Raw genomic sequence first — 265,088 nt, 5'->3', positions numbered from 1 at the left:
ACTGGCTGAGCTGGATAGGAAGGTGAGCACCAGGTCAGCTGTCATCTTTGCTTCCTGCTGCTCTCACCTCTGTTGCTCTGTCCCTGCAGTTGGAGGCAGTGACCCCTGAGCAGGCGGCCATTTTTCTCCAGAAACTGAAGGAGCACCTCATCAAACGGTTGCATGAGAGGAGGGAGAAGATGAGGGTTGCAGCAGACAAATTCATGGAACACGCGCTGGCTAAGCTGAGCCAAGAGTGAGTGAAACCAGACCTGAGCTGAGATCTTTGTGGTGTCCTGCTGAACCTTCCTCTCTCTATGGTGTTGCAGATCCACTCCTGAGGAGGTTGCTGCTCTGGAGAAGAGGGTGAGCTCCACACGCGTCTCATTCCATCAGAACATTCCAGTCAATATGCCAGTTGTGTTTCTGCAGATGTCAGACTTCACTGTGGAGGGAGCGAAGGAGTCCATGGCCAAGATGAAGTTGGTGGTTGAGAAGTTCAGGAGGTGACACCATGAAGCCCATGAGGATGAGGAGACGCAGTGTTCTGTGAATGGGACTTTGTTTCTAATCTTCTCTGCTTTCTTTCAGTTTTTTGAGGGAAGTGGCCTCCCTTTAACCTTCAGGGCAGATGCATATAATCTGGCCGTTGCTCCAGTGGATCTGATGGACCTGCTACCCAAAGTTGTAAAGTCTTTTTGGTGACGGTTTCCTCTGCAGCTGTTCTTCTAGATGTAAAGACGTCTCCAGTGTCTCCAGGCTGGACTGTGTCTCTCTACTTTGTTCTGACTTCCTCTGATCATTAAACTCTTGAAGCATTAACTTGTCTCTGACTCCTGCATCACCTTCAGCTTCTGGAACATTCCAGAACACTCAGCTCTTGTCAGTCCTTTCCTCTGCAACAGCTGTATCTGGACCTTGTAATGTTTGAAATTGCAAATGAACATCCAGACCTTCTTGTAATGAGCGACTTGTCAGCCACGACTAGCCAGACAGTTGTTGCAGGATTCTCATTTTTCCTGCGCTGACTGTGCGATCCTTTCACACACAAAAAGGTTCGGCCACATGAAATGCAGGGCTGGCAACTCTCGTGCATCTGGCGGTTCCTCCACCCGCCACCTGTAGAAGGATCTTAGACGTCATCACAACTCTCGTAACTTGGCAGCCCTGCTCTTGTCTTACCTCTTCGATTATGCTGGTAAACAACAGGACTCCACAAGCATTTCCTCACGAACATTTGGATGAGAAAAGCATAACATTATTGGGTTTTCATTTGAAGATATGTTACGATAACAATACATACAAACATAACCAGATCATCCTGATAACTTCAGACTTCGCTGGATAGCATCAATGAGCTCATGGCTACATTGAAGAATTCACACTTCACTACACATTTGTTTGAACTGATAACCTCACTTGAACATGTGACCTCAGACAGGAGATGACATTGAAGCATCGGGGATTCTACACCAGAGTACTATCACAGCAGCCGAGGAGCTGCTGGGTGAGAAGTTCTCTCGCTTTGGCTGCCACATGAACTGACCAGTGACCGTGGTCGAAACATTGAGTCCAAAGTCTTCGAGGAGGTCTGAGACAAGCTTTGGCTGAACAAGACCCACACTGCCCCTCTCCTGGAAGCAAAGGGAACGTTTTGGCATTGATTCAATTCACCTCAATAATAACAATAATTTTTAATGAATGAAAGTAAATCTGACTCCAATCTGCATCAGCAAATGAGTCCCTGCCATTCTATTATTATGACCTTTATTAGGGTGTTTTTCCATTAAAAAACACATAAAACCACCATTGTCTGATGCACTTCCATGTTGCCAGGTGTGTTTTCTGTTTGTTGTGATGTTTCTGTTTTGTTAAATCGTGTGATCACGCATGGTTTCTAATAAGACAGAGGAGCTTCTCGCTCAGTAGTGAGGCAGATGTCATGATTCTGCTCTTATTTTGTCCATTGAGTCATGTTTTGTTTCTCCCGCCTTCCTGTTTGTGTGGCACACGGCTAGAGCCAATCAACCCCTGATCACCTGAGTATTAGAGCACCTGGACTCCAGCAACATGTGCCAGATCAACTCCCATTGTTTCCCTGTGATTTCTCCTCGAGTTCCTGTGATGACGGTATCCTTTGTTCCCTGTGGTAACTCCTGGTTCTCGTGGCTCTCCTTGTTCGTTCTCTCGTTCTTTGCGCTAGCTTATTTTGATTATTCTGTTTTAAACCCTGGTGCCTGAGTTACTGTTTTGTTTCTTCCTGTTTCCGTGCGTTTCCTGATTTCTTTTGTGATTGACTCTCGGTTCATTGTGCTTTCGTCTCCTCTAGTTCCCTGTGATTTAAGTTAGTTTTCTCCCGGTTCTGTGACGCTTTCCGTTGGACTCCTATTTGTGTTTTTGCACTTCGGCTAGTTTGGTTACTCCGTTTTTACATTCCGAGTTTGCTTTTTTTCTTCCGGTTCGGTGCCGCTTTTCTGTTGTGATTTTGTTGTTTAATTATTAAAATATTATTTCTGACTCGCTCCTGCCTCACTGTGACATTCACCACTGCGCTTGGGTCCCGCTCCCACGTCCTTGACTCGTGACAGCAGAACCTTCATAAGTGAGGTGTGTTCCGATGAGACTGTTGGTGACCGCTACAGACGTTTTGTCTTCAAGTGTGGGGTCTGAGACGGATAAACAAATCACTTATGATATAGATAACCCTCGTGTGTGGACCCCGCTTTAGATGATGGGGTTGTCAGTGACAGCTGACCCCTCAGGTGTGGGATTTGAGGTGATTCTGGTCCAATGCAATTTGATAATAAAACCAAGTGCTTCCCTGTGACTGCAGGTAGGAGACACCTTTGTATGAAGAGCAACTCCATCTCAGACATTTTGACAGTTGGAACAGTAGAGCAACTGTGTGCCAAAAGGTCTCACGTTATTCAGCCGTTTCAAACAAGTCAGATGAACAGACTCCAGCTCCAGTTATTTGTGTTCAGGTTGATTCAAAGCTTCACCAAGCCTCATGTGTCTAAACCTCCAGACAGACCTTCACTTGACATGTTGCTCTCCTGTGTCTGCACGTCCAAACTCTTTTGGGGACTGTGTCTATGGCCGTGATGAACTTCTCTCAGACACATGTGACCATAGAACAGAAGGTCCTAGGACCCTCACCATGGTCAGAGGACACAATTGTGTACCAAGCTCCGACTCAGGGAGTCAACAGAGATGATGAGAAGCAAACAGCTGCGAGGCAGAGAATGAGAATAAAGCTGAGCAGCTTCTTTCACTTTGGCTGCCATATGAACTGAGCACTGACCGTGGTCAAAACCTTGAGTCCAAAAGTCTTCGAGGAGGTCTGACACAGGCTTTGGGAGAAGAAGACCTGGACTGCCCCTCTCCATCCACAGAGTGATGGACTGGTTGAGCTTCATATCTGCACCACAGCAACTCAGCAGCTCATCTCATGCACTGCACAGGACAGCAATTCCCACTCAGAGAACAGGTGTGACTTTTCCAAAGGCCCCTCTTGTAATACAATTTTCATAAGTGTAATAGGATTTGTCTGCGTTTTCCAAGTTTGTTGTGATGATATAACTCCGCCAGCAGGTGGGAGTGTCACTTCCATTCACCTCCTATTATACTGAGCTGGACATGAACGGAGCACGTGAGCATCATTACTCCAGGCGTCAGAAAGATGTGGATCAGTGGAATATCATCATAGGTCTCACCCAGGGAACATAGTGTCATCAAAGCTACGTTGAGTGTTTTGTTTCGTGATACAAAGTGTGGTGATAGGATTCAGGCCCAGTCCACAAAGTCCTGCGTCACCTCCCTGTCATCTCCATCCGTAATGAGACCGACAATGGAAGAGTCCTCAGAGAAGTTCTGCAGGTTGCAGGATGGACTGTTATGGATGAAGTGTGCAGTGTAGTGGTTGAAGAGGGAAGGAGGTGGGAACGTGCCCTGCGGTGCCCCTGAGCAGGAAAGCAGCGTGTCTGACACTCAATCCTGGGTCCTCAGGTACTGGGGTCTGTTGGTCAGGTAGTCCAGTAGCCAGCTTGTAAGGTGGTGGTCCACACCAGCACGGCCCAGCTTGTTCTCGAGCAGAGCAGGCTGGATGGTGTTGACAGCACTGGAGAAATCAAAGAACATAATCTTCACATTGCTCCCAGCCTTCTCCAGGAGAGAGGGAGCTGTGTGGAGGAGGTAGATGATGGCGTCCTCCACACATGTATGCTTTCCTCACCCTGGTCCAGGGGTTTATTGTCTCTGGTTTGGCAGGTGACGTACAGAGAGTCTCATGGCTGTCTATGGGATCAGACCTAATTGCTGGATTGTTGCAGGCTGACAGAAGACTTGGGAGATCAAGAGTAGATTGAACAATATTTATTCACAATGACGTGAGAACACAAAAGACGAACAGGAACGCTGAACCAAGGGTGCCAATACCAGAACATGGAACGGGAAATGCACTCAAGGGCAGGGGGAAAAAACCTGAAACAGAAAAGAGGCAAGTTATAATCTCACGGGGACAACGCACACGGAAATTAACTCACGAGGCCCAAATAAGAGAAAGCGCTCGATGGTGGTTCTACACACACACACACACACACACACACAGACAGACGAGGAAATAACTACGATGACAAGAAAACAAAAGGTGAGTTGTACAAAGAACTCACAGTCAAATAGCGAGAAGCGAGAAACAGAAAACTAAGCGAGGAGATCAAACTAAGGAAGCGGAAGAAAGAAGAACAAGCACGCACGGAATTTAGAAATATACAACAGGACCACGAGAGAACGGAGCTAGTGATGGGTCCTGCAACACTGATGCGCCTGTGTGTGCACTGAGCTCACAGAGCAGTCGCCATGTCGGTGCACGTACCGCTTTAAGACAATCACATGGCTGTGTCGACAGCATGTAACTGCTGAAACAGTCTCATCTCATGGCTCCTTATGAATGTCTTTGTGGATCTCCGGGGCAGCTCCAAGGGAAACACAAGTTGTCTGCCATCTAGGACCATTGTGATCTCCAATGGGAGAATCATGGATTTATTTCAATCTTTACACAGTTTGTCTCAGATTTTTGACTTCTCTTGTTCTATTCTCATTCAAATTAATTTCAAGGAATACTTTAGTTTCGAAAAATTTAAAGCATTGGAACTTTTTTTAAATAAAAATTTGTAAAAACAAGGAGTCCACACGGATCCTCAGTCACATCATTTTCAGGTTTTTCACATGACAATACATGTTCACATGGAATAATACAATATGAATATGAATGCAAAGATTTAAATGATATTATTATATACAGTAGGTCATCAAATCAGAGTAAATTCAGCCTGTCAAATCGGTTGCCTGCAGGGATTTTTAATGTCCGGCAGGTGTCAGTATTCAGTGACACAGTATCAACACAGTATCAGCACTGTGTGTCATTGTGTCGAAACGCTTTATGATGCCGGAATGGGATCCAGCTACGCGGCTGTGAAGTGAAGGAAGAGAAGAAAAAGGAAACGATACACAGGAAATAACAACAAAATAAAGCGCAAGAGAAAAGAAACATGACAGAGAGATGAGATTTTATGAAGAACCGAAGAGGGAGCAGCGTAGTCAAAGTCTCCAGAGACAAGAAGAAGGGCATTGGGGTGCTGTGTCTGGAGCCTGCACACAGCTGGCAGCAGAACACCATGAGCTGTCTCACTATTAGCAGAGGGAGTGATGTAAACAGCCAAACCAAGAACCTGAACTCCCCGGGCTCAGATATAGCCTCTTGCAAATGGCCAATATCTCAATGTCCTTCATTCAAAGCTGTTTGTACCTCGCTTCAGTTCCAGTGCTCCGGTGAGGAGGAAGCTCTGTTGTTCTGTGACTCGTAATGCAAACTTTTTGCGGAAGACACATCTCTGATCACATATTTGAAGATGGAACAACAAAAACTCTGACGTGATTCAAGCAGAAACAGACAAACAGACTCCAGTTCCAGTTGTTTGTGTTCAGGTCGATTCAAAGCTTCATCAAGCCTCATGTGTCTAAACCTCCACACAGAGCTTCACTCTTTTGGGGACTGTGTCTATGGTAGTGATGAACTACTCTAAGACACATGTAGCCAGAGAACAGAAGGTCTTAGGACCCTCACCATGGTCAGAGGACACATCTGTGTACCAAGCTCCAACACAGGAAGTCAACAGAGATAATGAGAAGCAAACAGCTGCGAGGCAGAGAGTGAGAATAAAGGTGAGCAGCTCTGTGGCTCAGTACTCCAGTCCACAGCTCCAACGTCGACACCATGACTCCCAAGTTCCTCCTGATCGCTGGTGAGTCTTCATCTGCATCTTCTGCTTCCAGATCTTCAGTAGAAGTGGCTGTAGACGTCTCCTACTTCTTCTCTAAATCTCTGGTCTGCTGACGGGGGCCGAGGTCTGAGCCTTCAGACACACTGGAGTCTCTGTTGACGTCTCTCCTCTGTGTTTTCAGCTCTGGCAGTTGGATTCACGTTGCTTCATGGAAGTGGTGAGAAGAACGTTCATGTTTCAAATAATCTTCTGCTGGTGAGAAACATCAACCTCTGTGTTTCTGTGTTCAGGTGCTGCGCCCCAGAGGTGAGGAGCGTCTTGGACTCACAGGTGAGTAGCTGTTGGTTCAGTTCTGATCCAGCTCCTCTGCTCTTGTCTTCTAGAGTGACAGATGAAGAACTGGCTGAGCTGGATAGGAAGGTGAGCACCAGGTCAGCTGTCATCTTTGCTTCCTGCTGCTCTCACCTCTGTTGCTCTGTCCCTCCAGTTGGAGGCAGTGACCCCTGAGCAGGCGGCCATTTTTCTCCAGAAACTGAAGGAGCACCTCATCAAACGGTTGCATGAGAGGAGGGAGAAGATGAGGGTTGCAGCGGACAAATTCATGGAACACGCGCTGGCTAAGCTGAGCCAAGAGTGAGTGAAACCAGACCTGAGATCTTTGCGGTGACCTGCTGAACCTTCTTCTGTCAATGGTGTTGCAGATCCACTCCTGAAGAGGTTGCTGCTCTGGAGCAGAGGGTGAGCTCCACACACGTCTCATTCCATCAGAACATTCCAGTCACTATGCTGCTTGTGTTTCTGCAGATGTCAGACTTCACTGTGGAGGGAGCGAAGGAGTCCATGGCTAAGATGAAGTTGGTGGTTGAGAAGTTCAGGAGGTGACACCATGAAGCCCATGATGATGAGGAGATGCAGTGTTCAGTAGATGGAGCTTTGTTTCTGATCTTCTATGCTTTCTTTCAGTTTCGTGAGGGAAGTCGCTGCACTTTAACCTTCTGGTTGCCATTGCCCAAGTGGATCTGATGGAAGTCTTTTTGATGACGGTTTCCTCCGCTGCTGTTCGTCTAGATGTGAAGACGTCTCCAATGTCTCCAGGCTGAACTGTGTCTCTCTACTTTGTGCTGATTTACTCTGATCATTAAGCTCTTGTGAGTCCGTTCCTCTGAAACAGCTGTATCTGGACATCATTCATCATTCAATTCAAATTGCAAATGACAATCCAGACTTGGCGAGCAACTTGTTAGCCACAACATCCTGAAAACTTCACACTTAGCTGGATAGTATCAATGAGCTAATGGCTACATCGAAAAATTCACGGTTCACTAACACACATGTTTGAACTGATGATCTCACCAGATTATGTGACCTCAGACAGGAGATTGCTCGATTTACTCAACAGTCAGACTGTATGTGGTCCTGGTTACCATTGCCCGAGTGGATCTGGTGGACCTGCTACTGAAAGTTGTGAAGTCATTTTGGTGACGGTTTCCTCTGCAGCTGTTCTTCTAGCTGTCAAGACGTCTCCAGTGTCTCCAGACTGGACTGTGTCTCTCTACTTTGTTCTGACTTCCTCTGATCATTAAACTCTTGAAGCATTAACTTGTCTCTGACTCCTTCATCACCTCCAGCTTCTGGAACATTCCAAAAGACTCAGCTCTTGAGGGTCCTTTCCTCTGCAACAGCTGTATCTGGACCTTGTGTGGTCATGTTTCAAATTGTAAATAAATATCCAGACTGTGCCGTAATGAGTGAGCAACTTGTTGACCATGACTGGCCTGTCAGTTGTCATTGTTTTGCCACTTCAGTCATGCTGGTAAACAATGCAGGACTCGCAGAGCGCTGGACACAAGAATTTCTTCCTGCACATTTGGCAACATGAGGTCTTAAGTTGTTTGGCTTTCATGATTAGAAAAATTCTGAAAACAATGTTGACATCCTTATGGCCAAACACTTATCAGGATAGCATCAATGAGCTGATGCTATTTCAATGCTGTGATTCTGGTCCTTCTCAGAAGGGTCTGTTACAGCTATGTTCCCATGTTCCTCTGCAGCAGTACCTGGTGGAGCACAAATGGAGCGACTCAGTGAGGAGATCCTTGGGCTGTTTCCACTGTCTGATCCAAGCAACAGCAATGTCCCCATGGATTATTTGACTAAATGGCCTGAAGCATCGGGGGTTCCACACCAGAGTGCCATCACAGCAGCCGAGGAGCTGCTGGGTGAGAAGTTCTCTCGCTTTGGCTGCCATATGAACTGAGTAGTGACTGTGGTCGAAACATTGAGTCCCAAGTCTTCGAGGAGGTCTGACACAGGCTTTGACTGATCAGGACCTGGACTGCCCCTCTCCACCCACAGAGTGATGGACTGGTGGAGCTTCTTATTCCTGGTCTCTTGTGGAAATTACTCCTGGTGAGGCAGATGACAGAGCCAACGTTCTTCCATACCATGGTGGGTCTCCTGGTCCACTCTAACCAGCAGCCACCCAGTTCTCTGACACAGACCACCAAACATCTGAGCCAGTCTATGTTGAGCAGGACAGAGACATCACGATCATTGGGCTGTTTTTGTCCTGATTCTGCCTCTTCCTGATCAAGGATGCTTGACCCCCGATTATCTCATCTCTTATGAGATTGTCCCATGATAGAATCCTTATGTCTGGTGTGTGTTCAGAGTGAACTTGTCCTGTTCATCGACTCTAAAAACAGTTGTGGCCGAACAATCACAAATGTTGAGCAAGTTCAATGTTTACCACCAAAAATCTTTGTGTGCGATGAGAGCCGACAGCTAAGGACCTGAATTGTGACGTGGAAGATAATGGAGTGAGCATCACAGACATTATGATCAACGGCAGATGTTTTGTCTTCAACTGTGGGGTCTCTGACATATACAATAAATCACTTATGATATAGATAACCCTCATGTGTGCACCCTGCTTTAGATGATGGGGTTGTCAGTGACAGCTGACCCCTCAGGTGGGGGATTTGAGGTGATCCTGGTCCAATGCAATTTGATAATAAAACCAAGTGCTTCCCTGTGACTGCAGGTAGGAGACACCTTTGTATGAAGAGCAACTCCATCTCAGACATTTTGACAGTTGGAACAGGAGAGCAACTGTGTGACAAAAGGTCTCACGTGATTCAGCCGTTTCAAACAAGTCAGACGAACAGACTCCAGTGTCAGTTGTTTATTTGTGTTCAGGTTGATTCAAAGCTACATCAAGCCTCATGTGTCTGAACCTCCAGACAGACCTTCACTTGACATGTTGCTCTCCTCTGTGTCTGCACGTCCAAACTCTTTGGGGGACTGTGTCTATGGCCGTGATGAATTTCTCTAAGACACATATGACCATAGAACAGAAGGTCCCAGGACCCTCACCATGGTCAGAGGACACATCTGTGTACCAAGCTCCAACTCAGGAAGTCAACAGAGATGATGAGAAGCAAACAGCTGCGAGGCAGAGAGTGAGAATAAAGCTGAGCAGCTCTGTGGCTCAGTTCTGCAGTCCACAGCTCCAACGCCGACACCATGACTCCCAAGTTCCTCCTGATCACTGGTGAGTCTTCATCTCCTTCTTCCAGATCTCCAGCAGAAGTGGCTGTAGAAGTCTCCTGCTTCTTCTCTAAATCTCTGGTCTGCTGACGGGGGCCGAGGTCTGAGCCTTCAGACACACTGGAGTCTCTGTTGACGTCTCTCCTCTGTGTTTTCAGCTCTGGCAGTTGGATTCACGTTGCTTCATGGAAGTGGTGAGAAGACACTCATGTTTCAAATCTTCTCCTGCTGGTGAGAAACATCAACCTCTGCTTTTGTGTGTTCAGGTGCTGCGCCCCAGAGGTGAGGAGCGGCTTGGACTCACAGGTGAGTAGCTGTTGGTTCAGTTCTGATCCAGCTCCTCTGCTCTTGTCTTCTAGAGTGACAGATGAAGAACTGGCTGAGCTGGATAGGAAGGTGAGCACCAGGTCAGCTGTCATCTTTGCTTCCTGCTGCTCTCACCTCTGTTGCTCTGTCCCTGCAGTTGGAGGCAGTGACCCCTGAGCAGGCGGCCATTTTTCTCCAGAAACTGAAGGAGCACCTCATCAAACGGTTGCATGAGAGGAGGGAGAAGATGAGGGTTGCAGCGGACAAATTCATGGAACACGCGCTGGCTAAGCTGAGCCAAGAGTGAGTGAAACCAGACCTGAGATCTTTGTGGTGACCTGCTGAACCTTCTTCTCTCTATGGTGTTGCAGATCCACTCCTGAGGAGGTTGCTGCTCTGGAGAAGAGAGTGAGCTCCACACGCGTCTCATTCCATCAGAACATTCCAGTCACTGTGCTGCTTGTGTTTCTACAGATGTCAGACTTCACTGTGGAGGGAGCGAAGGAGTCCATGGCCAAGATGAAGCTGGTGGTTGAGAAGTTCAGGAGGTGACACCATGAAGCCCATGAGGAGGAGGAGACGCAGTGTTCAGTGGTTTGGTTTGTTTCTGATCTTCTCTGCTTTCTTTCAGTTTTTTGAGGGAAGTGGCCACCCTTTAACCTTCAGGGCAGATGCATATAATCTGGCCGTTGCTCCAGTGGATCTGATGGACCTGCTACCCAAAGTAGTGAAGTCGTTTTGGTGTTGGTCTCCTCCACTGTTGTTCTTCTAGACGTGAAGACGTCTTCAGTGTCTCCAGACTGGACTGTGTCTCTCTACTTTTTCCTGACTTCCTCTCATCATTAAACTCTTGAAGCATTAACTTGTCTCTGACTCCTGCATCACCTTCAGCTTCTGGAACATTCCAGAACACTCAGCTCTTGTGAGTCCTTTCCTCTGCAACAGCTGTATCTGGACCTTGTAATGTTTGAAATTGCAAATGAACATCCAGACCTTTTTGTAATGAGCGACTTGTCAGCCACGACTAGCCAGACAGTTGTTGCAGGATTCTCATTTTTCCTGCGCTGACTGTGCGATCCTTTCACACACAAAAAGGTTCGGCCATATGAAACGCAGGGCTGGCAACTCTCGTGCATCTGGCTGTCTGAGACAAGCTTTGGCTGAACAAGACCCACACTGCCCCTCTCCTGGAAGCAAAGGGAGGAAGGGTTTTGGCATTTATTCAAGTCACCTCAATAATAACAATCATTTTTAATGAATGAAAGTGAATGTGACTCCAATCTGCATCAGCAAATGAGTCCCTGCCATTCCATTATTATGACCTTTATTAGGGTATTTTTCCATTAAAAAACACATAAAACCACCATTGTCTGATGCACTTCCATGTTGCCAGGTGTGTTTTCTGTTTGTTGTGATGTTTCTGTTTTGTTAAATCGTGTGATCACGCGTGGTTTCTGTGGTATTTTCCTTTTGGTGATATGATAAAACTCCAAACACTGACGACACTGACTTGTGTATTTTCTGTTTATTTCTCCATCATCGATCACATCCCACACTCCCGTTCTCGCGTGACGTTAAACACTTACGGTGGTCCAAGTGACCCGGATGTTACATCTCCCTTCTTAACAAAATAAAATCTATTTTATTTAGACACAATGAAACAAATGCACTGAAAACGAAACACTGACTTTTAAACCGTTAACAAGTGCTGCATAACAGATTAAACAGGCTTTACGTATATCTGTAGAGAATACAAGTGCATTTCAAAAGCATAACAATTAACAAATGTTTAGAGATCTAGTATTTGTCTCGGCTTGATGGTACGGCCGGTTCTGGTGGTGTAGCTGGGTAGCTGGCTGACAAGTGGTGGTTGATCCACAGGCTCTGGCTGTGGGGGTTGCGCGTCTCTGTCGGGTGATTGCTGCGCGTTGCTGTTCGGTGTATGTTGAGTGTTTCTGGTGGGCGTCTGTGGGGCGTCCGTGATGTCTGGATTTTCTTGTCTCGCATGGAGATGCCGTCTGTTGCGTCGGAACATCTGACCTTCATTTGTTTGTATGTGATAGCTTCTCTGTGTATCTGCCACTTGTGTCACTATGGCCGGCTTCCAGGAACCGTCATCTTGCTGGTAACGGACAGGTGTGCCAACAGGTAGACGGGGTAGTGGTCTTGCTGATCTGTTATAATATTTTTGCTGGCGGCTCTGACACACCTCTCTCCTCTCGTGTACAGCTTTCAGATGTGCAACTCGTGGTTTCAGCTGTCTCACAGTCATTGGGAGTACGGGGGATTTTAGATTGTCCACCGGTGTGTTCCTGTACTCTAACATGCCCATATAGTGGTCCTTATTTCCAGCTTTAGCCTTGTCTAGAATGTGTTTGGCAGTCTGGACTGTTTTTTCCGCAAGGCCGTTACTTTGGGGGTAACGCGGGCTTGAAGTGATGTGCTTGAAGTCCCACTCCTCCGAGAAAAGGCGAAACTCTGTCGAGCTGTAGCATGGTCCATTGTCACTGATCACCAAGTCAGGGATGCCATGTCGTGCGAACGCTGCTTTGCACTTTGCTATGACAGCAGTCGAGGTGCAGCTGGTTAGTTTCTCCATCTCGAAGTATCTACTGTAGTAGTCCACGATGACGATGAAGTCCTGCGAGTTCCACGTAAATAGATCAGTTCCAATAACTTGCCATGGTCTCTCTGGTATGGGATATGAGATGAGCGGCTCTCTGATGTTGGAACTTCGTCGTTCTTGACATATGTCGCACTCTGCAACGGAGGCCTCGATTTGTTTAGACATGCCGGGCCAGAAAAGGATGTCACGAGCACGGCTTTTACTCTTTTCTATACCCATATGTCCAGTGTGGATGCGGGCGATCATGGCAGCTCTTAGTGCGTGAGGGATTATGATTTTTTCACCTTTGAACATTAAGTTGTTGGCTTCACTTATTTCATCCCTGTGGTTCCAATATTCCTGGATGTTGGCTGGGCACTTTCTTCTCTCGTCGGGCCACCCTGATTTCACAGTATTTTTTAGTGTGGTGAGCTGGTTGCTGATGAGGGTGTGCACTTGTGCCTCTAATCCTTCTGTTATACGGTTGTCGTGGTGTTAAATCGACTTACGTGACAGGGTATCAGCCACAGGTATATCCTTTCCAGGAAGGTGTGTGATCTGGATGTTGTATCGCTGTAGCTGTAGTATCATCCTTTGAAGCCGTGGGGGCGCTGCAGCCAAAGGTTTGCGTAAAATGGCTTCCAAAGGTTTGTGGTCTGACTCAACAATGACCCTTCTTCCGTACATGTATTCGTGGAAGCGTTTGCACCCGAACAGTACTGCATACAGCTCTTTTTCTATCTGAGCGTAGTTTTCTTCTGTGCTGTTTAGTGATTTGGATGCATATGCCACTGGTCTTCCCTCTTGGAGCATGACGGCTCCCAAACCGTATTTCGAAGTGTCGACCTGGAGCCTCAACTCCTTCTGGGGGTCGAAAAACGCAAGCACCGGGTGGTGTGTTATCAGGTCTTTTATGTGCTTGAATGTCTCATCATGATGGGGGTCCCATGTAAAGTCGTTTTCTTGTTTGAGTATCTGCCACAGGGGTGAGTTTATCTGGGACAGGTTTGGGGCAAATCGGGCCAGGTAATTGACCATCCCCAGTATGGTCTCCAGCTCTGCTTTGTTCTTTGGCGGTGGCATCTCTGTGATGGCTTTTACCTTAGCAGGGTCTGGTTTGATGCCTTCACTTGACAGCGTATGTCCAAAATAACTGACCTCTGGAACGCAGATCTGACATTTCTCGGGATTCAGTCGCACTCCTCTTTCTCGTGTGCGCTGTAACATGGCTCGAAGATTTTCGTTGTGCTCTTCTTTCGTCTTCCCGAACACCAGGATGTCGTCCACTATTGCTGCAACTCCGTTGAGCCCTTCATACGTCTCATCAACACGTCTCTGGAACTCATCTTGGGCTGAGTTGAGCCCAAATGGTAGCCTTAGGAATCGATACCGACCAAACGGGGTGTTGAAAGTTGTCATCTTGGATGAATCTGTGCATAGTTTGATGGTCCAGTAGCCAGATCTAGCATCCAGGACGCTGAAAAACTGTGCTCCAGCCAGTTTTGTTGTGACGTCCTCTAGTGTTGGAAGTGGGTAGTGCGGCCTTTTGATGGCTTTGTTGAGGTCCCTGGGGTCAAGACACACTCTAAGCTTTCCACTGTGTGGTTTTTCTACTACCACCAATGCGTTCACCCACTCAGTGGGCTCGGTCACTTTGCATATTATGTTGGACTTCTCCATCTGGTCGAGCTCTTGTTTCAGTCTGTCGCGCAGTGCAATGGGGACACGACGTGGTGGATATGCCACAGGCGTGGCTTCCGGGTCAATATGGAGGCGACATTCTCCTGGGAATTCTCCTATTCCTTGGAACACATCAGCATATTCTTTTAAAAGACCCTGTGCGTCGTCTTCTTTCTCCACTGCAAATATTAATTTGATCAGGTCCAAATCCAAACTGGCCCTCATGCTCAGTATGGGTGGCGCTTCTGTGTCGACGATATGGAATTCCAGCATACTTGACCGGTCTTTGTAGCTACATTTGAGCTGGCAGGTGCCCCTCACTTTCAGCTGCTCACCTCCATACGTTGTGAGTCTTTGTGTAGCTGGTTTCAGTCTCATATTTTTGAATAAACGTCGAAACATGGAATTTGGGATGGCGTTGGTCTGTGCGCCTGTGTCGATTTTAAATTTGATGTTTTGCGTGCCCACTTCAATTTCTGCATATGCCTGTTCCGTGTCTTTGCCAGTGTTCTCTGTCGTGAGTCCATCTATGAACAGCTCTTCCTCGTCACTCACTTCCATCACACTGTGCATGGCTTTGTGACGGGGTTGTGTAGTGGTTCTTGATTTACATGCTTTAGCAAAGTGGTTCATCTTTTTGCAGTTCAAACATTGTTTCCCTTTTGCTGGGCAGGTGTCTTTGGTACTGTGTTGTCCTCCACATCTGCCACAGTCTGTGTTGGTTGAGGTAGGGTCTCTGGGTCGTGCCCTTCTATTGACTGGACGTCTGTTGTCAGGTCTCTTGTTGATAGCGTGTATGGCTTCACTTCCGTGGTCCCTGTTTCCAACCATCTCCTTCATCTGTGCTTGTGCCAATTCGTAGGATCTTGCTATGTCAATAGCTTTTTCTAGTGTGAGGTCCGCACCATGGCTGAGAAGCTTCTCGCGCACACGCGGGGAGTTGGTTGCTATGACGATGCGGTCTCTCACCATTTCGTCACTATTTGGGTAACCACAGTCCTTAACAAGTAGTTTTAGTTCAGTTATAAAGTGCTCGAACGTTTCTTTATCTCCTTGTTTCTTTTCATGGAAGCGATATCTGGCATAAATGGGGTTGGACTTAGGAGTGACATATTTTGTGTATAAGTCGTAATATGTCTTCAACTTCTTGGCGTCCTCCGCAGACAGTGTCCATGTGTTAAACACATCCCTGCCCTTCTCTCCGACCCATAATAGTAGGTAGCTGCACTTATCTGCCTCCTCTTTCTCCCGTAGCGGTCCTGAGAACATCAACTCTGCATGTTGTTGAAAACGGCGCCATGCCTCCGGCAAGTTCGGCGAATCCCAATCGATCCTGGGCGCTGGAACTCCAAACGTCTCCATCTCGGTTCGACGTGCGGGTTTTTATCCTTACTCTGACACCATGTGGTATTTTCCTTTTGGTGATATGATAAAACTCCAAACACTGACGACACTGACTTGTGTATTTTCTGTTTATTTCTCCATCATCGATCACATCCCACATTTGTCTCCGTTGTCGCGTGACGTTAAACACTTACGGTGGTCCAAGTGACCCGGATGTTACAGTTTCTGATAAGACAGAGGAGCTTCTTGCTCAGTAGTGAGGCAGATGTCATGATTCTGCTCTTATTTTGTCCATTGAGTCATGTTTTGTTTCTCCCGCCTTCCTGTTTGTGTGGCACACGGCTAGAGCCAATCAACCCCTGATCACCTGAGTATTAGAGCACCTGGACTCCAGCAACGTGTGCCAGATCAACTCCCATTGTTTCCCTGTGATTTCTCCTCTAGTTCCTGTGATGACGGTATCCTTTGTTCCCTGTGGTAACTCCTGGTTCTCGTGGCTCTCCTTCTTCGTTCTCTCGTTCTGTGCGCTAGCTTATTTTGATTATTCTGTCTTAAACCCTGGTGCCTGAGTTACTGTTTTGTTTCATCCTGTTTCCGTGCGTTTCCTGATTTCTTTTGTGATTGACTTGATTCATTGTGCTTTCGTCTCCTCTAGTTCCCTGAGATTTAAGTTAGTTTTCTCCCGGTTCGGTGACGCTTTCCGTTTGACTCTTACTCGTGTTTTTGCACTTCGGCTAGTTTGGTTACTCCGTTTTTACATTCCGAGTTTGCTTTTTTTTCTTCCGGTTCGGTGCCGCTTTTCTGTTGTGATTTTGTTGTTTAATTATTAAAATATTATTTCTGACTCGCTCCTGCCTCACTGTGACATTCACCACTGCGCTTGGGTCCCGCTCCCACGTCCTTGACTCGTGACAGCAGAACCTTCATAAGTGAGGTGTGTTCCGATGAGACTGTTGGTGACCGCTACAGACGTTTTGTCTTCAAGTGTGGGGTCTGAGACGGATAAACAAATCACTTATGATATAGATAACCCTCGTGTGTGGACCCCGCTTTAGATGATGGGGTTGTCAGTGACAGCTGACCCCTCAGGTGGGGGATTTGAGGTGATCCTGGTCCAATGCAATTTGATAATAAAACCAAGTGCTTCCCTGTGACTGCAGGTAGGAGACACCTTTGTATGAAGAGCAACTCCATCTCAGACATTTTGACAGTTGGAACAGGAGAGCAACTGTGTGACAAAAGGTCTCACGTGATTCAGCCGTTTCAAACAAGTCAGACGAACAGACTCCAGTTCCAGTTGTTTATTTGTGTTCAGGTTGATTAAAAGCTTCATCAAGCCTCATGTGTCTAAACCTCCAGACAGACCTTCACTTGACATGTTGCTCTCCTCTGTGTCTGCACGTCCAAACTCTTTTGGGGACCGTGTCTATGGCCGTGATGAACTTCTCTAAGACACATGTGACCAAAGAACAGAAGGTCCTCGGACCCTCACCATGGTCAGAGGACACATCTGTGTACCAAGCTCCGACTCAGGGAGTCAACAGAGATGATGAGAAGCAAACAGCTGCGAGGCAGAGAGTGAGAATAAAGCTGAGCAGCTCTGTGGCTCAGTTCTGCAGTCCACAGCTCCAACGCCGACACCATGACTCCCAAGTTCCTCCTGATCGCTGGTGAGTCTTCATCTCCTTCTTCCAGATCTCCAGCAGAAGTGGCTGTAGAAGTCTCCTGCTTCTTCTCTAAATCTCTGGTCTGCTGACGGGGGCCGAGGTCTGAGCCTTCAGACACACTGGAGTCTCTGTTGACGTCTCTCCTCTGTGTTTTCAGCTCTGGCAGTTGGATTCACGTTGCTTCATGGAAGTGGTGAGAACAACGTTCATGTTTCAATTCTTCTCCTGCTGGTGAGAAACATCAACCTCTGTTTTTGTGTGTTCAGGTGCTGTGCCCCAGAGGTGAGGAGCGGCTTGGACTCACAGGTGAGTAGCTGTTGGTTCAGTTCTGATCCAGCTCCTCTGCTCTTGTCTTCTAGAGTGACAGATGAAGAACTGGCTGAGCTGGATAGGAAGGTGAGCACCAGGTCAGCTGTCATCTTTGCTTCCTGCTGCTCTCACCTCTGTTGCTCTGTCCCTGCAGTTGGAGGCAGTGACCCCTGAGCAGGCGGCCATTTTTCTCCAGAAACTGAAGGAGCACCTCATCAAACGGTTGCATGAGAGGAGGGAGAAGATGAGGGTTGCAGCGGACAAATTCATGGAACATGCGCTGGCTAAGCTGAGCCAAGAGTGAGTGAAACCAGACCTGAGATCTTTGTGGTGACCTGCTGAACCTTCTTCTCTCTATGGTGTTGCAGATCCACTCCTGAGGAGGTTGCTGCTCTGGAGAAGAGGGTGAGCTCCACACGCGTCTCATTCCATCAGAACATTCCAGTCACTATGCTGCTTGTGTTTCTGCAGATGTCAGACTTCACTGTGGAGGGAGCGAAGGAGTCCATGGCCAAGATGAAGCTGGTGATTGAGAAGTTCAGGAGGTGACACCATGAAGCCCATGATGATGAGGAGACGCAGTGTTCAGTAGATGGAGCTTTGTTTCTGACCTTCTATGTTTTCTTTCAGTTTCTTGAGGGAAGTGGCTGCACTTTAACCCTCTGGTTACCATTGCCCGAGTGGGTTTGATGGACCTGCTACCCGAAGTTGTAAAATCTTTTTGGTGACGGTTTCCTCCGCTGCTGTTCTTCTAGATGTGAAGACGTCTCCAGTGTCTCCAGGCTGAACTGTGTCTCTCTACTTTGTTCTGACTTCCTCTCATCATTAAACTCTTGAAGCATTAACTCGTCTCTGACTCCTTCATCACCTTAAGCTTCTGGAACATTCCAGCTCTTGTGAGTCCGTTCCTCTGAAACAGCTGTATCTGGACATCATTCATCATTCAATTCAAATTGCAAATGACAATCCAGACTTGGCGAGCAACTTGTTAGCCACAACTAGCCGGTCGGTTGTTGCAGCGTTCTCATGTCTCATGCATTGACAGTGTGACAGATGCATTTTGATCATTTCACACGTATAAAGATTGGGCTGCCAACTGTCACGCTTCTGGTGGAGTAGCCGATTCACTTACACGCCTCCCCTGCATCCTGTTGAGGGATCTTAGATGTCGTCACAACTCTCATTACTTGGCAGCCCTGTTGTTCTCTTCGATCATGCTAGTAAACGCAGGACCCCACAAGCATTTCTTCTCGAACATTTGGACGAGCAAAGCATGACGTTATCGGGTTTTCATTTGCAGAGACCATAACAATACATACAAACATAACCAGATCATGTTAACATCAGGCCGACATCCTGAAAACTTCACACTTAGCTGGATAGTATCAATGAGCTAATGGCCACATTGAAAAATTCATGGTTCACTAACACACGTGTTTGAACTGATGATCTCACCAGATCATGTGACCTCAGACAGGAGAGTGCTCGATTTACTCAACAGTCAGACTGTATGTGGTCCATGGCTCAGTGGAGGCAGAACACAATGGGAACTCAGAGACCCATCACCGACTTCCTGGCAGCTTTTAGTAGCTGCGCTGCAGAGGGACTGTAGAGCTCTGTGTTCTCTGCTGTGATTCTGCTCCTGCTCAGCCCATTACAACCATGTTCCAATGTTATTCTGCAGCAGCATCTGGTGGAGCCCCAATGGAGCGAGTTAGTGAGAAGATCCATGGGCTGTTTCTACTTTCTGATCCAAGCAGCAGCAAGGAGAAGTTCTTTCACTTTGGCTGCCATATGAACTGAGCACTGACCGTGGTCAAAACCTTGAGTCCAAAAGTCTTCAAGGAGGTCTGACACAGGCTTTGGGAGAAGAAGACCTGGACTGCCCCTCTCCATCCACAGAGTGATGGACTGGTTGAGCTTCATATCTGCACCAGAGCAACTCAGCTGCTCATCTCGTGCACTGGTGCACAGGTTGCAGGACGGGCTGTTATGGATGAAGTGTGCAGTGTAGAGGTTGAAGAGGGAAGGAGCTGGGAACGTGACCTGCGGTGCCCCTGAGCAGGAAAGCAGCGTGTCTGACACACAATCCTGGGTCCTCAGGTACTGGGGTCTGTTGGTCAGGTAGTCCAGTAGCCAGCTTGTAAGGTGGTGGTCCACACCAGCACGGCCCAGCTTGTTCTCGAGCAGAGCAGGCTGGATGGTGTTGGCAGCACTGGAGAAATCAAAGAACATAATCTTCACATTGCTCCCAGCCTTCTCCAGGAGAGAGGGAGCTGTGTGGAGGAGGTAGATGATGGCGTCCTCCACACATGTATGCTTTCCTCACCCTGGTCCAGGGGTTTATTGTCTCTGGTTTGGCAGGTGACGTACAGAGAGTCTCATGGCTGTCTATGGGATCAGACCTAATTGCTGGATTGTTGCAGGCTGACAGAAGACTTGGGAGATCAAGAGTAGATTGAACAATATTTATTCACAATGACGTGAGAACACAAAAGACGAACAGGAACGCTGAACCAAGGGTGCCAATACCAGAACATGGAACGGGAAATGCACTCAAGGGCAGGGGGAAAAAACCTGAAACAGAAAAGAGGCAAGTTATAATCTCACGGGGACAACGCACACGGAAATTAACTCACGAGGCCCAAATAAGAGAAAGCGCTCGATGGTGGTTCTACACCAGAGGTGGGCAATTAAATTTCCCAAGGGGCCGGGTTATATATTGTGACCGTTGAGAAGGGCCGTCAAACACAAAGAGAGGAGGACAAGAGAAAATTGAAAATAAAAATCATGTGTGATTATGAATCTACACTGTAAAAATGCATAGAAACTGTTGGTTTGCTGTGTTTTATTTAATTTAAACCACATTCCATTTAAAGATTGTCAATGTGGCTCATACATTTCAAAATTTACTTAAGGAACAAGAAATGCTCCTAAAATAGCCACGAGAGAAGATTTAGAAAAAATAATTAAACAAGAAGGTTATGTTTCAGTTACATCATAATAAACAAAAAACAATCCATAAGACAAAATGTCAGAGACAACAACAATGTCAGTTTTATAGTTTTGCTCTGACTCCAGGAGGGCCACATAAATACAGTCAAAGGGCCGCATTTGGCCCCCGGGCCGCACTTTGCCCAGGTCTGTTCTACACACACACACACACACACACACACACACACACACACACACACACACACACACAGACAGACGAGGAAATAACTATGATGGGAAGAAAACAAAAGGTGAGTTGTACAAAGAACTCACAGTCAAATAGCGAGAAGCGAGAAACAGAAAACTAAGTGAGGAGATCAAACTAAGGAAGCGGAAGAAAGAAGAACAAGCACGAACGCAATTTAGAAATATACAACAGGACCACGAGAGAACAGAGCTAGTGATGGGTCCTGCAACACTGATGCGCCTGTGCGTGCACTGAGCTCACAGAGCAGTCGCCATGTCGGTGCACGTACCGCTTTAAGACAATCACATGGCTGTGTCGACAGCATGTAACTGCTGAAACAGTCTCATCTCATGGCTCCTTATGAATGTCTTCGTGGATCTCCGGGGCAGCTCCAAGGGAAACACAAGTTGTCTGCCATCTAGGACCATTGTGATCTCCTATTGGAGAATCATGGATTTATTTCAATCTTTACACAGTTTGTCTCAGATTTTTGACTTCTCTTGTTCTATTCTCATTCAAATTAATTTCAAGGAATACTTTAGTTAAGAAAAATTTAAAGCATTGGGACTTTTTTTTAATAAAAATTTGTAAAAACAAGGAGTCCACACGGATCCTCAGTCACATCATTTTCAGGTTTTTCACATGACAATACATGTTCACATGGAATAATACAATATGAATATGAATGCAAAGATTTAAATGATATTATTATATACAGTAGGTCATCAAATCAGAGAAAATTCAGCCTGTCAAGTCGGTTGCCTGAAAGGATTTTTAATGTCCGGCAGGTGTCAGTATTCAGTGACACAGTATCAACACAGTATCAGCACTGTGCGTCATTGTGTCGAAACGCTTTATGATGCCTAATTTACCCATCACTGTACAAAGGGTTGAAAGAGAGTTTATGGTGAGGATGCGAAGCAACCATCTGGAACCGCAGACTGGAACCCAGGTGTTGAGATCAGTGGAGTCTGACCACTGAAATGGGAACCAGCTGTGCGGCTGTGAAGCTGAAGGAAGAGAAGAAAAAGGAAACGATACACAGGAAATAACAAAAAAAGCACAAAAGAAACCAGACATGACAGAGAGATGAGATTTTATGAAGAACCAAAGAGGGAGCAGCGTAGTCAAAGTCTCCAGAGACAAGAAGAAGGGCATTGGGGTGCTGTGTCTGGAGCCTGAACACAGCTGGCAGCAGAACACCATGAGCTGTCTCACTATTAGCAGAGGGAGGGATGTAAACAGCCAAACCAAGAACCAAAACTCCCCGGGCTCAGATATAGCCTCTTGCAAATGGCCAATATCTCAATGTCCTTCATTCAAAGCTGTTTGTACCTCGCTTCAGTTCCAGTGCTCCGGTGAGGAGGAAGCTCTGTTGTTCTGTGACTCGTAATTCAAACTTTTTGCGGAAGACACATCTCTGATCACATATTTGAAGATGGAACAACAAAAACTCTGACGTGATTCAAGCAGAAACAGACAAACAGACTCCAGTTCCAGTTGTTTGCGTTCAGGTCGATTCAAAGCTTCATCAAGCCTCATGTGTCTAAACCTCCAGACAGACCTTCACTCTTTTGGGGACTGTGTCTATGGTAGTGATGAACTACTCTAAGACACATGTGGCCAGAGAACAGAAGGTCCAAGGACCCCCACCATGGCCAGAGGACACATCTGTGTACCAAGCTCCAACTCAGGGAGTCAACAGAGACAATGAGGAGCAAACAGCTGCGAGGCAGAGAGTGAGAATAAAGCTGAGCAGCTCTGTGGCTCAGTACTCCAGTCCACAGCTCCAACGCCGACACCATGACTCCCAAGTTCCTCCTGATCACTGGTGAGTCTTCATCTCCTTCTTCCAGATCTCCAGCAGAAGTGGCTGTAGAAGTCTCCTGCTTCTTCTCTAAATCTCTGGTCTGCTGATGTGGGCCGAGGTCTGAGCCTTCAGACACACTGGAGTCTCTGTTGACGTCTCTCCTCTGTGTTTTCAGCTCTGGCAGTTGGATTCACGTTGCTTCATGGAAGTGGTGAGACGAACGTTCATGTTTCAAATCTTCTCCTGCTGGTGGGAAACATCAACCTCTGTGTTTCTGTGTTCAGGTGCTGCGCCCCAGAGGTGAGGAGCGTCTTGGACTCACAGGTGAGTAGCTGTTGGTTCAGTTCTGATCCAGCTCCTCTGCTCTTGTCTTCTAGAGTGACAGATGAAGAACTGGCTGAGCTGGATAGGAAGGTGAGCACCAGGTCAGCTGTCATCTTTGCTTCCTGCTGCTCTCACCTCTGTTGCTCTGTCCCTGCAGTTGGAGGCAGTGACCCCTGAGCAGGCGGCCATTTTTCTCCAGAAACTGAAGGAGCACCTCATCAAACGGTTGCATGAGAGGAGGGAGAAGATGAGGGTTGCAGCGGACAAATTCATGGAACACGTGCTGGCTAAGCTGAGCCAAGAGTGAGTGAAACCAGACCTGAGCTGAGATCTTTGTGGTGACCTGCTGAACCTTCTTCTCTCTATGGTGTTGCAGATCCACTCCTGAGCAGATTGCTGCTCTGGAGAAGAGGGTGAGCTCTACACGCGTCTCATTCCATCAGAACATTCCAGTCACTGTGCTGCTTGTGTTTCTGCAGATGTCAGACTTCACTGTGGAGGGAGCGAAGGAGTCCATGGCCAAGATGAAGCTGGTGATTGAGAAGTTCAGGAGGTGACACCATGAAGCCCATGAGGATGAGGAGACGCAGTGTTCTGTGAATGGGACTTTGTTTCTAATCTTCTTTGCTTTCTTTCAGTTTTTTGAGGGAAGTGGCCTCCCTTTAACCTTCAGGGCAGATGCATATAATCTGGCCGTTGCTCCAGTGGATCTGATGGACCTGCTACCCAAAGTTGTAAAGTCTTTTTGGTGACGGTTTCCTCTGCAGCTGTTCTTCTAGATGTAAAGACGTCTCCAGTGTCTCCAGGCTGGACTGTGTCTCTCTACTTTGTTCTGACTTCCTCTGATCATTAAACTCTTGAAGCATTAACTTGTCTCTGACTCCTGCATCACCTTCAGCTTCTGGAACATTCCAGAACACTCAGCTCTTGTCAGTCCTTTCCTCTGCAACAGCTGTATCTGGACCTTGTAATGTTTGAAATTGCAAATGAACATCCAGACCTTTTTGTAATGAGCGACTTGTCAGCCACGACTAGCCAGACAGTTGTTGCAGGATTCTCATTTTTCCTGCGCTGACTGTGCGATCCTTTCACACACAAAAAGGTTCGGCCATATGAAACGCAGGGCTGGCAACTCTCGTGCATCTGGCGGTTCCTCACTTGAACATGTGACCTCAGACAGGAGATGACATTGAAGCATCGGGGGTTCTACACCAGAGTACTATCACAGCAGCAGAGGAGCTGTGGGGTGAGAAGTTCTCTCGCTTTGGCTGCCACATGAACTGACCAGTGACCGTGTTCGAAACATTGAGTCCAAAGTCTTCAAGGAGGTCTGAGACAAGCTTTGGCTGAACAAGACCCACACTGCCCCTCTCCTGGAAGCAAAGGGAACGTTTTGGCATTTATTCACATCACCTCAATAATAACAATAATTTTTAATGAATGAAAGTAAATGTGACTCCAATCTGCATCAGCAAATGAGTCCCTGCCATTCTATTATTATGACCTTTATTAGGGTATTTTTCCATTAAAAAACACATAAAACCACCATTGTCTGATGCACTTCCATGTTGCCAGGTGTGTTTTCTGTTTGTTGTGATGTTTCTGTTTTGTTAAATCGTGTGATCACGCATGGTTTCTAATAAGACAGAGGAGCTTCTCGCTCAGCAGTGAGGCAGATGTCATGATTCTGCTCTTATTTTGTCCATTGAGTCATGTTTTGTTTCTCCCGCCTTCCTGTTTGTGTGGCACACGGCTAGAGCCAATCAACCCCTGATCACCTGAGTATTAGAGCACCTGGACTCCAGCAACATGTGCCAGATCAACTCCCATTGTTTCCCTGTGATTTCTCCTCTAGTTCCTGTGATGACGGTATCCTTTGTTCCCTGTGGTAACTCCTGGTTCTCGTGGCTCTCCTTGTTCGTTCTCTCGTTCTGTGCGCTAGCTTATTTTGATTATTCTGTCTTAAACCCTGGTGCCTGAGTTACTGTTTTGTTTCTTCCTGTTTCCGTGCGTTTCCTGATTTCTTTTGTGATTGACTCTCGGTTCATTGTGCTTTCGTCTCCTCTAGTTCCCTGTGATTTAAGTTCGTTTTCTCCCGGTTCGGTGACGCTTTCCGTTGGACTCCTATTCGTGTTTTTGTACTTCGGCTAGTTTGGTTACTCCGTTTTTACATTCCGAGTTTGCTTTTTTTCTTCCGGTTCGGTGCCGCTTTTCTGTTGTGATTTTGTTGTTTAATTATTAAAATCTCATTTCTGACTCGCTCCTGCCTCACTGTGACATTCACCACTGCGCTTGGGTCCCGCTCCCACGTCCTTGACTCGTGACAGCAGAACCTTCATAAGTGAGGTGTGTTCCGATGAGACTGTTGGTGACCGCTACAGACGTTTTGTCTTCAAGTGTGGGGTCTGAGACGGATAAACAAATCACTTATGATATAGATAACCCTCGTGTGTGGACCCCGCTTTAGATGATGGGGTTGTCAGTGACAGCTGACCCCTCAGGTGGGGGATTTGAGGTGATCCTGGTCCAGTGCAATTTGATAATAAAACCAAGTGCTTCCCTGTGACTGCAGGTAGGAGACACCTTTGTATGAAGAGCAACTCCATCTCAGACATTTTGACAGTTGGAACAGGAGAGCAACTGTGTGCCAAAAGGTCTCATGTGATTCAGCCGTTTCAAACAAGTCAGACGGACAGACTCCAGTGTCAGTTGTTTATTTGTGTTCAGGTTGATTCAAAGCTACATCAAGCCTCATGTGTCTGAACCTCCAGACAGACCTTCGCTTGACATGTTGCTCTCCTCTGTGTCTGCACGTCCAAACTCTTTGGGGGACGGTGTCTGTGGCCGTGATGAACTTCTCTAAGACACATGTGACCATAGAACAGAAGGTCCTACGACCCTCACCATGGCCAGAGGACACATCTGTGTACCAAGCTCTGACTCAGGGAGTCAATAGAGATGATGAGAAGCAAACAGCTGCGAGGCAGAGAGTGAGAATAAAGCTGAGCAGCTCTGTGGCTCAGTACTCCAGTCCACAGCTCCAACGCCGACACCATGACTCCCAAGTTCCTCCTGATCGCTGGTGAGTCTTCATCTCCTTCTCTCAGATCTCCAGCAGAAGTGGCTGTAGAAGTCTCCTGCTTCTTCTCGAAATCTCTGGTCTGCTGACGGGGGCCGAGGTCTGAGCCTTCAGACACACTGGAGTCTCTGTTGACGTCTCTCCTCTGTGTTTTCAGCTCTGGCAGTTGGATTCACGTTGCTTCATGGAAGTGGTGAGATGAACGCTCATGTTTCAAATCTTCTCCTGCTGGTGAGAAACATCAACCTTTGCTTTTGTGTGTTCAGGTGCTGCACCCCAGAGGTGAGGAGTGTCTTGGACTCACAGGTGAGTAGCTGTTGGTTCAGTTCTGATCCAGCTCCTCTGCTCTTGTCTTCTAGAGTGACAGATGAAGAACTGGCTGAGCTGGATAGGAAGGTGAGCACCAGGTCAGCTGTCATCTTTGCTTCCTGCTGCTCTCACCTCTGTTGCTCTGTCCCTGCAGTTGGAGGCAGTGACCCCTGAGCAGGCGGCCATTTTTCTCCAGAAACTGAAGGAGCACCTCATCAAACGGTTGCATGAGAGGAGAGAGAAGATGAGGGTTGCAGCGGACAAATTCATGGAACACGCGCTGGCTAAGCTGAGCCAAGAGTGAGTGAAACCAGACCTGAGCTGAGATCTTTGTGGTGACCTGCTGAACCTTCCTCTCTCTATGGTGTTGCAGATCCACTCCTGAGGAGGTTGCTGCTCTGGAGAAGAGGGTGAGCTCCACACACGTCTCATTCCATCAGAACATTCCAGTCACTATGCTGCTTGTGTTTCTGCAGATGTCAGACTTCACTGTGGAGGGAGCGAAGGAGTCCATGGCCAAGATGAAGTTGGTGGTTGAGAAGTTCAGGAGGTGACACCATGAAGCCCATGATGATGAGGAGATGCAGTGTTCAGTAGATGGAGCTTTGTTTCTGATCGTCTATGTTTTCTTTCAGTTTCTTGAGGGAAGTGGCTGCACTTTAACCCTCTGGTTACCATTGCCCGAGTGGGTTTGATGGACCTGCTACCCGAAGTTGTAAAGTCTTTTTGGTGACGGTTTCCTCTGCTGCTGTTCGTCTAGATGTGAAGACGTCTCCAGTGTCTCCAGGCTGAACTGTGTCTCTCTACTTTGTTCTGACTTCCTCTCATCATTAAACTCTTGAAGCATTAACTCGTCTCTGACTCCTTCATCACCTCCAGCTTCTGGAACATTCCAGCTCTTGTGAGTCCGTTCCTCTGAAACAGCTGTATCTGGACATCATTCATCATTCAATTCAAATTGCAAATGACAATCCAGACTTGGCGAGCAACTTGTTAGCCACAACTAGCCAGTCGGTTGTTGCAGCGTTCTCATGTCTCATGCATTGACGGTGTGACAGATGCATTTTGATCATTTCACACGTATAAAGATTGGGCTGCCAACTCTCACGCTTCTGGTGGAGTAGCCGATTCACTTACACGCCTCCCCTGCATCCTGTTGAGGGATCTTAGATGTCGTCACAACTCTCATTACTTGGCAGCCCTGTTGTTCTCTTCGATCATGCTAGTAAACGACGCAGGACCCCACAAGCATTTCTTCTCGAACATTTGGACGAGCAAAGCATGACGTTATCGGGTTTTCATTTGCAGAGACCATAACAATACATACAAACATAACCAGATCATGTTAACATCAGGCCGACATCCTGAAAACTTCACACTTAGCTGGATAGTATCAATGAGCTAATGGCTACATTGAAAAATTCATGGTTCACTAACACACGTGTTTGAACTGATGATCTCGCCAGATCATGTGACCTCAGACAGGAGATTGCTCGATTTACTCAACAGTCAGACTGTATGTGGTCCATGGCTCAGTGGAGGCAGAACACAATGGGAACTCAGAGACCCATCACCGACTTCCTGGCAGCTTTTAGTGGCTGCGCTGCAGAGGGACTGTAGAGCTCTGTGTTCTCTGCTGTGATTCTGCTCCTGCTCAGCCCATTACAACCATGTTCCAATGTTATTCTGCAGCAGCATCTGGTGGAGCCCCAATGGAGCGAGTTAGTGAGAAGATCCATGGGCTGCTTCCACTTTCTGGTCCAAGCAGTAGCAAGGAGAAGTTCTTTCACTTTGGCTGCCATATGAACTGAGCACTGACCGTGGTCAAAACATTGAGTCCAAAAGTCTTCGAGGAGGTCTGACACAGGCTTTGGGAGAAGAAGACCTGGACTGCCCCTCTCCATCCACAGAGTGATGGACTGGTTGAGCTTCATATCTGCACCAGAGCAACTCAGCTGCTCATCTCGTGCACTGGTGCACAGGTTGCAGGACGGGCTGTTACGGATGAAGTGTGCAGTGTAGAGGTTGAAGAGGGAAGGAGCTGGGAACGTGACCTGCGGTGCCCCTGAGCAGGAAAGCAGCGTGTCTGACACACAATCCTGGGTCCTCAGGTACTGGGGTCTGTTGGTCAGGTAGTCCAGTAGCCAGCTTGTAAGGTGGTGGTCCACACCAGCACGGCCCAGCTTGTTCTCGAGCAGAGCAGGCTGGATGGTGTTGGCAGCACTGGAGAAATCAAAGAACATAATCTTCACATTGCTCCCAGCCTTCTCCAGGAGAGAGGGAGCTGTGTGGAGGAGGTAGATGATGGCGTCCTCCACACATGTATGCTTTCCTCACCCTGGTCCAGGGGTTTATTGTCTCTGGTTTGGCAGGTGACGTACAGAGAGTCTCATGGCTGTCTATGGGATCAGACCTAATTGCTGGATTGTTGCAGGCTGACAGAAGACTTGGGAGATCAAGAGTAGATTGAACAATATTTATTCACAATGACGTGAGAACACAAAAGACGAACAGGAACGCTGAACCAAGGGTGCCAATACCAGAACATGGAACGGGAAATGCACCCAAGGGCAGGGGGAAAAAACCTGAAACAGAAAAGAGGCAAGTTATAATCTCACGGGGACAACGCACACGGAAATTAACTCACGAGGCCCAAATAAGAGAAAGCGCTTGATGGTGGTTCTACACACACACACACACAGACGAGGAAATAACTATGATGGGAAGAAAACAAAAGGTGAGTGTCTTGTTCTTGGGGTTCTTGCTAAAATTGAGCAGGACGAACCAAGATGAAAATACAGATACTTTTAATAACAGCGCAACATGCTCATTAATTTCACTGGCCCTTCTATTTCCCAGAATCCTATTCTTTTAATCACACCCATTCTCGGTACGTCATCTGTCAATCACAACAAACACATCACAGATGGCGCCTCACCAAATGAAATGCAAATATCAGACTGATATTCCAGGAATATTACATCCCCCTTCTTTAACAAAAACAAAAATATATATATTTCACAGGTCTAGTATTCTCTGTTGAGATCAGCATGAACAGGCATTTACACTTTTAATGATACCAACTTCGTTAATTAAAACAAACCTTGACCTTTCGAAACAATCAACATTTAAACTGCAACTTCAGGACAAATTGAACTTGCATCATATTTTTTATAAATCTAGAATAACTCTGGGCTTCACTTCTCGTCCATAGCGTGTTCGTTGGTTGCCACGGAAAGGTGTGGTGTCATCTTCAACTGGCGTGGCAGTTGGGGTTGGTGTCGTGGCTTAATCAACAGGACAGTCAGTGGTCTGAGCACTTGGTGTTTCCTGTGTATTAAGGAGGTGACGTCTGTTACGCCTATACTCACGGCCATCATGTGTACGGACATGGTATGACCTGTCCGTGTCAGCTGGTCTGATGACAACTGCTGGTTCCCAACAATCATGTTCCTGAAGACGGATTGTTTGTCCTGCATGTAGTGGTACCATCGGCCTGGCAGATCGGTCGTAATACTGTTGGATTGGCCGTTTTTGCTGACGAACTCTCGTGGCATGTACATCTTCCTGGTGAACAACCTTAGGCTACAGCTGCTGATGTGTGGTGGGCAGGATAGAGCGCAGACGACGACTCATCAGTAACTGGGCTGGTGATCTGAAATTGTCAACAGGAGTATTCCGATATTCAAGCAAACCCAAGTATGGATCTCTGTCATCCATTTTAGCCTTTTCCATGAGCGACTTTGCCTTCTCTGCAAGTCCATTGCTCTGGGGATAATGTGGGCTTGTTGTTGTGTGAGTGAACTCCCATGTGTTGGCGAACACTTTGAACTCTTGACTAGCAAATTGAGGACCGTTGTCACTGATGACAGTCTCGGGCACTCCATGTCTTGCAAAGGCAGCTTTAAGTTTGTGTATTACAGCAGTGGCAGTTGTGCTACGCAGCTTCTCAAGTTCAAAGTATCTACTGTAATAGTCTACAGTGACAATGAAGTTTTCATTGTTCCAGGTGAAGAGATCTGTTGCAACAGTCTGCCATGGTCTGTCTGGAATTCTGTGGTTGATCATGGGCTCCTTTGTGTTAGAGGGCCTGTGGGTCATGCAGACATGGCACATCCCAACCATCTCTTCAATTTGTTTGTTCATGCCTGGCCAGAATATGATGTCACGGGCTCTCTGCTTACACTTTTCTATCCCTAAGTGGCCTGTGTGCACTCGTGACAGCATTTCTTTGCGCAGCAATGAGGGGATAATGATTTTCTCACCCTTGAAGAGGATGTTGTTCATCTCTGAAATTTCATCGCGGTAGTTCCAGTACTCTGCGATACTTTGAGGGCACATTCTCTTCTCATTCTGCCAACCTGATTTGATCGTCTCTCTCAGGAGCATGAGTTGTGGATCATTCATGGTCTCTGCTCTGATTTGTTTGATCTTGGCATCACTGACAGGTAAGTTGTGAACAACGGTGTGTACCTGCATTTCCATGCCTTTGCTTAGGCTGTCGTCTTGGTCAGGTAACGGCTTCCTGGAGAGCGTGTCTGCTACAGGGATATTCTTGCCTGGTACATGGACAATGGTGAAATCATACCTTTGGAGCTGAAGAATCATCCTCTGTAATCTGGGAGGAGCTGCTGCAAGCGGTTTTCTCATGATGGACTCAAGTGGCTTGTGGTCACTTTCCACAATGATGTGACGTCCATAGGCATACTGGTGGAAGCGTTTGCATCCGAACAGAATGGCATATAGCTCCTTCTGAATTTGCGCATACCGTAATTTCCGGACTATAAGCCGCTACTTTTTTCTCGCGGTCTGAACCCTGCGGCTTATAAAACGATGCGGCTAATATATTGATTTTTACAGGGATATTCCAATCAATCGGCCACCGATTATGAATGGCTGAACTGGTTGTGATCTGTGAATGCCGACCACTGCCTGTCATTGCTGGTCACAAAATCCGGTCACATGTGACAGCAGCCGTTCTGATGAGGCACCGCCCGCGGTTTGTGATGCGTCTGCTCCTCCCTCCCGACTCGCCACTCGCTTGGCAACGGCGTGTCTAATGCGGAAGCTTTTTTCAGTCTGTCATGTCAAGTTTGCGTCCTGCAGCACATGCACGTTAAAGGGCGTCAACGCCACGAATTCAATACGATATTTAAAACACCAGCACTTGACGGAGCACAGAGAGTTTTCTGGTGCTCATGAAAGTGAAACTGCAGCGGTCACTCGCGACACTCGCCGGTCTGAGCGTGACGTTCAGAACGCGAAGCATATTGCCCGAGAAATAATCATTAATTTCACCGCGCCAGATGAGCAGCCTTTCTCAGGTGTCGTTTTAAGACGGAATCAACCGGGACCGAATCCGCTGCAGTCTTGTGTGTGTCAGATGCAGCGTTCGCGGTGAATCTGAAACGTTTGCAACCGTCCAGAGCGAGAACTTTCATGAAAGAGGTTGAAGACAGCTGCTTCAGCTGAGTGCTCTCCCTGTCTCTCGGAGCATCCCGAGTTTTTAGAGTCTAATGAACATGCTCTTTGCTGGCAAAAATATTGAGCTTCGTCACATCAAACCGATGACATCACGGGCGTTTTATTTACCTTTAAAGCGCTCAAATTGCGCTGTTTTCGCCCGCGTGTCCGCAGCTCTGCTGACAGAGACGATCTACTGGAGGGTGAAAACAGCGCTTTCTGAACACTTTAAATGTAAATAAGATGTGAGGAGTTCATGACTGGAGTTCAGAACATTGGCAAGATTGTTTCATGAGTCAGTCTCGACACTGGACCCCGTTTTCAAAACTAGTACTAGAGGATCACTAGAAGTGATCCTCATGCATTTTCTGTGGCGCAGACAGCAACGGTGCACCCGCGGCTTATAGAGCGGTGCGGCTTATGTATGAACAAAATCCATTTTCCTTCTTAGATTTGGTGGGTGCGGCTAATATTCCGGTGCGCTCTGTAGTCCGGAAAATACGGTAGTTGACTTCACTTTCGCTCAGCGACTTTGACGCGTATCCAATGGGTTTTCCATCTTGCAGGAGGGTAGCACCCATCGATGCATTGACTTGTAGCCTGAGCTCTTTGTGAGGGTCATAATATGCCAAGACTGGACCTGGCTCTCTTGTGATCAGTTCTTTTACCTTTCTGAAGGCTTCATCGTGCTGTGTATCCCATATGAATTCACTTGACTGCTTGAGGAGTTGACGTAGGGGAGCACTGATGTCAGACAGCATCGGTGCAAACTTGGACAAGTAGTTGATCATACCAAGAATTGTTTCAAGCTCACTCCTGTCTTTTGGTGGCTCCATTTCTCTCACAGCTGCAATTTTAGCAGGATCTGGTTTAACTCCATCCTTGGTGATGCGATGTCCAAAGTAGGTGACCTCAGTGGCACATATAGTACTCTTTTCAGGATTTAGTTTCACACCTCGCTCTCTGGAGCGTTGCAGCATTGCACGCAGGTTCCTGTCGTGCTCCTCTTTGCTTTTACCGTAGATAAGAACATCATCTACTATTGCTGTGACACCTTGTAACCCTTCGTAGGTCTCGTCAACTCGCCGCTGAAATTCATCCTGGGCAGATATCAGTCCAAATGGTAGGCGGAGAAATCTGTATCTCCCAAACACAGTGTTGAATGTGGTCAGTTTGGACGACTGCTCTGTCAGTTTTATTGACCAATAGCCTGACCGTGCATCCATGACACTAAAGTAACAGGCTCCTGTTAACTTAGATGTGATGTCATCAAGAGTAGGCAATGGATAGTGTGGTCTTTGGACAGCCGTATTTAGATCTTTCGGGTCGAGACACACCCTCAGTTTGCCTGTGCGGGGCTTTTCAGCTACCACCATTGAGTTGACCCATGCAGTGGGTTCTGTGACTTTTACAATGACTTCCTGATCCTCCATGCTTTGTAGTTCCTGTCTGAGGCGTTCTCGCAGGGCAATGGGGACACGCCTTGGTGGATGTACTACAGGTACAGCTTTGGGGTCGATATGGATGGTGCACTCACCCGGGAACAGCCATCTGCAAATTCATCCAAGACTGAGTTTTCATGCGTGCTTGCGATGGAAAGCAGGAGCTTAATGATTTTGAAATCCAAACATGCCTGAAATCCCAGTACTGGTGGTGCAAGGGTGTCTACGACATGTACTGGCAGCATTAACTTGATGCCCTTGTATTGGCATCTGATGTTGCACCTGCCTCGAACAACGAGCTTTCCTCCACCATATCCATACAGTGGGCGACGTGCTGGCTCCAGCACACTCTGCATTTGTAAGGATTCAAATATCCGTGTGGGAATGACATTCGCCACTGCTCCAGTGTCCGCTTTAAAATTCACGATTGTTTTATTCAGACCAACTTGGATGTTTACGTATGCTTGCTCATTGTTGTCATTTTTCTGTGTGACTCCATCGATAAATAAGCTATCCTCGTCTCCATTGCCATTTTCGTCGACAGAATGTATTGACTTTCTTGTTTTAGACCTGCAAGCTTTAGCAAAATGGTTCCATTTGTTGCAGATTTTACATTGTTTTCCTTTTGCTGGACACACTTCTTTAAATCCATGAGCCCTGTTGCCACAATATCCACATGCTTTTGGGCGGTCTTTGTCTCCCTCTTGCGGAGTTCTGGAAAAGTGTTTCACAAGCTCGCGGCGCTCTTTATACCCCAAATCTATTGGAGGTTGGCGACCAACAGCGCAGACTGCTTGTTCGCGATGACCACTGTTGCTGCTTGCGAACGTCTTAAGCTGTGCTTGTGCCAAATCATGCGCTCTGGCAATATCTATGGCTTTGTCCAGAGTTAGGTCTGACCCAACGTTAAGTAGCTTCTCTCTTACTCGAGGCGAATTGATCCCAAAAACGATGCGGTCTCGTATCATCTCGTCGCTGTTCACGTAGTTGCAGTTCTTCACGAGCAATTTTAAGTCAGTTACGAACTGGTCAAATGGCTCTGCGATCCCTTGGACCTTCTCATGGAATTTGTAGCGAGCGAAAATCACATTCGACTTCGGCGTGACGTATTCTTCCAAGCGATCATAACATGTTTGAAGTTTCTTACTTTCCTCCTCGGTGAGTGTCCAAGTGTTGTAGATGTCTCGTCCTTTATCTCCGATCCAGAGGAGTAGGTAGCTACACATCACTTGTTCTTCTTTTCCTTTGAATGGACCGGAATACATGAGCTCCACATGTAGCTTGAATTTTCGCCATGCTTCAGGTAAGTTAACGGCATCCCAATCCATCCGAGGGGAAGGCAATCCAGCAACATCCATCCTGTTCGGTATTCGGATTCACTCTGACACCATGTCTTGTTCTTGGGGTTCTTGCAGAAATTGAGCAGGACGAACCAAGATGAAAATACAGATACTTTTAATAACAGCGTAACATGCTCATCAACTTCACTGTCCCTTCTATTTCCCAGAATCCTATTCTTTTAATCACACCCATTCAAGGTACGTCATCTGTCAATCACAACAAACACATCACAGATGGCGCCTCACCAAATGAAATGCAAATATCAGACTGATATTCCAGGAATATTACAGTGAGTTGTACAAAGAACTCACAGTCAAACAGCGAGAAGCGAGAAACAGAAAACTAAGCGAGGGGAAAAACTACAAGGAACAAACTAAGGAAGCGGAAGAAAGAAGAACAAGCACGCACGGAATTTAGAAATATACAACAGGAGCACGAGAGAACGGAGCTAGTGATGGGTCCTGCAACACTGATGCGCCTGTGCGTGCACTGAGCTCACAGAGCAGTCGCCATGTCGGTGCACGTACCGCTTTAAGACAATCACATGGCTGTGTCGACAGCATGTAACTGCTGAAACGGTCTCATCTCATGGCTCCTTGTGAATGTCTTTGTGGATCTCCGGGGCAGCTCCAAGGGAAACGCAAGTTGTCTGCCATCTAGGACCATTGTGATCTCCAATGGGAGAATCATGGATTTATTTCAATCTTTACACAGTTTGTCTCAGATTTTTGACTTCTCTTGTTCTATTCTCATTCAAATTAATTTCAAGGAATACTTTAGTTTAGAAAAATTTAAAGCATTGGAACTTTTTTTTAATAAAAAATTGTAAAAACAAGGAGTCCACACGCATCCTCAGTCACATCATTTTCAGGTTTTTCACATTACGATGTTCACATGGAATAATACAATATGAATATGAATGCAAAGATTTAAATGATATTATTATATACAGTAGGTCATCAAATCAGAGTAAATTCAGCCTGTCAAATCGGTTGCCTGCAGGGATTTTTAATGTCCGGCAGGTGTCAGTATTCAGTGACACAGTATCAGCACTGTGTGTCATTGTGTCGAAACGCTTTATGATGCCCGAATGGGATCCAGCTACGAGGCTGTGAAGTGAAGGAAGAGAAGAAAAAGGAAACGATACACAGGAAATAACAACAAAAAAGCGCAAGAGAAATGAAACATGACAGAGAGATGAGATTTTATGAAGAACCAAAGAGGGAGCAGCGTAGTCAAAGTCTCCAGAGACAAGAAGAAGGGCATTGGGGTGCTGTGTCTGGAGCCTGCACACAGCTGGCAGCAGAACACCATGAGCTGTCTCACTATTAGCAGAGGGAGTGATGTAAACAGCCAAACCAAGAACCTGAACTCCCCGGGCTCAGATATAGCCTCTTGCAAATGGCCAATATCTCAATGTCCTTCATTCAAAGCTGTTTGTACCTCGCTTCAGTTCCAGTGCGCTGGTGAGGAGGAAGCTCTGTTGTTCTGTGACTCGTAATGCAAACGTTTTGCGGAAGACACATCTCTGATCACATATTTGAAGATGGAACAACAAAAACTCTGATGTGATTCAAGCAGAAAAAGACAAACAGACTCCAGTTCCAGCTGTTTGCGTTCAGTTCGATTCAAAGCTTCATCAAGCCTCATGTGTCTAAACCTCCAGACAGAGCTTCACTCTTTTGGGGACTGTGTCTATGGTAGTGATGAACTACTCTAAGACACATGTGGCCAGAGAACAGAAGGTCTTAGGACCCTCACCATAGCCTGAGGTCACATCTGTGTACCAAGCTCCAACACAGGAAGTCAACAGAGATGATGAGAAGCAAACAGCTGCGAGGCAGAGAGTGAGAATAAAGCTGAGCAGCTCTGTGGCTCAGTACTCCAGTCCACAGCTCCAACGCCGACACCATGACTCCCAAGTTCCTCCTGATCGCTGGTGAGTCTTCATCTCCTTCTTCCAGATCTCCAGCAGAAGTGGCTGTAGAAGTCTCCTGCTTCTTCTCTAAATCTCTGGTCTGCTGATGTGGGCCGAGGTCTGAGCCTTCAGACACACTGGAGTCTCTGTTGACGTCTCTCCTCTGTGTTTTCAGCTCTGGCAGTTGGATTCACGTTGCTTCATGGAAGTGGTGAGAAGAACGTTCATGTTTCAAATCTTCTCCTGCTGGTGAGAAGCATCAACCTTTGCTTTTGTGTGTTCAGGTGCTGCGCCCCAGAGGTGAGGAGTGTCTTGGACTCACAGGTGAGTAGCTGTTGGTTCAGTTCTGATCCAGCTCCTCTGCTCTTGTCTTCTAGAGTGACAGATGAAGAGCTGGCTGAGCTGGATAGGAAGGTGAGCACCAGGTCAGCTGTCATCTTTGCTTCCTGCTGCTCTCACCTCTGTTGCTCTGTCGCTGCAGTTGGAGGCAGTGACCCCAGAGCAGGCGGCCATTTTTCTCCAGAAACTGAAGGAGCACCTCATCAAACGGTTGCATGAGAGGAGGGAGAAGATGAGGGTTGCAGCGGACAAATTCATGGAACACGCGCTGGCTAAGCTGAGCCAAGAGTGAGTGAAACCAGACCTGAGCTGAGATCTTTGTGGTGTCCTGCTGAACCTTCTTCTCTCTATGGTGTTGCAGATCCACTCCTGAGGAGGTTGCTGCTCTGGAGAAGAGGGTGAGCTCCACACGCGTCTCATTCCATCAGAACATTCCAGTCACTGTGCTGCTTGTGTTTCTGCAGATGTCAGACTTCACTGTGGAGGGAGCGAAGGAGTCCATGGCCAAGATGAAGTTGGTGGTTGAGAAGTTCAGGAGGTGACACCATGAAGCCCATGAGGAGGAGGAGACGCAGTGTTCTGTGAATGGGACTTTGTTTCTGATCTTCTCTGCTTTCTTTCAGTTTATTGAGGGAAGTGGCTGCACTTTAACCCTCTGGTTACCATTGCCCGAGTGGATCTGGTGGACCTGCTACCGAAAGTTGTGAAGTCATTTTGGTGACGGTTTCCTCTGCAGCTGTTCTCCTAGATGTAAAGACGTCTCCAGTGTCTCCAGGCTGGACTGTGTCTCTCTACTTTGTTCTGACTTCCTCTGATCATTAAACTCTTGAAGCATTAACTCGTCTCTGACTCCTTCATCACCTCCAGCTTCTGGAACATTCCAAAAGACTCAGCTCTTGAGGGTCCTTTCCTCTGCAACAGCTGTGTCTGGACCTTGTGTGGTCATGTTTCAAATTGTAAATAAATATCCAGACAGTGCCGTAATGAGTGAGCAACTTGTTGACCATGACTGGCCAGTCAGTTGTCATTGTTTTGCCACTTCAGTCATGCTGGTAAACAATGCAGGACTCGCAGAGCGCTGGACTCAAGAATTTCTTCCTGCACATTTGGCAACATGAGGTCTTAAGTTGTTTGGCTTTCATGATTAGAAAAATTCTGAAAACAATGTTGACATCCTTATGGCCAAACACTTATCAGGATAGCATCAATGAGCTGATGCTATTTCAATGCTGTGATTCTGGTCCTTCTCAGAAGGGTCTGTTACAGCTATGTTCCCATGTTCCTCTGCGGTAGCATCTGGTTGAGCACAAATGGAACGACTCAGTGAGGAGATCCATGGGCTGTTTCCACTGTCTGATCCAAGCAACAGCAATGTCCCCATGGATTATTTGACTAAATGGCCTGAAGAATCGGGGGTTCCACACCAGAGTGCCATCACAGCAGCCGAGGAGCTGCTGGGTGAGAAGTTCTCTCGCTTTGGCTGCCATATGAACTGAGTAGTGACTGTGGTCGAAACATTGAGTCCCAAGTCTTCGAGGAGGTCTGACACAGGCTTTGACTGATCAGGACCTGGACTGCCCCGCTCCACCCACAGAGTGATGGACTGGTGGAGCTTCTTACTCCTGGTCTCTTGTGGAAATTACTCCTGGTGAGGCAGATGACAGAGCCAACGTTCTTCCATACCATGGTGGGTTTCCTGGTCCACTCTAACCAGCAGCCACCCGGTTCTCTGACACAGACCACCAAACATCTGAGCCAGTCTATGTTGAGCAGGACACAGACATCACAATCATTGGGCTGTTTTTGTCCTGATTCTGCCTCTTCCCGACCAAGGATGCTTGACCCCCGATTATCTCATCTCTTATGAGATTGTCCCATGATAGAATCCTTATGTCTGGTGTGTGTTCAGAGTGAACTTGTCCTGCTCATCTACTCTAAAAACAGTTGTGGCCGAACAATCACAAATGTTGAGCAAGTTCAATGTTTACCAACAAAAATCTTTGAGTGCGATGAGAGCCGACAGCTAAGCACCTGAATTGTGACGTGGAACATATTGGAGTGAGCATCACAGACATTATGATCAACGGCAGATGTTTTGTCTTCAAGTGTGGGGTCTCTCACATATAAAATAAATCACTTATGATATAGATAACCCTCGTGTGTGGACCCCGCTTTAGATGATGGGGTTGTCAGTGACAGCTGACCCCTCAGGTGTGGGATTTGAGGTGATCCTGGTCCAATGCAATTTGATAATAAAACCAAGTGCTTCCCTGTGACTGCAGGTAGGAGACACCTTTGTATGAAGAGCAACTCCATCTCAGACATTTTGACAGTTGGAACAGGAGAGAAACTGTGTGACAAAAGGTCTCACGTGATTCAGTCGTTTCAAACAAGTCAGACGAACAGACTCCAGTTCCAGTTGTTTATTTGTGTTCAGGTTGATTCAAAGCTTCATCAAGCCTCATGTGTCTAAACCTCCAGACAGACCTTCACTTGACATGTTGCTCTCCTCTGTGTCTGCACGTCCAAACTCTTTTGGGGACGGTGTCTGTGGCCATGATGAACTTCTCTCAGACACATGTGGCCAGAGAACAGAAGGTCCTAGGACCCTCACCATGGTCAGAGGACACATCTGTGTACCAAGCTCCAACTCAGGAAGTCAACAGAGATGATGAGGAGCAAACAGCTGCGAGGCAGAGAGTGAGAATAAAGCTGAGCAGCTCTGTGGTTCAGTACTCCAGTCCACAGCTCCAACGCCGACACCATGACTCCCAAGTTCCTCCTGATCGCTGGTGAGTCTTCATCTCCTTCTTCCAGCTCTCCAGCAGAAGTGGCTGTAGAAGTCTCCTGCTTCTTCTCTAAATCTCTGGTCTGCTGACGGGGGCCGAGGTCTGAGCCTTCAGACACACTGGAGTCTCTGTTGACGTCTCTCCTCTGTGTTTTCAGCTCTGGCAGTTGGATTCACGTTGCTTCATGGAAGTGGTGAGAAGAATGCTCATGTTTCAAACCTTCTGCTGCTGGTGAGAAACATCAACCTTTGCTTTTGTGTGTTCAGGTGCTGCGCCCCAGAGGTGAGGAGTGTCTTGGACTCACAGGTGAGTAGCTGTTGGTTCAGTTCTGATCCAGCTCCTCTGCTCTTGTCTTCTAGAGTGACAGATGAAGAGCTGGCTGAGCTGGATAAGAAGGTGAGCACCAGGTCAGCTGTCATCTTTGCTTCCTGCTGCTCTCACCTCTGTTGCTCTGTCCCTGCAGTTGGAGGCAGTGACCCCTGAGCAGGCGGCCATTTTTCTCCAGAAACTGAAGGAGCACCTCATCAAACGGTTGCATGAGAGGAGGGAGAAGATGAGGGTTGCAGCGGACAAATTCATGGAACACGCGCTGGCTAAGCTGAGCCAAGAGTGAGTGAAACCAGACCTGAGATCTATGTGGTGACCTGCTGAACCTTTTTCTGTCAATGGTGTTGCAGATCCACTCCTGAGGAGGTTGCTGCTCTGGAGAAGAGGGTGAGCTCCACACGCGTCTCATTCCATCAGAACATTCCAGTCACTATGCTGCTTGTGTTTCTACAGATGTCAGACTTCACTGTGGAGGGAGCGAAGGAGTCCATGGCCAAGATGAAGCTGGTGGTTGAGAAGTTCAGGAGGTGACACCATGAAGCCCATGATGATGAGGAGACGCAGTGTTCAGTAGATGGAGCTTTGTTTCTGATCTTCTATGTTTTCTTTCAGTTTCTTGAGGGAAGTGGCTGCACTTTAACCTTCTGGTTACCATTGCCCGAGTGGATCTGATGGAAGTCTTTTTGATTTCCTCCGCTGCTGTTCGTCTAGACGTGAAGACGTCTCCAATGTCTCCAGGCTGAACTGTGTCTCTCTACTTTGTTCTGACTTCCTCTCACCATTAAACTCTTGAAGCATTAACTCGTCTCTGACTCCTTCATCACCTTCCGCTTCTGGAACATTCCAGCTCTTGTGAGTCCGTTCCTCTGAAACAGCTGTATCTGGACATCATTCATCATTCAATTCAAATTGCAAATGACAATCCAGACTTGGCGAGCAACTTGTTAGCCACAACTAGCCGGTCGGTTGTTGCAGCGTTCTCATGTCTGATGCATTGACAGTGTGACAGATGCATTTTGATCATTTCACACGTATAAAGATTGGGCTGCCAACTGTCACGCTTCTGGTGGAGTAGCCGATTCACTTACACGCCTCCCCTGCATCCTGTTGAGGGATCTTAGATGTCGTCACAACTCTCATTACTTGGCAGCCCTGTTGTTCTCTTCGATCATGCTAGTAAACGCAGGACCCCACAAGCATTTCTTCTCGAACATTTGGACGAGCAAAGCATGACGTTATCGGGTTTTCATTTGCAGAGACCATAACAATACATACAAACATAACCAGATCATGTTAACATCAGGCCGACATCCTGAAAACTTCACACATAGCTGGATAGTATCAATGAGCTAATGGCTACATTGAAAAATTTACGGTTCACTAACACACGTGTTTGAACTGATGATCTCACCAGATTATGTGACCTCAGACAGGAGAGTGCTCGATTTACTCAACTGTCAGACTGTATGTGGTCCTGGTTACCATTGCCCGAGTGGATCTGGTGGACCTGCTACCGAAGGTTGTGAAGTCATTTTCGTCATTTTCCACACCAGAGTGCCATCACAGCAGCCGAGGAGCTGCTGGGTGAGAAGTTCTCTCGCTTTGGTTGCCATATGAACTGAGCAGTGACTGTGGTCGAAACATTGAGTCCCAAAAGTCTTCAAGGAGGTCTGACACAGGCTTTGGCTGAACAACACCTGGACTGCTCCTCTCCACCCACAGAGTGATGGACTGGTGGAGCTTCTTACTCCTGGTCTCTTGTGGAAATTAGTCCTGGTGAGGCAGATGACAGAGCCAACGTTCTTCCATACCATGGTGGGTTTCCTGGTCCACCTCTAACCAGCAGCCACCCGGTTCTCTGACACAGACCACCAAACATCTGAGCCAGTCTATGTTCAGCAGGACACAAACATCACGATCATTGGGCTGTTTTTGTCCTGATTCTGCCTCTTCCCGACCAAGGATGCTTGACCCCCGATTATCTCATCTCTTATGAGATTGTCCCATCATAGAATCCTTATGTCTGGTGCGTGTTCAGAGTGAACTTGTCCTGCTCATTGACTCTAAAAACAGTTGTGGCCGAACAATCACAAATGTTGAGCAAGTTCAATGTTTACCACCAAAAATCTTTGAGTGCGATGAGAGCCGACAGCTAAGCACCTGAATTGTGACGTGGAACATAATGGAGTGAGCATCACAGACATTATGATCAACGGCAGATGTTTTGTCTTCAAGTGTGGGGTCTCTCACGTATAAAATAAATCACTTATGATATAGATAACCCTCATGTGTGCACCCCGCTTTAGATGATGGGGTTGTCAGTGACAGCTGACCCCTCAGGTGGGGGATTTGAGGTGATCCTGGTCCAATGCAATTTGATAATAAAACCAAGTGCTTCCCTGTGACTGCAGGTAGGAGACACCTTTGTATGAAGAGCAACTCCATCTCAGACATTTTGACAGTTGGAACAGTAGAGCAACTGTGTGACAAAAGGTCTCACGTGATTCAGTCGTTTCAAACAAGTCAGACGAACAGACTCCAGTGTTAGTTGTTTATTTGTGTTCAGGTTGATTCAAAGCTTCATCAAGCCTCATGTGTCTAAACCTCCAGACAGACCTTCACTTGACATTTTGCTCTCCTCTGTGTCTGCACGTCCAAACTCTTTGGGGGACGGTGTCTGTGGCCGTGATGAACTTCTCTAAGACACATATGACCATAGAACAGAAGGTCCAAGGACCCTCACCATGGTCAGAGGACACATCTGTGTACCAAGCTCCAACTCAGGAAGTCAACAGAGATGATGAGGAGCAAACAGCTGCAAGGCAGAGAGTGAGAATAAAGCTGAGCAGCTCTGTGGCTCAGTTCTGCAGTCCACAGCTCCAACGCCGACACCATGACTCCCAAGCTCCTCCTGATCGCTGGTGAGTCTTCATCTGCTTCTTCTGCTTCCAGATCTCCAGCAGAAGTGGCTGTAGAAGTCTCCTGCCTCTTCTCTAAATCTCTGGTCTGCTGACGTGGGCCGAGGTCTGAGCCTTCAGACAGACTGGAGTCTCTGTTGACGTCTCTCCTCTGTGTTTTCAGCTCTGGCAGTTGGATTCACGTTGCTTCATGGAAGTGGTGAGATGAACACTCATGTTTCAAAAACCTTCTGTTGCTGGTGAGAAACATCAACCTTTGCTTTTGTGTGTTCAGGTGCTGCGCCCCAGAGGTGAGGAGTATCTTGGACTCACAGGTGAGTAGCTGTTGGTTCAGTTCTGATCCAGCTCCTCTGCTCTTGTCTTCTAGAGTGACAGATGAAGAACTGGCTGAGCTGGACAGGAAGGTGAGCACCAGGTCAGCTGTCATCTTTGCTTCCTGCTGCTCTCACCTCTGTTGCTCTGTCCCTGCAGTTGGAGGCAGTGACCCCTGAGCAGGCGGCCATTTTTCTCCAGAAACTGAAGGAGCACCTCATCAAACGGTTGCATGAGAGGAGGGAGAAGATGAGGGTTGCAGCGGACAAATTCATGGAACACGCGCTGGCTAAGCTGAGCCAAGAGTGAGTGAAACCAGACCTGAGCTGAGATCTTTGTGGTGACCTGCTGAACCTTCTTCTCTCAATGGTGTTGCAGATCCACTCCTGAGGAGGTTGCTGCTCTGGAGAAGAGGGTGAGCTCCACACGCGTCTCACTCCATCAGAACATTCCAGTCACTGTGCTGCTTGTGTTTCTGCAGATGTCAGACTTCACTGTGGAGGGAGCGAAGGAGTCCATGGCCAAGATGAAGTTGGTGGTTGAGAAGTTCAGGAGGTGACACCATGAAGCCCATGAGGAGGAGGAGACGCAGTGTTCTGTGAATGGGACTTTGTTTCTGATCTTCTCTGCTTTCTTTCAGTTTATTGAGGGAAGTGGCTGCACTTTAACCCTCTGGTTACCATTGCCCGAGTGGATCTGATGGACCTGCTACCGAAAGTTGTGAAGTCATTTTGGTGACGGTTTCCTCTGCAGCTGTTCTTCTAGACGTGAAGACGTCTCCAGTGTCTCCAGACTGAACTGAGTCTCTCTACTTTGTTCTGACTTCCTCTCATCATTAAACTCTTGAAGCATTAACTCATCTCTGACTCCTTCATCACCTCCAGCTTCTGGAACATTCCAGAACACTCAGCTCTTTATTGGGTTTTCATCATCAGTGAAATTACAACACATGCAAATATTAACCACTCATGGCAACATCAGGCCGACTTCCCCATAACTTCACACTGTGGATAGCATCAATGAGTGATGGTCTTTGAAGAGTCAAACTTCACTGTGCAGTTGTTTCAGCTGATGAACTCACTTGAACATGTGACCTCAGTCAGGAGAAGACGCCGATTTACTCAACAGTCAGACTGTTGGGCTCACAGACTTCCTGACGGCGCCCACCAGTTCTTTTGTCAGATGTGAAGGCCTGTAATCCTCAGTGTGACAATCTTCTGCTGAAAGATGACTGAAGATGGCAGTCAACAGCCAAGATGAGCTTCATTTTGAAGCTGCAGGAAGCTCAAGGACAGTGAGCAGGTTCTCCATGTGGCCCAGACTCTGCTTGCGTTCGTTCTCCTGGTTCGATGATGCTTTTTGTTGGGCTTTATTCCGTCATGGACTCATCCCAGTGTGGTGACGTTTGGGATTTAGACTTTTGTTTATTTTGTACGGTTCGGTGACGCATTTTGTTGACATTTTGTATTGTTGTATTAAATTATTCTACTTGACCTGTTGTCTGCCTTCTGTGACTCTTTCATTGCTGCAATTGGGTCCCTCACCATGTCTCGAACATAACACATATGAACTGAGCAGTGACCGTGTTCCAAACATTGACATCCAAAAGTCTTCAAGGAGGTCTGACACAGGCTTTGACTGATCAGGACCTGGACTGCTCCTCTCCATCCACAGAGTGATGGACTGGTGGAGCTTCTTACGCCTGGTCTCTTGTGGAAATTAGTCCTATAAACGCAGATGACAGAGCCTACGTTCTACCATACCATGGTGGGTCTCCTGGTCCACCTCTAACCAGCAGCCACCCGGTTCTCTGACACAGACCACCAAACATCTGAGCCAGTCTATGTTCAGCAGGACACAAACATCACGATCATTGGGCTGTTTTTGTCCTGATTCTGCCTCTTCCCGACCAAGGATGCTTGACCCCCGATTATCTCATCTCTTATGAGATTGTCCCATGATAGAATCCTTATGTCTGGTGTGTGTTCAGAGTGAACTTGTCCTGCTCATCGACTCTAAAAACAGTTGTGGCCGAACAATCACAAATGTTGAGCAAGTTCAATGTTTACCAACAAAAATCTTTGAGTGCGATGAGAGCCGACAGCTAAGCACCTGAATTGTGACGTGGAACATAATGGAGTGAGCATCACAGACATTATGATCAACGGCAGATGTTTTGTCTTCAAGTGTGGGGTCTCTCACGTATAAAATAAATCACTTATGATATAGATAACCCTCATGTATGGACCCCGCTTTAGATGATGGGGTTGTCAGTGACAGCTGACGCCTCAGGTGGGGGATTTGAGGTGATCCTGGTCCAATGCAATTTGATAATAAAACCAAGTGCTTCCCTGTGACTGCAGGTAGGAGACACCTTTGTATGAAGAGCAACTCCATCTCAGACATTTTGACAGTTGGAACAGGAGAGCAACTGTGTGACAAAAGGTCTCACGTGATTCAGCCGTTTCAATCAAGTCAGACGAACAGACTCCATGGAGTTCCAGTTGTTTATTTGTGTTCAGGTTGATTCAAAGCTACATCAAGCCTCATGTGTCTAAACCTCCAGACAGACCTTCACTTGACATGTTGCTCTCCTCTGTGTCTGCACGTCCAAACTCTTTTGGGGACGGTGTCTGTGGCCATGATGAACTTCTCTCAGACACATGTGGCCAGAGAACAGAAGGTCCTAGGACCCTCACCATGGCCAGAGGACACATCTGTGTACCAAGCTCCGACTCAGGAAGTCAACAGAGATGATGAGGAGCAAACAGCTGCGAGGCAGAGAGTGAGAATAAAGCTGAGCAGCTCTGTGGCTCAGTACTCCAGTCCACAGCTCCAACGCCGACACCATGACTCCCAAGTTCCTCCTGATCGCTGGTGAGTCTTCATCTCCTTCTTCCAGATCTCCAGCAGAAGTGGCTGTAGAAGTCTCCTGCTTCTTCTCTAAATCTCTGGTCTGCTGACGGGGGCCGAGGTCTGAGCCTTCAGACACACTGGAGTCTCTGTTGACGTCTCTCCTCTGTGTTTTCAGCTCTGGCAGTTGGATTCACGTTGCTTCATGGAAGTGGTGAGAAGAACGTTCATGTTTCAAATCTTCTCCTGCTGGTGAGAAACATCAACCTCTGTTTTTGTGTGTTCAGGTGCTGCGCCCCAGAGGTGAGGAGCGTCTTGGACTCACAGGTGAGTAGCTGTTGGTTCAGTTCTGATCCAGCTCCTCTGCTCTTGTCTTCTAGAGTGACAGATGAAGAACTGGCTGAGCTGGACAGGAAGGTGAGCACCAGGTCAGCTGTCATCTTTGCTTCCTGCTGCTCTCACCTCTGTTGCTCTGTCCCTGCAGTTGGAGGCAGTGACCCCAGAGCAGGCGGCCATTTTTCTCCAGAAACTGAAGGAGCACCTCATCAAACGGTTGCATGAGAGGAGGGAGAAGATGAGGGTTGCAGCGGACAAATTCATGGAACACGCGCTGGCTAAGCTGAGCCAAGAGTGAGTGAAACCAGACCTGAGATCTTTGTGGTGACCTGCTGAACCTTCCTCTCTCTATGGTGTTGCAGATCCACTCCTGAGGAGGTTGCTGCTCTGGAGAAGAGGGTGAGCTCCACACGCGTCTCATTCCATCAGAACATTCCAGTCACTGTGCTGCTTGTGTTTCTGCAGATGTCAGACTTCACTGTGGAGGGAGCGAAGGAGTCCATGGCCAAGATGAAGCTGGTGATTGAGAAGTTCAGGAGGTGACACCATGAAGCCCATGAGGAGGAGGAGACGCAGTGTTCAGTGGTTTGGTTTGTTTCTAATCTTCTATGCTTTCTTTCAGTTTCTTGAGGGAAGTGGCCTCCCTTTAACCTTCAGGGCAGATGCATATAATCTGGCCGTTGCTCCAGTGGATCTGATGGACCTGCTACCCGAAGTTGTAAAGTCTTTTTGGTGACGGTTTCCTCTGCAGCTGTTCTTCTAGATGTGAAGACCTCTCCAGTGTCTCCAGACTGAACTGTGTCTCTCCACTTTGTTCTGACTTCCTCTGATCATTAAACTCTTGAAGCATTAACTTGTCTCTCACTCCTGCATCACCTTCAGCTTCTGGAACATTCCAGAACACTCAGCTCTTGTCAGTCCTTTCCTCTGCAACAGCTGTATCTGGACCTTGTAATGTTTGAAATTGCAAATGAACATCCAGACCTTTTTGTAATGAGCGACTTGTCAGCCACGACTAGCCAGACAGTTGTTGCAGGATTCTCATTTTTCCTGCGCTGACTGTGCGATCCTTTCACACACAAAAAGGTTCGGCCATATGAAACGCAGGGCTGGCAACTCTCGTGCATCTGGCGGTTCCTCCACCCGCCGCCTGGAGAAGGATCTTAGACGTCATCACAACTCTTGTAACTTGGCAGCCCTGCTCTTGTCTTACCTCTTCGATTATGCTGGTAAACAACAGGACTCCACAAGCATTTCCTCACGAACATTTGGATGAGAAAAGCATAACATTATTGGGTTTTCATTTGAAGATATGTTACGATAACAATACATACAAACATAACCAGATCATCCTGATAACTTCAGACTTCGCTGGATAGCATCAATGAGCTCATGGCTACATTGAAGAATTCATACTTCACTACACATTTGTTTGAACTGATAACCTCACTTGAACATGTGACCTCAGACAGGAGATGACATTGAAGCATCGGGGGTTCTACACCAGAGTACTATCATAGCAGCCGAGGAGCTGTGGGGTGAGAAGTTCTCTCGCTTTGGCTGCCACATGAACTGACCAGTGACCGTGTTCGAAACATTGAGTCCAAAGTCTTCAAGGAGGTCTGAGACAAGCTTTGGCTGAACAAGACCCACACTGCCCCTCTCCTGGAAGCAAAGGGAACGTTTTGGCATTTATTCAATTCACCTCAATAATAACAATAATTTTTAATGAATGAAAGTAAATGTGACTCCAATCTGCATCAGCAAATGAGTCCCTGCCATTCTATTATTATGACCTTTATTAGGGTGTTTTTCCATTAAAAAACACATAAAACCACCATTGTCTGATGCACTTCCATGTTGCCAGGTGTGTTTTCTGTTTGTTGTGATGTTTCTGTTTTGTTAAATCGTGTGATCACGCATGGTTTCTAATAAGACAGAGGAGCTTCTCGCTCAGCAGTGAGGCAGATGTCATGATTCTGCTCTTATTTTGTCCATTGAGTCATGTTTTGTTTCTCCCGCTTTCCTGTTTGTGTGGCACACGGCTAGAGCCAATCAACCCCTGATCACCTGAGTATTAGAGCACCTGGACTCCAGCAACGTGTGCCAGATCAACTCCCATTGTTTCCCTGTGATTTCTCCTCTAGTTCCTGTGATGACGGTATCCTTTGTTCCCTGTGTTAACTCCTGGTTCTCGTGGCTCTCCTTGTTCGTTCTCTCGTTCTGTGCGCTAGCTTATTTTGATTATTCTGTCTTAAACCCTGGTGCCTGAGTTACTGTTTTGTTTCTTCCTGTTTCCGTGCGTTTCCTGATTTCTTTTGTGATTGACTCTCGGTTCATTGTGCTTTCGTCTCCTCTAGTTCCCTGTGATTTAAGTTAGTTTTCTCCCGGTTCGGTGACGCTTTCCATTGGACTCGTATTCGTGTTTTTGCACTTCGGCTAGTTCAGTTACTCCGTTTTTACATTCCGAGTTTGCTTTTTTTCTTCCGGTTCGGTGACGCTTTTCTGTTGTGATTTTGTTGTTTAATTATTAAAATATTATTTCTGACTCGCTCCTGCCTCACTGTGACATTCACCACTGCGCTTGGGTCCCGCTCCCACGTCCTTGACTGTCTGTCTGTCTGAGACGGATAAACAAATCACTTATGATATAGATAACCCTCGTGTGTGGACCCCGCTTTAGATGATGGGGTTGTCAGTGACAGCTGACCCCTCAGGTGGGGGATTTGAGGTGATCCTGGTCCAATGCAATTTGATAATAAAACCAAGTGCTTCCCTGTGACTGCAGGTAGGAGACACCTTTGTATGAAGAGCAACTCCATCTCAGACATTTTGACAGTTGGAACAGGAGAGCAACTGTGTGACAAAAGGTCTCACGTGATTCAGTCGTTTCAAACAAGTCAGACGAACAGACTCCAGTTCCAGTTGTTTATTTGTGTTCAGGTTGATTCAAAGCTACATCGAGCCTCATGTGTCTAAACCTCCAGACAGACCTTCACTTGACATGTTGCTCTCCTCTGTGTCTGCACGTCCAAACTCTTTGGGGGACGGTGTCTATGGCCGTGATGAACTTCTCTCAGACACATGTGGCCAGAGAACAGAAGGTCCTAGGACCCTCACCATGGTCAGAGGACACATCTGTGTACCAAGCTCCAACTCAGGAAGTCAACAGAGATGATGAGGAGCAAACAGCTGCGAGGCAGAGAGTGAGAATAAAGCTGAGCAGCTCTGTGGCTCAGTTCTGCAGTCCACAGCTCCAACGCCGACACCATGACTCCCAAGTTCCTCCTGATCGCTGGTGAGTCTTCATCTCATTCTTCTCCTTTAAGATCTCCAGCAGAAGTGGCTGTAGAAGTCTCCTGCTTCTTCTCTAAATCTCTGGTCTGCTGACGTGGGCCGAGGTCTGAGCCTTCAGACACACTGGAGTCTCTGTTGACGTCTCTCCTCTGTGTTTTCAGCTCTGGCAGTTGGATTCACGTTGCTTCATGGAAGTGGTGAGATGAACACTCATGTTTCAAAAACCTTCTGTTGCTGGTGAGAAACATCAACCTTTGCTTTTGTGTGTTCAGGTGCTGCGCCCCAGAGGTGAGGAGTGTCTTGGACTCACAGGTGAGTAGCTGTTGGTTCAGTTCTGATCCAGCTCCTCTGCTCTTGTCTTCTAGAGTGACAGATGAAGAACTGGCTGAGCTGGACAGGAAGGTGAGCACCAGGTCAGCTGTCATCTTTGCTTCCTGCTGCTCTCACCTCTGTTGCTCTGTCCCTGCAGTTGGAGGCAGTGACCCCTGAGCAGGCGGCCATTTTTCTCCAGAAACTGAAGGAGCACCTCATCAAACGGTTGCATGAGAGGAGGGAGAAGATGAGGGTTGCAGCGGACAAATTCATGGAACACGCGCTGGCTAAGCTGAGCCAAGAGTGAGTGAAACCAGACCTGAGATCTTTGTGGTGTCCTGCTGAACCTTCCTCTCTCTATGGTGTTGCAGATCCACTCCTGAGGAGGTTGCTGCTCTGGAGAAGAGGGTGAGCTCCACACGCGTCTCATTCCATCAGAACATTCCAGTCACTGTGCTGCTTGTGTTTCTGCAGATGTCAGACTTCACTGTGGAGGGAGCGAAGGAGTCCATGGCCAAGATGAAGTTGGTGGTTGAGAAGTTCAGGAGGTGACACCATGAAGCCTATGAGGATGAGGAGACGCAGTGTTCCTCTGTGGATCTAGCTTTGTTTCTGATCTTCTCTGCTTTCTTTCAGTTTCTTGAGGGAAGTGGCCGCCCTTTAATCTTCAGGGTAGATGCATAAAATGTGGCCGTTGCCCGAGTGGATCTGATGGACCTGCTACCCAAAGTAGTGAAGTCTTTTTGATGATGGTCTCCTCCACTGTTGTTCTTCTAGACGTGAAGACGTCTCCAGTGTCTCCAGACTGGACTGTGTCTCTCTACTTTGTTCTGACTTCCTCTGATCATTAAACTCTTGAAGCATTAACACGTCTGTGACTCTTTCATTACCTGCAGCTTCTGGAACATTCCAGAACACTCAGCTCTTGTGAGTCCTTTCCTCTGCAACAGCTGTATCTGGACCTTGTGTGGTCATGTTTCAAACTGCAAATAAATTTATTGTGACAAGTGAGCAACTTGTCCACTACGATTAGCCAGACAGACGGTTGTTGTTGCTTTTCATTTTCGATCATGCCAGTGAAGAACACGGGACGCTGCAAGCATTTCTTTCTGCACCTTTGACAAAGTGAGGTGTTACTTCATTGGGTTTTCATCATCAGAGCACAAATATTTGCTAGCCATGCAAATATCAGGCCGACAGGCTGATCACTTTACACGTAGCTGGACAGTAGCGTTGCGCTCACAGCAACACTGAAGAAGACAAACTTCTCGACACATTTGTTTGCACTCACGATCATGTGATCTCCCCTCCAAGTTCTTTTGTCAGATGTTTTTCATTCGAAACTGACTCACACGGTGGGGCCCTGGACTGTGTTCAAAAGGCTGACGACCTGGAAAGGTTAGACAGAGTTTTGAGACACTCATCGTCAACTATCTTTGGACTGAATATGAGCATTGGACCGCACACAGAGTGGACCCAGGTTCACTTGGAACACTTGACACAAAAGATCAACAGCTGCATGAGATATACAAACCTGGCCATGAAATGAGCAAGACTGGTCAGCACATCTCAATTGCCAGGTCACATCATTCAAGAACAAAACAGAACCAGGCCCCACTGTCAAATTTGAGTCTGACTGTTCCTCCTTGGCATTTTGTGGCTTGTCGTTCCAACAAATAGGAACATTCCATCGGGGTTGCTTTAAAGGTCCAGGACACATGGGAGCTTTGTTCGAGTCGTCACTGAGGCTGGCAGAAACCAAAATTAAAGACCAGAAGACAAAAAGATTTCTGTGCTTGCAAGAGCTGAGGCTGGAGGAAGAGGCGGGATGGAAAAAAACTGAGATTGTGTACAAAGTGGTCTGTTGTCGGTGGCCGGGTCAGGTTCAGGGTCCTCTGGGTTGAGTGAACAATGCAGCGAAGACTGAAGCAGCTCATCATTTTCTTGCCCGTTGGTCAGAGCTTACTCTCCTCCTTTCTATCACTTCACATGAGCACTATTATATAAACTGTAGCACCGCAGCAGCCAAGAGTGCTGAGAAAAGGAACTGAACTCAAGGTGCAAAATACACTGGGAAGAATGTAGCAGAAAGATCACTTAACAAGCCTGTGTTGGTCACACTGCCATCAGGTGGTGACTGGCAGAACACGTATTCTTTCACCTGTTCCACTTTTCAGAGAGCTGTGGACAAAGTTGGTCATTTGTGTTGTGTCTGGACCACACACTCGTCTCTGAGCCCCTAGGTCTTACAAGGTCCCGACCCCTCTTTATAACCACTGTGTCTGCCCTCTCTGCTGACCCCCTCCCCTCTGCCTTTTGTGGGTCACTTATCTCATCGGGTTCATGAGTCACATGACTGCCTTGGTGGGTTTGGAAAAGACAACATTCCTTAATTAGTTGGTGCCAGACTCTACAGACCTGGAGGTCCTCCCATCAACTCCTCCAATCCTCTGTCTGTCTGGTCATGTCAGTGGAACACCTGAGACTCCCATAATAAAGTTTGTCGGAATCCAGTCGGGGATGTCAGGGATCGTCACGGCTGCCAGAGATGACTGCTCTCGCTGGACCCTATTAACAGGGAAGCCTTAAGTGGGGATGTAAGGCTGGTCGTAATGTTACGGAACGCTGATCGGATGGATTCTGATTTCCACATTGGTTCTATGTCAAACCCAGAGAGCAGTTCTCAGTCGAGACTGAAGAAGGGGAAGAGAGCGGTTGGTTTGTAGCACTTTATTAAGAACACACTCGTGGCAGAAAAAGCCCCCAACTTTATTGCAAAAACACTCCGGGCGGACCGAAATAAAGTCTGTGGTGACATACAAAAGAAAGCAGGTGTGTGTATGTGTGTGAGTTAGGGAAGTTAGTGTTAGTCCACGCCCCCCAACAGAGTGTCCTTGTCCACGCCCCCTCGCCACATCGAAAAACAATCGACTTCCTACTCACGCACACCAGAGCTACAAAAACACACCATCAACTATTTGGTGAAAAAAAACAGCAGTTTAGCTTCATTAAAAACAGTAGTGTGATTTTCCAAAGGGGTCAGCGGACAGTGGCACCAGCAGGAGGGCAGCACACACGCGCGCGCACACACACACACACACAGCTTTTGTGCTTCATCATTCAAATTTCTTAAAAAGATGAAAAAATAAAACTCCGTCTCTAATTTGAAAAGAAAGCATGAAGAGAAAACAGAAACAGATCTCACTCGTCCACCGGATGACGAAGTGACAAGAGAAAGTCTTAGGCCGCTGTGGTGGTGGGCTCCATCCCGCTCTTCAACTGTAAAACCCGCCCGCAAGTCCCCAGACCAGAGTCCCTGTTGTAGTTTTTTTACTTTAGCACCGTCGTCCTCAATGTCCTCAACTGTTCCTCCCTTTCCGCCCAGCAGAGGGCGGTACCAGTCTTAGGGGGGCACATAAGGCGGTGGGGATCTGTATGGGGTCATGTTCTTAGGCCGCGACCCCTTGCCCTCCATGGGTGTGGAGAATGGGGGTGGTGGCTGGTATGGAGGAGCGTTTGGGTCCTCATCCCGCAGAGCTGTGTACTCTCCCAGCATTTCCTGGTTAAGAGGCTGGGTTTCCGGCGTGGCCATGTTGGGGTACTCAGGAGGAGGAAGTGGGGGCTTCTCCTCCTGAAGGATCAGCGGCATGCTGGAGGACGGCGGCGGCTTTGAGTCGTCCAGCTCATCTGCAAAGATGATGGGAACTCCTTTCTTGATGAAGGTGGCCTGGTCCTCAATGGTCAGCTTCCCTTTCCTCTTCTTCCTGTAGCAGATCATCGCAATGATACCCGCAATCAGCAAGATGGCCGCCACCACGACCGCAGGGATCACGGTGTGCAGGTACACGTCGTCGTTACTCTGGCGCCCCGTGCCCAAAGCAGGAGTGACCGCTGCCGGCTGTGAGATGTCGACTTCTGCGGGTGGGATGAAGGAGTACATCCTGCAGCTGGCACGACCTTTCACCTTCACATCCAGGGGTCTGAACTCAGGCTCCATCGAGTGCCTGAAGGACCGGGATGGATTCCCGTCAGCATCTGCAAGCATCCGGCTCATGGTGACGATCTGCTCCCGAGGACACGGGTGGTGCGGCAAGCTCGTGTTGGTCCACTCAACCACGATGGAACCTTTGCTGATGTTTCTCAGACTGACGCTGCTACAGTTTCGGTCACCCAGAGCGTACGCCAGCCGCTTCACCAGCTGAATCTTCTTGTGAATGTCGTTGGTGACCGAACGTGGCTCTCCGTCAAAGCGGGCCCTTAAGAGCACAGGGCTTTTGTCATTGGTCGGCCAGCGACTCACTCTCACCTCGAAAGCATCTATGGCATTCAGACCGCCTTTGTCCATGGCCTGCATGAAGTACTCGTGCTTCCCCACATGGTGGACGTCGGGGAGTCCATACAGAAGCTGGCTGGTGGTGTTGAATTGGATCCAAGAAGAGTCGCCCACAACCTCCTTGTGGTTTTGCCTCAAAGTGAGACGCAGTTTGTCAGTAGTTCCATCCTCTTTATCAAAGAAAGTGTCAGAGGGGATCTTCACCTCGAAGTAGGTTCCGACCAGAGCATTAACCTGGTCGATGGGGTTGTTCAAAACTGGGCTCTCGTTGTACGGGTCCAACACAACGTCAGGTGGAGGTGTGGTCGCTCTGGGTGGTTTAGTTGTGGAGATTTTGGGCTCTCTAGTTAGGGGTGTTGTTTTCGGCTTCTTGGGTCTCTTGGTGGGTTTTCTAGTGGGTGTTGGAGGGGTAGCAGTTGCCTCCACATATATGGGTCTGGTCAGGCTAGGCTGGATAGGCACAGTGCTGGTAGACTCTATCACCCTGCTAGGTGGAGGAGGTCCCAAAGTTGGCGTGTGGGCAAACGAATCACGAAACCTGATGGTGGGCTTGCCAGGGAGGGGCACAGGTCCGCGCACCGGGGGGGCAGCACTTTCAGTTGGCGCTGCAATAGAAGGAGAGGAGAGCGTTGGGATGATCCTCACTGGAGGCTCCACGATGGTGGTTGGAGGTAGGACAGCCAGCACTGGGGTGGGTGTATTGTTGAGCTGGCGCCGGACTCTCTTTGGAACGTGGGGTTTCTTGTTGGCAATGTGCCAGCCCACCACAGGGAATCCCAGCCTGGCTGACATGGTGCCTTCTTTGGCAGGGCCCTGCACATTGTTGATGTTGGGCACCGAGGTTTGGTCCAGTGAGCAGCCCAGTTTCCAGGAGAGCAGAGCACCGTTCTCCACCACCTGAGGGAGGCAGAGAGTCAGTTAAAAGTGCAAACAAATTCAAGACCCTATTGGATTAGTTTTTAACACCTGATGTGGGCATCTGAAACGGTTCTGTGTGTCCACTTTCATTTTATGTGTGACACTGTTCTGGACACTCAAGAAGATCAGTAAATGATTTTCTGTGTCGACAGAGATTCAGCAAGCATATAATCCTCAGCCAGCTTTAGATCTGGTGTAACTCGCTCAACTGCTCTCTGACACTGTGGTCTCCAACTAAGTTGCGGCAACCCGGCTGCTGTTCACGGGGGCCGCAAATACCGACACTTGAGAGCGGTGCCTCTCACCTTCTTGGCATTGCCGGGTCCGGCCATGAATGCGGACATGTCGAACAGCCGGTTGTTGACCACTGGGAGCATCTTCATGTCTTGGACGTCCACCCCGGAGAAGCCCCTCATGCGCCACAGCAGGTCCACACGCTGCTGGGAACTCATCTTGGTTAAGTCTGCGTCCAAGATCACGGTCAGCAACGTCACCGGCTCCTCGTTCGCACACGTGAACGCCGCGACATCTGCAGGCACTCGGCCCGACGGGAGCTGAGAAGAATCCATGTCCAGGTGATCTTCAGGGTGGACCTCAATGGAGAAGACGTCTGAAAAGGTTGTGCTGCTGTTGGTCACAGAAGCTGCAATGTAGTGAACGCCCTTGTCCTCCTCCAGGGGGAGACCCCGCAGGGTCCTGCTCCCTGTGTCCCAATGCAACCAACCAGGCAGTTCGTCCCGGCCCATCTCGGAGATCTGCAAAACAAAGAGGCCAAGATGAGTGGTGTGAGAAAGTTTACTTAAGGTGATAGTGGTAGTACTAGGAGGAGGAGGAGGGGGTACAGGTAAAGGTGAGAGGAGAAGAAGAGACGTTGAGAACTAGGGGAGGAAAAACAGATCAGAAAAGGAAGAGGAAGGAGTGACAAACAGCAGCACTGAGGGGTCGTGAGGGTGAATGTTCACAACGCTCAATAGAAGAGAATCTGTGGCCGCAACTTTCCACTGGAAAGTGTGACGAGTGTGTGTGTGTGTGTGTGTGTCAGAAAGAGACTGGTGAGCAGAAGTTTCAACATCAACAGTTCTCTTTCCGTCTCAGTTTGATTAGTTCAGTCCAGCAATCTATTTAGATTCAAATGTGTGGGTGTGGCCACATGAATACCTGTGTGGGCGGGGCCTGCAGACGGGTGACAGAGGCACAGTGTGCAAAGAACACTGCCGCACATCTGAAAAGCCTGTTTCAGTGGAAAAGAATCAGCTGTCAACCGCTCAGTCGGGTCGCACACACAGAACAGAACTCTCTCAGACCAGCACCTCTGACCTTTAGCAGCTCTAAAAATACTTCACCACCAAACATGGCTGACGTGAGTGACGCTGGACAGGACAGAAGCCAGCAGTTGCCAGAAGGACACGGCGGGTCGACACATTCATGTTCACCGTCAGTGACTCTGAGTCACGGCGGTTCCCCCAGCAGCCGTGGCGGATCAGAACATTCTCAATGAATGTGAAGTGAAGAATGTGAAACACAGCTGACTCTTTAATTACATAGCAACATGGCCACCGCTGCCGCCACCACGGTGCCAGGAAAGTGATGACTCATTCTGGAGCTGCTGTTTATCTGCTGCTGCTGCTTTTAACTGCAGTTTCCACCGAACACACCAGTCTCCAGAGAGGAGGGGGCACCGTAGCACACCCCAGGAAATAGACTGCTACACGCTGCAGCAGTCAAAACCACCACACAAACTCTCACCACTCTGAAGGAGCAGGAAGAGACGAAAGCAGCTCTGAGTCGGCTTCACTTCCATAATACACTCACCTTCAGAACCTGTGAAACCAAACCACCTACGTCACCAAAATGTGTCACTCGCACACCCGTCACCACAGCAACTCTCTTTCACTCACACACCCGTCACCATGACATTGCCCATGTAGGACTGGGGGAGGAACTGGGGAAGAAATAAAAGAATGATGGGATGTGTCGTGGAAGAGGATGACAAAAGCAGGAAAGATAGTGAGGAGAACAGGGAGGTGAAGGCACATAGATCAGACTCACCATGAGGACGTCTCCCACTCCAACATCTCTAAGTCTGTTAGGCACCTCCATCTGGAAGATTCGGCCCACCACAGCGGACGAGTCCGAGAAGGATGGATGCCCAGCATCCAAATTCTGCTGAGTCACCGCCGCATCCTGCTTGGCTTGCAGATCTTCTGTCACTTCCTGGAAGTTGGTGAGGAAGGAGGAAGTCATGGAAGCTTCCAGCACATCCACCTCCACATCTGCAGTGGTGGGGGGGCACCAATAGAGTCCGGCCAGCAGGAAGGCCAGCAGAAGCCCACAAGTCCTAGGGGGTCTGAGGTTCGGCCCACAGTGGGCACCCCAACTCCCCTCACTACGCATTCCTGTGCGATCCGCTAGCGCAGGGCGAACAATAGCGAGCACCTACAAAGGGGGGAGGTACACCCCCAACAGTAAATCCTTCCTTTCAAATCTTCCACTCTCTCTCCCCCCACTTCTGCCTGGCGCCGGCCCACAGCCCTCCACCGCCTCCTCCTTTGTCCTGGTGAGGTTCGTCTGCCTCCCTGAATCTTTGTGTCCCCACAGAGGGCCTGCAGAACCTTTGTGTCCAGACCTGTGGAGGGAGGGGGAGAGGTTAGCACTTTCTAAAGCAGCTCTGAAGGTCACGACCTCAAAGAGACCATACTGAACTTCAGATGGAGATGAAACGAACACGCAGAAACAGAATCAGGTGACGGAGGGTGGATGTGTGTTGAGTCTTTCGTGAGACAAGGTGTATGTCGCTGTGTGTGAGGGGGGAAGGGTCAGTGGGGGGCAGCCCTCCTGTGTGAATACATCAGTGAAAGGAGGGAAGAAAGCACCAGTGCGCCCCCAGTGAAAGTGCATCAGCAGGAAACGTCCATGAATACCTTCTTCTCTTGACTCCACCCAGTAATAATGGGTGAGAAAGAAAGGACGTGAGAGTAGTGATGGAGCAAGGGAGGTCAGAAGGTGAGTAAGAACACCTCATCGTGGTGTGCTGGTGGGAACGGTTCCACCCCCACCCCTCCCTCAGCCTCCTGTCACACCCTCAGCATAGCAGTCTCCGACCTGTTCGCCCCAAAACGGGATGTTTTTCTGGTTCACGAATTCCAGCTGTTAGTCACACAGCCTTCCCAGGCCGACACAGGAGCATCGGTCTCAGCAGGAGTCCACAGTCTCCTAAGGAGGTTCTGAACCAACCGGAGGCAGTTCTCACTCAAGTGTTTGTTCTGGACTCATTTGAAGAGATTGTTCCTGTAACCTCAGAAGGGATGCTTGACTCCTAAATATTGTTGGGAGCCAAGAGAGTGGAGCAACAACACACAACAACATCACCAGGGTCACAGATGTTACCAGTCAAGTGCATAGAGAAGGTGCAGCACCACTGTATTTTCAGGTGCGGGTATTTGTAGAGTTCAAGATCAACATGCCCCCTGGTGGTGCCGCACCCCAACAAGAAACAGATCAACTTCCTCCACACATGGTGATGGTGGGACGTCTTCCTCACCCTGACCTTCTGCATAGATAACCGCCTGTCACAGAACCTCCAACAGGGCTAGGATCAGACGGTTCTGGAGAGATTCCTGACATTCCAGGGTGCTCAGCTCACAGGTAGAAACACCTGGTTAGATTCAGGAGTCCAGCCGAAGCCGAAGTTCTTGTGGTGAAAACTGTCGGAATATTAGTTCCAGAAGAACAGGAGAAGCTCCTGGAGACCTCTTCTGGCCCTGCCTCTGTTGACCGCGCATTTTCTCGAGTGCAAAACCAGCGCCATCAAACAAACGGTATCTCCATGGAAACCGACAAGCTGCTGCAGAGAAATAAATTCCTGCACCAACCAGAGACTAGTTCAGACTTGTGTGTGAGTATATCAGATAGCGGGAGGCAGGGACGGAGTAGAGCAACTTAAAAGGATGGGAACGCAGACCTGGGAGAGGGGTGATGACTGTGGGGGAGAATTGGGGGATATCTTAAGGGAGAAGTGCGAGGCTACTATTTTGTTGTCTGGAAACTCAGCTGAGAAGAGGAGCTGTGCGCTCAGACTGGCTACCAGGATGTTCATAGCTTCGCATTCCGACCACTTGGGATCCAACACACAACGCATGTTGGGACTCCAACATCAGGCCGCTGTTTGTCTGTTTTTAAATGTCCTTTTATTGTTGCTTCACTCCAAACAGTTGGGTGTGACTCACCAAGGCGGAACCAGACTTCCAGGAAGCAACTCAATTCTCATGGCAAACTTGGACTCCGTCACTGTCTTGACAGGGCGACAAGACTCATTTGAGAAGCCCACTCATGTTAACTACTGAAACTAAAGGTCATATAAAAGTGAAACCTCACATCTGGACCATGGCCTCGATTTCAGAATAAGATCTGTTGAGCTCATGTCCACCGTCTAAAACGATCTGTCACAGATGAAAACACAAGAGAAAATTGAGGACGAAAATGTATATTTTCAACGCTGACGTTTTTAATGCCCCTGCGTTTTTAATTCCCACAGAGACATAGAACCTTGAAGACCACAGAGCCACAACTGCCTCGCTGCAGCACCCAGAGGAACTTATCGGGTCAGATAAACATGAAAGATCTGTCAAGACGGTCAGACATTAATGTCGATAACATTCCACATTGGTGTGGAATGTGGAAAAAAAAAGCCATATCAAAGCGTCCTGAAAACATCTTTCTCCAGCAGATATTAAAAGAAACTCACTACTGTGCTCAATGAGGCAGTCAAGATCATTTAAAAAGCTCCTGAACCCAAACCCACTCAACAAACCTGATGTTGTGGCTTTCAACAGCATCATGTGACTTCCTGCCTCCTCTGAATCTACAAACCAAGTGTGTGTGTGCGTTTAAGTGAAATCTATCTTAGTGAGGTCCAAATAGGGGGAAAAAAGAACCCCTTGTAAGGCCCTTAGGCATTTGTGGAACCCTTTTGCTGGACCCCACAAGGTTAAGCCTCAATTTGAGAATGACTTCTTCAAAAGTACCAAGTCACTATAATTGGGGTTAATTTTAGTTAAGAGTCCTGGTTAAGCCATGTGTTTAGGATGGTTAGGTTTAGGGTGAGAGGCTGGGGAAAGCATTGTGGCCAAGAGCGGACCCCACAAAGCTTGTGTGAGATAACCTGATGGTGTGTGTGTGTGTGTGTTGACTCAGCTTGGCTTTCCGGCAGCAGACAAACACAACCAAAGAGGAAATGAATACTGAGGTGGCGACACGTTACATTTGACAGTCAAACACGAGCGTGTGTCTCATTGTCTGACATCTGCTCCTTGTGTGACAGCCATCATTTTGCTCTAATGTATTTTCTGGACGTCTCGTTGACCTCTGACATGAGAATCTTATCACCCAAGGTGGAGATCCGAGTGGCTCTCAGCATCACCGTGGCCCTGCTCACTCAAGATCCTCCAGCCTCACACATGAGCACGTCATGACATCTCCACCACAAACACACTTTCACTGTACTTCAGCATCTCAACTCTGGTTCTACATATTCTGGTTCGACCCAGCTGCACAACATGAGCTCCAGCAACAAAGTCCGCCAAGAACTTTGGCACATTATCAGGACGAGAAGACTCTTCCAGAAACAGCTATTGGACCTTGTATACACACTCTGAACCACTCTTGTATAGAGAGTTAGAATACGGTGTAGTTTCAACAAACAACTGTGAACAAACAACCTCCAGAAGTGGTCCAGGTCCTGATAACCTCCCCGTGCCGATGTGGACACCAGATGTGTCCAGATGCTGCAGCAATGACATTCATCCATTCATGGAAAGACACCACCAGCCTGCTGCTCCAAACCCGATCTTTCTGCACCACGGAACGTGAGTTTAACCTGCAACCTTTCCACACCCATCCACGTCTGGTGACCATCTATAAAAGTGGGAATCACTGGCTGGATGAGACTTGTGTGTCAGAACATTTTGGGAGCCCACCACAGACACGTTATTTTGGGTGTCAGCTGAAGCTGCTCTCACCCTGCGACAGTTACATCTGCGGGCAGCTGGAGATTCTTCTGTCACCATTTGAGAACCAGAACACCCACCAGGAGCAGGATCCAGGTCAGATCCAGCATCTGTCCGGGTCCATCATCTGAGTCGCACAGTCGTGGAACCCCAAAGAAGTTTTGGCCCCAGAGAGTCAAGGTGTTTTCTGCTTGAGGTCATCAAAGTGTGGGCCACCAGACCAGACTTCGAAACTCATCCCGGGACGGTCAGCAAAACGTTTCCATGGGAACGCGGACGTGAAAGGAATCACGACGACGGACTGAGTCGCGTTGGCCGATGACGTTATCGAGTTTATTTATCATCACCAGGTGCGAGTGTGACGTCACGGTGGTGGACAGTAGCCGACATGTTTGTACTTCTCTGACCCTGAACGGTACCAAAATAAACCCAGCTCATCTCCGCTTGTGCTGAAATACGGCGCGGTCGTAAACAGGCCCTAAACCCGGCGCCTCTGGCCCGCTGCACCTGTTCAGGCCTCGGAACCCGGTTCAGCTGTTCAGAACCGGACCACCGAAGTGTACGGAGGGGCGGAAGGGGAGCCAGGATTCGTGGGGAGGAGCCGGACCAGGAGGTTCGGAGCACGGACTGAATGCAGGAAAACCTCCACGCACACCACATTTCGCCCGAAACAAACTTCAACAGAACCAACACACAGCTGCTACTCACCGTCTTGGAACCCTCCTCCGGGCCGAAGCTGCTCGCCTCCTCCGGCAGCTCTCTAGCTGGAAACCCTCCGGACCGCAGCGGTTCCGAGTCAGCCGCAATTGAAATCCCGAGCACCCGTGAAATGCTGATTTCGACGAGACAGGACGAGTGAAGAAGCCTCCGCGGCCGGACACGAATACGGTGAGTCCCGGCGGAGCGAGTCGGCGCTCCGCTGCTGAACAGATCCGAGGGAGTCGACGTCCTCCGCGGTTAATGTCCGCGACCGAGTCGAAGGATGAATATCCACCCGGAGGAGGAGGAGGAAGGGGAGGGAAGGAGATCTCTCCTCCCCCAAATTGCCCCCCTCCCCCAGGTCCACGCTGCAGCTCTTCACCCACAAAAGAGGACTCACGTGATTCAGAAAAGACCCAGAAGGTTTGTTTTTCTTTCAATTTCTCAACCTCTCACATTCGAAACCTTTCACTCACACACACATTGAGTTGCATCATAGTGTTGATGGTGACCACGACCTGCTGGTCCCGATCGTGGTCCCACTGCAGACAGGTGAAAACTGGTCCCCTCCCTCACTGGAGCTGGACTTGTCTGATAACAGAGTGATTAATCATGTATTGATCATCGATGTGCTGGTGAGGGGTACTTCAGCAGAGCCCACGGTTCTGTGTCCTGGGGCATGAGAGGGAGAGAGTTCAGAAACTGGGCTCTTTCACTTGATGTCTATGTCCACAACAGGAGGGTCACAGGTTCGAGTCTAGCTTGAGCGAACTGTTGGTGTGAGTCTCTCGTCTATGATCGCTCTGCGCTTGCGCCCTCTTGGAACTCTGGCTTCCTCCCTCAGACCAACATCAGAGGTCAACTGCAGACTTGTCTGAGTGTGTGAGTCCGGCTCACTGGGAGAGACTCCAGTTCCTAGTCCCTGGAATAAATGGAAGAAAATGAATGAAGTAAATCCACTCATAAACACGGCCTGTGTTAGATGACAGCAGCTGTGATTCAAGATCCATGATGTCATGGTTCTCCTCTGACTCTCCCTCCATGTGTCCCCTGCAGGACATTCCCAGACCACCTGTCCCCCACGCCTCCCCTGTTGTAACATTCCTGGTGCATGGGCGCCCGGGGGGCTGATGGGAGATAGGATCACCCTCTCTGGAACAATGGGCCAGCGAGACTTCACTTGTTCCTCGCTGATGGAATAACTTAGAGGTCTGATGTGGGTGCTCCAGGCCACTGAGGGGCACAGGGGGGTCAGGACCCAAACATTCCCAGAATGTTTCTCAGATCGGGATCTGAGACTAAAACGTGGTTTTCACTTTCAGAGAGTGACAGAGAGCAGAGGGTGGAAATATCTGAACTCGTTCCGTTCAAACGTGTTCTGTGGTCCAATTGGACTGGGGTAAATGCGAGACACAGGACTAACTCACAACCAACGCTGGGACACACACATCTTCGAGTATTGAGGGTTTCAGCTACGGTGAAGAGTTGCTGCTTAGCAGAGCTGCTGATCTCATTAGTCTGTATCCATCACAGAGAAGTGTGACGTCACAACAAACACACTCACAATCAGAGTGAGTTTGAATGAACATGATTACTCATAATACTTATGTTCTTTCATAAGACCAGGAGAGTCTGGTGAGCAGAGCAAACACCAGGCCTGGTCCAGTAGAACCTTGTCCATGGAACCTCTCATCTTTGAACAGTTCCCATCACAACAACCCCCAACTGCACCTCTCTTCATCCTCCTCTCCACTTGTTTCCTCCTTCATCCATGACTCTCACTGGATTTCTTCTACTTCTCCATCGCCAACATTCTTGGTCCAACACTGTCTCCCCTCTCCATGTGACCAAACCATCTGGCCTCTCTAACTTTGTCTCCAATCCTCGCCTTCTGATATACTCATCCTTTCTAGTCTCTGACAACATCAGTATCTGACTCCTCTGACTCCTGAGTCTCTGGCCATACATCATGGCAGTGATGCTGCTGCTCTGTCGTGTCCACTCACTGCTTCACCTCCTTGATCTCCATCCATCACTCTGTCAGATTGACACCAAATACTAGTACTGTTTCCTCCACTTCTGCTCTCCATCTTCACTCTTCCTTTCCAACTCACTGTATGAGTGTATTCTGTCTTTCATTCCACTTCCCTCTTTATTCTTACTTTTGCTCACCTTAAATCAAATGTCTCATGTGCCACACATGACCCCCTCATTGCACCTAAGCTGTTCTGCCATATATGCCAGACATCATAGGCTTCAACCCCTCAGCACCACTTTGGCTGTGTTTTGATGGTGGGACGATGTGTGTATATAATGCGCCTCTTTAACGCCACTGCTACCCCACACCTACACGTCAGCTCTCCTAATCTCATTTTCTATGCTTCCTCATTTTTTTCCTGAGACTCTCCTGAACCTCAACATTCCACCACCGAGTCACCTTCACTTCCCCCCCACACTTCACCTCTCAAGTCGCCTCATTCCTCAGGTCAGCGGCCCATGTTCCCGGGCAACACTGTCTACTGGCACCAGCTTCGTTCCCGGTGCACATTTGCTTCGTCAGTGAAATAAGAAAGCAGAACCCTGATGCCTGTCTGGCTGAAGACAGGAAGTGATATCACATTCAACAGCAGCTCCTTCTCTGGATTTGCACTCCTAAAACCCAGCAGGACGATTCTGCGTTTACATGTCTGCAGTGGAGATGGAAATGACTCCCAGGCAGTGGTCCTCATGTCACTGCAGCCCCCCACCGTGACCCCCCATCTGTCACCCTCAACTATGAGCTCTTTCACTCAGTTGGAGAGAGGGTCTGACACCCCCCACCATCAGGCCTCACCCGCAAGAGCCCTGGTAAAAATATCCTTCAGCTCTGTGTGTGTGTGTGTGTGCGTGCATGCGTGAATACATGCATGTTATTCTCAGCTGTCACGGTACACAATAATGTTTATGGTGGCCGATCATAATGTTTTGCTCAGTGTGGTCAAACAAGTAGAAGTGAGGGACGGAGGACGTTAACAAGCCAAGAGCTCCTGCAAACATTCCACTCGTTCCTGCAAATGTTGACCCAACGCACACAGTTGTCGATCTCTGGGAGAGCGTCGGTTCAGTCCTGGAGCTGAATCACTGCAGTGTTTTGCTCGAGGGCACAGCGGTGAGGATCAAACCTGCAGCTTACAAGACATCCACTGTTTGTCAGAGACACCTTCTCTTTCAAGGAGCTATGTGCCACACAAACACACACACGTAACAAATATTTTCAAGAAATTTGCTAAACAGAAGGAGCGGGGACTTGGAGGGAGGGAGAGTCAGTCGGGAGGTGGGGGCGAATAAGAATGGAGAGTGATGGAGGGAAGTGAACACAAAAGATGGAGGAAATGAAAGGAAGGATGAAGAAGAGCTTAGCGATTAGCATTAGCTGTGAGTGAGTGTGTGTTGTCTTCTGGAAGGTGACACCAGGACTGACAACGTCAGGGTGGTCCTGCGTGTCTGTGTCAGTTTGTGTTTTGTCAACCATAAGTGACTATTCTAATAATAGTCAGTCACATGACCTGGTTGATTGACAGTCACCAGCTGATGATGCTTTAGTTACAGACGTGAGGTAAGAAAGTGAAAATGCACAAGGATAGGCGGGGGGTGGGAGGGGGTACACTGATTAGCAGGAGAACTGTGGCATTAATCCTACTGTGTGTGTGTGTGTGTGTGCGTATGTTGGAGTGTGTGTCTGTAAGATAGTCTGCACGTGTTCTGGAATGTGTGAGGGTTCCTGTATGTGTCTCTGTGTGTGGATGTGTCTTTGGGTGTGTGTGTGTCTGCGTGTATGTGTGTACCTGGTTTATCTACACTTGTGAGGACCAATTTTTGGGCGGTTAAAATGTCAAAATAACTGGGTCATTATGATTATGTTTCAGTTTGGTTCAGACCCCTGGTAAAGGTTAGCCATTTGTTTTGGATGGTGAGGTTTAGGGTGAGAAATGACTGGTCCCCACAAAGATGTGTCAAGGAGAGACATTCATTTCAGAGCTTGGTTCTTTCTTCCTGATGCCCCACCTGGTTGACCTGACAAGACCCTGAACCTGCTTTAGCTTGGATCTATGCTCGGTTGACTGGACCCTGCTGGAGACCAACACTCAGTCAACAAGACCACGAGTCTAGACTTCAATCGAGGCCTTGTTTCCTGTTAGGAGAATCGGGTCTTGTGATGAAGGCTCTGTATGTCAAAAACAAGATGGTGACCTGGTCTGTTCAGACTTCTGTCGGAGGTCGAAGACTTTTGTGTTCAGAACGTAAGATCCCTCCAGAGTCAACCTGATCTGCCTCCTGCTTTGTTATATTTGTTTAGGCACAAGTTGGCTTCAGAGCCCCACTTTGGATGGGAGAACAACCACTGAAGAGGATTCTTAAACACCAACATTTCCCCGCTGTAACATCCTTGACGGTGTCTGCGAGTCAGACAGACGATCCTGACAGTCCAGATTCAGAGTGAAATTCCAGGGACAGATACAAATGTTTGTGAAGACCAGGACTTGACACCCTGTGGTAGTCTGCCCAGCATGGTCCAAGGCCTACTGCATACTGGTGGGGCTTCTAAGTTTTTGAGCACACCAGTGCTCCATTGACTGTCCCTTCACCTGTCCCTCAGCTGTCTCTCCCTGAGTTCATAATGAAACCAGATCTCCTGAGGTACTAGTGTCCCCCGACGCCGCCTCGCATGATGCTCTACTGTGGGGTCAGAGACAGTAATCTGAGTCAATCCAGGCAGGAGGACTTTCCTAATCCAGAAAGGGGGCACTGTCGTGCCGAGAGTCCTGTTACCTGTGGTTCTGTTGGCCAGTTTGTCTCTAGTCCAGGTCCAGACTTCAAGGGAGGAGAGGAAGAGTCAGCAATGAGGCGGAAGACTCCAGAAAGTGGAGATCAAAGGCCAGATTACATGGAGTGTGTGAACAACCTCTGAAGACTTGTTCCTGTCCGGTCCAATGGTCTGAGCAGCTGTCTGGGACAAAAGAGCACCTGACTCGTTTTGCCGAGTGCAATCACTGACCCAAGACCCCCAGGTCACATGGTCGCCCTCCTGAACCCGGATCCACCGCTGCCCCCCGAGGTTGTTTGAAGTCCTGCATGTTTGAGCCTGAGCATCCATGTGTTCAAGATAGAACTAGGAACATCTATAGACAAGACCAAGACATGATCGCTCACCTTGACCAGACGTGTCTTTGTGTGTGTGTGTGTGTGTCTGGGTCTTTGTCTGTGTGTGTCTGTGCACTTGTCTTTAAGATTGTGTTTCAGTGTGTGCATACGCCAGTGTGTCTCTTCATGCATTGTGTTACATGTGTTCGTGCCTTTTTGTGTGTTTGCATGTGTGTGTTTGTGTCGGTAGGGGTCAGCTTCTAGTGCAGAATAGCTGGTGTTCTTCTCGCACCTGTTCATGGAGACTCAGTTCCTCCTCTGAGTTAACCATCACACGAGTGGCTGTTCTGGAATGTTCCAGAAGCTGGAGGTGATGAAGGAGTCACAGGCAAGTTAATGCTTCAGGAGTTTAATGAACTCAGAACAAAGGAGAGAGACAGTCCAGCCTGGAGACACTGGTTCTCTCTTCACATGGAAGGACTTGGTGCAGAGGAAACCCTCATCGAAGACGCCACAGCATCTGGGAGCAGGTCCACCAGTTCTGCACAGGCCACGTCCACTGTCCATTTTATGGAGTCTGAGTAGGGAAAATGGCAGCCAATTCCTCCCCCAGGCTGAAACAACAGATGAAATATCAGACACAAAGCTTTTCTCATCCACTGAACACTGCTGTCTCCTCCAGCTGGACTCAATGATGTCACCTCTGAAGCTTGTCCATCACAGTCTTCATCTTGGCCAAGTATGCCTTCACTTCCTCCACAGAGAAGTCTGACAGCTATGGAAACACAAGCTGCACAGTGAGTGGAATGTTAAGATGGAATGAGACGTGTGTGGAGCTCACCTGCTTCTCCAGAGCTGCTGCTTCCTCAGGAGTGGTTCTGCAACACCATAGAGAGAAGAAGGTTCAGCAGGACACCACAAGGATCTCAGCTCAGGTCTGGTTTCACTCACTCTTTTTGCAACGAAGCCAATGCATCGTCCACAAATTTGTCCACCTGTGCCTTGATGACCTCCCTGTTGTCACGCAACCATTTGCTGTTGTCCTCCCTCTGTTTCTTGAGATACTGGATGATGTCCTCAGTGGTCAATTCCGACAACTGCAGAGCAACAGAGTTGAGAGCAGCAGGAAGCAACAATGACAGCTGACCTCGTGCTCACCTTCCTGTCCAGCTCCGCGAGTTGTTCATCAGTCAATCTAGAAGACAAGAGCAGAGGAGCTGGATCAGAACTGAACCACAAACCACTCATCACTAAGTCCAAGAAGTTTCTTACTCTGCAGGCATTTGGTCCATTGGGGGCATAGCACCTGAACACACAAAAGCAGAGGTTGATATTTCCTACCAGCAGAAGATTATTTGAAACATGAGCGTTGTTCTCACCACTGCCATGAAGCAACGTGAATCCAACTGCCAGAGCTGAAAACACAGAGGAGAGACGTCAACAGAGACTCCAGTGTGTCGGAAGGCTCTGACCTCGGCCCACGTCAGCAGACCAGAGAGTTGGAGAAGAAGCAGGAGCCTTCTACAGCCACTTCTGCTGGAGATCTGGAAGAAGCAGATGAAGACTCACCAGCGATCAGGAGGAACTTGGCAGTCATGGTGTCGGTGTTGCAGGTGTGGACTGGAGTACTGAGCCACAGAGCTGCTCAGCTTTATTCTCACTCTCTGCCTCACAGCTGTTTGCTTCTCAACATCTCTGTTGACTCCCCGTTTGTTTGAGGCAAACAAAATTGATGTACGAATCCAAGCTCAATTTACAATTCTGAGCAGCAAATAAGAGGATTTCATATGAAGACCTCTATGGTCATCATCCTGTCCCAGTCCCAATCAAACATGGGCCTCACTTTAGACCGGTTAGAGGGGCCCACTCACCACAATGAGCAGTGTAGGAATGGTTTCGCCCAACCGTGTTGGAGTTCTGGAATCATTCTTCCACTCTGCTAAATGTTGCAGTGATGAGTTTTTGACTCCACAGTCTGATGGGATCCTGAAAGAATGCCCAGATCCTGGACTTGGGTTTTGAAAACCTCTGTTTGCCACAATCCCCAGGAGTGTAAGCTTCAGCAGGTGGATGTTTTGGAGACTGAGATCCTCTGATTTGAGGAGTGTTGTGTTTCTGTCACTCTTCTTTCATTCATGAAGCTGTTAGCTGTACATTAAACCTCAACTTACCCGTAACACAGGCAGTGGAGAGTTCAGTTCTAGAAGTCATTTGTTGTTTACTTGGTGGAAGAGCATTATGGTACAGTATCTTTGGCGATGTTGTGTGCATGTGAGCCGGTGGAGGAGGCATCAGATTCATTGGAAAAGCTCCTTGTATGACAATGACTTTAATTTTTCCAGACTTGTAACAAAAAGACAGTTTGTCTATGAAAGTGACTGCAGTGAAATGTTGCTTTATTTCCCAGACTATGGCTGTATTTCTTGTTACCTCTCCCAGCCTGCTTCTTCCTCTTCTTTTGTTTTATTTTATTTGTTATTTTTTGCAACACTAAGCTGCTGCAGGAACTGCCAGCGAAGCAGATTTGATTGGCAAGCATTTGAGGAGAAAGGAGATCTACCTGAGAAGACCCTTCAAATCTGTAGATTGGGCAGAACTTCACCTTCACCTGTTGGTTCTGGAGTCGTTTGAGTTACGGCAGATCAGCAGCTCTGATCAAATATTTGTCAAGCAGAAGAACCAACAAGTCAGTTGCAGTCAAACACCTTCCAGCATAAGTTGCTTATTTTGTTAATCTCATTGATTAAAATCTTCATCAACCCTCATGTGTCAAAATCGCCAGACAAGACTTTAGTTGGCACATGGCTCTCCTCTGTCTGCGTTCCCACACTTTGTTGAGAGACTGAGTCTATGGCTGTGCAGAAGATCTTTCCTGGAGCTCTGGTCCATGCGTGGCCAGAGAACCTAAACTTCCAGGACCTTCCCCGTGGCCGGTGGGAAGAGTCTGTGGCTGCAAGCTCTAACTCAGGGAGTCAACAGAGATGATGAGAAGCAAACAGCTGTGAGGCAGAGAGTGAGAATAAAGCTGAGCAGCTCTGTGGCTCAGTACTCCAGTCCACAGCTGCAACACCGACACCATGACTGCCAAGTTCCTCCTGATCGCTGGTGAGTCTTCATCTCCTTCTTCCACATCTCCAGCAGAGGTGGCTGTAGAAGGCTCCTGCTTCTTCTCCAACTCTCTGGTCTGCTGACGTGGGCCGAAGTCTGAGCCTTCCGACACACTGGAGTCTCTGTTGACGTCTCTCTGTGTTTTCAGCTCTGGCAGTTGGATTCACCTTACTTCATGGCAGTGGTGAGAACAACGCTCATGTTTCAAATAATCTTCTGCTGGTAGGAAATATCAACCTCTGCTTTTGTGTGTTCAGGTGCTATGCCCCCAATGGACCAAATGCCTGCAGAGTAAGAAACTTCTTGGACTTAGTGATGAGTGGTTTGTGGTTCAGTTCTGATCCAGCTCCTCTGCTCTTGTCTTCTAGATTGACTGATGAACAACTCGCGGAGCTGGATAGGAAGGTGAGCACCAGGTCAGCTGTCATTGTTGCTTCCTGCTGCTCTCAACTCTGTTGCTCTGCAGTTGTCGGAATTGACCACTGAGGACATCATCCAGTATCTCAAGAAACAGAGGGAGGACAACAGCAAATGGTTGCGTGACAACAGGGAGGTCATCAAGGCACAGGTGGACAAATTTGTGGACGATGCATTGGCTTCGTTGCAAAAAGAGTGAGTGAAACCAGACCTGAGCTGAGATCCTTGTGGTGTCCTGCTGAACCTTCTTCTCTCTATGGTGTTGCAGAACCACTCCTGAGGAAGCAGCAGCTCTGGAGAAGCAGGTGAGCTCCACACACGTCTCATTCCATCTTAACATTCCACTCACTGTGCAGCTTGTGTTTCCATAGCTGTCAGACTTCTCTGTGGAGGAAGTGAAGGCATACTTGGCCAAGATGAAGACTGTGATGGACAAGCTTCAGAGGTGACATCATTGAGTCCAGCTGGAGGAGACAGCAGTGTTCAGTGGATGAGAAAAGCTTTGTGTCTGATATTTCATCTGTTGTTTCAGTCTGGGGGAGGAATTGGCTGCCATTTTCCCTACTCAGACTCCATAAAATGGACAGTGGACGTGGCCTGTGCAGTACTGGTGGACCTGCTCCCAGATGCTGTGGCGTCTTCGACGAGGGTTTCCTCTGCACCAAGTCCTTCCATGTGAAGAGAGAACCAGTGTCTCCAGGCTGGACTGTCTCTCTCCTTTGTTCTGAGTTCATTAAACTCCTGAAGCATTAACTTGCCTGTGACTCCTTCATCACCTCCAGCTTCTGGAACATTCCAGAACAGCCACTCGTGTGATGGTTAACTCAGAAGCTCTGAGGAGGAGCTGAGTCTCCATGAACAGGTGCAGGTGACAGATGTGATGCCATTGTCTTGAATGAGCAGTGTTTATAGTGTTATCTATGAAGTGATGATAGCACGCATTACATCTTGGGAATTTATGCTTTTTGTAAAACAATTTCACAGATAGCTAAAACACATACTCAACTATAGAAAGTTAACGCGTTTTATATCGATTGAGGTTACTTTACACTTAGTTGTACAAAACCAAGGAAGCGTCAGAAAGGTGCTGAGAACCAGTGAGCTCCCGCTCGTCTTCGTCTGCTCTCCATGGTAATACAGCGAACCCCGTCGTCACAAAAGTGTAACTGCAGTCGTAGGATCGTAACAAATTCAATTCTGGTTACTTTGTTTATTTTTTTTCCAAAAAACAAGGAGGTTGGCTTCAATGTCATTTTGATATTCATGGAGGTAATCCCCCCATCCTTTGCGCTACCAGAGCACGGACACGGTAACCTGGAGTTCGATTCTGATGACCTCTTGTCTCATTAACAACCAACAACCCAAAACTTCGGCCTCCTGCTGAATGAGGGTCGGAAGCGAAGAAGCGGATCAGGACCGTTATAACCCACTTCTTCATCACGAGACGCTCCTGTCAATCCAAGTGACGAATGACGGCGACCAGGAAAACCATTAGCTTTTCCACTTTGATGTTTAAAATGTTTACATTAATGGAATTGAGGGGGTTATATTGGATCTTACATCGCGTCATCGATGTTATTACGTGACGTAACGTCGGAGTTTTGATTCGACGAGCGCCTTTGGCTCTGCGTGACGTCACATGTCTGGTGGCGGAATCATACATTATTCGAACGCAAAACCTCCTCAGACATGCGCAGACGGGATTCCTGCACGGCGTTGGGTGGGACGGCCCCTCCTCCCCCCGGTTATTGTGACGGTCGGATTTCTCCTCAGCAGCCTCCTCTTCATCCTCCTCCTCATCCTGCAACACTGCGGACACGAACTCAGGAGTCATCATCCTCCTCCTCCACCTCCTCACGGTAAGACCACGTGGTTGTTTTGGGGGCAGAACCTTGGGAGACGCGGTGGTCACTGGAACTAGTTGTGAAGAGAGTGAGCTCGAAACTGAAGCCGAGTTGGAAAACACGCGTGTTTGGGCTGCTTGTGACGTCACCGCCTCCTACGGCTGTAGTTTATCAGAGGTTAGGGTTAAACTCTCTCTGTGTGTCTGGTCCGTGTATAGCTTATATTTGTGGGGACCAATTCTTGGAAATACACCTTGACACAGCAAGGTTAAGCCTCAATTTGAGGATTAAAACTTGAAAATAACTGGGTCTTTGTAATTGCATTTAAGTTTGCTTCCGAGTCCTGGTTAAGGTTAGCCATGTGTTTAGGATGCTTACGTTCAGGGCGAGAGGCTGGGGAAAGCATTGTGGTCCTCACAAAGATGGAGCTATAAATGTCTGTGTTTTTGTTGTGACTTGACTCAAACTCCTCTCACTTCTGGCAGTCAAGATACCTGCAGCAGGATCAGCACACTTTCACACCCGTTGGTTTTGCTATTTGACCTACCATTGCCATAATGCTTTCCTTAACTTCTCGTGCTTAACGTAACCATCCAAAACAAATGGCCACTGAACCAAACAAACCTCATTATTATTATTATTATTATTATTATTAAGTCTTTATCCTAAAATTGAAACTTGGATTTGTAGGGTCCAGCCAAAGAAGGCATAATGTCCCCACAAGTAAGGATAAACCTGGTGCACACACACACACATACAGGAAGTGGTCAACTGTTGGCTGAACAGATGATGTCATCTAATCTGTGAGACCCATGGAGTGTGTGTAAAGTAGAGACACTGCTGCGGCTTCTCTGCATCTCTTACCTGAGGAAGCTTGGACTCTCCCCACAGACTGCGACCTGAGCTGCTGGGGGGGTTGATGTCATTTGCAAACACTCACACTCCCTCTCTCCAATACACATAAGTACAAATAGATTAAAGCACTCAATTCCAAAATACACGCTTGACCTTTGACCTGGAAGAAAGTCATGTGACAAGCATCTTCATTTCTCACCATTCAGCCAGTCAGGTGGGCTCCCCTTCCCCCACGTGTGTGTGTGTTAGCCTCCAGAGCTGTGTGACCTACTTGAGTTCAGTCTGTCTATTTTTCATGAGATGAAGAGGAGGAGAAATTTAGGAGTGATCTCATCCACATACACACATACTCGCATGAACACACACACACACACACAATCCTGATACACCTATACACAGACTCAAACACACGTTTGCACTCAAGCACTAAAACTCACTCACTAGTGCCCACATGAGACACACACAACTCTTCTGACCCGCTCTTCTCTCTACACAGTCAGACCAGACCCACCTCAGCCCCCACGTCTCGGCCCAGGCCTGGACCTTCATGCGTCTCCTCACCACAGACAACCCATCTGGAGCCCAGCAAGTCCACGTCCAAGACTCCGCCATGACTCAGGAGCCAGAATTTGGGGACACAGGGGTCACACTGACCCTACGGCTCCTCATGCATGGCAAGGTGATGACAAATGAGCCGGACCTTATCCTGGACTACTGATCTGAAGTAGTCCAGAGCATTGAACCTGGAATGGAACCTGCTGACTGAGTCGTGTTCTTTGTCTCAACAGGAAGTGGGCAGCATCATTGGGAAGGTAGGTTTTGACATTTGTGTCAGTGCACTCATGTGGGTTTGTCTTCTTATGGTTGTTCCATTGTGCTATGTATACATACATATATATATATTTTTTTTCATTCGTCATGTTTGTGTGATTGTTTGTCCTCAGAAAGGCAACACAGTGAAGAGAATCAGAGACGAGGTGAGTTTCCTGTGATAAATGAATGATGATGTCATCAGCCACTTCATACTGGTGCGGATGGAGGGTGGGCTGCGGGGAGTGATGCTTACATGCACAGGCCATTATAACCAGATTTGCCATCACATGAATTTATTTGCTGAAATTACTCACTTGGCTCTTTTCTCCAACATCTCTCTTCATCATCCTCATCATTTTTTCTCTCCCTCTTCCTTCACCCCCTCCATCAGTCTCTGTCTCATCTCTCTCTCTGCTCTTCAAGTGCACGTCCTCCAGGGGGCAGTGTTGCTAACATGCACTCTCCACTAACTACTCTGTCTCCCTCCTTCCTTCCTCCATCATGCTGCTCCTCTCTGGTGACACAACCCCCCAACAGAGTGGCGCCAGGATCAACATTTCCGAAGGTTCCTGTCCTGAGAGAATCGTCACCATCAGTGGACCTACAGACACTGTGGACCGGGCTGTCTCCATGATCACAGCCAAGCTGGAGGAGGTTTAATCTCCCTACTTCTCTCTCTCTCTTTCTCTCTCTCTCTCACACACACACACACACACTTAGACATGTCTCATGCGGCCTCTCTCCTGCAGGAGTCCAATGCATCAGCGACTAACAGCAGCGGGACTGGTAAATCTGGTGTCAGCGTCCGCCTGGTGGTCCCAGCCGGGCAGTGCGGATCTTTGATCGGGAAGGGAGGGTCCAAGATCAAGGAGATCCGAGAGGTGAGATAGCGCTGGCTGCTCCATAGCATTCACCACCATGCATGACCGTGAGGGCCGGGGCTTTTCTAGTCCACAGGTGCCCAGGTCCAGGTGGCAGGGGAGCTGCTGCCCAATTCCACTGAGAGAGAGGTGACCATCTCTGGAGCACAGGACCTGGTGGTCCGGTGTGTGCGGCTCATCTGCACCGTCATCCTGGAGGTGAGTGTGTGTATGAGCTCAGCTGATCCATCAGCAGTATCTGTGTCATCCTGACTCAGTAGTTTCTCTTCCACCCCTATAGTCTCCGCCCAAGGGGGCCACTGTCCCATACAGGCCCGGTCTGAGTGCCGGAACCGTGGTGCTGAGCGGGAACCAGGTTCAAATGGACACACACACACAATTTGCTCAGTAACTTCAGTGTTTCCATGTCAACGGACGTCAGCAATGTCACTTCCTGTTGTGGTACTTATTTTAAAGGTTTTTGATGCGTCAGACTTCACCTCTGTGTTCTCCCTCACCCAGGGGGGGGTCGAGCTGCAGCAGGTGAGAGAGACAGTATGACAGAGTATGTGTGTGTCTGTGAGTCCGACAGTGAGTCAGAACCAGAGCTCATTGAAGCTCCATGGATCACGAGTTTGTGTTTCAGACCTACGCCATCCAGAGTCCGTATGCTGTCCAGCATCCAGAGGTAAGTCTGATGCTGCAGGTCACTCAAGAGGTCAGATCCAAACCTCTCCTTGTGTATGCTGCAGCTGGTGAAGCTCCCACAGCTCTCGCTGCCGCCGCAGCCTCTGAGCCAGAGTGTCGGCCAGTCAGCTGCTGCGTTGCTCCCCGGTGAGACACACGTGTGTGTGTGAGATCAGTCGAAGCTGCATTTGCTCTTGTGTTTTTAAGTTTCCAAAGAACAGGAAGTGAAGGTCACGTCTTCTGCAGGTGTGTCTGAAGCTTCTCAGGTTACATCTCAGGAGCTGGTCATTCCAAATGATGTGAGTGTTTCTGCTGTGTCACGGCGATGGCGATGTGGTGGGCTCATGAGTCACACCCTGCCCTCTCATCCACACAGCTCATTGGCTCTGTCATCGGCCGTCAGGGCTCCAAGATAAACGAGATCCGCCAGGTGTCCGGTGCGCAGATCAAGATCGGTGGTCAGCTAGAGGAGAGCAGCGAGCGCCGCGTCACCATCAGTGGGGCGCCGCTCGCCATTCACCTGGCGCAGTACCTCATCACGTCCTGGTAAGAGCGACACCGACCCTACCGAACAACCTTCAGCGATGACGTCAGCTCGGCAGTCTGACTGGTTTGTTCCTAACATGTGCACACTGACTCTGTCCCCCCTCCCCAGCTCCCTCGAAACATCACCCATCAGTACAGTCCCCCTCTCCCCTCCTGACAGCAGCAAACACGTCCAGTTTGTTTCCTTTCTCTTTCTTTGCGGTGACTTTGCTTTAACCCTCTGACCCTTCTCCCTCCTTCCTCCACCCTTCACCCCCCTCCAGTCTAGAGACGGCCAAATCCACCGCCCAGTCCTCCTCCATGTCGTCCCCCGTTGACCTGACCATGAGCTTCCCACCACCCAATCCCCCTGCCTCCTCCTCCCCCTCCCTGGCAGCGATGGGCGCCGCCACGCTGCCCCATGCTCCCATCCTGGGCGCCCCCTTCGCCCTCCCCCTATCCAGCCTGCTGAGAGTCAAATCCATCCCTTACCTGGCACTCTCCACCCCACCCACCTCAGCATCCATCGGATCTCAGTTGGTCTCAGGTTCGGTCACGGCAGCTCAAGCTCACGCAGCAAATCTGGCCTCCTACACGGCCAAGATCTCCACCTCAGTCAACGGGACCAAGAAGGCAGAGAGAGCCAAGTTCTCTCCATACTAACCTGGTAAACACTGCCCTGGGTCTGGTGCTGAGTGGCGGGAATGACCCAATGCTACAGCTCGGTGATCTTCCTGCAGGCGGGTTCTGGGCTCTCACAGCAGCTAAAAGCCATACAGATTCTTCTTTTGGGTTGAAGATCAGAACTTCTGCCTGAGCTGCACTGTCGTCATGGAAATGCTTTTGTACACGGGCACTGTTTTAATATTGATTTTATTTATTGTGTTCACCTTTTTTACTGTCACGTTAGCGACCAAAGTCACGGGCTGCCTGAGTCGAGGGTTCAACAAAGGTTGGGATTTAGGTCTTCATGGATTCATAAAGTGAAGCTGGGATCCTCCACCAGTCCTGAAGTAAGAACTTCTGGAGTCTCGACTGGTTCTATACAAAGTTGTGTAAGTCTCAGCAGAGATCCATCCACATCTGCTGGGGAATAAGGAGGCCCTGGGACATCGCTGCTGCTCTGCTCCGAGTCCGACCTGATGTTGAACCCCCTCGAAACTATTACAATCAAAACCACTGTTCAGCCATCACCTGATCAATCACTGTGAGGAACATTTACACACAAACAAGTAGTGAATATCGCTAGATTATTTATTTTCGCTTTTTAATTTTTATTTGTTTACTACTAAGGTCACACAGCTCAAAGTTCACACTGCTATAGTGTGACTCGTCTGCATGTTAAACTTGTCTATGCAAAGAATCTCCAGACAATAATCTGTACAATCTTAATAAAACTCTAGTATCGACTTGTTCCTGTAGATCGGTGACACGCATGTCTAAGGGAGTCATATTCGAGATATTCTGGCGCCATCCTGTGGTGACATTAGGTAGAAACAGAAAGCGTCTCGGTTTCAGTAGCGCCCCCCTGTGTTCATGGGTTGAATATCAAGGTTTTGACGAAAAATTGAGGCCGATGAGAGGAGACAGCAATACTATCGGGGAGTAGTACACATTAAAACCTATTGAGTGAATAGAAACGTCTCCGTTCAGTGTTCACGTTGTTCATGTGTGCAGTACTGTTAAAAGACTGTCGTGGATCATATTTAACAAGTTGAGTGCACAAGTTCTGCATCAGACACATGAGGCAAAGCGTTTTCTGCTTTGACAATAACTATTCATGTCAGTGTTCATCGTCACCTCAACAACATGAACTCACACTCCTTTAAGCAAAGTGAGGCGAAGACTGTCTGCTCTGATGTGATGCAGAAACAACAACAGACACAGGCTTCAGATCAACTCGTGTTTTCAAGTCGTCACAGATTTTAGACAAAATAAAATTTTCTGCATGCACCGACCACAACAACAAGAGGGCGCTGGAATGAACAATATACAGAGGGGTGTTAGTGTTTGTTGGAATAAGAACCATGATTTTTTTTTTCCAATGTTTAAACATCTTTAGAACATCTCTGACAAACATCTCTCCTCACAACGTTAGTGTGCGTCATTATTGCGGCGGTTTCTGCTGCTCGTTAAAAACATTTGTGTTTGTCACACGACTGTCAACACCGCCGCAAGCACTGAAAGGAACTGACACCGCTGATCGTTCGAAGATCTCAGAGCCCCATCTTAGCATCTCTGAATAAGTTTCACACTGCCTGGCCGTTTCCAAGAAAATAAATTTTGAATGATATTTTAAAAACCTTTATTTCTCTAAAAGTGTCACGTCAACGTTGGTCTACGTTCAAGTCAGATGCTTCCCATCAGCTACCCGAAATTGAACCTGCGTCCTCCCCCAAACTGCTCAGAGTTTTGTCGGCAAACAGAAAACAAACATCCAAAAGTCAATAAAAAGGAGCCACAACAGTTTCTCAGGTGCATTATTGCGCCCCCTGGGGACAGGTCAGTTATAAAACACTTGTGGAAAAAAAGAGTTTGGTGTCTGCGTCAGTTGGTGTCATTGACAATCACAATCACCATGTGCTCCTCGTCCAGGTTCCCCACCGTCCTCTTGGCCGCCTGCAGGTACTGCTGCGAAAACTCACCGGGGGGGAAGGCATATAACATGGCCCCCGGGCCCCCCTCCTTGGCGGCAGGCAGGCTGACAACTCCGGCTGCCTCTTTGTTCCGCAGGTAGGTGACCAAGTGGCGCAGCAGGCGCACCTGCAGGCCCGGCTCTGTGGCTGGCACCTGGCGATCCACGGGCCCTTGCAGTGCCAGCAGGATGGCAAAGCCATCTGGCCGTCCCAGCTTGATCCGGCGGGCAACCTCGTCCAGGCGTGTCTGGTCCATGCGAAGACGCTGCGCAATCTTGAGCTGCGCTGACTGGTTCTGCTGCCTCATAATGGCGCTGAAGTACACCGCGCCACCCTCCAGCAGATACAGGTCCGTTGGGAAGCTGCTGTTCTTCAGTGCAAAGAAGCCACGCCAAGTCCGAGACAACGACGACTGAGCAAACTCTGACAGGGAGCTGGGAGAAGAGGGGGGGTGTGAGGCAGGGGAGCCAGCAGCGCCACCCTCGCTGTTCCTGTGGTGATGGTTGTTGAGGTGGTCGGAGGCGCGTTTGTGGTGGCGTCCAGGAGCGACGTCGTCGTGATGCCCCGCCCCTCCACTGTCAGGGGAGTGGTCTCTTGGTTCCGTGGTGGAGTCTGGAGCACGGACCCGAGCTCGGTCAGGACTGGCCTCAGGAGTAGTGGCCCCTCCGGGCGGCCTCACCCTTACTCGCCCCTTCTCCTTCTCTCGGTCCTCAGCCTGCCGGTCAGCTGACAGGCTGCGACTCCGCCGACGTCCACGACGCTCCTCTCGCTCTTTCAGCCAGCGCTCACGACTCCTGCTGCGGCTCCTCCGCCTCCCAAACGCTTCCACGCCAGCTGCTCTCCTCTCCAGGCTTCTGACGGGGCTGGTGGGGAAGTCTCTGTCCAGCAGGGCGCGCTCTCGCTCCCTCTGAGTGAGGAGGCTGTGGGGGGCAGGGGGAGAGCGGTCCCTCGGTCCTCTCAGCTCTCGCTCCAGGCTGCGGTGGCGGCCGTACACCTCCCCAAGGACATCATAGTGGGCGGGTGCTTGGAGAGGCTGTTGGTACCCGGGTGGGAAGGGACGGGATGGGCTCTCTTCAACTTTGGCGAAATCCACCCGCAGTCGTCGTTCTGGACCGCCGAGTGGAAACCCCCTCATCTGCGTGCAGGCAGCCTGGGCGGCGTCCAGACTCTCATACTGAATGTAGGCAAAACTGTCCCCCTTGGAGTAGTCAATGTTCCGTATGCTCCCAAAGCGGTCAAACTCTCTGGCCAGGGCGGCGAGGGAGTTTCCAGGACCAAGCCCGCCCACCCACAGTCGCGTGGTGGGGTTTGCTTTTCCATAGCCAATCTTTATGGGGTTGCCACCTATGGAGCGTCCCTGCATGGCCACCTTAGCGTGGTGGGCCATGTCCAGGTTCTGGAACTTGACAAAAGCGTAGGCGCCACCTTGACCGCGTGCCGGTCGCTTGATGACCACGTCCTCAATGATGCCATACTTGTCAAAACCTCTCCTCAGCTCGGCCTCCGTCACATTTCCATCCAGGTTTCCGATGAACAAGTTGCTGGTTGCGCGTTGGTCGTCCTCTGGCTTCAGGTCCTCCACCACAGTGGCAGCGGGCAACCCGTATGGCCGGCCCCGGTCGTCCAGCATCCCGTAGTAGTCCAGCAACCGCTCCCGCTCTCGACCGAGACCCAGGCTCTCTAGGGCGTAGTGTCTGGCCCTGAGGTCCCGCAAGTTGCTGACCCCAGGCCCTGGTGGGGACAGGGAGCGCTGTCTGTACGGGTACGGGGCGTGCAGAGGTAAGTAAGCCACGTCCGGCGGGGTCACGCTCCTCCTCCTCACATACATGGGCTCAATTTTCAGTTGCCTCTCACCGAGGACTAACCTGGACGACTTGGCGTGCCGGGCCTCTTTAGCGTCCTCTGGATGGCGGAAGTTCACGTAAGCGATCCGGCCCAGTTCCGGCGTGTGCGACAGTTTGATACTGACGTCACCGAACTTCTTAAAGTCGTGAAAAAGCGCGTCCTCCACGTCCTCGTCCGACACCTGCGAGCCAAGGTTGCTGATGAGCAGCGTCTTATACTCCAGCGTCCCAGACCTGGTGGGCGGAAGCTCGGCGGCGCTGGTCCTCAGCGGCGGGCGACCGAGCAGTCCGAGCTCCCGGTGGTGGAGCTCCAGCGCGGCCGGCCGCTCCTCTCTCAGCCGCGGCTTCTCTCGCTCCCTGCTGCGGCTCCGGCGGTGATATCCGCGGCTCTCCGCCAGCAGCAGAGCCAGCGGCGCCGGAGGAAGCTCCTCTCTCCGTGCGCCGTCTCTCTCTCTCTCCCGAGTCCGTTTTGCGGCGGTTCTGGACGGACTCGTCTCCCTCCCGGCCCGCTTCATGGTCAGACGATGATGGAGCTCCAACTTCCCGTTCCTGCGGCTGTCCTGGTCGGTTCCGGCGGTGGTGGTGTCACTGGTGTGTCGGGAGGTGGCTGTGGAGCAGCACCGGTACCGAGCCGAGCACCGAACTGTGGAACAGAGGGCGGGTATGAGGATAAAAGGTTCGAAACATGTCAGCACGCCGCCGCCATCTTGGACAATAGGAATGTGCGCTTTCCCAGAGGAGGGGGGGGCGATGACGTCACCGCGCTGACGACACAGGCGCTGTTTATTTTCAATTTGTTTTCTCGAAACAAAAACAAAATCGTAGCTGGAGTGTAGTAGTTTGATTCCACTTGAGCATGGAGACCCTCGTCTGCCTTAAGTCGTTTTTCCCATCCAACCGTTTCTGTCACCGAGTCCTTCTCCAAATACAAATTAATAACCAGAACTGGTGCTGGTGCAGTGAAGGAGAAGTGACTCTGAGAGTGAGAGAAGAAAGTGAGAGCATTAGAGAGATGAGCAGCAAACTGAAGAATAGAAACTTTATTGGTCCTCCAGTCAGGAGCATCAGAGCACATGATAGAAAACATTCAGCTGTGAGCAGAGAAATCACAAAACTGCAACATTTGAAATGTTGACAGACGTGTGAATGAGGACTCAGCCCAGTTGATGCAAGAAAACGCAAACATTGTTTTCATCTTTTAATGCAAAAGTTGAAAAGAAACAATCTCCTTTCCGAAACATGTAGATCCTGCACTGTTCCAGAACTCAAAACTAGAACCACATCTTTCATCTCCTGACGAAGCACCTTCTGTTCCTAATAAATATCAAAGACATGGACTCGAGATATTTGCCTGCTCCGCAGGTCGAGGTGCAGACCTCGCGTCCCAAATAAACAAGCTAGACTCCCACCACCAAATGATGTCCTGATCTGTGTGGGACTTGCAGATGTGACTTCTCAGGGCCACAAGTGTCATTGTGGAGTTGGGTTCTGGAGTTCATCTGTTTTGGGATCTGGGGGGGGGGGGGGAGAGGACGCCCCTCACTGGTGGTATCTTTGAAGTAAGTGAGGAGAGAGCTGCTCCGTCATGAGGTGAGGAGACTCCAATGTCTGAGTGTAAAGTCCTCCCGGAGCGTCGCCTCACTTCACAGGAGCTCCACCCGAGTCCGAGACAGGAGTTGTTGTCACGATAGACGTGCAGCACTCACAGGTCAGTCCGAGCTTTTGCAGCCATCGGCGCATACTTTGGCATGAGTTCTGTGATTTTGCGGATGAAGTCGGACTTCTCAGCACAGCCCTTGCAAGTCTCGCCCCATTCCTCCAGGATCTTCCTCAGGTCCTTTACTTTGAGCTTCTTCAGGTCCACGGTGCTCAAGTCCAGCTGCTTGTCTGCAGAGAGACACCAGTCATGTCACACTTTCAAACATGTCCATAAGAAAATATCCAGTCACAGGAAGATGAAAGGAAGTATAGTGGTACCTTGGTTCTCGACAACACTCTGTTCCAGACGGCCGTTCGAGAAGCGATTTGTTCGAAATCTGAATCGATTTTTCCCATTACAATTAAGGGAAAAAGAAATAATGCGTTCCAAGCCTTAAAATAGACTTTTGTAGGAGTGAATGTAGAGTGTCTGCTGCAGGTGGCTGTTCGTCTATGTGTGTGGCCGCTGCATGTGGGAGGGGTTGCAGAGTGAGTTACGTCTCTCCAGAAGTGAAGAAGCGACCGGTGTGTGTCCAGCTCTGAATGTGCGGCTCTGTGCAGTTTGGCTGTGACAGGACATCAAACCTTGGAGTGTGCGCTCCAGCCTCTGAGGTGTCGAGAGCGAGCACCTCCACTGTGACACTCGACTACAGTCCAGTGCGGAGACAGGAAAGGTTTTACACCTCAATATGAAGAAAAAACAGTCAGTAAATGTAGCTAATGGAACACGTCTGCATACAGAGGCTGCGTTATACACAATAACAAAGCGCATCATGGGTCAGCTGATCGGTCCGCACGCGTTATGGTTCTTCCGGCTTTTTTTCCGGGGCATTCGAGTTCTGGATTTTCGTTCGAAATCCGAAGCAAAAAAATCTCGAAATTTTCGTTCAAACTCCGATTTGTTTGAATTCCGGAACGTTCGAAAACCGAGGTACTTTACTGTACTGTAGGTGCCGAGCTTGTCAAGTATATTAATACTCAACACTGAAATGTGATATCCAGTGAATCTCAGTTGCTTGTTATTAGCTATCAGCTTGCTGGCATGACTGTTTTTTTTGTTTTTTTTTTATTGAAGCTGGAGACTGAAGCAGAGAGGAGTTGGCCTGCTGAGAGCAGCAGCAAAGTGCATCTGTACCTATACCTCACATTTGAGTTCTTTTGCATTGATTAGGAGCAAGTGATTTATGAGCCAGTTAGGTGTTTTATTTTCATGTTTTCTATTTTATGTATGTAATGTATATAGTGGCGCTGTGCTTTCATAAAGATAAGTGTTTCCACATCTATTTAAGTATTTGTCACTTTTAATCTCTGTGGTATTGAGTATCTTCTTGGGAATCAATAGTAGTATTTTAGAATATGCCAAGCATACAAGACACTGACCCCTGCTGTTTAGAGGGAGGAAGAGGAAGTAGTACCGTATTTGAGCTCGCAGATCTGAGCGTCCTTCTTCTTCAGCTTCTCGCAGATCTTCTCCACAGGAGCGTGGTAGCTGAGCGGCTTTGTCACCTCGTTGATCATCTTGGTGGCTGCGTCGCTCGTCGCTCCGATGTAGTAACACTGCCGGTGGTGTGAGTGAGACGAGAGAGAGGGAGAGAGCAATGAGATTCAGACGTTTGTGTTTACAGGTGTCAGCTCCAATCAAATGTCCCTTTTTGACGAAATGCTTTTCCTGCATTTGATGTGTTTGATCAGAGTCACAGCTGCTCCAGTGTTTCTCTTCACATTTGAATGTTACATTCAATACTGTTCAAGTCAATACACACAGTTGTTTGCCCATACACAATATCTGTACAGATAAACAAAAAAAAAATATATATATATATACAGATTCAAGTTTGCGGATGACACCACCATCATCGGGCTCATCTCAGATGGAGATGAGTCAGCTTACAGGAGGGAGGTTGAGCGGCTGGTGTCCTGGTGCAGCTACAACAACCTGGAGCTCAACGCCCAGTAGACAGTGGAGATGGTCATAGACTTCAGGAGAGTAACAGTTTCGATGTCCCCTCTCATGTTGGCTGGTTTACCTATTCCTATTGTAGACTCCTTCTGCTTCCTAGGAACCACCATCACTGAGGACCTCAAATGGGAGCCAACCATCAGGTCCCTCATCAGGAAGGTCCAGCAGAGAATGTTCTTCCTGAGGCAGCTACGAAAACTACGACTGCTGATGAAGTTGCTGGTGGAGTTCTACACGACCATCATCCAGTCCATCCTCACCTCCTCTATCACTGTCTGGTACAACAGCGCCACCTCCAGGGACCAGAGCAGACTGCAGCGCATCCTACGTTCTGCTGAGAAGGTGATCGGTTGCAGCCTGCCACCTCTTCAGGACCTGTATGCCTCTAGGACCCAGAGACGTACAGGTCGAATCAGAGCCGACCCTTCTCGCCCTAGACATGGACTGTTTGTTCCTCTTCCCTCTGGCAGGAGGCTACGGTCCATCCAGACCAGAACCTCCTGTCACAGGAACAGCTTCTTCCCCTCGGCCGTCAGACTGTTGAATTCGTGAACAGCCTTGTTGTTATTTTATTTTATTTTATTATTTATTTACTTTTTGACTGCACGTTATCCCAAAACACTTTCCTAGTTAGTGGGCTCCCCACTGACCATGGTAATAAATTTGATTCAGATTCTGATAAACACCAAAGTTCACAGTCAGTTTTGATTTTGTCCCAGCCAAGGTTCTCCAGCTGGTGGTGACAATAAGGAGACACAATCTGGCTCTTCTGTTCTTCAGAAAAAGTTTTCCAGGAGTTCTTCCCCACTACTTACGAATCGGTTGTCTTTGCCTTTGGCGTCCCTGCAGCTCTTCACGAGCGCCTTCTCGATGTCGTCACTGCTAAATTTGACACCGTCCTCCTTCAGCGACTCGTAGAACGTCCCGAGGAAGGTGACGCACACTGAAACAAGAGCATCCAGAACTTCAGAGCAAAGCTAGAGACCTCAACTGTGAAGAGTGACGGGGAGATCCTGAGACTCCCACGGATGCCCCACATCTACACACGACCACAGCTGCAGCAGCTCTCGCAGCCGCAGCTACAGGACTCGCTTACCTTCACATTCGCCCTCTTTGAGAGCCGCGGCAGTCCCGGGTACAAGACTGAGGGCCAGAGCCATGGAAAACCCACTCACGCTCCACATTCTGCCAGAAAAGGTTCAGCAGCTCAGTAAAGATCTCAGACCTTCTTCGCACTGCTGCTGCAGACGGGACGCCGGTACGATTTACTGAGAGCTTCCCGGGTCCACGTCACCGCAAAGGGCGTCGGTGATTGGCTGAAGGGTCAGCGTGGTCCACGCACAACGCCCTGATTGGGCAGCCCCGTAGCATCCGGGGACAACGTCCAGTTGGCGGGCTGTGATTGGTCCAACGAGGAGCAAGTTTTATTTCAGCGCTTTCACTAATTGTGGTTGTCCAAGTTCGAGTTAAGGGAAGGACAAGAATTTATTGTATTTTAGCGTCTATGAAAGTATGAAAGTGAGAAACTGAACCAACACAGCACAAATGAATATGAGACTGAATTCATTGGACTGGACATTTTACAAAAAAAAGTGAGAAAGACACACTGTGACACTATCACAATGTGTGCTCAAATGTTACCCCCATGTGATCTGTCCGGATCTCTTAAAAGTAACCTGAAAACCATCATGGGATCGATGAAGCACCTCTTGATATAAACAGAGCCGCACACCGACTTAACAGAGCAGCCTATTAACCGCTGGTAAATATTCCCTCCAAATATGAAAGAAATGTGTTTTTATCTGTATAATGTGTGTTCCAGCTGGGTGGCTGGTCGGAGCAGCCTCCTCCCAACATGGAGGCAGCAGGGAAGGACTGCGAGGAGGAGACTCTGCAGACAGTGTTTAAAAAACTGCAGGTTGATGCTGAGAGGTAAAAACCAGGTGTCTGACCCTGGGCAAAAGTCACTCTGACCCATGTTCAGTCCACACACTACAGTAGCATAGAGTATAGACCTTTCTTATTGTGATATGTCTTTAGCTTTTGTGTGTGGAAAAGCTGGTGGGTAGGAGGTTTAAACAAAGATAAACAGAGTTGTGTCTTTAGACAGGATGAGAAGCTTAGAGCCACTTAGTTTAGGGTCAAAACTGTCCCGAGCAAACCTTAGTGTCGCAGAGATGGTGTTCTTACTTCCTGCAGCGTTCCAGCACCCACGAGAGTCTCTGAGACGTTAAGGACGCTGCCGCGAACGTCTCTGGATACAGGCACCAAGCCAAAACTAGGCTGCTTGAAAGAGAACTGGCACGGGTAAGTTGTCATTGCATCTTTGGCACATCATGATCACCAGTAGATCCACTTTCTCACATGATTGTCATTTTTCATACCTTCTGCTCAGTGTGCGGAAAACTTCTCGGGGTTCGTCCAGAACTCTGCGTCGTAGAAGATCCAAGTCTCCGATACTTCAGCCGTTGAAATTCGCCTACTGCAGTTCTGTGTCTGACGCCAGTCTGTCGCCCCCTAGTGTTTGCCTCAAGCACTCTCCTGTGGAGCCTGTGGGGGGCAGCAGCGGCTTGGCTCAGAAGGAGCTCCTAGCTTCCTGCTCATCCCGCCACACTTCCACTGTATTTGGCTCTGCTGCTGCTGCTGCATACGAGTCGCGTATCACTTCCTCACCGTCTGTTTAGGACGTTGCAGGGAACAGAGACAGCGGCTCGGAAGCATCTATCGTTCAACATAGACACATATAAAACTTTATTTTGACTGCACGTTTCAGAATGAAGCAAAGCCTCGAGGCCTCCAGCCTTGGAGGTGTCGAGACGGACATCCGTCGTTGTGATGTTTCTTACGGGATTCTTCCGTGATAACCTGCTGAAAACATCATCGGCTCTCATCCATTTACAGCGCTGTAGAATAATAAAGATGACGGGGCAGCGTTTTTCCTCTGGTTTCATTACATCATGATTGTCATGTGTTTCAATAAGCAGCAGACAAACAGCGATCAGACCGTTCACACGTTTATTTCGAGTTGACTGTGGACACAGATGTCAGAGTTAGAAACTATTTTTCTTCAATCAGTTCCAACAGAACAACCGTCAGGGATGATGAAATGTTGCGCTGGTCGCGTCTCTCAGCAGCACCGAGCAGGTCTGCAGATCAGAGGACTCAACTGCAGCAGCTACAGACAGAACATGAGACATCACGTTACACTTGTCCAAACCAGATGGACCATAAACACTGCAAATGACAGTGAAGTGACTTTTTTTTTTCTGTCACAGTTCATCTGTTTCGCAGCAAACATATATATATATACACACTACACTTATATACAAACAACAAGCATATAGACATTTGTTTCATGATTTGTCAACACAACAGAGACAGCAGTGAACACAAAATTGACTTACTAGTTGAGTAGAAACATCGGCACTTCAGAATCGGAAGAAAATCCTTTGGTAGCTCTCAGTTCTCGCCAGGATGTGAATGCATCTATATTGACTCTTGTCCGAGATCTTCCTCTGTCGGTTTCACGCTTTCTCTTCATGGACTCCTCACTACGAACTCTTGCATCTGCCATGGTGTAAATTGAACTCAGCCCTGCCCTTTTGCCATAAAGTGTTGCGGTGGGGGTGGAGTTGGGGCTGTGACGCCACTCTCAGAACACGCCTTGGGCGGCTCACCCACAGAAAGTTACATACTACAAGGCAGCGTTTAACAGAGTGCTGGTGAGACTGACTCCGGGGAGAAGGCCACTTTCTATCATTACGCTCTTTTACTGCTGCTACTTGTGTATATACTTTTTATTTAATTTTTAGTGCATGCTTGATTGTTTTCTTTTATATATTCTTTTGTACATTGTTTGCACCAAGGGAGTAGCGCTCAAATTTCGTTGTACACTGTACAAGGACAATAAAGGCTATTCTATTCTATTCTATTCTAAATCTGAAAATCATCTATTTATGTCCAAATACTACACGTTGTTACTTTAAGTGTTATAATTTCATGTTTTTATTTTACATATGTAATGTGTATAGTGGTGCTGTGCTTCTTTTTTTTTTTTCATAAAAATAAGTGTTTCCATGTCTATTTAAGTATTTGTCACTTTTAATCTCTGTGGTATTGAGTATCTTCCTGGGAATCAATAGTAGTATTTTAGAATATGCCAAGCATACAAGACACTGACCCCTGCTGTTTAGAGGGAGGAAGAGGAAGTAGTAGTGTATTTGAGGTTGCAGATCCCAACGTAGATATCCTTCAGCCTCGCACAGATGCTCTTCACTGGAGTGTGGTAGGTGAGCCGGACTGTCACCATTTCGATCATTCTGCTGGGTGGTTGGGTCGTCGCTCCGATGTGTTCACACTGCCGGTGGTGTGGGTGAGACAGGGGGGAGAGGGAGGGAGATGAGTGTCAGACACTTGTGTTTACACATGTCAGCTCCAATCAAGTCTCCTCCCTTTTTGACTAAATGTTTTTCCTGCATTTGATGTGTTTGATCAGAGTCACAGCTGCTCCAGTGCTTCTCTTCACATTTGAATGTTACATTCAATACTGTTCAAGTCAATACACACAGTTGTTTGCCCATACATGAATATCTGTACAGATAAACACCAAAGTTCAGTCAGTTTTGATTTTGTCCCATCCAAGGTTGTCCAGCTGGTGGTGACAATAAGGAGACACAATCTGGCTCTTCTGTTCTTCAGAACAAGAACTTTCCCAGGAGTTCTTCCCCACTACTTACGAATCGGTAGTCTTTGCCCGTGGCGTCCCTGCAGCTCTTCACGAGCGCCTTCTCGATGTCGTCACTGCTAAATTTGACACCGTCCTCCTTCAGCGACTCGTAGAACTTCCCGAGGAAGGTGACGCACACTGAAACAAGAGCATCCAGAACTTCAGAGCAAAGCTAGAGACCTCAACTGTGAAGAGTGACGGGGAGATCCTGAGACTCCCACGGATGCCCCACATCTACACACGACCACAGCTGCAGCAGCTCTAGCAGCCGCAGCTACAGGACTCGCTTACCTTCACATTCGCCCTCTTTCAGAGCCGCGGCAGTCCCGGGTACGAGACTGAGGGCCAGAGCCATCGAAAAAAAACTCACGCGCCACATTCTGCCAGAAAGGGTTCAGCAGCTCAGTAAAGACGTCGGACCTCCTTCGCACTGTTGCTGCACTCGGGACGCCGGCACATTTGACTGAGAGTTTCCCGGGCTGCGTCACCGCAAAGGGCGTCGGTGATTGGACAATCCCGTAGCTTCCGGGGGCAACGTCCAGTTGGCGGGCTGTGATTGGTCCAACGGGGAGCGCCACCGTTTCCCTCAAGTTTTATTTCAGCGATGACTCGCACTAGTCGTTGTTGTCCGAGTTGGAGATCAAGGGAAGGATTAGTATGAAAGGGGTCTTGTGAGGGCAGGGAACTGAACCAACACACAGCACAAATAAAATGAGACTGAATTCACTGGACTGGACATTTTACAAAAAAAGTGAGAAACGACACACTGTGACACTGTCGTTAGTCACTGAGGTGGATTTTGGAGCTGATATTCAATTGAAGAAAAAGTTCAACAAACATGAATGGGAACTCTGTGGACTTCACACGTGTTTAGTATATCCTGTCAGACAGCAACTTGTTAGTACATTTTGTGTGTGTGTGGTTTTCTGAAATTTCACCTTAAATGTTAGAATGCCTTAAAGGAACCATGAAACAGTAATCCATGCATCAAGAGTTAGGTTAAACAGCGTTCATCCATTTATGAGTAATTTAGCTCTAAAAAATGTGTGCTCAAATGTTACCCCCATGTGATCTGTCCGGATCTCTTAAAAGTAACCTGAAAACCATCATGGGATCGATGAAGCACCTCTTGATATAAACAGAGCCGCACACCGACTTAACAGAGCAGCCTATTAACCGCTGGTAAATATTCCCTCCAAATATGAAAGAAATGTGTTTTTATCTGTATAATGTGTGTTCCAGCTGGGTGGCTAGTCGGAGCAGCCTCCTCCCAACATGGAGGCAGCAGGGAAGGACTGCGAGGAGGAGACTCTGCAGACAGTGTTTAAAAAACTGCAGGTTGATGCTGAGAGGTAAGAACCAGGTGTCTGACCCTGGGCAAAAGTCACTCTGACCCATGTTCAGTCCACACACTACAGTAGCATAGAGTATAGACCTTTCTTATTGTGATATGTCTTTAGCTTTTGTGTGTGGAAAAGCTGGTGGGTAGGAGGTTTAAACAAAGATAAACAGAGTTGTGTCTTTAGACAGGATGAGAAGCTTAGAGCCACTTAGTTTAGGGTCAAAACTGTCCCGAGCAAACCTTAGTGTCGCAGAGATGGTGTTCTTACTTCCTGCAGCGTTCCAGCACCCACGAGAGTCTCTGAGACGTTAAGGACGCTGCCGCGAACGTCTCTGGATACAGGCACCAAGCCAAAACTAGGCTGCTTGAAAGAGAACTGGCACGGGTAAGTTGTCATTGCATCTTTGGCACATCATGATCACCAGTAGATCCACTTTCTCACATGATTGTCATTTTTCATACCTTCTGCTCAGTGTGCGGAAAACTTCTCGGGGTTCGTCCAGAACTCTGCGTCGTAGAAGATCCAAGTCTCCGATACTTCAGCCGTTGAAATTCGCCTACTGCAGTTCTGTGTCTGACGCCAGTCTGTCGCCCCCTAGTGTTTGCCTCAAGCACTGTCCTGTGGAGCCTGTGGGGGGCAGCAGCGGCTTGGCTCAGAAGGAGTTCCAAGCTTCCTGCTCATCCGGCCACACTTCCACTGTATTTGGCTCTGCTGCTGCTGCTGCATACGAGTCGCGTATCACTTCCTCACCGTCTGTTTAGGACGTTGCAGGGAACAGAGACAGCGGCTCGGAAGCATCTATCATTCAACATAGACACATATAAAACTTTATTTTGACTGCACGTTTCAGAATGAAGCAAAGCCTCGAGGCCTCCAGCCTTGGAGGTGTTGAGACGGACATCCGTCGTTGTGATGTTTCTTACGGGATTCTTCCGTGATAACCTGCTGAAAACATCATCGGCTCTCATCCATTTACAGCGCTGTAGAATAATAAAGATGACGGGGCAGCGTTTTTCCTCTGGTTTCATTACATCATGATTGTCATGTGTTTCAATAAGCAGCAGACAAACAGCGATCAGACCGTTCACACGTTTATTTCGAGTTGACTGTGGACACAGATGTCAGAGTTAGAAACTATTTTTCTTCAATCAGTTCCAACAGAACAACCGTCAGGGATGATGAAATGTTGCGCTGGTCGCGTCTCTCAGCAGCACCGAGCAGGTCTGCAGATCAGAGGACTCAACTGCAGCAGCTACAGACAGAACATGAGACATCACGTTACACTTGTCCAAACCAGATGGACCATAAACACTGCAAATGACAGTGAAGTGACTTTTTTTTTTCTGTCACAGTTCATCTGTTTCGCAGCAAACATATATATATATACACACTACACTTATATACAAACAACAAGCATATAGACATTTGTTTCATGATTTGTCAACACAACAGAGACAGCAGTGAACACAAAATTGACTTACTAGTTGAGTAGAAACATCGGCACTTCAGAATCGGAAGAAAATCCTTTGGTAGCTCTCAGTTCTCGCCAGGATGTGAATGCATCTATATTGACTCTTGTCCGAGATCTTCCTCTGTCGGTTTCACGCGTTCTCTTCATGGACTCCTCACTACGAACTCTTGCATCTGCCATGGTGTAAATTGAACTCAGCCCTGCCCTTTTGCCATAAAGTGTTGCGGTGGGGGTGGAGTTGGGGCTGTGACGCCACTCTCAGAACACGCCTTGGGCGGCTCACCCACAGAAAGTTACATACTACAAGGCAGCGTTTAACAGAGTGCTGGTGAGACTGACTCCGGGGAGAAGGCCACTTTCTATCATTACGCTCTTTTACTGCTGCTACTTGTGTATATACTTTTTATTTAATTTTTAGTGCATGCTTGATTGTTTTCTTTTATATATTCTTTTGTACATTGTTTGCACCAAGGGAGTAGCGCTCAAATTTCGTTGTACACTGTACAAGGACAATAAAGGCTATTCTATTCTATTCTATTCTAAATCTGAAAATCATCTATTTATGTCCAAATACTACACGTTGTTACTTTAAGTGTTATAATTTCATGTTTTTATTTTACATATGTAATGTGTATAGTGGTGCTGTGCTTCTTTTTTTTTTCATAAAAATAAGTGTTTCCATGTCTATTTAAGTATTTGTCACTTTTAATCTCTGTGGTATTGAGTATCTTCCTGGGAATCAATAGTAGTATTTTAGAATATGCCAAGCATACAAGACACTGACCCCTGCTGTTTAGAGGGAGGAAGAGGAAGTAGTAGTGTATTTGAGGTCGCAGATCTGAGGGTCCATTATCTTCAGCCTCTTGCAGATGCTCTCCACTGGTAATTCGGCGCTGAGCAGCCTTGTCACCTCGTTGATCATTCTGGTTACGCCGCTCGTCACTCCGATGTAGTAACACTGCCGGTGGTGTGGGTGAGACGAGAGAGAAGGAGGAAGTGAAGGAGGGTGGGAGAAAGGGGGGGAGGTGAGTGTCAGACACTTGTGTTTACACATGTCAGCTCCAATCAAGTCTCCACCCTTTTTGACGAAATGTTTTTCCTGCATTTGATGTGTTTGATCAGAGTCACAGCTGCTCCAGTGCTTCTCTTCACATTTGAATGTTACATTCAATACTGTTCAAGTCAATACACACAGTTGTTCGCCCATACATGAATATCTGTACAGATAAACACCAAAGTTCAGTCAGTTTTGATTTTGTCCCATCCAAGGTTGTCCAGCTGGTGGTGACAATAAGGAGACACAATCTGGCTCTTCTGTTCTTCAGAACAAGAACTTTCCCAAGAGTTCTTCCCCACTACTTACGAATCGGTTGTCTTTGCCCGTGGCGTCACTGCAGCTCTTCACGAGCGCCTTCTTGATGTCGTCAGTGTTAAATCGGACACCGTCCTCCTTCAGCGACTCGTAGAACTTCCCGAGGAAGGTGACGCACACTGAAACAAGAGCATACAGAACTTCAGAGCAAAGCTAGAGACCTCAACTGTGAAGAGTGACGGGGAGATCCTGAGACTCCCACGGATGCCCCACATCTACACACGACCACAGCTGCAGCAGCTCTCGCAGCCGCAGCGACAGGACTCGCTTACCTTCACATTCGCCCTCTTTCAGAGCCGCGGCAGTCCCGGGTACGAGACTGAGGGCCAGAGCCATCGAAAAAAAACTCACGCGCCACATTCTGCCAGAAAGGGTTCAGCAGCTCAGTAAAGACGTCGGACCTCCTTCGCACTGTTGCTGCACTCGGGACGCCGGCACATTTGACTGAGAGCTTCCCGGGCTGCGTCACCGCAAAGGGCGTCGGTGATTGGACAATCCCGTAGCTTCCGGGGGCAACGTCCAGTTGGCGGGCTGTGATTGGTCCAACGGGGAGCGCCACCGTTTCCCTCAAGTTTTATTTCAGCGATGACTCGCACTAGTCGTTGTTGTCCAAGTTGGAGATCAAGGGAAGGATTAGTATGAAAGGGGTCTTGTGAGGGCAGGGAACTGAACCAACACACAGCACAAATAAAATGAGACTGAATTCACTGGACTGGACATTTTACAAAAAAAGTGAGAAACGACACACTGTGACACTATCGTTAGTCACTGAGGTGGATTTTGGAGCTGATATTCAATTGAAGAAAAAGTTCAACAAACATGAATGGGAATGCTGCTGCATACGAGTCGCGTATCACTTCCTCACCGTCTGTTTAGGACGTTGCGGGGAACAGAGACAGCGGCTCGGAAGCATCTATCATTCAACATAGACACATATAAAACTTTATTTTGACTGCACGTTTCAGAATGAAGCAAAGGAGGCAGTTTGAACATTTACTGACCGGTAACTTTCAGTTATGAGTGTTGTAGGAATGAATGTAGAGTGTCTGCTGTAGGTGTGCTGTTCGTGCATGTGTGTGTGCGTGTGTGTGGCCACTGCATGTGGGAGGGGTTGCCGGGTGAGCGACATCTCTCTTGGAAGTGAAGAAGTGCCCGGTGCGTGTGTAGCTCAAAATGTGCGATTCTGTGCAGCTTGGCTGTGACAAATAAACCAAGTAACGCTCTGTCCGAGACTCGCCTCTTCCCTGTCGGAGCTCCAGCCAATGAAAGGACATAAAACCCTGTAGTGCTCGCTCCAGCCTTGGAGGTGTCGAGACGGACATCCATCGTTGTAATGTTTCTTACGGGATTCTTCCGTGATAACCTGCTGAAAACATCATCGGCTCTCATCCATTTACAGCGCTGTAGAATAATAAAGATGACGAGGCAGCATTTTTCCTCTGGTTTCATTACATCATGATTGTCATGTGTTTTAATAAGCAGCAGACAAACAGCGATCAGACCGTTCACACGTTTATTTCGAGTTGACTGTGGACACAGATGTCAGAGTTAGAAACTATTTTTCTTCAATCAGTTCCAACAGAACAACCGTCAGGGATGATGAAATGTTGCGCTGGTCGCGTCTCTCAGCAGCACCGAGCAGGTCTGCAGATCAGAGGACTCAACTGCAGCAGCTACAGACAGAACATGAGACATCACGTTACACTTGTCCAAACCAGATGGACCATAAACACTGCAAATGACAGTGAAGTGACTTTTTTTTTTCTGTCACAGTTCATCTGTTTCGCAGCAAACATATATACATACACTACACTTATATACAAACAACAAGCATATAGACATTTGTTTCATGATTTGTCAACACAACAGAGACAGCAGTGAACACAAAATTGACTTACTAGTCGAGTAGAAACATCGGCACTTCAGAATCAGAAGAAAATCCTTTGGTAGTTCTCAGTTCTCGCCAGGATGTGAATGCATCTATATTGACTCTTGTCCGAGATCTTCCTCTGTCGGTTTCACGCTTTCTCTTCATGGACTCCTCACTACGAACTCTTGCATCTGCCATGGTGTAAATTGAACTCAGCCCTGACCCTTTGCCATAAAGTGTTGCGGTGGGGGTGGAGTTGGGGCTGTGACGCCACTCTCAGAACACGCCTTGGGCGGCTCACCCACAGAAAGTTACATACTACAAGGCAGCGTTTAACAGAGTGCTGGTGAGACTGACACCGGAGAGAAATCTGAAAATCATCTATTTATGTCCAAATACTACACATTGTTACTTTAAGTGTTATAATTTCATGTTTTTATTTTATATATGTAATGTATATAGTGGTGCTGTGCTTCTTTTTTTTCATAAAAATAAGTGTTTCCATGTCTATTTAAGTATTTGTCACTTTTAATCTCTGTGGTATTGAGTATCTTCTTGGGAATCAATAGTAGTATTTTAGAATATGCCAAGCATACAAGACACTGACCCCTGCTGTTTAGAGGGAGGAAGAGGAAGTAGTAGTGTATTTGAGGTCGCAGATCTGAGGGTCCATTATCTTCAGCCTCTTGCAGATGCTCTCCACTGGTAATTCGGCGCTGAGCAGCCTTGTCACCTCGTTGATCACTCTGGTTACGCCGCTCGTCACTCCGATGTAGTAACACTGCCGGTGGTGTGGGTGAGACGAGAGAGAAGGAGGAAGTGAAGGAGGGTGGGAGAAGGGGGGGGGGAGTGTCAGAGACTTGTGTTTACACATGTCAGCTCCAATCAAGTCTCCTCCCTTTTTGACGAAATGTTTTTCCTGCATTTGATGTGTTTGATCAGAGTGACAGCTGCTCCAGTGCTTCTCTTCACATTTGAATGTTACATTCAATACTGTTCAAGTCAATACACACAGTTGTTTGCCCATACATGAATATCTGTACAGATAAACACCAAAGTTCAGTCAGTTTTGATTTTGTCCCATCCAAGGTTGTCCAGCTGGTGGTGACAATAAGGAGACACAATCTGGCTCTTCTGTTCTTCAGAACAAGAACTTTCCCAAGAGTTCTTCCCCACTACTTACGAATCGGTTGTCTTTGCCCGTGGCGTCACTGCAGCTCTTCACGAGCGCCTTCTTGATGTCGTCAGTGTTAAATCGGACACCGTCCTCCTTCAGCGACTCGTAGAACTTCCCGAGGAAGGTGACGCACACTGAAACAAGAGCATACAGAACTTCAGAGCAAAGCTAGAGACCTCAATTGTGAAGAGTGACGGGGAGATCCTGAGACTCCCACGGATGCCCCACATCTACACACGACCACAGCTGCAGCAGCTCTCGCAGCCGCAGCGACAGGACTCGCTTACCTTCACATTCGCCCTCTTTCAGAGCCGCGGCAGTCCCGGGTACAAGACTGAGGGCCAGAGCCATGGAAAAAAAACTCACGCGCCACATTCTGCCAGAAAGGGTTCAGCAGCTCAGTAAAGACGTCGGACCTCCTTCGCACTGTTGCTGCACACGGGACGCCGGCACATTTGACTGAGAGTTTCCCGGGCTGCGTCACCGCAAAGGGCGTCGGTGATTGGACAATCCCGTAGCTTCCGGGGGCAACGTCCAGTTGGCGGGCTGTGATTGGTCCAACGGGGAGCGCCACCGTTTCCCTCAAGTTTTATTTCAGCGGTGACTCGCACTCGTCGTTGTTGTCCAAGTTGGAGTTCAAGGGAAGGATTAGTATGAAAGGGGTCTTGTGAGTGCAGGGAACTGAACCAACACACAGCACAAATAAAATGAGACTGAATTCACTGGACTGGACATTTTACAAAAAAAAGTGAGAAACGACACACTGTGACACTATCGTTAGTCACTGAGGTGGATTTTGGAGCTGATATTCAATTGAAGAAAAAGTTCAGCAAACATGAATGGGAACTCTGTGGACTTCACACGTGTTTAGTATATCCTTTCAGACAGCAACTTGTTAGTACATTTTGTGTGTGTGTGGTTTTCTGAAATTTCACCTTAAATGTTAGAATGCCTTAAAGGAACCATGAAACAGCAATCCATGCATCAAGAGTTAGGTTAAACAGCGTTCATCCATTTATGAGTAATTTAGCTCTAAAAAATGTGTGCTCCCCCATGTGATCTGTTCGTATCTCTTAAAAGTAACCTGAAAACCATCATGGGATCGATGAAGCACCTCTTGATATAAACAGAGCCGCACACCTACTTAAGAGAGCATCTTATTAACTGCTGGTAAATATTCCCTCGAAATATGAAAGAAATGTGTTTTTATCTGTGATGTGGAGGAACATGTCTTCGCCATTTCTAAGCAATGCAACTCCTTTGATTTATAAGTTGGTATTGCTTGGCATCAGTTTGATTTATTTATTAACACAGAGTGTGTTTTAAAAGGCTTTAAATGCATTGCTGATTGTCATTTGTGGTTCACTGAAACTAGAGGAGACTCATGGGCACAATTCATGCCGCATGTTTGTAGTTCTTTGTAGTTTTAAGGAGCGCTTTGTGCAAGGCAGCAATTTTGCAACTTTACCTTGCTATAACTTTGAAATGACAAACATTTAAAATTATATTTTGACATGAAGCTACTTTATGAGTGTGTGAGATTTGATGACTAAAGAGGATACACTAGACCCCAGAGACCCTTTAACATAATGATGAAGGGAATTCCAAGTGTCAATAGCATTCTGATGACTGAACTATGACAGATATTCTCCTTGTTCCTTCGGTCTGCCGAACATCTGGAGAAGTAAAAGCTAATCAGCCTTTAAAAGATGCGCTGCGATGAAATGGACTGAACTGAATTCATCTGCTCTCTCACTCATATTTCTACAATAACAGACCGTTACATATCGACCTGCTGCCTTAATTTCCACGTGAAGCATGTACCTAATCCCAGAGTTTCACTGCCCATGCCCTCCAGCAGGTACTGTTTCAGTTGATGAATTAACTGAGAGACGGAGAGGACATCGCCATATAAACGCGGCGCTCCTCAAATCGGTGTCCCAGTAGGTTTGTTGTCGTTCGTGAAACAAAAAAAATGCACCAAAGTAACAAGAATTGACAATGGTCAATTAAACTTTGACAAAAAACCTATTCCACACTCCTCAAGACAAGACAAAGTTTAATGAAAGACCTCGAAGATGACACACCTTTTGTTTGGGGGGCCACGTTTACCAAGGTGTCTTCTGTGACTCTTCAATGAAAAGAACTGAATTGACAGTAGACTATCAGAGAAAGTGTCTTGTCCTAAAATGAAAATGAGTCAGTGATAAAGTGGAGGGGGAGAGACTCCACTTTGTGGACACAATTTGAGGCTAAAACCGGGTAAATTAAAAAGAGCTGGAGCAAAGGAAGAAGACGTCAGAAGGCCCATTCGAAACTAAGCGACTCTTTCGACACATGGCATTTCCCTGAGCATTAGCCTTCCTCAGAGCTCAAATCAATAATTGTGACACCATGACAACAAAAGAAAATATGATTTCCAGATATTCCCTACAGTTTCAGCCTCATCATCTGTAAACATACCTCCCTACTCTTCAGCGGCAACAACAACAACGACTCTGAACGGAGCAAAAAGGGACAGATGATTGGATGGCCCCGCCTGCTCGTGTGTCGTCAGAGCGCAGGGGACGTCACCCGAGCAGCTGCGTGTTGTTGCAGAGTCACTGCGACTGTTCGATGTAAACAAGGAGACGAAGAAGACCCGACAAGATTCGGACACACTGTCGCTTCTACGCAGCCACATACCTCTGGAGTTTGTGCTGGGTCGTGTTCGAGTCTCGAAGGTCCATGGTTCAGCTGTCTCTCCGTCGGTTCGCGCTAGCAGCAGAAGCTAGCGACCGTTAGCCTGACTGGCAGGTTCAGAGCGGGCCTGGAGCCATAAATCCTCTGTATGTTCCGATAGAAGTCTGCACTTCGACACCAGAAGCCAGAACCGTAAGTGCCAGAAGGCGATATGGGACGATTTGATGTGGAAAGAGGCCCCGGTGGAGAGCGAACGCAGCTTCTCTTAGCTGCTGTGGTAGCATGAGCTAACAGGGAGGGAGCGATTATGAAACTGCTATGTGGCCCTAAGGTTCGTTCAGACTGAAACCATTACACCTCCTGGCTCTGTCATAACTTCAGCAGTATTTCAGCTCATTGAGAGGCTTGGTGCCTTTCTCCTGAAGAGCAGCGTGTAGCGTAGTGGTGCTAACGTGTGTTTTCGATCTCCTCAAGGGTCGTCTGGTCATGTTTTTGTATTTCAACGTCCAGACCAGTTACACGTTATAAAGTCGATGTCCGATAATAGTGTGATAAAATACATATTCTTTGTGTAATAATGACTTGAGATTAGTCACTAAATGTCGATTATATTCTGATGAAATTGTCAACCGTTTCCCATGAATAGTGTGTTTAATTGTAATACCAATGTTTTCGTTGTTGCCCTACACAACTCCTGTATTTATATGTTGAGGTAGAATTTCATTTAAGAACTCATCATAGCAGTTATGAGCTGTGTCGTCTTCTGTCCAAATTTGAGCAAGACTCCCGCTCTCCTGTCTGAGCTTCAACATACCTTTATTTATTTACCCAAATGTGTGTTCCAGCTGGGTGGCTGGTCGGAGCAGCCTCCTCCCAACATGGAGGCAGCAGGGAAGGACTGCGAGGAGGAGACTCTGCAGACAGCGTTTAAAAAACTGCGGGTTGATGCTGAGAGGTAAGAACCAGCTGTCTGACCCTGAGCCAAACTCACTCTGACCCATGTTCAGTCCACACACTACAGTAGCATAGAGTACGGACCTTTCTTATTCCTTTATGTTCTACTTCTGATCACAGTTTTGTGTCTTTAGCTTTTGTGTTTGTAAAAGCTGGTGGATAGGAGGTTTAAACAAAGATAAACAGAGTTATGTCTTTAGATAGGAAGGGAAGCTTAGAGCCACTAGGGTTAAAACTGTCCCGAGCAAACCTTTGTGTTGCAGTGATGGTGTTCTTACTTCCTGCAGCGTTCCAGCACCCACGAGTGCCTCTGAGACGTCGAGGACGCCGCCGCGATCGTCTCTGGATACAGGCACCAAGCCAAAACTAGGCTGCTTGAAAGAGAACTGGCACGGGTAAGTTGTTATCACATCTTTGTCACATCATGATCACCAGTAGATCCACTTTCTCACATGATTGTCATTTTTCATACTTTCTGCTCAGTGTGCGGAAAACTTCTCGGGGTTCGTCCAGAACTCAGCGCCGTAGAAGATCCAAGTCGCCGATACTTCAGCCGTCGAAATTCACCTACTGCAGTTCTGTGTCTGCTGCCAGTCTGTCGCCCCCTAGTGTCTGCCTCAAGCACTCTCCTGTGGAGCCTGTGGGGGGCAGCAGCGGCTTGGCTCAGAAGGAGTTCCTAGCCTCCTGCTCATCCCGCCACACTTCCACTGTATTTGGCTCTGCTGCTGCTGCATACGAGTCGCGTATCACTTCCTCACCGTCTGTTCAGGACGTTGCAGGGAACAGAGAGAGCGGCTCGGAGACAGAAGATGGTTCAGACTGCAGAGTGCATAGAACGCCTGACCGCACAGACTTCCGTGCTTTGTCCGAGCTGCACAGCAGCGCTCCTGAAGAACCATCGTGCTCTATCTGCAGCTGCAGTGAGAAGAGCGGCCAGGAAGGTGCGACTGCAGTAACACGTGAGAGTGAGTGTTCGTGTCAGGTAGGTCGACGTGGTTGGAGTGAAGTGGCAGTTTACTCCTTCACTGGGCTTCGCGGTGTTATCTCAGAGTGCGAGCAAAATCTCGACAAGAGTCCTAGAACCCTTGGAGCTTCCACGCCACCATCACTGTCTGGCTCTCCTCGCTCTTGCTCTGAACAGGCACGAGCTTACGTGGACGACATTACAATAGAGGACCTCTCTGGGTACATGGAGTATTACCTTTACATCCCCAAGAAGATGTCTCACATGGCTGAGATGATGTACACTTGAATCATGCAGAGGTGGCAAGACCACACTTGTGTCCAGGTGAACAGTGGATGGACACAGCGCCCTTGTTCTCCCAGTAAATGCACGCAATGCCAAAGCTTTTGGGGCAGAGCCAAGACAGGACTTCTACACTGGCAGTTTGTGTTTCTGTGATCAATTATGTTTTTGTTGGGACTTCTGTTGAATTGTTCTCTAAATAAAAAAAACTTTCTCTGGTTTGAAAAAGGTTGTGATTTTCTCCTGCTGGTAATTGACAAGAGTTATATGAGATGTTTTGGTGCCCCAGGACAGGGCTGATGTCATCTGGACAGGCCTTTAATCTTAAACACCTCACTTTGAAGACATTCCTGGCGATGATATAAATATCACAAACGTTTTCTGAACACTTGTTTGTTTTCTGGCAAGTTCATCCTCCAAGCATGAGGAGGACATCCCCTCGAGTTGTGAGCAGGTCTCAACTGAGGTCCAAGTCAAATGCCTCAGTTCCAAAGCCGCCCGTCACCTCTGCTGCCGCGACACCTAGTGTCCAACTGAACCCTCATCTCCCTGCAGCCGCAAAACCTGCAAGCTCCATGGTCTGCACTCAGAAAGACAGAGATTGCTCAGAAACCTCTGTGACGTTCCCAGATGTTTCCTCACGTGAAGATTCAACACTGGAGGGCGTTGATGCACATGGCCTGAGCAGCAGCCTGTTTCCTGTGAGCAAGCGGATCAGCCAGGTGAGAGGGCAGGAGAGGAAACCTGAAGCAGAGAGGTGTGGCCTGACGTCAGCGCTCGAAAGTGGGCGTGGAGTTGAAAATGCTCACATTTCACACCACTGCAGTGAAGGTCCGGAGGCCCAGATCCAAGACTTCACCGTCGAGGACCTCAACGGCCTCATAGAGTTCTATCTTCATCTTCCTAAAGAAATGTCTCAGATGGCCAAGACCATGTACTCATAACTCAGCTTGGGAGCATGGCCCAAGCAGCACTGCCTTCAGTTTCAACACCAGTTTCATGTCATCTATCATCTAGCAGCTGTAGCACCGACACGTCACCACCGCACCAAATAAAGCTTCTGCTCTCATTTGTGTCTGAATGTTGCCGTGGACGTATTGCATATTTGGCCACCGGTCTGTCAATTGTTAAGAGAAGTTTTGTTCTCTGACTGCTTCCAAATACATGGATTACTGGTTCTTCTATCCCTGTGATGCACCACTTATGTGCTTCCTCGCCTAAGGTGACAAACTCTAGTCCCGAGTGTCATGTTGTTCTGTACTTTGGCATGTCATCATTAACAAGTCTTCTCTTCATGATGACTCCATGAGATCCTTATGACATCACCTGAGTGTCACTGACATTCTGCTCCATGTCTGTGTGTGTCCTTTGAGTGAGTGGCTTTGGTCCAGGGCAGGTTATATATTGATGAGGAGCTAAGGGCAGAGTCAAGAGAGAAACATGGTCTAGTGTCTGCTGGTGCCAGTAAACATGGTTTACAGACTCTAACAGTAGCTAGTGAGAACATTAAGCCGTTCCCCACGTGCCAGACGAGTGCCACTCTCTTGAGCGAAAACAGATCCTCACCATGATCGGAGAATCAAGAAGAATATATGTCTCTGAGCAGTCGGCCTTTTCGGATCTTCAAAAGCTGCCGTCCAAATTCCTAAAGAATCTGAGGAACAATGGTACGAACTGTGAGGAGCGAAGCACCGCACGAAAAGCAGACAAGACGATGCTGGATTTTGAGATTGAAAAGCTGAAGAAAAAGCCAAGAAACGTGTCAACAGAATCCCCCTCGTGCAAAGGGTGGACAAGGTTTGGTACCCACAAAGCCAAACGTGTGGAATTGGCAAAAGACAGGGAGGTAGGCACCCCCTATAGGCAGACCGAGGAGGGTCTTAATCTGAGGGAACAAAGGACCAATAGTGCCACTGACAGGAGACTGACAGCGATGGTGAAGAATGAGACCGTTGTACATCAGCACTTATCCAGCAGCACATTGACAAGCAAAAATGAGCTGGAGGAACTGAAGTCAGAATTACTGAAGCAAACAGACAGTATAAGGATGCTAAATGAAGAAAAGCGAAATCTCATTGCCAAGAATACCCAACTGGAATCTCAGCATGAGAAACAGCAAGCCGATATCGTCACCCTGAAAGCTGATAACAAGTCCATGAAGCTGGAGATAGACACGGTGCATGAAGCTGCCACAAGTCTGCAGGCGGAGATCGACAGCAACATCAAGAAGAAGACGTCCCTTTCTCTGGAGTTATCCCAGCTCAAATCTTCGCTCACAGAAAAGGAGCAAGAGATCCAACGGCTTCACTTAGAAATCAAAAACATCAGTAAAAGACGTGACAATGTCTTTGGACTTTCAGAAGCACGGAAACAGATTCATGTTTTGAAGAAGGAGATCACCCGTGAGAGAGGGAACACAGATGTCCTGCAAGCTGAGGTGAACCGACTGAAGTCTGTTCTTGTCAGCACACAAGAAGAGAACGACAACCTGCGATGTCAGCTCTCAGTCAACACAGAGAAACAGGAATCCCTGTGCACTGAGCTCACCAGGATGAAGACGACGCTGGTCCAGAAGGAGCACAGTGTAGGTGTGTCCAAGCAGAACAGTGCAAGTCTTTATGCAGAGGTTGCGAAAAATGAGTTTCTCCTCACTGAAACCAAGAAAGACAATGACCGTTTAAGACAGGAGATAAACAACAACGACAGCGTGAAAGAGAAGCTGGATGATGAGGTGCACAGCCTGAAGACACTTGTTAAAGAGAAGGAGCAAGATATTCTCTGTCTGAGGAAAGACTTCACAATTAAGGATGAGAAAATAGAAGCTCTTGATGTAGAAGTGTCCAATGTCAAGTCTCAGCTCTTCAGCAAGGAACAAGAGCTTGAATCATTGAGATTGGAATTCCAGACTCTAGTGCAGAACCACAAATCTCTGCTCGCTCAGGTGACTGACAAGGAACTTCTGCTGCTCCAATCACAAAGCGAGACTGAGCGTCTCAAAGCAGAAATCTCCAACACCAAGGAGAACATCGGGACTGTGGATGCAGAAGCTGCCAAACTCCGGTCTCGGCTGGTGGAAGCAGACGAGGAGAAAGAAAGTTTGCGATCACAGATCTCACACAGCGACAAGAACATTATAAGTCTCAATAACCAGATCTCCGAACTGAAGTCCTGGCTGCTGGACGAGAAGCAGGATGCAGACAGACTCAGATCAGAGCTGAATGCTCTTGCAGCTGATGTGGCGAAACACAGTTCTCTGCTGCTGGAGGCCAAAAGTGAGAATGATGCTCTCAAAGTTGAGATTAACGTCAAGGATACAAAGAGAGCAACTCTTGACGATGAAGCCTCTTCTCTCAAGTCATTGCTGATCCAAAAGGACCAGGAAATTGAGACCCTGAGGTCGAACCTCAACTTAGTTAGTCAAGACAAAGAAGAGCTGCAGGCTGAGGTGGCTGATAACCATCAGTGCTTGGAGGAGAAGGACCAGAACATTGAGAAACTGAGGCTGGATCTCAACTTGGTGAACAGAGACAAAGAAGAGCTGGAAGCTGAGATGACCGAAAACCATCAGCGCCTGGAGGAGAAGGAGAAGGATATTGACAGCCTGAGGTCAGACCTCAACATGGTGAACCAAGACAAAGACCAACTGGTGGTTCAGGTGGCCGAAAACCATCAACAGCTATTGAAGAAGGAGCAGGACTTAGAGAAACTGCGATTGGATCTGAACTTGGTGAACCGACACAAAGATGCACTGGAGGCTCAGGTGGCTGAAAACAGTCAGCAACTGTTGGAGAAGGACCAGGACATTGAGAGCCTGAGGTCAGAACTCAACTTGGTAAAACAAAACAAAAAAGAGCTGGAGACTGAGGTGGCCAAAAACCATCAGCGTCTGCTGGAGAAGGACCAGGACATTGACAGCATGAGGTCAGAGCTCAACTTGATGAACCAAGACAAAGATGCCGTGGAGATTAGGGGGGCCGAAAACCATCAGCGTCTGCTGGAGAAGGAGAAGGACATTGACAGCCTGAGGTCAGAGCTCAACTTGGTCAACCAAGACAAAGACCAGCTGGAGGTTGAGGTGGCAGAAAACCATCAACAGCTATTGAAGAAGGAGCAGGACTTAGAGAAACTGAGATTAGATCTGAACTTGGTGAACCAACACAAAGATGTACTGGAGGCTCAGGTGGTTGAAAACAGTCAGCAACTGTTGGAGAAGGACCAGAACATTGAGAGCTTGAGGTCAGAGCTCAACTTGGCGAACCGAGACAAAAAAGAGTTGGAGGCTGAGGTGGCCAAAAACCGCCAGCGTCTGCTGGAGAAGGACCAGGACATTGACAGCATGGGATCAGAGCTCAACTTGATGAACCAAGACAAAGACGAGGTGGAGATTGGGGGGACCGATAGCCATCAGCGGCTGCCAGAGAAGGTTCAGGGCAGTGAGAAACTGAGGTCGCACCTCAACTTGGTGAACCGAGATAAGGGTGCACTGGAGGATGAGGTGGTTGAAAACCATCGGCAGCTACAGGAGAAGGACCAAGTCATTAAGAGCCTGAGGTCAGACCTCAACTTGGTGAACCAAGACAAAGACCAGTTGGAGGTTGAGGTGGCTGAAAACCATCAACAGCTATTGAAGAAGGAGCAGGACTTAGAGAAACTGAGATTGGATCTGAACTTGGTGAAGCGACACAAAGATGCACTGGAGGCTCAGGTGGCTGAAAACAGTCAGCAACTGTTGGAGAAGGACCAGGACATTGAGAGCCTGAGGTCAGAGCTCAACTTGGTAAGACAAGACAAAAAAGAGCTGCAGGCTGAGATGGCCAAAAACCATCAGCGTCTGCTGGAGAAGGACCAGGACATTGACAGCATGAGGTCAGAGCTCAACTTGATGAACCAAGACAAAGGCGAGGTGGAGATTGTTGGGGCCAGAAATCATCAGCGGCTGCCAGAGAGGGACCAGGTCATTGAGGGACTAAGGTTGGACCTCAACTTGGTGAACAGAGATAAGGACACACTGGCAGCGGAGGTGTTGGAAAACCGTCAACGGCTGCAGGAGAAAGACCAGGTCATTGAGAGCATGAAGTCAGACCTCAACTTGGTGAACCGAGATAAGGATGCACTGGAGGCAGAGGTGATGAAAAACCGGAAGCGACTGCTGGAGAAGGAGCAGGATTTGGACAGACTGACCAGAGAGATGGCCACCAGCGACAACAACAGAGAAACTTTGGCGGCAGAAATGTCCAAGCTCAAATCGCTGCTGCATGAGGCCGAGGAGGAGAACGACAGTCTGAGGTCAGAGATCTGCCACAGCGACGAGAACATTGAAAATCTCGATGATGAAGTGTCTAAACTGAAGACTCAGGTGTACCAGAAGGAACACTACATTGACCGACTCATCGTGCAGGTCAAACAAATGCACGAAAATGCAGATAGTCTTGTTGCTGAATCCAGCACCAAAGACACGATGATGAACCGCGTGGAGAAGGAGAACCAGAGTCTAAGAGACGAAGTGCAGAGCCTCAAGAGTCAAGAAGCAGAGGTCCATATGGTGTCACAGAAACTAGCCGATATTGAAGCGCAGAGAGAGGCCGACTGTGCAGAAATCAAGATGTTGAAGCACAATGTGGACAGCCTTCATAAGGGCAACAAGATGCTCAGTGATCAGAATGACAGACTCAATGCGGAGCTGCAGCAGCAAACATCCTTGCAGGACAAGCACAGACGAGAGGTTGAAAGACTGCAAAGAGAAGTGCGAGAGTTTCAGGATCAACTGCAAGAAGCAGACATCCTCCTGAGTGAGAAGAATGAGCAGTTAAAAAAGGCAAATGAGGAAGTTGGTTATCTAAAAACTGTGGTCGCAGAGTATGAGACCCACTCCAGCAACCTGAAAATGTTGAACAAAGATCTGAACGTTCAGCTAGAGAAGCAGCAGGAGAAAGAACTCCTGACCGGGGTGAGTTTGTACCAGGAAATGACTCTGGACGTTGAGGTATCGAAACTGACATCTCTAGTGACTGAGAAGGATGCAGAAATTGGCAGACTAAAACAGGAAATCTGCTCCTTCAATGAGCACAGAGAAGAGATTTGTGGCCAAGAACACATACACAAGTCTCTCCTGGAGGGGGCGAGGAAGGAGAATGAAAGTCTGAGAAAAGAAATTGCGGATCAGAAGGAGCACAGAGAGACGCTTGACGCAGAGCTGCTGGAACTGAAATCTCTGCTGAGGGAGAAAGAGCAGGAACTCTGCTGCCTGACGGAGGAGATCTACACCAAAGACCAGAGCACGGATACTCTTATCGCTCAAGCAACATTGCAGGAAAATCTGTTGGTGGAGACCAGAAGAGAAAATGAATGCCTCAGAAATGAAGTCACGCACAAGGAAGAAGATGCCAGAAAGCTTGTAGCAAAGGAATCCGAATTAGAGGCCCTGCTGATGGAGAAGGATTGTGCCATCAACAGACTTCGCTCAGAGCTGGAGAGAGTTGAGCGACATGTCGCTCATGTTCTGCCTGAAGACGAAAACAACTTCGAGATGTCCACTGAAGACATCAGCCAAAGCTTTTCAGAGACGTTCCCTGGAGAGCATGAAGAGGGCGAGGAACCTCTCGACATATCGATTCTTCGTGCGGAACAGATACCACCAGAAGACATGAACTTCAGTTTTGTGGAGATTCCCATGGAAGAGACTGACATTAACGGACATTTGGAGATACCACCTTTGGATGAGACACATCATGAGGAGTGTGTCTCTTCTTCACACATCAGAGAGGAGTCAGTTGAAATGCCAGATGTAGAGCCAGCACCTGGAGATAACATCCATCAGTTCTTCTATGAGGAGCACAGACACCACGAAGGTCACAGGTTTGATGAGAACCTCCTGAGGATACTACCCAGCATGGATCCACAACTGCGGAGTGGCCTATTGTTGATGTCGTCTGACGTACCAACAAACAGTCAGCACCTCCTGGACGATGTTGCAACCCAGGCTGAAGACCTCATGATGTCTTCAGGCAGTGTTGGACACAACCCAAATCTCTTGAACCGGTGCGCTAACTGTGTGTGGAGAATGGGACGCGTTGTTGGGTACTACTCCTCAGCTGCACTCTTCTCCCATGTCATGCTCATGGAGATCACCGGCAACGGCATCCTATGGGATTACGCCTACCCACTGCTCGGGTGCAACTGTTCCATTGGAGACGCGTCTCCGCTGCCGTACTGATGGAAGGCTTCACCCTCTGTCCTGCAGGTCGACTGGTGCGTGTCAGGGTCGTGGTGACCCTTTGTAATTCATTACCTGTCAGTGAAATAAACCAATCAAAGCTGAGTGTCAGTCAAATGTAGCTTGTATTGGTCCACTCATACACAGCATGGACACAAAGACATTGTCCCATGGATACACACAGTAAGCCAGCGCCTCTGCAGAAGTCTAGCCTTGGTAAGGGCTCTGGAAGAGTTGTATATATCAGTAAGGCTTGGATCAGGGGTGGGCGATTACATTTGCGAGGAGGTCACAATGGCATTCTATACTGTGACTGCTGTGAGGGCCATGCACCCAAGAGACAAGAACAAGTGTTAAATTTGATAAAACTGTCCCCAAAATATCATAAAAAAGGAGTGTAATTACTCTGTGACATATCCTTAATATTCAGAGGTGGGAACTAGTTTTGGTACCTTGCACCTTTAAATTTGGACTTCATCTCAAATATCATGAAAATCTTGCGATTGAAAAGGCATGGCAAACAGACAAATAGAAAATCTTAAATACAAAGTCAAAGTCAACAAATGTCATTATGTTATGCTAGTTAGTTATGTTTGGTTGGTTACTTCCTGCTTTAAAGTGATTGTCACATCCTCCTGTCTGTACAACATCTGTTTTGTCTCTCCCCCTAATCCCGTCATTGTCTGCCCCTCTGTTCCTCGTGAGTACATACCCTCTGTCGCCTCATGTCATCAAGTCCAAGTCAAGTAAAGTCCATGTTTCTTTGTCAGAGTTTGATTCCTTCTTAGCGTAGCACTTTTTGTTGGTGTTTGACTTTAATATTTTTGTCTCACCTCCTTGTCTTCAACCTTGTTGGATTAAACCCTTTCTGAGCTCTCGCCTGGTCTCTTGCATTTGGATCGACCTTCATGAATGAGCATAACAAAAACCATCACATTAATATTTAGTAGTCCTGCCACAAGGACACAGAAGAATGCAGAGGGTGTCCGAACACTTTTTTTTGCTGAATTATCAAACTACAAACTGACCAATACTGAACCTCCACCTACAAATCAAGAAAACCCCATACATTCACATCTTTTCATTATTTTATGCAGCTTTGTGTAATAGTTGGTCTCCCAACATCCCTGACACTTGTATAAAATGTGTTGAAAGACAAGGTACTCTCATACATTGTCTATGGGAATGCCCAAAATGACAAAGCTATTGGAGAGAGGTGGGGCAGATCATGTCAAAATTTGTACTTTGTATTACTTTAATTTTTGTCTGTTCTCATTATCTTTTGCTAAATGTTTTAAAGAATAAAAATATTGATGAAGAAAAGAAAAATATATATATATGTCAAACTCTTAGAATAAATCATAACAATTGGAAGGTCTTTTAAAGTGTTGAATGTCTTGGAAACATGACTATGACTAAAATGTAAATATGACATGAAGGCACGTTATTACATTCAAATACTGTTTATTTTGAGGGACAAGAAACTATTGAAATGAGTGCTTCACATTAAGACATCTCATTTAAGAATCATTTATCAATAGCTGGAGGGGAAGAACAACACAGAACGTGGAAAACGAATAGAAATACCATATATCTAATTTATGTGTGTTAGATATTTCTTTGTTTTGTTTTGTGCCTAATAGAATTAGATACAAATTCATGTTCATCTGTTTCCCTTTTGTATTGCCCCAGTAGTGTCTGTGACTGTAGTTTTGGTTCCTATTTTCACTTACGTTTCTTTGTGTGAGTCACTAGTGTGAATGTTTGTTTGAGCCGGTTTTGATTTTGGACCACTGCAGATGTTGCGGCGCTTTTCCGGAAAGTGACGTGAGAGGAGGAGGAATCGGGCAGTTCCACAGGAAGTCCAACACTTCATGTGAATTCCACAAACATTCCGAGGCGTTTCAGTCTGTTTCTTCTGTCGAGCCTCAAGTGGTTCAAGTGTGGAAGTCACGTCTGTTGTTGTTGTTCTCATACTGACTGATAGTTCTGACACGATGACATCGGTGGTCGTCGAGTGGGGGTCATAGTTTCATGTCAAATTAAAATTAAATTCTACAGATGTATGATGGAAATAGTTATGTGAACCCGACATGAGACGTGAATCACAAGACTTCACCCGTTATGTAACTATAATCAGTTATTGCTCGCAATGGGGACAAAAACGCGACGCAACTCAAATGACTCTGATGTAAAAGTTAACATTTTAATAGAGGAAGATGTAAAAACATGTCTGATGTGGGTGTTCCAACCTGTTGACCATGAAGGACTTCCCGTAAATCTTGGAGGTAGCGGATGACGTAATAGAAATGCCAGTCGCTGGTTGGGTGGCGGCGAGCACGCAAACATATATAGGCGGATCACTCCGCGGACCACCAGCAGAAGAAGACTGAGAGGCGGATTTTCCGAACTATATTCCACCGCGGAAGAACGAAGAGATTCCCGATCCACGGGGTTGTCAGTTTTCCTGTCCGCAGTCAAGTTTGTTTCTTCGGCTACCACACGCTTGGAATCTGGGCTCGGAATCGCCATGATCCACCTATGCGTCGTGCTGCTTCTCTCCGCCTCCGCCTTCTCAGAGTCGGTGAGTTGCTTTCTGTGTGTTCGTCAGCGCCATTAAACTCGCTGCTGGTTCCGATCCGAAGTCCAAACTGGCGTCCTTTTCTCCAATGCGAGTGTTCTGCGTCCGGTTTCCTCTCGACAAAGTTGGAAAATACTGCGTAATGGCGAGAGAAAAGTTTCTGCGGGTCGGTTGTTGATGAGTGGGTGACTAACTTTGATTTAGTGATGTAGAACAGGAAAGTGAAGTGGTTCAGGTTCGATTGTTTCACCGGGGTTTGGACCTCAGTAACTTCTGCCAGTCGTGGAACTTGTTCTGAAACTCGAGACGTGTTTGTGGCTCAGAACTTCTAGTCTTCCGTCAATCGGCTCGAGACTTTTCCGAAACGACCCAAAATGGAGCCCCGAGGCAGTGAATGACTCAGGTGAGTCAGTTGTTGACTTGTGCTTTGATTCAGCCTTCCACCGCCTGTCTGAGAGCAAATCACGTGGCTGAACGTGAGCGCCAGTGGAATATGTTCTGATGCTGAACGGAGTGAACCGTGGACGTGACATCACTTTTTTGAGGCTGTTTTAACGTCTCCCTGATGTCTGGACGTCTTCTCACTTCCGGGTCGTGTCCTGTCCGCCTGTGGCGTCACCTCACAAGAATGTTAGTCTAACTGAACCGCGTTCAGTCCCTGGGTTCTATGGAAGTCAGATCAAGGTTGTGGTTCCCTCAAGGTCAGGTCATTTCAGAACCCACATTGGGCTCGTATCACATGCTTGGTCAGCGTCTGGTGCCGTGGGTCACCATGTCCACTCTCCGGAGCTAAAGCAAAGTGGTCCCTCACAGCTGACAGGAATTTGGATCCCCTCAGCCCCTCACTCTGGGGTGGTATCAGACTTCATGAAGCCAGAGGTGGGTCTTGCCTCCTATCTGACTAGGGAATGCCTCAGCTCTTTATGTCCAAACAGTGGTGAGTGGGAAGTCACTCCAGTGACCAGATGACTGATCAGTGGCAGAATGTGAACCTGTGACTGGGGTGTCCTCCTTTCCTGCCCCCCAAATAAACCGGGCCTGACATCTTTCATGTCTGAAGCTCACCTGAGTCACATGACCATCTGGATCTACACTCTTGCAAAGCACCAGCCTGCCTGTGCGTCCATGTTCGAGCTGTGTCCCCCACAGGCTTTCTTGGGAAGTGTGATGCCTCCTTCCTCAGATCGTTCAGTAGCTCACAAATGGTGTGATGCGACCCCCTGGCTCTTTCTCCGACCACACGCACACCCCCTCAGTCGTACCCCTCTCCTCGCTTCCTTCATTTCCTCTCTGGAATGTGACCCTTTGACCTTCCTGGGACTCTGGAGCGGGGTGGTGGGGGGTGGTTGCTCACTTGAAGGGGTCAGTCTTTTCTCAAGTGCTCCTATGCTTGTGCAGCACTGACACGCCTCCTCACGGAGCTGTGAAGTGAGCGGGCGCCTAGTGTGGACCAGTTCTGCTGGACACCTCTGAGACACCTGCCTTAGAGAGGGGGGTTCATATGTTATCTCCATTGTGTACTGGTCGTCTGCTAGTCAGTGTAATTAGATTAGCTTAGTTGGCCTTTATTAGTCCCACTGTGGGGAAATTCAGCAGCCAATGACGACAAAGACACAGACACGTATCAAAAACATCAAAGATACACAACCAACGTCTAAGACATCCATAAAGCATCGGCCAAAAAAAGTTAAGTCTCTCAAACAACATGGCAAATACTCATAATATAGTAAATATCATGACTATATAAACAAATAGATAATGCTTAGATAATAATTTATATAAATTAAAAAAATGTGAACTCGCCCCTTGGTGCAGTGATGGTGGATCAGCCTGCCACTGAAGGTGTTGTCATGGAGGGGTGAGACAGGCTGGCCATCATGGATGACAGCTTGGTCCTCCTGTCTCCGACCTCCTCTACCGAGTCTAGAATCCCTCTTCACCAGTTGGTCCAGCCTCTTTCTGTCGCCGTCCATACACCATAGAAAATAGCTGATGCCACCACAGAGCCGTAGAAGGTCCTCAGGAGCCTTCCCCGCACCCCCCTGAGCTGGAACAGCCTGCTCTGCTCTTTCTTTTTTAAAAAGAGCGTTCATGTTTTTAGTCCCGTCCTGTTTGTTGTTCAGGTGAACATTCAGATACTTGTATGATCCCACCCTCTCCATATCAGCACCCAGGATGTTCACCGGGGCAGGTGTAATGTGTTGGTGCCTGTAGAGGTGATGAAGGAAGGTTGGAGTTCATATTTCCAATCAGCTGGACAGCTATGCGTAGCAATGAGCTCTGATGGATATGGAAAGTTTGGGTGGTGACATCATTTTCAGGTGGGCTTCCACCGGCCGGAATAGTGTGGTGAAGTTGACATAATGCGCTCCAACCATCTTTCTTACCATCTAAAACAAATGGCAAACCTTAATACGGATATGGCCGACTCCATCAATGAAAGATGATCCTAAATCCCAAATTATTCCGAAGAGCAAAGGCCATCTAAACCCGGTTGCTGTGTGTTTAACAAGGTGAACGTCTCTCTTCCGAGTCCATGCTCCACCCTCGAACAGGCTTCCCTCATGGCCCCAGCGTGCCTCGGCACAGACGGTTCAACTCGAGTTGCTTCCATGTGACTTCTGTCCTCCTATTTCCTTGTTCATGAAGTTGAGCTTCAAGAAGTTCTTTCAGTGTTTCCAAGCGGAATGACAGGAATGTGTCTTGGGAATCTGGGAGATTTGACCCATCGTGGTCCTGGTTCAGACCAACCATGCATGTGTGTCACCAGGATTTAATAAAGCGTCCGGAGTTTCTGTTCGCTCTCCTATAAAATCCCTTGGGTTCTGGAATGTTGCGGGGCAGGTGGGGGGACGGAGGGAGGGGGAGAGCTCCCTCCTGCAGGCTGATCTGAATCCCTTGCCCTCCTCATCCTTTCAACTCCACATTCTGATCTCTGAAAGAGCTTGAATAGATTTGAGGCCACAAGTCGAGTCGCCTCTGATTTCACAGAGTCACACTTGCTCTCTTTGTTGTTCCTCAATCCCTTCCTGGTTTTGCCTGGTGGCAACTTTCCACGTACGATCGCCGGTCTATTTCTCTGAGACTAGGTTCCTCAAACTTCTGAGGTCATACGAGGCTGCAGATCAAAAGGTTGGCATTATGACATTCACTGGACTGACCTCTGACCCTTTGCTGCCCGGCTGTACCTCCCCCCCTCGCCCTCTTGATGGTGCCTCTCGAGCCAATGACCTGCAATTAACACATGGCATGACTCATGCAGACAGGAAGGTTGATCCCCTGCCGCTGTGAAACTGTGTCGAAGAAGCCATCAAATCATATTTCTGATTTCATATTCCTTCTTCTAGTTTTTGCACTCAAAGCCTCATTGTGGGTCACTAACCTCTTGCCCATCTGACCTCACGGTCTCAGCAGGTCCGGGAGACGGAGACCTGGATGCCCATGAAGTCCTCGCTGGGCGTGGCCAGGATGTCGTACTTGGAGGATGATGTGGAGTCGTCGGGAGACTTTGCCATCGACCAGGATGATGACGATTATTATCCCAATTATGACGATGAGGACGAAGACGAGGATGACTTCTCCGGGTCGGGCGACATTGGTGCGTGCTGACAAGACGCCACGTATAAGTAGTCTTTGGTCTGAATTGTGTTTTATTTTGTGTAGAACCGAGCACGACGCCCGGACAAAGGCCACTGCCTTCTTCCACGGTGAGTAAGCTCAAGTCGTCCCATCTCCGGTGTCTGAGGCTGACGCTCGTGTTTTATTGTAGCCCAACGTCAACGACAACAGGATTCCAGAAGTCCAGCGCCCCGTGAGACCGACAGTCAATGAGATCGACCTGGTACGCAACAGCAACGAGATCTCAATTGACAAGAGCGAGCCGAACGACGAGCTGATGTCTAATGTGCTCATGGCACACACGGCCGAGGAGAGCATCCTCAACAAGACAGAGGTCCTGGCAGGTCAGTGTCTGGTCTGATGTAGCAGATGATGATGGTGGCGTGTGTAGAACAGGAAGTGATGTCAGAGGTCTAACTGGTTGTGCTCTTGCAGCTCTAGTGGTGGGTGGCGCCCTCTGCCTGCTGCTGGCAGTGCTGCTGGTGCTGCTGCTGGTCCACCGCATGAAGAAGAAGGACGAGGGCAGCTACGACCTGGTCAGGAAGCCCATCTACACCAAAGCGGCCACCGCCGAGATCTACGCCTAAATTGCCTCTTCCTCCTTTCATCCTCACGACTGACTTCCTGCTTCGACACTCTCAGTGCACTGCGGACCAATCGGAGTCCATCAGACAGGAAATTATGCAAGCGCGTGGACATGGCGAGCGCTGTCGCTAAACCTTTATTTATTTCTCTCAAATGTCTATTTTTATTGTTATTGATCAACATTTCAACCATTGAGCCTCCACGCCTCAATCAGCTGTCAATCATCACTCGTCCGGCATGTTTTTTTAAAGGGAAATTGTATCATTTGAGAGGGACGTCACTAAAGTTAACGCAAGCGCAGTGTGCGTAAGCAGCTTCGTTCATATGTTCACAGCAGGACATAGTGGCATTTCAAAGTTCTACTTTCTGTTTGACAAAAATTTCAAAAATATTAGTTTCCTCAAAATGAGACACTCCGGCATGCAGCATGCCACGCACACACCTGCAGGTTGTTTTTTTTTTTTTTTTGCCACTCCGTTTAATTTCAAGCTACTTGGCATTTGCCACATATCTCACCACACCGGGGTCCAAGGCCTCGACTGTCCTGCCACCTGTGGGCGGAACATTTTCACCTCTCTTGCAGTAAAATGGTACGAATGCTAGTCAAGAAAATGAATCTTCAGCATGAGCGTGACTTAGCCTGCGTAGCTAGATTCATATTTTATTTTTAAATCTACGAGAAACGCTAACTCAGATGTTTATTCAAGACACTTTTTAAGTGAGGGTTTAGTCCGTGTTTTGTCGATAAGCTACACAACTGTTGAGTTATTCGGGTCCATAAGCTACCCGTGATGCACCGGTTTGTCGCTGACATTTCTTTGGCGGCTGCATCGCTAGCTGACACTGCCTCAAATCTGTAAATAATATTTAGATACAAATGTGAAACTGGAAAAAAGAGAAATGATTTCACGGTACTTTGCGACACATGGCGCTGACAACCAGCTACCAAATATTTAAATGCCAAATAGTTTGTAAAGTTTTGATACAACGGAAACACTAATTTTGTAGCTTCACTTTTGTAGTATTTAACTGTCCAGTAACTTTATTGCCTTACTTCAGGTGGTGCTGTTGTACATGTGAACGTTTTTCTACGTGCTAGTTTGAGATTTCTGACTAATAGTTGAAATTTTGAGAGTTTTTATCTTTTTAGACGTTTTTATATCAAGGTTCTCTCTCCACTGTAGAAAGAGATGTTTGTGGCCGACAGTTTGTTCTGCTGCTTTGGTCTCAAATGTGAAACCGACGAGTCGTTGGTTCAAGCAGCTTCTGTTATTGAAATAAAGCTTTTTTTTTTTTTTTTTCAATTCACAAGAATAACGTCTCAGATTGTTTCTTTGTGCGAACAGTGGCCTGACGCTGCATAAAACTCTGTTTGACTTCACGCAGGATAATGTAGTAGGTCCTCATTGACAGAACACAGAAAGCATGTTTTGCCTTGTTAACTGTTGATGGCTACAAGTGAGTACTTTGGGGGAAAATGTGACAAGTGAAGCTGAGTGGGGAAAGCTGCACTATTACAACATCTCATTTGATAGGAAAGCTGCTTGTGCTGATACAGCATGAATCACATGTAACGCTGTGTTTGGGAAGAACACTCTTGAGGAGCCATGGCGGAGTGTGACGTCATTTCCCTTTACCCTGACGTTGTCAAGTGGCTTCCCCGCTTCAAGGGATTTCTCATCACCAGTCCAAAGCGAAAACGTCACCCAGTAGATGGCGCTCGCTTTGGCTCAGCGGAGGCTATTGTGGAATTCACCTACTGTCCGCTGGGTGGCGTTACAAAGTGTGAAGGAAACGTCAGTGGCGACTGACCAAGTTTTAAACATCGGAAACTGCACGTGTTTTTTTCCCCTGCCTTTTCACTTTCAAGCGTGTATTTCTGATAATGTTGAAGATGATGGGAAAGTTATGTGATAGCGATGAAGATGATGGTTTTGGTGAAGACGACGTTGATTAAATTTCATTAGATTAGATAGACGTCATTCTTCCCACAATAGAGAAATTATGAAGATGATGGAACATTATGATTAAATGATGTTAAATGATAGTTATGGAGATGGTGACGTCAGTTCGGAGCGCAGTTATTGCCAACACTGGTGAAGACGATGATGATAGTGATGATGATGAAGATGATGAGACCAAGACGGGTGGTTCTGACTTCTGTGTTGGACCGCATGGTTGTTTCCCTGCAGAAGGTGAGGTTCTGAATCCGATGACGTCACAAGCTAATTAGAACCCTTAGCCCGGTCCGAGTTTGCTGGACTCTCAGAACACCTGCGCTCAGTTAAATGTTTTCTCTGGACTCAGTTCAACTGTGGAGGACGTGAGAGAGGCGGTGCCGACATTTAAAGACCAGAACCCCAGCACTCCCTCCTGGACTCTGCTGCGGGTCTGAGCGGCAACATGGTCCACGCTCACCGGTTCTGGACCTGTTGGACCGAGTGAAGTCTGACTGCCACATCTAAGAAGCATGACCGAGCAGAACCTCTAGAATGAAAGTTGTGACGCGTCTTTGTCTCCTGCTGGTCAGCTGGACCTTTCAGGAACCGGTGTTGGGTCTGCTGACAGAACCCAGTGTGACGCATCACCAGAAGCAGGTCCTGGCAGACGGTGTTCGGCGAGCGCCGGTCCTGAGTCGGAGCCCACTCGCATCAGTATCAAGGAAGCCGGTGAGTCCGGTCCGGATCACGCGCATCAGCGCAGATCAGAGGGACGGGACCACAGGTTGGTTCCGCGGGAACCCGACAGGAGCAGGAGGAGCGGCGGGGAAGGCTACAGAGAACGCAGGACGGTTACCGGCTAAAGCTCCCGGCAAATCTGGAGGAGCGGCGGTGGAAGCTGTGGGGAGAGCTGGGTCCAGGGATGGACAGTCCGCCGCGAGACCACGGGCTGGTCCACAGCGTCAGCCGCAGAAAACTTCTCAACGGACACCTTACCGGACGTCCAGCACGCAGACCCAGAGTCGGACGCCGAGACTCCCATTGGTGACCCCCCACGACTACATGCTGTCTCTGTACTGGTCACTGTCCGCGGGAGACGTCAACAGCAGCGTCCTGCGGGAGGCGGGTTCGGCCAACACTGTCACCAGCTTCGTGGACAGGGGTCAAGGTGAGCGAGACTTTGAATATTTCCTACGTGTTGAGGGATTGACCTTGTTCATGTCTGTACACTTGTGTTTGTGCAGATGGGTCCGGTTCTCCGCTCCGACGCCAGCGCTTCCTCTTCGATGTCAGTTCTCTGGACTCTGATGGGGTTTTCGGTTCAGAACTTCGAGTTCTCAGGAAGAAGACTGCGACCACCCGCGGATCAACTGATGGTCGCTGCTGTCTCAAGCTTCTCAGCTGCAGTTCTGCTCCAAAGAAGTCGGCTCTGGTCCAGACAAAGGTTGTAGAGGAAGAGGGGGTAAGCAGGTGGGAGGTGTTTGACACATGGGCCTTCTTAAAAAGTTGCAAGCTCCCACAGAACCGGCTCTTATGTTTGGAACTAGAGGCTCTGGACTGCAGGACGGGTCGGCCTTTGGATCTACGGGCACTGGGCCTGGCCCGTCCTGGAAGGACCAGCACAGAGAAAGCCTTCCTTCTGGCCTTTGGGAAAAGTAAGAAACGTGAACTCTTCTACAACGAGATCAAGGCCCGTTCAGGCCACGACAACAAAACCGTCTTTGAGTATTTGTTCACACAGCGGAGAACTCGGCGAGCCCCGGCAGTCCGGCCTGCAAAGAAGCTGTCGGTTCCGCCGCCGCAGCAGCAGAAGATGGGGCCACGCTGCCACCGCCGCCGGCTGCATGTGAACTTCAAGGAGATGGGCTGGGACGACTGGATCATCGCTCCACTGGAGTACGAGGCCTTTCACTGCCATGGCGTCTGTGACTTCCCCATTCGCTCGCACCTGGAGCCCACCAATCATGCCATCATCCAGACCCTTCTCAGCTCCATGGACCCCGGGGTGGCGCCGCCCACCTGCTGTGTGCCCACCAGACTCAGTCCCATCAGCATCCTTTACATTGACTCGGCCAATAATGTGGTCTACAAGCAGTACGAGGACATGGTAGTGGAAGGGTGCGGCTGCAGGTAGCCAACGTCCCACCATGGCCACATAGAGGTGACCGTCCACCAGCGATTGTGGTGCCCAGGATCACTCTGTGTAGACAAGTTCCTGGTTCAAATATTTAAATCAATAAACTAGTTCTCATCTGCGGCTCCAGAGTTGACGTGTCTCTCACAATTGTCGGCTTGAGACCAGTGATGTGCCACTCACGCGTCACCATGACGACACTGTGTGTGATGGTGACTGATGTGATGTGTTCAGGTGTGTCAGGTGGTCCACATGTTTCAAATAAAATCTGAAAGCACAAAGTGAATAAATGTTGGCTTTGAGGTCCGTCAGGGAAGCAGTGATGTTCTGGTTCAGGCCCGGGTCGGTTCCATGGATTTGTTTAGAACTTCTCAGAAAGAGTCAAAAGTTTGGGAATGTGGAGAAACCTGTGGTCCAATCAGAGGTCTTCTCTCTTATGGGCTCCATATTGTTGGCGGCACCACCACTATAATCACATTACTGGACCCGGTTCTGCCATCGGCCCGATTGGTCCCAGAGATCTGCTCTAAAGCAGAAACATTCTTGTTTACGGGTTTTGAGTTTCCTTGTCGCTGTTTGCGGTCAGGAATTGTGGCAAAGTGTCGGGTCCGGTCCAAGAGAACAGGATCAGGAACCGGCTGAAGAGGCCTATTGTGTTCCATGCTGCTGTAATCAGAACCAGATGGAGCGGGCCGTTCACACAGACCTCCACTTTAATAGTCGGCTCCATTACATCGTTTAGCCACAATCTGGAAAAGTCGCCGGAGCGTGCGCGGACCGGACCCAGGAGGGCGGCACTGTCCCAGGTGGCCTGGTTCGGACTGCAGGACCAGGTCCAGGTTTGTGCTGTGAACAGAACCAGAGGACCCAGAACCTCTTAAGTACCAGTGCTTTAATACTTTGGGAATTCTTTCTGAAATTCACCATCAAGCAATGTGAACTGGCACCAATATCATGTCTTCTGATGATTTCACTCATGGTTTCCCTTTCTCCGTTTCTTTCTCTCTGTGACCTTCGACCCCATCATGGGAGGATGAACATAAATGAAGTATATGTATTTGTTTTGCTCCAACTTTCTGCACTGTTTCCGGCAACTTCCCCCATGAAACCCCCAAGTCCCTATACCCCCACCACCAGAGCCGAGCCGCCGCTACGCTGACTGCCATCAAACCGCATGAAGATCCAAATAAACAGGTCAGCAGGGTGGCCAGCATATATTATGGGATGTCGGATGGACAGAGGACTTTCATTGACTCCAGAGGCCCTCCAACAACACCAGCCCCAGACTTTGTCCAACTGGTCTTCGGTTCTGAGAGGATCCTGAGTTGGTAGTTAGCTTGCTGCTGTCGCGTCAACGTTGGGGCATATTGATGACGTCACCGCGCCGAACTCGCGGTCACTCTCAGTCATGTCAGTGTTTGGGTTTGAACCTCCAACTGTAATTTTCTGCTCTATTCTGATTCTGGCGTTTATTTAAACATCCTGCCATTGGCGGCGTGTCACTTCCTCTGGAGGGTATATTTAGTGCACACACGAACACACACACTCTGTTTTAAGTTTGAAGACTTGTTGAACTTTGGCACTGAACATCAAACCTCCCCCCTCAAGACTTTGAGCCAGTCTTCCATTCCGGACGACTCTTGTGAGACCAACGCAACCTGCAGATATACAAACACAATGGCATCGCCACGGCGACATAATATGATTAGGCAACACAAACACACACACGAACAACACTGCTAACACGGCACAGATGAGTTGGGTGTATCTGCAAACCTGCGACCGATCAGTTGTGTCACGTGACCCAGACAGCAGCTCCGGTACAAATTCCCGCTCTGGTTTTCAAGTTTCTGTGAAGAAATAAGTCCCCACCTGAAGACGGGTCTGACCTGTGACACCGAGGTCAAGTAGTGACCGTAAACAGGCCTGTGGGTGCTACACACAAACAATCCTAACATTACTCTAAATTCCTCTAAACATCACTAAAATTCACGTCAACTGGACCTGTAGTTGGAATCGGAGTGGAGGTCCTGTAGCCCAGCCTCAGGTCCTGCACCAAAACATTTTACTGTATGTGTTTGTGTGTGTGTGAGTGTGTATACATATAAATGAATGTCAGCGTGTGAGTATGCACGCACACAAACACTCACAGGATGTGAACAATTCTTTCATCATTGGATCAATAGGTTCAGTCTTGTGATGGTGAAGGACCAGAACCAGAGAGATTCACTTCCTGCAGAGTTCTGTTTTTGAGGATCATTTGGTCTGGAACCAATCAGACGAGAGTGAAACACAAACGATTAGCAACGCTGGAGTCTGGAGCGATTTCAGGTGCAAAGTTCTGAGCCGTCAGCTGAGGTTTGTTGTTCTTCTCTCCTGTTTCTCTTTCAACAACTCCAACTGTAAACAACCTGAGAGAGAAGTCTGCAGTGTTCTCCCAGCACAGGAAGTGACATCACGGCTCTTCTGGAATCGAGCCAGTGAGTGTTGACTCGGCGCCTCAGGTTCCTCAGCGGGGCCGACGGCCATAAACTCCAACATGACTGACTCTCTTCTGAGCCTGGTTGTGTGACCCTCTCTGTCGGGAACCTGTGGTTTTCAATGGTCTCAGGTTTACCATGGGTCCGGTTCTGACTCGCTTTCCTTATTACAAAAGCTGAGTGAGGTTACAAAAAACACTCATGTCACTCACACAGTGACGACGCTCATGTCACTCATACAGTCGTCACCATGGAAACACTTGTTTCACCCACAGATTGGTCACCGTGACAACACTCACATGCCATTCTCAGACCTGTGAATGATGACACAGGACTGCTTTGTTTCTGCTGCTTCCATGTATCCTGCCGCAGAAAGCAATGTTTCTGTATCTCCTCTCTGATGTCCGCAACAGTGAACTGTCACGTCCTCTCAGAGACTCTCCTGCTGAGTCGGAAAAGTCTGGCGGCTGAAACAACACCAGCCTGACGCGGCACCGGCTAATGTTACTGCTCACACCTCTTCAGTACCAGGCTGCTGAACAAACTCATGATCTAACGTGCAGCTGCCTACTTCTGATGTCACTTCCTGTCGTGCTGCTCTATGAAAACATTCAACTGTTTACCTCTGCTTACTCAAGGAAGTCTAAAACTTTCTAGAGTCTTGATCACTGAAGTTGTCAACTCAGAATATCCTGCTGCCCTCACGGTACTTGGAGTGGTGGTGGAGGATGATGTGGTCGGCACTGATCAACTACAGTTTGAACCGGTTCAGCTGGTTCTGTTCCCTCCCCAGTCAGAATCAGAAGGCCAACACTAGTGTGTGACCTTAGACCTGCCAGCTCTGGATCTGTACAGTAGGTGGCGCCCCGCTGAAGAAGTAGAAGGTAAGAGTCGGCCATTGATCATGACGACTTGGGGAGAGAAACTGGTTCAGACTTTGGGTGGCTAAACATCTGAGAGAGTGATGCCCACTCCTGTCTCCTCCAGCTCACTCTGTATAAACTAATCTTTTGAAGGTGGTTGATCCAGAATTCACATGCGTGTCTGTGTGAAACTGTTGCTGTCCTCAAAGGATGTTGTCACAGCGTCATGTGAAACTTTGAAACTCATTTGATTCAAAACATCTGGACAAACTAAGGTTTCATAAACTTCACTTCCAGTTGGACTCCACTAACACGGATGCTGCCGGGGAGTTAAGCTAACGTCAACCCAAACACACGTCAGTGAGGCGTTCAGCGACCCCAGCACACTCCGGGGGCCATACACACTCTTTCACACTCTTTATGGGAGGGGGTGTCAGTGTTTACATGTGACGCATAAAGACGTCCTCCATCTCTGTTTGCTTTGCACTTTCTCTTTGACACACACACACGCGCGCGCACACACAGTATGGTGGGACTGCAGTCATTATTTATGTCTGCTTTCTTAAGCCAGTTTCCTCGCAGGAACAGGAGACGACATTTCCTCTGAGTTGCCATCTATCATGCTTTATTAAGACACAGACCCCAGGACAACGTCAAATAAACACTCACAGGTAGAATGAGCCGTTTCTGGTCCTGCTCCTGGTTCATGGAACACTGTGTCACAAGATTTATGTTTAATTTCTGTAAGTATAATCATGAAATATGATCTCATAATACACTTTTTAATACAAATTTCTCAGATAATCCAAGTGTTTCACTTCTACTGTAACATATGTAGCAAGTTTCAGGCGGAACCTTCGACCGTCGTGTTTCCGCTCTGGCGCTGATGTGAGACGGACTGTTTCCTGTGACATTGCTGAAACGGAAGTTGTTATTATCAAACTTGTGTTTCATTGTCGGGGACGCCCACTAGCCCACGCCAGTACCGCCAGGACCCGGTGCTCCCCCAGGACCCTCCAGGAACCCCGGGACACTGGCAGCCATGTACCGGCGGCCGCTGCAATCAGGCGTCCGGAGCATCGTCACCGCGGCCACGGCGGGAGCCGCGGGCCGGCAGGTAGCACCGAGCTGCCGTTAGCATAGCATCGCAATTTATCTGCAATTTTTTTAAACCGACTGACTAAAGTAGGGTCACGTTGTCAACACCTGTCCCTGTGGTAACTGCTGGTTCAGCAACGTTTTGTTCCCCAAGACAGGTCCAATAAAGTTGACCGGCCGAACCGATCAATGAGCGGATGAAGACCACTGCAGATTTATTATCTCAACCATAACAAATAATTTGCTCTCAGTCCACGTCTCCCTCGTGCTCGCGACGCTTCGTTAATGTAACGTCTAGATTGGCCGGATAAGAAAAACCGGGCCAGGTAGAATCGTGATTGCGTCATGAGGCGAAACCCCGCTGTGTCTCTGTCTGCAGGTGCTGAGCACAGAAACTCGCCTGTCCAGACTTCTGCTCGACAGAAGCTCGCGAGCGCCATGTCGCCCTCTGCATATCACAACACAGGTACTGGCAGAGTGTGACCTTTCCTGTGCAAACACGCTGACCTAATGACCTATTCAGTCTGACAGATTCATTATCTCCTACTTTGGGTTTTTCAGCTTGCTAACGTAAAAGAGACACAGGTGCATTCGGCTGAAGAGGTTGGGGCCTTCACTAAACTCATTGAGGCCATGGGCTTCACGGGCCCCCTCAAGTACAACAAATGGGTGAGATGCCAATATGGTCTGTGTGACCCCATATTCACCTCCACCTGAGATAACACCTTATTTCCTCCTACAGAAGATCAAGATTGCAGCGCTGCGCATGTACACATGCTGCGTGGAGAGAGTCAACTATGAGGAGTTCTTTGATCGTGAGAATCTTTTGTACCCTCCATGTCTACCGCCTCCCGCTGGTCATGTGACCTGACCACTGGTTCTTGTTGTTGTTTTCCAGAGTGTAAACTTCCTGACACTCTCAACTCCTGGTTTCTTGTTGCACAACTGCACGTCTGGTGAGACATGCACACTGGCTCGTTCATGGATGGATGTTTGTGTGAGTCTTTTACTGTGACTTGGCAGGATGTGTCTGGTGAGGATGCGACAGGAAGGACGAGCAGGGAAGTACATGTGTCGCTATGTGGTTCACTCCATGTGGGAGGATGTGGAGCAGCGCAGCAAGATCATGGGGGTGAGTGTGTGTTTGAGCTAAGGATGCTGCTATCGGCCGATCTCGGCGTGATTGGTGAATGCCGACCACAAAATCCCATCTCGTGCGACAGCAGGCTCTGTGATGAACTCCTGCTGTGTGTGAAGCGTCCGCTCCTCCCTCCTTCGCTGCTCACTCAGCAGCAGCATGTCCACTGCAGAGGTGTAAAAATCCTGATAGTTTGAGCACTATGAGGAGACTGCTGAGTGAACCTGCGGACCCACAACAGTCTCAAGTCAGAACCTCTGCCATCGGCTCAAGGAAAGACGATTTCCTTGCTTTTCAGATCGACGCTGTGCACAGAAAGGAAGCGCTGAAAGCCATGACGGAGACCTTCTACGCTGCAATCTTCGGATATGATGAGGCGAGACCAGTGTTAACAGGCTGACCAGTCAACTTCTCTACTCAAGGTGACCCTATGTTCTCTGTCATCCTCAGGGAATCTTGTCGGATGACTGTGTCCTCGCTGCCGCTCTGTGGAGGAACCTGTTCAACTGCCAGTGTTCTGACCCGCAGCAGCTCGAGCTGATGGTCCAGTACGTTCGGAAACAGGTATGCCATGTGACCCGACGTGGGCCAAACAGAATGATTAACTTGGAAGCCAAACTCATGGCTCATAGGTCCTGATTTTGGTCTATAGCTTCAGAAATTACTGCCACTGCCTCGTTCTTTGATCTCGTACTTGAGCTGTGGCTGACCCTCTGATCCGCTGTAGATGCAGTTCATTGATGCGTTGGACGGTGAGGACCTGCTGCTGACTGGAGAGGTCAAGTGGCGCCCCCTCCTGGAAGAAAACGCACAGAGCATCCTGAAGGTGTCAACACCCACGTACAATGACGCCGGACTGTAACCTCACTTCCCGTTTCCCTGCTGCCTCCTCCTGTTGTCGGGACGTCCTGCTATTGTCTCCTCACTCCGTATAGTAAATAAAAGTTATTTTTTCAGATTTTAAAAGAAAAATGATCCAGTCTGAGGTGGAGAGCATATTTATGTTTGCTGCTTGTCTCAGGCTCCAGCCGGATTCCAAGAAGTGGATCCTCACTGTATTTTTAAAAGTAATAAAATGCCATGGACGAGAGACGACTGCTTTGTTTTTGTCACTGAGACATTGGGCCTGAGCTTCCAGGCGGACGTCTCTCTAGCAGTCGTCAACAGTTGGGGCATGCCGCAGCTGATCCGAGCTGGTTTCTTCAAAATGAACTTTTGCTCTCATACATGTCGCTGTGACGTCTTACCGGTGATTCTGTCGGATGGCTTTTATGTATATTGTGACACAATCATATGTCAGACAATATTGAATCGGCTTTGAAAGCGATTTAGTGCAGCAGCCCAAACCGTCCACTTGGAGTCGCTATAACACCCTCCTCCTCTGCTGACATGTTTTTGCCCCAAGAGAGACAGAATGTGTCCTGACGTTTCGCCTTACAATGAATCTTCTTATAGTCGACACCAATTTACTGTCCTTTATACGTAACGTATTCAACAAAAAGACGGACACTTGGAATTAACACTTTGAGGGCACATTTTCCAACGATAAAGGCATTTTTTTTCATCAACAAAACACCACCCTTGTGATGTGACTCAGAATATAATCTTTAATATTTTTACTTCATGGTGCAGCATCACCAATAGGCGGCAGATCCGACACATTCTGTGCTACCGCCGTCTGTCTCTCCGCAAAATAGCTTGATGAGAAAACCTATGAATACTGTACAGTGATGGTGTCACTGCTGTACCATGTGGTCATGATGTCAAGTTATTTGTTTATCGCATTTTTAGTGATTGTCATTCCACACTGGGTGGTCTCCACTGGGTCCTGCAAGCCAGCTCTTGAACACTGCTGACACCTACTCACTACGGCTATTTGTAAAAGACAACAAAAATTGTATTAATGATATAATAATATAGGACAGGAACAATGGGTGGAAATGAATCCCAAAATTGTGGGTACAAGCGTCTTCTCCCATTCTCGTGATGTCATGACACTCTTTGTATTGATGATTTGGCAGCACTAAGCTCATTTCAATAAGTGAGGAGAGCGGTTCATGTCGGAACACCTGCAGACTCTGCCTGCAGCCACTCTGATGTAAATGATGTTTTCTCTCCTGCCCCCCGAGATTCCTGACCCGCCTTCAGTCATGGTTCGCATCACCACCCCAACCGTAGTCTGAAAATTCACATATCGCTTCCGCACTGACAGACACAGACCAGATCTGTTCACACAAGAACACAGCCGCCGGTCGTGATGTTGTGGTGGGAGCGTCGCTCTCTGGGTCTGAACTACGCACGCCATCCTCAGATGCTTGTGACAGAGGCTTTCTTGTTAGACGCCTGTGACCTTTCATCAGCAAGTCCTCCTCCTCATCTCCCTCAGGTCCAGGCTGTAGCTGCAGAAATCATCAGAAACAAAGAGGCGAGGCTTCAGTTCAAGCAGGCCAATGACAGCACAGATGTCTTGAACGTGGGACCAAAGTCAGGGTTGTGACCTAGAAGTAGATCTGCAACTCAACACGAATCAAAGCATGTGACCCTTCAAATGCGGGACATTGTTGTGACTTGTTGCTCCGGAATCCGGCCATATTTGTTTACTGCCAAAGCGCTGAATCATAGTTCTCCACACAAATATGATCGAACATGTTTTGAAATGTTGTGTTGTGCATTCTTGTGGGGTTGGGCTGTCGTGTTTGTGCTTTAGTGGTGCCTTATGGTGTTGTGTTAAATTATAGTGTCGTGTTTGGTTGTAGTGCTTTGTTGTGTTCATGTTAAACTGTTTGTTAAGTTGTGTCTTGCTTGCATTGATTCTTCTATGTGTTGTGTTGAGTTGTGGTGTTTGCTTGTGTCCCGCCTAGTGTTTTTACGAGTTCTGTTTGCCTCCATTGCCAGGCCAAGTCTCAAGTCTCCAAGTCTTCATGCTCGATGTCTTGCCGTTTAATTTCCCGTAACTCAACAAACACGTCTGAGCAGTGATGATGTCACGGCATGATGATGTCACAGGTGTTAGCCCCCGGCGGATTTGACTTCTTATCACAGAGTTGGTTCTTCAGAAGAACCAGTCCATCCGGTGAGTCCACTTGTCTCCTGTATGTTGACTTGGGCAAAGATCAGCAACACGGGTCCGACTCATGCAGCTCAAATATTTGGTCACATGACTCCAAATTCTGGAGGATGTTTACCACCAAGTGGTGGCTTACAACTGACGTCGGTTTGAGTGGACAAGGTTCTGATGGGTCAGTTGGGTTACAGACGTAGAACCGTATTCTGTCTGGTGCTCAGTCCAGACAGCAGGTTGCACTGACACGCAGAACCTATTCACTGCCAAGCTAGTTGGGGCTAAAGTCACAATTTTAACATTCCAAAATCTCAACAAAAAGGTGTGTCTGAATGTGTGAGTGTGTGTTTGAGTGAATGTCTGTGTGAATGAATGTGTGTGTTCGTGCAAGAAAAGGTCCTTGACAGGATCTAATGCCTCTGAGGGGACCTCACAATTTGAAGACATCAAAATAACTTGGTTATTATAACTGGGAGTAAGTGTGGATCAGAGTCCTGGTTAAGGTTAGTCAGGTGTTTTGGATGGTTAGGTTTAGGGGAAGAAGCTGGGGAAAGGGTTATGGCAGATACAAACGTGTGGGTGCCTGTGTTAATAATTGAGCGGACCAACGCGTAAGAGATTTCAGTTATATTTGAAATAACACCTTTGTTTCCTTGTTTACTTTGGTGTCACCGTTTGGTAACAGTGTATTTGTCTTTAGAACATGTTTTTGTAAGTCACATGATCCTGTTGACTCATGAACATGTGTAGTTTTTGTTCTCAAACTCCCGGTGGCTCGCGCCCGAAGAGTCAGAGTGGCGGGGAGTCAGGGCGGAAGTCACTGACACGAAGCTTTATTGTGAAGTGTCGCTTGACAACAGAGATAAGGGGAGGGAGTGGGGGGTGGGGTTAGACCCGCGCACCAATGGGAGGCCGGCTATCAACAGGTGAGCCGAAACCGATCCGGGATCTTCAGGGAGTCCGGACCGAACCAGAAACGAGAGGCCTTACACCTGTGTCGCGGGACTGGACGAGTTTCTCAGATTACAGCCGGACTGGATGACCTCACGTCGTTTGGACTACTGCGTCGCCCGTCCTGGACTCTGGTCCCCGATGTCCCACTTCCTGTTGATTATGTTACCACGTCACCTGCGTCGCTTGGATTAGTTCGAGTCCGCGGTTCGTTCTCGGGTCAACCATGATGAGCTCGGAAGCTCTGCGGCCCGCCAGCAGCAGGAAGCCACTGGGGAAGCTGGCGAGCCGGCTGGAGGAGCTGAAGAACCCATGGAGGCAGGTGTCGTCGCTGGAGCTCAGCCACAATGAGGCGGCCCGGCTCGCCACCGACGCGCTGCTGGAGTCCGGGGAGAAAGAGTACCGCAAAGTTCTGGCCGAGGAGCGCGAGCTCAACTTCCTGTCCCCGCTGGAGATCCGGTACATCACCCAACATGCCGCCCGGACCTGCGACTCCGACGTCAACGGAACCGGTGAACGGGACTACGGGGACGGAGACGCGGTGTCCGAACTCACCTCGGGAACTTACTTCCCGCTCATGTCGGACGAGGAGCCGCCGATGCTGGAGCTCGGCTGGCCGGACTCCCCGGCCCGGTATGGGCCGTCCGAGACCCAGATCTACTTCCAGAGGGACAAGAGCCACAACGTCAAAGACCTGATCCGATCCCTGATCAACAAAGCCAAGAAGGTACCGAGGTTCCCCTCACCTGCCTCAAAGCCTCTCATTCAGTGTCACCGACAATGACAGAAGTTTACCATTGATTTAGTGAAACATAAATATTATCATCATCAATAACAGGTCATGGGTTCTATTCCAGTTGAGGGATTTACCAGCACTAATACTGAACCAGCAGCAATGCTCATTAACCACTATCACGCAACAATTGTATTTTTCTGTCCTTTGATGTCGCATAACACAACAAACACTTGTGTTGTGAAAGTCAACATCATATGATAATAAGCAGGAAGTGAAGTCAGAGGTCACTAAGTTAGCAATGAGAGCTGATATTTATTTATTGCTTGCCGTATCCCCTTCTATCAGCATTTCCTGTGGCAATCTTTCCTTTTTCTATGAGCAGTGAGTCCACCTTAACACAGCCAACATATTGGTAAACACACTACTGAACACAACGTTGCTTCAAATCAACCCAGACGTTTCTCCATACTGATACTTCTACTGAACACCAAATGTTGTCCTGCACATTCCTGTTTCCACAGAACATTGAAGTGTTTCTACTGAACTACTGAAGATCAGTTTCTACTTATGTAGAAACTGTAGAAACAGCTGTGTCCCTTAACATCAAAATTATTATCAATAATGTTGTTGATGTTTTAAGGGACACTGCTGGTTCTACTATTGCATGGCCTGCACTTGCCATCACTCTTACATGCCTACTTGTTCACCGTCAACACCGGTGATGGGCCTCACTATCTCATTGGCATCGGATTACGTTGATGAGCAAAAATGGTTTGAAGTCATTCTGAAAACGTAAGCGTACGATAGTGTGGCAGTGTCTATCAAGGCTGCGTGTTCATTGTCTTCATGGTACGGACAGCTGCTGAAGTCTTTCATCTGGCCTCACGAGACGTCAGCCAATGATGAAGTATGCAACACTCTGCAATAAACTACACAACGATAAATATTTCTTCTTGACAGTCGCTATCCTGCAGGCTAACCATAGGTAGCAGTGAACGTCGTGTGCATATCCACGGTGACCTCTGGCATGTCTCCAGGTGATCGCTGTGGTGATGGACGTCTTCACAGACGTGGACCTGCTGTGCGACCTGATGGAGGCCTCCAACAAGCGGAAGGTTCCTGTCTACATTCTGCTTGATGAGAAGAGCCTGGAGTGCTTCGTGGACATGTGCGCCACCCTGGACATCCAGAACTCTCACATGAGCGTGAGTCCTTTTGTTATTGTGGCCCAGGACGCAGTCCTGCTGAGACATATCCAGATGTCGATGAGCAGAAGTACCTTAGTCGTAACTGGTTTAGTCTTGTCGACTCAAACTGGCTCTTACATAACAGCTCACGTTACCTGTCACTTCGAAACGAGTTTGAACGCTGAACGGTTCCCTGCCTTTGACACGAGGCAGACACACACACACACACTGAACTACTCTGTGATTTCATTCCAATTGTGTGTGTTTGTAGAACATGCGTGTGCGAAGCGTCTCTGGCGACACCTACTGCACGAAAAGTGGTAAGAAGTTCAGCGGTCAGGTTCTGGAGAAGTTCATGATCATCGACTGTGAGGAGGTGATCGCCGGGTCCTACAGGTGAGGCCCCGCCCTTTGTGATGTCATACTCACCTGCCAGCTCCATCTCGAGTCATGATCCCTTACACTCTCAGCTCATGTAGTGAACTCAGAGGTGACTACAGGGGTCATGTTGGAGGTTCTGAGGGGGGTTAAAGGAGGAGGGAGGGGAGCCTCTACGAAACTACAGGTGTTTTTATCTGTAAAGATTAAAGGATTAGACTGGAATGAAGGAGAGGTCACCTCCTGTCACTTAGTCATGAAACCTCCTGACACCACCACATGCCTCCACAACAATAAAGTGCCGATTAAAGGTCAACTGAGTAATGCAGTAAATGTGTGTGTTTGTGTGTGCAGCTTCACCTGGCTGTCTGCGCAGGTGCACAGCAACATGGTGATGCACTTCTCTGGACGAATCAGCGACAGTTTTGATCGCGAGTTCCGGTGTTTGTACGCTGACTCGCAGATCATCCCGGAGTTTCACCAGGAGGATGAGGACGTCATGCCCTACTACCCCCCATACCAGACCCCGATGTTGGGACCCCTCATGGGTCTGGACCTGATGCAGGACAGGTGAGCGCTTGTTCTCATGTTCTCTTCACGTCCTGTCTCTGAAACGCACCCTATCGCCCCCTGCAGCCGCCACCGGGTGTCGTCTGAGAACTCCAGTAGTCAGTCTAGCGGCAGTGTGTCCAGTGTGAAGGCAGCACCCGGGATGAGCTCTAACGCCTATAAGGTCAACCAAAGCCATGACAAGAAAGAGTCCAACACCAGTTCCCACCAGATGCAGGACCGGAGGGCAGGAGAGCGGGTGGGTCAGAGTTCGTCACCCCAGAGCCACAAGCCCTGGGTCAATGGTGGAGTTGGTATCAGTTCGGACCGCTCTGCGCCGCCTCCTTATGGTCAGCAGTTGGTTTCGGACCACAACAGGACCACTCCCGGGGAGGTCTTGAGGCCTAGCCTGGGCGGCACCACATCCAAGTTCCACGCTCTTGGTTTGTACGACCAGAAGCCCAACATGTTCCATGGCTCTGGACTGGTGGGCTCCAACTCCCGAACACAGACTCCTCCCCTTGACAGCAAGCTCTCAGCGAAACACCGCTCTCCCTCCAACCCGTTGCTGAACAAAATCTCTGACTTCTTCCTGCCTCCCTCCAACAAGGACAATCACCGACGGCCCCCGTCCCCTATGGGGACAGCGGCTTGGGGGGGACCAGGCTTGTCCCAGGAGGAGCCTGAGAGCCAGCAGGCACCACCGCCACCTATGTCCCCCACGACACTGATGACCCGGCAGGACCAGAAGCGGATGACGCTTGGACACAGCAAGCTGGACCTAGTGAACCAGTACAACAACAAGAAGTACAAGCAGGTCTACAGTCGCTTTGAACTCAAGAGCTCCAACTGATAGCTGTGGGGTTCCTCAGCCAGGTTGCACAAGGGCCTCATGTCAACCTCCTGAATCTCAACGAGAGACTTTTGCTTTTTTACTTTCCGTGTGTCGTGCAGGACGCACGTGGAACTGGGAGTGCGGCACGACTCTTCTGCACTGATTTGTACAAGCGCTGCACCTTCTTGTGACCATGAACTTTTGTTGCCACAGTCGTGGGGTGGTCTGGTGGACCACAAAAAAAGCTAACATAACTTTTCACCATTGTGAAGCATTCAGTTTAAATCAGAACTGAAGTGCTCTGTGGAGTCCTCTCCCAGCTGACCAAAAGAACTCTCAACCGCCTGAAATGGTTATGCTACTGATCTACTTACGAGTCACAGGGGTGCACAGTAGTTCACTAAGCAGATAGTCTCCCTTTAGGGGGCAAACCTGGACCTTTTCTTGGTAGATTTTTGAAAGCCCAGCGATGCCGTGCTGGTTTCTTCCCACTGGTTCACATTCACGACTTAAGTAAAGACTCCATCTGGGACATCAAGGCCATATCAGCACTGGCTGAGGAGACAAAGTTGTTGGCCAACCAGTGAGAAGATGAGACTCCAGACTTGAGATCACGGGTGAGGAGAACGCCTGACAATCAGCTTGAGTCCTGTAGCTCCCTCACTCTAGAACATGGGTCACAAACAAATCCACAAAAGGCATAGGTTTCTGTTCCATCCAGTGAAGAGCATGCTGCTTCACCAATCAGGTGTCTGAGGGCTGTAATCTGTTGATTGTCACTCTGGTGCTGTTTGTTAGGTGGTAACAAAAACCCAGAACCTGCTGCTGGCCTTTTGTAGATCACTGTGAGACCCTGCTCTAAAACGAAGGCATCTCAAGACCCAGAGGAATCCTCCTACTTGCATGAAGCTGGCAGAACTGTGAAGAGCTCTGACAAAACCTCTCAATTACACGTGACCACACACACGCCTCCTTGCAGCGCCCCTCACGCAAAAGCTAGACTGCGTCTTTGTTTACTCTCCTTCGGACAATGAGTTTGTTCAGTTTGTTTACTTCTTGTCTGTAAACACATGTTGGGAGATGTGCGGACAAGTTTGTTTACCATGTGTTTACAAAAGTTGTGTTCTCACATCAGGTCCCCCCCCACCTGCCAGCGCCACACGCTGGCGTGCAGAGGCAAGTGGGCCGGCGATGGTTGTATTTCGGTGTAAAAAAGATTTGGGGTGTTTATTTTATAACTTTCTAATGTTTTTTTTATTCTGAATTAAATTTTCTCAGATTTGGCCAATGTCAGCAGATGTTTGTGTATTGGTTTGTTGCATCTGTGAAGAACATGACAAAGTTCTGTTCCTCAAATGTCCTGACACAAGCTGATGTCCGGTCACGTGAGGGTGGTCAGCTGTCATTCACAGCGCTGACATGCCTGTGCATCTGATCTGTTCTGTGAGTCAAAACCAGAATCTTTGGAGTTCCTCAGCTGTGAAGAGAAGGTGGGTGGATCAGCACCACATCTGGAGGTCAAAGTCTGTCCTCCTGTCTGGAAACAGGAAGTAGAGCATTGTGACAAACAAAGGAGTGGTCACATGATCCTTGCCTGGAGCCATGAACAGGAAGTTTGAGTCTAAATTTATCGCAGACCCTTCTGCTGGTCATCACCTCTGACCGAACTTCCTCTAGTACATTAGAATAAAATGGGCTCAGTTGTGTTTATATTATTCTCAATGTAGTCAGAAGGTGTTTACCAAGTCTTCACAAAGGACGCAATTGTCTCAGACCGTTCCATAGTCTCTAGTCAGACTTATAGAAGGTCAGCATCTCAGGACTGCATGTTCTGCTCAATGCTTGTCTAAATGCTGTGTCTCTGGAGCGATGTGACAAGGAGGCACACCTCGACATGAAACCTGGATGACCTGGTTAAGCTTTATGATTGACAGCTAGCCATCTAGGTGCGTTTGAAATAAATCATATGTTACACAGTAATTAAAATAGTCCAGGCCCCAAAACTTCTGTCATGCGTTCATGAAGCTGACCTGTCGAGCCCGACAGGGAAACACCGGCACTGGTGCGTGTGTTTGTGTTGTGAAGGGATGAACCAAATCAAACTTCCAAGTCTTCTGAAATCAACCCAAGCCAACACAAACATATACACACGTTGAGTTTCTTGTCAGTCAACATTCCAGCAGTCTGACCTTTGAACTGTAGGGAGAGAAGTGATGGCTTCCATGTGACCTCATTGCTGAAGTGACTGGCATATCTGTTTAATTGTCATGTTGATGCCAGGATGGTTTGGCAATTTTGTGTGTGTTGGTCACAAGACTTTGAAGAGCAACAAGTCAGGATTGATGACTCGAATGACCAGACGACTCATGAAGCTGAAGGTCTGCTCTCATGATGTTCCACAGGCTTTAGCCATACAAGTGGCAGAAAAAACCTCATCCAACTTACTCACCGCTTAACAACAGTGTTGGAGCCTTGAGAACAGGCAGTGGTTCTGCCAGTAAGTTGGATTCTCTTTTATGAGAGCCACCTCCGATCATGAGTCATTATCAGTGATAAGATATATTTGCTTCTATTGTTAACTTCTTGTTCCTGGAATTGTTAATTATAGTTATGGAGTAACTACAATTAACTCTCTCTCTCACACACACAAACTCATGTTTCTATCCTACTTTTGGAGGCTTTGTCATTGGCCCAGCCTCTAACCCATAAACCTAACCATCCAAAACAAATGGCTAACCTTAACCAGGACTCTGTACCAAACTTACACACAATTATACTTACTGGCACAGTCATTTGTTATAAGTTTGAAACCTCAAATTTAGGCATAACCTTGTTATAATCGGTACTAACTAAGCCAAATGTCATCACAAGGTGTTTTTCCCCGCATTGGTGCTAACAAAAATAGATAAGCTAACCCCACACACAGACACACACTTTCAGGCGGTAAAATGTTAGCGACATCACAGACACCTATAAGCCCTCCTATAATGTTTTAGTGTGAGGCAGGTCAGAGTGTGTGGAGGTAGCTGAATTTGAACCTACGACCTGCCCGGACTGTCAGGCTGCACCTCTGACCTGCTACACTCCGTCGTTGTCGTTGTCCGCCGATCACGTGACCATCGTTGTTTTGGAGGCAGGTGTTTGTCGGTGGCTCCGGAGCGCCGCCGCTGGATAAAAGCCGACATTGCAGCTGATGCTGGCATCCTTTGTTGCGGCTCTCTGGCGCGCCTGCGCTCTGCCTCTAGGAGACACAAACACGGAGACGACGAGCGGACCGGACGATGGAGACGGACGCCTCCTTCCAGTAAACCGGTGGAGCGGGACTCCGGACTGCTGCGGCCCCCGGCAGGAGGTGCCGGCGGGGGGGGGACGGCCATGGCGGCGGGAGGCGGAGGAGAGAGGGGGCGAAGAAGAGCGGGGGTCCCGGCGCTCCAGGGACTCTGCTGCTGCTTCTTGTTCTGGGTCGTCACCGTGAATGGAGAAGAGCGAACCTTCATCGTGGAGGTGGGTGACGCTGTTGTTTACAATCGTCGATCTTCTTCACCTGAGGTCAAGGACTTGTTTACCCTGAGTGTGACGTCAGAGTACAAGCACCTATCGATGATCAAACTCAGGCGTGGTGACGTCACTTGTATCCAAACACAACCGTCAGTTGAAGATGGCACCTGTGTCAGGAGGATGAGCCACACTTAGGCGCAACCCTGATCTCAAACTCCCGCCAAATTGGTGATGAAGATGACTGCCATGATCAGAATCATATGTATTTGGCAGACTATATCATCTAGTCTAATCTAATCCATAAATACGTGTGCATGGTATTCTGTACTGGCAGGTGTCTCTCTAGTCAAGTCCACGCAACAGTACTAGAAGGATATATGACACACAAACGCCACACCAGGGGGACGAGGGGGGGATTATTCACTATTCATTAACAACCTAACGTTCCTATACATCATCCACATGTCTACGGTGGACGCAGTTGGTGATGAGGATGATGATGACGGAGGTGATGATTCTATAGCTGTAAAGTCTCCACATTGGGAAAGCAATGACTCTTGTGCTGTCACGCTCATCAATAATGGAGTAGTTGCTATTTGAAGACACTCACACGCACACTCACATGCACACACCCACACAAATGCACACTCACTTGAGTGCAAAGTTACACTCACGCTCGCCAACACACATACACGGTCACACACAAGCACACTGCAACATCCAGACTCCAGAGTCTCTGAGTGTCGACATATCTGTCAGCAACCAGAAGAAGCCTGAGGGCTGATGCTATCACACACCCACACACACAGAGTGTACTGTTTGTGGCTTCTGTCTTGGTCAGATTTCTGGAGCATGTTTTACTTTCTAAAATGGTTTGCTGTCAAATTAACCACAGGGGGCGCTATAGTCACGACATCCCAATGTAATGACATCATCAGTGTCACATATCATTTATGTTCCATCAGACGTGGTTGAAGAATTATGGCTACCTGCTTCCTCTCGGCGTCCGCACGTCGGACCTGCGGCAGGAGAGACAGATGCAGGCGGCCGTCGCCGCCATGCAGCGCTTCTACGGCATCCCCGTGACCGGGGACCTGGACCAGACCACCATGAAGTGAGTGTGGCCTGCCTCTGTGTCATCTTTATGTGACTCGGTCATCTGACCTGACTGCTGCCTGCAGGTGGATGCAGCGTCCTCGATGTGGCGTCCCTGATCCTCCTCACAGCCGGCAGAGGAACAAGCGCTACGCTCTGACTGGCCAGAAGTGGAAAGAAAAGGAGATCACTTACAGGTGAGGTGTGGGCTGGGACAGACCCGTGGGAGTAACTCAAGAGCTGTTCCTCACAGTTCTCTGGCGGCTGCTCAAGTTACTCCCTTAGACAGGTTTACTCCGGATACACTGCTGCTGGCCGCCTGGCACTGCTGTTGTACTGGCAGGGAGTCATACTTTCTCAGTCCGCCTGTATATATATTTCCTGTAATCTCCTCTGACCTATTCACGAATGAAAACATTTTTACATTTTGCTTTGTTTCTGCAGCATTTCTAACTTCACTCCTAAAGTTGGCGAAAAGGACACACAGCGAGCCATCCGCCGTGCTTTCAACGTATGGGAGGCGGTGACGCCCCTCTCTTTCCAGGTCAGGTGTCTAAACCTGTCAATGGAGTTGTGAAGACCAACATGAGCAATATCTCAGCACCACCTACTGCATCACTATCAAAGTTCACACCAATGTAAATTTGATGGTTCATGAAAGCAGTGGTCCCCAACCAAACTTTGAATGAACCTTTATTTTTGAAAAACCTTTTATTTTGAAAAATGACCGGATTCACTTGTGAGTCAACGGTGATAAAAAGGTTGGGGACCACTGCATTGTAGTTTTTGTCAGTTATGGTGCTTGATCCGATGTTTCTGCTGTGGCTTGTTTTGAGGGTGATGAAAAAGACATTTACACTGAGTGATTATCCTCTCTTGGTGTCAGAAATGGTAATTCTTCTCTGAATTCTTCAGGAGGTTCCGTACTCAGAGATCAAGAGCGAGGGCAGAGAAGCTGACATCATGATATTTTTCGCCTCCGGTTTCCACGGTGACAGCTCTCCCTTCGATGGTGAGGGTGGCTTCTTGGCTCACGCCTACTTCCCCGGCATCGGCATCGGAGGAGACACTCACTTCGACTCCGACGAGCCGTGGACACTGGGGAACACAAACCACGACGGTGAGCAAATTGGGGTCATGTGACGGTCTGCAGATGTCATGGTGGCAGTCCACTTGCAGAGTTTCTGTCAGTTGTTTCTGGCCCTTTGTTTGTCCCACCCTATTGTGGCTCTTCCTAAACTCCATTGCTGGTCCCCTTTCTTATAACCTCTTTCGTGTCTCCTTTGAAGGTAATGACTTGTTCTTAGTGGCGGTCCATGAGTTAGGCCACGCATTGGGTCTGGAGCACTCCAATGACCCGAGCGCCATCATGGCACCGTTCTACCAGTACATGGACACCCACAACTTCAAGCTTCCTTTGGATGACCTGCAGGGTATCCAGAAGATCTATGGTAACTATGTGGAGGCCTGGCAGTGGTATTGGTTCCTTTCATGTCTGCTGAAGATGCTTTACCTGCCTGCTTGTCACTAGGTGTGCCTACAGCAATTTTGGAGCCCACCAGACCGCTACCAACCTTACCCTCCCGCCGGAATCCAACCACCTCGGGCCGGAAACATTCCCGACCCCACCGGCCTCATGGAGAGCGACCGGCGCTCCCAGGAAATGGGAAACCAAACATCTGTGATGGAAACTTCAACACCGTGGCCTTTTTCAGACGTGAAATGTTTGTCTTCAAGGTAGAGACCTCTAGAACAGTCAAGTGTCTATGTGTGTGTACCTGGTTTTCACTTGTGGGGACCAGTCGTTGGAAACACAGGAGGACATTTTTTTGCTGGCCCCCACAAGGTTAAGCCTCATCTGAGGACTTAAACTTCAAAACAACAAGGTATTTATAGTTGGGTTCAGAGTTTGGTTCAGGTTAGTTTGGTTCCTGGTTAAGGTTAGTCATTTGTTTTGGATGGTTAGGTTTAGGTTGAGAGGTTGGGGCAAGCATTATGGCAATGAGCGGACCCCACATAGATGGTGCAACAAACCTGTGTGTGTGTGTCTTCAACTGTAGCTTTGTCATTAGCTTGGTATTGCTGGCCAATAGCATGAAACATCATTACACAGATACTGTAGCAGTTGTTGAAACACTGGCCCACCTCCAATCCAGCTTTCATTCCTCTGCTCACGTGAAGTAGATTTTACATTTCCAATATAAAGCCACCAGTGTGAATCACAGTAGTTATTGAGAAGTATATCTTTGGCCAGCTACCTCATGCATACCTGTTGTCCTTTAGGATCGCTGGTTCTGGCGGCTGCGGAACAACAAGGTCCAGGAGGGCTACCCCATGCAAATTGACCACTTCTGGAAGGGACTCCCATCCCGCATCGACGCGGCCTACGAGAGGTCTGATGGCAAGTTCGTCTTTTTCAAAGGTACAGTACTGATTTTGGTGACTAAAGAACCACATGGAAGGGCAGGAGGATTGTGTCATAGAAGCATGTCCTTTGTAAACACTGAAAAATGTGATGGTGCTCCTGGCCAGAAAGTGATCCACTGTCTGCTCGGGTCCAGGTGACCGATATTGGGTGTTTAAAGAGGTGACGGCTGAGTCTGGGTTCCCTCGCGCTCTGCAAGAGCTTGGTGGTGTTCTCCCCAAGGATGGGATAGACGCTGCGCTGCGCTGGGAGCCAGTCGGGAAGACTTACTTCTTCAAGGGAGACCAGTACTGGCGCTTCAATGAGGACCGAAACGTAATCGACTCCGGGTACCCAAAACCTCTCACTGTGTGGAGGGGGGTCCCCGAATCTCCACAAGGCGCTTTCATCAACCGAGAAGGATGTGAGTGTGATCCACACAAACACGCTCACACTGCTCAGTACAGAGTAGAAGTGTGTTAAAGAATGTTATCCCTGTCCTCCCTTGGTCGTGCTCTATATGTATCCTCCAGACTATACCTACTTCTACAAGGGGAATGAGTACTGGAAGTTCGACAACCAGAAACTGACTGTGGAGCCTGGCTACCCGAAGTCCATCCTACACGACTGGATGGGGTGTGACCAGTCTGACATGGAGAACTCGGGTAACAATCGTGGTGACCGCCAGCTGCCCCTGGATGACGTGGACATCATGGTGACCATCAACGATGTTCCTGTGACGGTGAACGCCATTGCCGTGGTAATCCCCTGCATCCTGTCACTGTGCATCCTGGTGCTGGTTTACACCATCTTCCAGTTCAAGAATAAAGGGGCACAACAGAACACCGTAACTCCCCACTACTACAGGTACCCAGTCCAGGAGTGGGTATGATGTCAATAAGACCTATGAGAGTACATGGACTCGACGTGTGGCTTGGCTTCTGGAAACAGCTGGGAGCTGTATTGTTTTCCTAGTGAGTTGATTCTTCTATGCAGAGTCAATGCTAACATGAAAAAGAGAAGTACAGCTCCAACAGGGATCCAGATTTTAAATCTCTTGTTTTTACTCGGGTGGCCTTCGACTCGTGTCCTCCATAATGCCTGACCCCTTGATGTCACAAGACTATAAACTCTATGGTACTTCAGGTAGGACTACTTGCTACTGTCCAACACCTGTCACACATGGTCCCAGCCAAACTAATGGAGTTGGCGTTGTATAAAGTGGCGGGAACAGCCACCTTGTTCTTCACGTTCTCATCCAGACCATTGTCAAGATGAAACTGGTCCAGGAGGACCACAGCAATTTGTAGATGATGTACGGTAGGGTTGGGTGAAGAAGGTTCATGCGTCGGCTCCATGTCACCTTTAGATTTCTCACTCCTGAATTTTATGTTGCCAAACTTTTTTTTGTTGCGTCCTCAGGCCTCTGGATTTTTTCATTTATCCCAGTTTGCAAGCTAACCAAACTCCTCCATGCTGTTTCAGTGTGTTTTGGTCATTCCAAAAGGTTTGTCAGCCATAGGATGTGGTGAGACGAGCTGAACTGGAGTCTTAAGGAGTTTATTTTTGAGTGACTCTTCCACTGTCAGCAGACAGGTCATCTTGGGCTCAACTGCTGTGTCTCCAGTTGGCAAACCAGAGGTAGTCACACCCGTCCACCGCTCCTTGGTTTGGTCCAATGCTGCTGGTCTCTGCCACAGGTTTCTTAATTTAGTCGTGAATGTAAATGAAGGCTCTTCTCAAAGACAAACATAAACTGGCTTTATCAGCCTCCAATATAGTTCCTTATCATCTCATAGTTCAATTGCTTCCCTGCCATTGAACAACGGTTCTGTCCCAAAACCTTCATGTTGGACGGGATGTTATGCTTCCTTGCAGTTTGGATTACTTTGCACTATCTCCTCTCTGCTTTTGACATCTAGAATGCTGACTTTGGATCCTTCTCCTACTGTGGTAGGTCAGGTTTGTGTTCATGGAAGTGACGTACAGTGTGAACTTACGATGAAGTGCAGAGATCTTACTTTGATATTGTATTTCACCAGTGCTTTAAGTGTGCTGGCGTGTATCGGTATGTTAGGTGAGTTTTGCCAGCGTACAGTGATACTGTGACTTTTTATGGCAATATCCTCCTCCGACCTTCCCAGTTTATAAGTGGTGATTTAAAAAAATACAGTCTCTTTGTTTCATGACCCTTGTCATATGACATGGCACACTTGCCATTGTGTGCAAAGTTATCACGGCGGTGGTGTCGCCCTAGTCTTTAAAGGTTTAGAGGACACGAACTGGACCTTTGATAAAGAAAGTAGCACTCCTGAATGTTCACTACTGCAGAAAATGGAGGCTGCTTAGATTGATGATCAATTCAGAAATATCACCCATGTTTTTGTACTCTATTTGTGTAACAGCAGGTAATTAATGGAGAGTACTAGCACTTCAAGCACGATTGTCCACATCTGTGGCACTTAGTGTCATTGTTGATTTGGTCGTCTTGCTCGTGCACATCATCTCACTTTTGTTTTGGTACAGTGACTTATCTCAACGTCGACAACCAGTTACGTGATGCTAGCTACAGATGTTCAAACAACATTCTTGTTTGTCTCTGGCGGAAAAACTTGAACTGGAGAAATGGCTTGATGACTCAACATATGGAATGGTGTCTATATATATATATATATATATATATACATATATATATATATATATATATATATATATATATATATATATATATGAGAGGTTTTTCTGCTTCCTTGTCACAGTGGCTGTTGTTTAAAGTGACGAGCCATGTTAATGTTGTCGTGGCAAGTAGTGGTCATTTCTCATTGTTTACACTTTTGTCAGAAGCCTCAGTGGACGTTGGTTGTTGAAGAATGATGCAGACACCTGCTGCACCAAAAGAACGCAACTTTCCAATGAACCTGTCAGTGTATCTCGATGTTCATGTTGTCTAGGTAAAGATGTGACCACATGAGCACCAGCCTACGATTGCGTGCCATCATGTTAGCATCTATTAGGCTAGGAGAGTCAATAAATCATTTGTTGACATGCACATACATATTGGCCTTGAAAAGTGATAGGCCGTAAAATATTTAACAACAGTTATCTGAGGAGTTGAAGCTCCATTGCAAGAAAAACCTTTTCACATTGACTTAGACAATAATCCCAACCTGTGTTTGGTATCGCTGTACGATGTTTTGCCGCTACCTTTACTTGGTAAATCTCAGCGCTAGCTCTTTCATGATGATCTCACAGGGTTTAGACTGTGGTCTCTGAGTTGCTCTGTTGGTTCCGTTCTGCTGCCTCATGATATAACGTAGTTCAGCACCATGGTCAGCGAGCAAACCAAAACTGTCGCTCATCTTCACCTCAACTAAAGTCGCTGGTTGCCTTTTGTTTTGGGAGCTAACGTGTAAAACAACTTAAGGAAGTCAAACATATCAGCGAGAGCGTCGCCAGTCGCTTTTCGTGTCAGGAGAGCTCCCTACCTATGTCAGACGTAGCTTTAACAGACCAATGTTCTGTTTTCTGTAAATATGAACTCTTTTAGGGGTTTTGACCTGAACGTTGAGTATAAAAACAAAACTTGATAAAAATGTTCACATTGAATGAGTGAGCCATGATGTTTGTGTTTGTGTCAGCCTTGTAAATAAGAAAACATTTATTTGGCATATTTACTACATCTTGTGCGCACAGTCATTTCTACAGTGCTTCGACAGAGTAGCATGTTTACATCCACAACTTTCAAGAGTTGGATTGTTTACGACACGTTTCACTAGGATCACGGACGAATGTCGCCACCTTCTGGTCAATAAACGTGACAACTCCTTTTTGTCTCACGAGTGCTTTTATATTATTGATTGAATACTCTCAAATCGGGTTGGATGGTTTTTCGGAAGTCCTGACTCAGAAGTGACAGCGCAGTGGCCAGCTCAATGCCTCCGTTGGCAGTAATCCCAGGTCTGGACAGAAGAGCAGATTGGACCGGGTCAGTACCAGTTGGTGCAGGATATCATGAAGCGCATGTCATCCACTCGTCTGTTTCCCAGCATGCACTGGGGCAGATCTGCAAAGGTCTCAGATGTCTGCTTTTCTGTGACATTTGTGAGAGACAAAGAATCATCCTGAGGCTGGGCCTGGCAGTCTTGGTCTTGCTGTTGCTGGTCATCCTTTATGGCTTCAGTCTGCTTAGGTTCCATTTCCAATATCTACCTGCGGCACACAGAGGAGAAGCAGGGTGAGGAAGACTGGCGTACAAAGAGACATCCGGGTAAGAAAGTGCAGTCTAATCTGTGACAATGACGTTGTTTACTAAGTCACATGACCATGAGTACATCTACTCTATACGAGCAAACGTGTCTTGAACGTAGCCATTAGCACAAGGATGATTAAAAGGAGCTATCCAGCTGAATGGTTTTAAGTAGAGAGGCAAGGGTTCAGATCGATCACAGTAGATCGCCTTCCGTCAGAAACTAGTGCAAAACTCATGAGATGAGCCGTTAAAATAAATCCATGACAAATCAGTTCGAGCTGAGAAGCACAAAGGATCAGCCCAGATTCTCAAATGGATCCTGTTCCAAGCAGGCACCACATCAGCTTCAGGCTAGTCTACAAGCATGAGAACCGTGTTCGGCACTTGGCAGTTAGCTTAGCTCCGGCCCTGGTTGACAAGTCGCCCATTTGCAATCTAGTCATGTTTCTGAAGCGGCAGCTCCCACCTGCAGTTCCTCCGGTGGTTCTGGTCTCCAGGCAGATGTTGCGTTCAGCTGACGACGAAACCCCTGTGTAACAAGAGGTCTCACTCTGGTGATAAACGTAAGAAAACGTAAGATTCCCGAGTCTTCAATGACTAGCGTGACTCAGCTCTGGGATGGGTTCATCAAAGAGAACTCGCTACACGAAGTAAGATCTGAAAGAAAGTTCCGTCAACAAACGGAGCGAAAAAATAACAAACATGTGACCTTAACGTCCCCTCAGAGTGAGACTGCTTTCTCCCTGCCGTGACGTCATCGAGGGGCGCGCGTAAACAAACGAAACGTCAACACTGAGACAACCACGTGATTGGCTAGGGACGGAAGAGCGATGCTTAGGTCATGGGAGTGTACTGCTAGTGTACATGAACATGTACATGCTTCAGGGGAAACACCGACGTATATATATATATATATATATATATATATATATATATATATATATATATATATATATATATATATATATATACACAATGTGTATGTATATATATACACGATATGCATATATATAAACGTTCTGGGTTTATGTTTATGCTGTTCAAGGGTTCAGTGGTGACGGGTGGGAGAAGGAGAGAGAGAGTTTTTGTTTCGAGTTGTTGGGGAGAGCCAGGAGCTGCTGTTGTTTCTATAAGACCAAATACACGTCTTGTACCTACGGCACAACAGTCTAGTCATTTAAGACTTTTGGTCCTTCAGGTCTTATCTAAAACGGTTCAAACGACGTCATGACGTTGGGGTACGTCATTCCGGTTCCCCTGAAGCGGAAGTGCACACGTGCCTGATTACGTCCGGGCAAGTTCCACCGCACTTCAGGTTTGCGTCTTGAATCTTCTCATTTCGCCAGAAAAAAAACTGCGTGTTCTGCGAGTTAGGGTGATGTTATTCCTCTTGGCCTCCTGACGTGACGTTTGTGTAGCCGAGATCGGCGTTTGATGGCTGCTAGTTAGCATGTTAGCTTCAACGGATTGAAACAAGTCTGAAGTCACGAGACGAAACTTTACCTAAAGAATGGCCTTTTCAAAAGTACTATAACAACTTAACTCATTTGTGATACCCAGTTTTGCCGAGTGAGATTTTAGTAGAAGTGGAGTTGTGACCTGGAAAAAAGCGTGTGAAAGACGGAACGCGTGAGTGAGGAGGGAAGAAGGGAGTGTGAGAGAGGGGAAAACAGGTCAAGTGTTTGTGTTCAACTGACCTGAGTTATGAACAGTGGTGATTTGGGGCGAAAAAGGGTTCAGGTAGGGTGAAGACGAATGTGACGGCAGAGCAGCAGCAGCAGCAGTAGGAGTGAAAGAGAAACCTTATGTGACACCAGTGCTCACCACTATGATGTCAGATTTGAGAGTGGGGAGACTGAGATTAGAATACTGAGGATGTCAGTGAGAGAAAGGCGAGATCAGCAGGACATGTTTGTTAAGATATTTGGAGACAAAGTTAGGGAGGCCACATGGTTTGGGCAAAGAGAGGAGAGACATTTTGGACCAAGAATGTTGAAGAAGGAGATGATGACCTGTGAAAAACGCATGGAAGAATGAGGACTGGTGTGATGAGACAGGTGAAGGAGGAGGACTTTCTGTGGAGAGGCCAGATGGGAGATGAAGAGCTACTACAGTTTATTGTAGCGACGCAGGTGATCTGTGTGAGTTCACAGTCTTCTCATCTGCAGGATCTGCTGATTGTCTTCAACATGGCTGTCAGAGTTTCTTATGAAAACAACAATGAGATTGGCTGCTTTGCCAAACTGACCAACTCGTATTGTCTGGTGGCCATTGGCGGCTCCGAGAACTTCTACAGGTGAGTCCGAAGCAGGTGTTGACAACCACCTCCATGATGCTGACAGTCTCTGTCATTTTCGACTGTCAGACTTCTCCTCTGTTCTTCTCATGTTTGTCTTCCTTCATGTTGATGATTTCTGTTTTGTTTTTTTTTGTCTGTCTACCTTGCTCTGTTACGTTGCTGTGATATCTGTGAGCAACATCCTGGTTTAGCAAACTCCTGTTACATGGCTGTCAGCTCTGAACCATCGACAGGTGAAATTTCAATTGGCATGCAATTTTTTTAAAGTGTGTTTGAAGGGGAGCTGTCGGAGACCATCCCGGTGGTTCATGCCTCGATCGCCGGCTGCAGAATCATCGGGAGGATGACTGTCGGTGAGGAGAAAAAGACCTACCTGATGCTGACTAAGAACAGGAAGTGACCGTGTTGATGTTTGCCAGGTAACCGTCATGGCCTCCTGGTGCCCAACAACACCACAGACCAGGAGCTGCAGCACATCCGGAACTGTCTGCCTGATGGCATCAAGATCCAGAGAGTGGAGGAGCGACTGTCAGCGCTGGGCAACGTCATGGCCTGCAACGACTACGTGGCGCTGGTTCACCCAGACCTGGACCGGGTGAGGCGCACTCAGAAGTGTGAATACAGTCTCCTTAAGATGCTCACCCAGTGACTCTGCTTCCAGGAAACAGAGGAGATTCTGGCAGACACACTCAACGTGGAGGTTTTCAGACAGACGGTGGCGGAGCAGGTTCTGGTCGGGTCTTACTGCACCTTTAGTAACCAAGGAGGTCTTGTCCACCCCAGGACCACCATAGAAGACCAAGATGAGCTGTCCTCTCTGCTGCAGGTCCCCCTGGTGGTGAGTCACACTGCTGTCATCGCCCAACCTTCACATAAGAACCTTCAGATAAGAATGCGACTTAAGCATCTGTGCTGACTTCCTGTTGCTTTAGCTGCTGTGCTATAATTGTATTCAGGTAGCATCAACAAGTTGCGCTGTTCCATTAAACTGTTGGCCGCGATAATTCTACGTTAGCTTCATCCATTCCTTCTCGAGACTCACTCGCGCCCCCTCTGTACCAGGCTGGCACGGTGAACCAGGGTAGCGAGGTTATTGGGGGGGGAATGGTGGTCAACGACTGGTGCTCCTTCTGTGGCCTGAGCACGACAAGCACCGAGCTGTCAGTCATCGAGAGCGTGTTCCGACTCAGCGACGCAGCACAACCGTCAGCTATTGCCACCAGCATGCGGGACTCTCTGATTGACAGGTAAGTCGAAGTGGTGGTTTTATCATCACAGACACTGTTTATGTTGATGTGCGGCATGTGACTAGATCTTGACTCCGAACTCTCTACTCTGTCTGGCAGTTTATCGTGAACGGACAGGGTTCTCCTCTGGTTTCGGGCATGCTCACGGCGGCCGGACATTGATGGCTCCTGGACTTCAGCCTCGTGCCCAGAACCAGCTCTGGTCCAGGTGTTTCTGGCAAAAGACCTGTGACCTCCATGCTTGAGGGAAGGTGTTGGTTTTTCTGTTTGTATGTCTTGAGCAGAGACTTTTTAATAAACGGGACTCCATGAGCTCTAAGTCACCATTACTCAGCAGAACTCACCACCCTATAATTTCACCAACATAAATGTTACTACTCTTACTCACAGTTGCTCACTGAATTTAGTCTCCTGTAGCCAGTAATCCACTTGTCAACTGAAACACTTACTCAACATCAATTCTAAAAGACAATGGCAACTCAACAGAATTTGTTTTCTGCAATCTGAAGTATGATTTTCCTTTGGCTTGTCTTACTTAGATTTTTATTTCTTTCCCATGGCATTTACCTTTGCCAGCTACACTTGTCGTCCTGCCTTCACTCCAAAATGAGCATGCTTTACCGATCCCACATTACTCAGCAGGATTTTCTTTGTCCAATGGAGAGTGATACTGCAGTCTTGCCTGCATGCCCTCAGTTGAGGGCCTGTGGAGCAGCAGCCGTGCCACTCTGTGATGCTTTATCAGCATTAACATGCCCAACAGTGGCAGGTTCTGCGGGAGAATAATACTAGTCTGCTCCTCCAGGAGGGCCGAGGTTCTCCAGCAGTGTGAAAACAAAAGCTCAGTCACCGAGGTTTCATAAATGTTCAGAATCTTGTCAACAAGTTGCCGCCGGGACACAATGAATCAGGACATGGTGGATGTTGACATACATTTATTATAATGACAACAGAAACAAGTTCATTCACTCACAACGGAAGTTCCAAACTTCATTTCTCTTTCAGATTTATTGTGCAAAAGCAGCAGAATGGTGAGTTCACGTCTAAAACAGTCAGGTCAGATTGTGTGGGTTTCAGAATAAAAATCCAGGTCATGACAGCACCTGGAAATCTGTATCTTAAGCCTCTGGGTCGAGTGCGATAGCAAAGTTTACATAACAATTATGTAAGAAGTCACAGAGCAGTTTCCTGTGGGAGAACTAGGTGGCAATCCTTCAGGCTGCCCACACGGTTTTGGCCTCAGGGTGTCCACCTCGAGTCCTCGGTGTGTTTTACCAATATTCGTTGGCGAGTTGTGCATATTGGTCAGTCTACAGTTTAAAATGAGCTGTGATGTCATGACCCGAAATTGGAACTCCACTGTTTTAACGGGTCGATGTGGGCGGAGCTTCCGCAGCTATGTTGTGCTCGCAGGACTTGACCTGCACTGCAAGTCGCAGCAGCACAGTCACTAAAGCTCAGTTTCCTTCTGGGGGAAGCCTTTGAGCTGCGTCACGTTGAGTCAAAGCTATGTTGAGTTCAAGAGAGGAGAGCTTGTAGGTTGTAGTGTAGACGAAGGAATATTGCACGAGCAGCTAGTGTACGAGGGGTCAGTGACTGTTAGATTGTCAGACTCGCTAGTTCAGGCTGACAAGTGTGCGATCGAAAGAGTAACAACATGAGAAATCAAAACGCAGACACGTTCTTAAATTACAGATGTGGCGGGGACGAGCCGACTAGTTTTCTAAGTGAGTCGTCCGACTCTCCAGCCCCCCCCCCAAAAATATAAGGGCTCGTCTGGAGAGGAATTAAGAAGAAACGTTTTAGGAGATTAGCGACGCATCCCGCCGCCACGACCCAGATCTCACTGTGGGATGATGCCTGGAGTTCTGTAGCTCCCTTCCTGTTCTCAGGTGCCCCCTAGCAGCCGAAGGTCTCCTGAGAGGCGTAGACCATGTAGAGGAAGCCGTCCTCGTCACGCTCCTGCTCATAGATCTCAGAGATGGAGGAGGACACGGACACCATGCTGTGCTGGTTGACCAGCAGGAAGAAGGCCTGGGTCGGGTTCAGCTGCAGCCGGCGCCTGCAGATGAGGCCGGGGTTAGGCACAGTCGAGGGACCGGTGGGTTTGACAGGAGGGTGACTGGCAGGTGCTTACCGGATGATCTTGACCAGCTCGCTCATGTTGACGTGATCTGGAACCAGGAACTTGGTTTTGTCCAGGACTGGCAGCTGCTTCTCGCCCTTGTACCTCTCGATTATCACCTGAGGACACCACAACTTCTTGAGAATATCTTGGAGTGTGAGTGTGTGTGTGTGTGTATGTGTGTTAGTCTTACAGGGATCTTGTTCGGATGCTGTTCTCGGATCTGCTGGACTTCTTTGCATCGGTCGGCTGTAACAACAACAACAATAATCTGTTACCAGTCTTTACCTGAGCCTGACAGTCATGTGACCACTTTCACTCGGATCCAGTGAGGTCCAGCTGCTGACCAGGCCGATGACCGTTGGAAAACCTTGTCTAGTGTGGGTTAAAAACACAGGAGGGAAAACAACCTGTTCAGACCCATAACGGGTCTTGGCATCGAACTAGCGGATGTGTGTGAACGTCAGGTGACGTAACAGAAAGCCCCATTCCCAGGTCAGGTTACACTGTCAATCACGAGCGCGGCCGCGAGCACGATGTGTCAGCAAATGTTGTAAACACCAGCTAAGCTAACAACAGCTAACTCTTACTCAGGCTAAGCTAAGAGGACCAACACCAGGCCTGAAAACGGGATCGCTGACCCACTTCCTTCTAGCCGCTGATCTACACCCGGCAACGAACCCGTATTTAGCCCACATTAACAACACGGTTCGAGCGTTCGGTCAAGATTATTTTCTCGGCACCGACACTAACACTGTCTCGATGTAAACAACAACACCACCGTGTCAATACCGGACCAGGACTCACCGAAGGTCCGCCGCTGTTTAAAAGGTCTGTCTGCCGGCATCACTGTCGAGGAGTCGAATCGGAACACGAACCGGGTCTAGGTGAACTGCTGCGGTGGACGTCTCTGGAAGTCTGCTGGTTCGAACCAAAGCAGACAAACAAAGCCACTCAGGCGGTGACGTCATCGGGAGGAGGGACGACATCTGTGTCAGGGGTTCAATGTGAGGACAGCGGTCCGACAGTGGCCGTCAGCGCGTGAGACACTCACTGTTTTAGCTTATTAGACTGATTCATTTCTGTTTGTACTCAAATGAAAACATCCATCACCGAGGTTCAGAGTTGTTGTACACGATTGCTTTAACTCCTGAGAGACGAGAGTCACTATGAGCACTACAGATATGTGTGTGGGGTTGACCCCAGAGTCACAGCTGACTGCTGAGCCAGAGTTGAGTGGAGGATCCAGGAGCTGCAACTGTTGGCAGTGTTTCCGCTGAGTGCCACGGCTTAAATGATAGCCGCCATGCCTTCAGAAAAGTGATCCCTTTTGAAAGATTCAATGTCACATGATCAAATGTATTAAAACAAAGTGTAAACATCCAAACAAAAGGATGACACATAACACATCATGGTGGTGGACTTGAACACAGTGTCAGGCCATGCATTTTACACCTAGGCCTTCAGTCATGTACATCCCACCATATATATATATATATATATATATATATATATATATAGTTTCCACAGTCTCACTTTCATATCAGAAAGACTCCAGACGGCCACAGTTTGCGACAGCGGCACAAGAAACATTATTAACATGTTAAAGGTGAACAAAATAAATATCTCAAATGTTTGCACTCACCAAGCACTAAGCCTGCGGTGGCCGCCAGATTGGAAGTGGCAAACTTTCTCCGCCTGGTTATCTCGCCGGTGTAGATGACGGGGAAATGCAGGGGTGGAGAACAGTGTGATACACGCTGGAATGTCACCAAACATCTGTGGTTTCATTGCTCTGAAGCTAGTTTGCCCATAAATATCCTCATATGTTGAAGCCACAGGCTTCCGAGAGCAAGAAATGACACAAACTAGCTGGATTCTGTACTGGATTGGATGAAAACTGTAATCTGGAAAAACAACACTGGGGTATACTATGACATGAGTAGGATGATTGTATATATTGTATATAATATATTTTGGGGAGAATACATGAAATTCACTATATAAACATGCTCATGGTTTCCGATTGTTTGACCAGCAGAGAAGGCCTTGCTGGCCCTGACGGCCCTCCACTGCATTACGTTTTTTTTATGTGTTTTTCACAGAAAAACCCTGAAATGAAAAAAAAACTCAGCATAATCTGTTTCTCGAGGAACTCAGGTCATGCATTCCAGGAGGACATATGACAAGACGGGCCACATGAGGACGGCTGCAGATGGGAGAGAGATTTACTTCACATGATTAAAAACCTGCATTTTTTATTGTCGCCAATTCGGTAAATGTCACAACTTTGCCCTTTTGACATTGGCTGCATTCTGTGATTTTTTATTTTTTGTGTGTGGTGGAAATCCTGGTTATGTCTAATAACATCACGTGACTCGTTTGACTCTCCTCAGCGTTCATTTATTTTGTCATTACAAAAGTGAGCTACACTGGAAGTGGTTTCACACATCTGTAGTCTGAAGCATCTCCACGCAGACCTCTGAGGCCGGAACCTTGTCGTCTCACTCAGAAGAGTTCTGGATCACGATCATGAAGTACTCTTTATCTGAAACCAGTAGGGAAGTTATTCAGGTCTCAACCTCTGTCCACTGCAATGATGGAAGCTCAGCAATCATGCTTGTGGCGTCCTGCTGGGTCGTGGTGCTGCTCCACCCGAGAAGATCAGATGGTTCTGCTCACCTGATGCGATCATGATCTCGTTCTTCCTGGATCGGACGCGCAGGAAGTTGAGGTCATTCTGCGAGTCCAGCTCCCGGACGGTGCTGCGAGCCTTTCGTATCAGCTGATGGATGAGTCCCGCATACTTGACTGTGGTGGCGTTGTCTAGCGTGGACCTGATGGGCACTCCTGTAGGCAGACAGTCACCAGGTCAGACTGTGACTCAGAGGAGTCCGTTCAACAACCAACACGTTTTCGTTACCCTCAGTGTTGACGATAATGATACCCTGCACTCCTTTCTGGTTACTGAGTCGCTCCAGGGTCTCCTCAAGTTCAGCCTGACAGCGAGGGACACTAGCATCAGTTATTGTGAATCATAATCCGGTTACCACCACTTTGTGTTGGGCATCAACAGAGCCAACATCCAGGTGTGACTCAGGAGAAGGACAAGGGAAGTGTGATATATATACAGTATATGGACCTTCACTTCCACCATTTGTCACCCCTTCCCACTCTGTCATAATCTCTCCTTTATTCTTCTTCACTCATCCCTCCATCATCACTGTGATATCCACATATGCACCATCACTCTTTCATTGGGCCTTCCTCTCCTTCATATTCACACCATCACTAGCACGTTATCACTCAGTTACATGGTCATTCACTCGTTCACTACCTATCATGGTCACACCATTGCTGTTTCATTGCACCTTCATCCCCATCATATTCACTCCTTCACATCTCAGTAAAATTCACCTCATTACAGCTCTTCATAAAGGCTGTCACATTCACTCTTTCATCACCACTCTTTGTCACTCCGGCATAGTGCCTTCATCATGCCATCATATTCACTCCTTCATCACCACTTGTCCACCACACAATTTGTATGACAGTTGGAGGCAGCGCGAAACTGAACTTGGAACAGGAGAACTCAAATTTCCATGTAAGCAGTGTGATGTCATCACCCACCATCACTGTCGTCCAGAAGCGCTTCAGGTGTTGAGGTGCTTTCACTGTGGAAGAACAAGTGTGGACATCAGATTTTCTCATAACAAGTCAGAGGGGGCGCTAGAGGGAGCCCTTGAGAGTCCTCGTGTCACCCTGAGCTTGTGTGTACCACCACAGGTCCAGACTGGAGCGAAAACTAGAATACACTTTCAAAATAAAAGTCCAAAGAAACATCTTGTTTAATGGACCTGTCCGGACGTATAGGACCGGGGACTCCCTGATTACGCCTCAGTAGTTCCACAAGTGGAACTTTGGCTGTCCTTCAAGCCTCTGGCTTCAGAGGTGAGAAGAGAATTTAGATCATATAGGAACTGCTCTCTTCAGTTCTGCCCCTAGTCAGAGTTGGGCCCCCCGTTCCTTCTCGAAGCTTTATTTTGAAGAAGTATGTGTGACGTCACCAGGCGTGGGTGGACTCGGAGTCTTCAGTGGACGGAGGAATGGACGAGAAACTGGGCGGTGTGGGTAAGTCCGGTAGAAGAGCTTGTGAATATGGACCAAATCCGCGTTAAAAAGTTGTTAACGGTTTCTCCGACTTCCCTTAACTGTCGCGATGTTGGCGTGACATTGGGCAATACCTCAGTGAACGGTCGAGATGGTCCTGCAGAACCGCCGAAGTTCCGTTTGCAACCCGTGAACTGAGTCCTGCTTCTGATTGACGGATCGTGAAAACCATTCAAGCCGTCAACACACGTCGTTCACCAAACCAGGTGTTTGATGTGAGACACGGATTTCAACGTTCGATCCTAAATATATAAAAACTTTCATGCGTGATAGTCGTAAACACCTAGAGTTGTTAATGTTTTGATGGCGTCACTAGCAGCACGTAGTTAAACCAACAAAAACTCACATCTTCTCCTGTCGTCTGTTGCGGGAGCCTCGCGTGAGTTTAGCGCGGGGTCTTTTATATTTTCTGACGGATGTTCTCCCTGTGTCGTATGAAAGAAGCGTCGAACAAAAAAGCGACCGTTCAAAGGCTGTTTGTGTCTGTCTGTCCACTTGCGACATCTTCTGGTGCTGGGTGTGTTCAGCTCGACTCCGAGTCTCGGCTGGAAAGCTGACGTTCTCTCCCACTCGAGAGAGAGAAAAAACACTCGCTGCCCAGGAAACACCCTGTTTGTGGCATTTCATTCTCATTGTGCGCATGTATTTGTCTACAGATCAACTACTTTGTTTTGTTGCTACGGTGACATTTCTGTACACACGCGCCTTATATAATGGCATCCTGTTACGCTCAGAATGGACAGTCTGGTGTACTGTGTGAAGAAGCAGGATTGTTCTGACCTGGAGTGACTTGCGTTCATACAGTTCTTGTCATGTTGAGTCTGTCACAGATGCTGGATGAGTTGTGGGTGCATGTTTCTACAACATGTGGGCTTCATTGCAGCACCCTCCAAATGCTGTGTGGAACCCTAACATTCTGGACGAAAATCCTTAGTTGTTCCACCGTTTCCACATCTCCCCCATCTCTTCTCACCTATCACTGCCTCGCTTCCATTGAATTTCTTCAACTGAAAACTCGTGATGACTGTCCTTCACTTCAACTTCATTTATCTACTTACTCAGGTGCTTTTGACCCTAACATTCCAGAAGAGGGACCGTCGGCGCCCCCTGCCGGCTGGTTGGACGACGTACATGGATACCAGGGTCACCAAGGAGGAGGTATAGCTGTGCTAGTTGGTGCTCCATCACTTCTCGAGTTTTAATGTAGCCTCCCCATTCAGACGGCAACAACCCACTGTACCCGCCTCCACCAGCGTTCAACCCTCAACCCGAACAAAACCGGAACACACTGGTGCCCAACGTGCGGTAATGGCCTTCCCCTGCTGACAATCGGCGGGCATCTTGTTAGTGGTTCAAATTTGAGTTGATGAAGTTGTTGTTGATCCTTGTCTGTTTCCACGTTGTGACTTGTTCAGGGTTCCCACCGTGTCAGAGGATGTTGCCCGAGCAGCCCTGCTCAAGTTTGTGGAGTCCAAATGGAAGTATAGTTCTAAGCCCGCTAGGAACCTCACCTTCAAGGAACTGAAGCCGGTCACCGTGTACCGGGTACGAGTCCTACCTCAATGACCTACATGTAGACCCACAATCAACGGTTTTGTATTTAGTGATTGGGCCTTCAGAACCATCATGTTTTCATGTTGTCATTGCAAGAATCACAACACACTTGAGGTGCTCATTTTCTGTTGAGTAGATATTGCCCTCTGGTGGCTGGTGTAGGTGACCAGTTTCTTGCCTCCACAGTACCGCCTGGAGACCTACACTGAGACCCGGGCCAGCACCTGGCAGTGTGAGCCCTACAATGGCAAGTCTCTGGCTCAGTTGACGGTAGCCAAGCGAGTCAATTGACCTGGTTGGTTTGGTCTCCAAGGTCAACCAGTGGACGGACCTCAGTGTGGACCAAGTCCTCCGCCATGGGATGTCCCTGTGATGATGCCGGCCCGATACCAAGACGTGGTGGAGAAGGTCCGAGTGCCGCACACGTCCTTCGTGAAGGTTTGTTACGATCAGAGGTGTGTGTGCCGAGTTTGTACGTGATTGTGCGTTGCTGTGTTCACAGGTGTGTCACAAGTGTCATGGTTGCGGGAGGATCCGCTGCAGCAGTTGTCATGGGCACGGACAGGTAACGTGGGTTCTCACCTGCTGGTGTCCAGAAGGTTCCTTGTGTGTGGTGAGTGTGGTCCTCTTCTAGAAACGCTGTCCCTTCTGCCACGGGCACGGCCGCACCAACAACAACCGCTGTACCTCCTGCCACGGCCACGGACGCAAGAGGTCCGATCTCACTCACCGGCCGGGTGTCCTGTCCATGCTGATGTCACTTTGTGTGATCTGACCCCTCAGGTGCATCTCCTGTCACGGACATGGAAACAAACAGTGTAGCGTTTGTAACGGAAGCTGTAACCTGCTGCACTATATCCTGCTGACGGTCACATGGTAGGAGTGAGTGAGTGAGTGAGTGAGGGAGGGAGAGAGGGAGAGTCTGTCAATGACAGAGTGTGTATTTTTGTGTTTGAACAAGTGTGTGCCTGTTCTTGTGAATGTGTGTAATATTGCATCAGAAGTAAGTCAAAGTTTGTTTTGATTGTTGTGTGTCTGTGTGCGAGAGTGTGTGTCTGTCTAATTTAGTGTTGATTAAGTGTGTGTGCATGTCCAGGAAGAACAACATCAGCGATCACATCCCTGACCGACAGCCTGACTTCCCTGATAAGAAGTTTGAGAAAGTGACAGGAGATCCCTTCTTTGTAGATGAAAATCAGCTGGTAACAACAGGCTTTTATTTTGAAACTGGCAGTAAGTGCAAGTGTTGAGAAGCAGGTGATTGAGCGAATCGGTGTCCTGCAGGTTTACCCTATTCAGGGGTTCCCCGACACAGAGATCTGCCAGGTTTCTAACAAATTGATCAGCGAACATCTGAACCGCTTCTCTGCCACGAGCCGCATCCTGCAGCAGGTACTCGCATGAACATATCCTCTGTCACACGTAAACAACCTCCTCAGAGTAATGCCTTTGTGTGTGTGTCAGCGTCAGACCATCGAGCTGGTTCCACTCACTCATGCCTTCTACTTCTACAATGGAAAGGAGTTCAACTTCTTCGTCTACGGGATGGAGAACCAGGTTTTCGCTGCCAAGTACCCCACCGCCTGCTCCATCCTGTAGTTCTGCTCCCGGCCAGCAGATGTCTGTCTGTCCTCTGGTTCGTTTCTGTGGTCCATCCTCTCGCCTTGTGTTTGTCTCTGACCTTGGCAACAGTGCATCAGGGTTCTTAGGCCGTCACATGTTCAAGATCCGACCGACAGAAACACGGACAAGAACTCTTTCAGAACTTGACTAGCCCGTCACAAAGCCTGAGAGACTTGTCAGGATGTTAGATATGGAGAAAATGCCTTTCTAGTCTGAGCGCTCACATCATCACATGACCCAGAGATGTCCATCAGCAAAGGGGGTGTTGTGAGTCACCAGAGAATGATACAGGATTTGTCGTCGATTAACATATCTGGTTCTTGTGTCACACATTAAGCTTAATGCACATGTATTAAACTAACATGTTAGTTTAGTTAGTTCAGTTAATCATTATGAAAATATTGTATCTGACAGATCAGTTTGTTTGTTCATGACCTCGGGAGCTGCGTCTCATGTTTACACCGAACAGCCAGTCATTTCTTGGCCAGTCGTACCACGGCTGCACGGCGGCTGAGAGATCCGCATTATTGTCCGACTAAACTACCTGAACAATCCAGTATTAATGTCTCAATATTCTCATAATCCTTTTATGATTATGCTCATACTTGAGATCTGCTTCCCGATTTCAATCCAAAATCCCAACCTGAGGCGGTGTTGAACCGTCGCTCCGACAGTGGACTTGGGTCGTCTTGGCTTGTTCACTGTTCCATTTACTGTACACTGCATGTATGTTGAGGTCATTGCAGCAGGAATGCTAACTGAGATAACCAAAGATGCTCTGGTGCTGCTTCAGATCAAAGTTCTTTTTCCATGCGTCCGCCCATGTTTATTTCTGATTCTAGTCGGTTTCGGTGTGAACCGACTGACGCAAGACCCACGCTGGAGTTGTGGACAATGTTCTGGTGCCACAAGCTATTCTATGATAACCGAAGAAAGAAATCCAAACTCTGGGTGTCTCCCTGTGTTTCCAACAAACTGCTCTTTCAATGATGTGTTTTATTACTATATGTTTGATTTTATATCTATGTCAATGTTTTATATTGGAAGTGGGACTCATACTACACAAACAATTAAAAAAGGCCACGTTTACCGTAAAGTTGTTGAGTTTTTCTTTTTTTTTAAATGCGGACGGGATAAAACTGTGAGACTGATGCGTGAAAGACGGTCAGGCTCGAGAGACAGACATCGGACAGACTATTGTGAGACATACGCGTGTGAGACAGTCGGGAGAGAGACAGGCAGATAAATGCATTAGTGTTTGTTACTGCCACCTGATGGCGCTGTCATCTTGCTGCCAGCCTGATGGAACGCTCACTGTTTCCGGTAGGTGGCGCTCAGGAACACGATTGTGAAGTTTGTAAGACGCTCGCTTGTATGACTGCAACACTTGGAAGTGACTAGACTCGAGGACGTTTAAGACTCGTCCAGGGAGAGTAAAGAAGCGGACCCTCAACGTTTGAGCTTCACTTTCCGCGGCCTTACAAGTTGTCCGTGAATGCGTCAGCAGGGCTCCGGGGTGGACCGCTGTTAAGGGAAGAAACCGCGGTGTTGAATACTACCGAGACCCGGTCAGCAGCTGGACGGATCCGAACCGGACTCTCGCGGGTAAGTCCTGACTGGGAGTGTTTAGGTCTATGATTGTACTTACTTTTCCTGACAAACTCGTGAGACTTTATCGATGTTTCATTAAAGATAATTTCGGCCAGTGCCGCATTCTGGAATTGTAAATTCAAGCGATACTGACGTCAAACAAGTGTCAGCTCATCGTTTCACATATTTGAAATGAAACCCTCTCACAGGCGCCCACTGCAGCAAAAGAAAACGACTAACGGGAGCATCAGGTAATTCATCGCTGCCTGAGAATTCTTCGCTTCTGCGTTCGAGATTCAGCGCCCCCTCTTGCATTGAATTGACGATCCATTAGTTTGCGCTTTTGTTTTGAAAATGGTTCGAAGGGCAACTTGTCTGAGCAACTTGTCTGAGTTTTCCATTTTTACAACACTGCAGTAGTTTTCTTTCTTACCAACTCTGTGATGCTTGCAAAGGAACTTTCTAATTTTCAAGTAAACAATTCATTGTACAGTCGAATTGAAGTCAAGTCAGAGTTGGAGGTCACTGGACTCTACTGGTGCTGATCCACAAACATGTTTTGATAATCCAGGTTAGATTTTAGATTTGTTTATTTTGCGTTTGTTTACGTGAAATGACACAAATGCCCCGCCATTGTCCTGAACTTCCTGCTCCACTGGCTACTGACCCCAGCTGCTTCCTGTGTGTTCGTGTGTGGGTACAGGAGGAAGCTTTCATTCGATTTACTGCAGGACAATGAATTAAATTTAGAAATATGTGTGTGTTGTGTGTGAACCAGGATGGTGACGCATCACGGCCTGATCCGTCACAACGTCACAAGCTTTTTGGTCCACAGCAAGACTCCGTAACTCTTGTGTCTAACTGATCACTTTTTCTGTGACTCACTGACCTGTGAGTCTCTGAGTGGAGCCGCAGGTGACAGCACATCATCCAGCGCCTCACCTGGGACCTGGCTCTGGTCCACAGTCTGAGGGCTTACCACCCTGACTGGGTCCACAAGTGTGACCTTCTAGAAAGAGTCTCTGTCCTGAATCTTCCACATACTTCCTGATGTCTCTCGGGAGACGACCTCTGGCGCACGTCTTGCAGTTGCCTTGACGACAAGCAATGAAACATGACGAAACACAAGCAAGATGGACATCACTTCTGGTTTACTTAAGTGTCACAGAGATACATGAAGCTCATGTCAGTCACATCTGGTCCCAACAAGTTTCATATTTGATGTCATCGGCTTCCTAACTCTAACCACAAGACATCTCGACATCCGTGCCTCACTTCTGTCACTCATACACAGCATGTCACACAACATAACATCTGCGACACAACATAATAGCTGTGACTCACAACATCTGTGACTCACAACATCTGTGACTCATCATGGCATCCCCGATTTACAGCATCTGTGACTCATCGTAGCATCTCTGACTCGTAACATTTGTGACTCACATCTGTGACTCATCATAGCATCACTGACTCAGAGTATCTGTGACTCTGCATAGCATCCCCGACTCAACACCTGTGACTCAGCATAGGATCACTGACTCACAACACCTGTGACTCAGCAAAGGATCCCTGTTTCTCAACATCTGTGACTCAGCATAGCATCCCTGACTCACAATCTTTTTGACTCACAAAACCTGTGACTCAGCATAACATCCCTGACTCAGGGCCACATTTGTGAGCATAGGATCACTGGCTCACAACATCTGTGACGCAGCATAGCATCCCTGACTCAACATCTGTGACTCAGTCTAGCATTTCTGACTCACCACACCTGTGACTCAGCATAGGATGCCTGACTCAACATCTGTGACTCAGTATAGGATCCATGACTCACAACATCTGTGACTCAGTATAACATTTCTGACTCACAATATCTGTGACTCAGTATAGCATCCATGACTCACAACACCTGTGATTCAACATAGCATCCCAGACTCACAATACCTGTGACTCAGCATAGGATCCCTGATTCACAACATTTGTGACTCAGTATAGGATCACTGATTCACAACGTCTGTGACTCACCATAGCATCCTGGACTCACAATCTTTTTGACTCACAGAACCTGTGACTCAGCATAACATCCCTGACTCAGGGCCACATTTGTGACTAGATTGTCACGCATGGTGAACATAGTCGAATCTCAGGACTTTCAAAAGACCTTTCAAACATTCACAACTGCGACCTAGAGTCAGGTCTGGTCCCCTCCTTCTCATCGGTCTTGTCTCTCTGCAGGCTCTCGGGTCATGTGATCGGGTCTTCTCCTGATGGCAGCCATGTTTATCTCAAGCCAGATACTCATAGTGCTTCTGGTCCCTCTGTGGTCCTCTGTGAGCCAGACTTGGGGCACAACTGGACCACGACTGCAGATCTCGCACTCAGGTAAGGGACATGTGAATCCAACTTGAGTCTCAGGTGAGTGACACTATTAGTAACATCATCAGGGCAGTGAGCTCAGCTGCAGACACACACACTGTCTGCTGGACCTGGTCTTTGAAGATCAGTAGAAGATCAAAACTCAAGTGGAACATGGTGATCATCAGTGGATGCTCTTAAGGGACAATGGCCTCTTGCAAAACATCTAGGATCTCTCTTGGCCCTGGACTCATAACTTTCGAGTTTGAGCCCGGGATTGTCTGGTCCCTGCCCTTCAGGGTGGCTCGGTGGGGGACCCCTGGACGGACCGACACACTTGTAGAGAGACATGGCCCCTTGGCTCTTCAGGACAGGACTGTGGACCAGGTCTCGGTCGGGTGTAAACAATCCACAAGAGAAACGGGAAGTGGAGCAGGAAGTGAACTGTTGAATTCTGGGAAGTGACAAACAAAAAGTATTGTGTCCTAGATGAATAGATTCTTGCATTAATAAGGTGTGTGTGTGTGTTTAAGCATATCTATCCTAGTGAGGACCAATTTTGAGGAAAACACCCCTCATTAGGCCCATAGGCGTTTGTGGGGCCCCTTTGCTGGACCCTAAGCCTCAATTTGCGGATGAGAGCTTCAAAATAAATGGGTTATGATAATATGGTGTAAGTTTGGTTCAGAGTACTGCTAAAGTTTAGCCGTGTGGTTTGGATAGTTAGGTTTAGAGTGAGAGGCTGAGGAAAGGGTTATGGCCACGAGTGGTCCACAGATGGATGGATACACAAACGTGTGTGTGATACTGTGATTTTAATGTGACAGGAAAACTTTGCACTTCAAATTTTGCAACTGAGTCTAATAAGTTCTTGAAAAATTCCAAGACCTGATATACTGTATCGAGGCATGACTTCAGAGAGGCAGAGACCAGACACACATCTCACTCTCTGGCGTCAGACAAGTTTGGACACTGTCCAATCATAAGCATGAATAAGTCATTGTGTGTGTGTGTGGGTGGATCAGGGGTGGTGTGGATTCTTATGCAGACATTGTCATCAGCATTCATATTTTTGTCTGAACAATGTCCTGCCCAGGACCTGGCTCTAGTCCAGATGTTGAGTGGATAAACTTTAACAGAACCTCGATTTCAGATCTGTCTGTCCCCAAACAACATTGTCAATCCGAAACTGGTTTCTGATCGCCTCAAATTGTAGACTCATCCCAGATAAGATCGGACCTGGATCCACAAGACCAGGACTGGTTTCGTCATGATGAGCTCTCTGGTTCAGGTCCTGCATCGCCTCTTTCTTCTGGTCACTTGTTTGTCCCCGACACAGAAGGTTCGAGGGTCACATCCACTGGGGTCTGACTGTCTGACAATGCTGGTCATTTCAGAATCTGGTTCGGGTTTTGCCTCTGCGTGGTGGTTTTCATCTGTGATTCTTTTTTGCAACAGAACTGAAAAATGGATCGGCTGTGTTCTGGGAGCCTGGGGTGCAGGCGGGGCTCCAGGTCCTGCTGCTGGACGAGGACCACGGCTGGCTGTTGGTGGGCGGGAAGGACCATGTCTACCTGCTGGACTCAGACCGACTGGACCAGCCTGCACACTCGGTAAGATGTTCTGTCCTGGGGCTTGCTCATGAGTCCAGATGTGTCCACCAGCTCATGTTGAGGCAGCAGGGGGGGCTCAGACTTTGAAGATGTGTCTGACTCCACAGATCTACTGGCCACCCCCCCGGGAGCACGTGGAACTTTGCATCTTGGCAGGAAAGAGTCCGGAGGTGATGCGATTTCTCGATTGTGTCCTTGGACGAGTGACATGACGGCTAAAATGTTTTTGTCAACAGAATGAGTGTGCCAACTTTGTCCGGCTGCTGCAGACGGTCAACAAGACGCATGTGTTCGTGTGTGGAACTGGAGCCTTTAACCCACAGTGTGGGTTCCTGCTGCTCGGGCGCCACACACAGGTGCCACACACACACGTACACACCACACAAGTTTGTATTTGTATCCTTGTTAGGACATTGTGAGGTTTCTCATCGCCATAATGCTTTCTCCAGCCTCTCACCCTAAACCTAAACATCCAAAACACAAGGCTAAACAAAACCAGGTCTCTAAACCAAACATAAACCTGATTATAATAACATAGTTATTTAGAAGTTTTAACCCTTACATTTAAGCTTAACCTTTTTAGGACCGCCAAAACTTACTAAGCCAAATGTCTTGGCTTTGAGGTGTCTATCCCAGAATTGATCCACATAGATAAACCGATCCATCTTAAAATACAGACAACTAGTGTGTGTGTCGTACAGCAGACAACCTTCTCCATTTTTGACGTTCCGGAGTCGGGTCGAGGAAAATGTCCCTTCAGTCCCACAGAACCATTTACTGCCTTGCTAACTGGTGAGTCACACAGACACACACACACACACCCACGTTGTATCCTCATGTTTGGTCTCGCCAACAGATGGGGAATTGTATGCTGGAACTTCGGTCGACTTCATGGGGGCCAATGCTGCCGTGTTCCGCACGTCCGTCCAGGGAAACGTCCATCACTACATCCGCACAGAGGCATTTGACCACAATTGGCTGAATGGTGAGACACTTATGGAGAGAGGAAAATGAATATCCTTTTTAGTGCTACTGCCTCCCAAGTAGGTTGTATGTTCTATTCTCGCGTGAGGAAACTCCAAATAGAACCAGGGTCTTTTCTGTGTGGAAAACTTGTGGAGGTTGAAATTGAAGTTTAGTTGGTGAAGGAAAACTAACTCACTTCATTTCAGGTCTGTCCAATGGCCTCATGTGGCCCCCGGGCCCCACTTTGGCCACCACTGCTTATGTACTGTCGATTTTGATTTGTCGTCAAGTGGTGGGGATATATAGTGTCCTTGCTCTAAGATAGCTCAAGAAACACTTCTGGACCTCTCCTCAGAACCAGAGTTTGTGGGTTCCTTCTCGGTGCCGGACACTCTCAGTCCTGACGACGACAAAGTCTACTTCTTCTTCAGGGAGGCGGCGGTGGAGGCGGGTCAGTGGGACAAGCGTGTGTTCAGTCGGGTCGCTCGAGTCTGCAAGGTAGATCCCTATGGTCGGGACGGTTCCGACTCAGGCGTCTCACTCTCATCTCCGGTCTCGCAGAACGACGTCGGGGGGAAGAGAAGTCTGATCAACCGCTGGACCACCTTCCTCAAGGCCCGGCTGGTCTGCTCAGTTCCCGGCCCCTCCGGCATCGACACACACTTCGACCAACTGGGTGAGTCTCAGTCCGCCTTCCTGTCACCAGACTTCTGACTCCGCTTCCTGTTTCCTGGACAGCAGAGGTCTTCTTCTGTCATCCTGGCTGAGCCCAGATGTGTTTCCTGCAGCCAGTGTGTAATGTTCTGTTACTGTGGTGTCGGATTGTACATGTTGTCCCGTGTGTGTGCGATATTATGGAGCCAAACGTCAAAGCCATGGCGTCTCTGAATGGTGTGAAGTCTGTGTGCAATCACAACGCTCTCCTGCTCTTCGTCGCCCCCTAGTGGACGTTTTCATCCTAGAGACCAAAGACCCCCAGAACCCGATTGTCTATGGAGTCTTCGGCACATCCAGGTACCACCAACTCTGGACTGGACCTGAGAGCTGCCCCGTGTTGGTCAGATGCTCAAACACTGACTTGCTTCTCTGCAGTTCCGTTTTCATCGGTTCAGCTGTGTGTGTTTACTCCATGGCATCCATCCGTGCCGCCTTCAACGGACCCTTTGCCCACCGTGAGAGTCCCGACCACCGCTGGGTGGAGTTCAAGGGTCGAGTCCCGTATCCTCGCCCTGGTGCGGTGAGTCCACTGTGACAGGACAGTTTGTGTGTGCGTCAGTGAGTCTTCAAAGATCATGTCTCCGCAGTGTCCCAGTGCGACCAACGATGCCCTCTACAGGTCAACGAAGGACTTTCCAGATGATGTGGTCAGTTTCATGCGACAGCACCAGCTGATGTGGGAGCCTGTGGTTCCACTGGAGGGGAGACCAGTCCTGACCCGGGTGAACGTGCCCTACAGACTCACCCGGGTGGTGGTAGACCAGGTGGAGGTCGATGGCAGACCTTACTACGTTCTGCACCTGGGGACAGGTGAGCCTGATTGTCTGTCTGAGCTGGTTCTAGTCCTGTTGACGCTGGTTCTGGTTCATCAGATCACGGGAAGCTACTGAAGACAGTGATGAGAGAGGACTATATGTCTGAAGTGATCCTTCTGGAGGAGCTGACTGTGTTCCAGGTCTGACCCAAACCTTCACCCCATTGGTCACTCAAGCTGACTACACCTCTACTTTCATATTGTCGGGTATCTCACTGACTCTTCTTATCCTGCAGAGTCCATCCCCTGTCCTCGGCCTGGAGCTGTCCACCAAGAAGGTGAGTCGTACGTGAGCGAGACGGAACCTCTGGTCTCCACACTTTTGTGACCTGTTTCTACCACAGCAACAAGTGTACGTGTTGGGCGAGGGGGCGCTGGTCCAGCTGGAGGTGCAGAGGTGTGAGCGCTATGGGCCTGATTGCGCCTCCTGCTGTCTGGCTAAAGACCCATACTGCTCCTGGGATGGCCAAACCTGCTCCAGGCTTTTCCCCAACAGCAAGAGGTAAGCCAGCGTGTCTCCATGGCAACAGTGAGGAGCGACACCTCACCGTATGTGTGTGTCTCAGAAGGTCCCGCAGGCAGGATGTGAAGCATGGCGACCCATGGAGTCAGTGTCCCGCTACAGAAGGTGAGAACCTGTTGAGAGCATGTTTGCTGAGAAAAACGGAAAAACATCATAGTTTTTTTTTTAAACAATCACTTCATATACGTTTTAATCAGGTGTTGTGTTGTTGTAACTTGTGTTGGATCAGAGTCAGACTCGGTGCCAGTCCAGACACTTTTCGCCGTGGCGGGAAACTCCAGCTTCCTGGAATGTGAGTCAAGGTTACCACAGATGAACGTCAGCTGGGCAGTGAAGCGCCATGATGGGGCTCAAACTACTGCTCCTGAGATTCTCACAGTGAGTGTTCTGGTTCATGAAATGAGGGGCAAAATGATTAACATAATAATAATATTATCCATCTAGCAAAGAAAAAATGCTCATTAACTCTAAATATTTTTCACATTTTTTTATCCATATGTGTTCATTCCTAGTTTTGATGCCTTCAGTGAAAATCTACAATGTAAATAGTCATGAAATGTATATATCTATAACTCGAACTTATTATTAAAGCAACTCAAACTTATTTAAACTCACTCATTTACATGTTTCAGTCTGGGCTTTTCTGTCTGACAGTTTCACACCGACGATGGACGCCACCTCCACATCAGCCGAGGGTTGCTGGTTCTACGCCTGCAGCCTGAGGACTCGGGTCTTTACACCTGCAGCGTCCGTGAGCACTCGTACACCCGTATTCTGGCCCGCTACCGTCTCCACGTGGTGCCGGACCTCCTCCTCCGGGCACACCGACACCACGACCAGCAGGGTACTCTCGGGACGGCTGAGCTGAAGGGCTTCCTGGGCCATACTGAAGCTCGGCCACAGCCTTTGCCGGGTCACAGTAGCCTGTGGCCTCCTCGGCAGCAGCTCGTCCGTAGCTACAAAGACCTGCTGATGGGAGGAACCGCTGATCTGGACCGGCACTGTGAGCAGCTCTGGCTCAGAGAAAAACGTCGGCAGCAGAAACTTCGTGCATTGAAGTTGAAGCAAGAGAGCAAAAAGGCCCGGGTGCGGAGGAACTACCCTCCGGAGAGTCGCCTTTAAACCAGCAGAACTGGCTGGTCAGACATTTTGTTTACTCCAGTGACACCTGTTGGCTCACATCAGCAACAGCTGAGGACCGCTACAAAGGGCACTTTCACTAGTAACCGCCTGGCTGTTGCGCTAGTCAGAATCTGTAAATGAGGTTAGCACCATTATGAGTTTAGCATATGCTTGTTACTCCAAGCTACGTGAGCAAGTGAGACAAAAAAAGTGAATGTAACCCCAGCACTCACGATCGTGGTCAAGCCAACTCATTCTTTGGTGTCAGTAACAAGTTTGGCTCCTTGTATAAATATTCTTAACCCATATGTTGGTCGTGAAAATGTGAATAATTATATATTTTTACTTCTGTTTAATAAAGATATAATCCTCACAGTGTTTCTTGTTTGGTTTACAAAAACTGACATATTGCAGCATCAAAATCGATATGTGTATAATGAAGTGTTTAAAGTGAACAGTAATAAATATGATTCAAACCAGTACAAGTCCTGGGTGTATTTCTGACCAATGACAGCTGGGATAGGCTCCAACACTCCCCGCAACCCTGACCAGGCCTAAGCGCTGGTTAGCTGAAGATGTGTATGGATGTACTACCAAATTAGCTCCGGCAGAGGGCGTTGTCTCAGCGGAGTGAAGGTGGTCCGCAGCCGAAGAAGAAGCGCGACAGTTGGACCGCACGACAACTTCTCTGGCAAACATAGCGGCGGACCAGAGTCCAATTTGAAAGCGGCATTTTAAGAGAATGAGATGACTCGAGGTGAATTTCAGGCTTTTATTACGATCCCTTGGTCGACTCGATCCCTCCCGCTCTTTGTTTTTGTTAGCCCTTAGCAACTTCAGCTAACTGTCAGTCACAGTTTAATCACCTCTTTTCATCACTTTGTTGAGTCAAACGTTAACTTATGTGGTTAATGCGACCTGTCTTGTCTTGTTTTTTTTCCCTCAGCTCGGAACTAATAGCAGTTCCAAACGACCTGTCGCGACACTCCACATGGCAGCGCCTACGTTACCACAGCCAGGTCTCCTTCTGGTGAGTCCCTACGGTTCACTGATGGTGGTAACGTCATGTTTAGACCTAGACTGTTTTCAAAGTCGACTAGTCTGCGACTACTTAAACGATTACACCACTAGTCAGCATATGATGTGTACGGGTTTACGAACATGCAGACAAGTCTGATTAGATAGTAAATAAATTCAAAGAGAATGTAAAGAATTATACAATGTTTCAAACAGTTTTCTAGTGTGAAATGTTATTTTGAATCTTCATATATTAATTTTAGTTGCGCAAACATTGCTGCGAAAGGTCATTTTGGCAAATGTTGCTTCGCACTTCTTTGATGTGTCCATTGTGAATTGATCTTATGCCTTGAGTTTAGGGTTGCGATGGTCCTGAGCTTAAGCCACTTTTCCTATTACTGTGAATCGTGGTTAGGTGCGTGCAGAGAACGCATTTTTTTTCCAATGTCTTTGCATCATAGCAGTTACACTTTCTATGGAGGTGCACCCACTCACATAGCACAGATGATTTATTGAACAATTTCCACATGTAACTTGCAGAAAATAACTTTAAGGTTTTAATAATAAAGAGTCACTTCCTCGCTGATTTGAACTCAGACTGGGAATTGAAAGGAATGGCTTGAAACAACAAGGACATAAGAGCAAGTTCCCCAAGACGTACGTGGATACATCAGTGCTACTGAAACCATCGCTTTATCCAGGTCATCGCAAATTTTTCCCTAACCCTAACCCTTCCTTGGAGCGTGGAAGTGTGGACATCTTTACCTTCAGCTCCATCACTCCAGTTCCTGCATGTCTATCATATAAGAGCGTCCACTTTATTCCTCCATAATTTCTTTCATAAAGAATAGCTAGTCTAATCTAATTTCCTGCTGTCCTATGTGAGGAGGCTGTGAGTGCCACTAACAAAAGATATTGTTTACCCTTTGGTTGCCAAAGCTGCAAAATTGTAACGGTCAACAATGCAGTGTCATAATATTCAATTTAAATGAGTGAATTTACTTCCATCCTCCTTCCTTTGGATCATGCTGAAGATTCTTATATTATGCAGTTTGCCTTTATCTCTCACAGTTTTCAGGCTACAGCCTTTTGAAATACTAAAATACTCAAAGTGAAATATATGGAAAATTCTGGTAAGTGTTAAGTTCACCTGTGGGCTGAATTGTCATCATGTGAGCAACCTGTGAGATAAAATTACCGTTACAAATTGCAAATACCGTTATAAATAGAAATACCTTCTCTGCCACCTTTGACCTCTGTGTCTCCTTCAGGTCACTCTCAAAGCAGACGCAGCCAACAAGCCGCTGGTCCAGAGATGTCAGGAGCTAGTGAAGATCATCGAAGACTATCCAGCAAAGGTGACTGAACACTTTCATCTGCTCATCATCTGCTTATATCATAGTGTCTGGATGAGTTCATTGCAGAAACAGATGTCGTGTTAATGACATTTGTTTTCTGCGTATTCTAATTCAAATGCTGCAGTTTCAAGGGAGGTTGATGGTCATTGAGTCATTCTTCACTCAGAATCTGTTAGTGTTTAGTGATTATCTAACGTCTGTGATTCTGTGAAAATATTTTGTTGATATGTCGACGTTTCCCTGTGAGAAGGCAGTCCTCACATTTACTTGTTTGTTACAAAGGTATTCCTCCATACAAACACAACAGTGTGTTTCATGTGCATCTTCATATGTGTGTTTGTGTTTAGGAGCTGCACAGCATCTACTCCTGGCTGGTTGAAAGTGTGTTTGGAAGTCTGGATGGACTTCTCGGAGGCTGGAACCTGCGACTCCTTCACTCCCGTTGCAGCGAGTACAATGTGGTTCTGGACTTCCTCAAGCCTAGGTACTGGCCTGGTTCTGACCCTTGACTCTCAGGCCGCGATGAGAGATGGCCATTGTTCATAAACCACTCCTCGGCCTCTGTGATGGTGTAGTTATTTGAATGTAGGCAGTGTCACATTAGTGTCTGCGGCTGTCTGAGTTAGTGAAGAGGAAAGGTGCAGCAGAAATCGAACGTGAACCCTCAATTCTTATAAGGTTGATAGGCAGTGACGATAGTTTTGTGTAAATGTGACTGAGTGAAAATGAAAACAACCATTTCAAATCTTAGTATTAAATGTAGTAAAAATCTTTGCTGATAACAAAGGTGGTGAGGTTGGGCTGTTCTTTGTCTGAAGGGAGGTAATGTGAAGACTGTTGAAGACTGACTGTGCTTGTGTGATAGTAAGGCACAGGTGAAGTGGCTTTTGTGTCACCACACCCTAAGGTTCAGAGACTTCTCCACACTAACACCAAAGCCAGTGACAGTATACAGGTACATGTGATGGTGTTGCTGTCCTCAGTGGTGCCATGATGAAGCTGGTCTACAAGCTGCAAGCAGAAGAATACAAGTTCCAGATCCCAGTAGACTATCTGCCTGTGAGTTTGCCCCCTCTCTGTTCCCTCAACCTGTGCGCCTGACACTGTTAGTTTTCCTCCAGGGTCCGGTGAAGGCCTGCATCCAGCAGGGTGTGCTGCCTGACTGCCCACTCTTCCACAACAAGCTGCAGTTCCCCATGTCGGGTCAGCTGACGCCCAACCTGGCGCTCAGTATCCTTTCCACTGTTTCCCTTTCTGAGGACGAGCGTCGAAGAGCCTCCTAGTGGACAGAGATGCAACCTATACATACATGTCTTCCTAAATTCTCCTCAGATCCTTTTGAGTTCTTCATGTTCCACTTGGCTTCCTGCCTCATCACACCTAAGGTAAATGAGTTGAACAGAGATCGGTCAACTAATGGCAGTGGAAAGGTTCTGGAGAATATATGGGTTTAGTAAAAGTCATGTGATGGACAGAAGATGCTATAGAAGTCAGATTTGAGTTGTCACACCTCTCTGTGTCCAGAACTCTCTTCAGAAGCAGCAGGGCAGCTCCACTGACAGCGCCTACTTTGTCCTGGTGGAATCCTACCTGAAGTATTTCCTCCCCAGTGAGGGAAATGTTCCTCCTTCTCCATATTCGGACTCCAGAGGTTCCGTCACGGCTCCCTCGCCAAGGTACCCCGAGGTCTTCCTCACATTGTTCTGACTCCTGTCACACTTGCATTGTTGATCTTCTCAGGACTTCTGGTGTTTCCTTTGCGGGGTACGGCGTCCACAGTCCCAGTCTGCTGAAGCAGCACATCTTCCATCAACCGTTGGTCAACGCTGACCCTGTAGCCCAGGAGATCTGGAGGACAGAGACCTTGCTGCAGGTGAGACTTCATTTGGACTGAAGTAGAGAAGAGAATGAGTGTTGCCAGAGTGATGTTCTCGAGACCTGCTTCCATGAAAATATCGATGGATTTTGATTCTATTTCAGTGTTTGTTTGTCATTTTTTAAGGTCAGCAGAAAGTGTTAGTTCAAGGAGAGGTCGTAGTCTGTCACACGTGCTCACATCTGTTTGTTCTTCAGATGTTTGTGGAGGTCTGGCTTCACCACTATTCGCTGGACGTCTACCAGAAGTTACAGTCACCTCAGGTCAAGGTAAGACTGTAGACTTACCAGTCCAGCACCCTCATCTCCTCCCCTGCTGCACCGCACCTTGGCATGGCTGCCTGCCCACCGGCTGACCAGGCAGACTGACTGGTGCTGCTCGCACGAGGTTCTCCTGAGCGTCGACCGCAGTCTTTGTGTTTCTCAACACAGCTCAGATCTTTTCATATGGTTCTGAAGGGAAACAGACACAGATCTTTACCTGTCCAGTCCCATCCGTCGAACTGTTGACTCAGTCCTCTGGGTTCTCACACCTGAGCCGGTGGACTGAGATTGGACCTGCTCTGGATCCGAATGTTGCATGCTGGTCTGTATGTCTGCATGTTGACCATTTCCTGTTTCTGCTTCATGAGGCTGCAGCGCCGACCCCTGACCCCCCAATGCCCACCCTGCCCTCCCCCATCACCTGATCTCCACTGGCCGATGCCATACTTCATGTGAATGGACCATCAGACGGTTCTGATTTGAAGAACAATGAGGTTCATGAGAGGTTGAGGTCGTAGTTGAGCGTCACTGTGACAGATGGTTCGACGATCAAACCCTCTGATGGCCCCTCCGTAGTGGCCACACATTCTTCTGCACGTGTGATGCCCATGATTGTAACCTTTGTGTGTGAGATTGTTACCGTCGTCAGATCACTGCGTTGCTGTGTCGCTCAAACTTGTGTTTTGTGTTCCTCTTCTGATCTCCACTCTGCCTCCTCTTCTCATGTGTTCCCTCTTCCCCCTTGTCTCCCTCCCCTCTCTTCCCCCCCTGGTGGTCATGGGTGATCAGCTGGCGCTGCTGCAGTACCGCCTCAGTATGTCCAGCGTGCCGTGCCAAGCCCTCGGCCCACCAGGCTCTGGGACCCTCCACACCTACCAAGTACTTTTACCTTTTCACTCACCCCCGGCCCTCTGGGGCCTCCTGGAGGTAAAACTCAGCGTTACAAACACCAACCAGGAAGCTTCTGCCACAGCGACCCTCCAGGAAAACCAGGACTGAACAGTCAACCTGCTGCTGGGTTTATGCCTAGACACCCCCCACCCCCAAGTACTCAGAAGGACCGAAGTGATGCTGAAAGGTTTTTTAAAACTAAAAGTAGGTTCGAGTCAGAAAAAAACTGATGAAGAGGAGATGACGAGTTTCCTCATTCAGACACCAGCTTGCTTCGACTTGAGGGACTCTGAAAGGCTCGTCCTGTGCACCTTAATATTGGCTTTCTAGGCCTCTCACTGACTCTTGTTTTGGGGCCTCTGAAAGAATATCTAACACTTGGATTCAAGTCTGTTACTTAGCTTCTTAATGGTGTGCAGGTCCTGACTTTTCTGTAAGGTCACTCGGCTGCTCACCTTCACTCAGCAGAAATCTAGACATTGAACTTAGTTTGAAATCACCAGGGGGAAGAAAAAGCTTCCATGGTCTCGACACTTACGAACCAAACCCTCAGATGAAAATGCGGAACTGATTGTGGGTAAAGAATGAAGGACATCTGAGTCTTGGCGGAGTGCAGCAGTGTCGATGCCGAACAGGTTCCCATGAGTGCGTCTCTGTGAAGAAGCTTCCTGGACTAAGAATGAGCAGCAATTAAGCTTCTGGAATCTCCCAGCAGAGTTAACTGGTTTGGTTCATGTTGGCTACTGCTGGTCTGTTTAACCGCATGTGCTTGATGTTCCCCTCCTTTGCTGCTGGGCACCGAGGTCCTGGTGGCTTGTGTTTATGATGTGATGAATCAGTCGTTTGACTCTTGGACTTGTTCAACCTAAATCTTTGGAGATAATCAGAATAAAGTGGAACCTCTTAGCTGAAGCCCTGGGTTTGAGGACATCACTTCTAGGACCGCTGAGACACAGATGAGTTCCTGAAGGTTGTTCATATGGTTGTGGATCTCCAATTGTCCCCTCTGGGTGGTCAGGACTCCTCTCTCCACAGGTGCCCCAAAACCATCTAATGTAGGTACCACACTTTTTGAAGGAGAGACCTGATCCTGCTGGGCGGACTTGTGGATCAGGGTGGGACCTCGGTGGTCTGGGTGGCTCTGGTCATTTGTGTGTGCGGCTGCTGTTTTGGGAACGCGCTCTGATGGGCTGCTTGCGTGCGGAGGTCAGTCGTGGGCAGTGCTTACCACTCACCTGTCATTGCAGGAGCCGTTCAGCCCGTCGGAGGAGCATGTGCTGGTGGTCCGTCTGCTGGTCAAACATCTGCACGCCTTCTCCAACAGCCTGAAGCCTGAGCAGCTATCCCCTTCCCCCCACTCTCATGCCCACGCCAGCCCACTGGAGGAGTTCAAGAGGTGAGAGCGACGCATTCTCTGCCAGGAAGGGTCACTGTGACTGGTGATGTGCGTCTTCTGCAGGGTGGTGGTCCAACGATTTGTCCAGCAGAAACTCTACCTGTTCCTCCAGCACTGCTTTGGTCACTGGCCGTTGGACGCCTCCTTTAGAGCGGTGAGAGTGTAATCACCACACACACACAGGTTTGTCGCACCATCTCTGTGGGGACTTATCCCTAACCATCCAAAACACATGGCTAACCTTAACCAGGACTATGAGCCAAACCTACACCCAATTATAATGACCCAGTTATTTTGATCCTCAAACTGAGGCATAACCTGGTGGGGTTCAGCCAAAGTCATACAGTCCTCATAAGGACAGTGTTTTGTCAAGAACTGGTCGCCACAAAGTCAGACACAAACTGACTCTGTTGGTGTTCAGGTCTTGGAGACGTGGCTGAGCTTCATCCAGCCATGGAGATACACAGCCACGAAGAGCAGCACTGACGCAGAACCCAACAGAACCGTCACAGATAAATGGTGAGTGGGCCAGAACTCTTTGAGAAGGACTGTTGCTGTCGATGTTTGCATACCTGCGTTACCTGTGTTCACATTCCAGGGAGTCCTTCGTCCATGAGAACCTGCTGATGTACACCAAGCTGTTCCAGGGCTTTCTGAACCGGGCCGCCCGGACCGACCTAGTCAACGGCAAAAATGCCTTGATGGTCTTCAGAGTGGCCAAAGTCTTCTCTCAGCCCAACCTGGCTGACATGATCCAGAAAGGTCAGGATACAAACTTTGGCACTCTCCTCTGGAGACACTCAGACATGGAATGCTCCAAGCAGGCTTTTAGCTAGAGGGCGTCCGGTGGTAATCTCACGGTAAGTCGCGACACTCGCAGCATGGAAGCTTGCTGCTATTGATGGTCTGATGCTGATGACAGGAGGAAACCGCAGATAAGTTCCAAACTTTCAACAATCGTTCACAAAACTAACTCATTGCTTTCTAATCGGAGGAATATTTGGGAGTATTGGACGCCCTGTTTCAAAATTCTAGCTAAAAGCCTGGCTCCAGGAGTGAAACTTGGTCGACCCTCGGGTCTTAGATGTCTTAACGCTCCAGTGGTCTGGTTTCAGGAGAGCAGATGTTCCTAGAGCCTGAAACGGTCCTTCACCACCGCCAGCCACGTGGCTACCTGACGCCTGGCCAGGGAGGCAGCTTTCTGTCGTCACGGCAACGTGTGGTGACCGACACGGTTTTCCGGGTGAAGAGCCAGGTGTACGCCCTGGAGGGTCAGGACTGCCAGTACTCCCAGATGTTCGGAACCGAGACTCGAGCAGCGGTGAGCCGAAGTGAATTGAAGTTCTTCTGGTCGTGAGAGTTGAACTTTTGATTTACCTTTCTCCCACTCAGGTGGTCCGGTTGATCCAGACTCTGGCTCATGCCCGGCAAACGGCCAAGAAGATCTCAGACCATTCCAACGAGTCAGCTGCCAACACGTCCCTGCTGTCCTGGCTGGGACTGGGCCCAGCGGACCCCAACAGCACCTTCTGTCCAAGCGAGCCGGAGGAGAGCAGCGAGTGTCTGAAGAAGACCCACGAGCTGCTGGACCGGGCCTTGAAAAACCTTTGTCTGGTCTTCAAGGTGACTGAGGCTCAGCTGGCTCAGCTCACCGCCTGTGCTGAGTCCAGCCATGACGACGAGAACCACAAGCAGCTGCCGGACTGTGTCAGCGGGGAGGACGGGCTGGTCCTCACAGACCTGGGCCGCTCTCAGGTGGGTTCTGTCTGTGCCAATGGCCCATGGAACCAGAACCAGACTGACTTGCTACATGTGTGCACAGATCATCAACGGGCTGCGCAGGTTCAATATCAGGTATCGGGGTGACCCGGAGCTGCAGCCCATCAGGAGCTATGAGAGTGCAGTGCTGGTGCGTCTGCTTTACCGGATCTCCTGTCTGCTCAACCAGAAGGTCAGTGAGGTCATCACCTCCACTTTGAACCTTGTAGCTCAGTAATGGTCATTGACGTTCATTCGGACAGAACTTTGGCTTGATGTTTTGGTAAACCCCCAGAAGGTTGCTTGTTCAAGTCCCACTTATGTCCTATTGGAATTACAGAAGACCTGCCGTGGTCTGGAAGGTTAATCTTTTCTTCTGGTCTCAGTCACATGATCTCTGACCTCACCTTCTTGGCTCCACAGTTCGGCGATCACATGACAACGCTCTGCTCACGCTCTGACTTCCTTGGCCGACTCTCCCGCCATTATTTGACAGACTCCGCATCTGGCCGCCGACTGAAGCTCAGCCCAGCCACGCGTCAGAAGTCCGACTGGTGTCGGCGGCCGCGAGTCAGTCTGCGAGTGCTGGGCAGCTACCGGACACTGCTGCTGCTGCTGCTCTTCTACCTGATTGCCGCTGTTATGTCACTGGGCCTCGCCTCCAGCACGCTGCTTGCCCTGTCCGCCGGGCTACTATACGGAGTCGTGATGACCCTGCTGGACGACAAACTGAAGACGCTCTGATGAACATGTGGAGAGACCAAATACTTTCATTCTCCGTGTACAGTTTTGTTTGTGCTTGTGCAGCGCTTGACTTTAACAATAAAGATCTCCAAACCATTTTCTGTGTTGGACCTCATTGGACTGCAGACGGACAGGGGTCACGTGTCTCAGAATGCTTCTCCTAAACTGTCCTGACATGTTTGCGTGTCCAGAGTCACATTCTCAGTTTCACTTGAGGATGTCTCCAAACCGTCAGTCTTTGTCTGATCGGCACAGGCTCCCATACCCGTCTCAAATTAAATACACACAATAACTTTCCATCCCAGATCCTTGCTATCCCTGGTGGTTTTAGGTAGTTTGGGAAGAACTGAGCCGCCCGCTGGTCTCCTCCTCACTGACTGCCACAGTATTTTAAACTCCTACAAACACGACAAGCTGTTGTCACGCAGGCCGGATAAATCTGCGAGGAATGCGGCAATGTGAAACGTCCATGTCAAATACTGCCAGAGTCGTAAATAAATGATAAATAACGTAAACGGACTGTTGTTTTTTCTCTCTTCAACTACCAGTCCCATGAATCACTGCGAGGGGTCGACGTCATCCACGCGCGGTGGTTACGTCACATCTAGTCGCCGGGAGAAGTTTGAAGTCAAACGTGAAAACTTATTTTCTTCCACGTTCTTTGAGGAGACGCGGCACTCAGAACTCGGAGCTGCTGCGGCACAACCTCGAGGTGAGTCCCGGAAACACTGGAGCCTTTTCTCAGCAGGTGGGTCGACATGTGGTGGGCGACAGACGGCCACTGGTGAACACGCTGCGGGTCTCGCCGGACCAACTTGTGTTCCGGCCGTCCTGACTCGGGTGTGAAAGTAGGGTCACCGATATTGGTCCGTCACTTTCGTCGTCACATCGGGCCACAGTGGAGCTGATGTAGACGCCGGGTAGACGTGCTGAAACAGATGTGCAGACGTTGTTGGGTCTCTCATATTGACATGTCAGTGCGGACTGAACGTGCAGTGGCCGCTTACCCCCCGGTGCTGGGTATGTCCCAGGTTCTCCGCCCAGCTGGAAGACCTCCTTGAGAACCAGACGTGATCACCTTAGACAGTGGCACCAATCTAGTCCAGTTCTCCTGACGAGAACAACTTGCCTGGTCCATGGGGCAGACCAGTGGGAGAAGACTGCTCCCCAGAACCTGAACCTGTTCTTCCAGGCCTGTCGAAGGTCTTAGGCAGTTGACCACATCCTCTCTAACTGACGAGGTCCTGGATCTCCTCAGCAGACTGTGGACTGACAGATCAGTGTGTAAACAAAACCCACATTCACATTTCTCCCACCGTCCTTGAATGTAGCAGTGATGGAGGCAGCATGGGCGGCTGCCGTTTCGGCGGCGTTGGCGGCGACTGTGACTGACGTAGCCTGGGCCGACATGGCCAAACTGATGGACGAGTGGGAAGCGGCCCGGCGGGGAAGTACCGACCAGCTGGTGTCGGTACTGAACAGGTGAGTAGGGAGCTGTGGCCAGGGGTTGGACCTCTCTGAGTCTCATGTGGTTCTGCAGGATCTCCGTTCTTGTGGAACAGGAGACTCACGAGTACCGCAAGACAGACACAGATCCATTTGATGACCGACATCCAGGTGAGTCCAGAACCCGGGAATCTGAGCAGACCGAGTCCGGCATTTGACGTGACCCATTGTTTGTGGACTTCAGGTCGGGTTGACCCAAACTGCATGTTGGGAAAGATTCTCAAATTCCTCTTGAAGAACGACGACTTCACCAACACTGTAAGACTCTGACCGTGACCCAGCCCTCTTAGAACTTAGTCTGAAAGTTCTCCTGCTTCTCTTCCAGCTGCTTGACAATTACATCATGACCAGTCGGGAGCAGACCCTCAATAGTGCCGCCTGCAGGCTACTGCTTAACATCACACCGGGTCTAGAGACGGCAGCCGTGTTCCAAGACAAAGTGAGTCCTGTATCAGTGTGTTACTGGGGTTTTTCTGACTATAAGCAATGTTTATATGTGTGTGTGTCAGGAGGGCCTGGTGGATCTGCTTTTCTCCTGGGCTCTGGAGCAAGAACCTCCTCTCTCAAGTTATGCCATCGGCCTTCTGGCCAAAGCAATGAACAACCCTGATGTGGAGAGTGGCTTTCAGGAGAAGAACACTCAGCTGGTGAGGCACATTCACACTCAGTAACGCGGCTTCAAATCTCAAACCACTAAATGTCTCATGAATGTTGCTGCGACTTGCTGAGCCAGTGAACGCGCAGATAGATTTCAGATCCAGGTCTGTCTGTCTCTGAGCCATGGCGTGTGTTCAGGTGCCGCTGGTGTTTACCCGACTGAAGGAGCTGCAATCTCTAATGATCAAGGGTCACGAGCAGAGTTCAGAGATCAGTGCGCCCTCCAAACCTCTGAATGGGTCGATGCAGGAGAATGGAGGTAGGAATGATGCTGAGAACTCAGAGGGAGGTGAGGCGGAAGTGAGAAAGGGTGACCAGTGGGAGGCGACGGCGAGCAGCAACGACTCTCATCAGGTGACCAGTACACCCTGGTCCGAAATGAGCGCCATGGTGGTCGGTTCTGACTACTGCCTGTTCCCTCTGAGCCCGACTGTGGAGCAGAGACTCATCCTGCAGTACCTTGCTCCATTGGCTGACCACCAAGAGGTAAACATGAGGATGAGGATGATGAAGATGATGAGGATGGTGATTTCTTTTCCTCTTCCTCTATAGCTGCTCTCAGTCTTCGTCCAGCTTGATGCACGGCCGGTCTTGATGAACTACTTGGACTTGAATAAGACCAGGAACGTCCAGCTGACCTATGACTCCCTGCTGGTATAGTCCTCTCTGGTGACATCACGTCCTGTCGTGACCCAAACAAGTCAGCTGACTAATATGGCCTCTCAGTTCCTGGCCACCATGTTGCAGCAGAAGAAGTTTGCCGCTGAGTTCATCGCTCACGGAGGAGTCCAGAAGCTGCTGCAGATCCCCCGGAGGTCCATGGCAGCAACCGGCGTCTCCTTCACCCTCTACTTCCTGGCCTACAACCATGACGCCATGGAGAGGGTGAGCACTCAGTCGGGCACTTTGCGGAGCCTTCTCTTGAACAGAGTTGTGTGTCTTGTGTAGGTGTGCATGCTTCCGGGTCAAGTGCTGTCAGACATGGTGTCTTACGGTCTTTGTCTGCTGGAGTCATCTCACTCATCGGGTGTCTGTCACGCCACCTTGTTCTTCTCCGTGGTCTTTTCCTTCAGAGCTGCACTGCAGCTGTTTGACCAGCAGGACGGACTCAGACGTCTGGTCAACCTGGTCAGTACGCGGGCACACACACACACACACACACACACACATATATACACTGATGTCGTCTCTTTGCAGATCAGCACGTTGGACATCATGAACATGGAGAGTGAAGCTTCAACATTAAATGATGACCAGATTTTCTCCTGCAGACAAACAGCTAGACACACCTGCCTCGCACTGCTCAGGTGAGACATGCGTCATCTACTCCTCCTCCATCTTCGTCTTCTCCTCTACACCCTTGTTCCTGGTCTCTTCCTCGAGATCATATTTGCTGTGTGTTTTCTTAAAGAGTCTTAAATAAATCGACTTCTATGTGAGCACCGTAGTCAAGTGGTGATTTCTCACCAGTCTGACTGGCTCTCTTGTCATCATGACTGAAACAGTTAGAACCTTCTGGCTGCTGTTGGCTGTCTCTTGATCTCGATGGTCTCACAGAGGTGAAGCCAGTGCTTGTGCACAGGAACTACGCTGACCTCTGGTTCTAATCGTGAGAGGACCTTGGTATGATCCTGGGCAGCCTTGACTCTTATGGTATTTTTCTCTCAGGTACTTTGAGGCTCACCTGGCTCTAGAGGTGGATCACGTCAAGAGCCTGAACGGAGGCTCCATCGCCACCCAGAACATCCACAAGGTAATGCAAGTATGATCATTAGAGAGAAACCAACTAGCTGTAATATTATACCGCCTGCCTTTACCAACTGCACAAAAGCAGACAGGTGGTCTTCATGAAACTAGTGGTGTTCTAACAGCCTGGGTTTGATCTGGATCCTGTGCCGGGCCACAGGCCGTCTCTTTCCCCCGTGAGCAGCTGCAGGAGATGATGGAGTTCCTGGTCTCGAGTCCTCGATTGCTGTGGGAGCCTGTGAGGCGGTTCTGCTCCTTTGGCTGCTTCCCAGTACTGATACAGTTGTTGGAGTCCTGCTGCCATTGGAGGAGCTACAGTGGGAGGTACACACATGTTTGTATTTCAATCCTTGTGGGGACATTGTGAGGTTTCTCATTGCCATAATGCTTTCCCCAGCCTCTCACTTTAAACCTAACCATCCAAAACACATGACTGACCTTAACTAGGAACCAAACTGAAACCCAATTATAATGACAGTTATTTTGAAGCCTTCATCCTCTATTTGAGGTTTAACCCTGTGGGCTTCAGCCAAATGTCCCCACAAAGTCATACGGTCCTCACAAGGATAGGGTTTTGTCAATAATTGGTCCCCACAAAGTAGTATAAACAAGCCCACACACGCACACTGCAGAGACACCATGCACGGTTCTGGTCCGAGGCTGCTCATCTCCTCCCCAGGTCTGACCTGCTCCGCTACATCCTGGACGTGGTGTCCATCCTGACTGTGGTCCCAAAGGTCCAGCTGCTTCTGGCGGACACGGTGGAGATCCTGGACGAGAACCGATCTCCCATATCCACTGTTGGTCAGTGAGGGTTTGGCAGGGTTCTACTGGTGACGGGTCCTGGGCTGCTCACGTGTGTCTGTGCTGCAGGTATGAGCATCATCCTGGGCATCGCGGAGGGCATGGTCTCTGTCAATGATGCGGACATCCAAAAGTCTGCACTACAGGTCAGCAGAATGTTCTTGCTGATTTTGCGGCCTGATTCAGTCGTGAGTCTCGACCAACTCACACTCTGGTTCTGTTTCCTCTCAGGTCATCATCAACTGTGTTTGGGCACCAGACCCGGAACTGGGCCACAGTGGCGGTCTTGGAACCCCACTCAGGGCGTCATTGCTGCCTCAGCATGGTTCTGCCAACACCGACCCTGTTCTGAACCGCATGTGCTCAGTGGTCCAGAACAACAACGGCATCAAGGTGAGGACGTCGTATATGTTCTCGAGGGTCTGTCAGATACCTGACCCTGTCACTGTTCACCCCTCAGGTTCTTCTGTCCCTGCTGACTGTCAAGAGTCCCATCACGGATGCGGATCAGATCCGGACTCTCGCCTGCAAGGCTCTGGTGGGTCTGTGTCGCAGTCACCCGGTCCGGCAGATCATCGGCAAGCTGCCGCTCTTCTCCAGTGGACTGATCCAGCAGGTGAGTCCTGGTTTTCCATCGGTGACCTGGACTGGTTTGGCTGGTTTGGCTCTCCCTCTGTCCAGTTGATGAAGGAGCCGGTGCTGCAGGACAAACGCAGTGAGCACGTGCGCTTCTGCCGCTACGCTGGCGAGCTGATCCAGCTGATCTCGGGGAAGCGCCTACTGACGGGTGCTGACGTCTCGCTGGCTCGCCTGCAGAGGGCTGATGTGGTCGCCCGCTCCCGGATCACTTTCCCGCAGAAGGAGCTGCTGCTTTTGATCCGAAACCACCTCCTGGCCAATGGGCTTCCGGACACAGCGAACACGCTGGTGCGGGAGGCTAACCTGACACCCTGTCACCCCTCCCCCTGCCACACCCCTTCATCCTCTCAGGCACCCCGCTTCTGCCGACTGGGCAGTGGGAACACCGCTCGTGCCTCGGGTCACCAAATGGCAACACCGGTGTCGGCCCACTCCCACACACCACACTCTGCTGCACCCCCTGTTGGTCGCATCCTCTTCTCCAAAGAGCGACCACACACCAGCAGTGGCAGGAAACCACGACCCCTCAGACAGAAGTCAGATCATGGTGCCTTCAACCAGGTCAGTGTGCAACACCTCGCAGGGATGACCTTCTGTGGAAATGACCTCTTTGTGTCCTCAGACTCCAGCCATGAAAAAGCAGCTAGAGCGCCACCTACCGTTGCCGCCCACCCTGGACGGCATCATCACGGAGTACCTGAGGGAGCAACATGCTCACTGTTCCAACCCCGTCACCACTTGTCCCCCCTTCTCCCTCTTCACCCCTCACCGGTGTCCTGTGCCCCGGCTCCGGCGACAGGCCTCGGCCAACTTCACCGCCCGCCTGGGCAGCCGCCTGCTGCACCCCAAGTACAGCGGCCTGGAGCGCGCCAATCTGGACCGCCACCTGATCTTCAGCAGGTAGAGTGCACGCTCTGACTCCTGACTCACCATCCCACCTCCTAACCTGCTCTGCCGTAGGTTTCGTCCTCTCAGTGTCTTCCACAAAGACGACAGCGGCAGCTTCACCTGCTGCTCCTTCTCTGCCGACCAGCGCCACCTGCTGCTGGGGAACACCTTTGGGCACCTCAAGTTCTTCAACATGTTCTCAGGGGAGGAGGAGGCCGACTACACCTGCCACTCGTCCTCTCTCACCCACATCCAGCCCTCCAGGGTGAGTTTCATCTGAAGATGTGTCGTCTTGGCACGGTCTGGTTCGATCACTTCTGCACACTCCACTGGCTGCTGGTGTTGTTTGTGGTCCAGATGTATGTCTGTTAACTCGATCAGATGAGGCTCTTGTGTACCCATAATGTCTCGCTGCATTCACACACTAAACATGAGTGTGAAGATGTCAGTGGAACAGCTTGTTCTTCAATGTTGTGCCCTGTCAGGACGGGAATCTGCTCCTGACGTCAGCGCTGTGGAGTCGTCCTCTGTCGTCACTCTGGAGCCTGGACGGAACCTTTACGCTCAAGTAGAGTCTTAATTTGAAAGGTGTTTGATGTTCTCCGGCTTCCTACCTGACTGTAGGACTTTGTCTGCCCCAGGAGCTCCTTCACTGACGACCACCACGTGGAGTTCAGCAAGCTGTGTCAGGACCGCATCGTAGGCAGCAAGGACCAGACCGCACACGTACGTCACATGAGGCCGACTCGTCCCATGACGCTGACTTGTCATTTGCGCGCTCACTGAATTCTGCCTTCAGATCTACGACCTCCACACAGGTCAGAAGACACACACGTTGTTGGACAGTGCCTTGTCTAACTTTTACAAGAGAAACTGTGCCACCTTCAGTCCCACCGATGAACTGGTGCTGAGTGACGGCGTGTTGTGGGATGTGCGCGCGTCACGTGCAGTGCACAAGTTTGACAAGTTCAACGATGATATCAGCGGGGTGTTTCACCCCAACGGCCTGGAGGTCATCATCAACACGGAGATTGTATCCTCACTAGACACTAGCTAGAACATTGGTGTAACTAAGGTAGCATGTGCTGACCAAGCTGTTAGTTTCCTGATCGAGCTTCAGTGGGACCTCAGAACGTTCCACCTGCTCCACACGGTGTCGGCGCTGGACCGGTGTCGGGTGGTCTTCAACAGCAACGGCACCGTTATATACGGAGGCACGAGCACCACTGGCATACACAGCATTTCACAGTCGATTCGTGTGACAACACCTATTTCTTCCACTGCAGCGGTCCTTAACCTGGATGATGAGGATGACGTCATGGAGAAGCCCAACAAAAGCCCGTTTGAATCGTCCTTCAGAACCTTGAATGCCAGTGACTACAAGCCTATTGGTACACATTACTTCCTGTCTACTGACTTCAGAGGTAGCGTGTTGCAACAATATGTTTGTGCTCCTCAGCGACTCTGGATGTGAAGAGACACATTTTCGACCTGTGCGCTGACAGCCGTGACTGCTATCTGGCTCTCATAGAGGTTTGGCATCTTCTATGTTCACAAGCACTGTCGGAGGCTGGTGAATAAGTTATGATGAAAAAAATGTGTGTGTGCGCATGCTTGTCTTCCAGGACCTGGACTCGGTTGGTCTGGACGCCGGCTGTCGGCTGTACGAGGTGGGACGACACAAGCTGGCAGAGGAAGCTCGCGACGATGACGACGAGGTGCAGCTGCCCACGCGTTTGTGTCCTGCACATTTCCTACTATATCTGACGTTTCAACACGCTTCCTCTCTCAGGAGGACGACGAGGATGAGGATGATGATGCCGACGACCAAGACTCTTCAGACTCTGATGACGACATAGACACAGACATCATCGACGAACTGGTCGACGAAATCGCCAGTGGTCCGATCAGCACTGAGTCCACGCCTACCCACTCTGAGGTGTGATGTCTGCCCTCACAAGCTTACTTCTCCTTTACTTTACCTTCACCTCCTTCACTGTACTGCCCTCAGGTGGAGGCTCTATTTGGGAATGGCAGTGATGACAGTGACAACGACGAAGGCAACCGCGATGGAGACGCCTCAAGATTGAATCGACTGGCTGGGATCCTGGACTGTGAGTTCTCATTGTTGACATGGGTTCCAGTTCTGATTTTTACAGCTGTGTGATTTTTTTTTATTTGTACAGCTGGATCTTCGGATGACGACAACTGATCTTGCCGACCTGGACTGCAGCTGTTTATGATGCTCAAGTCCAGTGTTCTTATGGTCTCAGGGTTTCACTCTCACAAATCTTGAAGGTCTAAATAAATACATTTTATTCTCCATTGTGTGTGAGTGAGTGAGGGAAGTCTGGATATCAGTCCGTCAACAAGTGTTGTGTTGCTGTTATTTTGTAATGTTTGCATTTTTAAGGACATTTCTGAGCCATCAATGAATGTTGCAGTGTTTTCATCAAGCTGTGTCTTTTTAGTGAAACTCGTTTATTTAAAAAATGACATTAAAGAAGTTAATCAGGGCGTGTCCGCGTCGTTTGCTCACTTTGGCGAATTTCCTACAATTCCACGGGCCCTGAACGTCGCACTTGACCGGAAGCTCAGCGCTCGTTTCCGCCACAACAACAGTGTGTCTTCGAGGGGACTTTGTGACGTGATTTTCTCTTTAAAGACTTAGTATGGTGAGTTTCTGACGTCATTCTCAGTTATGTATTTCATTCTGCGACTGCTGGCATGACGCCTCCGTGACTTGCCGCTCACTGAAACGACGGTTCAGCAGGCTGCTACTCAACTAGCAGCTTGAGCTAGCCGGGCGTTGTCATGGAGAGTCCCGTCTGACAACTAATGCTTGCTTTCTTGCTGTGAAGGCTGAAGTGGAGGAGACTTTGGAGAGACTTCAGAGTCAGAAGGGCGTTCAGGGTGTCATCATCGTCAACTCTGAAGGTAAATCTGCGGGATGCCCCTTATTATTCCATCTACGGGCTGGATGCGGGCCAGTTGCAGGGACTGGACGGGTCCACCATCAACCGCACTCACAACTACTGTGAACTTAGTGGGACTGTGTTGCGTTAGCACTGTTGCAGGCGCGGGTCCACGTTTCATGTTGGCAGATACACTGTGAAGTCAAGAGCGTTAAGCACTGAATCAACTTTCTCTTTGGTTGAAAACCCCCTGTCATCCACTCTGACTGCAGGTGGAAGTGTAAGTTCTGTGAGAGACCTACCGTAGCTGGTCCCCCTAACCCAAAGTGAAGCTGGGTTGTCCCGTCTACCTGTGCTCACATGTCCCTGTGTGTTTCTGCCAGGTGTGCCCATCAAGTCCACCATGGACAACGCCACCACAGTCAAGTACTCAGGCCTGATCCACCAGCTGGTCCTGAAGGCGCGCAGCACTGTCCGAGAGCTGGATTCCCAGAACGACCTGACCTTCTTAAGGGTCCGCTCCAAGAAGAACGAGATCATGATCGCACCAGGTGAGACAGAAGAACCTCTGCTGTCCACTGGCTTGCTGAGGAGTTGAAGGTTGCTGGTAACTGGTTCTACAGTTTTGGGCCAAGGTCTTGGCCCTTGTCCCCTCAGGGCTCCAGGGAAGACTGTAAACAATTCAGATGTTAGTCATTTCCTCTTCTTCTCCTCCTCCAGACAAAGACTATTTCATGATCGTCATCCAGAATCCTTTCGACTGAAGCTGCTCCTGCGTGAATCCAGAAGGTTCCGCTCATCCTCCTCCTCCTCCTCCTCTTCTTCATTCCTCCTGGTTTGTTATTTATTGTTGACCGCAAGCTTCATGTTTGTGTGACATTAAAGTGCTTTTGCGATCCAACTAGATGCACTTTGTGACCTTTTGTCCAGACGATGGCGCTGTCAGGGCTCAGCCATTGGCTGAACGTTCTGAATAAAAAAGTGGTTTTATCTCCACAAATTGGTGGATTTGATTTCTGCTGAGTAACTGCAGCCATCAACCCTCTCAGTGGCCTACTGAGTGTGTGGTCACGGTTCAGCTTCACCTCAGTTTACAGAGGTGCTCGTCCTTACTCCATCACATCAGCAGAAGTTTGCGACGACTTGAGGAGACAAGAATGATCTGATGAGGGGATTTGGCAACAGCCGTGTGGGTCTTCAGTCATATTCTGGCAGCAGAGCTAGGACTTTGACCTGAGGGTAGCAGTTCCTCTCAAAGGCCTGGATAAGGGGCACTTCATTTTCATCCACCTGAGCGTCCTCGCTCAGCTTTTGGGTCGTGCAGCTGCGAGTGGTTCAAACTCCGACTGTAATTCAAACTCAAGGCCGCACGATGGCGACAACACACGCCATTGGTCCAAGCTGCGCGCACCGCAACAGTGATAAACGCTCCAGTGTAACTCTCATAGGCACGCGCGCACACCCGCAACTGGTTTACCGCCGAGCAACCGGACCGGCACCAGGGCGGGACCTCTGTCACTCTGATCCCCACTCGGCGCAACCCCTCCCCCCCTCCTCCTCTGGCGCTGACGGACTGGGACGGTCGCGTTTATTCTCGCGGTCTCACAAGTTTGAGCCACGGCTGCGACCCTCGGAACCAGCGGCTGCATCTTTTGCTCCGGGATCATGTTCGCGGACGTGACGGTGGGACGTGACTCTCGCATTGATCGCGCTGGATCGCTTTCACGGTCGGTCTTCTGGGAATCGGCCGGGATGTGAGAGCCGCTCTGGTCCAGAGAGCCTCTTCTGCATCAGCGGACTTGTTCTGTCCGTCACCTTCCCTCCTCCGGACCAGGACCACATGAGGTGGACTCCAGGAGGACTCTGACACGATGTGGACGGCGACCGAGGAGGAGAAGATCGGAGTGGGTGAGTATCGACCGAACCGAACTTGGACATTAAGAGCAGCTGAACAGTGAAGTGGTCTGTTCAAGTCGAGATCTTCCCTGAGAGGCGAAAGTGATCTACAGCAGGCGTGTGTTTGACCATGGGGACAACAGGAGTGACCTGCTGTGTGGACCATCTGTGGGAGTCTGAGGTGGTCCACTGATGATGGAGCGTACCTTCATCATCACCATCATCATTATCACCTTTGTCATCGGAAGTTGACGTGGTGTTTGACCACCGCCATCATCATCATCACCATCGTCTTCATCATCTGAAGTTGATAAGACTGGGTGGTCCGCTGATGATGGTGTACACCTTTATCATCATCATCATTGTCATCATCATCTTCAACCTCACACCATCAGATGGCGAGACGGTTGATGACATGGTCTCCTGATGATGGTCATTCGCCATCATCATCATCATCAGAAGACCACATCTCCTCCTCATCTTCCTCATCTTCAACCATTGAAGTTGACAAGGTGGTTGATCGGGTGGTCTACTGATGATAATGATGATGATGATGCTGAAGGCATACATCATCATCATTATCATCATCATCATGATCATCATCATCATCATCATCACTAGCATTGCAGATATCTTCATCATAACCTTCATCATCATCTTCTACATCATCTCTTCCACATTTTTCTAGCCTTCATCATCACATCATCATCATCATCACTAGCATTGCAGATATCATCCTCATCCTTATCATAACCTCCATCATCATCATCATCATCATCATCTCCTGATCATCTTCCTTACCTTCATCAGAGGATGAGTTGGGCCAGTGTCAGATGTTTCCATGTAGGACATGAGCTGGTCTATACAGGAAGTGGTCTGAATGAGCTCTCATGTTGTGTTCATGCAGTCAAGTCAGTGGTGTGAGTCGTTTCTCTATGTGATCACATGACTATAAAATATTGCGGACTTGTGTGTTAGCAGCCAGGACGACATTCTGTTTACCATGTACTTTGCTGTCGGAAATTGCTCGAATGTGTCAGAGTTCTTCATGGAGTTTGTGTTGTTGTAAGCACATAATCACGCAAGTTAACATTAGCGTCTTTTTTTAACAGTTTCTAGCTGAAGACTCTGAAACAAGGCGTCTGATGAAACAAGAACCACAACTTTGAATTTTTTCTGGACACTTAACGTGCTTTTATGACCGTCATGATGCCTTTTGCTAAATTCAGTTTGATTTTTATTGAACTTCTTTGTCAGGAGCTGAAGTTTGTGTGTCTGCAGTTTGGCTTGTGTGTTTGTGTGTCTGTGCCAGACATGACTGTGCATACAAACACACTGACAGAGGCGTCCCACTGCTGAGTCTCTGCAGTGAAAACAACCATTGAAGAGAATCAATGGAGCTTTGACACACACGGACACACACACACACACACTTGTGTGTTGACAGGGCTGCAGGTTCTTCTCCTGTCTGTCAGACCTCGACTAACTGTGGGGACGCTCTTTCCTGAGTCTCCTCTCCGTGACTGAGCTGACTCACAGGAAGTTCCCTTGACCACTTCTTCTGGTCCAGTCGACACCTCCAGTGCTGATGGATCTGCCAAATATTTCAGGTCTCCACATCCACATGAATTCAGCACAAGTACAGCCGGTTCTGGTTTCCGTGGTCCAGAGTCTCAGAGTTCCAGAGCAGGTTCTGATGTTGTTATGGTGATGCTGGGTCAGTCGCCATGACGACGGGCTTCACTCATGAACAAGTGCACTGAGTGAAGTTCAACCGGGGGACAGAGGGGTGCAGGAAGAGGAAGATGAGTGTTTGTGCATCCTCCCCACCATGAACACTCGCCCTGAAGCTTGACGTCCTCTGACCCTGTAGGTGTCACCCCCTCCATGTGTGAGTCAAAATTCTGTTTTTCATCATTCTGATCGTTTTTAGCCCGAAACCATCACACACGTGCACACGCACACAAGCAACCACTGGACCACAGGCTGCGAGTCATTTCCCCCCAGTTGCATGAGGTGTGTGTTGTCTGAGCCACCAACTGCCTGGAACCAGGGATGCCCCACATCTTCCAACTGGTCTGTCTGCTTCCTCACAAGCTCAGCCAGTCCTTCAGAGGTTCACGTGCTGGGCTGACCAGCACTGTAGTGCCTCCAGGTCGGATTGGTCCTGACACCGACACCACTGGTTCTGGTTGAGTTCACGTCAGGATCAGCACCAGAGCCACTCTCAGGCGTTACCTCGATCCGAGTTTGAGTGCAGTGTAAGTTGCCTTCTACTTCTCCCCAAACATTCATGAGTTTAATCTGCTAATCCACCACTGCAGCAGACACTTCTAACACGCTCAGATTAACAACGTGGTCTTCCAGCCATGACTTTGCCCGAGTGGTCCATCCCGCCACTGTAGTCCAGCAACTCTCACGACCTCATTCTTCCATAATCTTTTCATCTATGACTGAAACGTTTCCAACTCCCTTCAGTGGAGTGATGATGTCATCACGAGACGCCGCTACTCCTAATGTTGGCGGCCAGTCATTCACTACAGAGGTTGCTGGTTCAACTGCCCCCTGTTTAGATGAGGCGTCTAATCTGCTAATTCCTTCTGAGGAGTGACCTGGTGGCAGCACGAGGCGGCACTGCGGCTGCACATCAGCTCATGATCTTCAAAGCTTGTCGGCTAATCCGAGGTTGACGGTTTGACCGCCGACACCACATGAGAGTGAAATCTAATCCAGATTTCTGACTCGACATGATTTACTGCAGAGCTCTCGTCTTGGTGTTGGTGAAGTCACGGGAGAGGGAGGGCAGCAGTGGGCTTTGCACATTTTTGACATCCAGAATGAGACCATCACCATCTTCTCCTTCTCCTTCTCCCTCAGCTTCGCCATTGACAACATTGTCATCTTCTCTATCTTCATCTCAGTCATCACCATCATCATCAAATTTATCATCATCATCATCACTCAACACGAGCAGAGCGTTCCACACTGTCAGCAAAGATTCACTTCCTGTTATCATCTTTCTGCACATGCTCAGTGTTGCCTCAGGTCATGTGACCTGGGTTTTTGACAGTCATTGACCAACATATGGACTTGTTGTTATTGTTGATAACCGTGGCCACCATGACACAAAAGTGTGGATAGCTCTGATGAACTTGGTTTCTCTCATGAATGTTTCATCTTCACTTCCTCTTTACTGAGCTGACCTGACAGGAGCGGAGCACTTCCACTGCGCTGACACACACACACACACACACACACACAGACACACACACAGAGCCTGGTGGGTGATTGGTGTGTTTTAAGCCACTATAATGGAGGCTTAGCCCAGTGCTCCACTTTCTGAGCAGGAACACGAGCTAGGCCATCTGGACTGGAGCACTGTTAATGTCGATACACAAACACACTCACACAGACACACACCATAGAAACCTCTGAACATTAGCAATTACATTTTCACTCAAGCACTTATACACACATTTAAGTATGCATGAATGAACAAACTGTAGAGTGCTGTACGGGACACACACACACACACACACACTCTCACACACATTGGGATGTAGCAACAAACATCTGGGTGATCTGTCCCACATTGTTGATCTCATCTGAGTGTGTGCGCGGGCGTCCAGGGGGAGGGGAGCTGGTGTTGCATCTGTGCAGCTATGATGGATAGTGTACACCGCACGCACACTGACACACGCATACCAACAAACATGCACGCACATACGCACTTCATGCCTCCATGTACTAGCAGCTCATGACACCAGCAGTAGGAGGAGCTGTAGCGCCCCCTGGACTGCAGTGAGGAGGTCTGAGTGGGAGCTGTCAGTATTCACTGTGCCGTGATGCACCCTTCTTCCTCCTTACAGATGACAGAGGCTGTTTAGCTCCCATCACTCCTCCATTAGATCTCATCCATCTGCCATCTGTCCTCCATCACTACACCATCACTCCTCCATTAGATCTCATCCCTCTGCCATCTCTCCTTCATCACTACACCATCACTCCTCCATTAGATCTCATCCCTCTGCCACCTCTCCTCCATCACTACACCATCACTCCTCCATTAGATCTCATCCCTCTGCCATCTCTCCTTCATCACTACACCATCACTCCTCCATTAGATCTCATCCCTCTGCCACCTCTCCTCCATCACTACACCATCACTCCTCCATTAGATCTCATCCATCTGCCATCTCTCCTCCATCACTACACCATCACTCCTCCATTAGATCTCATCCATCTGCCATCTCTCCTCCATCACTACACCATCACTCCTCCATCACACCTTCATCTTTCCTCCATCAGTCCTTCATCTCTTCTTCATCACTACACCATCACTCCTCCATCAAACCTTCATCACTCCTCCATCAGTCTTCCATCTCTTCTCCATCACTCCTCCATCGCACCTTCATCTTTCCTCCATCACTCAATCACTCCTCCATCACACCTTCATCACACCTTCATTGCTCCTCCATCACTCCTCCATCACACCTTCCTCCATCACATTTCATCTCTCCTCCATCACTCCATCACACCTTCATCTCTCCTCCATCACTCCTCCATCACACCTTCATCTCTCCTCCATCACTCCTCCATCACACCTCCATCAAACCTTGATCACTCCTCCATCACACCTTCATCGGTTCTCCATCACTCCTCCATCACACCTTCATCTCTCCTCCATCACTCCATCACACCTTCATCCCTCCTCCATCACCCTCTATCACTCCTCCATCACACCTTCATCACTCCTCCATCACACCATCACTCCTCAATCACACCTTCATCGCTCCTCCATCACTCCTCCATCACACCTTCATCACTCCTCCATCACACCTTCATCGCACCTCCATCACTCCTCCATCACACCTTCATCACTCCTCCATCACACCTTCATCGCACCTCCATCACTCCTCCATCACACCTTCATCTGTCCTACATCACTCCTACATCATTCAATCACTCCTCCAGTACGCCGTCATCACGCCTCAATCTCTCTTCCATCACTCTGGGTCTGTGAGAGTCTGTATGGGGAAGTCCTGCGGTCCACCACACTCCTGAGGTCTGTGGCTTCATCACCAGGCGAAATGGAACCAGATCGTTGTGAATGCATGAGGCCTCACTGACAACACCCATCTGCTGCCACAGCTCACGAGCAAGACAGTTGTCCAAGAAATTATTCCTGAATTACGTTCACACACACACACGCGCACACACGTACAGTATGAAGGCGTACACGCACACATATATACCCTTACAGAGTGCACAAACACACAGTCACAGTCACACTTTAACACTCTAACGGCGCTCGCTCGAGTGTGCTCGAGTTTATCCAGGTCACTAAGTTGATCTGATTAAGTTGGAGGCCTCGGGGGGTCGACAGCCTCTATCGTTCCCTCCTGCTCCTCCTACTCCTCTTCATCATCTTGTTGTCTACTGAAGTGGTCTCATGTGTTTGTCGTCTTCACATCCAGAGGGCCGAGCTGAACTGCGCCCCCCGCTACTAACATCCATGTGGTGGTTTGTGCTTTTTGCGATTCTGTCCATCAGAATGTCTGCACGCTAATCCACATTAATCCCAGCTAATCCCTGTTTTTTTGTCTGAGGACAAAGTGATGGTCATATCGCCCTCTTCTGGCTTGTCAGACGCATCAATGAGCAGATTGTCTATGGGTCTGGAATGGCTCACCACAACATCAGAAGACTCAAAACAACTTTGCATTAGGAAACAACGACTAGCAAAGGTGTAGATCGACACAGTTGTCTGATGACTCATTGGTCCCTCTGATCGGATGACAAAACGCCTCTTCTGCTGCTAGATTAGACCCTGGTCTCCCTCCTCAGGTGATCCACTTTTTGTCCTTTAATAGTGTTTTGTCTTGTGTGTCCTGACCTGTGAGGTTGACCACCCATCTCCACCCATCAAGCCCTAATGTCTCTGTGTTGAAGAAAAGATAAACATGGATTAACTAGGACTTCTTTCTGCCCCATCACTCCTCCATCACACCTTCATCACACTTCCATCACTCCTCCATCACGCCGTCATCATGGACGTCATCTCTCAAGATGATGTCACCTGAATGTTTGTGAACCTCTGGTTACCTCCCGCTGACTAATCTGACCTCAGACTTGGATTGGATTTGCACTAGGACCCTGCTGGTTGACTTGTTTATCATACTGAGTCAGATGAACGAATGAACAATATGCCAATGATATAGAATTCGGACGGATGATTGATGGCTGGGTGATGGTCAGATGATGAAGATAAATGATCAAAATCATCGCCACAAGCTGAGCCTCGCTGAAGGAGCAGATCGCAAAGTTCTGGCTCCGCTGGTGGATGTTCTGACTCCTCCTGTTGTTGGGTGACCTTTGGGTGTGATGGCTGTTGTCACTTCCTGTTCACACCTATGGGCGCTGCCAGACAGGAGCGTGAGGACCAGCAGGGGGCGACAGGCTGATCTCAGTGGGGGTGAGGTTAAAAATGGCGACTCTGCTGTGGGTCGCGACGGCCACATATTGGCAGTGAATCACAACAGAGTCGTGCTGTACAAGTGATGACAGTTCAGCGGCATGCTCTGACATCATCATGTTTCGGCATTTGTTCTTGCTCTCAAGGACACTGGTCAGGTGAACGCTCAGTCACCTAAACCTAACTCTAACCCTCTTAAGCTCTAAACTGCAGTTCCAGCCTTCAGTCATCTTCAGCTGACCATCGTCATCCCCTCACCTTCTTCCATCCTTCCAGCCCTCATCCTTTCATCCATGTCTCATCATCCATCCATCATCTGTTGTGTATCTCCTGATCCATATCTCCATCCCTCCTCACTCTCTTCCGCTCTTTCGTGATGGACTCTGGACTGAATTTGAGCTCATTAAAAGATTTGTCAGTCAATTCTGGATCTGCTCTTGAAAGCATGAGTTATGTGGCGAAACAAGACGCCCCCCCGCCCCCCAACCCTCTCACCCTGGGGGGAAGAAACCTCATTAGCTCATCACTTCTCTCCTGGAAGTTCCTTCATGACTCAGATGTACATCTGATGCTCACTCGTTCATCATCATCAGCAGCAGCATCTCTGTTTCATTCATTCATCGATGAGCTAGCAGCACCATGTGGGCCACCTGCACCAGAGGAAGACCTGGCTCTGTCTGCATGTATGTGTCAACCTCATGGCTGTTGTGGACCCCCGACGTTCTGACCTGAACATCCCCTGCTCCACAACACTTCCTCAGAACTCCATGCCTGCCGGCGTGTGTGGCTCTCCGGTGTGTCACATGACTGTGTTGGCACGCAGCTTCACATCGCATCAGACCCGGAACATCTGCTGAGGACGAAGATGATGAGGATGATGAGGCTTTCTGGGCCTGCGGGCTTGAGTTTCTGCATGAGAGGAGAGGAGTGGATCAGAGACATCTGAGCCACCCGGGACAGGAAGTGACATCACATGTCCTGCTGACACACACGTGCAAACATACGCACACACTCACAGAAATGCATACCCACTTTCACACAGACACACATACGCTGTAACAGACACATCAGAGTGTAACACACATGCTCTCAGAAAGATGCACTCACAGCAACAGACACACACATGGAGAAACACACGACAGACAGAAATATACACACACTCACACATGCACACAGGGAGACACACAGAAGTTCACTCGACTGATGAATGATAGATGCAGGACTGTGGTCATCTAATGTTGAGTTGCTGCAGAAACGTTTTGTCACCGTCCTTCCTCAGGTCTGGTGACAGACAGGTTGGTCACATGGTGTGATCCAGGTTCAGTGTCAGGAGGGTTGGCTGGGATGTTGGTGGTCTTGTTGTGGTGGATAGAGTCTGATGGCTGATGAATAATGCAGCTCCCTTAAATGTCTGCAGCTGGCTCATCGCTGTGATGAGATTGCAGTCTGCTATTAAGGTGCGAGTCTTGTCTCTGCTTCAGGACCAGAACCCCCACTCTCACTCTACTTCCTGTCCGGACTCTGACACTCACTCTCTTGTCTCCGCAGTCATCTGCAGCGTACGCACCTCCGTCAGTCAGGGCTTGTCTCTGGAGGTCGGCGAAACTGTCCAGATCCTGGAGAAGTGTGAAGGTGAGTCGTGTGACAGACTGATCTGAGGCGGTCAGGACACATCACAGTAGAGTAATTCACAACCATGATGGTAATGATGCCACCCATGTTTGTCTTTGCAGGATGGTTCCGAGGATTCTCCACCAGGAGGCCAAACGCCAAGGTCCGACCCTGGCCCACACACTCACAGATCAAGTTGTGTTGCACTCTCACTGTCGACGCCTCCTCAGTCACGACTCCATCTCCACTTTTATGGTCCCGGCAGTCGTGACCAGAAGCCAAATTGACTCTTGAGCTTTTGAGTCTTTTGTGTTGGACCACTTCCGGTCTTCTTGTTCTGCTGAAGCTTTTAGTCCACATTTAAGTCCGGAGGGGGTGTGGTTCAGTGCCGCGACAAACAAAAACTCTTCTGCTTCAGAGGTCTGGATGAGTCCTCGTGTCCTCACTTCTAGGCACCTGACCTGGCGAGGTCAGAGGGAGTTGGTGTTGGTGAAGAGTTCTTGTAATCTCATCCATGTGTCTAGTTGTGGAGAGGATGGGAAGCTTAGCAGAGCTTCTGGGTCAACCAGAGCCTTATGCAGCCTCCAGAACAGATGGACTGAAGGTGGAAGATAAAGACTGCCATGAATAATTCACGACGTCAGAAAAAAGCGATGCCACGTTGGGAGACTTGGCGTCTCGCATCAGAGTCCTGATGGACTCAGCTCCGCAGCTCGAGTGCTTTCAGACTGAGAGTCGTACAGAGGAGCTGCAGCTGCTGAATTATTGAACGTCTGATATTTGTCTCTCCACTCTGAAGCGGGGGCTCGTCACTGCGCTCTGACTCGGCTTCGACACTGACTCATTGCTTCAGCTCTGGTCGTCTCTCTGACTCTTCCAAAGAGACTCAAGTTCAATGGTCAAACTGGACCAGTGCTGGATGGCCCACGAGTGGTGGTGTGGTTCTGAACCCTCTGTCCAGAGTGGGCCACCCACACTGTAGCACACAAAAGAGAGGATCCACGTCTTGGTGTGTTGTTCATTGCATCACTCAGGTGACCATATATCTCTTCCACCTGCAGGGAGTCTTCCCGGCGAGCTACGTCCACCTGAAGAAGGCCATAGTCTCCAACCCTGGGTACGTTTGTTCACGCTGCTCCAATTGCACCTGGTCGCAGTTGTCCTCTGGTTTCTCTAGACGCTGAATGTAAAATGAGTTTGCTTGGCACTAAGCATGCTATCACAGCACAAGCAGAGAAGTCAACAATGAGATTAACTTCGAAGAGAGCGAGAAAGCGGGTGAAGAGAAAAGGGCAAGGAAGAGCATGAGGAAGAGATTTGCCCATCGGTGTGAGATCTGTGTGACGATGAGTATGCTGGAGAGGTGGATGACTTTGAGATGAACTCACACTGAATCCCAGCGCCTCGCCGCTTCCCTTCATGACCTTTGTGTCGCCTCGTGTTTGATGTGCCAGCAGCGTTTGTCGCAACTAAATGTCGCGGCGGTGAACCTTTAACCTGCGGAGTGGGTCACATGGTCACATGGTCCCAGCTTGCTCCAGACCACTGTTGATGAACAGTGACTCGTCTCGTCTGGCTCAGCTGTCAGATAACACACACACAAACACAGAAATGCTGCTGTTTCCACAAACCTCACGGTTGTTTACCCTGCTCTCTACTCGAGTCTTGTGCTATCTAGCCTCACCCTTTTCCTCACTCAACTCCTTACTCCTCTTTCTCACTGTTTCTCATCCAGTTCTTTATCGCTCTTCCTCATCCTCATCCTGATTGTCATCATCAATAATAGGGAAATGGTGAGTCTTGTTTGAGCGTCTTGTTCAGGGTTGTGTTTGTGTCCTCAGACCCAAGGAGACCGCAGCTCCTCTAGAGGACCCCATTGTCACGGAGGTGACATGCACGCTGCAGGAGTGGGCCTCACTATGGAAGCAGCTCTATGTGGTGAGGATCACTTCCTGGTTCCCTTCACCCCAACGTCCCTGCACCTGCAATTTGGTTGGGCTGCTCCTGGTTACCCTGCAGTCACTCGCTGTGTCAGTGGTGAAACACCTGCCGGAGTGCCGGAACAAGCGCGAGGTTCAGAACCATCAGCAAGAGCTGACCCGTCTCTTCTCTCCAGAAACACAAGGTGGAGCTGTTCTACAAGGTCCGACACGTCATGCTGGAGCTGATGGACCTCAGGAGGCAGCTGCTGTCAGGTCACCTGACCCATGACCAGAACCGGGACGTCAAGAGACACGTGACAGTCCGACTGGACTGGGGAAACGAGTCAGTACACGCATGCACAGAACATATACAAGAGTGGCACTAAAGCATTACTCATGTGTTCTCCTGCAGACACCTGGGTCTGGACCTGGTTCCGAGAAAGGAGTTTGAGATGGTGGACGAAGACCAGATTAGCGTCTCCGACCTCTACAAGATGGTGAGACTGTCTGTGCTGGTGACATGAACGAATTCTTGAGAGAGTGGTCCTCAATCCTGGGTCCTGGTATTGGTCTACTTCCACTGGATTGTCTTCCTCCTGGAACTAAAGAAGCAGTTGTAGTAAAGATGACTTGTGGGTCTATAGCAGTCGCCCGTGGACTCAAGGAGCAAAAGAGCTGATTGGCTGTCCTGCTGCTGTTGGCTTGACAACAACCGGACTGACACAGAAACATTGTATAGACATTGTATATAACATTGTAGACCCAAAACATTGTAGACTTATAAACAGTCTAGATGCAGCAGCATTGTATACATTGAAGAGACATTGTCGACACAGGAGCATTATATGCAAACTATATTTGTAGATACAGAAACATTGTCGACACTGAAACATTAGACATTTAAAAATCGTAGACTCATGAACATCATAGACATTTAAGACACATTGTTCACACAGGAACATCGTACACAGATGAAGGTTGTAGACACAGAAACATCTTAGATACAGAAACATTGTTGATGCAAAAACATTGTAGACTTATAAACATCGTATACATTAAAGACACATTGTCGTACACAAATGAAGGTTGTAGACACCATAATATTGTAGACTTAAGCATTGTAAACACAAGGACATAATCAACGCAGAAATGTTCTAGTCCCAGTCTGGAGTCGGACTAAGTTTAGGCTGTTAAAATAAATGATCTTGGGGGTGGGTAACTCAATAATGCGATTCACTCTAAGATACAACATAACCAGTTTTTCTCTCTGCAGCATCTCTCCAGTCGACACAGTGTTCAGCAGAGCACAACGCCGGTATGTGCACACACACACACAAACACACACACCCACACACACAAAAGCTAAGTAGGCAAGTGTATGTACTTTTAGGGGGAAAATGGCCGCCAGCGCCACGGTGAGCCGCTGCGAGTGCCAGTACCACACCACCTGCTGGTCAACCTGAAGAGCTTCACCTACAACAGCATTGGAGAAGACACTGACATCTTCTTCTCTCTGTACGACCTGCGGGAAGGAAAGACCATCAGGTCAGAAGACACACACACTCGCGCACATCTGTCTCTCTTTTTCTTCCTCCCGGTTCGTAACTGCGCTTTCTCTGCGGAGCTGGAGAACAAGTGTCCACACTGAGCGGATGTAAATAAAAAATGATCACACACACCCTCCTCAATAATACATCAGTGAAGCGACTCCTATGCTAAACATTTACAGAATTGCTAATGTAGATAATGAGGTTGATGCAGGTTGATGGTAAAAGTGAGTTTGTTGGTGTGTGTGTGTGTGTGTGTGTGTGTGTGTGAGAGAGCATCAGTGAGAGTAAACGACTGGCAGCAGGAAAGAGCTGACCTCATCTCATTTGTGTCAGTCTCGTGCTCTCCGGCGCCCTCTCTGACAGAAATCACTTTGGACCTTGTCGCTGTCCTGGACTCAGCTGACTCAGCGCTGTGCTACTGAGTGGGGTTCTTCTGAGGCCGGACCCCTGATCACCCCCTCTGCTCACACTGATGAAGTTCACAGCAGGTTCAGTGATGAAGCCCAGCCAGTTTTGTTTTGGACCCTGTAAGGCCCAGAGGACTCAACTCCAGACTCTTCTCACTCCTCACTGATGCTGTTCTCTGAGTGGACCCAGGTTCTCTGACAGTGGACACATAATTCAGATCCACTGAGGAAACCTGAACTGAGACGCTTCTGCTAGAGGTTGAAACTCAGACGTGGAGGTCGAGCTGAACGACTCCTCTGTGTTGCAGTGAGAAATTCATGGTGAGGCTGAACAAGAATGGAGGACCCAAGAACCCAGAGAGGGTGGACCGCCTCTGTGCTCTCTTTACGGTAACATACACACACACACACGCACATTGCTGTCAGCTTTTGTGTACTACTGCCAAATTGGGGCGAGCAGATCCTCTGTTGATCTCAGGCGAGGTGACCTGTCTTGAGGAGCTCTGATGTCTGAGGATGACTGGGTGATCAGGTCTTTCTCTTCTCAGGATCTGAGCAACAAGGACATGAAGAGGGACTTGTACATCGTGGCCCAGGTCATCCGGACAGGTACCAGCTCCGCCACTCTGTGGTTGCCATGTCCCACACTCGCTCTCCACACACACTCACGCACTGTTGTGTGCTCCAGGGCGGATGCTGCTCAACGACAGTAAGAAGGGTCCTCCTCACGTTCAGTACCGCCGACCGTATGGCTGCGTTGTGCTGGCCATGAGCGATGTCCTGCAGACTATCTCTGAGCTGAAGGAGGAGAAAGACTTTGTCCTGAAGGTCTACACGTGAGTCCCTCTCGCACACACAAACACATAGGTGATGTGTCAAGTTCAGGTGTAATGGGCGGGGGCTGCGTGGGGCTGTTTTGTGTTGGGCAGGTGCAACAATGAGAACGAGTGGTACCAGATCCACGAGAACATCATCCGCAAGTCCAGCACCAAGTACACCGCCCCCAGTACCAGCTATGGTGTGTTTGAGTGTTTTACTGTTTGTGTATGGGGGCCGCTCTCATTGTAATTTTATGCACCCCCTGCAGGTCTGATCATCTCACTGCAGCTGCTGCGTGGTGATATGGATCAGGTCTGCAAAGAAAACCCACTCATTTTCAATCGGTGCGTCGCCATGACTCGGAAGCTGGGCTTCCCTGATGTCATCATGCCAGGTGAGTGCAGTCGTCCACTGGTCACCTTGGTGATCAGCCTCAGCCATCTTCTCCTGTGGTCCTGATTCCAGGTGACGTGCGAAACGATCTCTACCTGACACTGGAGCGAGGGGAATTTGAACGAGGGGGCAAGAGTGTCCAGAAAAACGTGGAGGTCACCGTCTACGTGCTCTACGCTGATGGGGAAATTCTCAAGGTGAGATCCGTGCGCTCAATTCCAGGTAGTTGGGAGCATCCGCACCAGGCATGTCAGATGAAAGTCCATTCTCACAGGCGTCATGGTTGCTAAGCTTCAGCTGGACCAGCCTCCAAACCTGTCCCAGAACCTCTGTCTCGTTCGATCCGCAGGACTGCATCAGTCTGGGCTCTGGTGAACCCCACGTGGCTGAGCACCGCTCCTTCGTCCTCTACCACAACAACACTCCGCGCTGGGGTGAAGTCATCAAGCTGCCCATCCCCATTGACCGCTTCAGGGGGTCGCACCTCCGCTTCGAGTTCCGACACTGCTCCAGTGAGTAGCGGCGGGTTTGGGTTGCTGTGCCAGTCTAGTAACTCCTTATTGCGGGCGCCATCTTTGTCATGGTGCAGAAGCAGGTCTGGAAGCCTTTTTACGGGTTTCTGCGCCGACTAGTGTGTCAGTACTCAAGTCAGACCATGACTCAGGAGGGTTTGGGGTGGAGGTGGGCTGCTAAAGGTGTCGACTCACAAGGACGACTTTCATTTGTATGTTCGGAAGTGACACTCTGCTCCAACACTGGAGGACGATCACAACTTTCCCAATTCACTTCTGTCTGACTTTAGCGAAGGACCGTGGCGAGAAGAAGCTGTTTGGTTTCTCCTTCACGCCTCTGATGAGAGACGACGGTACCACACTGTCCGACGAGACTCATGAACTCTACGTGTACAAGGTGAGTGTGGAGGGGAGAAGGACCAGGACAAACTCCTACGAATGCTTGGTGTTGGTCTCAAACATGTGAAATGAAAGTGACCCAGGCTGATCCTTCTCTTCCCCGCCTCAGTGTGAGGAGACCACCACCTTCAACCAGGCTCAATATCTGGGTCTGCCCAGCAGCAGAGACGACTTCAGCAGCTGCCCGAGTCTCCCATCCAGTCTGGTGTTCCAGCGCAGCAGCAAGGAGACCTTCTGGATCAGCACCCAGCTGTCCTCCACCAAGCTCACGCAGAATGGTACTGACCTGACCCAGACTCAGCAGTGACCCACGTCAACTTCATTCTTGACTGACTGAAACCTGTCCTGTCCTGCAGTGGACCTGCTGGCTCTGCTCAAGTGGAAGGCCCACCCAGACCGGGTCATGGATATCCTGGGCCGCCTGCGCCACGTCAGTGGAGAGGAGATTGTTAAGGTGAGAAGTGGACTCTGGCGCCTCCTGCTGCAGAGCTGGAGTTTGTAGTGGAAGAGAATGCATTGTTGAGCTGATATGTCTCAGCAGACTCTTCTGAACTCTGTTTGCTCACCCTCCAGTTCCTGCAGGACATCCTTGACACGCTCTTTTCCATCCTGGACGATAACACGGACAAATACGGCCCGCTGGTCTTCCAGTCGCTGGTGAGACTCACACCACCACGTAACTTGTCTGAGACTCACCGGTTTCTGACCTTTGTCAGGTCTTCATCATCAACCTGCTCAGGGACAGCAAGTACTTCCACTTCAGACCAGTGATGGACACGTACATCCAGAAGCACTTCGCTGGAGCGCTGGCCTACAAGTGACCGCACACACACACTGTCAGACACACACACACACACGTGACACTCTTTAACCCGTCCCCCTGTGGTGTTGCAGGGAGCTGATCCGGTGTCTGAAGTGGTACATGGACCGGTCGGCTGAGGTGGTCCGGCAAGACCACATCCAGGAGGCCATGAGGGTCAGTGCGCCGCCTGTGGCTGTGAGGTCTGGGATCAGGGACCCTGACCCCTCACCCCTGTCCTGCTGACCTCCTCAGGCTCTAGAGTACCTCTTCAAGTTCATTGTCCAGTCCCGGGTCCTGTACTCACGCGCCACAGGTGGTCAGGAGGAAGAGCAGTTCCGCTGCAGCATCCAGGAACTCTTCCAGTCCATCCGCTTCGTCCTGAGTCTGGATAGTCGCAACTCCGAGACCCTCATCTTCACTCAGGTGGGCCTTGTGTTGATCCCCCAGTTTCTAGTTCAACCAGAGCCCGGCTCACTGATGATGATGTCATCGTGCTTGTGTGTAGCCACTGGAATCTGATGCTTCTCTACATTTGGAACCTGCTCTACCTTCCTCACCTCTTCCTCTCCTCCTTCCTCTCATCATTCATCATCACTCTCTTCACCTTTTCTTCCTCTTCCTCCTCCTCTCTTCTGTCCACCGTCTCTCACACCTCCACGTTTGTTCCTTCCCCGGGTGCCCCCTTCACACAGTCCCAACAATCCTGCTCAAACCAAACCCCCCCTTCTGGGCCCGTGGCCCTCATAGCACCCCTCTCAAGCCAGATGCTGCCCCCTGGTGGTGCCCCGCTAACCTGCACTCAGGGCTGGAACTGCAGTGCTCCGAGGTCGTCTCCTTTGTCAGTGAGTAGAAGATGTCCCGAGCGACCCTCACGGCCCTATCTTTAGCGCACACACACGTTTGTATTTCCATCCTTGTGGGGACTTTGTGAGGTTTCTCATTGGCATAACGCTTTCCTCAGCCTGTCACTTTTAACCTAACCATCCAAAACACATGGCTCACCTTGACCAGGACCCAGTTATTTTGAACTCTTCACCCTCAAATTGTGGTTTAACCCCGTGGGCTCCAGCCAAATGTCCCCACAAAGTCATGTGGTCCTCACAAGGATAGTGTTTTGTCAAGAATTGGTCCCACAAAGTAGGATAGACGAGCCCACACACACGCCCACACACAGACTCTGACCTGTGTCCTGGTCACCAGGCCGCCCTCCTCAATTCGTTTCCGGCCATCTTCGACGAGCTGCTGCAGATGTTCAGCGTCCACGAGGTGGCGGAGTTTGTGCGCGGGACTCTTGGCAGTCTGCCGTCCACCACGCACATGGCTCAGTCCATGGATGTGGTCAAGCTGCAGTCCATCGCTCGCACCGTGGACAGCCGGCTCTTCTCCTTCTCAGGTGACCTGCACGGCAACATTGTGTACAATCGACGCTGAAGTGTGCGTATTTCTGTGTGTTTGTCCTCAGAGTCTCGCAGGATCCTGCTCCCTGTGGTGCTCCACCACATCCATCTCCATCTGAGGCAGCAGAAGGAGCTTCTCATCTGCTCTGGAATACTGAGCTCCATTTTCTCCATCGTCAAGACCAGCTCCCTGGTAACACACTCACTTACACACACACACGCACAGCCTGGGGTTCTGAGCGTGGGTTCCGACTGTGCTGGTCTTGTGGAGTAGGACTCTTCGGTGCAGGAGGAGGTGGAGATGATGGTGGAGTCACTGTTGGACGTCCTCCTGCAAACACTGCTGTCCATCATGAGCAAGAGCCAGTCCCAGGAGGCGGTAAGAGGTCAACGCTGCCCACAGTGCACCGCCGAGATCACCGTTAGTAACTAACCCTACTACTGCCTCACCCCTTCATCTGCCTGTTTACTCATCTGTCCGTCCTTTCTCCATTCATCTGTCTGCCTGTGCATCTCATCACCTCATCCATGTGCTGATCATTCAACTGTCCGCCCAGTCATCCATCCATATAGTCCTATGTCCACCCATTCATATGTCCGTCCACATATCTGTCCGTCCGTTTCTTTTGTTCAAGCTTTCATTCGTTTGTTCCTCTATGCAGTTCATCTATTCATCATCTGCACGACTTGTAGTTATCCTCCCTTCAAGATTCCGTCCCTCCATTGACTTGTCTCTGTGAATACATTATTTAATCCACTAATCTTTTATTTCATCATCTCCATCACCAGCTTCATCTTTATCATCACTTTTTTCTTTTCTTCTTCATCATTGATGTTCATTGTTTTATGGTGTGGTCTGTTTGCTCTAGTTGTTTGTTGTCGTGTGTCTGTTTGAAGTTTGTCATTGTCTGCCGAACGCCTCATGTTGCTGATGGTCCGATCCGTTCTGCAGGGCGAATACGTGTCCTGTCTGCTGTCGCTGCTGCGCCAGATGAACGAGGTCCACTTCCAGACCCTCATGGAGAGCTTCCAGAGCAAAGACGAGCTGAAGGTTCTTCCCCACCCTGACCCGGGTCCTCTCTGGTCCCACACTCCTCACTCTGACCCAGGTCTCCCCCTTCCCCTGGAGCCGCTTGCAATACGGCCCCGACTCACCCCACACTGACTCGTGTCTCCTCTTCTCCCAAACTCACCCGTACCTGGGTCTTCTCTGGTCCTAAACTTTCTCTCTCCTCCACGGAGCGGTCCTCACCTACTGCCCGTGGCCTGGGTCTTCTGGTCCTAACTGTGTCTCCCCTGCAGGAGTTCCTGCTGAAGGTCTTGTGCGTATTCAGGAGTCTGATGAAACTTAGTATTTTCCCACGAGACTGGAACATCATGAGACTCCTGACCAGCAGGTGAGATGCTTGTGGAATCACCATGGAAACCAGTGTCAGATGACTCATCCAGTTTCCGTCGCAGCATCATCCTTACCACGACCCAATTTCTGTGCCGGGCCCTGCATAAGAACTTCACCGATGCTGACTTTGACTTCAAGGTTGGTATTTAGATCAGCAGGCCTGTCACCCCCAGTGTTTGCTTTTCAAATAAAACTTTATTAAACTCGCAATGGAGCCTCACTGCAGGAAGATAGTGGGTTCGGTTCCTGCTTCATTTGAGAATAAATGGAAGAAAGTGGATTGTTCTTCTTGAATCAGATTTTTAAACTCTTACCACCGTCTTGACATGTGCGTGTGTTCAGGTGTGGAACTCCTACTTCAGTCTGGCAGTTCTCTACATCAACCAGCCAAGTCTACAGCTGGAGACTCTGAGTACAGCCAAGAGGAAGAAAGTTCTGGACAAGTGAGTGAAGTTGATGATGAGGAAGACTTTTCTCCACCTGTGGGTCATCAGAGTCTGACCTCCTGTGCCTGCAGGTACGGAGACATGAGAGTGATGATGACCTACGAGCTCTTCAACATGTGGCAGCACCTGGGTGAGGATTAAGTTCTTCCTTCCACTACTGTGCGTCCCATCATCTCCACGTTCTAACTCTTCTTCATCTGGTGCTCCAGGAGAGAACAAGATCCATTTCATCCCTGGGATGATCGGCCCTTTCCTGGGCGTCACTCTAGTTCCTCAAGTGGAGGTCAGGAACATCATGATCCCCATCTTCCATGACATGATGGACTGGGAGCAACGCAAGAATGGCAACTTCAAACAGGTACTCACACACACATACACACACTTGTATCTCTATCCTTGTGGGGACCACTCATTGCCATAACCCTTTCCCCAGCCTCTCACCATAAACCTAACCATCTAAAACAAAAGGCTAAACTTAACCAGGACTGTTAACCAAACTTAAACCTAAATATAATGGTTATTTTGAAGTCTTCATCCACAACTTGAGGCTTAGAATTGTGGTGTCCAGGTAAATGCTCCTCACAAAGGCATAAGGAATTATCAAGAACTGGTCCCCACAAGTAAGGATTAACCAGTTACACACACACACGACCCTAGTTAAGGAGGGAAAGACTGCGTTCTGGTTTTGCAGGTGGAGGCAGAGCTCATTGACAAACTGGACAGCCTGGTGTCGGAGGGTCGAGGGGACGAGAACTACAGGGAGCTCTTCAGCCTGCTGTGAGTGTCTAGGTCCCCAAGACATTCCTCTCTAACACTGCTGCTCTGACACTAACACTCTCTCTCTCTAACCTCCTTTCTGCTGCCAATCAGAACCCAGCTGTTCGGGCCCTACCCCAGGTACGACCCGGGTCTCTGTCAGTCAGGGCTCCCCTCGCCGTTGTTGTGTTGTCTCTGTCAGTCGTATGTTTCTGCTGAGAAGTCCAAGAGCCACAGCCTGAGATCGACCCTTCTCTCGGGAGAGGGGACCTTCTCTAGAGAAGACACCTTCTGCCAACATGGCTGGAACTTCTGACTTTACTTATCCAGTTTTGTTTTTTTATTGAAGACCTGAGGAGGGAACAACATAGTTGAGTTCAGTTTCTGACCAGTATTACCATTCACAAACACACACACAGGTGTCACATGACGAAGAGAACAAGATACAGGTCCGGGCAAAAGGTCTACTAACATGTCTGTTCTTCAAGACTCTGGTTCTTCTGTTGCTTGATACATCGTCAGTGTATGTCTGTGGTTGATTTCAAACCACTGATGTTTGTTCAAGTCTGCTGGAGAAGATCGAGCAGGAGACCTGGAGGGAGACAGGGAGCTCCTTTGTGACTTCGGTGACACGGCTGATGGAGCGGCTGCTGGACTACAGGTCAGTCCTGGTCGCTTCTACCATCCATCTTCTCAGAGAATGAAGGAGAAACTCACTCTCCTTCTTCTGATGCAGGGATTGCATGAAAGGGGACGAGACGGAGAACAAAAAGATTGGCTGCACCGTCAACCTGCTTGTAAGACTGAGGAGGTCACTAGTGTTTCATTCATCAGGAGCGCGTCTGTCTCATTGTCCACTCTGTTGCTGTTGTCCTCCAGAATTTCTACAAGTCTGAGATAAACAAGGAAGAAATGTACATCCGCTATATTCACAAGTTGTGCGACATGCACCTGCAGGCCGACAACTACACTGGTAACACACACAACTATAAAATGGTCAAGTCACTCCGTGGTCACATGACCTGCTGCTGGTCTACAGAGGCGGCCTTCACGCTGCTGCTCTACTGGGAGCTGCTCCACTGGGACCAGCAACCACTCAAGGACTTCCTGCACCACCCGGCGCAGAGCCAATGGCACCGCAAGGAAGGACTGTGCCGCAAAGTGATCCACTACTTCAACAAGGGCAAGGTGAGCTCTCCTGGACTCTGACCTCTGTCCTGGACCTCACCTCTGGTGTTCTGTGGCAGTGCTGGGAGTACGGGATCCCTCTGTGCAGAGAACTGGCTTTCCAGTACGAGTCCCTTTATGACTACCAGAGCCTCAGCTGGATCCGGGTCAGTCCATACTCCTCACCAGACCACATTCTCTCCTGCAGTACCTGTGAGTAACTCAGAGTGGAACTTTCTCTGTGTGTGTAGAAAATGGAGGCAGCATACTACGACAACATCATGGAGCAGCAGCGTCTGGAGCCAGAGTTCTTCCGTGTCGGCTTCTATGGGAGAAAGTTCCCCTTCTTCCTCCGTGTGAGTTTCTCTATGGGGTGGGGGTCCTACATATGGACTGGTACTGTCAGGATCAAGTGCAGTCCAGAGGGCAGATCAGAACCCTGGAGAACATTACACATATCTAGATCGAGTGAGCCTAGGTCATTTACATGGTAGCATGATTCGATGTGGGAGTCCGGGTGGATGTGGACCAGGTTCCTGTGAGTGGGCCTTCATAGCTGTCTTGTCTCCTCTGGACCAGAACAAAGAGTTTGTGTGTCGTGGTCATGACTACGAGCGGCTGGAGGCCTTCCAGCAGAGGATGCTGGGGGAATTCCCTCAGGCCATCACCATGCAGCACCCCAACCAGCCGGACGAGGCCATCCTGCAGTGTGATGCCCAGTGTATCCTTTACTGTCCTTGGGACCGGGTCTCTGCTGGAGCACGTCTTCTCTCTGTCATGTGGTTCTTTGACTCTCAGGATCTCAGACCTTCAGATCTACGCTGTGACTCCAGTCCCTGAGAATATTACCGTCCTACAAATGGACAGAGTTCCGGACCGCATCAAGAGCTTCTACCGGGTCAATAATGTTCGTAGGTTCCGCTACGACAGACCGTTCCACAAGGGCCCAAAAGACAGAGACAACGAGTTCAAGGTGCTGCACATGTGCTCTCAGTGGGTGGACGCTGTGGACTAAGTCTGGGCCTGTGGACCGGATCTGTTTGTTGTTGTAGAGTCTCTGGATCGAGAGGACCACGTTGACCCTCACGCATCCTCTGCCCGGGATCTCTCGTTGGTTCGAGGTGGAGAAGCGAGAGCTGGTGAGTCATGTGACTGAACATCCGAAACATTATGACCATATACTGAGAGGACTGTGACATGGTGTTGCTCTCAGGTCGAGGTGAGTCCACTGGAGAACGCCGTCTCCGTAGTAGAGAACAAGAACCAGGAGCTCCGAACTCTGATTGGGCAGTACCAGCACAAACAGCACCACGGAAACATCAACCTGCTGAGCATGACTCTCAACGGGGTCATCGACGCCGCCGTCAACGGAGGCATCGCCAGATACCAGGAGGTGATACGGCCGACATCATCTGTGCTCACTGGCCATGGTGACCAGTGACGTGGCACCGTTGCAGTGTGCGACCCGTTCCCCTGAGTCTGACCTGAACTCTGGACTGTGTCTGCAGGCATTCTTTGACAAAGACTACATCATCAGTCACCCGGAGGACACGGAGAAGATCACGCAGCTGAAGGACTTGATGCAGGAGCAGGTGAGTCGGGTGTTTGCGTGTAAGCCCAGTTGACCGTTCGGTAGATCTAAGACCTCTTGGTGCGGTCTCTGCAGGCCCATGTCCTCGGTGTCGGCTTAGCGGTCCACGAAAAGCTGGTCCACCCGGAGATGCGCCCACTACACAAGAAACTGATCGACCAATTCCAGATGATGAGGAGCAGCCTCTGCCATGTGAGTGAGACGTTCTCTTGGCTGGCCAAGAACCTGGTGCTGACCATGTGATCTCTGACCCTGCAGGGTCTGCCTGGACTGGACAAGCTCTCCTCTGCAGCTCATAGAGGAGTCCTGCCGTCTCACATGAGTCCTGAGAGCTTCAAGCTGATGCACCGACACAGGTCAGGGTCAAGGTCTCAGGCGCCCTCATACCTTCATCTTCATCAACCAAGTGAATTCATCACATTCTTCTTCTTCTCGTCACCTCACACGTCGGACTGAACCACTCCTCTTCCTCTCGCCCCTCTTTCCCCTCTTCTCAACTACTCTTCCTGTTTTTCCTCCTTGTCCACTTCATTTTTCCACTCTGTGTCCACTCCTCTTCCTCCCTTACATCTCTTCCTCCTCCAGTCCAGTTGCAATTCTGACTCCAGTGAGAAACCCGTCTCTCTCCTCTCACCACCTTAGCGAGGCAGGAAACCTGCTGATCCTGGCTGACGGGATGGTGGTGGAGCACGGCGACGACTTCTACCGCATGCAGGTCAGTCAGACTGCTGTTATCCGCCATGCTAATGCAGCTGGGATGTGGTGGAGGGATTGCAGTGGCTGGTGTGATGTCACTGCAGGTGTGACGGCTTAAGACAGTGAACACAAAGTGAGTCGGTTTTCAAGTTTTCTTAGTTAAACACATTAAAAGAATTTCATGCCACATGCGTAAACAGTGACTGGCGGGTTTAAAACATGCCGATGTCGTTGAGCTCCACGTGCAGGATGGCTTCCCCGGCGTCCGACATGGAGGCGCTGGCAATGATGTAGTCTCCCTGGAAGGACACGGACGAGCCGTCGGCCTTCGCCCTGACGAAGTTTCTCTCACTGGCGTTGTACATGAGGTCATAGAGCGCGTAGTCGCAGCTGCTGCCACGTTCCAGCATGCCCACGGCAAACCAGTTGGAGTAGATGTTCCTGTCGTAAGGGACGGAGAACATGACGGCGAGCACGTGGCTGTAATCGTTCAGGTCGGCGTTGAGCAGGTCGTATGTGAAGACACCGACTGCGCCTGCTGCGGCGCCTGTGGTTTTGTTGAAGAGCGCGCTGACATTGGAGTACGGACCCACCACGCAGGGCAGAGGGATGTCGCAGCCGCCGCTCTCGATGAAGACCCTGAGGAAGAAGGTGAAGACGTCAGGGGCGGAGCTTGACACGCCTGACTTGTGCTCTTGTGACTCACCGCGGGTTGACCAGCGTGTAGCCGCCAGAGTTATTGCAGATCTCAACGGAGCAGTTCCTGTGAGGCATTGTGAGGAAGAGGAGCTGAGAAGGAAGAGAACAATAGTGTCAGACTGAAAGCAGCATGAAAATGAAATCCAAGGTGAATGAAAACCAACCTGGTGCTGGACTGAAGGTCCGGTCTGAATCTCTGCTGCTGAACCAGCTTTTATTAGGTGTGTTTATCAGCACCACCTGACCAGGTGACTCTTATCTCTGGTGGCCACTGAGGCTTGTGATGATGTCAGCTGATCCGGAGAGGACCTCGAGTCCACTCACAAGACGATTTGATCAGAAGAAAGTCAATTCTTGATTGTCCAACAGTGGTCTTTGAGTTTTCCCTGTTCATGTGACCCTGATAACCACGAGGGTCCAAGGTCATGAAGAGGTGTTCCATCCTTGGAAACCTTGTTTGAATGTTCCACAATGTAATGCGATGGCATCAAGATGTTTGAAAATATCTAACCACTACTCATATGAGACTCATATGAGACTCCCATGTCTCTCGAGGTGAGTGGTATAGTGACTCAAAGGACGACTCAGGACACCCCATGACCAGTCCGAGCATCTGGAGAATCCTTATGCCAGTCTAGAATGGTTACATGAGTCAAGTGCTGTGTGTGCAGGCGAGCCCGTCATCCTCCAGCCTGAGCTCCACTCACTCTGCTCCATCACAGATGATCAACTCGGCTCCGTCAACCATTCGAGGTAAACAATGACAGGAACGCTCTCTATGTGCCACGAGTGTTGACTTCTGTCGTCTCCACAGTCGGTTCTCCGTCTCTGCCTGATAAATACAGACACAACAGAGAGATGCTGATGCTGCTGCCCCCCCACAGAGACCGGCCCAGCAGCGCCATGTACCCCAACATTGTGGACAACGCACAGGTACTCTTTGCCTCGAACAATGACAAAGGCTTGTGTTGTTGTCAACACACCCGTATAGTCAAGACAAATGACGCTGAAGTCTTTGTTTTTCTAAACAACATCAGCCATATACAAAAGTAGCCAAAGAGTTTGTGAAGAACATTGTGGTAAGGTTTTGCTCTCATGTCCGTCTTGTGTAGGTGAGTCACCTGCAGAGGGCGCTCTTCCACCAGGTGGTCGGACCCTGCAAACCCTGCAGTGACCCCAACTTGTCCGTGGCCGAGAAAGGTACAGAGCCTGCGACCTCTTTGGACACGTCACAGTTCGTGACCTCTTCTTTAACGTCCTACGCAGTCCTGACCACACCCAGCAGTTGGAGTCTGGACAGTGGCACCAGAGACGCCCTCCCCTTCCTGTCGTCCCACGCTAGCAGCGTCATTGCGCCTCCAGTTCCCCCTCGGAACCCTCCACACGGTACGATGGCTGTCTTCATGTCATGACTGAAACCTTATGATTCTAATGGTCTCGGTAAACTCCACAGTCTGTGAGTTCGTCCATCGAACAGTGACATTGTGGTTTGAGGTTCCTCTGCCAGATTCACGCTGACCAGCTGTTGTGGCCCAGCTGGGGTTGTTGCAACTATTTCACAGTCCATTGTTGTTATGAAGCCGATTGAAACACTGCAGCGCCCCCTGCTGTTCCCCTCAGGAGACATGACCATAGATAATCTGAAGTGTCCTGCTGCAACACTGCTCTTCACCGCCCCTGTCACATGACCCTTCTACTCCTCCTCCTCCTCCTCCTACACCTCCTCTCTCAGTCGCTCCTGCTCTGTCTCCCCCTGTAGGGCAACACCTGTCGATGCACTTTGATGCTTACCACCACCAGGTCAGCGACCTCCCTCCAGCTCTCCCCGCGCGCTCCTTGAGAAAGGTACCCCTCCTCCTCACCTCTTTCTCACCTCCTCCCACTCCTCACCATCCTCTCCCTCTCCTGTTCCTCACCTCCTTATCCTCTTCACCTCCGCCTCTTCCTTACCACTTCTTCGCCTCCTCCTCTTCCTCAACTCCTTTCTCTCCCTCTCTTCCTCACCTCAACCTCTTCCTCTCCCTGTTCACTGCTTCTCTCATTTCACTTTGTTGGCACATGATGAAGATGGTGACGCTGCAGTGAAATGGTGAGCGCTGACTGGTCTCTGGTGTCCCTGCAGGGGGCGCTGCAGCCTATACCTGCCTCACCCACCAGTCCTCCCTTCATCCTGGATGGCAGTAGCTCCACTCTATCGGGCAGTGCCAGCTCGGGGGTCTCATCCCTCAGCGAGAGCAACTTCTGCCCCGTCTCCTCCTCCGACCCACCTCCTGGCCGAGCAGACGCCTTTGAAGACCTGGACTCGCCGTACCAGCCTGTCAGCCTCTCCGAGCCTGAAGCTCAAGATGGAGTTGCACCAGAGACTTGCCGCAGCCACTCAGCCATGCCGGGTGGAGGTCTGATCCTGGGCGGGACACCGGACCACCTCACGAGTCACCTCTACTACCACCACTTTATCCCCACCCACCTGCCCCTCTACCACCTCCATGAGCCGCCTGCCCTTCCTCCTAAACCTCACCCGAGGGAGGCGAGCATCCTGGAGGAGGACACGCCCCCCCCTACTGGACCTCGCACAGGTCCGCGTAAGATCTCCCAGCCCATCAACCTGTCCTCCAAAGAGGAGCAGGCCAAGGTCGCGTGGAGTCACGGCGTCAGTGAGGATCGACCGGTCTGAACATGAAGGAGCCCCTACTCCCCCCGAAGTCTATTGGGTGACACGAGAGACATCGGCAGAAACGTCATGCTGCGTTCAGGCGCTGACAGGAAACTGGCGCTCCAGATTCAGACTGGCGGCAGTTCTGACTCGACACCCTCATGTGGTGTGGAAGTACACTGCAGCTCGCGTCACCTCAGTGACTTCCACAAACAACCCTCAGCAAAACCTTCATCTGACCGCAGTACACTTTATGACCACATGGGGTAGCGTTTGTGAAGCCGCACTAACACAAGGTCATGACCCTACTTTCGTTTACCGTCTTTGAGATGTCATTTGTTTTGTCTGAGGTGTTTCTGCTGACAAGCCCACCATAGCACTCCCCACCATTGACCCGAACGGTTGAGTTTAAACGTCATAATGTTCACTGACAACGTTTGTGCTTGTCTCCCAAAACGTTCGAATACATTTTGTCATTTTTCTACGACATAACAGAAGTCAATGACTAAATCAGATGTTTGTGGTCTATGTGTAGAAGAGTGTGTGGTCACAGACACTGTGGGGCACTTTAGTTTGTTTGTGTCTTGGAGAGCGTGCGCTTTGTGTTTTTGTGTCGTCGTGTTTTTTGGTTTTGTCCTCCAATGGACTTTAAAAAAAAAATTAAACAACTCAGCGTCCGTTCTATCACTGACGTGGCTGCAGAACCACAACATAACTGAACACAAGATGGCGCACTGAAGACAGAGAACGTGAAGTGCGTGTGTGTGAACCTGTACAGCTATACCTGTGGGGACCAACTCTTGGAAACACACCTCTTTGTGGGGGCCTTCTGCCAATCCCTACGAGGTTAAGTCTCAATTTGAGGATTAAAACTTCAAAATAACTTGGTTTGGTTTAAGTTCGGTTTAGGTTAAGTTTAGCCATGTGTTTTGGATTGTTCGGTTTAGGGTGAGAGGTTGAGGAAAGGATTATGGCAATGAAATGTCCCCACAAAGCATAAAAACATAGTGAGTGTGTGTGTGCCTGTGTGACAGGAGACAAACTTTACTACATCGTGATGCACACTCCAGGGGAGTGAGTGTGTGTTCTCCTGGTCATGTGACCTGGCAGGAGGGTGTGAAGGTGAGTGACTCTGCTGAAGGTCAGAGGTCTTTAACACACACTGCTTCAGCACTGACTGTGAAAACTCTCCCCCTGCTGGCTCTGTCGCCACCTGCAGCTGCAGTGCCTTCTGCCTCAGCTCCGCTCTGCTTCTGTCACACATTACTCTTGATAGTTCTGGTCCGTCCTTCACCTGACAAGTCGGTTAATGGGCCTGACTTTACAGAACCATCATCAGAGTCCAACCTTTGTTTCAGCTGCTTCTGATCCCAGGTCATTAACATTCCGCCTGAGGTCCTGATCTGCGTCCAGGTCCGTTTGTTCTAAGGCAGATTCCTCAGTGACGCCTCCTGTCAGCAGCGCAGCTGGAGGACCAGAATCCAGAAGACCAGTGCAGCTCTGCCCAGGAGTTCTGATGACAAGATAAAAGTCTACGCTGATGGATGCTGGCTCGACTCATCTGAAGGTTGGGCCCCACTGTGGTCCTCCAGGGTCAAAATCTTGACCAACATCATGGTCTCTTGGGGGTGCAAGCCAACAGTCCTTCTGTGTCCCACTTGGCCTGGACTCCTTTGACTTGTGTAAGAGAAAAACCCAACAGAGCGATTAATTCATTTTTCTTCAGGTCACCACTCATGAACCAGACTCTAAAGACTCAGTACGAGAGAGGATTCACAATACTAGACTAGTAGACACGTGAGACTAATAGACTTGGTGGGTCACAACAGGACTTGTGTGAGTGAGAGGGGGGGACCAGGGAGCTGGGGTGCAGCAGGGTCTGGGCATGAATGAAGTGGTGTTACTGCATTGGAGAGAAGAATGACTCCTTTCATTCGAGCGTCCTTCAACAGCAGGGAGACGCTGTTGGGCATCAGCGTTCGGGTCACGTGAGACTCGGTTTGAAGTTTGAGCTGCACAAAAGACATCCAGATTGTGGACCTGGGCAGGTCCTGTTTGTGTGGTTAACCGCAGGTCGGACCGGTACAGGAAGAGGGACACGTGAGGGACACGCGTTTCCGTTACCCTCAGAGGAACTGACACTGGCCCAGGTCCAGATCTAGGTACTGAGTCCAGGAATGCAAACCAGATCACAACAGTGGTTCGAGTTCAACCTGGAGCTCCAGGCACAGAGTCCTCCAGTCTAGACTTCCAGGATGATCAGAACCTGGTTAGCCTCCACCTCACTAATAATTTGGAACGGCCCAGATTCACATGTTGACGCCAATGAAACTCTTCATGGACCCGAGTCCTGGACTTCTGAAGAGAACAGAACTCATCATCATCCCTTCACCTATGAATGAAGGTGTCAAGATCTTCCTAGTCCAGAGATCAGAGGTCAGGTCTTCACCTCAGTCTGGACAAAAGACATGTGGCAATCTAACTTCTCCAGTTGCATGTAACTCTCAGCAGTCCCATGATTTGACCTGAGTCAACAGACTCGAATCCCCTCAATAGAACGTTACTCCATGTCGCGAGTAGCTGACTCAGATCACTTCACCTGATCATGTCCAAAACTACTTCATTTTTTGAACATGACTCGATGTGAGCACATCAGCATGACTTGAACTTATTCGTCAGGTCAATTCCACCTTGAGTAATAGTCAACAGCAGCTTGTGCAAAGTGATTGAGGCGTCGAGTTGTTTCAGTGCCTTGAGCCCACAATGAGTCGAGACTTGAAACTGAAGTGTGAACTTCCAAAGCGACTTGCTGCCAGATCTGGGCTACATCAACCCTGATGTGGTCCACAAAGGGGGCAGGACGCCAATGTGAACCAGTTCATTTGATTCTAAAAGTGGGACTTGCATCCTTTTGAGTCAGGTGACATGGTAATGTTATATAACTCGGTCAGAGAAACAATGCAAGCAGCCCGGGAGGTCCGGTCAGGCTTCAGTGATCAAGTCTCGCCTCACTAGCCCAGACCACAAGTCTAGCGTTTGTTCCCCAGATCACACGGTCCCAAGTGCCCAAACTGATCCTCCATGTGTTCGACTGCAACAACAGGGGCCTTGTTACACCGTTCGAGTCCTGGAAGCACGTGCCGGGTAAAGACAAAACTAGAAAAGCACTCAGAGAGCGTCAACCTCTGCCGGGCCACTTCCATCCACCCCCAGCAAGCATCCTTAAAAAACAAATAATTTGGCATGATCCTGAAGAATCTTTAAAATAAAATTCCAGGAGTGATCCGGATCACTCCTAAAATTGAAACATTTGTTTGAACTTTTCATCCAACTCCATCCATAACTTTGGTTACTATGCATTCAAAGTTCAGACAGACAAACACAGCGTAAGACATCACGAAGCTAACAAACTTTTATGAAAGTGTATTAATTTCGGTTTACATCATCACATACATCACATCACCCTTGGGACAGCAACACGATCTGTCCCATCAGTACATCTGCCAAAGGGCTACTGTAGCTTGCGTGCTAATATAACTGAAGCAGTCATGAATCTGATGTGGAAATTAAGCTGAAGCACTAATGTAGCAGAGGAGTTACACTAGCTGATAGCTAATGTGACTGAAGTGGCCATTTATCTCAAGTGCCAATGTAGCTGAAGCGCTAATGTAGGAGATGTGCTGATGTAGCTCAAGTAGCTCATGTCTGTGTATCACTTATAACTAGAAGTGATGATGAAAAACTGATGTAGCTGAATCTCACTCATATCCAGACACAGTTGACTGGCCTCCACTGGTCATGAATATAAAATTTAAATAAGTTACAACATGAAATGGCAGCGGTGCTCACACAGCTGTCACATGCTCTCTGCAAACACAGCTGATGTTCCACAAAGCTAAAGTTCAGCACAGGTCTCAGAGCAGTGGTCAGTGGCCTGTCCAGGGGTCTAGCTCTGCATGAAGAGGTGGTAGTTTGCTCGAGTGAACTCCTGGTGGATGGTCTCCAGCAGGACGTCATCCTCCTGGGCCCCCTCTCTACGCTCCTCTGAACTCAGGTTGGTCTGAGCGGGAGTCGGTGGCAGCAGCTCTGGCGTGAAGGTGAAGCTGAAGGTCGTCCGGTAGATCAGGCCGTCCGCACGGATGAGGGTCAACGGCACGGTCAGGACGCGGCGCAGCGAGATGCTGCTCAAGACGGACACGTCAGGGACCACGCAGAGCAGAGCCCTGGAGGACCTGCTGAGACACAGATGTTGATGATGGACTGGCTCTAATAGTAGGTCCACGTTCCCCACACAGGTTTGACGATCCCAGTTCTACTGAGGAGACCACCTGGAGGTCATAATGTGTGATGTCCACCGCTGAATGACACCGGCTGGTCTCAGTTCAGCAGTCTCAGACTAAAGCGGGTGCTGTGGTGGGCGGGAAAACCAGCAGCCACAGAGACCTTGAATGGTCTTTTGTGGATGCGAGCAGGTCGTGGACCACCGCCAGGGGATCGGGTTCCTAATTGGCTGCAGGTTCTGGCACAAGCAAGTCTTTGTGGACTCTCAGAGGGGCACGGACCCGGCCCAGTAGACTCAGCACTTCTGCTGGAATCCTGACGTGAGCGGAACTCCTGCTCAGAACCTGAGACTCCAGGCAGCAGGAGGTCTGACGTGAATGAAGGTCCACCGTTGGGCGGTGATCTTTCCCCTATTGACATCAGCAAGTCAGGTGGACGAGCCATCGGGGAAGATTTTGAGTTCTTCCCAGCTGGACCATAGCAACCGGGATCCTGTCCTCCTGGTGAGAGGACCAAGCTCTTCCCACTGTTAAAGACCTCCTGAGATCTTTTCAGAACCTCATCTCTGCAGTGAAGGGCTGAAGAGGCCTCATGATTCTGTGTCTGAATAAGTGGTTTAGAAGTAATATGATGTTTGTATGAAATATTAGTTCATTGTCCCAGCTTATAGTGCAGAAAGCGCCATCTAGTGGTGACAATGTTTCCAGGCACCTCAGCAGTACCTGCCACAGAGCAGCATGGAGCAAAGGCTCTCAGCCAGGAGAGGAACAAGTACTCCAATGGTTCTGGGTGAGGATCCCCTCAGGATCTCCGCCTCTTTTTATTATTGAGACTGATTGTCGGTGTCGGCCCGGGCGACAGGTACCAGCTGTGCAGTCAGGTCCAAATTAAAGACTTTGTGGCCTCCAATAAAGAGTGAGCCAGTCTGAGAGCAGAGGCTTGTAAAAGCTCCCCCTGGAGCTCCTGCCGTGTTGCGTAACCATGCGACTGACCCAAATCCTGACGGTCACCTCCAGACCTCCACCGCTCTCCTCGACTCACTTGAACAAGGTCTCAGCTTCACAGTTGCCGAACCAGACGGACAGGTGAGGAGTGAAGTTCTCCCCGATCAGCTCCAGTGTGGCGACGTGACCTCCTCCGCTCACCTGAGAACAGTGACACCAGGTCAACATCCGATGACCTTCTTCTGGCAACACCAACTGACCTCCAGACTGGAGACAACTGGGAAAGGGCTAATGGGGGTCTCGATGCAGGTGGGCCCCTGGTTGAAGGTGAACTCCACTGCTTCAACTCCAATGATGGTCCAGCAGGAACCGTCGTTCAGGACAGCCCGGCTGGGTTCTCTGGACGAGGTCTGGACGGAGGACATGGATGGTCAAAGGAGGAGGAGCTAAAAGAAGGAGTCTCACCTGATGGCGGACGATGGAGTCGTTGCACAGGCACAAGTAGACACCTGGCGTGTCCCGGAACTCGAAGGCGCACTTGTGCAGCTGAGACACGGGCTCATCCACATCCAGGATGGCGTGTTGCTTGTTCACCTTACGGATCACCTATCGAGGAAGTTCATGACACTGTCAGCATCTGAGAAGAGCTCCAGAGAATTAGATGCAACAAGAACGTTCTGCACTAGGCAGGTCTTTTGTGGTTTAGTGTGTGGACAGCAGCGCATGTGAGAACACCTTATGGCTCTGAAACATATGGACCACTCCACACAGGAAACACGGAGAACAGAAGTCAGCTCTTCTCCGCACTCCATGAAGAAACAAAAGTCCTTGTCAGAGATCTCCTCACACCCGAAGCTCAGCAGGATTCATGTTTTCACTGTGGACCGCAGCTCACAGGAGGAAGCGACTCAGCGAGTCTTCCGGAGGTCTGGGGCCCCAGAAGACACCAGAAGATCCACTGTGAAGCTGACTCAGCAGCCCAGGGTCTGACAGAAGAACCTTGCATCCCTCTACCAGAGAGGCAAACTCAGGGAACACGGACGAACCCAGAGGTGAGGACCCCAGTCTCTTGCATGACAGACTTCAATTCTCCTGGATATTTCAAAACAGCTGGACACTGACCAGCATCATCCTTGACTCTGACTCTGAGTGAAGGAAGTGACACTGGGGCAGCTGGGCTGGAGGAGTCACTGCGTCAGACTGAGTCAAGCTCACGACCTACTGAGTCACCTGAGTTCTAGAATTTTGACTCACATTACGCCCTCTGCTGGTCACATTGTGTCAAACAAAACAAATGACTCATCCTGGGACTCCACGTGCGAGTCATGGACAGGTTTGTGTCACATTTTACTGACTGTACCTTTAGTGACCCAAATACTGAGTGTGCAACGCTACAATCAGCATATGTGTGTTTGTGTGTCTGAGCGTGTCTCTGTGCATTACCAGTGGCGGCAGGGAGACTCCTGACTCGGTACACACCAACTGGACCACACACCCGTAGCAGATGAAGCCTTCGCTGAGCACAAAGTTCCCTTGATCCTCGCGCTGCTCTGGCACTGAATACACACACACACACACACACACACATATACACAGTTAATTTCTGTTTGTGTGTGAGTGTGTCAGCGCCTTCAGATTAGAGTGTGGGTTGAGTCCGAGGTGAGTCCTCACTAGTGCATGGGGGTCAACCTGGTGGTGGGAGGTCTGAATTTGTGTGTTAAACAAACAAGCTGACAGCTCATCCGACTGCAGTGTGATGGCACTTGTAGGAACACACACCGAGCGTGATGGCGAGCGGCGTCCACTGTCGGGAGCTGGCGATGAAGGCGTGGCCGTCCACCGAGAGGTAGCGAGTGCTGACCGTCTGTGAGCGAAGGCGATTGAACAGAGCCACTCTGGAGCCGGACGAGATGCAGACTGGACACAATTGTCATGTGAGTCAGCGATACCTGCCCGAGACCTGGTCCTGGCCATAGGGCACTCACGGTCAGCGTTCTTCATGGACTGTCTTTTCTGGGAAGGTTTGGAGATGACCTTGATCATCCGGCTCTGGAACGTCCCCACTTCCTGTCTGCTTCCGAGGAAGAGCTGCAGCAGCAGCCGGAAGTGTTTCCTTTTGTCCTGGTCCGAGATGAAGAGGGACTTGGAGCAGGCAAAGGCCTGCTGTCAGGACACAGGAGACCAGATACAGGACGGAACAACACACACACACAGTTTGTCAGGTCAACACTGGAGTGCAGTAAAGTCTCGTCTGGACAAACACTCTTATGTGACTGTGTGACTTTCTCACACACACACACACACACACACACACAACAGAGGTGCATTGCATGCCCCACCTCACCCTCCCTGTCCAGCCATCTTTATCCATATTCACTTCCACTCTAGTCACTCTAGCACTAGCTAGCCAGGACTGTGGGAGGAAACCAGAGTACTGAGAGGCAAAGATCCCAAGTGCCGCTCCCCACCCCTGAAACCACCACCTCCTACTCCAGGTCTGGATGGCCTGTCAATCATCCAAGATTCATTAACTCTACATAAACACTGGTCAGGTTCTGCTCCAGAGAAAAACTATTAGAACTTCAGTTCTGGTCCACCGGACTCACAAGGATCAACACTTCTCTGGTGGACTTGGCTGTCGACAGTCATCAGGCACTTGGGTCCAACTGGGTGGCGGCCAGACTCATCATGTACCAATGTATTAGCTTCTGGATCCGTCAAAGAGAAGTTTTTTCATCCGGACTTGGCGCTCATTCACGTTCCCTGAATACCAGCCTGTCAGCCGAGCAGGTCCCAGCTGCTGGGGCTCGCAGGGAGCAGGCATAGCTAGGTGTTTGCAGGGATTACAGTGAACATAAGTCAAGCAAGTTTTTTGGTCTTGAGTCACAGGAGCAGCACAGCGATCTCCATTGGTGGCATGAGTTGCGTGGCCCCTCTGCAGGGGGTCTCACCTGATGGAGAAGAGTGCAACTCTTTCCAGTCAAATGTTCTTTGAGTCCAAGTTCAGCTCAGTGGGGCAGACAGTGTATCAGTGAACCCCAGGAGAACCAGAACCACTGATGTCACTGACTCTACACAGTGAGTGACATGCTTCAACCTCATTGGAGGGAACATGAAGAAGGGTGTGACTGCTGACACTGACACGTATCCTCAGTCCCAAGGAGTTCGTATCAGAGTACTGTTAACTAGAGCAGGTGAGGAGCCTGGCGTACCTGAAGGAAACTTCCCTCACACCTATAACACAGTTCCTGTTCCAGCCTTATCGTGGTCAGCATCTAGGCTCTCACCCGAGAGTCCGGTTGCTCATCAAACACCAGCTTGAAGGACTCGGACTGAGACTGGCCACAGCTGTCCAGACACATGTAGCCCGACACTCGCTGGACTGTGTCGCCTGACACTGGCGAGGAAACGCAGGTGGATCAGATGATGATGATGATGATGATAATGATGAAGACTCACCACTCAAGTGCTCCTGTGAGATCCTCCAGCCGGGACCTCGGATGTAGACGCATGGAGGAGGACAGAAGAACCTGCAGAGGAACACTGGACGATGCTGCAGTGGTCGACATGACACTATGACTCCACCCTCACCTCTTCTCGTTCCCGTACGACTTCTGTGCCACTTTGGCATGAAGGATGACGACCGTTTGGTCCTCATGAGCTTCTCGTCTGGTGTCTCTGCTCCCACCAAACTCCAGTCCAGTGTTGGACCTCCTGCCGGCGCAGAACCAGAATCCTTCCATCACAAACACAAAGCTGAATGTTCAGCACGTCTTCTCAGAGCATTCAAAACCTTCACAAGTGACATCACCGGATGATGGGTTGATACCAGAACTTCAAGCAAACTGATGATGTCTGATCACTCTGGTTTGGTCCTCAGGCCCTCCTGAGCGCCTTCTGTCGGGTTCACACTTGTCTGTTCGGGAGAAGGGGGGCGCAGTCACCAGGGTGCCAGTGCCGACTCATTTAGACCCTCAGAGGTCATGGGTCAGTGGGTCAGGATCTTGGACCCTCTGGTATTTCACACCCAGGACACGAACTGAGGAAGTAAGGAGGGTGCGAGGGGCAGAAGGGGCGGGGCATTCCGGCTGGACGGAGCCACGACGTTCCCTTCACAGTTCTGATGACGCGGCACTTTAACTTGTGAAGGGTTTGTCAATGCGGGAAACTCAGTTGACCAACAACTCTCCTCCCGAGTGACCTCTCTGGCCTGCCATCAACACTCACATCACTCGTCCTCAGTGAATTCAGTCTTCACTTCTGCTCTGTCAGAGGGATCCTCTGAGGTTCCTGTGCCAGAGTGAATTATCTACCTCCCTGCTTTAAGGCAGGTAGATAATTCTTGTAATTGAACTTGTGCATTTGCTCAGATGATGAAGAAATGTTAACTGAGCACCTGACTACCTCCAACTGACGGTCACATGATCATCCTCAAACGGAGCCTGCGCTTCTCAGACCCAGAAACAGCTTCATCCCACAACTCCACATGAACAAACGTCTCAGTGTGACTCAGAAACCATCGAGGAGTGACAGAGTGCGAGTGAAGTGAGAGAATGAGTGATGGTGTGCGAGTGAAGGATCCCTAACGTGTGTTCACAAGGACTGTTACGTGAAAGTGAGCCAAGTCCAGTATTTCCTGACGCCGAAGTGGTCAGATCTGCTTCCTCTACGTCCTCAGAGAGCCGGGGTGAAAGCTGCTTTGTCTCTTTGTAACTTGGAGAAGTCTCGTCTGTGTGAAAGCGTGCGGGTCTGAGAGTGAGTGTGTGAGATTGTGCATACCCCGTTTCGCTATACTTGTGGGGACATTTTTTCTGGTCGCCATGAAGTTATGCCTCAGTTTAAGGATTAAAACTTCAAAATAACTGGTTCATGACAGTCGGCTTTAGGTTTGGTTTAGAGTCCAAGGTTGAGAGGCTGGGGAAAGCATGAAAGTCAGTTGTACAAAGATAGTGTGTGTGTTCGTGACGGAGTCTCTAAGTGGAGGTAGGCATATTTTGCCATACTTGTGAGTACCAGGTCTTGTCAAGCCACTGGTTGGCTTCTGGTGAGGACATTTCTGACTGTTCTCACAAGGTTTACAGGGCTATAGCATAGGTAAAAGTAGTTTATTTGGGATAGTTAAGTTAAGGGTGAGTATGCCAATGAGAGGTCCTCACAAAAATAGCTAACCAAACCTATGAATGTCGGTCTGTGTGAAAGTGTGTGAATTTGTGTGTTTCGAGAGATGGAGAGAGACAGAGAGAGAGTGAGTCTGCATGTGAGTGAGAGTGTGTGGGTCTGTGTGAGTCCATGTGTGAGTCCATGTGTGAGTGAACGTGTGATTGTTCCGTTTTGTGATTTTTTTTTTTTTTCTTGAACTTGTCTCGGAGAGAAATCCTGCCTACTGATTAGTTTTGATCATTCAGTCACCCATATGTTGCCAAAAGAAGATCCCAGACCAGGGTGAAGAAGAGAACTGGGTCTGACCCCGGGACTCTTCAGTCACTAAAACTGGAGTCTGTCTGGTGTCACGTCAGGTAGAACCTCAGAACGATTATGAGACAGATGAACCGCACCTCCTCAGTGTGAGTGTGTGGTGAAGGGGTGGGGTGGCGTGAGGTGGGGTGGGGGTGATCTGCCCTCCCAAATATTTCTGCTGGCATCTTAATACCTGCTGCAGCCCTCCCCTCCTCATTCCACTTGAGAGAAGCACCGAGGTCAGACAAGAGACTTCGGGACGCATCTACGGGGTCCGTGAACTCACCATCATCGTCCGTCAAGGCACCATCGAAGACTATTTAAAGTAAGCGCTCGTTTTGTCCACGTGTGTGTGTGTGAGCGTTACCTGTCCCATCCGGTCCCCGGCGGGTCGCGTCCAGCCAGCAGAGTCCCCAGGTGAAAGAGCGGGCTCAGCGGCTCCGCGGAGTCCGGGTGAGGGAAGCCGGAGAGCGGCGTGAGTCTCGCCTGGTGCGCGGAGGAGTCTGATGGTTCAGGGGAGTGACGTCAGTGTCCGGACTGATCGGTTAATTAATTAATCTGGAATCGCGGTACACTCTCCTCTGACGTCGTAGACGGGTAGCAAACACTTTTGTGACAGGTGGATGGCAAATAAAGCGATCGCCATCACGAGGTCTGGGCTACAGCGAGAGGACGTTTTGTGGCGCTTGTATGTGCCCTGAGCTCTGGGTGGGTGAGGAGGGTGAGGAGGCCCGGGCTCTCCCTGGTTGACTGGAGGTGACGCTTGCGTGCGGAAGATGAAAGGAAGTATTGAGGAGCAGAACTCTGGAATGTTCAAAAGCTGCTGCTGAGACCATGAGAAGATTCTTGTCCTCTTCTGGAATGCCTCTTGTCACCTGCTGTATGTGTGTGGTTCCCTCTCGACCCAATCTCCAGGACCCCATCTGGATGTTGCATGACGGTTCAGTTGTCTCCAGAACATCCTCCACATCATCCGTGCAGCCGATGTATGTTGGTAGTATGTTGGACCTCAACAGAACCTCTGATCTATTCGGTCAGGTGTCACTCTGGGGCCAGGCGTCCAGTCAGAGCCTGTCTCCAGGTCAAGCTGGTTTTAAACAGCAACAACGACTGTCTGAAGGGCAGACAGATGTCCACGGATGCAGGGCAGCACAGACCCGGTTCTGATTTGTACAGATAACTAATGGAGTCTGAGCAAAACGGCAGACAAGGCGTCTGCGCCGCAGCGCCATCGCGCAGCTCGAGTGTCACTCAGCTGTCAGCAGGTGTCAAGCTCTGGGTCGGGACCCCGCTGCAGGTCATAGGATGGGTATCTGGGGTCACGAGCTGATGAGCTCATGGGATGAGAGCCGGCAACTGCCAGAACAGTTCTGAAGACCACTTCATTTTGAGATGCAAACTTGAAGAAGGAAGACAGTCAAGTCTGGCCAGTGCAGGACTCCTCTGACTCACGTGAGAACGACGGTTCTATTTGTTGACTGTTTACGCTGCAGTGACGTTGCTGCTACACAACTGGCCTTCAGAGTTAAGCTAAGAGTTGCGAGGTGCAGTGCTTGCTGCGGTGAGCTACAAAATCATCAAATCAAAAACCACGTGGAGTTCTGCAGGTCTGACATCAAGAAATAAAAAAGTTGGTGGGAAAACTTGTAGGGGGGGAAGGTAAAAAATATATATATAGCAGACGAAAACGTAGTATTCCACAACGATGCGAGTTCGTCAAACTCTTCTGAGTTCTGCTCAAATGAATTGTTGATCTCACCGTCATGTGGCACCTCCACGTGGTTGGTTTCGGCCATTGTGCCTGAAGAGCTGCTGGTTGTGCTGCTGGCAAGGGACGGAGCGTTGTTGGTCAAAACTCTGAAGCACGCTTCGCACCAGCACGTCAGAGACACGTTAGCTGAGACACGTCTACTGAGTCCCAACCGGCCTTCGGGTGGGTCCACCTGCTGAAGGTCCAGAAAAATTCCACCTGTAGCAAACTCAAATGATGTCACATGATGCAGAGTATGGATCCTAATGACAGCACAGTCTGATCATGTGATCGGGGCCTTGTGTTACCATGACCTGGCGCTCACCTGACTATACCACAGTAACCCCACAGCAGGCCTGGACCACCGTTAGAGAACTACTGATCATGTGGAATCCCTTAGTGACCACCATAAAACGACCCATTGTAGAAGAAGAACCTGGATCTGGACTATCTATCGAGAAACCCACCTGGACTTAGAGCCCGCAGACACTCATCTGGACCTCCTGGTTGAGTGGGTCCGGTCTGTATTGTGATGGTTCAGTGGACGAGGAGTCGTGACGGTGGCATGTACTGTCAGAACTCTGATGTATGTGTGTGTTTACACTACTGTATCTCAGATGTGTGTTCACCTGGTCCTGGGCTGAAGGTTTCCCACACTCACACATGCACAAACAATACATCGTTCTCTGCTCTGGTGAGCCCTCTGGTGGACATGAACACAACGTCACCGTCATGGGTTTAACTCACAGGCCTTGACTGTCGTGAAGAACCTGGACCCAACATCTGAAGTTGGAGGATATTCATGGTAGCGCCCCACTTGGACAAAAGTGTAGAGTTAAACACTCAAGTCACTTTCATATCATATCAATATTCAAGTCGACTTGTTTGTTGAAAAATGACCACAGAAAGATTCATCAGTGAAGCAGGAGCTTCAAGGACATGTCGGTATTTCTGGGAAACGACTCGGCTTCTCGAGTCTGCGTTAGTCATCAAGGTGAAGAAGACAGACGATCTTTCGCACATTTTTTTTTTTCTGCTGAGTTCAGACCAGCAGATGTTCTCACTGCAACTCTGACATGCATGAGATCCATTACGTCTGGCCTTCTAGATCAGGGTGAGTGTCCACTCCACGACTCGAATCTTGTTTTGAGAGAGGAGTGAGTTCTGCTCACAATACTGTCTCTTTGCTATGAGTACACAAGTGACATTTTCCTTCGCCACTGCGTCATCTCTTCTCCATCACTCCATGAATCGTTCATCTCTCTATCCTTCATCCCTTCTCCATTACTCCTTTTCACTCTTCCATAACTTATTTATTTAGGTCAATATTTCATTCATTAATGCTCTGCTATCTCCATCTCTATTACATCACTTGGTCATGCCTTAATGTCTCTTCTCCAAGTGTCTTTCATCTCTCTATCACTCTGTCATTGCTCATCACTTCATCACACCTTGATCTCTCCTCGATCACTTTGTCACTCCATCTGTCCTCCATCACTCTTTCATCTTTCTGTCATGTAGTTATCTCTCCAGCATCACTCCATGACTCCTCCCTCATCTCTCTGTTACTCCTCCAGCAACCCTTGATAGCTTCAGCACTCCTTCATAGCTCCATCACTCTTTCATCACTCGGTCATTCCCTCATCACTTCATCAATACTCTGTGATTACACCTCCATCTCTCGTTCCTCACTCTTTTTCAACACTCTCTGACTCCTAAATCACCCAGTCACCATCACCGCTTCATCGCTGTCAGACCTCACTCTGTCAGACCTTGCTCTGTCATTACCCCCCCACATACTTTTTCATCACTCAGTCACACATTCATTACTCGTTCATCACACGCTCATCCACCAACAGAAGGTGCCGTGGCCAGACAGTTCAGATCTGACCTGATTTGGGTTATTTCTCTGACTCTCTCAAGTCACATGAGACAAAGTGGACTCATGAGGTCACATGAAGTGGATGAACCTCGTGAGTCCTCCAGAGCTTGGCTGAGCAGCTAGAGTTCACCTGAGGTTAGACCCAAACCGGCTGAGGTATCAGATGATGACAAATTTGGGGTTTGACCTTTGACCTTCCTGGCGGCAGCGATCAGAGCAGGAAGTGCAGAGGTTTGTTGTTACAGCCGCCACTTAAAAAGATCTCTCCAGAAGCTGCTTCTGTTCCGTTCAGTCGGACTGAGCCAACGACAACATTGGCGCCGCCGTCTCTCCCTGGTGGGGCGGGGAGGGGGCATGCGGCACGATTCTCCCCCGGTTATTCTCATGTGAACTGTCCATTCATTCGTCTCTCTGAAGGTGCGACTGTCGGACCAATCTCATCTGGTGACTTCCTGAAGAACCAGACTGGGACCTTGTCCAATGGGGCCGGGTCCAGGAGTCAGCAGGGTTCAGTTATTGACATCACTAGCAGGACTGTTCCAGATCAGCGAGCGGGCAGGGCTTCAGGATCTTACTCAAGTTCTGATGGGAGGTGGATGGTACTGATGGTTCAACAGTTAACTTGGAGAAAAGTGGAGCGAATTCAGGATTTAAAGATTTTTTTACCTCTGATCTATGAATGTGCGAGGAGACAAATAGTTCACTCTAAACCTGAGCAGCTCTTCCTCCGGTCTACACACACACACACACTTGTACTGCAATTTTTGTGGGGACCTTTCATTGACTTCCAGCCTCTCACTCTGAACGTAAACATTGAAAACAAACTGGTAAATGCATAACTAAACTTAAACCCAGTTATAGTGACCTAGTTATTTTCATTTTTTTCATTCTCAAATTGTGGAATTACACTGTGGGAAAAATGTCCCCACAAAGCAAAATGTTCTCACAAGTAGTTTTCAAGAATCGGTGCTCAGCTAAACCAGGTACACACAAATGTTTGTAGCGCTATCTTTGTGAGGACCGTTGACACAATGCTTTCCCCAGCATCTCCCCCAACACTTAACCATCCAAAACAAATGGCTAAACTTAACCAGGACTGTGAACCAAACTGAAACCTAATGATAATCACTTATTTTGCAGAGTCAGGATGTGCATGTGTACACACCCTGGAGTAATCATTTGTGACCAGGTGTTTGCCGGGTGCTGTTTTATGGCGGGGTGGAGCCGGAATGCTCCACTGTGGCACACGCTGCTTATTATTATCAATTTAGACGCGCAGGAATTTCCCGACAACATAATCACACACATTTATCTCCGCAGGGAAAGGCAGCACTTGACCTTTGACCCACGTGTGTTGACCCAGTTTAACAGCTTGGCTTGTTGATGGATGCTAATCCACAACACGCTAACACAAGTCTATGGGCCTCTGTCTAACATATGAGCTCATGATAACATGCAAATGCAGTTTAAGGCGTGTGGTCATGCTAGCATGTTTGTGCATTGTAGCGTGTGTCTGCTAAGACAGGTGTCTACATGCAAACTGAGTCTCCATGTGAACGTGTTTGTACTTGCTAATATGCCTTCCCATGCTACAATAACATGCTAACATTAGCAGCATACAACAACTTGTCCAGATGTGCAGGCGATTTTACAACACAAGAACAAACCTCCTCTCCTCTCCTGTTTTTGTTTCTCCTCTCTGGTCAGGTCCAGCATCGCTGACCCATTTCTCAGAGCAGGATGGAGATGAGACGGAGTGTGGGACTGTGCTGCTTCCTGTTGCTGATGGCCGCCACCCTCACCAGCGCCAGACCACGGTCAGGTCAGTCTGAACTTCTGTGATGATGCCAGAGTGAAAAGCACCGTTGCCATGACGGCATATGCTGGTCAAACCTCTGACATTAGAAGTGTGATGTGGAGCTGCAGAAGTCATTAAAGGTCTCAGATGTGATGTTTGAAAACGACTGTTGGGCCAGACCACCTCTGACCTCACAGCAAATGGACCTGAGGCCTGCCTTCGATCAGACCACTGGTTCTTCTCGTGTGTCCATCACAAGTGTGAGGAATGTCTGGACTCCTCTGCTTCATCCTGAAACCTGAAACCAGCCCGGCAAGAGACAGAGCTTCTTAGAATACTTAGAACTGCTCATGTGATTTAAGAGACCAGATGTCAGTCTGCAGAGTTTTGGGTCGAGTCCAGAGACTGAAACAGAGATGAGACATAAATCTACTGACACAGGAGAGATGTCCGGGGAGATTCTGATTGTGGATGATGCTCAAAGAAGAGCAGTGCTTCATCATGTGATGGACTTCTCTGGACCTTCTGTGTGAGCGAATCCAACCACATTCTCTCTCCAGGTTCTGCGCAGAAGTGCAAGTCCGGCCCGGTAGACCTGGTCTTCCTCATCGACAGCTCCCGCAGCGTCAGACCTCACGAGTTTGAGACCATGAGGAAGTTCATGATCGACATCCTGGACACTCTGGACATTGGACCCAACAGCACCCGAGTGGGTGTGGTTCAGTACTCCAGCCAGGTCGGAGACCCAACCCAAAATGACCCAATGACTTTCTTCACTGACCTGAGCTGCTGTTGGTTCAGGTCCGGAGCGAGTTCTCGCTGAAGACCCATAGCACGCTGGAGTCCATGGTGAGGAACATCAACAACATCATCCCCCTGGCTCAAGGAACCATGACCGGACTTGCCATCAGATACGTGATGAACGTGGCCTTCACCGCCGAGGAGGGAGACAGACCCAAGGTAGGCTAATAGTACCTGCTCATGAGTGCATGAACAATGGACCGTCTGGCCCATCAGGTCCCCAATGTGGCGGTCATCGTGACGGACGGACGTCCCCAAGATCGGGTGTCTGAGGTGGCGGCGGAGGCTCGGGACAAAGGCATTGAGATCTTCGCAGTGGGCGTAGCTAGGGCCGACATGACATCACTGCGTGCGATGGCGTCGCTGCCCTTCGAGGACCATGTCTACTTGGTGGAGTCCTTCGACCTGATCCACCAGTTCGGTCTGCAGTTCCAGGACAAGCTCTGTGGTGAGCCATGGTAGCTTGATGTTAGCAGGAACAAAGTGATGTTCCTGGCCTGATGATGCAATAGTCGCGTGACCTGCAGGAGTGGATCTGTGCGTGGAGTCGGACCACGGCTGCGAGCAGATCTGTGAGAGCTCCCCTGGGTCATTCCACTGCCTGTGTCTGCCCGGATACAGGCTTGACGCCAACGGCAAGACCTGCTCAGGTGAGGGAACCAGGGTTAACAGTGATGTTTTTTATTTCCATGGTGACAACTCTCGATGCATTGCAGCCATTGACCTGTGTGCGGAGGGGAAGCATGACTGCGAGCAGCTGTGTGTCAGCTCACCTGGAGCCTTCACCTGCGACTGTAACGCAGGGTTCCACCTCAACCAGGACAAGAGAACCTGCAGCAGTCGGTGTCCAGACAGGAAGTGACCTCAGCGAGTCCATGTGTCCTATGTTCACGCGCGCTCTCCTCCTCCTCAGTGATTGACTTCTGCTCGTTCGGGAACCACAGTTGCGAGCACGAGTGCGTGAGCGTGCTGAACGGCTTCCACTGTCGCTGTGGTGAAGGATACAGGCTGCAGCAGGACGGGCGGTCGTGTCGGGGTGAGTGAGGCCTGCTGCAAGTGTTTTCGGCTGCTGGATACACTCACACTGGAGAGGCTGGAACTGCACCGCCTCCCCTCCTCTCCTCTTCTCTCCTTCCTCCTGCCTGAACTCACCAAAGCTGATGATGTGAAAAGGACATTTAGTCCTAATCATTTCATAATCATTTTCATCGTCACCATATTTATCTTCATCACCACCAACACCATCATCATCATTCCATTCCGTCATGATGGGTTTCAGTACTCTGCCATGAAATCTGAAGTCGACATAACAGTGTATTGCCTGAGTGGCTGCCTGCGCATGTACGCAAACACACACACACACAGAACTCACTCCAGGATGTGTGTGTGTTCAGCCGTTGACTTGTGTGCTGAGGGGAAACACGACTGTGAGCATGTCTGCATCAGCTCTCCGGGCGTCTTCAGATGCGACTGTGAGCCGGGACACACGCTCAACAAGGACCAGAGGACCTGCACACGTTAGTCCCACACACATGCCGACAACACACTAACATAATAAACACATCAACGGTACTAACACCACGAGAAACCTGATGCACACAACGAATGACTTGCCGTACAGCCGAGCTATGAGAAGTTAGATGAGTCTCAGCCTGAACAATCCTTGGCCACCAAATCGATCACGTGATCACACGAAGATACAAGACCCCCGAGCTGCATGATGCTTTTATAGGACCTCTGTGAATCTGACTTGACTTCTGCTGCCATCAAACTAGTCTAGGAGTCATTTGACTGAACATATTGACCATTGTGTGTCTGTTCGTGTGTGTGTGTGTGCTACAGCCATCGATCTGTGTGCGGATGGGAAGCATGACTGCGAGCAGGTCTGCATCAGCTCACCTGGAGCCTTCACCTGCGACTGCAACAAAGGGTTCAAGCTGAACAAAGACAAGAAGACCTGCACTAGTCAGTGACCGAGTTGTGAGCGCATGTCCACGTGTGCTACACGAGTAACTAGGACTTGTGTGTCTGCAGACATGGACATGTGTAACAGCGTGGAGCACGGCTGTGAGCACCAGTGTGTCAGCACACCAGGGTCCTACTACTGCATCTGCCCCGAGGGACAGCTGCTGCAGCAGGACGGGAAGAGCTGCGGAAGTAAGTCCTGCACTGGTCCACACCTCGGCTCTGCTGGTCTGTAGAGAGCACAGCTGACCATGTTGCGGCCCCACTCTCTCAGCCTGCAGGTCGGCCACCATCGACCTGGTTCTCCTGATCGACGGCTCCAAGAGCGTCCGTCCACAGAACTTCGAGCTCGTGAAGAAGTTCGTCAATCAGGTGAGTCTGTTGATGAGCCACAGCGGTGAGGGCGACCTCTGGTGGAGAACACGTGAAACAAAAAAAATTAAGAAAAGCGCTGAGAGCAGAAAGACAGCAGGTGACTCAGGTGCTCATATGTCCTCCTTTCCATCCCCGTGCCCTTCAGGTGGTGGATTCTCTGGACGTGTCTCTGCACGGGACCAGGGTGGGTCTGGTCCAGTACTCGAGCCGGGTCAGAACGGAGTTCCCCCTTAACATGTACCACACAGCCGAGGAGATCAAGGCCGCAGTGATGAAGGTGAAGACAGGTTACGGGCTCCTGGTCTACTCAGGACCTCACTGTCTTATTTGTCTCCCGGTACAGGTGGAGTACATGGAGAAGGGCACCATGACGGGCTTGGCCTTGAAGCACATGCTGGAGAACAGCTTCTCTGACGCAGAGGGAGCTCGCAAGAACATCCCACGCATTGGGTTGGTCTTCACAGACGGACGCTCACAGGACGACATCACAGAGTACGCCAAGAAGGCCAAGGAGGCGGGTGAGTAGGTGGAGGTTCAGCATCAGTGAGATCCAGAACCAGAGGGGGTAACCGCAGGTGTGTGCAGGCATCACCATGTACGCGGTGGGTGTGGGCAAGGCGGTGGAGGACGAGCTGCGAGAGATCGCCTCAGAGCCGGTGGAGAAGCACTTCTACTACACCACCGACTTCAGTGCCATCAGCACCATCGCAGAGAACCTCAAGCTCAACGTCTGCCCGGGTATGGCACTCTCATCTAGCCGGGCTTTGACCCTGGACACAGAAGGCAGCAGAGAGACACCAAACTATTGAATCTATTATATTATTATAGCGTTGAGTGTTCTACTAACCCAAACAGTATCTCCCTGCAGTGTCTTTGTGAGCTTGTTATTTGTAGTCTGCCTCCATCTGCTGACTCAAACTTGAGACCACAGTCTTGTGTATTTGTGCGTGTGTGTTGCAGCGGAGAGTCAGGGGGAGATCGAGGTGAAGGACCCATGCGCCTGTGAGAGTCTGGTGGAGTTCCAGCAGGCTACCATGAGCAGCCTACAGCAGGTCACGCAGAAGCATATCCTTCACTTGTGGCGTCATATGTTTCCACAGGCACTTCATCCTTTTTTTATGCTGCCTTTTACACCTGGCTTTGCTGTTAAACTCTTGTTTCATCAGCTGGCAGAGGGCGTCACAGCATCATCTCTGTGTTTGTACAGTCTGTGTCTTGATTCCTTGACTTTGACCTCACTGGCAGCTATGACGGTTCGTCTGGAGCAGCTGGAGAATCAGCTTCTCTCCAGGAAGTGATGTCATCGCAGCGAGTTGCAGTGAAGTGACAGACGAGGCTGCGAGCTTCGTTTACATATCTAAAACTGTACTGAGGACAAACCTGAAGGCTTCAGTTGCCCAGTTGCTAACCCAAAGTTAAGAAACCATGTATTTTGTAAATGACCTTTTAAACCATTCACAGTGCAGCCACGAGGGGCCGCTGTAGAGCAGCAACATGGACGGTGTCAACGAGGAAAGTTCACCTCAATGACGTCATCGTCTGACATGATGACATCACCGTGGCTCGGCGGCGTCTCTATTTATGCTTTTGTACGTGTATTTATGTTGTCTAGCTGCTGGAGGCTATGATGTCATCGCCATGGACTCCTGCGATTGCTCTGTATTTTTTATAAAAATAAAAAGGGAATTTTAAAGCTCTTGTGATTTTTGTAATTTTTTTACGCCAGTCACAGTGATGGCAGTACCAGCAACTACCCACCAGGGGGGCAAACGCTTTGTACAAGTGCATGCTTTGGTTCACTGGCAGGAGGTTAAGTGATCATGCTTGCAGGCATTTGCTTAAAGAATTGTCCTGGATCTGGGCTATGTGCCTCAGAGCATCTGAATCCTTCCAGGGGCTGTTGTTACTGAAAGAAGGACTTACATCTCTGGAATGAATGGAAGTAGGAAGACAGAAATGCAGAAATGGGTTACCGTCACTCTAGGAGCATCCTGACTGGGTTACTCCAGGAACATGGGGTGTAAGGTTTGTTGTTACTCTACTGTCAGAATTAGAGTTTGAAATTTGCTGCGTCACTGGATCTGTTCACAACATTTATGGAGAGAATTTATAGGTGCAGCCAAGTGATGGAGGCTCTCAAATTTGCTGCTTTTTGCATATTATCATGTTCTACTGGCGCCATCGAGGAGTCACCTCCAGCTTGCCCTGGGTCTGTTTGTAACTGAGTGTGACATAGTTGATGTGCAGATGAGCACCTCCAAGTCTGGGACCACGGTCTTCGGTGGAGTCACTAATTCCTTGGAGGGGTTTAAGGATTCCATTTCTCACCCTTAACACTAGCACTTGGTTTTTAGTGGGCCCCAGAATGAAATGCGTGCCAACGAAAAAGTGATTGACATCCCTAAGAATAGCCTGGATGCTAGCTGACTGTTTGTTATGATGAAATGACATATATCCATGAATGTTGTATGGTTACTTTTCGCGGACACGGTAGACCCTTTAGGCTGCTAACGTGTAATACGAGGAGAAAGTAAACAAGCGGAAGACTAGTCCTCGATACTGACATGTCTCTGTTGTCACATCTGGAGCACCCTCAGTTTGAACGGATCATTTCAAGTGATGAATGGCGAGTGCCCTCAGTATTGGGACACACTACACTTACCAGCGAACGAGCAAAACCCAGTGTTAGGGCCAAATACCAGTGTTAGGGTGAGAATTGGGACAGGCCGAAAGCTGACATCCGAGAAGGCACCAAACATGTTTGTACAAAATGAAACTCTGACCAACTCGTGACTGACAGCCACAACATCGGTCCATCTCACAAAAATAACTAACACTCTTCAAAGCTAAACCAGAACATGCTTCGTTCCAGCCATCAATAGTAGCACACAAGATCGCATGGTGACCGAGACCTCTAACACGTGTCAGAGACTCAGTAAATGGATCAGCTGACTCCATTGTGTCATGGAGTTGACAAGCAGTCTCCAACAGTGACCTCTGATGAGGTCAAGACTCTTCAGTTCCAGTGTAAGTGTGAAGATGACAGGAGCTCAGGAGAAGACACTCAGACTCTCCATGCCGGCTGATGACTCAGCTGTTTACCTGCAGGTTGTTGTGCAGTCAGAGGAACTCTCGGTGGATCACCTCGCTGAAGGTCAGCTCTGGAGGGAGCCACTTCCTGCCTTCACAATAGCAGCCTCATTACTGCTGTGACCTTCAAGACCTGTCCTCCAGAGACGCTCATGCAACATGTGTTCCTGAAGTTTGACTCCCCAAAGTCTGTCCTCAATTTCTCCATCTCTAATCTCATCATCGGGTGGAAACTCATGTCACATGACCTGCCTCGGGTCTGGGGAGATGCTAATAGATCCCGCTGTGAGAGAGTGTGTGTGAGCGAGGGAAACACTAGGGGGAGTTTAGGAAAGGTCAGATGGTCCCATCATGAGGAACAAGTGTTGCATCAATACCAACACAAGTCAGCAAAGTTTATCTATGTAGCACCTTTGACAGACACGGGAAGTCACAACGTGCATCACAAAGAAAAACACACATACAAGCGTTAACTTTGTATTAAGAAAACAGCAGTATAGATGAAGTTCAGTTTGCAACTGTTCCAAGTCACTATGAGTTGACGCATAATTCTGCAGTCCATGTCCAAGTGTGCCAGACATGTTAATAAAGTAATCCTTCAAGTTATAAACTACTTGTCCACAATATTTTATTGAAACCGGCTGCGCTGGCAGAGCTGCGGACACGCAGATGACACATTGAGTTCACGCGTCTACTCTGCCACAGACGCCGAATGGCTGTTTTCCATCTTTTTTGCAGTTGCGAACCTGTCAATATGGCGTGTGGCAGGTAAGGTAACAGCAAGCATGGCAGATGTGTTTATGACAACATGGCGCCATGATTGATGCCCACATTTGTAAAAGAAACGGTGATGACACCATGTTCAGATGTTGTCTCCTGCATGTCCTTTTTTCCACTATCTCTTTTCTAATATTGTTGCTAGATGGTTCAGCATCCTCAAAAAAAGACTAGTTTCAACTTGATCAGGGAAACAAAATGCATTTCTTCTGAAGGTCTGTCATTGTCATTTGTTGACAAAACTGATGCGCTGATGACACCTGAGCTGCTCCTAGTCTGTCACTCTGCAAGAGAAACAGGACTGAGATCAGCTCCGGCCAGGTTAGAAGTCCTGCCCAGATCAGTTACAATTATTATTTATTTACTTTATTCTTCACTAAAATGCAAAAATGTTTATATGAGGATTTCTAAATTTCAGGCAAATCGATGCAATATATATCTTTTGGATGTTAAAAAAATAATTCCTTAAAGCAGCACTTAAGAGTAATTCAACCTTCATGAACTATTTTCATAACATTTGTGATGAGACATCAACTTACAACTAGCAGAATGGGATCCCTGCCATGTCCTGAGGGGGTCTGTATAAATTTTATTATAACTAAATAACTCGAGGAGGGTGGTAGGAACCCTGCCACTCCAAAAAACTACAAATTTGCTGAGTTGTTTTACGGCATGCATCGCTCCCTCCTCGCTCCTGACCACGTCACTTCCTCCTATCCTCGTCGCTTAAAACACGGCGCGAACATGTAATAGCTATTACTGCTACAATGGCCGAAGCTGCAACTAACGAGCGGAAGGTTTTATCAGAGGAGACGAAAAAAAGAAAGAGGGAGAGCAACCGGACAAAGGCCCTATCAAGGATCAACATTTTATTTATATGTTTAATGGCTCTAAACTCGTCAGTGCGTCGCCCGACGACAGCGATGACGCGTCGGGGACAGGGAAGTAACAAATACGCTAGGAAACCAAAGTTGAACGTTTCATTTTTCAGACACCTGTCACATGATAATGTGTAGCCACAATTACATTCGTTACCTCATCGCTGTTCATCTTTCACACACACACTGGATGCAGAACGCACGCACCAACTGTCAGCAATGGGAGAAGAGGATTTTTCGGCACTATGCGCTCGCTGGTGCTCATGGGAAATGTGGTTTTCTTCAGGCAAAACACTACCGCATTAGTCCACTGGCGCCGCCAAAATCAACCAAAACTGAAAGTTCTTATGTGTTCCTTTAATCTTCACAAGGATCCAATATGTTCAGGTTTGCATAAAACAATAATATTGACAAACGACACTTCCTCAGCATCTTCTTCTGCAGCACCATCAGCAGCCTCTTCAGCTTCAGCAGCTCTGGTCACCCTGAAGCTAACACAATTTCACCAAAGTGAAACAAATGATTTTCTGCAAGCGTCTATAGTCAAGTGTCTTTAGCAACATTTTTCACTAAGTGAAAGGTATTTTTAACAATTTAGACAAAACACATTTGCGCTGTTCACTGTTGGCAGGCATGAGGATTTTTTTCAATGAAAATAAGTGTGCTACGTTGAAAAACAATGACCATCCACAGGCTCCAGATGAGACACACTGCTATTTCAGGATTCAGTGATGCTCTCTGGCTTCTTCCTGAAGTATATTCACAACAGAATCAATGACACTCTGAATGCGTGTCTGATTTTCATAGATAGACAGAGTCACTCATGTATTCAAAATTGGATGAAACATGAAATTGGATGTGCCCCGGGACTCCATGTCCACGGCCATAGTGAAGAATGTGATCACTGTGGTCCTCAGCATCTCCATCATCTTCATCAATGGGACGTTGATCCACACCTTCAGACAGCACTAGGTCAGTGTGAAGTCAGCTCGATCCAGAACCGGCCTGTTCTCTTGTGTTTCCAGGTCCTGAACACCCACCCACACTGAAAAATTCTATTTGGTGATATTGTTTTTTTGCTGACGTTTTTCCTAGATTAAAGAAGTATTGCGAGCTCCGTTCTCCTTCTCCTAGCTAACTTCATCTGGAGCAACTAACTCACTGCAATGGCCTGCGCTGTCGAGATTTATGTGTTGTGCCAGTGATTGTCCACTAGGAGGCATCATCGACCGCCATGAAGGGCAGCGTGTCCTCATTGGTGAAGAGGGCGAGGAGAGCCAGAGTGCAGCGAAAGGAGACAATGATCTTGTAGTGAGGTGTTCACCTCATCACAATATACAAAGATGAGAAATGAGCGGTCCCCACAAAGATGGTGTGACAAACCTCTGTGTGTATGCATGCGTGGAGGTGGGCATGTTTTGCTATTCTTGTGAGTACCAAGTCTTGACAAGCCACCTTCTTGTGAGGACATTTTGCTTCGTGAGGACATTTTTGTCTGTCCTCGCAACGTTTTATAATAAACTAAGTTTGGTTCAGAGTCCTGGTTAAGGTTAGCCATTTTGTTTTGGATGGTTAAGTTAGTGGTGACAAGCTGAGGAAAGTCAGAGGTCCTCACAAAAATAGCAAACAAACGTGCTTGGCGTGTTGTGTTTTTGATGCACTTTGATCTGCAGAGCATCATGAACTGTGCGTAGAGGAGAATGACCCTCACAATGACCAGTAGGCGGTGTCCCTCTTCATGGGCGTCAAGTTGCTCACCAGAACTGGAAACGTTCTGATGGAGGGACTGAGGAAGACTTCATGTCTTCATCCAGGAAACTGTGTTCTCCAAAAGTCTGGGCTGCTGCTCTCATGACAGTAGAAGGATGGATTGTGGAGTCGGTTGACAGGAAGTGTTCAGCAGAAGTGAAGTGAAGGAAGATGACTGAGGCAACTTGTCTGAGAGCTGCTCCTGAGATGAGGAGGAACGGCCATGTTGTCCAATAGTTGTGATGACGTATGAATGGAACCCCGACCTCCTTGTGTGTCTGGGCTGCAGGTTTACTTGATCCTACACAGCAGGTGGCCCAGCAGGTGCCTCCTGAAGGTTTTGTCCCGGAGCCCGTAGACGATCGGGCTGATGGAACGAGGTAGGATGTACACGACAATGTAGGCGCAAAACAAGATGTGACTGGAGTGTCGGGGAAACCAGAAGCGCAGGAGCTTGGACAGCTGGGGCGCGGCATAGGTGGTCATGCAGAGCAGCAGCTGGAAGCCGTGCAGGAAGATGGTGTTCCGGGCTTTCCTGGTGTCTCTGCTGGCTGACTTGGCTGTGAAGAGAATCATGAAGTACGAATAGAAGAGCGTGACCCACACGATGACCAGCAGCACAGAATAGGTGACGTCCCTCTTCAGGATGATGAGTGGGTGCGGGAAGACGGTGGTTCTGAGACAGAAGATGGATGTGGAGAAGAAGGCCGTGGGCTGAGTCGCTAACGTGAGGAAGAGATCAGGAAGTATAGACAGCAGGCTGGTGGCCCAGATCAGGCTGATCAGCACCAACGTCCTCCTCACCGTGCAGATCCGAACGTGGTGCAGCGGCAGGCAGATGGCGATGTAGCACTCCACCGCCATGCAGGCCAGGTTGAGCGGCGTGTTCTCTGTGGTGAAGAGAGCGAGCAGCACCAGCGTGCAGCAAAAGGAGACGTTGATCTTGTAGAGCGTGTAGCTGATGAGGAACAGGGCAATGGACAGGTACACCTGCAGCATGTCATTCACAACCAGGTGGATGAAGAGGATGTAGCGAGGGCTGGTGTAGAAGACCTGCAGAGGAGGGAGTAGAGTTCCTGTGACTTCTGACCTGATAGAAGACATCAAAAGATGATGTCTGATCGGATGACTGCATCTTCATGTAGCTGCAGTCGGGTCGTGGACCAACAGACCTGGTGTTTGCAGAAGGTGTAAACGAAGGTGGCGTTGACATAGCCGACGGTGAAGCCCAGGACCACCACTATCACGTTCTTGGTCACGGCCAGCGCCAGAGAGTCGCGACTGGGATCCGCCAGAGAGGCATTCATCTTCAAACTGTGAAGAGAGACGTGAGAGTGACGGTGGAGAGTGACAAGACAAGCTGACTGAACTCGACCTCTCGGTGCCGCCTCCCAATTCAGGGATGTTGCAGTTTATTCGGGCCACCATGCAACATTGTGTGCTCAGATTACGTGAGCTGACTGCCGGAAGACACTGAAAGGGCAGGTGACTCCATCAAAGGCAGGATTCACTGGCCTCAGATTATGACTGAGTGGAATGTGGGGTATCAATTTCACACATGGAGACTAGACCTGCGCCCCTGACTCTGGATTGACCCTGATATTTATTTACATTTAATAATCTACTGGTGGTCACTCATTTTAGCATGGAAATAATCATTCGCAGAAGTTAACTGACACGCACGCATAAAGTGTAACCACACAATGTCAACGATTCATAGCACAAAGGAGTTTTTTTGTGTCGTTAGAATGACACTGGAGTTAATGTGGCCATCGTACAGCCACTCTCTCTCTCTCTCTCTCTTTCTCTCGAGCTTCTCCTCTCACTGATACAGCTGCATGAACGCCTTCACGACCCTGAGCTTGCTGCATGCTTGTTGTTGTGCTCATGTGACTAGACAAGCGAAAACCTCGTGGCCCTGTAACACAATGGCAGCTGGTGACACATGAGCGCAGCGTGGTCAATGAAACCAACGGCTCACACCTGCGAGACGCCTGTGTTTACCTGACAAAGTCGTTCAGAAAACTTGATCTGATCTCTATTGCAGATGTCCTCGAATCAGATGCTCGAGGTGCTGCATCCTTTTGAGACAGTCTTGCTAGAGACCTCAAACCTTCAGCCTGCTAAACTCCCTGAACTGCTGAAGGTGTTCCTTACTGAGATGTTCCTCAAACATGCATTTTCTCTTCATATAGCTCTGAGGGCGCCAGTCTTCTTCAGTAGTCATGGATCTCCGCTTCTAACAACTACAACCTCACATGCTGCGCTGACTCTGTCTTCTTCACCTGCATGACCTACACCTCGGGTCCTCACTGCAGCTGACTAGTGACTGCCAAGAAAGACAACTCACCTGAGCAGGCTGCAGGACTCCAATGCAGAGGCCACGGACGCCTCCTCATAAATACACTGACACGTGCCATCTCAGAGGGGAGAAGCAACACACACACACACACACACACACACACACACACACACACACACACACACACACACACACAGGAACCTTCTGACCTACACACAAACACAATTTGACATTATTCACTAACATGAGAAGACTCCCAAAACATGATCACTCCCAGTCAAACACAGAAACACACATGTACTGACTGACACACAAACACAATTTCACTAGCCGAACACACATAAAGTCTCAACCACTCTCACGCAAACACTTTCATGTGTTTACAACTACACACTTGTCTCTGACAAGAATACTGTCTCTGACAGAATCACTGGCACAAGTCCCACTGGCAAACACAAACTAATACACCTTGTGATTGTGGATTTTACCCCAACCAAGTTAAAACACACACAAAGAATATAATACGACACACAATGTTGCAGTCATTTGTTGTGACCCATATGTTAAGTTACACTTCACTTCAGTCAAGAGTGGGGTCGCTGACTTCATGGCACGTAAGTGTGGGAGCTGTACACCAGGTGCAGCAGGGACTTCCTGTAGGTCTTCTGAGATTGTTCTTCACCATCTTCACCGAGAATATGATCTTGAAGAGAGTGTGGGAGTTTGCCAAGCCACACCAGATTTGTTCTGTGGATTTTGTGAAGGCAAAGGGAAAGTTTGCATTTGCCACAGGCTCAGTTCAAAATATCTTCTCTGTACGTGGTGGAGGGTCTCTAGTCCAGTGACCTAGACTCCCATCTGGGCCTTTTGTGGATGATGTGCTCCTGCTGGCTACATCAAGCACTGACCACCAGCTCACACAGGGACTGAAGATGTCCACTTCAATTTCTGATCTACTCTGTCCGATACGGTTTTCACACCATGATAAAACAGTTTAAACCCTGCTCCTAAGATTCTAGCCTTGCTACCTTTCCACTTGGTCTCCTGGACACATAGAATATCCACCTTCCTCCTCTGCATCATGTCAGCCAACTCTCTAGCTCTCCCTGTCATAGTTCCCACATTCAGAGTCTCTTGTCTTTCCTCTTCTCCCTCTGTCTATTGGCACGCCTCCCCCCTCTCCTTCTCTACCAGCACCCTGCTGGTTAACAGCACTGTTATTTACCCAGGCCTTGACCAACCCAGTAACAGAATCATTTGTCTGATCCGCATCTTTTAGTTTGGCAGGTTTTTTTGTCGGATGCCCTTCCTGACACAACCCTCTGCACTATCCAGGCCACCTCACGGCTGCATTAGCGTTGACCATAACAACTCAAATAAAAATCACTTTCAATTGTGTCCGGCTGCGACACTTATATTGACTGATGGGCAACACCGAAGGGAGTTGGTGGTGGGAGTGCTTCGTTTCGCCAACCAAACGTGTAGAGGAGGAACAGGCCGTGCCAAAATAATGAACCTCATGCAGCACCAGAGGGTTAAACATGGTGAGATTTGTCCACTATCATTGTCACTATTTTTTTATTGGATGCTTCAATCTGAAAAGTCTTTGAGAGGTGGATCACACCAACACCTCCTCACTCCCACAGCAAACTATATTGACTAAGACTTCAGTGTTAGATGTTGACACCAGAGGTTTGCAATTGAAGCACATTTCGCTGTGCTTTCAACACCTCATTAGCTTTTTTAGCAGAACTGCCTTGAAGTTTTGCTGCCCCAAAACTCGTCTTCACGTACATAACCACCAGAGGGAGACATTTCACCCATGACAGTCGAGCGTCTTCACAGCATTTGACCAATAGGGGCTCAAAGCTGAGCACTTACAGTTGGTGATGTGTGGTGAAGCCAGAAGTGTGGTGGTGTAACGGAGACACGCGCATTCTACTGAGGACCATCCTTCATGTAGTGGATGTGAAAACAATAAAACGTCTCCAGTATCCGACTGTTCACGTGTTTGTCGAATAATGAACTGGTGCACGGAACAAGATGCAGAGCGTTGATGGGTTGAACCATAATCACTCACTTAAAAATGAGACAGACGAAGACACCAACCCTGGATGTTTTTGCCATCACTTTAATCTTTATCTGTGAGATCTTTGGTTGAAGACTGTTTTGGATGCTTCAATCTCAAACGTCCTTGAGCGGTGGAAACGCAGCATTCAAGCCATTTGCCAACCAGTTATAACTCTGGAATGTCAACATCTCAATTTTAAACTTAAAAAGGCATTGATGTAATCGGCATTGATGTTAGATTTGATGAGTCATGAACCTGAATGAATGAATTATAAATGTTCATTTTAATATATGTATGTATATATACATACAAAGTGCTGTTACAAAGTTATACAAAGTTAACTTGTGATTTGCCAGATTTTGGGGGAAACATACTACAATGGCCCTTATGGCTTTGTGGGGCCCTTGTGCCAGAGGCCACAAGGTTAAGCCTCAATTTGATGATGAAGACTTCAAAACAGCAACTTCATTATAATTGGGTTTAAGTTGGTTCTGATTAGAGTCTGATTAAAGTTAGCCATGTTTTTTGGATGGTTAGGTTTAGGGGGAGAGGCTGGGCAAAGCATTATGGGAATGAAAAGTTGGTGCAACAAACCTGTGTGTGCATGTGTGTGTGTGGAGGTGTGTGTTTGTATTGACGCAATACTTGCTCCTCATGATGGGACCATCTGACCTTTCCTAAACTCCCCCTAGTGTTTCCCTCGCTCACACACACTCTCCCACAGCGGGATCTATTAGCATCTCCTCAGAGCCGAGGCAGGTCATGTGACCCCCTGAGATCGGCAGCAGGAGTCGTGGAGGTCTCTGGTGATGGAGGTCTTCATTAGTCTGAAAGGTTGTTGGTGTCTCCCTGGACTTGAACTTTGAAAAGTTGCTCCTGGAGTGGGAGATGATGAGGAGCCTTGTTGATCTGTCTAAGATCTCAGAGGAGTTGGAGAGACCGTTAGTGTTAGAGAGAGAGGAGGACAAGAGAAGGTACTTGGTGTTGACCTATGGCCTGGGCCATGGTCGGGTGGATCTCAACAGCCAACCAGACAGACCACAAGGTCCAGATCCAATTTCTTCTACGCCTGGACACAGCATGACACATGGTGGTGGGTGCAGAAGTCCCATTGTGAACTCACACAGTCGGGACCAGAGAGAGAACATCAGTCCTGGTGCAGCCCATCAGCAGGAAGATCATGGTCTGGATTCCAGCTTCAGTCATCTCCCTCACTTGCTTGTGTGGATTTACTCTGGTCAGACAGCTTTGTTAAGTTCCTCTGACCGAATCGTTCTTTCGTCACTCAGCTCAGTCTCAAACATGAGTTTCCACCCGATGATGAAACATTTTGAGGACAGACTTTGGGGAGTCAAACTTCAGGAACACATGTTGCATCAGCGTCTCTGGAGGACAGGTCTTGAAGGTCACAGCAGTAATGAGGCTGCTATTGTGAAGGCAGGAAGTGGCTCCCTCCAGAGCTGACCTTCAGCGAGGTGATCCACCGAGAGTTCCTCTGACTGCACAACAACCTGCAGGTAAACAGCTGAGTCATCGCTAGTATGGAGACTCTACTGACAACACAACATTGCGTCAGACAAGTCACTGTGTTCTGTGGAAGTGGTCAACTACTGCAAGAACACAAGGCCACAATCAGCTCTTCTATGAGACCTATTGTTGATGTCACCTTGGATTTTCTGAAGAGCAAGTCAGCAAACTCAGTGGGAAGTTGTTTGGCGAGCGTTACGCGACAGCTTGTGTGGAATGACTGCGTTGTAAGTGATGTTTGGGTGTCTTGCAGCTGCTACCCAAGTTGTTACTTCAGAGACCCTTGGCCTTTCTTCCACTTTGGAAGAGAGAAAAACCCCAAAGCAATGATTTGTTTTTGAAGGGGAACGAGTGTGGCAGTGGATAACAGCATGTTTGCATCATGATCTGAGTTGAACAGACCAACTTTATCAAACAAACAGCACAGAGAGCTGGCGCCAGTGTTGTAAACAAACTTTCCAGTGGACCTCCTGTTGCCAACCTTCCCACGTGTGCATACAGAACTTCTCTTCTGCCAAACTTGTCCCATTGTAAAAGTGGCACACCTCCGGGGCCACGTGACGGCGTGTGCTGCATGACACAATGGAGCAAGTCTGGGTGTGTGACATCAGGTCTGTTGCAGAAACATGGCATCTTGTTGCGCCCTGTGAGTTTCTTCTAGCAATGGCTTGACCCCCTCACAAGAGCTCTCCCTCCATACCTGCATGCTGGAGCTGCAGGGGAGCTCGCAGTGGTAGCTACACACATTTTGTTTTTGTCTACAGTCCACTCACACTGTTTATTCCACACACTGTGAACATTTCATTTGATAACAGTCAACATCTGTCTCTCAAGATGGCGCCGTTACACCACCACACTTCTGGCTTCACTACACATCACCAACTGTAAGTGCTCAGCTTTGAGCCCCTATTGCCAAGACAAGACGATGGTGATCCTCACTGAGCTCCAGCAGATATGACCTCCTGGACCTGATCTGCAGGACACACCTCTGATGAACTCACAGCTCGTCTTGTTGATGAAACTTCCGATCGGGAGGTGCGGGGGAAACAAAACTGGTCAAATGCTGTGAAGACACTCAACTGTCATGGGTGAAATGTCTCCCTCTTGTGGTTATGTATGGTTATGAGGATGATCTCTCACCATTCAATGTGTCCCAAAGCCCACTCTCAGTCACCTTCGGGGCCACAGAGTCAGGTGTAGACAGATCACAGGTCAGTCTTATTCCTCTGGGAAACATTGTCTGTTTGACTTTGACTGAAGTTTGACTTTCATAGCGTGACCAACAGGCTGCACCTCCTCTAGCCAATGTTCCACCTCTTACACCTGGTCTGTGGAGAGCGAAATAGGTCATGAAAGAAGGTGGATTCTGGCCTCAGGCAGCTGATGATGTTCCAACATGGATGACGAGACACGGCACCCTGTCCACCAACCTGGGTTACAGTGAGGTATACTAACGCTGAAAAGTATTATGGAATATCCAAGACTAAGTGCAGTTGCACACATTCAGTATGAGTTCAGTGTAAGAATACCAACAGGTATATTGCCAGTAAATACTGCTGTACATAAGATGTACAAATTATTTTTAATTGACTTATTATGTTTCAATGTTATGTTCCAAGCAGCAGTTCATAAATTCAACAATACTTTAACAGTCTCTGATCGTGGTGTTTATTATTTCCATCTCCGTCTCCAGAAGGAAGGACTTCTGTTGGACTCATGTTTCTGTAGTGCAGTGGTCATCACATCTGCTTCACATGCAGAAGGATCTTAGCTTAAAACTGAGCACAAATATATGGATCCAGATGAGTTTCTTTCTTTTCTTTCGATCGTGATGGTGTCATCACTGTTTTTGTGGGCAGCTGCCTTTGGTTTCCACTGTACTCTCCTCCGCTTCTCCAGGACTTTTAATATCAAAGTGTCTGAAATCAACTCAGGGCCTGAATTGAAACGGGTTTATAACTGTGTAATTATGGTTCAACACTCTGCCCTCATGGCCTGGTTCCAAAAAACACTGCATTACTTCTACAAAACTCACACTGTCCATTATACTGTATAGTTATGATCATTGTTTTATCCATGCCCATCACAAGTAAGATGCACTTACGTGTTTCTGAGAAAGATTATTCACATCATCACACAATTCTCCGTGTTTACACTTCAACACTACTCTTGTAATCCTTTGCTACAGAGACACAAAAGTGAAGCAGAAAATAGCAGAAAAAATCTGGTTTGACGACGGTGAAATAAATGACTGATGGTGAGTTGTGATATTGCTGTGTCTCAACATGAACTAAGAGCAATAATAAACACTTGAATGAAGCAAGAAGTTTTATTTTTTGTTGAGACGGGGCAGCAATGTAAAATATATTTTACCTCTTATTTATCTCACTTTAAGGTTCCATGTCTATTATAGACAAAAAAGATGAGGTTACGCTTGAGATCAGATTTTAGTGAAAAGTTGAGCAGCAGAAATAAGAAATCCATGGGTAAAATAAGATAAATGATCTAACACTTGTCTAAATCTAAGTTTCTTTTCTCTTGCTAAGAACCACATTATGTGCAGTGTAAGTACAATTCAAATTCAAGTGTCATGTTTCATCTTGTTAACACTGTTGATGACTAACAAACATGAAAGAGCATCACAGGACCCCTTTAATGTTAACATTTTAAGTTGATGTTGATTTGTGGAGTGCCGTTTATTGACTTGAAATCCTGGTGATCTTGCACTGAACTCAGTCTGTATGATGTTAAGTTACTGACTAGTCTTTCACTTTTCTTTCTTCTTACTTCTTCTTCTTCTTACTTTTCAGAAATGTACACTTCATTGCACTCTTCCTCTGCATATAATATGTGTAAAAAGTCATCTTCAGGTTTACCACTGTACCTCAGTTGTTGTACTCATAGGTCAATCTCACATTAACGGACGCACACACACACACACACACTGACACACACAGGCACACACCCTTGCGTGCACACACATGCACGCTCATGTCTGGGTCTATATCTTCCAGCTTCACGGCAGCAGCAGCTCTGTGACTGGCAGACATCTGCAGGTTGCTCAAGTGTGTGTGTCCTTCGACAGGAGACATTCATGAAGGACCTTCTCCACAGACTCATCTGAACACAGAACACTGAGAGAACTTCAGCTGATGGCTCAACCATCCCTCTGGTCCTGACTGCTCTTCTCCACTCTGGACTCACATCTTTGATCATCTCAGTGGAGTCGCTGGAACTCTCCGGCAGCTTCGACCTCCACGTTGGTCCTCAACACAGGTACTGCACCTGCACTTCACACTCAGTTCTGACCACCTCAGTGTCTTCATCTCTGACTCTTCTGAACCTCAGGCCAGACCAGGGTCTCATCAAAGATGTTGGATTTAGTTGAGAGATTTTCTAAACACGTGACGACCGGAGATCAAAGTCCAAACGTAGTTGACATGGATCGGGTGTGGACAACAGGCAGATGATGATGGAGGATAGACTTGCTCCGGCTGCAGAAGTGGAACTCAGATTGAATCCTTTCATTGGTGTGAATCTGAATGTGGATGATCACGTTTCTCAAACAACATTCCAAGAGAAGGAACCAGGTTGATGAGGGAGCAGGCCAGGTTTCAGAGCTGGACTCTCCTCCGCTCACATCTGGGTTCTCAGGCTCTTTGTGGTTAGACAGACAGGTGAAACCTCTCAAGGGTTCCACCTCCACACACAGCCCATCATGATCCTCTCTTGTCTTCCAGCCAGACGAGATGAACGCAACTCAGTCTTCTAACCTGACTGTGGTCATGGGGTACCGAGACTCGCTCACCAAAGCCGCCATCAAGAATGTGATCGTGGTGGTGCTGGGCATCTCCATCAACTATATCAACATCTGCCTCATCCAGACCTTCAGCAAACACCAGGTACAGCCACCACACTCCAGCTGCGTCTGTCGGCTCGCTGTTCTTGAGAGGTCCAGGCTCACTGCAGGTCAGAATCTGCTCTTTTGTTTGTTGCTGATTTCACATGCTGATGTTTCACTGTGAACCCAAAGTGGGCCAGGGTGTCATGTGACCACAACCCACATCTCTGCAGGTGTTCAACACCAACCCCCGCTACATCCTCTTCTTACACCTGGTGGTCAACGACATGATCCAGGTGTCCCTGACCGTCTTCCTCTTCATCATCAGCTACACGCTCTACAAGATCAACGTTTCCATCTGCGGCGCCTTCATCCTTCTGGCACTGTTTGCCACTGAGAACACGCCCCTCAACCTGGCCTGCATGGCAGTGGAGTGCTACATCGCCATCTGCCTGCCGTTACACCACGCCCAGATCTGCACCGTCCGGCGGACCAAGGTCCTCATCGGACTCATCTGGATGACCAGCATGTTATCGGTTCTTCCCGACCTCTTCATCGCGCTGGCGATCGAACCGCCATCATTCTTCAAGTCCCGCGTCTTCTGTGTTCGAGAGACAGTTTTCCGAAACCCCCACATCATCCGGAAACGGGACATTACTTACATTGTGTATCTGGCGGTCGTCTGGATAGTGATCCTGTACACGTACTTCAAGATCATATTTACGGTGAAGATGGCGAAGAACGACGCCAGGAAGGCGCGGAACACCATCCTGCTGCACGGCTTCCAGGTCATGCTGTGCATGGCCACTTACGCCGAGCCGCAGCTCAGACTGGCCTTGCACAAGGCCTTTCCCGAGCACAGCAATGACTTCAGCTTCGCCTGCTACGTGGTTGTGTATGTGCTGCCGCGCTCCATCAGCCCCGTCGTCTACGGGATACGAGACAGTACCTTCAGGAAGTACCTGCGCCGCCACCTGCAGTGCAGCTCCTGCACCTGAGTGCCATCAAGTCCTGCGTGAACTGTAACTGGCTGCACGTGAGCCACAACAATTAACCCCAACAATCTGTAAATGCGGCTTCACACATCCGGTCAATGTGTGTCCTCGAGTACGTCGGTGTTCCTTTTAACATAATATTCAGATTCAGCCTAGAATAGTCTCAGGTGGTCTGACAGTCGCAGCCTGCTGTGTGTCCTGCCGGATTTGGAATGGTGTTCAGGATTGAATAGTCCACACAAGCAAGCGAAGCGGTGGAAACTGTAGCATGTCATTTGGTTTTATTATTTTGCTGTCAGCCACCAGACTCTTGCTTTCATATCACAATCCATCTCTGAAGGTCAAATAAACTAAATGAAAACAAGGCTTTGTACTCACCTGCTGCTGAGTTGCCCCCTCACCTGCCCCTCCTTCTCTTGACATCCTGGAGCAGGCCGTGCTCACTCAGTTCAGGAAGCTGAATCTTTGGAAGGCTGCGGGTCCGGACAGAGTTTCCCCTGCCATCCTGAAGCATTGTGCCACTGAGCTGGCTCCGGTGTTGAAGGACATCTTCAATGCATCCTTGGAGTCTGTCATGTTCCTGCCTGCTTTAAATCCTCCACTATCAATCCTGTTCCCCCAAAAAACAGGATCACAGGACTGATTGCTAACAAATAACCCACTGTTGTTTGTGGGTTATTTTATTTTATTTTATTGATGATGTTTTTCCCAGTGGTCTTCGCTGTACAAGACCAAGTGCTGGTCCCCCAGTATAAAAAGTGCGACCAGATGTCATTTGCTGGTGTTCTTCCAGACCCACATGCTGAGATTGCAGTGCTGCTACTGAACTTTTGAGGTGTTGCTCCCTCAATCCAGAATCATCTCATTTCGCTGCATCACAGTATCCGTCATACCAGCTAACTTCTTATCTTGTCTTTGTTGAGTTAAGGTCTGTGAAAAAGGTTGGACATTTCCCACCATGTTGGAGTCCACGAATTCAACACAGGTCTGAGTGTGTGTCTGTGATTCTGAGAGTGTAGAGCCATGCTTGCATCACTATACACATCAATGTGTTGGTGTGAGACTTTGTCTGTGTAAGCATGTGTGTATTTGCTTGTGTCTGAGTGTCAACAACACCGGCAGTCTTATGTTGTATCTTTTCGTTTTTTTGTGAATTGTGTGTGTGAGTGTGTCACTTTTGGATTCCCTCAGAGACATATAATATATAATATATAAATGTGTGTAATGCTAGATTATGGTTATGTGTGGGCGGATCACTGCTGACCAGAGTAAGTCCCCACAAGAGCCAACCTGTACGACAGAGGTTGAAGGTTTGTGTTGTTGGAAAAGACAGGAACTGCTTGGCTGCTTCAAGTGATTGGATGTGTCATGATGAGACAACACTTGTTGACTCAGTGAGGACTCACAACAAGGTCAGGGGTTCCTTTAATATCTTCACTCAACAATTTGACAACATGGCAAAGAAGAACCGTCACGCTGCAAACACTTCAGGATTGTCTTCACATCATATTCCAGCAAAGACACCATGAATGCCCAGAACACCAGCAGCTTTGGTTCCGTCACACATCTCACTATCAAACAGTATGTACTGCCTCTGTCACTCACCTAAACCATTGACAAGCAAGGTCATGAAGCTTAACCTGACATGCAGACTGAACACACAGACTCACACACAGGCGAGCACACAACCCTCCCACAACCCTTACGACACCTCCACCACACCTCCACACGTACACACACGCAGGAGACCTCAGCTATAACAGTCTGGCTTCCTCTCTCGGTCCAGCAGGTGAGAGCTGGTTAGTTCTGACTCTCTTGCTGTGAGCGCTCTGGACCAGCAGACCTGACTGAAGTGGTCTTCACTGACTCTGGACCAGCAGAGGCTTCTGTTCTCAGGTTCTGCTCCTGTCTGATCATGTGAAGCCTTTCATCAGAGCCTCGCTGGTGACTGATGACTCTTCACTTTGAGAGTGATGAGCAGCGTCAGCAAAGCTCACTGATCCAACAGACACAGTTGATTTTATTCTCTCTCAAACACTGAGCTTCAACACAGAGAAGAGAGTCAAGGAGAGACAGTGGTGCAGCTTCACTGCTCTGCTGCAGACGTCTGCGCTCTCTCTCTCTCTCTCTCTCTCTCTCTCTCTCTCTCTTTCTGCCTCTAAACTCTGGCACTCTCACAGATGTGACCAAATGTGTGTGTGTGTGTGTGACTGTACAGTTCCATATCACACCGCCATTTCTTCTGGATCTGGATTTAATAATTCAAACGACTCCTGTTCATTCACACTTGTGTGCACTTACTGACTTCTTTGTGTTCTGTCCATGCTTGTGTTCATTCAAGTTGTGAAGAGACTCATCTGTTTCTTTCTCAGAGTCACAGGCATGAGCCTCTCTGATCCTGCCAGTAACCTGACCACCGGTGTGCCCCGAGACTCCCTGACCGTGGCCTTAGTGAAGAATTTGATCACTGTGGTCCTCAGCATCTCCATCATCTTCATCAATGGGACGTTGATCCACACCTTCAGACAGCACCAGGTCAGTAACCCTAACCCTAAGTCAGCTCGATCCAGAACCAGCCTTCATGTGTTCTCTTGTGTTTCCAGGTCCTAAACTCCAACCCACGCTACATCCTCTACATCCACCTGGTGGCCAACGACATCATCCTGCTCACAATGGTCACACTCTTGCTGTTGATAAGCTACACGCTTCTCAGAGTCAACGCCTCCGTCTGCATGTTCATGATCATTGTCGCAGTGCTCGCCAACTTGAACAACCCTTTCACTCTGGCTGCCATGGCGCTGGAGTGCTACGTGGCCATCTGCTTCCCGCTGCGCCACGTGCAGATCTGCACCGTCAACAACACCTATGTGGTGATCGGAGTGGTGTGGGTGATCAGCTCGCTCACCATCCTGCCAGACCTCTTTGTCATCTTGGCAACAGAGTCTCTGGACTACTTTCACTCTAGCGTTTTCTGCGTCCGAGATAAAATATTCCGGAGCCCAGAGCTGAAAGATAAGCGGGACATTTCCTTCATGGTGCTCCTCGTCCTTGTCTGGCTCACTCTGGTCTACGCCTACTTCAACATTCTGTGTGCAGCGCGGAGTGCCACCAGCGACGCCAGGAAAGCCAGGAACACTGTCCTGCTTCATGGGTTCCAGCTCTCGCTTTGCATGCTGAACTACACCTACAGCCACATCACCAGCGGACTGATCGCTCTGTTACCACAGGCCTTCAGAGATATCCTCGTCATCACCAGCATCCTGCTCCAGGCGCTGCCAAGGCTGGTCAATCCACTCGTCTATGGTCTCAGAGACAAAACCTTCCGCAAGTGTGTGAAGAGAAGTCTGTGTGGTGCAGGAAGAGACGACGCCATCCAGAGGAAAGATGAAGAGAGGCCTGCAGGGGGCCACGCTCGCTGATGGCTGCAGCGTTGCTGCTGCTGTTTCGCTGCAAGAGCTGAATGAATGATTAATAAAATAAAAATGAAGCAAAGACGCCAGTGTTGTTTCTTCTGAAGTGAATCTTTGAGTCAGTGTACATTTTCTGTCCAATCTCACACAAGTTTCTCAAGCACACAGCAATATCAAGTTTGTCTGTGAAGCGCTGAAAATCAGAATAACATACATAACAACATAAAACACACAAAGTTTAATTTCAAAGTTTAATAGTAAAGTACGAGACAACTGAAACAAAAGGCCAATGAGGTAAAATTATAGTATAAAAATGGACAGGGATGTTGCCTTTCTTTCAGGAGGGAGGGATGGCATTAGACAGCCATCTGCCAGAGACCGGAGAACTTCCACAAATCCATTGTGACTGGCAAACAGAGCTCACTTTCTGCAAAATCTGAACATGTGATAACTTGCTCAGTGACTCTTTTGCACTTCATTTGTCTGAAAAGTATGCGGTAATCTGAAACTGACTGAAATGACTAACTATGAATGCAGTTATTTGTGCTAAAACTGAGTCAGTATACTTTTTCTTTTTGTATCCTATATTTAATTTACTTTCACAGAGCAGAGTTTGCGCTGTGCTAAATATGGTCAAAAGAAGATCACTCTGGCAAATTAAATACAGGAAGGAAAATGTAGAGCGGTTGCGGGAACAAAATGTGAAACGTACCTGAGGGGAGGCGGTCAGTCCAAATGTGAAATGAGCATGTTTATATGACGGCTCAGAGGAGTGACTTATTGCTTCAGTTTGCCTAAGTTCTGACTTTCAAAATACATGTAAACAGCTTAGTCTGTCGATGCCGGCAGCTGAGTAGCTTTATTATGACTGGACTGGGTGATGCACAGATGCATGAGATTCAGTTTCGCAGCAGAGGTAAACAAAGAAACTCCAAGGCTATCCATGCTCCCATGATGTCTGAGGCCCTACCATGTGAACTGATCTACTGAACTGTGGCACTGAAAATGTGCTACTGCTGCTGAGTACTGCTGCTGAGTACTGCTGCTTCATCAGCAGCCATTCTGAACTGTATTGTGGATGCTACGAAAACAATAGGTCAATGTAAAATTAGAGTGAATAATTCAGCTCTGCATTCAGTCGAAAGTAAAATGTGGATCATTCACTTTTATAAAGACACAATTTTGGTGAATGCATTACTATTTGTGCTGTTCAGTGGAGTACCTCCAGGAACTCACGATGTTGTGATTGCAACTATTAACTAAAGTTCCCGCAAATTCTACCAATCACTTCAGTCGCCTTTTGCGCGACTGGGATTGACATTGGCATTGAATTCGGGGGAGGAGGGCTCTGCACACGTGCGTATTGTTTATGTTTCAAAGTTAAAGATTGAAAATCAAATCACTTTCAAATTACTTTGTCAACTTATTTCCTGTATGAATGATCATCTCAACTGCAACTTGACTACAGCGCAAAAAATAGAACTCAACCCTGTTTCCAGCGTCACTGTGAGGGTGCCGTTCACTTGGTGCGGCTCACTTGGTGTGAGTCGTGTGCATTTTACGTTGATTCTCTTTCATAGCAGTGCTGCGTTTGGTGTGAGTCCCTGGACTCAGAAACGGCTCCCAGAAACGGTTCACTGTTTGTCTATGAAATCGCACTCGTGGAACTGATTTTGTTCTGATGCAGACTGTTGTGTGGTTGTGTAACTGTCTCAAATGTCTCACTTCAGAAGAAACAACACTGTTGTCTTCACTTCTTTCTTTTTATTATTGTTCAATTTTCAGTGACTGGAAACATTCATTCAGCTCTTGCAGCGAAACAGCAGCAGCAACGCTGCAGCCATCAGCGAGCGTGGCCCCCTGCAGGCCTCTCTTCATCTTTCCTCTGGATGGCGCCGTCTCTTCCTGCACCACACAGACTTCTCTTCACACACTTGCGGAAGGTTTTGTCTCTGAGACCATAGACGAGTGGATTGACCAGCCTTGGCAGCACGTGGAGCAGGACGTTGCCGATGAAGAGGATGTCTGTGATGGCCTGTGGTAACAGAGCGATCAGTCCGCTGGTGATGTAGCTGTAGGTGTACGTCAGCATGCAAAGCGAGAGCTGGAACCCATGAAGCAGGACGGTGTTCCTGGCTTTCCTGGCGTCGCTGGTGGCCCCCTGTGCTGCACACAGAATGTTGAAGTAGGCGTAGACCAGAATGAGCCAGACAAGGACGAGGAGCACCATTAAGGAAATGTCCCGCTTCTCTTTCAGCTCTGGGCTCCGGAATATTTTATCTCGGACGCAGAAAACGCCAGAGTGAAAGAAGTCCAGAGACTCTGTCGCCAAGACGACAAAGAGGTCTGGCAGGATGGTGAGCGAGCTGATCACCCACACCAGTCCGATCACCACATAGGTGTTGTTGACAGTGCAGATCTGCATGTGGCGCAGCGGGAAGCAGATGGCCACGTAGCACTCCAGCGCCATGGCAGCCAGAGTGAGAGGGTTGTTCAAGTTGGCGAGCACTGCGACAGTGACCATGAACATGCAGATGGAGGTGTTGAGAGTGAAGGTGATGTAAGTGATTGCTAACAGGAGAACGATCAGGTTTAGCAGGATGATGTCGTTGGCCACCAGGTGGATGTAGAGGATGTAGCGTGGGTTGGAGTTTAGGACCTGGAAACACAAGAGAACACATGAAGGCTGGTTCTGGATCGAGCTGACTTCACACTGACCTGGTGCTGTCTGAAGGTGTGGATCAACGTCCCATTGATGAAGATGATGGAGAGGCTGAGGACCACGGTCATCATGTTCTTCGCTATGGCCGTGGGCAGGGAGTCCAGGGGTTCATTTGTGGTCTGGTTACTGGCAGAAACTGTGAGGCTCATGTCTGTGGCTCTGAGAGAGAATTAGGACTAAGATCAGGTCAAGGTCCAGGCACAAGTCACCCCTGAACATCATGGAAGCAGAACTCTCACTTCAGAAACAGATGAATGAATGTGTGTGTATATATAACACACAAAACACACAAATAAGTCAATTAATTAGTCAAAGATTACTGTTGTCAGAATTACTGTGGTCAATCCAACAATTTCAGAAATTGCAGAGTGGTGTGGGACAGTACACACACTCACCAACATACACACACACACACACACACACACACACACATCTGGTTCCATCTGTGAGAGTGCCAGAGTTTAGAGGCAGAAAGAGAGAGAGAGAGAGAGAGAGAGAGAGAGAGAGAGAGAGAGCGCAGACGTCTGCAGCAGAGCAGTGAAGCTGCACCACTGTCTCTCCTCCTGACTCTCTTCTCTGTGTTGAAGCTCAGTGTTTGAGAGAGAATAAAATCAACTGTGTCTGTTGGATCAGTGAGCTTTGCTGACGCTGCTCATCACTCTCAAAGTGAAGAGTCATCAGTCACCAGCGAGGCTCTGATGAAAGGCTTCACATGATCAGACAGGAGCAGAACCTGAGAACAGAAGCCTCTGCTGGTCCAGAGTCAGTGAAGACCACTTCAGTCAGGTCTGCTGGTCCAGAGCGCTCACAGCAACCTGGAGAGGAAGTTCACATGGAAACAGAACACACAGCTACAGCACAAATACTCTTCAGGAGATCCAGTTCAGCAGACCAAACCTGAGTTCAACAGAGGTTCAGTCACAGGAGAGCATGAGGAAGAGAGTCAGAAGTAAGCAGCTCTCACCTGCTGCCCCCTGTCTGGACCGAGAGAGGAAGCCAGACTCTTATAGCTGAGGTCTGCTGTGTGTGTGTGTGTGTGCACGTGTGTGTGTGTGTGAAATATGTGTGTGTGTGTGTGTGTGTGTGTGTGTGTGTGTGTGTGTGTGTGTGTGTGTGTGTGTGTGTGTGTGTGTGTGAAACGAATGTGTGTGGAGTCTGCATGTCAATTTCAACTTCAGGTCCAGGCCTGTGGATGGTCATTGTTTTTCAACTTGGCACACTTATTTTCATTGAAAAAAAGCCCTAATGCTTGCCAACAGTGAACAGCGCAAATGTGGTTTGTCTAAATTGTTGAAAAAAACCTTTCACATAGAGAAAAATGTTGCTAAAGACACTTGACTATTGACACTTGCATTTGTTTGACTTAGGTGAAATTGTGTTAGCTTCAGGGTGACCAGAGCTGCAGAAGCTTGTAACTGGCTGTTGAGGATTCTTGGCAGTCCTGTTTCTCTTGCAGAGTCACAGAGCTTCATGATTGCCGCCAGTAACCTGACCACCGGTGAGTCCCTGGACTCCCGGCCCACAGCCGTAGTGAAGAATGTGGTCACTGTGGTCATCGGCATCTACCTTCAGCAATGGGACGTTGATCCACACCTTCAGACCGCACCACGTTAGTGTGAAGTCAGCTTGAACCCAAACCGGCCTTTTTGTGTGCTAAAGTAACAATAATAGCTCTCATTATCAGCCCAGTGGGAGCTCAAGAACTGTTCTGCACAGCTTCTTACTCTCACTGCTTCTCTGGTCCTTCAGTCAAGTCACTTTTGAACCTTATTTGGATCAAAGCAGACCCCATTATTCTTAATAAATCGGACTGGTGGTGCTGGCCCTGATGGGACCTGGCCTCTCACCCGCTCTGCTGCTGTGGCAACCTTCACTGTGGTGGAACCAACTGCCCACCATTGTTATTCAAATGACACTGGTACGCCCTCAGTGAACAGGCTGGCATGGCAGATATCACAGGAGAGCCTTCTCAGTTGTTGACCTTCAAATCTTTATGTTTGAGCAGAGCACAATACAACCAAAGTGTGGCAAGGTAGCTGCGGTCACGTATGACGGCTGAGATGTTGTTGAGCTGCAACATTGCTTTGTACCCTTGGTTGGACCTCACACCCGACTGTCAGCCGCTCAAAGACACTATGGAACCGGCCACCTGGTGGATTGTTGTTCCAGCCACCTAGAAGGGCGAAAACACAAACCCACAACTGAGTGAAGAAACAATCAGTCTGAATGTTTTTTAAAGACTGTAAAATGTGGACCTATGGTACCACTGGATGGAGTTCAAGAGGGAGCTCCAAGTGATCTGGACTAAACCTGGAGGTGGACTAGGAGCAGCTCAGGTGTCATCAGTGCATCGGTTTTGTCAACAAATGACAATGACAGACCTTCAGAAGAAATGCATTTTGTTTCCCTGATCAAGTTGAAACTAGTCTTTTTTTGAGGATGCTGAACCATCTAGCAACAATATTAGAAAAGAGATAGTGGAAAAAAGGACATGTAGGAGACAACATCTGAACATGGTGTCATCACCGTTTCTTTTACAAATGTGGGCATCAATCATGGCGTCATGTTGTCATAAACACATCTGCCATGCTGTTACCTTACCTGCCACACGCCATATTGACAGGTTCGCAACTGCAAAAAAGATGGAAAGCACAGTCATTCAGCGTCTGTTGGAGAGTAGAAGCGTGAACTCAATGTGTTGTTTTCACCTGCGTGTCCAGCTCTGCCAGCGCAGCCGGTTTCATGACTTGAAGGATTACATTATTAAACTGTCTGGCACACTTGGACATGAACTGCAGAATTATGCGTCAACTCATAGTGACTTGGAACAGTTGCAAACTGAACTCCATCTATACTGCTGTTTTCTTAATACAAAGTTAACGCTTGTATGTGTGTTTTTCTTTGTGATGCACGTTGTGACTTCCCTTGTCTGTCAAAGGTGCTACATAGATAAACTTTGCTGGCTTGTGTTTGTATTGACGCAATACTTGCTCCTCATGATGGGACCATCTGACCTTTCCTAAACTCCCCCTAGTGTTTCCCTCGCTCACACACACTCTCCCACAGCGGGATCTATTAGCATCTCCTCAGAGCCTGGGCAGGTCATGTGACCTCCTGAGATCGGCAGTGGGAGTCATGGAGGTCTCTGGTGATGGAGGTCTTCATTAGTCTGAAAGGTTGTTGGTGTCTCCCTGGACTTGAACTTTGAAAAGTTGCTCCTGGAGTGGGAGATGATGAGGAGCCTTGTTGATCTGTCTAAGATCTCAGAGGAGTTGGAGAGACCGTTAGTGATAGAGAGAGAGGAGGACAAGAGAAGGTACTTGGTGTTGACCTATGACCTGGGCCATGGTCGGGTGGATCTCAACAGCCAACCAGACAGACCACAAGGTCCAGATCCAATTTCTTCTACGTCTGGACACAGCATGACACATGGTGGTGGGTGCAGAAGTCCCATTGTGAACTCACACAGTAGGGACCAGAGAGAGAACATCAGTCCTGGTGCAGCCCATCAGCAGGAAGATCATGGTCTGGATTCCAGCTTCAGTCATCTCCCTCACTTGCCTGTGTGGATTTACTCTGGTCAGGCAGCTTTGTTCAGTTCCTCTGACCGAATCGTTCTTTCGTCACTCAGCTCAGTCTCAAACATGAGTTTCCACCCGATGATGAAACAAGTTGAGGACAGACTTTGGGGAGTCAAACTTCAGGAACACATGTTGCATCAGCGTCTCTGGAGGACAGGTCTTGAAGGTCACAGCAGTAATGAGGCTGCTATTGTGAAGGCAGGAAGTGGCTCCCTCCAGAGCTGACCTTCAGCGAGGTGATCCACTGAGAGTTCCTCTGACTGCACAACAACCTGCAGGTAAACAGCTGAGTCATCATCCGGCATGGCGAGTCTGAGTGTCTTCTCCTGAGCTCCTGTCATCTTCACGTTTACCCTGGAACTGAAGAGTCTTGAGGTCACTGTTGGAGATTGCTTGTCAACTCCAGGTCATCAGATCCAGTCCTTGGGTCACTCAAATGACCTTCAGAGTCAATGTTCCATTACACAACAGTGCATGTTATTTTGCTAACATGATTGGACTGATGTTGCAGTTGCCTCACGCGAGTTGGTCAGTTGGATTTCTTTTTCACTTCGGATCCTAGATCTGGCCTTTGGCCTCCTCCTAGATGGACATGCCCATAACACCTCTGCAGGGAGACGTCCGGAAGGCATGCCAAAACCACCTCCTCTGGCTCCTCTTGATGTGGCTGTGTTTGTGTGTTGGTGTCTCAGCTCAAAGCTCATTCTGGTCACTTGTATTCATTTGTCACTGTCTGACTCCATTTCTGCTCACCTGACTTCAGCCTGAGATGCTTAAACTCCTCCACCTGGGGGTAATGAGTCCCTCCTGACCTCTTGAACGGGCATTCCATACTTTTCTGGCAATAGATCATGGACTCGCAGGTGCTCATCTGCATTGCAGGTGTTTCACACTCAGCTGCAAACAGTCCCAGTGTGAGCTGATGGTCAGTGCTCGATATAGCCAGCAAGAACACATCATCCAAAAAAGGCCGAGATGGGAGTCTAGGTCACTGGACTAGAGACCCTCCACCACGTACAGAGAAGATATTTTGAACTGAGCCTGTGGCAAATGCAAACTTTCCCTTTGCCTTCACAAAATCCACAGAACAAATCTGGTGTGGCTTGGCAAACTCCCACACTCTCTCTGCCTGTAACAGCCTCTCGTACGAAGGCTGAAGAACGAGACGCTGAATGGCGATCGAACTGGCCATCTTCAAGTCCTGCAGATTACTGGAAAACAGGACGTCACCTGCATTGTCTGTCTCGCTGTCATCTTGTTAGTTGAGCATGTACTTCAAGATCATATTCTGGTGAAGAACAATCTCAGAAGACCTACAGGAAGTCCCTGCTGCACCTGGTGTACAGCTCCCACACTTAAGTGCCATGAAGTCAGCGACCCCACTCTTGACTGAAGTGAAGTGCAACTTAACATATGGGTCACAACAAATGACTGCAACATTGTGTGTCGCATTATGTTCTTTGTGTGTGTTTTAACTTGGTTGGGGTGAAATCCACAATCACAAGGTGTATTAGTTTGTGTTTGTCAGTGGGACTTGTGCCAGTGATTCTGTCAGAGACAGTATTCTTGTCAGAGACAAGTGTGTAGTTGTAAACACATGAAAGTGTTTGCGTGAGAGTGGTTGAGACTTTATGTGTGTTCGGCTAGTGAAATTGTGTTTGTGTGTCAGTCAGTACATGTGTGTTTCTGTGTTTGATTGGAAGTGATCATGTTTTGGGAGTCTTCTCATGTTAGTGAATAATGTCAAATTGTGTTTGTGTGTAGGTCAGAAGGTTCCTGTGTGTGTGTATGTGAGAGGAGAAGCTCGAGAGAAAGAGAGAGAACGAGAGAGAGAGAGAGAGAGAGAGAGTGGCTGTACGAGGGCCACATTCACTCCAGTGTCATTCTAACGACACAAAAAAACTCCTTTGTGCTATGAATCGTTGACATTGTGTGGTTACACTTTATGCGTGCGTGTCAGTTAACTTCTGCGAATGACTATTTCCATGCTAAAATGAGTGACCACCAGTAGATTATTAAATGTAAATAAATATCAGGGTCAATCCAGAGTCAGACGTGAAGTTTATATATGATCCTGGCGCAGAATAAAGCAGACACTCGATGAGTAAAGTTTCCTCATTCTCAGATCAAATCTAAACACGAGTCACCAATTATCAGATAAATGTCTGGCAATGACATTTTTCTACCTTGATGTCTGACAGAATCTGACTTAACGATAAAAATGTCTTTAGACGTCACATGTAATTTGTTGACAGTCTTAAAGCCTTGTCTCATGACAGCAGCTGCAGTTAGAAGAGGGGAGACTCAGATGCTGATGGAAACATGCTTCACGTGTCACTGCACCAAGCTTTCTCCAGCACTCCCCAAAGATTCTGTGTGGGGCGCAGGTCTAGTCTCCATGTGTGAAATTGATACCCCACCTTCCACTCAGTCATAATCTGAGGCCAGTAAATCCTGCCTTTGATGGAGTCACCTGCCCTTTCAGTGTCTTCCGGCAGTCAGCTCACGTAATCTGAGCACACAATGTTGCATGGTGGCCCGAATAAATTGCAACATCCCTGAATTGGGAGGCGGCACCGAGAGGTCGAGTTCAGTCAGCTTGTCTTGTCACTCTCCACCGTCACTCTCACGTCTCTCTTCACAGTTTGAAGATGAATGCCTCTCTGGCGGATCCCAGTCGCGACTCTCTGGCGCTGGCCGTGACCAAGAACGTGATAGTGGTGGTCCTGGGCTTCACCGTCGGCTATGTCAACGCCACCTTCGTTTACACCTTCTGCAAACACCAGGTCTGCAGCTACATGAAGATGCAGTCATCCGATCAGACATCATCTTTTGATGTCTTCTATCAGGTCAGAAGTCACAGGAACTCTACTCCCTCCTCTGCAGGTCTTCTACACCAGCCCTCGCTACATCCTCTTCATCCACCTGGTTGTGAATGACATGCTGCAGGTGTACCTGTCCATTGCCCTGTTCCTCATCAGCTACACGCTCTACAAGATCAATGTCTCCTTTTGCTGCACGCTGGTGCTGCTCGCTCTCTTCACCACAGAGAACACGCCGCTCAACCTGGCCTGCATGGCGGTGGAGTGCTACATCGCCATCTGCCTGCCGCTGCACCACGTTCGGATCTGCACGGTGAGGAGGACGTTGGTGCTGATCAGCCTGATCTGGGCCACCAGCCTGCTGTCTATACTTCCTGATCTCTTCCTCACGTTAGCGACTCAGCCCACGGCCTTCTTCTCCACATCCATCTTCTGTCTCAGAACCACCGTCTTCCCGCACCCACTCATCATCCTGAAGAGGGACGTCACCTATTCTGTGCTGCTGGTCATCGTGTAGGTCACGCTCTTCTATTCGTACTTCATGATTCTCTTCACAGCCAAGTCAGCCAGCAGAGACACCAGGAAAGCCCGGAACACCATCTTCCTGCACGGCTTCCAGCTGCTGCTCTGCATGACCACCTATGCCGCGCCCCAGCTGTCCAAGCTCCTGCGCCTCTGGTTTCCCCGACACTCCAGTCACATCTTGTTTTGCGCCTACATTGTCGTGTACATCCTACCTCGTTCCATCAGCCCGATCGTCTACGGGCTCCGGGACAAAACCTTCAGGAGGCACCTGCTGGGCCACCTGCTGTGTAGGATCAAGTAAACCTGCAGCCCAGACACACAAGGAGGTCGGGGTTCCGTTCGTACGTCATCACAACTATTGGACAACATGGCCGTTCCTCCTCATCTCAGGAGCAGATCTCAGACAAGTTGCCTCAGTCATCTTCCTTCACTTCACTTCTGCTGAACACTTCCTGTCAACCGACTCCACAATCCATCCTTCTACTGTCATGAGAGCAGCAGCCCAGACTTTTGGAGAACACAGTTTCCTGGATGAAGACATGAAGTCTTCCTCAGTCCCTCCATCAGAACGTTTCCAGTTCTGGTGAGCAACTTGACGCCCATGAGGAGGGACACCACCTACTGGTCATTGTGAGGGTCATTCTCCTCTACACACAGTTCATGATGCTCTGCAGATCAAAGTGCATCCAAAACACAACACGCCAAGCACGTTTGTTTGCTATTTTTGTGAGGACCTCTGACTTTCCTCAGCTTGTCACCACTAACTTAACCATCCAAAACAAAATGGCTAACCTTAACCAGGACTCTGAACCAAACTTAGTTTATTATAAAACGTTGCGAGGACAGACAAAAATGTCCTCACGAAGCAAAATGTCCTCACAAGAAGGTGGCTTGTCAAGACTTGGTACTCACAAGAATAGCAAAACATGCCCACCTCCACGCATGCATACACACAGAGGTTTGTCACACCATCTTTGTGGGGACCGCTCATTTCTCATCTTTGTATATTGTGATGAGGTGAACACCTCACTACAAGATCATTGTCTCCTTTCGCTGCACTCTGGCTCTCCTCGCCCTCTTCACCAATGAGGACACGCTGCCCTTCATGGCGGTCGATGATGCCTCCTAGTGGACAATCACTGGCACAACACATAAATCATGACAGCACAACCAGGCCGTTGCAATGAGTTACAATGGCTTTTTTTTTGAAAACGTGAAATGGCAGAATCACCTGCACCTGCAGATGGAGGCGTTGAGGGTGAAGGTGATGTAAGTGATTGCTAACAGCGATCAGGATGATGTCGTTGGCCACCAGGTGGATGTAGAGGATGTAGCGTGTGTGGGTGTTCAGGACATGGAAAAACTAGAGGACACATGAAGGCTGGTTCTGGATCGAGCTGACTTCACACTGACCTGGTGCTGTCTGAAGGTGTGGATCAACCTCCCATTGACGATTGGAGATGCTGAGGACCACAGTGATCATGTTCTTCACTATGGCCGTGGACACGGAGTCCTGGGGCAGGCTGGTGGTCAGGTTACTGGCAGCAACCGAGTGGCTCCTGTGTGTGCCTCTGAGAGAGAAACACGACTGAGATCGAGTCCAGTCTGCACCGAGTCATGATGGAAGCAGAACTCTCACTTCAGAAAACGATGAATGAATCAACATGAGAGGATGAAGATGCAAGTGGAGTCACAATATTGATCAAAATTTTCATCCAATTTTGAATATATGAGTGACTGTGTCTATCTATGAAAATCAGACTCACATTAAGAGTGTCATGGATTCTGTAAAATTCGGTGGTGAGTCCAGCTATGCCAGGAGCCCGCCCGCCCTGCATGTTCTGCAGGCCGGCTTCCAGTTCCTCCATCCGGAGGGGTTCCTCTAGGTTGGAGTTCTGCTCCGCCAACACCTGAAACAGTTCTTGACAGAAACCCTCCAGTGGTGTGGGCCCCGAGCACGCTCGCTGGTATACAGTGACGAGGAGAAACTCACCGCCTGCTCCCGAATCGGGCGTGGTTCTGTGAGTTCCTGGCCCGTATCGGATAACGCCGCATGGACCACTCTCCCCTGTCCGATCCTCTCTCCAGGCCGAAGGAGAAGCTCGTCGGAGCATCCATCTCCTTGATGGTCTGGAACCGGGACCTGACCTGACCTGAGTGCACCCTGTACTTTCCTGTCTAACAGGCTGGCTAATGCCATCTTTTTCTGTCCCCCAAGAATAAAACATCCTCCGTACTGCAGTTTTTAAAACATCTTTAACATTCATAAAAAACTGCCTCCTCTCTGCACCGGTTGCTGGAGCGTAGACGTTGATAAAAACAGCCTTAAAATGGTCGAACCGGCTTTGATCAGAAGCAACCTGCCCTTGATGACATTCTGGACCTCCAGTGAGTTGGGGTAAAAAGCCCTGGAGAAGAGGAAGCCTACTCCTCTAATAAGAGAAGTGTTATGACTTAAAATGGCTTTCCCTTCCCACGCCCTCCTCCAGTCTGCTTTGTTGCTAAAATCACTGTGCGTCTCTTGGATTAAAAGGACATCTGTCTTTTTCAGTTTCATTGTCTCATAAATATTTGTTCTTTTCTCTCCCTCCATTAATGTTTAAAACTCCCACTTTAAAACCATTCATGGTGTTGTGTGAGATGTTAAAAACGAGAGTAAAAGCAAATAATTTAAGTAAAAAAAGAAAAGGCACCAAAGTGAGCTACTAACTTGATCTGGAAACAATACACCGGTGAAGTTACTATTTATTAATTAACACTAAATGAAATAAAGTACAAAAAATCCACTCGCTCAGGACACCCACTCACGCACCTCGCTCCCAGCATGCACTCCGAGAGAGAGAGAGTGAGAGAGAGAGAGAGAGAACTCAGAAGTCTGCAGCAGAGCAGTGAAGCTGCACCACTGTCTCTCCTTGACTCTCTTCTCTGTGTTGAGGTCTAGAGATAACA

General features: G+C 48.8%; 30 protein-coding genes and 1 pseudogene across 53 annotated transcripts; 19 read left to right on the top strand and 12 right to left on the bottom strand.

The window, feature by feature from the left end:
- Positions 1 to 52,785: 52,785 nt before the first annotated feature.
- dag1 (dystroglycan 1) lies at positions 52,786 to 62,330 on the bottom strand. The gene is made up of 4 exons (XM_053867131.1): positions 62,035 to 62,330; positions 57,371 to 57,947; positions 55,627 to 56,076; positions 52,786 to 55,300 (listed from the first exon to the last, which is right to left on the bottom strand). The coding sequence occupies exons 2-4, from the start codon at positions 57,713 to 57,715 to the stop codon at positions 53,474 to 53,476; spliced, it is 2,622 nt and encodes an 873-aa protein (XP_053723106.1). The 5' UTR covers positions 57,716 to 57,947; positions 62,035 to 62,330; the 3' UTR covers positions 52,786 to 53,473.
- A 10,044-nt stretch (positions 62,331 to 72,374) lies between these two features.
- LOC128760128 (poly(rC)-binding protein 4-like) lies at positions 72,375 to 78,685 on the top strand. 3 transcript variants are annotated; one of them, XM_053867151.1, is made up of 14 exons: positions 72,375 to 72,530; positions 73,867 to 74,049; positions 74,159 to 74,182; positions 74,315 to 74,347; positions 74,721 to 74,837; positions 74,933 to 75,064; positions 75,134 to 75,262; positions 75,345 to 75,419; positions 75,566 to 75,586; positions 75,690 to 75,731; positions 75,796 to 75,877; positions 75,977 to 76,029; positions 76,107 to 76,276; positions 76,540 to 78,685. In XM_053867151.1, the coding sequence occupies exons 2-14, from the start codon at positions 73,918 to 73,920 to the stop codon at positions 76,916 to 76,918; spliced, it is 1,389 nt and encodes a 462-aa protein (XP_053723126.1). In that variant the 5' UTR covers positions 72,375 to 72,530; positions 73,867 to 73,917; the 3' UTR covers positions 76,919 to 78,685. The 3 variants fall into 3 exon arrangements, with proteins under 3 accessions (XP_053723126.1, XP_053723125.1, XP_053723127.1); XM_053867150.1 differs by having other exon boundaries at positions 75,521 to 75,586; XM_053867152.1 differs by having other exon boundaries at positions 75,521 to 75,586; positions 76,386 to 76,622.
- Positions 77,462 to 81,481, bottom strand: rbm15b (RNA binding motif protein 15B). The gene has a single exon (XM_053867132.1). The coding sequence runs from the start codon at positions 81,248 to 81,250 to the stop codon at positions 78,803 to 78,805; it is 2,448 nt and encodes an 815-aa protein (XP_053723107.1). The 5' UTR covers positions 81,251 to 81,481; the 3' UTR covers positions 77,462 to 78,802.
- A 309-nt stretch (positions 81,482 to 81,790) lies between these two features.
- Positions 81,791 to 86,867, bottom strand: LOC128760159 (mesencephalic astrocyte-derived neurotrophic factor-like). Of its 3 annotated transcripts, XM_053867202.1 has the most exons (6): positions 86,778 to 86,840; positions 86,584 to 86,676; positions 85,490 to 85,578; positions 85,209 to 85,336; positions 83,849 to 83,990; positions 81,791 to 82,622 (listed from the first exon to the last, which is right to left on the bottom strand). In XM_053867202.1, exons 3-6 carry the CDS (start codon positions 85,575 to 85,577, stop codon positions 82,438 to 82,440), a joined length of 543 nt encoding a protein of 180 aa, XP_053723177.1. In that variant the 5' UTR covers position 85,578; positions 86,584 to 86,676; positions 86,778 to 86,840; the 3' UTR covers positions 81,791 to 82,437. The 3 variants fall into 3 exon arrangements, with proteins under 3 accessions (XP_053723177.1, XP_053723179.1, XP_053723178.1); XM_053867204.1 differs by lacking the exon at positions 85,490 to 85,578 and having other exon boundaries at positions 86,778 to 86,839; XM_053867203.1 differs by lacking the exon at positions 85,490 to 85,578 and having other exon boundaries at positions 86,584 to 86,867.
- A 508-nt stretch (positions 86,868 to 87,375) lies between these two features.
- On the bottom strand, positions 87,376 to 90,992 carry LOC128760163 (mesencephalic astrocyte-derived neurotrophic factor-like). Of its 2 annotated transcripts, none has more exons than XR_008414786.1 (4): positions 89,411 to 89,804; positions 89,130 to 89,257; positions 87,798 to 88,750; positions 87,376 to 87,568 (listed from the first exon to the last, which is right to left on the bottom strand). XR_008414786.1 is itself a non-coding variant. In XM_053867210.1 (4 exons), the coding sequence occupies exons 1-3, from the start codon at positions 89,496 to 89,498 to the stop codon at positions 88,583 to 88,585; spliced, it is 384 nt and encodes a 127-aa protein (XP_053723185.1). In that variant the 5' UTR covers positions 89,499 to 90,992; the 3' UTR covers positions 87,377 to 87,568; positions 88,574 to 88,582. The 2 variants fall into 2 exon arrangements, 1 of the variants encoding a protein (XP_053723185.1); XM_053867210.1 differs by having other exon boundaries at positions 87,377 to 87,568; positions 88,574 to 88,750; positions 89,411 to 90,992.
- A 554-nt stretch (positions 90,993 to 91,546) lies between these two features.
- LOC128760165 (mesencephalic astrocyte-derived neurotrophic factor-like) lies at positions 91,547 to 93,749 on the bottom strand. Of its 4 annotated transcripts, XR_008414789.1 has the most exons (5): positions 93,578 to 93,749; positions 93,297 to 93,424; positions 92,718 to 92,891; positions 91,944 to 92,106; positions 91,547 to 91,714 (listed from the first exon to the last, which is right to left on the bottom strand). XR_008414789.1 is itself a non-coding variant. In XM_053867213.1 (4 exons), exons 1-3 carry the CDS (start codon positions 93,663 to 93,665, stop codon positions 92,727 to 92,729), a joined length of 381 nt encoding a protein of 126 aa, XP_053723188.1. In that variant the 5' UTR covers positions 93,666 to 93,749; the 3' UTR covers positions 91,547 to 91,714; positions 92,718 to 92,726. The 4 variants fall into 4 exon arrangements, 2 of the variants coding, with proteins under 2 accessions (XP_053723188.1, XP_053723187.1); XR_008414788.1 differs by having other exon boundaries at positions 91,944 to 92,891; XM_053867213.1 differs by lacking the exon at positions 91,944 to 92,106.
- Positions 93,750 to 94,785: 1,036 nt separating this feature from the next.
- Positions 94,786 to 97,067, bottom strand: LOC128760164 (mesencephalic astrocyte-derived neurotrophic factor-like). Of its 2 annotated transcripts, none has more exons than XR_008414787.1 (4): positions 96,640 to 97,067; positions 96,359 to 96,486; positions 95,204 to 95,956; positions 94,786 to 94,978 (listed from the first exon to the last, which is right to left on the bottom strand). XR_008414787.1 is itself a non-coding variant. In XM_053867211.1 (4 exons), exons 1-3 carry the CDS (start codon positions 96,725 to 96,727, stop codon positions 95,792 to 95,794), a joined length of 381 nt encoding a protein of 126 aa, XP_053723186.1. In that variant the 5' UTR covers positions 96,728 to 97,062; the 3' UTR covers positions 94,788 to 94,978; positions 95,783 to 95,791. The 2 variants fall into 2 exon arrangements, 1 of the variants encoding a protein (XP_053723186.1); XM_053867211.1 differs by having other exon boundaries at positions 94,788 to 94,978; positions 95,783 to 95,956; positions 96,640 to 97,062.
- A 1,842-nt stretch (positions 97,068 to 98,909) lies between these two features.
- Positions 98,910 to 101,447, top strand: oser1 (oxidative stress responsive serine-rich 1). The gene is made up of 4 exons (XM_053867171.1): positions 98,910 to 99,226; positions 99,880 to 99,989; positions 100,276 to 100,383; positions 100,472 to 101,447. The coding sequence occupies exons 2-4, from the start codon at positions 99,913 to 99,915 to the stop codon at positions 101,238 to 101,240; spliced, it is 954 nt and encodes a 317-aa protein (XP_053723146.1). The 5' UTR covers positions 98,910 to 99,226; positions 99,880 to 99,912; the 3' UTR covers positions 101,241 to 101,447.
- A 1,167-nt stretch (positions 101,448 to 102,614) lies between these two features.
- LOC128760099 (putative leucine-rich repeat-containing protein DDB_G0290503) lies at positions 102,615 to 109,162 on the top strand. The gene has a single exon (XM_053867095.1). It carries the CDS (start codon positions 102,802 to 102,804, stop codon positions 108,445 to 108,447), a length of 5,646 nt encoding a protein of 1,881 aa, XP_053723070.1. The 5' UTR covers positions 102,615 to 102,801; the 3' UTR covers positions 108,448 to 109,162.
- A 1,648-nt stretch (positions 109,163 to 110,810) lies between these two features.
- On the top strand, positions 110,811 to 116,563 carry sdc4 (syndecan 4). 2 transcript variants are annotated; one of them, XM_053869282.1, is made up of 5 exons: positions 110,811 to 111,031; positions 114,443 to 114,626; positions 114,692 to 114,735; positions 114,798 to 114,990; positions 115,082 to 116,563. In XM_053869282.1, exons 1-5 carry the CDS (start codon positions 110,978 to 110,980, stop codon positions 115,231 to 115,233), a joined length of 627 nt encoding a protein of 208 aa, XP_053725257.1. In that variant the 5' UTR covers positions 110,811 to 110,977; the 3' UTR covers positions 115,234 to 116,563. The 2 variants fall into 2 exon arrangements, with proteins under 2 accessions (XP_053725257.1, XP_053725255.1); XM_053869280.1 differs by having other exon boundaries at positions 114,440 to 114,626; positions 115,082 to 116,560.
- A 1,640-nt stretch (positions 116,564 to 118,203) lies between these two features.
- gdf5 (growth differentiation factor 5) lies at positions 118,204 to 119,305 on the top strand. Its single transcript, XM_053868641.1, has 2 exons — positions 118,204 to 118,339; positions 118,416 to 119,305. The coding sequence occupies exons 1-2, from the start codon at positions 118,234 to 118,236 to the stop codon at positions 119,303 to 119,305; spliced, it is 996 nt and encodes a 331-aa protein (XP_053724616.1). The 5' UTR covers positions 118,204 to 118,233.
- Positions 119,306 to 123,549: 4,244 nt separating this feature from the next.
- On the top strand, positions 123,550 to 125,974 carry LOC128760816 (ubiquinol-cytochrome-c reductase complex assembly factor 1). Its single transcript, XM_053868499.1, has 9 exons — positions 123,550 to 123,765; positions 124,126 to 124,212; positions 124,308 to 124,415; positions 124,489 to 124,561; positions 124,645 to 124,702; positions 124,770 to 124,878; positions 125,183 to 125,260; positions 125,335 to 125,448; positions 125,612 to 125,974. Exons 1-9 carry the CDS (start codon positions 123,691 to 123,693, stop codon positions 125,744 to 125,746), a joined length of 837 nt encoding a protein of 278 aa, XP_053724474.1. The 5' UTR covers positions 123,550 to 123,690; the 3' UTR covers positions 125,747 to 125,974.
- Positions 125,975 to 128,863: 2,889 nt separating this feature from the next.
- On the top strand, positions 128,864 to 133,874 carry fam83c (family with sequence similarity 83 member C). Its single transcript, XM_053869295.1, has 5 exons — positions 128,864 to 129,623; positions 130,670 to 130,837; positions 131,091 to 131,215; positions 131,552 to 131,767; positions 131,834 to 133,874. Exons 1-5 carry the CDS (start codon positions 129,123 to 129,125, stop codon positions 132,597 to 132,599), a joined length of 1,776 nt encoding a protein of 591 aa, XP_053725270.1. The 5' UTR covers positions 128,864 to 129,122; the 3' UTR covers positions 132,600 to 133,874.
- Positions 133,875 to 135,850: 1,976 nt separating this feature from the next.
- mmp24 (matrix metallopeptidase 24) lies at positions 135,851 to 143,397 on the top strand. The gene is made up of 10 exons (XM_053867373.1): positions 135,851 to 136,085; positions 137,045 to 137,193; positions 137,261 to 137,371; positions 137,619 to 137,718; positions 138,090 to 138,294; positions 138,464 to 138,625; positions 138,706 to 138,911; positions 139,458 to 139,596; positions 139,736 to 140,002; positions 140,112 to 143,397. The coding sequence occupies exons 1-10, from the start codon at positions 135,957 to 135,959 to the stop codon at positions 140,468 to 140,470; spliced, it is 1,827 nt and encodes a 608-aa protein (XP_053723348.1). The 5' UTR covers positions 135,851 to 135,956; the 3' UTR covers positions 140,471 to 143,397.
- A 291-nt stretch (positions 143,398 to 143,688) lies between these two features.
- Positions 143,689 to 147,685, top strand: eif6 (eukaryotic translation initiation factor 6). 3 transcript variants are annotated; one of them, XM_053867377.1, is made up of 7 exons: positions 143,689 to 143,845; positions 145,996 to 146,123; positions 146,394 to 146,479; positions 146,546 to 146,721; positions 146,788 to 146,964; positions 147,189 to 147,373; positions 147,473 to 147,685. In XM_053867377.1, exons 2-7 carry the CDS (start codon positions 146,017 to 146,019, stop codon positions 147,480 to 147,482), a joined length of 741 nt encoding a protein of 246 aa, XP_053723352.1. In that variant the 5' UTR covers positions 143,689 to 143,845; positions 145,996 to 146,016; the 3' UTR covers positions 147,483 to 147,685. The 3 variants fall into 3 exon arrangements, with proteins under 3 accessions (XP_053723352.1, XP_053723351.1, XP_053723350.1); XM_053867376.1 differs by lacking the exon at positions 143,689 to 143,845 and adding an exon at positions 144,901 to 145,142; XM_053867375.1 differs by lacking the exon at positions 143,689 to 143,845 and adding an exon at positions 145,149 to 145,884.
- Positions 147,686 to 148,291: 606 nt separating this feature from the next.
- map1lc3a (microtubule-associated protein 1 light chain 3 alpha) lies at positions 148,292 to 150,480 on the bottom strand. Its single transcript, XM_053867378.1, has 4 exons — positions 150,306 to 150,480; positions 149,692 to 149,747; positions 149,511 to 149,617; positions 148,292 to 149,435 (listed from the first exon to the last, which is right to left on the bottom strand). Exons 1-4 carry the CDS (start codon positions 150,343 to 150,345, stop codon positions 149,273 to 149,275), a joined length of 366 nt encoding a protein of 121 aa, XP_053723353.1. The 5' UTR covers positions 150,346 to 150,480; the 3' UTR covers positions 148,292 to 149,272.
- Positions 150,481 to 151,867: 1,387 nt separating this feature from the next.
- LOC128760225 (dynein light chain roadblock-type 1-like) lies at positions 151,868 to 154,224 on the bottom strand. 2 transcript variants are annotated; one of them, XM_053867379.1, is made up of 5 exons: positions 154,015 to 154,224; positions 153,129 to 153,172; positions 152,422 to 152,497; positions 152,181 to 152,348; positions 151,868 to 152,046 (listed from the first exon to the last, which is right to left on the bottom strand). In XM_053867379.1, the coding sequence occupies exons 2-5, from the start codon at positions 153,129 to 153,131 to the stop codon at positions 152,003 to 152,005; spliced, it is 291 nt and encodes a 96-aa protein (XP_053723354.1). In that variant the 5' UTR covers positions 153,132 to 153,172; positions 154,015 to 154,224; the 3' UTR covers positions 151,868 to 152,002. The 2 variants fall into 2 exon arrangements, with proteins under 2 accessions (XP_053723354.1, XP_053723356.1); XM_053867381.1 differs by lacking the exon at positions 154,015 to 154,224 and adding an exon at positions 153,743 to 154,008 and having other exon boundaries at positions 151,870 to 152,046.
- Positions 153,459 to 157,930, top strand: ssuh2.1 (ssu-2 homolog, tandem duplicate 1). The gene is made up of 12 exons (XM_053867374.1): positions 153,459 to 153,629; positions 154,731 to 154,826; positions 154,889 to 154,973; positions 155,084 to 155,213; positions 155,409 to 155,469; positions 155,536 to 155,660; positions 155,725 to 155,787; positions 155,857 to 155,936; positions 156,006 to 156,098; positions 156,319 to 156,424; positions 156,507 to 156,614; positions 156,687 to 157,930. Exons 1-12 carry the CDS (start codon positions 153,605 to 153,607, stop codon positions 156,819 to 156,821), a joined length of 1,107 nt encoding a protein of 368 aa, XP_053723349.1. The 5' UTR covers positions 153,459 to 153,604; the 3' UTR covers positions 156,822 to 157,930.
- Positions 157,931 to 158,222: 292 nt separating this feature from the next.
- On the top strand, positions 158,223 to 167,019 carry si:dkey-49n23.1 (semaphorin-3D). 4 transcript variants are annotated; one of them, XM_053868732.1, is made up of 18 exons: positions 158,223 to 158,450; positions 160,674 to 160,820; positions 162,252 to 162,406; positions 162,514 to 162,576; positions 162,643 to 162,762; positions 163,108 to 163,198; positions 163,263 to 163,391; positions 163,728 to 163,870; positions 163,934 to 164,048; positions 164,317 to 164,386; positions 164,465 to 164,609; positions 164,677 to 164,899; positions 164,962 to 165,044; positions 165,140 to 165,181; positions 165,248 to 165,405; positions 165,473 to 165,531; positions 165,656 to 165,804; positions 166,081 to 167,019. In XM_053868732.1, the coding sequence occupies exons 2-18, from the start codon at positions 160,706 to 160,708 to the stop codon at positions 166,546 to 166,548; spliced, it is 2,328 nt and encodes a 775-aa protein (XP_053724707.1). In that variant the 5' UTR covers positions 158,223 to 158,450; positions 160,674 to 160,705; the 3' UTR covers positions 166,549 to 167,019. The 4 variants fall into 4 exon arrangements, with proteins under 4 accessions (XP_053724707.1, XP_053724706.1, XP_053724705.1 ...); XM_053868731.1 differs by having other exon boundaries at positions 165,470 to 165,531; XM_053868730.1 differs by having other exon boundaries at positions 163,111 to 163,198; positions 163,728 to 164,048; positions 165,470 to 165,531.
- A 161-nt stretch (positions 167,020 to 167,180) lies between these two features.
- smpd4 (sphingomyelin phosphodiesterase 4) lies at positions 167,181 to 175,956 on the top strand. 2 transcript variants are annotated; one of them, XM_053869110.1, is made up of 19 exons: positions 167,181 to 167,305; positions 167,495 to 167,578; positions 168,837 to 168,923; positions 169,271 to 169,407; positions 169,907 to 169,982; positions 170,045 to 170,153; positions 170,256 to 170,308; positions 170,448 to 170,599; positions 170,664 to 170,796; positions 170,997 to 171,068; positions 171,852 to 171,989; positions 173,201 to 173,349; positions 173,413 to 173,503; positions 173,771 to 173,868; positions 173,948 to 174,111; positions 174,465 to 174,670; positions 174,742 to 175,104; positions 175,172 to 175,300; positions 175,531 to 175,956. In XM_053869110.1, the coding sequence occupies exons 2-19, from the start codon at positions 167,540 to 167,542 to the stop codon at positions 175,849 to 175,851; spliced, it is 2,517 nt and encodes an 838-aa protein (XP_053725085.1). In that variant the 5' UTR covers positions 167,181 to 167,305; positions 167,495 to 167,539; the 3' UTR covers positions 175,852 to 175,956. The 2 variants fall into 2 exon arrangements, with proteins under 2 accessions (XP_053725085.1, XP_053725086.1); XM_053869111.1 differs by lacking the exon at positions 171,852 to 171,989.
- A 475-nt stretch (positions 175,957 to 176,431) lies between these two features.
- LOC128760381 (DDB1- and CUL4-associated factor 1-like) lies at positions 176,432 to 184,597 on the top strand. Of its 3 annotated transcripts, none has more exons than XM_053867773.1 (30): positions 176,432 to 176,563; positions 177,183 to 177,333; positions 177,392 to 177,468; positions 177,542 to 177,615; positions 177,683 to 177,796; positions 177,867 to 178,004; positions 178,153 to 178,500; positions 178,567 to 178,668; positions 178,741 to 178,899; positions 178,963 to 179,142; positions 179,212 to 179,321; positions 179,683 to 179,767; positions 179,921 to 180,084; positions 180,440 to 180,564; positions 180,634 to 180,710; positions 180,796 to 180,957; positions 181,025 to 181,180; positions 181,246 to 181,764; positions 181,826 to 182,103; positions 182,164 to 182,356; positions 182,577 to 182,659; positions 182,733 to 182,817; positions 182,891 to 183,124; positions 183,212 to 183,305; positions 183,378 to 183,482; positions 183,551 to 183,624; positions 183,717 to 183,809; positions 183,884 to 184,030; positions 184,103 to 184,205; positions 184,278 to 184,597. In XM_053867773.1, exons 2-30 carry the CDS (start codon positions 177,188 to 177,190, stop codon positions 184,301 to 184,303), a joined length of 4,251 nt encoding a protein of 1,416 aa, XP_053723748.1. In that variant the 5' UTR covers positions 176,432 to 176,563; positions 177,183 to 177,187; the 3' UTR covers positions 184,304 to 184,597. The 3 variants fall into 3 exon arrangements, 2 of the variants coding, with proteins under 2 accessions (XP_053723748.1, XP_053723750.1); XM_053867775.1 differs by having other exon boundaries at positions 176,449 to 176,563; positions 177,186 to 177,333; XR_008414830.1 differs by lacking the exons at positions 183,378 to 183,482; positions 183,551 to 183,624; positions 183,717 to 183,809; ... (1 more) ...; positions 184,103 to 184,205; positions 184,278 to 184,597 and having other exon boundaries at positions 182,891 to 182,909; positions 182,980 to 183,124.
- Positions 184,598 to 184,672: 75 nt separating this feature from the next.
- LOC128760742 (dynein light chain roadblock-type 1-like) lies at positions 184,673 to 185,929 on the top strand. The gene is made up of 4 exons (XM_053868382.1): positions 184,673 to 184,766; positions 184,953 to 185,028; positions 185,390 to 185,557; positions 185,727 to 185,929. Exons 1-4 carry the CDS (start codon positions 184,764 to 184,766, stop codon positions 185,768 to 185,770), a joined length of 291 nt encoding a protein of 96 aa, XP_053724357.1. The 5' UTR covers positions 184,673 to 184,763; the 3' UTR covers positions 185,771 to 185,929.
- A 530-nt stretch (positions 185,930 to 186,459) lies between these two features.
- LOC128760249 (dedicator of cytokinesis protein 3-like) lies at positions 186,460 to 213,758 on the top strand. 5 transcript variants are annotated; one of them, XM_053867459.1, is made up of 55 exons: positions 186,461 to 186,914; positions 194,926 to 195,009; positions 195,111 to 195,151; positions 196,050 to 196,105; positions 196,830 to 196,926; positions 197,105 to 197,253; positions 197,323 to 197,407; positions 198,184 to 198,225; positions 198,301 to 198,455; positions 199,176 to 199,257; positions 199,416 to 199,476; positions 199,556 to 199,703; positions 199,797 to 199,885; positions 199,955 to 200,080; positions 200,152 to 200,276; positions 200,429 to 200,591; positions 200,882 to 200,988; positions 201,100 to 201,268; positions 201,347 to 201,444; positions 201,564 to 201,647; positions 201,707 to 201,807; positions 201,885 to 201,966; positions 202,045 to 202,215; positions 202,485 to 202,634; positions 202,993 to 203,185; positions 203,255 to 203,382; positions 203,464 to 203,610; positions 204,142 to 204,240; positions 204,492 to 204,586; positions 204,651 to 204,726; positions 204,931 to 205,031; positions 205,106 to 205,164; positions 205,244 to 205,392; positions 205,726 to 205,811; positions 205,905 to 205,931; positions 206,356 to 206,451; positions 206,527 to 206,587; positions 206,670 to 206,763; positions 206,830 to 206,978; positions 207,038 to 207,124; positions 207,209 to 207,313; positions 207,537 to 207,678; positions 207,764 to 207,930; positions 208,010 to 208,096; positions 208,171 to 208,350; positions 208,466 to 208,549; positions 208,624 to 208,740; positions 208,807 to 208,904; positions 209,134 to 209,263; positions 210,615 to 210,696; positions 210,758 to 210,876; positions 211,056 to 211,143; positions 211,210 to 211,329; positions 211,703 to 211,788; positions 212,066 to 213,756. In XM_053867459.1, the coding sequence occupies exons 1-55, from the start codon at positions 186,878 to 186,880 to the stop codon at positions 212,615 to 212,617; spliced, it is 6,306 nt and encodes a 2,101-aa protein (XP_053723434.1). In that variant the 5' UTR covers positions 186,461 to 186,877; the 3' UTR covers positions 212,618 to 213,756. The 5 variants fall into 5 exon arrangements, with proteins under 5 accessions (XP_053723433.1, XP_053723435.1, XP_053723436.1 ...); XM_053867458.1 differs by lacking the exon at positions 205,905 to 205,931 and having other exon boundaries at positions 186,460 to 186,914; positions 208,807 to 208,954; positions 209,139 to 209,263; positions 212,066 to 213,758; XM_053867460.1 differs by lacking the exon at positions 202,485 to 202,634 and having other exon boundaries at positions 186,460 to 186,914; positions 208,807 to 208,954; positions 209,139 to 209,263.
- Positions 209,457 to 210,018, bottom strand: LOC128760250 (DELTA-stichotoxin-Hmg2a-like). The gene is made up of 2 exons (XM_053867464.1): positions 209,951 to 210,018; positions 209,457 to 209,883 (listed from the first exon to the last, which is right to left on the bottom strand). The coding sequence occupies exons 1-2, from the start codon at positions 210,016 to 210,018 to the stop codon at positions 209,457 to 209,459; spliced, it is 495 nt and encodes a 164-aa protein (XP_053723439.1).
- A 2,254-nt stretch (positions 213,759 to 216,012) lies between the features above and the next one.
- On the bottom strand, positions 216,013 to 225,074 carry rbpjl (recombination signal binding protein for immunoglobulin kappa J region-like). The gene is made up of 12 exons (XM_053867905.1): positions 225,038 to 225,074; positions 223,646 to 223,799; positions 221,413 to 221,535; positions 221,281 to 221,351; positions 221,109 to 221,218; positions 219,807 to 219,984; positions 219,601 to 219,738; positions 219,265 to 219,377; positions 218,287 to 218,427; positions 218,082 to 218,231; positions 217,919 to 218,022; positions 216,013 to 216,828 (listed from the first exon to the last, which is right to left on the bottom strand). The coding sequence occupies exons 1-12, from the start codon at positions 225,072 to 225,074 to the stop codon at positions 216,543 to 216,545; spliced, it is 1,605 nt and encodes a 534-aa protein (XP_053723880.1). The 3' UTR covers positions 216,013 to 216,542.
- On the top strand, positions 223,507 to 233,436 carry matn4 (matrilin 4). Its single transcript, XM_053868973.1, has 17 exons — positions 223,507 to 223,603; positions 228,618 to 228,732; positions 229,269 to 229,444; positions 229,510 to 229,668; positions 229,726 to 229,957; positions 230,037 to 230,159; positions 230,226 to 230,348; positions 230,423 to 230,545; positions 230,904 to 231,026; positions 231,352 to 231,474; positions 231,544 to 231,666; positions 231,749 to 231,846; positions 231,995 to 232,126; positions 232,193 to 232,367; positions 232,435 to 232,587; positions 232,810 to 232,914; positions 233,089 to 233,436. Exons 2-17 carry the CDS (start codon positions 228,651 to 228,653, stop codon positions 233,145 to 233,147), a joined length of 2,109 nt encoding a protein of 702 aa, XP_053724948.1. The 5' UTR covers positions 223,507 to 223,603; positions 228,618 to 228,650; the 3' UTR covers positions 233,148 to 233,436.
- A 5,198-nt stretch (positions 233,437 to 238,634) lies between these two features.
- On the bottom strand, positions 238,635 to 243,922 carry LOC128760471 (odorant receptor 131-2-like). The gene is made up of 3 exons (XM_053867899.1): positions 243,840 to 243,922; positions 239,516 to 239,657; positions 238,635 to 239,396 (listed from the first exon to the last, which is right to left on the bottom strand). Exons 1-3 carry the CDS (start codon positions 243,920 to 243,922, stop codon positions 238,635 to 238,637), a joined length of 987 nt encoding a protein of 328 aa, XP_053723874.1.
- A 1,670-nt stretch (positions 243,923 to 245,592) lies between these two features.
- On the top strand, positions 245,593 to 249,082 carry LOC128760470 (odorant receptor 131-2-like). Its single transcript, XM_053867897.1, has 3 exons — positions 245,593 to 245,688; positions 247,984 to 248,145; positions 248,318 to 249,082. The coding sequence occupies exons 1-3, from the start codon at positions 245,593 to 245,595 to the stop codon at positions 249,080 to 249,082; spliced, it is 1,023 nt and encodes a 340-aa protein (XP_053723872.1).
- A 2,379-nt stretch (positions 249,083 to 251,461) lies between these two features.
- On the top strand, positions 251,462 to 252,498 carry LOC128760469 (odorant receptor 131-2-like). The gene is made up of 2 exons (XM_053867896.1): positions 251,462 to 251,614; positions 251,683 to 252,498. Exons 1-2 carry the CDS (start codon positions 251,462 to 251,464, stop codon positions 252,496 to 252,498), a joined length of 969 nt encoding a protein of 322 aa, XP_053723871.1.
- A 1,834-nt stretch (positions 252,499 to 254,332) lies between these two features.
- On the bottom strand, positions 254,333 to 259,133 carry LOC128760468 (odorant receptor 131-2-like). The gene is made up of 6 exons (XM_053867895.1): positions 259,019 to 259,133; positions 257,302 to 257,384; positions 256,705 to 256,804; positions 255,945 to 256,026; positions 255,208 to 255,370; positions 254,333 to 255,148 (listed from the first exon to the last, which is right to left on the bottom strand). The coding sequence occupies exons 1-6, from the start codon at positions 259,131 to 259,133 to the stop codon at positions 254,333 to 254,335; spliced, it is 1,359 nt and encodes a 452-aa protein (XP_053723870.1).
- Positions 259,134 to 261,443: 2,310 nt separating this feature from the next.
- On the top strand, positions 261,444 to 262,440 carry LOC128760467 (odorant receptor 131-2-like; annotated as a pseudogene).
- The last annotated feature ends 2,648 nt before the right edge of the window (positions 262,441 to 265,088 follow it).

This window comes from Synchiropus splendidus, chromosome 6 (assembly GCF_027744825.2).
Source record: "Synchiropus splendidus isolate RoL2022-P1 chromosome 6, RoL_Sspl_1.0, whole genome shotgun sequence".
Lineage (NCBI taxonomy): Eukaryota > Metazoa > Chordata > Actinopteri > Syngnathiformes > Callionymidae > Synchiropus > Synchiropus splendidus.
Note: the sequence above shows the minus strand (reverse complement) of the source record. Positions and strands in the feature narration are given on the sequence as shown.

Coding starts and splice junctions, on each gene's coding strand:
- LOC128760468 (XM_053867895.1), bottom strand. CDS start 259,133: ATGACAGGAGCTCAGGAGAAGACACTCAGACTCGCCATGCCGGATGAT. Junction 256,027..256,704: donor AGTCCAGGGACTCACCGGTG/GTCAGGTTACTG, acceptor CTTCCTCTCCAG/GTTGCTGTGAGCGCTCTGGA. Junction 255,371..255,944: donor GCAGAGGCTTCTGTTCTCAG/GTTCTGCTCCTG, acceptor ATTCTCTCTCAG/AGCCACAGACATGAGCCTCA.
- LOC128760225 (XM_053867379.1), bottom strand. Junction 152,349..152,421: donor CATTATCGTCAACACTGAGG/GTAACGAAAACG, acceptor GTCTGCCTACAG/GAGTGCCCATCAGGTCCACG. Junction 152,047..152,180: donor CGAGATCATGATCGCATCAG/GTGAGCAGAACC, acceptor TACTGGTTTCAG/ATAAAGAGTACTTCATGATC.
- LOC128760250 (XM_053867464.1), bottom strand. CDS start 210,018: ATGCCTCACAGGAACTGCTCCGTTGAGATCTGCAATAACTCTGGCGGC. Junction 209,884..209,950: donor TACACGCTGGTCAACCCGCG/GTGAGTCACAAG, acceptor CTTCTTCCTCAG/GGTCTTCATCGAGAGCGGCG.
- LOC128760159 (XM_053867202.1), bottom strand. CDS start 85,577: ATGTGGAGCGTGAGTGGGTTTTCCATGGCTCTGGCCCTCAGTCTTGTA. Junction 85,337..85,489: donor CAAAGAGGGCGAATGTGAAG/GTAAGCGAGTCC, acceptor CTCTTGTTTCAG/TGTGCGTCACCTTCCTCGGG. Junction 82,623..83,848: donor GATCTGCGAGCTCAAATACG/GTACTACTTCCT, acceptor GTCTCTCTGCAG/ACAAGCAGCTGGACTTGAGC.
- LOC128760165 (XM_053867212.1), bottom strand. CDS start 93,665: ATGTGGCGCGTGAGTTTTTTTTCGATGGCTCTGGCCCTCAGTCTCGTA. Junction 93,425..93,577: donor GAAAGAGGGCGAATGTGAAG/GTAAGCGAGTCC, acceptor CTCTTGTTTCAG/TGTGCGTCACCTTCCTCGGG. Junction 92,892..93,296: donor CGGGCAAAGACAACCGATTC/GTAAGTAGTGGG, acceptor CACCACCGGCAG/TGTTACTACATCGGAGTGAC.
- rbpjl (XM_053867905.1), bottom strand. CDS start 225,074: ATGGCCGAAACCAACCACGTGGAGGTGCCACATGACG. Junction 223,800..225,037: donor CGTGGAGGTGCCACATGACG/GTGAGATCAACA, acceptor GACACTGACGTC/ACTCCCCTGAACCATCAGAC. Junction 221,219..221,280: donor CTCACAGGAGCACTTGAGTG/GTGAGTCTTCAT, acceptor TTTCCTCGCCAG/TGTCAGGCGACACAGTCCAG.
- rbm15b (XM_053867132.1), bottom strand. CDS start 81,250: ATGAAGCGGGCCGGGAGGGAGACGAGTCCGTCCAGAACCGCCGCAAAA.
- smpd4 (XM_053869110.1), top strand. CDS start 167,540: ATGGCAGCGCCTACGTTACCACAGCCAGGTCTCCTTCTG. Junction 173,350..173,412: donor CCACTGGAGGAGTTCAAGAG/GTGAGAGCGACG, acceptor CGTCTTCTGCAG/GGTGGTGGTCCAACGATTTG. Junction 175,301..175,530: donor CCTGTCTGCTCAACCAGAAG/GTCAGTGAGGTC, acceptor TTGGCTCCACAG/TTCGGCGATCACATGACAAC.
- LOC128760469 (XM_053867896.1), top strand. CDS start 251,462: ATGAGCCTCTCTGATCCTGCCAGTAACCTGACCACCGGTGTGCCCCGA. Junction 251,615..251,682: donor ACACCTTCAGACAGCACCAG/GTCAGTAACCCT, acceptor TTGTGTTTCCAG/GTCCTAAACTCCAACCCACG.
- gdf5 (XM_053868641.1), top strand. CDS start 118,234: ATGCTGTCTCTGTACTGGTCACTGTCCGCGGGAGACGTCAACAGCAGC. Junction 118,340..118,415: donor CTTCGTGGACAGGGGTCAAG/GTGAGCGAGACT, acceptor GTGTTTGTGCAG/ATGGGTCCGGTTCTCCGCTC.
- si:dkey-49n23.1 (XM_053868729.1), top strand. CDS start 160,706: ATGGCAGCCATGTTTATCTCAAGCCAGATACTCATAGTGCTTCTGGTC. Junction 164,049..164,316: donor CACACACTTCGACCAACTGG/GTGAGTCTCAGT, acceptor GTCGCCCCCTAG/TGGACGTTTTCATCCTAGAG. Junction 164,610..164,676: donor CGTATCCTCGCCCTGGTGCG/GTGAGTCCACTG, acceptor ATGTCTCCGCAG/TGTCCCAGTGCGACCAACGA.
- LOC128760128 (XM_053867150.1), top strand. CDS start 73,918: ATGCGTCTCCTCACCACAGACAACCCATCTGGAGCCCAGCAAGTCCAC. Junction 75,065..75,133: donor AGATCAAGGAGATCCGAGAG/GTGAGATAGCGC, acceptor GGGCTTTTCTAG/TCCACAGGTGCCCAGGTCCA. Junction 75,420..75,520: donor TGGTGCTGAGCGGGAACCAG/GTTCAAATGGAC, acceptor CTTATTTTAAAG/GTTTTTGATGCGTCAGACTT.
- LOC128760381 (XM_053867773.1), top strand. CDS start 177,188: ATGGAGGCAGCATGGGCGGCTGCCGTTTCGGCGGCGTTGGCGGCGACT. Junction 180,711..180,795: donor TCCAAAAGTCTGCACTACAG/GTCAGCAGAATG, acceptor GTTTCCTCTCAG/GTCATCATCAACTGTGTTTG. Junction 182,104..182,163: donor CGCCACCTGATCTTCAGCAG/GTAGAGTGCACG, acceptor GCTCTGCCGTAG/GTTTCGTCCTCTCAGTGTCT.
- fam83c (XM_053869295.1), top strand. CDS start 129,123: ATGATGAGCTCGGAAGCTCTGCGGCCCGCCAGCAGCAGGAAGCCACTG. Junction 129,624..130,669: donor TGATCAACAAAGCCAAGAAG/GTACCGAGGTTC, acceptor GCATGTCTCCAG/GTGATCGCTGTGGTGATGGA. Junction 131,768..131,833: donor CTGGACCTGATGCAGGACAG/GTGAGCGCTTGT, acceptor CGCCCCCTGCAG/CCGCCACCGGGTGTCGTCTG.
- LOC128760249 (XM_053867458.1), top strand. CDS start 186,878: ATGTGGACGGCGACCGAGGAGGAGAAGATCGGAGTGG. Junction 206,452..206,526: donor GAGCGGCTGCTGGACTACAG/GTCAGTCCTGGT, acceptor CTTCTGATGCAG/GGATTGCATGAAAGGGGACG. Junction 209,264..210,614: donor ACGACTTCTACCGCATGCAG/GTCAGTCAGACT, acceptor CTGTGTGTGCAG/GCGAGCCCGTCATCCTCCAG.
- LOC128760742 (XM_053868382.1), top strand. Junction 185,029..185,389: donor CATCATCGTCAACTCTGAAG/GTAAATCTGCGG, acceptor TGTTTCTGCCAG/GTGTGCCCATCAAGTCCACC. Junction 185,558..185,726: donor CGAGATCATGATCGCACCAG/GTGAGACAGAAG, acceptor CTCCTCCTCCAG/ACAAAGACTATTTCATGATC.
- matn4 (XM_053868973.1), top strand. CDS start 228,651: ATGGAGATGAGACGGAGTGTGGGACTGTGCTGCTTCCTGTTGCTGATG. Junction 229,669..229,725: donor AGGAGGGAGACAGACCCAAG/GTAGGCTAATAG, acceptor CTGGCCCATCAG/GTCCCCAATGTGGCGGTCAT. Junction 232,915..233,088: donor ACAGCAGGTCACGCAGAAGC/ATATCCTTCACT, acceptor CTTTGACCTCAC/TGGCAGCTATGACGGTTCGT.
- LOC128760164 (XM_053867211.1), bottom strand. CDS start 96,727: ATGTGGCGCGTGAGTTTTTTTTCCATGGCTCTGGCCCTCAGTCTTGTA. Junction 96,487..96,639: donor GAAAGAGGGCGAATGTGAAG/GTAAGCGAGTCC, acceptor CTCTTGTTTCAG/TGTGCGTCACCTTCCTCGGG. Junction 95,957..96,358: donor CGGGCAAAGACAACCGATTC/GTAAGTAGTGGG, acceptor CACCACCGGCAG/TGTTACTACATCGGAGTGAC.
- LOC128760471 (XM_053867899.1), bottom strand. CDS start 243,922: ATGACTGAAGCTGGAATCCAGACCATGATCTTCCTGCTGATGGGCTGC. Junction 239,658..243,839: donor CTCTCTCTGGTCCCGACTGT/GTGAGTTCACAA, acceptor CTCTCTTCACAG/TTTGAAGATGAATGCCTCTC. Junction 239,397..239,515: donor ACACCTTCTGCAAACACCAG/GTCTGTTGGTCC, acceptor CCTCCTCTGCAG/GTCTTCTACACCAGCCCTCG.
- LOC128760816 (XM_053868499.1), top strand. CDS start 123,691: ATGTACCGGCGGCCGCTGCAATCAGGCGTCCGGAGCATCGTCACCGCG. Junction 124,416..124,488: donor CCCTCAAGTACAACAAATGG/GTGAGATGCCAA, acceptor TTCCTCCTACAG/AAGATCAAGATTGCAGCGCT. Junction 124,703..124,769: donor GTTGCACAACTGCACGTCTG/GTGAGACATGCA, acceptor GTGACTTGGCAG/GATGTGTCTGGTGAGGATGC.
- LOC128760470 (XM_053867897.1), top strand. CDS start 245,593: ATGAAAGAAGGTGGATTCTGGCCTCAGGCAGCTGATGATGTTCCAACA. Junction 245,689..247,983: donor CCAACCTGGGTTACAGTGAG/GTATACTAACGC, acceptor CTTGTCTTCCAG/CCAGACGAGATGAACGCAAC. Junction 248,146..248,317: donor AGACCTTCAGCAAACACCAG/GTACAGCCACCA, acceptor ACATCTCTGCAG/GTGTTCAACACCAACCCCCG.
- dag1 (XM_053867131.1), bottom strand. CDS start 57,715: ATGCGTAGTGAGGGGAGTTGGGGTGCCCACTGTGGGCCGAACCTCAGA. Junction 56,077..57,370: donor GAGTGGGAGACGTCCTCATG/GTGAGTCTGATC, acceptor TTTGTTTTGCAG/ATCTCCGAGATGGGCCGGGA. Junction 55,301..55,626: donor GACCCGGCAATGCCAAGAAG/GTGAGAGGCACC, acceptor TGCCTCCCTCAG/GTGGTGGAGAACGGTGCTCT.
- sdc4 (XM_053869280.1), top strand. CDS start 110,978: ATGATCCACCTATGCGTCGTGCTGCTTCTCTCCGCCTCCGCCTTCTCA. Junction 111,032..114,439: donor CCTCCGCCTTCTCAGAGTCG/GTGAGTTGCTTT, acceptor TCACGGTCTCAG/CAGGTCCGGGAGACGGAGAC. Junction 114,627..114,691: donor CTCCGGGTCGGGCGACATTG/GTGCGTGCTGAC, acceptor TATTTTGTGTAG/AACCGAGCACGACGCCCGGA.
- ssuh2.1 (XM_053867374.1), top strand. CDS start 153,605: ATGGACGAGAAACTGGGCGGTGTGG. Junction 154,827..154,888: donor CCAGGGTCACCAAGGAGGAG/GTATAGCTGTGC, acceptor CTCCCCATTCAG/ACGGCAACAACCCACTGTAC. Junction 154,974..155,083: donor ACACTGGTGCCCAACGTGCG/GTAATGGCCTTC, acceptor TGACTTGTTCAG/GGTTCCCACCGTGTCAGAGG.
- oser1 (XM_053867171.1), top strand. CDS start 99,913: ATGGAGGCAGCAGGGAAGGACTGCGAGGAGGAGACTCTGCAGACAGCG. Junction 99,990..100,275: donor CTGCGGGTTGATGCTGAGAG/GTAAGAACCAGC, acceptor TACTTCCTGCAG/CGTTCCAGCACCCACGAGTG. Junction 100,384..100,471: donor TTGAAAGAGAACTGGCACGG/GTAAGTTGTTAT, acceptor CTTTCTGCTCAG/TGTGCGGAAAACTTCTCGGG.
- LOC128760163 (XM_053867210.1), bottom strand. CDS start 89,498: ATGTGGCGCGTGAGTTTTTTTTCGATGGCTCTGGCCCTCAGTCTCGTA. Junction 89,258..89,410: donor GAAAGAGGGCGAATGTGAAG/GTAAGCGAGTCC, acceptor CTCTTGTTTCAG/TGTGCGTCACCTTCCTCGGG. Junction 88,751..89,129: donor CGGGCAAAGACTACCGATTC/GTAAGTAGTGGG, acceptor CACCACCGGCAG/TGTGAACACATCGGAGCGAC.
- eif6 (XM_053867375.1), top strand. CDS start 145,861: ATGAGGACTGGTGTGATGAGACAG. Junction 146,480..146,545: donor CATCGGGAGGATGACTGTCG/GTGAGGAGAAAA, acceptor GATGTTTGCCAG/GTAACCGTCATGGCCTCCTG. Junction 146,722..146,787: donor TTCACCCAGACCTGGACCGG/GTGAGGCGCACT, acceptor CTCTGCTTCCAG/GAAACAGAGGAGATTCTGGC.
- map1lc3a (XM_053867378.1), bottom strand. CDS start 150,345: ATGCCGGCAGACAGACCTTTTAAACAGCGGCGGACCTTCG. Junction 149,748..150,305: donor TAAACAGCGGCGGACCTTCG/GTGAGTCCTGGT, acceptor TTGTTGTTACAG/CCGACCGATGCAAAGAAGTC. Junction 149,436..149,510: donor GAGCTGGTCAAGATCATCCG/GTAAGCACCTGC, acceptor CCTCATCTGCAG/GCGCCGGCTGCAGCTGAACC.
- mmp24 (XM_053867373.1), top strand. CDS start 135,957: ATGGCGGCGGGAGGCGGAGGAGAGAGGGGGCGAAGAAGAGCGGGGGTC. Junction 137,372..137,618: donor GAAAAGGAGATCACTTACAG/GTGAGGTGTGGG, acceptor TTGTTTCTGCAG/CATTTCTAACTTCACTCCTA. Junction 138,626..138,705: donor GGGTATCCAGAAGATCTATG/GTAACTATGTGG, acceptor GCTTGTCACTAG/GTGTGCCTACAGCAATTTTG.
- LOC128760099 (XM_053867095.1), top strand. CDS start 102,802: ATGATCGGAGAATCAAGAAGAATATATGTCTCTGAGCAGTCGGCCTTT.